This window comes from Centropristis striata, chromosome 17, assembly GCF_030273125.1.
Source record: "Centropristis striata isolate RG_2023a ecotype Rhode Island chromosome 17, C.striata_1.0, whole genome shotgun sequence".
NCBI lineage: Eukaryota > Metazoa > Chordata > Actinopteri > Perciformes > Serranidae > Centropristis > Centropristis striata.
This window is the reverse complement of record NC_081533.1, coordinates 8,497,626-8,773,081: the sequence shown is the minus strand read 5'-3', so window position 1 is coordinate 8,773,081 and position 275,456 is coordinate 8,497,626. Positions and strand designations below refer to the sequence as shown.

Below are 275,456 nucleotides of genomic sequence, written 5' to 3'. Positions count from 1 at the left end.
CAAGAGCTTTGTTTACAGTTCCTAAGACCATTATGCTTGTTTAGAATCTAAATGATTTATTTTTCCTTCATCTTCAGCCTCCTGATCTAAAAATGTGGGGGAGGGAGTTGTGCTTGGAGTTCCAAATCACTGTGGTTCCCGAGAATGCCATACTCACTAACTCAATGTGTGTAGGATTTGATCATTTCGCCCCCCATGATAGTATCATAAAAGACACTATGGCAAACAGCAGGGCACACTGCCTGGAGCTGTTACTGTGTAAGAAATAAAACAGAAGAAGAGCAATTGGTGTATCTGTTTAGAAAACAGCCAATCACATCATGGCTGAGAGGATTAATGTCACATCATATTGCTTAAATTAGGAAGACTAAAGGCCTCAATATGCTGTAAGTCAATTAGGGCTGTGGTCAAACCTTTGAAAATAAATTACTCCTTTGTCTTTTCCCAACCACTTTTCCTTGACCTCGATGGAAAACGTTGAGTGGTCAAGGAAAGATGTGAAGAAGGACTTATTTAAAAGACAACCAAGTTGCTCAGAAAATCCCACTGCACTTACAGTGTTCCCCTACCATTATATTGTTATTTATCCTATATAAAAAAGACAGCATGTCATTTCTGTCTCTACATGGTTGCACGTTTACAATTCTCGCCTGCTCTCTGTATTGCGCGCGGCAGAATTCTGCCCCGATGTGCGCACACAAACACACGTGCGCTAGGGTTTCCCATTAATGACCTAGACTGCGGCAGCCTCCTCCATGACATGTGCGCGCATTTACACACGCACTTAAGTTACCGAGCTGTCCACCCCACTTCTCCACTGCAATACAATTCCAGCATGAGAGACACCTGAATGCCTCCCTGTCTGTATCAGTCCCGCCCCCACATCATCCCTCTGTGGGCCTGTGTGCGCGCTGAACTAAATGCTGTCAACTTGTACGGGTTAGGGTTACAGATGGAGGGGGGGGGGGGGGGGGGGTCAGCCAGCTAACAGCAGCACCTTAATGTGAAAATGTAATGTGAGGTGTTTGCTGTCATTTAAGTGCACAAGATTGGTGCATTTTACTTAAAAATTTACACATTTTTCTCCCGCAGGGGCATGCGCATCGGAAAATATTTGTCGCCTCCCCCCAAAGCTGACGCTTTTGTCCAAAGTGACTTACAATAAGTGCATTTAACCTGAAGGTACTAGCCTCAGACCAGGTCTTCAGCCTGCGGAGGAAGATGTACAGGCTGTCTGACTTACACTAGGCTTGACATAATTGTGTGACGGTGGACAGTGACATCTACCATTGTTAAGTAGATGGACTGCACACGGACGTTGCACATTCTTACTGTGTTTTTTTATGCAGCTATATAACTAGCTCCTTCAGTGACAGCCTGCTTCACCCCCAGTGTGTGGAGGATAGATACCACAAGTCCTGACCAGACCAGACCAGTCTGCATGAAAACATCTTGATTTTTCCATATCGTCTCCACACCCGACTCCACATTGCATCCACTTGTGCCTCCTCTAAGCAGGGCTGTTACTCTCTGTGCCTCTACTGGGCGACTAATAAACTCAGAATATCAGTTTGGTACATTTTTGAGGACATTGCAGGTTTATTGTCTGTATAACTGAACGCAGTCTTGATGAATGTCATCGCTGCATTTAGTAAATCATGTATTATTTGTGCAAGGTGAAATTCTGCCCCCTGTATTTTGGAGCATGTGGCCAGTAATTACAAACTACACCTTCCCATATATAGCACAATAACATTGATATGTGCATCACATCCATCAAACAGTTCAAAGGTGCACTACAGAGCCTGACTTTTAATAAAAGGACAATATTTGTTCCATATATCAGTGTAAATGTACTCCTGATGGCTGGGGAAGTTATAAAAGCCTCAGCTGTGTGTGTCTGTGTGTGTCTGTGTGTGTGTTGAGGACAGGTTGCTGACGTTATCTCTCTGACTGCTGGCCTAGTTGTCGGGGGTCCTGATGAATCTTGCATGGGATGAAGTCATGCTGTCATGAGTAAGGGCTATTATTGGTTTGCATGGCTTTGTGCATCCACATGTCACGTTTCAGACCGCCCCACCCCAGCAGCTTCTGCAGAGGTTTGGAAGCTTTCACATGGTGAAATATACTAAACAACTATAGTCTAGTAGTCTATTAACTGAGGACAGTACAGGAGAGAATGACTGCTATCTGGTTATTTAACTCTATGGAGTCTTGGGCTATTTAGTCCATTTTTGAATCCTTTTCATCCTGCCTGTATACACCACTTAAAAGATGTTTAAATGCCATGTTGTAACAACTGATTTTTTTTATTCTGGCTTATGGATCAACATTTTGAACCAAAAAGAAACAAAGAAAAACCAACATAAATGTGATCTTGTGATTGTGTGTGATCCTGTCATTCAACTCTGGTTTTTATTCTAGTGGGACTCTATTTTATTTGTGTCTTGTGTGTTTAGCCTAATAATTTTGGTCATTTTGTGTCTTTTTTGGTTATTTTGTGTCTTTTTTTGGTCATTTTGTGTCTTTTTTTGGTCATTTTGTGTCTTTTTTTAGTAATTTTGTGACTTTTTGTGTTTTTTTTAGTCATTTTATGTTGTTTTTTGGTCATTTTGTGTCTTTTTTAGTCCTTTAGTCCAACATAATATGTGATTTTGAATCTTTTTTTACTTTCAAAACACTATAATGCTCAATAAAGAATTTTAAATGTTACAAATGTGAACAAAGGTGTCAAATCTAACATATAAGAGGGTTACATCCAGTTCTATCATTTTATACTAAATATATTTGAGCTTGTCTCCAGTTTTACTTGGTATATCATCATCAAAGTGAAACTGGCCTCATGGAGTTTACAGCCAGAACTTTAGAGGCAAATTTACAGTAGGGCTCCACGCTGCTTTGTTTTCTAGTCTGGATGGCATGAAGAAGTCATGATTTGGAGACTCCAGAGGGTTAAAAAAAAGATTTATGAAAAAAAAGAACATGTCGTCTCATTCAAAAATTCAAGTGGATTATTGTTGAGGTTACCTGCCATAATTAGCCTCTAGCTGTTAGTTAAACTGTACCAGGTCAGGCTCCAGACAGCTCTACTCACTGAGCTGGAGATACAGAGAGACAGAGCCCAGCAGAGGAGTGCTGAGTCGGCTTGATGGAGCATGACTGTGCTGCGTTACTGATGTAAGCAGTGCGCTCCTTTCTATATAAGGGTTTATTCCAGTCTGGGCCTTCTGATTGTAGTTCAGGCAGTCTTTCTACCAGTAATGATGACATTGTAATCACCATACTATTGTTTATTACAGATGCAGTTTTAATGTCTTCCTCCAGACCATTTTAAGTCTCCCACAGATGTATCTGTCTGCCAATTTTGTCAGCTAATATACATTTGTCACAGACATATTGGTGTCCATGGTTGTTTTCTGATATGAAAACCTTGTCTTACAGAACATTTAATGCAGAAAACTGCTTGGGTTTACATTATGACAATGTGAACAGAAGACGCAATAGTGGCGTCGCGTCTTCACTTTTTATTCCGCGTTTAGACGAGCGTTTTCGGGAGGAAATCTGCGTGCATACGGTGACGCAAAAGTGTGTGAATTGGATTGGGTATCATGCCAGAAGGCATCACTTAAAGCCATAAGAGCATCTTTGGGCATGCAGAAGTTTTCACGCCACGCATTTTCATCAGCTACTCCTTCCACAAAGTTCTCCTCCATCCACTAGATCTCCCAGGTCTCGTCCAATTGGTGCATCCAAAATATGATAGAGGTAATTCCAGCTCCTTCTCTGTTCACTAATACTATCTGTACATATCCTGTACATTTTGTGTTTTTAAGCCCCAAAAAATTCCATAAAATATTTTGTCGTTTTTACTAGGGCTGGGACTTTAACGCGTTAATTAAGATTAATTAATTACACAAAAATGAATGCGTTAAAAAAATTGACGCACTTATTTTTGCACCGCGGAACTTTCTCACTGGATGAGTTTCAGGCGGACCGATTATACTGGAGCACCAACTAGTGTTGATGAGTTGAGACAACAACAAACCACAGTGAACATGAAGGAAGAAGCTGATGAGACGCTTTGGTTGGCCCTGTGGATGATGGGACATTTTGTTACAAAAAACCAACGGATGGAAGCGTCGATAAGAGCATGGTTGTGTTGCTATGCAACAAGAAATTCACATATCATGGCAGCACATCCAGCCTCAAGTATCACCTCAATGCAAAACATATAGCAGCTAGCGGCTAGTGTGGTAGCTAGCATGGATTGTGTTTAACTTAAAAAAACCCAAAGTATTATAGTTTACAGAAGGTCTACCTACCTATAGGCTACCTGAATTTATGAAATGTACTATATTTCTAAATATGCTATTGCTACACTTCATGGCAAAAATTGCACTGGTCTGTTGGACTTGAACAAAAATAAATGATATTTTTGTTGCTTAAGCTTATGTATTCAGTCATTATTCAATGGTATACTAAAAATCCATGTGAAAAAAATTACTTCTCACTGTTCTCAGGTCAAATATTTATATGCGATTAAAATGCGATTAATTTCGATTAATTAATTACAAAGCCTCTAATTAATTAGATTAATTTTTTTAATTGAGTCCCGGCCCTAGTTGTTACCCGCAAGTGTCCTCCTGTAAACAGGACCCTTAGTGTTTGTGAGACTGTCTTTAGTACACTGCAGTTCCAAGGCAGAAAATGCCCAGCCATGGCATGAACTGCTTTCTCTCATGATATGTCTCACAGCATATAAAAAACACCATATGGACATTTCAACAAAGTTAAAAACATGACTTTAATTGGAGGGTCTTTAATTATGTAACTTTGACCACTTGTTATGATAATACTGTACTCTTCAAAGTAAGAGCTGAGATCTCAGAGCTCGTCTACATGACTAAAAATAGTTCCGACGGGGGAGAATCGAGCAAGCTGGTTGTAAACAAGCCGACAGCAAACCCCCAATTCCCACATCTCAATATCTATTTTGGTCCGTGAGATATTATCCTAACTGATAGAAATTATTATTATTATGAAAACACTAGGAAAGGGTCTCACATACAGTGTACTGTGTGTAGTCATTTACTGTGTGTTATTATATGTTGTGTGGTCACTGGCTGGTTATCTAATCAAACATATCTGTCCAATAGTAACACACAACTTGAAGCAGCACAGAGTACAGCCAAAGTACTTTCATAACGCACGCAAACATACACACACACTCATTCTTGTACTTCTATCTTTATGAGGCCCCTCATTGGAATAGTGAATTCCCTAGCAAAGTCATAATACTTTTGAATTTTTCATTAGTTTTAGATTTAATTTCATTGTGATTTTTTTGTTTTCAAATTCAGTTAGTTTGAAAGAGTTTTTAGAGTGAGTTTGCTAGTTTTAGTTTAGTATTTATTTTTTGAAATGCTTCAGTTTTAGCTGAGTTTTTATTAGTTTTAGTTTTTTGTAATGGGGTATTTGTTGGGTGGGAGATTAAAAGAGGTCACAGTAAATTTTGCCTTATTTCCTTTTTGTTTATCCATCTTCATTACATATGAAAAAAGTTGACAAACACGAAAACGAAAGACATTTTCAAAGTTTGTTTTGTAACCTCACAATACAGTTTCAGTTAGTTATCTTTTTTTTAAAACTCTCATTTTTATTTCAGTTAGCAAAAATGTTTTTTCAATTCTAGTTTTCATTATTTCGTTTCGTTTTCGTGAACTATAATAACCTTGTTCCCGAGCTTCTTACCCTAACCTTCACCATCACCACTAAATGCCCAACCCTAACCCTAACATAAACCTGATTTTAACATTAACCCTCAAACAAGATCTGAACTCTCAAATAAGCCTTTAAAAAAGTGAGGACCGACCTAAATGTCCTCACTTTGCAAAAATGTCCTCACTCTGTCGGTTAAAAACGTGTCCCGGTCCTCACTATGTAGGAAGCACAAGAATACACACACACACACACACACACACACACGCACATTCTTGTTCTTCTATCTTTGTGAGGGCCCTCTGTTTTTGTTTTCAAATTCAGTTAGTTTTATTTGCTTTTTAGAGTGTGTTTGCTAGTTTTAGTTTAGTATTTTTTTTTAAATGCTTTAGTTTTAGCTGAGTTTTTATTAGTTTTAGTTTTTTGTAATGGGGTAATGGGTGGGAGATTAAAAGAGGTCACAGTAAATTTTGCCTTTATTTCCTTTGTCTTATCCATCTTCATTATGTATGAAAAAAGTTGACAAAGACGAAAACGAAGGACATTTTCACTATAATTTTAGTTAGTTTTGTAACCACACAATACAGTTTCAGATAGTTAGCATTATCATGTAACCTTATACCCTTAAAAAAGCCTTTAAAGAAGTGAGGACTGGCCCAAATGTCCTCACTTTGCAAAAATGTCCTCACTCTGTTGGTTAAAAATGTGTCCCGGTCCTCACTATGAAGGAAGCACAAGAAGACACAGACACACACACACACACACACACACACACACACACAAACTACACGCTCCTCCTAATGCTTCCTCAAGCCAGGTCACATACACTGACACTCATCCTCACAGCTATGATGTCACCCGTGGGTGGCACAGCCATGTCCCTGATGTCGCTCTCACCATAGTCGCCATGGTTACCAGTCACCAGGAGAGGCCTGGCACCCACGAGGGAGAGCACTCACCCCCAGGAAGATGTTCTTGGAGGAGTCGAAGCCAGCGGCGTAGATGCGCGCCGTGTAGGGAGCGCTGCGTTCACACATGATGCGGCAGGCGTATCTGGAGATGGTGCTCTGGGCTGACTGGCCTCCACCGCCACCCTCCCCGGCCGCACCACCACCCTGACCGCTGCTGCTGCCCGCTGTGTCCGTCACCACAAAGTCGATCATGCTCTCTGTGGACCGGCCGATCTGAGAGAACCAAGAGCGAGAAATCAATATCATAAAACATTGATAAAAAGAAAAACACAACACAACTATGGTCTTGTTTGTCCTACAGGGTTAGTTCAAGAAATCATACTTTCTCACTTGTATGTAGTGGTATCTAGACATGCAGGCTTTGTGCCATGGTATTCAGATATCCACCTCTGAGATTTCCACCTTGAAATACTTCAATCTTAATTGGTACTTTCCATGGTGCACTGCAAAAAAGGGTTGTCAAAAACCAAGATAAAAACACTAAATCTGAGGGAAATGATCTTGCTGCATGGAGAGATAATTTCACTTGACAAGATTTCTTAAATTAAGATTTTTAAATCTAGAAATAAGCATGTCGAACACTTAAAATAAGATAAATTATCTAATAATTCTAATTCTTACGTTTTTTTTATTTTGGTAAGAACCAAATAATTGTCAGGTCACTCTGCTCGGGCCAGTTCATCACTGCTTGCAGCTTTAATTTATCTTGTTTTAAGAGTTAATTTCTTATTTTAAATGTTCAACATGCTTATTTCTAGATTTAACTTCTTAGTTTAAGAAATCTTGTCAAGAGAAATGATCTGTCCATGCAGCAAGATCATTTCCCTCAGATTAAGTGTTTTATCTTGTTTTAGACACACCTTTTTTGCAATGTAAAAACCTTGAACCAGCAACAGACCACTACTGAACTGAAGAAAGGAAGAAGCAGCACTGTTCTGAAGTGGAAAATTGTCATTTAAAAGAAAATCGCAATATGAATTCCTTTTGACTCGAGTGTATTGTGATGGAGGCAGAAATCCCAGAGTCAGTTCTGTAGTATGCATCTATAAATGTGGACAAAGAAAACCATGTGGGAGAAACGAGTGTTTAACCCAGCAGATGGATGGAGATAGACAGACGTGGATAGATTGGAGCGAAGCCTGTTGATTCTGTCTGCTGGAGTCACGGCTCTGTATGGATCTCCTTGATGATCAGAGAAGGTGGTTGGAAAACAACTGTGAGCTCCTGAGAGCAGACAGCTCTGACTCAGCTCCTCCTCTATATTTCATCTCCTCACTCTTTTGTCTTCCCTCCTTCTGCCTGATACTTTCCTCCTCGTGCTTCTTCTTCTGTGTTTGTTGGTTTGGTTTTATGGCACTTTTTAATGATGTTCAGGCCACACCCTCTCAAAAGTCTGCTCACTCTGTGTGTCTCCACTACAAGTTAGCCCCCAGTGGGATTTAGAGACTCTGGAGGTGACATATGGTTTTCGCCGTCGCTAACTCTGCACAACGTCAGCAGCTGCAGCATGGCTAATAAACATAAACATAAACATAGTGATTGTGAATTAACGACATCGCTAACTGTGCACAGAGTGTCCGGTGCTTGTTGTAAACAAACAGAGATCGCTAAGTGACCACCTCCTGCAGCAGCAGCACATACACACTGTACTGCTACAGAGCTAACTGTTAGCCTATTAGCAATTTGCAGAAACTGGATGCTAAGGGGTTAACATCCCCTCCGGCTCTGCAGCTGGGAGAGACTGCTGCAGGAGGACTGTGCCGATTCGACTCGTTCTTACTCTCAGTTGGTAAAGCGGGTTGCCCATCATTGCCAATCAACCGGAGGGTTGGTGGTTCGATCCCTGACCATGGCAGCCTACATGTTGAAGTATACTTGAGAAAGATACTAAAACCCGATCCCGATGCTGTGTTCATCGGTGTGTGAATTAATTCCCAATGGTGGCAGGTGGCACTGTTTAGGGTAGCCTCTGCTACCAGTATGAATGTGTGTGTGAATGAGCGCAGTCTGTAGTGTAAAGCACTTTGAGTGGTCGCAAAGAGACTAGAAAAGTGCTATATTAGTGTAGGTCCATTTACCATCTAATCACACCAGAGAAAGTTGCTGGATTTGTCTCCAGTCGCTTTCTTGAAAAATAGTCTCTAAGGGGGTCTGAAAAGTCGCTAAATTCAGCAACAAAGTCGCTAAGTTGGAAACACTGCTTCGCTGGCTTTTACAAATGGCATGCGTTGTTGTCGTGTGGAGTATTACGTCACATCCCGCTTAGTGTTCTGTCCAATCAGTAACCTGGCTGTTTTCAGGGGAGAAAAAAGACCCTGCTCTTTTACAGGGACTAAAAAAGCCAGCTCCTGACTGCTCGTATTCAAATTGGGGGCGTTTCGGTGAGTGAGACCTGCCTCATTCCGGGTATTGCCCGGTAGTGGAAACAGCCCTATAGTCAATATGCCTGTTTTTTGACTTTCAACGTCCTATTTCTACAGTAGGTCATGGAGCTAAAATGTTGAGTTGGCATGACACGTGCACATGCATGTTTGCACGTGCATTTTTGCGCACGCGTGTGTGTGTGTGTGTGTGTGTGTGTGCAGACACTGACCTGAAACATGTCTGTGTTGGTGTCATGGGTGTACTCCACAATGACAGAGTGGCTCCGTGACAGTGTGTAGGAGATGCTGTGCTGGCTTTTGTTGCTGAGTGCCTGCCAATGGAAAAGACATTATCCAGGTCACATGACAAGGAGAGCTCAAGGTCTGGCCTCCAGGAAAATCTACCCAGAGGACATTTCCTGTTCCAGAGGGACAGCCCTGGCTCTAATTCAAATGGCTGCCATCATTTTATTAGCTGAGTTGTTATGATGAAAAGAGATCATCTAATGTTAAGGTACTCGAATATTGTTTCACAGTGACAATTTGGAACATATATTACAACAATTCAATGAACTTCAAATATACACTGACATACAGTTAGGCACAAAATGCTAACATGCTGAGGCAATTTTCACTCACATAAGCTAAGCATTGTTAACTTAAAGGGACATCTCATCACAAAATAAAAAATATACATATCATTTTCGCTAACATGTGGTGCTTTTTATCAGTCTGGATTGTTTTGGTGTGAGTTGTTGAGTGTATGCGATATCAGCAGTGGAGCTGTCTGTCTTCTCTTCATTATAATTGAACTAGATGGCACTTTGCCTTTGGTGCTCAAAGCGTTAAAAATACATTTAAAAAAATTAAAACTCAAATCTCAAACTGCTTATGACAAGTTCAAATGTTTTGGGGGGCTTTGAGCAACACAAGCAGAGTGGCATATAGGAATATTGGAGAGAAGGCAGACATGACTATGGCTGATTTATCTGTCAGAGCCATTTCTACAGCAGAAATATAACATGTGTTCCTAGTTTGGAATATATATGTTTTATTTTTTCAGGAAGATCAGCATATCATCATTCTCAGGCAGAAGCTGAAATTTCTGCACATTCACAATGTCCCCTGTTGGCTGACAGCAAGCTAATGTTAGCTATGTTAGCAAGCTAATATTAGCAAGTAGAGTTGTTCCGATAGCATTTTTTCCCTTCCGATACCGATTCCGATACTTATGCTGTGGGTATCGGCCAATACCGAGTACTGATCCAATACCAGCAAATGTTAGTTCAAGGCTTATTTAATGATTTGATATTTTGGTATTCAAACTTTCAACAACTGGTATTTAGTGGCCAATTTAAATATATATTTTTTCCCATTTTCAAACCACATATACAAATGTTCATAATTCAGTGGAGAGCATTTTAGAACTTTCTTCCTTCTTGTGAATTAAACAGCTTGAAAGAAAATGTCAAATTGTAATCAATATCTAATTGTTCTTTTAACACTTGCTGACACCTGAAATGAAAACTCCAGAAGGAAGAAAATATCTGCAGCTACTGTTCTATAGCTAATGATTTGTTGTTCATACTGCAGAGATTTTAGATCAATGTGTTTGTGATATAGAGGAAATACACTTTGACTTCATATGTACTTTATAGTGAATTTGTCTTGTGTGCTGGGATATGAAATGTTGTTCCTTCAGTTTGAATGGCTGTAAACTGTTGTGATCGGTGCTGTGATCTGTGATCTCACCTTTGACACCAGAGGGGTTGACACATTGTGGATAACATCAGGTTTGACCCCATTGGCTTTAGGTCTCTTATAGAGGGCAAGGCGACTTCTTCTGCGACCCTTGTCCCCATTGGCCAGCGACCCATTGTGCCTGTGTAGCATAATACAAAAAATAAACTAATTGTAATAGTATGAATAACTGAGTTAAATTGATAATAATAATTAACTGTTTGTTTCCTCACAATATACTGGCTTCAGAATTCCAACCGGAAAACTAAAAATGTGGTATCACTTACTGTTTGCTAAACCCCCACAGTGTAGTGTTTCTCCTTTAAAAGATATGTTGAGTGCTGTTATTCAACACTACACCTGTCACTGATGGTGAAACAGTATGACTCACACCGATGATTCATAAGTGTCCAAAATCTCCATTTACTTGTCACACTTTGACATAAACTGCTAAGTATTTACTATTTCCCAATTATGAAGAGTGCCGATTAAGTAATAAAATAAAAAAAGAGTCAAATCATGTGATTTTTTGCATAAAATTGAGGCATGATACAGAATCAAAACGATTTACAATGACTTATTTCTATAGTTGTCTTGGTATGCAGCAAACCAAAACAACACAGACTGTTGTTGTTTTCCCATGAGTTAAAAACTATAAGGAACTGACATTATCTGGTAATCAGGTAATTATACAGGCATTTATACACACACAAGCCCAGCAAGATATGACATTTGCAGCTTAGAATGAGCCGGGAGCAGTTCCCCTTCCACACAGCCCACCATGTTGCTGCACCGCCACAAACAGACAAAACACTGGCTCTAGAGAGTCTTTCTTGCTTTTATGTTGCCTAAAGGCCACCATAGGTTCCCTACACATCTGAGGAGTAAGCAGAGGTATATTCAGTTGGTTGCAATCTGCAACCTCACTGGTAGATTCCATTAAATCCTGCACACTGCTCTTTTATAAAAAAAACATGGTAAAAAAAAATACACTCAATAGTCAGAGATTCAACACAGCCATTATTCTTTGGGACACATTTTAGATTGTCAGCATCCAAAAAAAAGATCAAAATCAACTGTGGATTTCATATCGTTAGTATAAACTAGTAAGGGGCTAATATTGATCCCTGTGGAACACCACACATGACCACTATTGGATCTGATGAGGTGCAATAAAGATCTACACACTGATTATGACTACTCAAGTAGTCATAATCAGTGTCAGTATAATATCCTTGGGATATATTTTATTATCAGTTATCCAGTACTTCCAGCCCTGATTATTCCATATTATACTGCATTTATAATGACCAACACTCTTCAGTCATGTTCTGCTGGCTGCAAAGAAGCCATGATTGGATGGATGCTGTAAAATGTCGGTGGCAGGTAATCCCCCTCTCTCTGTAATCACATTGACAGTGAACCGAGCCACTCTCATCATCCATCAAGTGTTCATCATCCGGAGCATGGATCAATAGATCGAGCAGTGGAAGCATATGTCTGCGCCTCCATGCCTAAAATAGCACCTGACCATGCTTATGGGAGAGATATCCTTCTCTCACACTCAAGCAATTTATAACATGTCTATCTGTTTGGTGTAAGGTTAAAATTTGCCACTGCAGTTCAGTGTGTGAATGGCACATTTGTGTGGAGTTAGATGAGCTCTTTTCCCTCTTATTAAGTGTCTTAGTTAACAGTCTGTTGTAAGGTATATCAAAGTAGATTGGGGAAATGGTTCCATTCACCTCACCAGTCCCAAGCCTGAGAAGTGATAATTGATGTTAAAACAGTCCTCTACTCGTACTAATCTTGGTTATAGACTTGACTGAAATCAGGTTCAACGTGTAAAAATTAACCTTTTAAAAGACATTTCATACAGTAAATAAATCAATATATAAGAGGCTATTAAGTGTGATAACCTAGCAGTTGGTTTAAATTTTACTTGAGTAATAATATTCAGTGTGTAGATCTTTATTGCACCTCATCCAATCAAATAGTGGTCATGTGTGGTGTTCCACAGGGATCAATATAAGGCCCTTACTAGTTTATACTAATGATATGAAATCTACAGTCTATTTTTATCTTTTTTTGAATGCTGACAATCTAAATGTTTTTTGTCAGGGCAACTAGGTCACAACATACTAATGTACAAGCCTACAGTGGTAAAAAAAAAAAAAAACCTTACTTTTCTAAATGTTCAAAATGGATAATTACTCATTGGGCTTGGTAACCCATTAAAGCCCATCTGACTTGTCTAGGCACTAGCATTTCTCAACTTTTTCTCGACTTTTGTTGGCAAATGAGTGGTGAGTTCCGGATGCTGGCAACATTGAGAGAAACCAGTCATTGTTCAGTAGAGTTGGGTAGATTTCCAGTTTTGCAGGTCCAGTCCAGGTCATCAGCATGAACTTGTTTGCATTTTATGCAAACCAGCTTCAGCAACCTGTGCCACCAGTGTCATGGTGCTAATTCCAACTAAATGTGGGCAAGCCAATAAAGGTATATTGGAATCCATTTCAGCATAATTAGTTTTTTTGTTTAATGTTTCCATGAGAGAATGCAATCTGTGAGTGGTTAGATCCCTTTGCTCTATCGCACATGGTCTGCAGTGAGCACAGAAAGAGAGATACATTCATTGGTAATAATGTATTGTTAGAAGACACAGGCATGGTGCATTATGAATATACAGGCAGGATGAAAAGGATTAAAAAATGGACAAAATAGCCCAAGACTCCATAGAGTTAACATCAAACTTGCTTGAAAATGTTTACACCAGCCCAATTCACCATTCACCTACAGATACTATCCACACTGGAATCACAAAAGCTTTGCAAAATTTCCCTTTAAAGAAATAGCTCAAAATAGGTAAAATTGAGGTATGGTTAGCTTAGCCTAGCACCTCCCAACACCCTTTAAACTCGCCACTTAACATGAATGCTGTCTGGTTAACATTCTCAGAAATATAGCATCAAGAGCGGAAACAGGGCTTTTTCCACAGATAACAACACCCACTAACCAGCACCTACTGATATCCAACCCTCTGCAAGAAAGCAATTGTGTATTTCCCAAAATGTTTAAGTATTCCAGCTGGGATGTGTTTATCCCTTCAGGTTTAGGATTTTCAGGCGTATGTTAATTATCGTTATTTACACCATGCAACATGACCCCTCTGACTCTATGGCCAATCTGTTTTCTGCCTACAGGTGGAATAAATTCTGCATATGCAAAACCAGACTACAGGTCTGCCTTGTTTACAGTAAATAGACATTTGCATGTAATAGGAGCGCATGGACAGATGCAAACCACACACTTTACACTATACCCTGTGGACATAAGTAGTCTATCCATGGATGATAGGCAAGTGGAACATATTGAAATGTCAGGTGACGTGTCAAGATGTCAATGGTCTGATCAAACCTTGACTGCTGATGCTTCACACTTATACTGTTTAAACTACTACTCAGAGTGGTTGGTTACTTTGATTTGCCTTAATAAGGATGTTATAAGCATCTCAATTCAAACACTGAGGTTAATTTTCAACAAAAGAGATAAGTCTGAGTAAGAGGCAGATTCTAATAAAGACCCAGGGACATGCATACACAAAACCTAGACCAATCAGAAAAAAAACACTGAATAGTTTCTTCAGAGATTCAACACAGCCATTATTCTTTGGGACACATTTTAGATTGTCAGCATCCAAAAAAAGATAAAAATCAACTATAGATTTCATATTGTTAGTATAAACTAGTAAGGGCATAATATTGACCCCTGTGGAACACCACAAATGACCACTATTGGATCTGAATCACATTTAGAGTCATCAGACCGATAGCACATGGTTTCAGAGATCGGATTGAATATAACTCTGACCCAATTGATGTAAACTTGGTTTACTCACATCTACTTAGTTCCTATTTGATCTTGCTTCCTTATGGTCAACGTAATCTTAGTTCCTAGAACCTGACCCAGTTTGGGTTATCTCAAGAACTCACTGACAGTGCAGCATTGAGACTGGAAGCTCTTATGCATCTGGTTCTTCACTGAATTTAGAGCTACACTCCCACTCGTCTTTGGATCTGATCTCAAATGGACCTATGGAAAACTTTTAAAAGAAAAGACTTGCTCCAAAAGAAACCAATGACACATGAACCGATGACTTTTGAATCCCAATAACACAAAAAGACCCTACTGTACCGCATCAGAATGAATATAATTTAGACCCAGGGTCCCAGTTCCATAACTCAGAAATGCATATCACAAGCTCATATTCAGTCACAGACAAACATAAAAAGACAATGCACATCAGCAGAGTTGGCCCTTCAGTATCTCACCCTAAGACGATGAGCTCGCCGTACTTGACGGGCTCCTTGTCCTCAGGGAAGACCCCGTCGTGGGGTTGTGAGCTTGAGCCCAGAGGAGGCGAGGGCTGGCTCTTGTTGCAGGATGGGCGCAGCTCCAGAGATGGGGGGGGACACAGCGCCTCTGAGCTACCCTCCAAAACCATGCCCACCGGCCACAACTGGGGCTCGCTGCTGGGGAGGGAAGGACAGGGGTTCAGGGAGAAAGAGAGCGAGAGACAGTCAGGAAATCTTGTGTTAATAATGAAGAAGTATAGTTCCTTGAGAGCTCTATCTATTTCAATATTATATTTTGAGTAAAAAATCATCAAAGAATACAGCCACAGACTGTGGAAAGATGAGGTCATAATGACATCACCCACATGTTTTCAAGCCTTGAGTTGTGTTTTACTGGCATCTTGAGAGAGAAACCTCAAGAGATCCAACAGTTAATTAGTGTGACTCACTGTGACTATTGTTTACTTTCTGCTAGCCTAAGCTGTGCTCCACTGCTATGTAGCATAAATGTACAGATAGAAAATGACGTTCACAGTCAGTTTCAGTGATACTATATATACTATATTATTTATGGCTGACAGAGTCCCCACTCTGGTCTTTCTGGATTCCAAATAAGACGCTATCCGCACACTGCCTTTTTAAAAATTGATCAAACTGCAGATGTAGGTTCCCTAGAAGGGGTCATCGCTATGTTCCCCCTGGTCCTATGTTCCCCGTTTTTCCCAAAAAGGGTTCTATGTTCCCCTGTAGCAATACATACCGGGGAGCATAAGACCCTTTTTCTGAAAAAGACTCAGCATGGCCAGCAGGCCTACCGTCGCATGGCCACCTTAGCTCAAGCAGCCCAAAACTTACGTTTGCACAGCAGCTACTTTCTGCTTACTTTGCAATTCATTTTTTGGCTTTTTAAATAGGGTTTGGGTTGAAAAAAAAGGGTTCTATGTTCCCCAGTCTCATACAAAGAGGGGAACATAGGACGCGGGGAACATAGACATGCTCCCCTATAGAACAGGCTTGCACAAATGGGACACGGAATGGGACATGGAAAAAGTCCATCCCCTGTTTTGAGCGAAAGGAAACATCAGATCCTATTGATGCCAATTCAGTTTGACACGTTTTCAAGACAAGTTTTTATGCTTTATCGGTTGTTGTTTAAAAGATGGTACATCGCCTTTCTCTGACAGTTATTTGTTATGTATATTGATACATATTTGATTGAATCATGTTAGCCTGAGTGTTGTCTGTAAATAACCAACTGTCTGATCTAAGCTAGGCTGAGACAACAGGCTACTGCAGCCCCCTTCTCAAACTAACATTAGCTAGCTATCCATCAGTGGTCACTGTTTGTCACCAACATTATTTAACATTTTCCTACTCTGACATAGGGCTGGGCGATATATTGATATATTTTTAAATGTGATATGGAATTAGACCATATCGCATATATCAATATAGTTAATTTTTTTCTTTATTTATATTACTTACCCTTATAGGGTTTGTCATATTTAGTTCTTTTGTAATGTTCATTTACACATTTCGTTTCTCATATAAATATATTTATTTCAGAAAAAGATTGGCCTATTTTATTTCATAGGCTATTTTTATTGAAGATATATTTTTTTATTTAAATGTGCACTTTATGGAGCTTTGATTTCTTTTTTTTTTTAAAGGTACTCTTGTTGTTATACAGTATTTATGTTCACTTAAAACATTTTTTAAATAAAACTACTTGTGACATGTCATATTTGGCTTTGACTTTGACTGAACACTTGTTCTCAATTTGCGATAAAAATAGCAGGATATATATTGTATATTGATATTCAGCCTAAAAATATCGGGATATAACTTTTGGTCCATATCGCCCAGCCCTACTCTGAAAGTGAGTATTCATGTATCTCATGTGCCTCAAATCTCAGTGGGACTCAGAAACCCTCTTTTAAACCACTACACAACCATTTTTGGGCATTTTCCTGTCTCTCGCCTAAGGTAACAGCAAACATTAGATTGAGTCATGCAGCTTCAGTGTTACACTGGAATGGCTGAAGGGGCATTATGGTGATTTTCCTTAATTTTGTAGGATTTTGTGAAAAATCAGGCTCAGTGAAGGTTCCAAAATAAATATTAAAACACCATATACAACAAACATTGGTTTAACAAGAGATAAATGCATACAAACTTAAAGTGAGCATTTCAGTCAGAGGATAAATACATGTACAGTAGATACAGTATGAGAAAAATAATGGATTTGTTAAAGTTAAAGCATGAACACCCATCAAAACAATACAGCAGAATGACACCGGCTTGCCATACACATTTACCTGATAGTAGCTAACATGCTAACAGCATTGATTCAGCAATTGATTTTACTTTCTAATTGGGCGCAATCAGTTGTTTACTGTCCCAGAAGAGTGCTCTGGATCAAATACTGATATTGGCCATGCTGATATATCAGTCCTTTATCTTTGTTTAAAACAAAAGCTAAAAATAGCAGACAAATGTAATTCAGGAATAATTGGCAGAATGTGTGTTATTACTGCAGCACAGGATGGGAGGCCAGCTTCAGTCTTTGTGATGTTGGCTCTTCTGGTAATTGTCATCCTCTTTATGCGACTGAAGTGCTTTCTATCTGCTGACCCAGGGCCTTAACAAAACAGCCGGCCCATCCTAAAATGATTGGATGGGCGCAAGCGATCCAGCTTTTCCCACAAAGGCAGATAAACTGATACCTGCATCTACGAACCCTGTTAATACTTTATGATGCATGTGTGGTGCCATTTTACCCGGGGTGATGATTTACACTTTGTGACTTCTGGCGAGTGCTGAAGACAAGAAAGCATGTCCCCTTCACAGACTCTTACAGTTAACAGCCAGATAACCATCAGCTGACAAACTGTCGCGTCCAAGATTCTTGAGGAGGCCAAGAACAGAAAGGTGGAGCAGCTTCACAATTTGCCTTTCATTTCTACATGGGGTTTATTACAATGGCTTTGATTGCACTGCTGTCAAATCAAGCTAAAGGCTTGGCATTAAAACACAGTGGTGTCAACATACAATATTCTGATAACACGAATCCATAGTACACCAACAAAATGTCAATGACAAGCATTTAATTAACTGGCGACAGAGTAGAGGAAATATGAATATGAATATTGTGCTAAAAAAGAGTGGGATCGTTTCGCGACCACATACAGTATGAGTCACTATGTGGATATTTTGACATTCGTTTTACACAAGTCAAACAAAGCTCAATCCCTGTCTCTGCACCCAGGTTCTAAGCCAGTTCTTAATGCTCAAGCCTATTATTAATCAAAAGTGGGCGAGACCACCTACACGGTGGAAAGCGAGCGGTGAAAAAGCATGACAAAGCCCTACAAGCTTTGTTCTCCCTTTGAGCAGATTAGATAATCATCCTGGGAATGTGAACGTAATAACACTGAAAATACTATCCCATGTTTGGATACTTCCTTTCCTGTTGGATTTTTTCTCTGTCAGCATTAAGGAATGGCCCTTTTAGATAATCTTCCACACAAAACTAACCCACAGCGACTACACTACCAGCAAGTGAACTGCACGTTGTTATTAGACATGATTGAATTTTGGCCGTTTGATGGGGCCCGATGAGGAGGATACCTCCTCATAATCAGATGACGGATGGCAGGAGGCAGATTCAGGCAGCCAGTGGCCATTTCATTAGCCAGGCTCTCTGTTGCCCTGGCTGGATATTGAGCGGTGGAAGTGATGCAGAGGTGGAGGGAGAGTGGACTCAGGGGAGGCTGGGTGGACAGAAGCAAATGAGGGGAGAGGGAGAGAATAAGAGCAAGAAATAGAGAAGGGTGGCAGAATGCTTTATTGATTGTGGGGAACTTCCAGGGCCCTCTAGATCCTGACAAAAGACATATATGTGTTTATAGTCTCAAACACTTCAACTTCCCAACACCGCTCCAATTTGGTCTGTATTGGGAAACTTAGAATGAGGGGGTAACCCTTCTAGCCTTTTCTCTACTAATTGACTTACGGCTAAGCCACGCCCCCAAACGTGATGAGCCAATCACAGTGTGCATAGCTAAGCCAATACACTCGGACATTCCTTGCTTCCATGTCCATTGAAATGCATTGGAGTAAGTCAGTTTTCATTCGTTTTTATATGTTTTTTCTTGTAATTTTACAAAACGGTGTACATGGGGTACATGCAACTCACACTGGATAAAGTTATGCGGTAGACGACAACACCAACTAAACGTGGATAAAATTAACAAGGATGTCTACATCTGTTCTGAGGGTAGTCAACAACGTATTTGAGGCAGTTTTTGTACTTTGGCAATCGTACATGATTGTTAGCTGTTGTCCAAAGGGCTCTAGTTACACTAACGTCAACCTTTGGAGCTTAGCTTCAGTAACTTATCTGTGAATAACTGAGATAACAAATGTTAGCAATGTTGTGCTGAATGATTCATGTCACCAAACTAACGGAGAGGTACTCTTGGTAAAGATGGTAAAAGACTTGTCCTCCAAAAATGATCAACTGCCTCCTGTGAAATGTCTCCTACTGTGACAGCTGCCGTAGCGCCTGTCCCTGAATATTGACTATTTGTCCAAGTGAGTGGAGGGGGCGGGGCTTAGCCATAGGTTAATTGATGATGTGGCTCGGTCATGGACGAGATCCACTTAACAAGATCAGGCCATAATTCCAACCAGGCGGATTGGACTGTAGCATCCCTAAGAAAAAAATCTATCCCTCAGGTCAGGGCCATGGTGAGCTCCATGTCAAGGGTCCTTCACACAATTGTTTCGATGTCCTTGCTAATTTAACTAAAAAATAAAGCTATATTTTAAAATGTATATTGTATATTAAATTGAACAATCATATCATTTGCATTAAAGATCATACTTGATAACAGCTTTTTAAACAAAATAATGTAAATTCAAGGTCCCCTTGGTTGCCTTTTCCAGAGCCTTTATTCGTATCTCTCTTCATCAGTGAATGGAGTGGTAGTGCTAGATTTGTTGTTACGAAACCAAAATTCCTTACATTGGTCATGACAACTGAACGGACATTTAAAGTTATTTTCTGGGGGCAGGTAAAAAAAGTTCTTTCCTTTGCACCACACAAAAACAACATCACTTAGCTATAATCTAATCACAAGAAATCACAGCTACCAGTTACCACGAAGACGGAGGCTTCCGTTATCAATCAAGGCTGATGATTTTTTGTTGTTGTTGCTGTCACTGTTTTCATTAATGAACCTAACTGATATATCTTAACTGATTAAGAGGGTGACCAACAGCAGCACTTGAATTGTCCATACAAAAGGTTTTAGAACATATTTGGTTCTTTGATTAAAGAAACTCAATGATTCAATCTGTTATACAGGAGTAAACTATGACTTCCAAGATAATTTTGATACATCCAATCACCTACACATGTTGCCATTTGGAAGTATTAGACTTTTTTTCTTTAAACGTTTTTGATTTGTAAAAACCCTATTCTACTTTGATTAACTCAAAATTGTTCTCCTTAAGATCCTTGGTCAATTTTAGATGATTTTGGTAGTTATGGTTTATTGTTTTGTTTATAATTTAACTAGCTACAGCACTTATTTGACTAGTCTCTTCTACAAAGCATTGCTGGCTGAGGCTTAATGGTGTCATTGTATTTAAAGCATAAACCATATTAAACTGAAAACATAATTCCTCTGAAGCAGTTTCGATAATTAATATTATTACCCACAACGTCAAGTTATGGAATTGCTAAATTTTCCAATACCGCCCAATACCAGGAAATAGGCAGGTCTCACTCGCTGAAACGTCCCTAATTTGAATATGAGCCGTCCGGAGGCGGCTTTTGTTGGGACTTTTTTTCGTCCCTGTAGAAGAGCAGGGCAGTTTTTCTCCCCTCAAAAAAGCCTGGTTACTGATTTATATAGATTGCTAAGCAGAATGTGACATAATACTTTACGCCACAACAACACACGCCATTTGTAAAAGCCAGCGAAGCAGTGTTGCCAACTTAGCAACTTTGTTGCTATATTTAGCGAATTTTCAGACCCCCTTAGTGACTATTTTTCAATAAAGCGACTGGAGACAAATCCAGCGACTTTTTCTGGTGTTATTGGAGACTTTTGGAGACTCGTTCTTACTCTCAAAACAAGCTGCGGGGGCGGGAGTAAGAACGAGTCGAAGCAGCATAGTCCTCCTGCAGCAGTCTTTTCCAGCTGCAAAGCCAGAGGGGATGTTAACCCCTTAGCGTTCAGTCTGCAAATTGCTAATAGGCTTAGCAAACAGTTAGCTCAGTAGCAGTACATTGTGTAGGTGCTGCTGCTGCAGGAGCAGTTCACTTAGCGATCTCTGTTTGTTTACAACAAGCACTGGACACTCTGTGCACAGTTAGCCATACCGGTTAATTCACGATCACTATGTTTATGATCAGCGGAGACGCTGTGCATAATTAGCCATGCTGCTTTGTTTATGATCAGCTGCTGACGTTGTGCACAGTTAGCGATGTCGGCCACAGTTGAGTCTCCCGTGTTTAATCCGTCGCGTATGTGACGTCACGGTCAAAACTGTTGCTAAGCAATTGCACAACGGTCGAAAACCATACGTCACCTACGGAGTCTCTAAATCCCTCTGGGGGCTAACTTGTAATGGAGACACACAGAGTGAGCGGGTTTTGAGAGGGTGTGGCCTGAGATTTTCCCGGTGGCCACTTTTCCCCGAAGTGGAACTGTGGAATATTAAACTGAAAACCTAAGCCAACTAAGTAGTTTTGTTTCAATTTACAATGTAAACTGTTTCGCAAAATGCGCCTGTTGCTGGTACTCTCCAACAAACTAACCCTGATTGGCAATCTAGCTGTTCTGCCATTGAGGTATGCCCTAACTCTACAGACAGATTTGAAACTGTGGTGTTTATATCTTGATTCAGGTGATTTTGTAGGGGTATTCAGGTACTTTGTAAGGCTGTAATCACGGTTCTCCGAAAATACACATATGAAACACCTCCGTAAGCATTGTGCAAACTTTCACATCGGCCACGGTCACTGGTGGATCCCACTCCTATGAAGACAGGGATTTCAAACGCAAAACAAACAAACATGTAACTGTCACATGGGAAAATTCATAAATGTATAAAACAAATAACCCTGCCAATGTCTCTGACCTACTTCACAGAAGATAGAAGGAGGATAAAAGGTCATAGTCCAGTGGTCAAAGTCAATCAATTGTTTTCAATTGAAGGAAAACAGCAAAATTGAAGAAATGATTAACATCCTGTCTGATTAATAAATATTTCACTGCAAACATGCCTCCCTCTCCTATTGTACGTTCTCAGTCTCTGCACTGTAAATGATCTAACTGAGCAGAATTACCATGAGGATAATCTATAAAAGCTAAAGACAAATGACTGCCATGGGTGGATGGGTGGATGTAGACGAGAAGAAGGAGGAGGAGGAGGATTGTGAGGTGGGAATCAGAGGAGGAAGAAGAGGAGGAGTGGGTTTGAAGGGCAAGGAGAGGTGAAGGAAAGAAATGAAAGGAGGGGCAGATGTGAGATGCTGCTGGTCCCCTGGAAATACACACACACACCAAAGCTTGAAGGATCTGTGTGGATGATGAAGAGAGGAGGGAAATGAGGAAGAGGAGAGCAAGGCAGCGGGTGTGTGTATGTGTGTTTGGGTGTATGTGTTAGCAAGCGCATGCGCGGAAGTGGCGGGGTTTGGCAGGGTGATGGATTGCCTGTTCTGTGCCACGCATTTTCTAATCAACCCACAGCCACATCCTGGGGGTGGAGAGAGAGAGAGAGAGAGAGAGAGAGAGAGAGAGAGAGAGAGAGAGAGAGAGAGGAGTGAAACAAAGAAAAGCTGTCTGACAAAGGAAGACAAAGGAAGGAGAGAATAATAGAGAGAAATAGATAAAGGGAATGCAGTCCATAGGAGCAGAGTGGAGTGGCTGGAGGGTCTGTGGTAGGAACGGCTGCTTCTCCTGCTGCTGATGGTGCTAAACACACTCACACACAGTATTACACAACACAACACACTGCAAATAACACCGCCCTATGAACCACGCAAAGCCTACCAACCAGAACCACGTAACATAACACACTGTATCACAGCACGACACCACATATCACAGTGTTTTGCATACAATTCAATACAGGGTAATGTAAGAAAACCCTGCAAAACACAATGTAACGATATACACAATACTCACAACTCTCCACATTACAGTCTATACAATATGTTTGAGGACAAAAGCAACATAGTTTTTTAAGATTTGAAAAAAAAAAATCAACATTGGCTGATGTTATTCTTTTCACATCAACAAATATGTTTAATGTTCCCTCAAATTGTACACTAATGAGCAGCATGGCTCTTCAGCTACACTGTAAAAAAAAAAAAACCTTGTTGTTTTTAGGGTAAAAAACGGCAGCTGTGGTTGCCAGAACTTTACCATAATAAACACGGTAGAACTTTTTTTAATATTACGGTAAAAAGATATTGGCACTGTTGATTTCACGTTTAACATTTTATTCCATTTTTTACTGTATAAATAAAAAGTTTTTCCATCAAAAGAAACGCACTTTTGTCATATAATTGACAAGAAAATACTTTATAAATGAAAACGCATATTACAGTATATTATTGTTAGAGATACAGTGTTTAGTACATTTAACAGTGAGAAAAAGTTTTTTTTTTTTTTACAAAAGATAAATGCAAAAATTACAGTAGTGGCTTGTACATTAAATACATATTTCAGTTTATTTTACAGTGGAGTAATGTATTTTAAAAAAAAAACTGTATAAGATACTGTTTTGTTTTACTGTTTTGATTTACAGTGTTTCATTGTTACTGAAACTGAATTAACTCATTTATCATTTTACGGTCTTTTACTGTCGTGGTTTAGCCGTTTTTCATTTTTTACAGTGTACAAGTCGTCCAACACATACATCCTCAATACCAAAGAGGATTCTCCAATATGTGTTGGACGACCAGGTAGGAATAAAGAATTATGAGAGGAGGACATTTTTTTTACATTACGCACTCCAAGAAAAGTCTAAATGTCGAGAATAAAGTCAACTTTTTGTGTTGGGTAAAGTTGTAAAGATCTTGTAAAGAGCAATGTCATAAAATGAGCAATAATCACAATATTTAAGTTTGTAGTAAAAAAAAACCTACACATAAATAAGCATTACTTGGACAACCAAGGTTACTTCAAGTCTGCTTTTATGTAATTAATGTGAATTTTCTAGACATATATTAGACATGTTGAGGAAAATCAGGTAGTAGTATACAGCCTTCTTTGCTGATCTCAAAAAGTTTACTTTTTCTTCTTATCGACTTTTGCCGCTATATTTAGCGACTTTTCATACCCCCTCAGCGGCTATTTTTCAAAAAAGCACCTGGCGACAAATCTAGCGACTTTGTCTGGTGTTATTGGAGACTTTTGGAGACTCGTTCTTACTCTTCTTAATGAGCTGCGGGCCCCCGCGGTGTGTACAGTGTGTATGTGTTGCTGCAGGAGGTGTTCACTTAGTGATCTCTGTTTGTTTCCAACAAGCACCGGACACTCTGAGATGCTGTTAACACTTTGCGATGCTGTTAATTCAAGATCACTATGTTTATGATCAGCAGAGACACTGTGCATAATTAGTCATGCTGCTTTGTTTACGATCAGCTGCTGACGTTGTGCACAGTTAGCGACAGCGGCCACAGTTGCGTCTCCCTATGTTTAATCTGTTGCGACGATCGAAAACCATACGCCGCCTCCGGAGTCACTAAATCCCTCTGTGGGCCTTTTTGTAATGAGTGAGTGAGCAGACATTTGAGAGGGCGTGGCCTGAGGCTGAGGAAACACGGCTATCTGAGTGCCTAATATAAATGTATCTATGGATTGGGATTTGTTGCTTGTAAAACTGCTTGTGGCGTTAATTTGTTGGTCTCTTGTCCCTTCTATGTATGTCTGTTTCAGTCCAGACTGAAATATTTAAACGATAATTAGATGGATTGCCATTACATTTACATAGTACTCATGGTCTAAATTGGTTCATGACCAAATATTTTCAAAAGTAATGACATTCCAATTAGCCTCAGCTGTACGTTGTGTTTATTTCTAATTAGCAAACATTAGCATCAGTTGAAGCGAAGGGGGCAACGGTGGTAAATATGCCTAAACACCTGCATGTTAACCTTGTCATTGTGAGCATGTTTGCATGCTGACATCAGCATTTATCTTCAAGCACCACTGTGTCTATGGACAGCCTCACTGAGCTAGCATGGCTGTATAACAATGAATTAAATGGCTATGTGTCATGTAAAAGTTGCTTATGTAATAAACCCATATAAAATAATCGACAACTCTGCAGATATACACAGCTCTACAGAGCTCTTGTCCTTCAGCATTTTGCTTTTTCTTGAACAGACTTAACTCTCATCAGTCTATTGTACAGCAGCAGCAGGCATTTGTTTTCAGTGCCATGGCTCTGATAAACCCACTGTGCACTAGCTACTCAGAACCAGACAGGCACAGTTAGAAACTAGCTGGTAAAATTTTGGAGCATTCAGCAGCCCAAGAGCCTCAGAGTTTGTGAAGACCAAAAGCAGAACTTAAAGGATTGTGAAAACTGGACTGAAATTCATCAAGTGGAAACAAACACAACTTCAAATGAATGCTCATGTCGCTGTAATTGCCTGTGTGTTTCCTAACACCTTCACCACACAGGCCATAGCATAAGGCCCTGTTCACAAAACAAAACCGAAAATTGATTAATGCAGCATTATTAACCCTTTGATGCACAACATATTGACCCCCCTTCTAATGCACAACATGGGTCAAAAATGACCCGCTTTCATTTCCCATGTTATTTAATGCTGATGTGTGTGTTTCTGTGCTCTATCTTTTCATATCAACTTATTGTATGCTTGACTATTCCAAGTATTCTTTAAATATCTTGTTTTTGATAACAACAGATCATTATTTCCATTTTGCTTCTCATAGTTTATGAAGAAAAAACGTTTTTGTATTTTTACATAGCTAACTACTTGGCTAAGTAGCTTGCTTAGCTAACTACTTAGCCAACAAGTTAGCTAAGTAGTTAGCTTAGCAAGTTACTTAGCTTAAAAAAATGGATATGGGTCATTTTTCTCCCATTAGAAGAGTAGTGACACAAAAAGGGATTTTGTTAAAAAATTAATACATTTTATTGCAAAGATATAGAACATAAAACTCATACATATCGGGTCACTTTAGACCCATGTTGTGCATCGAAGGGTTAAACAGTGACCAAATTAAGTAGCAAATAGGACATTTAACAGTGTAAAAATGTCAACTTTTTTAGTGGCAGGACCATTGTGGAAGGCACATTGTCTATAATGCAACATTTCTATAATATCATATCATCATTGGATTTAATATTGTGTGTCCCCCCCCCCCATCCTGTTTTTCTTGAACATTTGTTGTCTTCTTTTTCTGGATTCCCTCTCTTTCACTCCCAGCATTCACTCTCTCTAACCGCCCACTGCAGGGGAAGGGCAAGTGTGTGTGGAGTATGTGGGAGAGAAAGAAAGACCAAAGAGAGAAAGAAAGGAAGAGTCAAATTTGTCTCTTCCAGAAACAAATGAACAGAGAGCTAAATATACTCCGACTGACAAATGAACTCTGCAGTGAATTATGGCCTCATGACAAAACTCATCACACTATTTCTCCTCTTCAACCTGTTTAAATAAAGATTTTCCTCTTCGCATGTATTCTTAGTCACTGTGACTGAGACAGTAAGTCATAAAGAGAGCTTATTGTCTGATTAAATCTCAGTTAATGTAACAATTAGCTAGTAACATTAAACAGTGTGAAACAGAAAATTATACGCACATTGGTTGTGTATGTTTTCATATTTGAAAGCATGACAGAGCCAGAGAGCATGTCTGCTGCACATTATGTAACACTTTATACTGTACAAATCCTACAAGCCAGTGTTATGAACGGTTCTGTTACCCTCCCCCACTTCTAAATCCAGCCTCCACTCCTTCCAGTTCTTTCACTGTTCTCTGTCTGCTCACATTTGATTCCATTCAAGTTTTTGGTTGTTATTCTTTACTAAATTCCCCCTTTAAAGTCCCTGTTAAATTAAAAATATATATCCCCCATTTTAATCTTATGTTCCTGTATTTATATATGTCTTTATTTAAGTGTGGCAAAAATGATGATCATATCAGTATATATTAGTATTATGTAGGGGTGTGACGATACACTCAGCTCACGAGATGAGACACGATATTGGGTTCACGAGATCGAGTTGAGACGAGATTTTAAGAAAACTACAATGATACAATATATGACTGGACCAACAGACTTTTATTTAACCGGGTTGCACATTCATTTTGAAATGTTTTATTATAACTCTTTACATGCATGATGTAAACGAGATTTTTATAAACTTCTTTCATGAATCGAAACTAAATCTCAAAAAATTGATGAATATTATTAATAAATATTTCTTTCTTTTTTTCAAGTGCAAACAATATGAGCCATGTTTCCTTTAGGGGGAAGAGTGGCCACCGGGAAAGTCTCAGGCCACGCCCTCTCAAATATCCGCTCACTCTGCATGTCTTCACTACAAGTTAGCCCCCAGAGGGATTTAGAGACTCTGGAGGTGACGTAGGGTTTTCGATCGTCGTGTAATCGATTAGCGACAGTTTTGACCGTGACGTCACATAATCGATGGATTAAACACGGGAGAAGAAACTGTGGCCATCATCTCTAACTGTGCGCATTGCAGTAGCTGATCATAAACAAAGCAGCATGGCTAATTATGCACAGCGTCTCCACTGATCATAAACATAGTGATCGTGAATTAACCGGCATCGCTAGCTGTGCACAGAGTGTCCGGTGCTTGTTGTAAACAAACAGAGATCGCTAAATGAACACCTCCTGCAGCAGCAGCACATACACAGTGAACTGCTACAGAGCTAACTGTTAGCCTATTAGCAATTTGCAGACTGGCAGGAGGACTGTGCCGCTTCGATTCGTTCTTACTCTTCTTAATGAGCCGCCGTCATCCTGGCTGCTTGCTGCTTCCCCTCCTTCTCCTCCTTTCCTTCTTATTTTCCTTTTACTGTCCCCACAGGTCACAAATAGAAGTTTGGATAGCTCACAAATCTCGCGAGACAGATTTTTAACGCAACGAGAAATATTGTCACACCCCTAGTATTATGACATCTTAATCATGGGACATCAGTCATTATTGTAGTAGCTAACAGAGAGTAATTTTTCTATCTTTCTCATGAGATTGGATCCGGTACATAATGTAGCTAATGTGTTCCTTTTTGGCTCATGCCACACCCCTTTTTCCCATAATCCTGCTGACAGACAAACAAACAGACAGACAAACTGAACCAAAAATCATAACCTCCTTGTCAGGGGCAATAATCAATCTCGCAAACTCAAGATTAAGAGTCTTTGGCCATGCTAACAACTCTGCAAAGCTGACCTTAGGAACAGTGGTGCTTTGAGCTAAATGCTAATGTGACACTGTTAGTTTCGATACATTTGTTAATTAGCACTAAACACAAAGTAAAGCTGAAGTCATTCGCTTTGAGAGTATTTGGGAATAGACTTTAGACAAATTGGAAATACCATAAATCATATTGCTGTTCCATTCTGATCGAGTACATAGCATCTTAGTTAGCTACTTTTATGCACAAACTAGTCCCTTTTGCAGCCCTACTGTGATACCAATGTTTAAAGGCTGGATGGTCCAGACAGGTTGACAGTTTTTAGTTTGGCGCGTGCACGGAGACGCACATGGAGAGATGATGTGGGGACGGGACTGATACAGACAGGTAGGCACGGCAGCTTGGTATATTCAGCGCATGTATGTCAGTGTGTGAATGCGCGCGCATGTCTCGGAGGAGGACGGAGAGGTGGATCGGGGTTTTGACTGACTGACGGGTGACAGACACTATGCTGAGCAGAGACACAACGCAAAATAACTTTATATTAAGAATAGTGTGGATATATTTTCAGTAGCTTGAAATGTGACGTTAGCACAGCACATGAGACTCTGGAGCCACCACAGTCTAGGTCATTAATAGGAACCCTTACGCCACTACGTCAAGAAGTGGGAATGTTACCATTATCATGATATGCATTTTTTTACTCTTAAAAAAATATTCTGGTATAATCATATACAATATGATATGGCACACCCCTAGCAGCGATGTCATCATCAAAAAAACGTTGGAAAGGTGGCATTTCAACATTAAAACATAGTTGTATGTGTATGAACACTACTAGGCAGCTACAGAAGGATATAAAAACCTCAAAAAATAAACTGAATAAATAATGGACCGGCCCTTTAATAATGTATGTATGCTAAATGCACACTTACATAACCTAGAAGTTTTTGTCCATACTTTTAAACCCATTTAATATTATGCATCTCGCAACAAAGGTATATCCATGTATGTGTGTTTGTTTATTTGTGTGGCTGCTGCGATGCTGTGATGGAGTATGTGTCCTGCAGCCCTGTCTGCTCCTAAATGGCCCTGCTGTCTAGGATGCAGTAAGGCGATGGAAAATGAGAAAAAGAGCAAGAAAGCTGCAGAATGGGAAACACTGAGACGGACACAGAGAGGATGCACCTGTAGCACTCATCAGCTCGATTTGAATATCAAAGAAGGTGAGTTCACATGACCCTGTTTGCAGACAGGCCTAACCCTGGGAGCGGAGATGAAAGTGAAACGGGATGTTTGAGACTCTCACCTTTGTTCTCTCCTCTCATCATTAAGCACTGCAATTCAAAAAGCAGTCAACTACAGACAGCCGACAGAAAAGCCAACGTACACCCACATCTTGGCTCTCACAAGGTCACTATCAGGGTTTTGTGCTGATATATGGAGGGCACTTGTGGGGACAGGGACAAGATTCCTGAATGATACCAGTGATTCAACAATTATTCAGGTGCTGAGATTTCAAGTTATCTACAAGCTAAGTAGCGTGAGTTCTGTTACACCATATGGTTATATCATGCCTGTTGCTATGCAACATAACGTATGACAACAGCTTGTGAGCTGTCTCATAGAGCATTACAGTTTGTAATTCTGATAATGAGTCAGCATATTTCAACTGTCCAATTCAAGAACATAAGGCATGTGGGTAACGATTAACTGGCTGCTAGTGTTGTAGCAAGCAAGAGCATCTCCACCCTAAATCCCCAATCCTCAATTTACTGTCACATAGCGGTGTTGGGGGTACGTTAGAAGGGAGCGTGTATATGTTCCCCGGGTCCTATGTTCCCCTCTTTGTATGAGAGTGGGGAACATAGGACCCTTTTCCCCCCGCTTTTCCCAAAAAGGGTCCTATGTTCCCCGGGCTGTTACTTTTTCCACCATTGCTGCCAAATTCCATGGCAAATAGGCCTAACCCTAACCCTAACCCTATTTAAAAAGCCAAAAAAATGAACTGCAAAGCAACCAGAAAGTAGCTGCTGTGCAACATTTAAGTTTTGGGCTGCTTGAGCTAAGGTGGGCCATGCGACGGTAGGCCTGCTGGCCATGCTGAGAGTCTACCATAAAGATTGATAGATTGCTGGGAACATAGGTCCCTTTTTCTGGAAAAGGGTCCTATGTTCCCCGGTATGTATTGCTACAGGGGAACATAGGACCCTTTTTGGGAAAAACGGGGAACATAGGGCCTTTTTTCTAAAAGGCCTTTTTTGTAAAGGGTCCCATGTTTCCCGAGCAGGGAGCATAGGACCTGGGGAACATAGGGATGACCCCCGTTAGAATACTCCGATTAATTTTTTGTTTTAATGAGAAACAAAACGCGTTACTTTTTTTCATCAAGTAATATGTTACTTTGTCGTTATGTTAGGCCGTTTTCACTCTTTTTGTTCATTAACGCTAGGTTAGTCGTCACGCCCACATGCGCGGGGCTCGATGGAATGCTTCTCCTCACTGGCTGTTCTGTTGCACTACGCTACCTTCAGACAGCCACTCAGCCGCTGCACGAGTTCAGCCCACAACAGCTATGGGGAAAGCACTTCCAATTCAGTAAGCCTTGCCTCCAACACAACTAATACACTACACTTATTACATGTACCATTATCAGTAAAGGAGCCAAGGAGGAGCTTAACATTATACACACCGAATTAGAGTGAGAGAAGCTATCACTAGCTGCTAAGCTAAATAGCCAGCCGAGCTGAATAACCTATTAACAGATTAGATTAGCGACAAGGCGCTAAAGGAAGGAGGGAGATGCAAAAGATGCTACTTAAGTGCTTAAGCAAAACTAGCGTAGGTGTGAATGAAGTAGACATTCATCCGATATAATGTGTAACTTTACAACACTCTACAATACAACACAGTCTGATTTTTTTTTTTAAACTAAAATGCGGTCTGCAATTGGGTGTTAACATTGGACTTCTTAGTAGTGATGCCAATAGGCTAAAGTTTGGCTACATTCTAAAGAAAAGTCCATGTCCCAAATTTTCAAAGTTTTAAATCAGCCTCTTACTGCTGTCTCAAGCTGTCCATCAAAAAGGACAAAAAAAGTAGACCTGTAATGCAGCATCACTTTGGGAAACTGTTGAGGGACAAGGTGTGCAAGACAGGGATCACCTGACAGATTGGGGAACCAAGCTAGCACTAGTGCTAGTAACTTATTCTGGTGACTTCTTGACAGTATAAGCCAGCTTCATCGGCTACTACTGTAACATGTCATGTGAGGTTTTTTTTGTAATTTGTAATATGTAATATTTGTACTATCCATATGTATGCATAATTCTCAGGCAACAGGACAAGGTTTTACTATTTTAAGTGCATTGTTGTTAAGGTTGCATGGAAGTAAACGGTCCATGTGGAGAGCAAAATTGGTAAAAGCCATTTTCATATGCAGATATGTGTTTATTGAGATAGATAAAAATGTTGAATCTGAGTGTAACAAGCATGAATTTGTAATAGCTGTGAACACTGCATGTGTTCATGCATTCACACAAACACAACCTCACAAACACTACACCTCCATGCCAAATTTCAGCCTCCTACGGCGAAAATTGTGGCATCCAAAATTTGGGGACATTTTAGTGGACTGACTGATCAACATTGTGAGTTAAAGAGCTGCTTGTTGCAGCCTAAAACTACTCTCTACTGGGTCTAATGTCACTTTCTCTATGTCTGTCTGACAAATGGTTTAGTGAGTTATAAAAGGGGCATGGCAAAAGATTGGAGAGTGGAGTTGACTCACACCATTGAGCCACCAAGGGCAAAATTTGTTATAGCTAGAGGGTTTAGAAGGTTTTTTTTTTTTGGCCGAGCAACCAACCAACCGACAGAGCGACAGAAAATGACCGGCACATGCAAATGTAATTCTTGGCCTATACATCTGTTGTCCAGATATCCACTGGCTATACCTGAACCCAAGAAGTAATGGTCATTGCCCACAGAAACTAGATTGTCATCAGACAAACAGTGTTTGAGTTCTGGGATTGGGTCAGCAGCAGTGTTGTATATTCATTCACATCTAACTACTGGGTTGGCAATTTTAACACTTAGACAATCCTTAATGAATTACCTTCCAAAAACTCCTTTTTGCCTCAGCAATTCTTCACCACCTTTAAGAGAATTCGTCTCAGATTGAAATAGGTTTTAACTAAAGTCCAAAGAACCACTTCAGAACAGTTTACCAACAGCTCAAACTACTTTTGTGCTATTTTAAATCTCCCCTTGTTGTTATCACAGGCTCACCTCCTCTCAGTTTGACCCCTCGGGCTACATAAGAGCCTGACAGGTGGGCTGTACTGTGTTACCTCATCTCTCTGTCACAAAAACCACACGCACACACATACACACAAAATCTCTTGTTTGAAGCTGTGATTTTGGAGGCTGTGATTATCATGTACTTGTCGAACAAACGTTAATACATTTTGACATGATGTGTGAAGTGTTCTTATTGTAATTATGGAATCAAATTCCATACTGCTACTAGTTGTTTAACTACTAGGCAAATTGCTACTGCTATGCCATATTTATGCAAATACTGTTACTATTATTGATGCGATACTATCACTACTACTGCTGCCAAAATACTTTTACTACTGTTCATTTGATTAATTGCGGCTAATGCTACTAGTGTTGCTAGAAGTTCTATACGAGCCGTACTGAGCGGTCGTTTGACGGGACTTTTTTAGTCCCTGTAGAAGAGCGGGGACGTTTTTCTCCCCTGAAACAGCCTGGTTGCTGATTGGATAGATCAGTAAGCAGGATGTGTCGTAGTACTCAACGCCACAACAACACACGCCATTTGTAAAAGCCGGCGAAGCTGTGTTGCCAACTTAGCTACTTTGTTGCTATATTTAGTGACTTTTCAGACCCCCTTAGCGACTATTTTTTTAATAAGCGACTGGCGACAAATCCAGTGACTTTTTCTGATGTTATTGGAGACTTTTGGAGACTTGTTCTTACTCTTCTTAAGGAGCTGCGGGGGGCGGCGACTCGTTAAGAAGAGTAAGAACGAGCCGAAGTGTATACTTTATACACACTGTTTATCAGGGGATCTTGCGGGCTCCCGTACATTCAGGATTATTTACTGTTTACTACTTCCAGCGACAAGAAACATTCCCCAGAGACAGATAGATAACAGACAAAATCCTGGAATTTAATATCCTGGATGACCTGTCTGTTGTCAAAAAAGTGGGATTTCGCCACTTAATGACAACAATAACCACAATGATAATCATATCACAGTCCTGCAGGTGTAGTATGATATTTTTTTTATAACATACTGGTATCGGATCGGTACTCGGTATCGGCCAATACCCACACCACAAGTATCGGAATCGGTATCGGGAGGGAAAAAATGGTATGGGAACATCCCTACCCAAGACAGGGCTCTCCTCCTCCTCCTCCTCAATACAAAAGTGCAAGGTTTTGTACAGTTCAAAGAATTAAGAAGACACAAACAATAGTTAAGAGTTTTTCCTCCATTTTGCCTTTCGTGTCTGGCTGGCTGCCTTGTTTTTATTCACCACCAAGAGAAGCATGCTGCCCGACATAGCGACAAACTTTCGGGGCATGCCACAAGCATTTAGAAATAATACTCATGTTGTGTCTGAACAAGCCTTCAAACAGCAACACTGAGAGTTAACAGCTAACATTAGCTACTGGTAATACCACACTGGCAAGAAATCTCCCAAACAAAGGAGAGTTTATTGTAAATTAATACAACTTTTTATTTGTAGGAGGAATAATGTGATATATAGATTTTTTCACAAGTTACACATGCTGTTTAATCCAACATCTGCCTTAAACAAGGACTGTTATTTTAGGCTCATACATGTACATTAAAATGCAACAACTTAAATGTTACATTACTATGGAAGAGGATGAGGGCCAGATAGGAGAAAAATGTGTATATGTACTTCGAGAAAAAAGTCGAAATGTTGAGCATAAAATGAAATACAATGTTGAGAGAATAAAGTTGAAATGTCAAGAATAAAGTCAATTTTTTGAGCTTGGTAAAGTAGGCTGTAAGCTACAACCTGAATTTCCTCGATACATCTAATATATGTCTAAAAAATGTACATAAATTACATAAAAGCAGCTTTTCCCAAAACAATAGTTGTAGTAGCTACTACCAAGAACAGCTCATTCATGTGTATGGGGTTTTAGTACTACTACACCCTTAAATATTGTTCTTATTGCTCATTTAATGACATGTATGAAAATCAGGCTGTAGCTACAGTCTACCTAACTGTTCAGATAGAGAACAATGTTCCTCTGATGGCTTACTGATGCAGGAACAACCAATCTGTGAAGATCTTTTAACATTTTAAAGAACTCAAAAAGTTAACGTTATTCCTGCTATTTCAACTTTTCCCCCTTGAAATCGTATTTCAACTTTATTCTTGACATTTCGACTTTTTTCTCGAACTGCACAATGAAAACATTTTTTTCCTCCTCTCATTTTGTTTTTTCTTCCTTCCTGCCCCTAATGCTCTTCTGTACATTTCTGAGTAGGATTCTACAGTAATAATTGAAGTTTTATCCAAACTCAACAGAATAAATCACTTCAGGTTACCAGCTGTCTTATCGCCAGGCACCCACCATAGATCATCTTATTAAATATGAATTAATAACCTGCATCATATCCATTAATGCAGAGGTGGATGACACCATCTGGTTTTACATATTTTGGCCTTACATATCTGCAACCAGCATCAGCCTGACTCTAATAACAGCATCATCGCCAACAATCTATGTTTAGGCCCATACTGCACTAAATCTACTGTCACTTTATGCACTGTGCACCTGTACAACACTCCACTTTAATACTGGGACATATAATTCACATCATATGTGATATGTGTATTAATCATATTGATATAATATATCATATTTATACAATATTCTTATACTCTTAGTATATTATGTATTGTATGTATATCTTGTATAGCCAAGTATTTAAATGCATATATAATGCCAGTAAAATATATCATATTATATCATATTGCTGCTATTACTATTATTACTATATACTGTGATATACTACCATTATTATTATACTGGACTTATTAGTATATATTATATTATCATGTTATCATTATTATTAGTAATAGTATTATTATATACTGTTATATGCTGTAGCATTATTATATACTGTCTAGTCACTATAACAGTATTACCATAATATCATCAGTATAATTACCTTAATCTTGCCATTGTACCTTACCTACCAACTTAACTTCTTAAGTGTCCTTGTTCTATTCTGTGTTTTTTCTATTATTGTTTTTATTTATTATTATATTTTATTATATTGTATATTATTGTACCCAAATATCTGACTGCTGTGACAACCAAATTTCCCTTCGGGGATGAGTAAAGTAATCTATCTATATATCTATCTATCTATTTTTAGGTCCATATGCCTTAAACTGTCAGTTCCCAGCAAGCCACAAATATGACTCATTACTCAGCAAACTATAATATTGTTGGATCATGAATACCATCAAAGCACTGCTACTACTTTTTGTGTTGTGAGCCATTTTGAGCTCCTTCTCCCTGACCATCCCACCAAACCCTTTCCTCCTGAAAGCCTCCCAGAACCATCTAGAAGCAGGGAAATATTGCATGAAACTGTTAATGCGCCAGAAATGCTTCGTTTCTGGTCCAGATTATTCAAACATGGCCTCTATCTCCTCTTATTATTCCTGCTCTGTCTGTGCGGATTGCAGGGGATTGCGTTTTCCCAGGGCCACGCTGTGTGTGGATGGACGCCTAGACTTCTTCCACTCTCTCTTAACATATGATGATGTAGTAACCTGATCGGATTTGGCCATTAATGGAAAAATCACGACCAGGATCAACACAAAATGTAATATTTCACAGTTTTTGGCGACATAAACAGGACTTGGTGCCATTTTGCAGGCTGGGTTTGTACACAGGGGATTCCACCGCACAGACAACACACACTACATATAGGGAAGACATCACACACACCCTCTTTACGCACAAACACACATCTCCCTGCCACACACACACACACACGCAGCAGCAGCAGTGATGAGGTAAATAATAAAGAGCTTCTGATAACAACCCAATCTCCCATTAAAGCCTTATTTTACATACAGTTTGACATCACTTACCAACCAATTTACCTCATAAAGATTCACGTCAGCTTGAATAAAGGTGAGAAAGTCAACAATCCACAAATAAAAAGGTGACTTTAACCTCCATCATTTCAGTAGAGCAGACAAGAGGCCAGCTGGCGTCTCCAGCCATCTGGAGCTGTAGAATAAAGACAGGTGATGGAGAGGAATCAGATAAACAGGCCCGTACCCGCTGATGTTTGCCAATGGAGGTCCGGGACCGGCTCCGATCTGTGTGTAATTCCTCCTCTGGGTGGGTGTGTGTGAGTGTGTGAGAGTGTGTGTGTGTGTGGATGCGGGTTCTGTCAGTCCCCGTACGGCCTGGAAAGCGGAGAGACGGAGGATACGAGAGAAGAAAAACAAGGAGGAGGAGAAGAAGGAGCGCAGGGCATCAGGAGCGGGAGCATCGCCTCTCCTCCTTCACGTTACACCGGAGACTGAGACACGTTCATCCTGCCGGAGAGAACAGCAGACAGCCCCATGTCACGCCTACGTCTCTCTCTCTCTCTCTCTCTCTCTCTCTTTCTCTCTCTCTCTCTCTCTCTTTCTCTCTCTCCTTGCCACACGAATATTGTGTTGCCTTCAGGTGATCCTGGTAAATTCGGAGACCAAATCTGTTGCCTTCAGGGACTCCAAGGCGTATTATCATTAGTGGTCGGCCGATACGGGTTTTTTTTTTGGCCCGATGCCCATACGGTTTTTTTTAAATTCGATCCCCGACAGGGCCAGATTAACCCTTTGCTGTACCCTTGGCAACAATATTCAAGGACCCCATCACCACGACCCCAGAATCACCATAATCTGGCAAAATACAGAATAAATTACAGTAATATACAGTTAATATACTCAATACATCAATAACTAACTGTCATCAAGTGCATTTTCATGTACAGATGTGTAAACGCTCATAGAACTACAAATGCACCACAAGGCCACTCACTAACATATGATGTTATGAAAACAAAACACATCAGCATCAGTATAATCTGGCAAAATTGAACCGCTACATAGATAATAATAATAATAATAATAATAATAATAATAATAATAATAATAATAATAATAATAGTAATAATAATAATAATAATACATTTTATTTGGAAGGCGCCTTTCTTGGCACTCAAGGACACCTACAAAAAGATAGAAAAAGATAGGGAAGGAAGTGTCCTCAATTTTCACAAAAAAATAAGTAAGCAACCACTTTCAAACCATCCAATATTTATTTAACAACGCCTATTCCCAGCAGCACAAATGTATTGAATTGATAGAGCCATCACAGAGGAAGACAAGACACAAACAAAAATCAAGAATCAAGTAGCATTTTGGTCCTCAGCTCATTTTAAACAGAAATCATCCTGTCAGCTCAAAATTCATTTTTGAGCAACAGTTTAACATATAAGCGAGAGATAACCAGATATTTTGCTTGTGCCCACACTGCCCTGGGCCCTTTAGAGGTCGTGGGCCCCTCGGCAATTGCCCAGTTGCCCATATGGTGGGCCGGCTCTTGGCATAGGCAACATAGTCGGTCACCTAGAGCGCCATCTGCTGGAGGGGCACCACCAGTCACCCTCGAGGGAGAAAAAACAAAAAAACAATAATAATTTTCGATGCCCATTGTCGCCCTCCCTTCTTGTTCTGTCTTGATAATAATAAATATTAACAAAATAAAGAAACAGATAAACAATGACATTTTCTCACTTGTGGTGCTGAGTCACGTGATGTGTGGTCATTACCTTGCCCCCCCTTTAGACGGTCAGATCGGGGTCACAGAGGTCAGGTCATGTCAAGTGACAGACAGGTTATGTTTTGATATATCTTGCAAGATGAAACTGCCATCAAAGCTCTACGGTGCGCAGTATCGAAAGAGAAGAAAAGAGGAGGAGAAGAAGTCCCAATATAAAGGTAACGTTATGTCATCTTTTTTTAAAATGCCTTTTTGTAGAAGACGTTTCATTTGTATTAGCTTGCTAGCTAGGTTGAAATAAAGCAACACTAGCTTAACACAGATAAGCACATTTTTTCGCGGGGTTTGCACTTTCATTGTCTCTCTTGTCTCTAACTTTGTTAGCAGTCTCCAGCTGTGCTTCTTTGCGAATTTACTTCTAAGTTAATAATTATATAGACAGACAGTTGTATTATATAGCCTGGATGGCACCATCGGCAAACAAAAACTGAAGTTCCCCCCTTCGTGAAACAGCAAGCAGAGCTGATCAACATGAATGAATCTCGTCTAGGGCACCAAATGGGCTAGAGCCAGCCCTGATCCCCAATATGTGCTGCCGACTGTTTTGGGCCGATTCTTGAAGCCGCCTCAGATGATCCACATATTTGATGTGTTTTTCTTTTTTCTGGTATCAGCAGCAGCTCACCAGAGAATGGCAGATGTTGCACCAAGCCTCGCCGGTAAAAAGCCTAAATATCGGCCCAATATATCGGCCGGCCGATATACCAGTCTACCTCTAATTATCATTCACTGAAAGAGTACTAATGGGGCTACACGGTGGTCTAGTGGTTAGCACTCTTGTCTCACAGCAAGAGGGTCGCTGTTTCGACTTTGCATGTTCTCCCCGTGTCAGCGTGGGTTCTCTCCAGGTACTCCGGCTTCCTCCCACAGTCCAAAAACATGCACTCAATTGGTGACTCTAAATTGCCCGTAGGAGTAAATCAGAGCGTGATTGTCTGTCTCTATGTGTCAGCCCTGCATATGCCATATTTTTAACAACCTAAAACCTGGAAGACAATTTAGGAAAACAGTGTATGATTGCTAATACTGAATAATATATAAATAAAGAGTAGAATAAAATGTCCCCTGAGGTGCATGCTGTTGTTCTGCTGATAAACCGACAAACCCAGTCAAAACAATGACATGATTCTTGGCAGAGGAAATCATATCATTTATTGGCGTGTTCTAACACATAAACCCATCTAATATTAAACTATTTAACATGTCTTTCGTCAGGTCATCTCCATTGGTCCAATACTTTGGTTTTTGGTTTATCAAGTCCCTGCAAAACTAATGACATTCCCATCAGCCTCAGGTGTGCTTTGTTTTGATGCTAACGTGCCTCTGTTAGCATACAGAACATGCTAATCTAAGACAGTGAACATGATCAACATTAACCCTCTGGAGTCTCCAAAAGTCAGTTATAAGGTCATATAGGTGAGGTTGTGCTGAAAAAAATATAGCAACATGGTATTCAAACATGTTTTAAGTGGTGTATACAGGCAGGATGAAAAGGATTCAAACATGGACAAAATAGCCCAAAACTCCATAGAGTTAAGTCTATTCAGCATCAGCATGTTAGCATTGTAATTGTTAGCATTGTATGCATGCTAATGTTAGTATTTAAAACTGTGCTGAATCACCTTGAGGGCCAGAGGGGCTTTGACCCTCTGACAGCACAGGATAAAGTATAAAGGGACTGAAACGCATATTCACGTTTATTCTGTATTGTAGTATCTCTGAGACCTGAACATCATTATTTATGTACAGCAGTAGCTAGTTTTAAAATATTAGCTTGTTAGAAAAATTGCATGAGGAAACCTTGAAAATTGATAATCTGTCACCAACAGAAAAAACCTCACCATTTTTCTGCGCATTCGTTGATGGGAAATGAAGAGCTGGAGACGTCCAAGTTTCTCAGTTTAACAAAAGTTTTATTACAATACGTCAAAAAATGTGCACTTTACAGAGATCTCCGGGTTCAAAATGAACTCATGTCCCTGAATACAAACAGACGTGTTTCAGTTCGTGAAGTCTGAACCACGACTCTCTCCCTGGAACCCATTAAAATACTAACATTTGTTTACAAAACATGCTGGTCGATTTCTTCCAGGAAGTTCCGCCTTCTTGATCCGCTCATTCGCCAGTTTTAATGCATACAACGGCACGTCATGCCACCTGGTTGCTTGCTGCCGAAACCAGGCCTTGCCCTGACCTACTAACAAACTTGTTAGCACAAACATTTTTCCTTGTTATGACTTACAGACATTCTCTCACGGGATTTTCATTCGGCCTTCTGTGGTCTCCCCTCTCCAGACACACATACACACACACACACACACACATGCACATACACACACAGCAAAAACTGTGCATCAATATATCTGGATGTCATTCTTTGTGATTTATAGAATCTTAATCAGTTTAAGCAAATGGAATATATGTAATTAAAGTAATCATAGTTTTCTACATCAATATTAACACACAAACACAATCAATGTATCAAATCATATTGTCTGACTTAATATAAATGCATAGAGATATTTATTACAGTCAAGGTTTGACCTTTGATAGTGACCTGCGTCACTCACAGAGAACAGAGACAGAGAAGCAGAAATAAAGCATAAAATAATTTACTAATATAGAAAATAAGCAATTATTTTAACAAGCTTCTATTCAAAGTTATGATCAAAAACCTAAAAACCATGAGAACCAAAAATGTCCCAGGTATGTAATATCAGCCTCGGACTTCAACCCTTCGATGCACAACAATGGGTCTAAAGTGACCCGACTAAGTTTTTATATTCTATATCTTTGCAATAAATTTATTTCATCATTCAGTATTCCAGGTTTTCCTCAAATCACTTGTTTTGATCATTATACATCCTAATTTTTTGTTTTCATTCCTTACTTTTTGAATAAAAGCCCTTTTTGTATGACTACGCTTCTAATACACAAGGTCATTTTTGTGTGTAAACTTGATGTAATAATACAAAAACTATTTTCTTAAGGAAATGGAAATGGATAAAATTATCTGTTGTAATAAAAAAAACATATATATTCAAACACACAGCCAACATTAAATAACATGGGAAATGAATGCGGGTAATTTTTGGCCCATGTTGTGTATGAGATGGTGTTTATATGTTGTGCATCAAAGGGTTAATAAAGGGATGGATGAAAAAATCTCCTGATATGAAGTTAAGATATTACATTATTCAAGTTTATAGCTGTTTATAGCTGATATACTTTGCCTGTGAAAACTATTTTTCAGTGGCTTTGAAGGAGTCAGGCTGAGTAGTTCCCCTTATTTCTGTGTAAAATCAGAACTGTCTTTTCCATTTAGTACTAACAAAACATTCACACTAATCCCAGTTTTAGATTATCACATACAACCAAAGAAAGATCCAGATTTTCACCTTTTATTAAGCTACTCATAAACAATTTATACTTCAAGTCACTATATTCACTACTTTGGCGCCATCTAATGGCAATAATCTCCATTTTCTTCAAACAAAAATCCATCAGAATAATTCCACTGACACTAAAATCACATAACAATTCTGCACCAAGGTTATTGTAGTTAATGAAAATTAACGAAATAAAAAAATAGAATTGAAAAAACATTTTCGTTAACTGAAATAAAAACAAGAGTTTTTTTAAATAACGATAACTAACTGAAACTGTATTTTTGGTTACAAAACTAACTAAACTTAACAAAATTTACAGTGAAAATGTCCTTTGTTTTCATCTTTGTCAACTTTTTTCATATGTAAACCTTTTTGGTTGATATGAAATCTATTTCATCTATCTGGGTTTATGACTTAATAAACATATTGGGGCTGAGATGGATCAGACAAAGGAAATTAAGGAAAAACATTTATTGTGACTTTCTTGAATCTGGCACCCAACAAATAGCCCATTACAAAAAACTAAAACTAAGCCTAAAACTAAGCATTTTCCAAAAAAAAAAAAAAACAATTAAAACTAGCAAACTCACTATAAAACTCATTAAAACTATCTGAATTTGAAAAGAAAAATATGATACATAAAAGTGAGAAAATTGTAAGGCTGGGTGCACTGTTAGTTTTTTATTTATGAATATGACATTTCACTAACATACAAATACGTTTTAGGCAGTCTGGGTTAAATAAAGGCTGTTCCATATATTTACTTATTTAAATTATATTACTGAAGCAACTAAAAAGCAATAAGGTCACATTCATTAGAACTTTTTAGGAGCCGTTAAAGAGAAGTGAAATTGAGGTGGAAATTTGAATCTTTTTATAAAATTTTTGTTCTGTTTCTGAGGCAATATTGACAAAAAGTCCTTAAAGTGCTCTGAAACAAAGAGGAGATTATAGAAGCTCAGGTGTGAGTAGAAACATTAACCCTCTGGAGTCCACGAAAGCAGAAACGAAGCAGCATGGAGCCCTGCTGTCAGCTTTTCCACTAGTTTCCATGTCCAAAGGTAAAAAAAAAAACACCTCGACCAAGTGAAACATGATTTTACTTCTTTGCAGAGATTTTTCAGATTTTCCAGTTTGCATTCAGCATTTTTAATACATTTTGTGTGTTTTTATGTGTGTTTTTTGTGTGTTTTTATGTTTTTTGGTGTGTTTTTGTGTGTTTTTTATGTATGTTTTTTGTGTGTGTTTTTTTTCATTTTTTTGTGTGTTTATGTGTGTTTTTGTGTTTTTATATGTGTTTTTGTGTGTTTTGTCATTTTTGTGTGTTTTATATGTGTTTTTATGTGTTTTGTCATTTTTTGTGTGCTTTTTGTAAAAAAATAATAATAATAATGATAATAATAATCAGGTCATATAAGTAAAGTTGTGCTGAAAAGAATAATACCAACATGGCATGGTAAACTATTTTTAAGTGGTTTATACGCAGACAGATTGAAAAAAAGTATTTTTTGTGTGTTTTTATGTGTGCTTTTCGATTGTTTTTCTGTGGGTTTTTTGAGGGTTTTTCTGTGTGTTTAATGTGTTTTTCTGTGTGTATTTTGTCATTTTTGTGTTTTTGCGTGTTTTTATGTGTTTTTGTGTGTGTTTTGTCATTTTTTTGTTTTTATGTGTGTGTTTTGTCATTTTTTGTGCGTTTTATGTGTTTTTGTGTGTGTTTTGTCATTTTTTGTGTGTTTTTATGTGTCTTTGTGGGGTTTTGTGGGTTTTTGTAATTGTTTTTGAGTATTTTTGTGTTTTTGTGTGTTTCAAGTGTGTCTTTTGTGTTTTTGTAAAAAAAAAAAAAAAAAAAAAAAAGTTTCTTGAGTTCAAAATCTTGATCCAGTAAGTCAAAGTGAAAAAATAATAATCAGGTCATATAGGTAAAGTTGTATTGAAAAGAATAATACCAACATGGCATGGAAGACAATTTTAAAAAGCAAAAATCAAAAACCAGCCCAAAAAAAATGAAGGAGCTAAATTGAATTCAGGCTTGATTCATTTTATAATTTACACCTCTTCTTTTCTGTGTGTAACATGTCCAAATTCTATGAAAAAGCTTGTTCCATTAACTTGTGAGAATTTGAACTTTTTGCACAAAAGATATTCAAGAGATCTATAAAGTTCCTGCTGCTTTTCTCCAATAAATCAATCTTTTGTATCATTCATAGAAAATGTGAGAAATGTTCCAGATTCCAGGTTCTATTCATTCATCCATAAAAAAATATGGCAAAAGCTTGTTACCAAAACTCATGAAATAAATACCCATTACCCATAAAATCCAACCATTGAAAAACAAACAAACAAACAATAAAACCCAACATAAAACAATGTTTTACAATTAAAGACTTTGATGAAATAAGGAGAACTAAGAAAAAATACATTTTGTTTAGGATATTAATAAAAATCGTACTGAGAAATGACAAAATATGGAATAATTAACTAAAGTCCCATGAAATAAATATATATGGAATTATTAATTTAAGTCCCCTGGTATAATTAAACATGGAATTATTAATAAAAGTCCACTGAAATAAATAAATGTGGAATTAATATTTCAAGTCCACTGAAATAAATAAATATGGAATTATTAATTAAAGTCCTCTGAAATTAATAAATATGGAATTATTAATTTAAACCCCCTGAAATACATAAATATGGAAGTATTAATTCAAATCTCCTGGTATAAATAAATTTGGAATTATTAATTAGAATCCTCTGAAATAAATAAATGTGGAATAAATATTTATTTTCATTTATTTCCCCTGAAATAAATAAATAAATATGGAATTATTTATTAAAGTCCCCTGATATAAATAAATGTAGATTTAATAAAAACAATTACAAGTACATTTATGTATTTGTTGCCTAATTAAGTCTATTTATTTTAAATAGAAATGCATTTTATTATTTATTTATTTAGTGATTTGTTTGTTTGTTTATTTATAAAGGGAGGGTAGTAATGCAAAAATAAGAATGCCAGCTGCCGCAAAGCCTCAGAGAAGAAGAAGAAGATTAGGGAGAAGAGTCATATTTGGCTGTTTTGGTCACTAAAAGAAGGATGATGATGCATATTTTCTTATAAATTAAATTTTTCTTTTTTTTACCAAATAACACATACACAAATGTAAGTTTTCAAGTGAAAAAACAAATGTCTTTTTGTTGAAGTCAGAGTTTGAACAGTGTATCTCAAATCTCTCCTGTCTACAAAACAAAAAAGCTGTGAAGACTGCCAACATAATGTACTGCGTTTAATGTCTTTAACATGTGATCTTGCGTCTATTTATTTTATTATTTATTTGTTTGTTTTTGCTTCATTATTTTCCATTGAATTACTCCTCTTCTATTTAAAAAAATATAATTAACTTCTATTTAATTTTTCTCTAATTAATTTAGTAATTTCTCCTTCTTTGTAACGTGCATTGTGTTGCTGTTTGATATAAATAAAGGAAAGAAAAAAAAGGAAAAGTATGAAAGAAGTTCAGTCCAGCAGGTGGCGGTAAATGCAACGAAAAGGATGCCAACTGCCAATAAACACCAAAGAAGAAGAAGAAGATTAGGGAGAAGAAAAAAAAACAACATATGATGACGTCGTCATAGAGCGCCGCACAAGCTAGCACCCAACTAGCACCGTTAGCTGATGTTTGAAAGGAGCTTGTAGACAAGTTGACAGCTGATGTTAGTGGAGGTTTGACCCCGTTAGATGGTCCACCAGCTGCCCCGGTGCCCACCAGTTGTTAGCTTCAGTCTCTACCGGGGGTCGTCATGGCGGCGGAGGAGGATTTACCAGCACAGCTGCTGTCAGAGGAGGTGAAACACAGCCATGGCGCCCTGGTGCCTGCTGACGGGGTGTGCTGGGTGTCGGTGCTGTCCTGTCTGCTGCTGGCCTGCTCTTATGTCGGCAGTCTGTACGTGTGGAGGAGCGAGCTGCCCAGGTGGGACACACACACAGTCTCTATCTGTTTATTGACTGGTTTATTCATTCATAATCATTCACATGTGGTCCTCTCTGTATCACTGGTCATGTGATGAGATGGATCAGACAACCTGCTGAGCCGGATCCTCTTTAATCCAGATCCTCTTTAATCCAGATCCTCTTTAATCCAGATCCTCTTTAATATATGGTCTTTACTGTGTCTTCAAGACATGTCCACAATATTAGCTGTTATTATCACATGGTAGGCCCACTTTAATATTTAGATTAGGTCTAGCTTATTATTATATTAGTCTGCAGTTTCCTAATAAAACTTTCTGGCTCATGTTAAACTCAAAAATAGGGCTGGGCGATATATATCGATATAAAAGGTATATCAATTGATTTTGAGAATTTATTTGAACACAAAATATAAGATGAACAATTAAAAACAAACGAACAACAATAAATACAAGACAACAACACAAAATTAAACAACAAGACTCAACACTTATTTTTCAAAAGGAGTAGGAAAAAGCCAAAGCTTATTAAATCCCACCCCTTCTCCCTATGTTAATTTACTATATTCAGTTATATAACAACAGTAATATATATATATATATATATATATATGTGTATGTATATATAACACATAGTAATGGAGTATATCAACTCATCACCATTATTAACATACATAACTTGTTATTAACTTAACACACATAAGTACACATGTACCCATATAGTCACAATGAGACAACTTTTAACAAACAAACAAAACAACAACAACACACAAAAAAAGACCATATCGCATATATCTATATAGTTCAGATTTGCACTGTGATCCTTGCTCCAGACAAACTGCGGCTTTTATTAAAGATATTTTTTATTTAAATGTGCACTTTATGGAGCTTTGATTTGTTTTAAAAAGGTCCTCCTGTTGTTATACAGTATTTATAATCAGTTAAATAAACGGTTTCAATAAAACTACTTGTGACATGTCATATTTGACTTTGACTGAACATTTGCTCTCAATTTGTGATAAAAATATCAGGATATATATCGTTTATCGATATTCAGGCTAAATATATCGAAGTATGACTTTTGATCCATATCGCCCAGCCCTACTCAAAAATACAAATTTTCTACTGTATTGTTTGAAATTAAACAATAACAACAAAACCTGATATCTGGACTCTGGACTCAACTTTGACTCTTCCTAGTGAATCGGACTTGGACTCGAACGCTTGGGACGTGAAACTGACTCAGACTCGAGTAAAACAGTGCGACACACACACACACACACACACACACACACACACACACACACACACACACACTGGACCAAAAGTCATATCCCGATATATTTAGGCTGAATATCGACATTTAAATAAAAAAATAGCTTAAATAAAAATAGCTTATGAAATAAAATAGGCCAACTGTTTCCTGAAATAAATATATTTATATATCAAAAAGAACAACGAACATAACAAAATAACTAACCCTATGACAAAATGACAAACCCTAGTAAGGGCAGAATTTATATATAAAGAAATAAAAGTTGAACTATATCGATATATGCGATATGGACGAATTCCATATCACATTAAAAATATATCGAAAAATTGCCCAGCCCTATTAGGCATTACTTATTATTATATTAGTCTGTAGTTTCCTAATAAATCCTTCTGGCTCATGTTAAACTCAAAAATACTCATTTTCTACTGTATTGTTTGAAATTGAACAATATAGTTGAAGTGTTTTTCCACAGTAGACATTTTGAAATGTGACACATGTAAATAATAAAATATATGATATCTGCTGCTTGACTTTCACGCTCCTGGTACTGTTCATGTTGGCTTATTGGGACACTAGCGTGTTAATGTTTTTACAGTTTTTCTCAGTCATTTTGGTACATTTCTTGAATTGTCCTTGGCATTTGCAAACAGTTGGATTACCAGCAAATGCCTTTAACTTTCTCACAATTTAGTCTATCTCTCAGAAGTCACTGAACATGTAACAACATTATCAAAATGCTTTGCTACACTCTTAACGACAGATAAGGTTTTGATGACTTTTTCTGTATGATATAAATCAGTTTCAACAGTTAAACATTACTGATTTTTGGAGAAACAGGATAAGTCCTGGCCTCAGAGTCGAGTTGGACTAGAAGCATGATTTTTTTCGGACTTGTGACTCGTCTCCGACTCGCTCTCTGATGACTTAGACTCAAAACCTGATATCTGGGACTCTAGACTCTAACCCTAACCCTAACCCTAACCTTGACTCTTCCTAGTGACTCGGACTTGGACTCAAACACTTGGGACTTGAAACTGACTCAGACTCGAGTAAAACACTGCGACACACACACACACACACACACACACACACACACACACAGATACTTGTACTTCTATCTTTGTGGGGACCTTCATTGGAATAGTGAATTCCCAGCCCCTTACCCTTCACCATCACAACTAAATGCCCAACCCTAACCCTGACATAAACCTAATTGTAACCTTAACCATAAAAAAAGTCTGAGATCACAAAAAAGGCTTTAAAGAAGTGAGGACTGGCATAATGTCCTCACTTCTCAAAAATGTCCTCACTCTGTTGGTTAAAACTGTGATCTGGTCCTCACTATATAGGGAGTACAAGAAAACACACACTCACACACTCACTCACTCACTCACTCACTCACTCACTCACGCAGTCACTCAGAAGCCATATTACCTTATTTATGAGGGGGTTATCATCAGGACTAGCCCAAACTAGAACTGAATTATTGATTTAATGCTTCACATATTATCCATATGAGTGAATGTCAAGATTCACCTGAGAGTAATTCATCAATACAGAACCCATTTATAAAAAAGAAATCTAATAGAAATGCATATTAAATATGATTATTGATTATTTCTGATTAAGCCTTTTTCAAGCAATGGCTTATGCAATGAACTAGAACTCAAATTAAAAAACAAAAGTTGGGACACAGTGTCAAATAAAATAAAAACAGAATGCGTCAAATTCAGTATTATTTACAAAAAACATGAACAAAAGTGTCCCTGTTTAATCTTGCATGCACTAAGGTATAGCTGGCACAACAGGCTGCAGGGAGTGACTGGTCCTGGCCAAGAACTACTCTATTGCTAGTGTATGGCTGTGCCAAAGTGACTGAGAATGCTGTATAGGATTAGTGATAACTAATGCTCCCTATACATCAGAAGACTTTGAACAGATTTGGAAAAGACGATCCGCTCACACCTGCTCACATCTAAAGACAAGTGTTTAGAGTTTTTGGTCTCACACTGAAATTCTAGACAGACTGAATCTTGCAGGGTCACTATTTACAAGACTACAACTACATTCTTTTAGCATTTTTTTCCCATCATGCTCTTACTGTGTGCAGTGGTTTGTGTTGAAAAAAACGACAACAAAAAGAAGAGAAGATGCCAAAAAATGCCCCTCACAAAGCTGAAAAATGGTTTCTGTTTTTATCACATAAAAAGTTGACTATTTTACAGTAAAAATAGATCTAAGGAAGAATAAAGGAAAGGAACATTTAGAAATGAATTCATGATATACATTTATGCCCTATTTAATTGTAATTTATCTAATTGAATAATTATATCAGCTCTATCAACTTTCATTTAGTTAATCATACATTAATCATCCATTATTTATTTATACATTTATTTATACATTTTAACTGGGTCTCCTTACTGTTCTCTTTACTAAGAAACAGCACCCCAAAAATCTAAATATATGACATCACTATATTTTTATTGAGGACTGAGCTTACTATCATTATTGTGATGTTCCTTTTTCCTGTGGAAGTGGTTTTACTGGCCGGTCTGGAACCGGGGACCTTTCCCCCGCCCATCTATTGGTTGGTGATTGTGTTACGTCACTGAGACTTGAGATAATATCAAACATGTTTCATATTATCCAAACCCAAGACTAGGAAAAGACTGATATGAAACAGAGCAGATTACTACCTTAAACTTAACCATGGACGTTCAGTTTTTAGTCTGGGACTGTGGAAATATTTTGGTGTAAGCCCAGCATAAAGTGATAACTTTTTAAATGAAATGTGGTTGAACTAATGTGGCAGCTTGTCTTGTGTTTTGGTGCTCTGTGATGTGTGATCTTTGTCTCTGCTGGTCCTTTCTCAGGGATCACCCCGCCGTTATAAAGAGGCGCTTCACCAGTGTGCTCATCGTGTCGGGCCTGTCGCCTCTCTTCGTGTGGACATGGAGAGAATTCACAGGTGTCAGAGTGAGTCCAGTGACTGAAACACCTGAGGATGAAACGTCTTCACGTTACCATATTAGCTGTTATTTTATCTCACTGACTCTGGCTTTTGGTTTATTCGTGTGTGTTTGTGTGTCAGACTGGCCCTCCCTTACTGGCTCTGATGGGGATCCGGTTTGAAGGTCTCATTCCTGCCATCCTACTTCCTCTGATGCTCACCATGGTAGGAAACCAATCTTCTGTGATGATCAGTCACTATGTTTACATGACACTTGAAAAAAACAAATTATTGCCTTAATCTGACTATAACAGGACAACTGAGGTGCATGTAAACGTGTTAGTCCAACTAATGTCATCCAGATAATGTGATTGGAATAGGTTTTTCACCAGCATGTATGACAAGACAACACAGACAACACTGGTCAGTAGCGACCAGGTAGCGATGGCACAAAGTGTCCAACTGAGGTCAACCGGAAAGGGCGCCATATTAACCCACTGAAACGAAGCATATCGCCACCCAGTGTTGAGGAGGAGGAGGACACGTTCCGTCAGTTATTCGATTTTCTCAGTTGCATGTAAACTGGGACAAGGACAGAAGTCCTATTGGACGCCAATATCGATTTTTAAGCATAGCTCGACTAAACTGTGCATGTAAACGGACTGATTTTTTGGCTGGATAGGAATAAGCCTTTGCTGAAGTTATAGGCGCAATTGGGGGCTACAGTTCCCTCCAAATTCCGTTCTCAAATGTAACAATGTGTCAATTTTGAATATATGTTTGAAATTTTGAAATCCACTCAGAAATCACAGCACAATTATGCTTCAGAACTTGCCTTAGAGTCATCATGTTCATATTTTTTCAGTAAAAAAGTAACTAATTGATAATTGTCTTTAAAATCATGGCGATTTGCTAAAATGTATAAGGGTTAATGCCCGATGAGGTCTCTTAGGAATTAATGGAGCCAATTGCAGCCAGTCAGAATTGTGTATTAACCAGACCATGAATAAAGGCTAAATAATATGAATATATATGTTTTGAAGCTATCAAATCCGTAGCCTAATAAATATGTATATTTATATATTATATTTATGTAGAATTAATCTTAAGTAATCCTAAAAAGAGTTATCTTAGATTTTTTTCTAATTCTATATCAGCGTTTTTTTTTAAATATAGTATGAATACTCTTCATGGCATGGCAATGTAACGATAGTCGAATGGTTAAACGCATTGCTATTAAATGCATTTTTAAACATAGGAAGCTGGTTCGCATCCCGGCCGCTGCACTCTTGCTGCATGTCATATTATGAATTTTTAAAATTTATATTAATAAATTACTGTTATTTATAGAATCAGTGTGTCACTGAAAATGAATTAAATCATGCTCTCCAACTGAAAATCTACGCTCTTCAGAATCAGAATCACCTTTATTGTCATTGCACAGAGTAACAAGTACTAGGACAACGAAATTAGCCACAAACCCGTCCAACATGTATAAAACACACACAAACAATATGACAGAGGTGGACAGGACTGGGAGACCGAGATGAAAGAAAAGAAATACAGCACAACATGAGGAGAGGAAAGGAGGAAAAAACAATGAAACAAAACCTCAGCAACATAAGCACATACTCAATACACTTCACAACATGAACAGACTTATGACATGCCACAGGGGAGGCGGGAGCCAGCACAGTCAAGCAGCCATCCGGTCCTGCAGCTATCACATCGCTGGTCACACACCCACTTTTCTTACTGGGGGTACGGAGCGGCGAAAGAGTGGGAGGGGGGTGGGTGGGGGTCTTCAATAAAGATAGGATATTTCTTCCATAAATTAATTGTTTATTTACATACTTTACAATCTACAAGATTTTGCAAGGGCACTGAAACACACGACTAGAAGCTGTGAGGAGGTCTAGCGACAGAGTTCCTGTCCGGCATGATGTCGTTTAATGTCCCTATCAACCACTGTAGTCTCATTTAGCCACTTGTTAGCAATCGCTTTTTAAGGACACGGAAAAACTCGAAAATTCACGGGGCTATTTACTTACATATTTTATGTCGTACAACAAAACGTGAACATCTCTTCAGGTTGTTAACCACAGACCTTATTTCAGGCTTTTAACCAAAAACCCTTTCACAATCCTCATTGAGTTTGAGAGGACAGACCCCAGGGCGCTAAAATGCTAACTTACTTCCTGGTTTAAGAACTCATTCCTATAGCACAACATTAGGAGCAATTTAATTTTCAGTATCTTGCCTAAGGATGCTTCCACTTGTAGATTAAAAGTTCTTGTCGTTAAATGCATTGTCTTGTTAAATGCCAACAAAAATGTGTATTAAACTAAAGTAACTGAGGCTCCTCAGTTTTAATCTAAATTAATGTTGAATGTGGGAGTTATTGTTTTTACTATGAAACATGCAGATCTCAAAGCACAAAGAAGAGTTTTTACAGCAGTTTCAGGAACACTGTAGGCCCTAAATAGCTCACTAGGTGACCTGTCTTGATTTGGGGTGACAACTGAGTTTCTCTTAAATAAATGCCTCATACAATTCTTTCATTGCTTTTATGTGGAAAATGCTCAGATATAGTAATAGGTGTAAGTAGTGATAAAAGCCCTGTCAGTCATCTTCAACCTCCTGCTTATAGTTAAAACCTGTCTTGTGTGTGTTCTGCAGGTCCTGTTTCTGGGCCCTCTCATGCAGCTGGCTATGGACTGTCCCTGGAGCTTCATGGATGGGATCCGGGTGGCTTTGGGTGAGACAACCTACATGCTGCAATAGGCGTGTTTCCTTTAGGGGGAAGAGTGGCCACCGGGAAAGTCTCAGGCCACACCCACTCAAATGTCTGCTCTGCATGTCTCCATTACTAAAAGGCCCCCAGAGGGATTTACGAGACTCCGGAGGTGAATGTGCCACTTCAATTCATTCTTACGCTTCTCCGCTGGCCCCAGGCTCGTTAAGAAGAGTAAGAAGGAGTCTCCAAAACCACCAGAAAAAGTCGCTGGATTTATCGTCAGTCGCTTTTGAACTTCTTGAAAAATTGTCGCTAAGGGGGTCTGAAAAGTTGCTAAATATAGCAACAAAGTAGCTAAGTTGGTAACACTGCTTCGCTGGCTTTTACAAATGGCGCCTGTTGTCGTGTCGTCAAATACTACGTCACATCCTGCTTAGTGTTCTATCCAATCAGCAACCAGGCTTTTTTCAGGGGAAAAAAACGGCCCTGCACTTCTACAGGGACGAAAAAGTCCCTACAAAAGCCGGCTCCGGACGGCTCATATTCAAATTAGGGGCGTTTCGGGCGAGTGAGACCCGCCTCATTCCGGGTATTGGGCGGTACTGGAAACAGCCCTATTTTTTCTTCTTCTTATGGCATCACAGATTTTAAGGCCATTTCAAATTTGGATCAAGTTATTTTCAGGCCTTCTGGCCAATGCGGAACCGCCATAAACCTATATTCTTTTTAATCGCCATCAGGGGGCGACTCCACTGTTAAGGATCTCAGGAAATTGCCAAGCATAGAGAGCTGTGCAATGATGGAGACTTGGTGCAGGACTGTTTGGTATCTGACATCGTACATCCTGAACCTGTGAGGGCCTCAGTCATATGTTGGCTTCCTGGATTAGAAATCATCAAAAACTTTGAGCAGTCCAGCAGCGTCCAAAATGTTCAGTTAACTTGAACTGAAAACACCAATGTGTTTTCAGTTCAAGTTAACTGAACATTCAGTTAACTGAACAGTTAACTGAGCCCTCATTTATCAAACGAGCGTATGACAGAAAGTGAGCGTAAAGTGGGTGTACGATCATTTCTACGCAAGGCTCGGCATTTATCAATGTGGACGTGAGCGGAGGGTACGATCAGATCTCAGTCTGCTCTCAGCTCATGTACGCAGGTTTGATTCAGCATGAAGTCGACACGTCTGGGTCTGAGAATTGATCTTAGACTATTGTATCGATGCCTGGAGCTGATAAAACTCTGTGGTGTTTTGTTTTTTAATGGTGGCAAAGCAAAGCATGTTTAGGCTACATCATTTATCATTAAAACATAATTTAAAATAAATACACCCAGCGACCGTGAAATTATTTAAACTGACTACTAACCGAGGCTATTAAATGTTGTTGTCTTCTGTTATTTACCATTATTATTATTATTATTATTATTATTATTATTATTATTTTTATCATCCTGCTGGACACCGGAGCATCAGCGTCTCCTCCACCAGCGGTTCTGACCCAATAGAAACATTTCCAGTCAGCGCAGCCACACACTCCTCTGACTGGGACAGAATTATTACCTAATGTAAAGAAGTGAATAATGTCTCTCCATCATCATAATAATAATATTTGCATATTATAAAGACTTTATATATCACAACGTGTAAATTAAATATTCCAACCTCACCAGGAGTTGGATGGTCCACTGCTACTCTGCTGACAGCACACTTAAAATAAGAAATTAACTCTTAAAACAAAATAAATTATCTAACACTTCTAAATCTAAAGTTTTTTTTTATCTTGGTAAGAAACAAATAATCATCAGGTCACTCTGCTCGGGTCAGTTTGCTGCTTGCAGCTTTAATTTATCTTGTTTTAAGAGTTAATTTCTCATTTTAATCGTTCAACATGCTTATTTCTAGATTTAACAATCTTAACTTAAGAAATCTTGTCAAGTGAAATTATCTGTCCATGCAGCAAGATCATTTCCCTCAGATTTAGTGTTTTTATCTTGTTGTTAGACACCATTTTTTTGCAGTGTGGTCACTTCTGACTCCAAGTCCACTAACCATAGCAGAAGAAAGAGGAAATGAGCTCCTATGTCTATTGTTTTCCTGCAGACCCGTGGTTCTGGATGCTGTGCTTCAGCGACATGCGCTGGTTGAGGAATCAGGTGGTGGCACCGTTAACAGAGGAGCTGGTTTTCAGGGCCTGCATGCTGCCCATGTTGGTGCCCTGTGCTGGTCCTGTCACTGCCATCTTCACTTGTCCCCTCTTCTTTGGAGTGGGTGAGTTCTGCCTTAATAATCTGTGAGGAACTAGTATAGCAATATTAGATTATTATGAGTAGTTTATTTATAATGTTATTTTGTGTTTAAGTCAATAGTTAGTAGTATAATAAGCATGCATTTTATTTGATTAAAAAGCAAGAACCACAGTTGAACTGTAAGTTTTGTATTTTCTACACTCAACCATTTTCCAATCCTTGCTGTACAGTTTAGATCTTCTGGTTACTTTTTCCACGATTCTTCACCACTGTATGTTTTCATACAGTGTGAGAAAATGGGGAAAAAAAGCCCAATCGTGAGACGTTAATCCATCCATTATCCTTAACTGCTTATCCAAACTCGGGTCACGGGGGCTGGAGCTGATCCCAGCTGACGTTGGGTGAGAGGCGGGGTAAACCCTGGACAGGTCTCAGACTATCACAGGGCTGACACATAGAGACAGACAACCATTCACGCTCTCATTCGCATTTGAATGCAGAATCCGTAGCAACAGGACAAGATTTTTCTATCAGAAGCATTGGGGTTTCCATTTGTAATCAAGTTTGTGTGAGCTTTGGTTGTAGGGCTGGGCAATATGGACCAAAAGTCATATCCCAATATTTTGAGGCTGAATATCGATATACAATATATATCCCGATATTTTTTTTATCTCAAACTGAGAGCAAATGTTCAGTCAAAGTCAAATATGAAATGTCACAAGTAGTTTTATTTAAACTTTTTATTTTTTTATTTAACTGAACATAAATGCTGTATAACACAAGTAGCTTTTTAGAAAATCAAAGCTCCATAAAGTGCACATTTAAATAAAAAATATCTTAAATAAAAATAGCCTGTGAAATAGAATAGGCCATCTTATTCTGAAATAAATATATTCATATAGAATAACAATATCAAAAGAATAACAAACATTACAAAAGAACTAAATATGACAAACCCTAGTAAGGGCAGCATTTATATACAAAGAAATAAACAAAAATGTAACTTTATCGATAAATGCAATATGGTCTAATTCATATCACATTTAAAAATATATCGATATATCGTTTATATCAATATATCGTCCAGCTGTACTTGGTTGTATGCAAGTAAACGGACCGTGTGAAGAGCAAAAGAGGCAGAACACAATGGCCGAAATGCAAAGTCAGAAGCCATCTGCAATATTCAGATTTTTTAATTGATTTACCTGCATTCACTTGCAGAGAAAGAATCCGGTTGTCAACAACTTATAATTGTTATTTCATGTCAGAGTGGAAATGTCATGAGATAAATGTTTGCTACGTAGGAACATAGTCGCAAAAAGTGTTTATGTCTCTGGTTTAACACATTTACCATTTTTCGAAAAATACAAAAAACACCTCAAGCAAGCATAAATTGCACACATATGCGCATTTTCGAAATGTATACAGTATCTCACAAAAGTGAGTACACCCCTCTCATTTCTGCAATGTTTTAATTATATCTTGTCATGGGACAACACTGAAGAAATGACACTTTGATACAATGTTAAGTAGTCACTGTAGAGCTTGGATAGCAAAGTAAACTTATTGTTACTTCAAAGTAACTCAAAATACAACAATGAATGTGTAAAATGCTGGCAACAAAAGTGAGTACACCCCAAGTGAAAATCTCAAAATTAAGCCAAAATTGGGACCAATTAGGCATTTTCCTCCCTGTGTAATGCGACTAGTTAGTGTAACAAGGTGTCAGGTGTGATTGGGGAGCAGGTGTATTAAATTAGGTATTTTCACTCTCATACTGGTCACAGGAAGTTCAACATGGCACCTCATGGCAAAGAACTCTCTGAGGATCTAAAAAAAAGAATTATTGCTCTACATAAAGATGGCCTAGGCTATAAGAAGATTGCCAACATCCTAAAACTGAGCTGTAGCACGGTGGCTAAGACCATACAGCGGTTTAAGAGGACAAGTTCCATTCAAAACAGGCCTCGCCATGGTCGACCAAAGAAGTTGAGTGTGTGTGCTCATCGTCATATTCAGAGGTTGGCTTTGGAGAACAGGCGTATGAGTGCAGCCAGCATTGCTGTAGAGGTTGAAGGGGTGGGGGGTCAGTCTGTCAGTGCTCAGACCATACGCCGCACACTGCATTCAATTGGTCTGCATGGCTGTCGTCCCAGGAAAAAGCCTCTTCTAAAAAAGATGCACAAGGAAGCTCGCAAAAGGTTTGCTGACGACAAGCAGACTAAGGATATGGGTTACTGGAACCATGTCCTGTGGTCTGATGAAACCAAGATAAACATATTTGGTTCAGATGGTGTCCAGCGTGTGTGGCGGCAACCAGGTGAAGAGTACAAAGACAAGTGTGTCTTGCCTACAGTTAAGCATGGTGGTGGTAGCGTCATGGTCTGGGGCTGTATGAGTGCTGCTGGCACTGGGGAGCTACAGTTCATTGAGGGAACAATGAATGCCAACATGTACTGTGGAATACTGAAGCAGAGCATGATCCCCTCCCTCCGTAAACTGGGCCGCGGAGCAGTATTCCAACACGATAACGACCCCAAACACACCTCCAAGACGACCACTGCCTTCCTAAAGAAGCTGAGGGTGAAGGTGATGGACTGGCCAAGCATGTCCCCAGACCTAAACCCTATTGAACATCTGTGGGACATCCTCAAACGGCAGGTGGAGGAGCGCAAGGTCTCCAACATCCACCAGCTCTGTGATGTCATCATGGAAGAGTGGAAGAGGATTCCAGCGGCGACCTGTGAAGCTCTGGTGAACTCCATGCCTAAAAGGGTTACGGCGGTGCTGGAAAATAATGGTGACCACACAAAATATTGACATTTGGGTCCAATTTTGACATTTACAGTTGGGGTGTACTCACTTTTGTTGCCAGCATTTTACACATTCATTGTTGTATTTTGAGTTACTTTGAAGTAACAATAAATTTACTTTGCTATCCAAGCTCTACAGTGACTACTTAACATTGTATCAAAGTGTCATTTCTTCAGTGTTGTCCCATGACAAGATATAATTAAAACATTGCAGAAATGAGAGGGGTGTACTCACTTTTGTGAGATACTGTATATATTTTTTTTTTCAAATTTTCGTTTTTCGATCAAGTTTTTTCTCATGTGAATCTTCAAAATTCGCATCGGAATTCATTGATGGAAACACAACTTCTGTTGACATCGTATAACAGTTTGCTGGACATCGCCTAACCCACTGTGACGGATCCACTTAAATCCACGTAAAATCTGATTTATATCAATTCAAAATTACTTTATTTATCCCCGAGGGGAAATTCAGCTAGTCTGGTAGAATCTCTATTACAATGAGACAGCCTGATGGCTGTTGGAGGATCTTTTGTGTCTCTTTTTGGTCCACAAAGGTTTTGTGTAGCAGATGATCTGTGTATTTCAGGATGGCCTGGAACATGTTGACAGGTCATCTCTCCACCACCTCCTCCAGTGTGTCCAACCTGGCTCCAACCACAGAACCAGCTCTTTAGACCAGTCTGTCCAACCGCATTCATCTCTGTGTGTGATGCTGCCTCCCCAGCAGACTGCAGCATAAAACAACACACTACCACCACCACAGACTGATAAAACATCTGCAGCATCTTACTACAGATGTCCAGAGATCTGAGCTTCAAGAAGAAAAAGATGAAAGTGCCCCTTTTTGTAGAGAACGTCAGTGTTTAGGGACCAGTCCAACTTATTATCCAGGTATACACCTAGATACTTAGAACTTGGCACCACCTCCATGTCCACCCCACAGGTATTCACTGGCTGAAGGGGGGGCTTGAACCTGCAGAAATCTCTGATCATTTCCTTAGTCTTTGAGGTGTTCAGTAGGAGATAGTTCTTGTGACTCCAGTCACTGAAGGCTTTTATCAGATCCCTATATTCAGATTCCTGTCCATTCCTGATACACGCCACAATAGCAGTGTCGTCCGAGTACTTCTGGATGTGGCCGGACTCAGAGTTGTATTTGAAGTCTGCTGTGTACAGTGTGAACAGGAATGGAGCCAGAACAGTGCCTTGTGGAGCCCCTGTGCTGCTCATTAATGTCCCAGAAACACAGTTCCCCAACCTGATATACTGTGGTCTTCCTGTCAGATACTCTGTGATCCAGGGGATGAAGGAAAGATCCACTCCTATCTCTGTGAGCTTGTTTTTGAGTCTGTTGGGTTGGATGGTGTTGAATGCGCTTGAAAAATGCGATGTACTAAGCACCTATGTGTTAAGAGGATATAAGTGTTGTCAGTTGTACTGCATGTCCCTGAATGGATGTGGCAGGACTCTGAGTTGTATTTGAAGTTTATTTCTGTATTATCTGTAAATTAATGTAAACCAGCGGCTACTGTCAGGCTTTTGGGTTGGTTACTTTGATGGTAGAAATGCAATTAATGTTAGGGTAAATGACTAAATAACAACATGTACAGCTACAGGGTGAACAGATCTGTTGTCTCAGACATGACTAATATTCCTGTTCTGGTTCTCTCCTCCAGCTCACTTCCACCATGTGATTGAGCTGCTGAGGTTCAGACAGGGAACACTGTCAGGGATCTTCCTGTCTGCAGGTGAGAATGGATTCATGATGTCACTGTGATTTATCGCACTCTCAGTTCGAGATAGTCGTAGGAAGAAGCTGATGATGAACCATGTTTCTCTGGTCTGCAACAGTTTTCCAGTTCTCCTACACAGCAGTGTTTGGGGCCTACACAGCCTTCATCTTCATCAGAACAGGTGAGGAGCTTTCATCGTTCATCTTACACTTCACAGTCCTGACTTTTCTGTAAATTGTTTTGTTTATACCAGCTACCAGATCAGATCTTAAATTTGACAGATTTCACACCAAAATCTATAAATGACCGAAGACTTTGTTCTTATAGTAAATAAAATCTTCTGCAACACACCCAGCATCGTGTACCAAATGTTCAGGCGGATCATGTGCCCTTATGCTAAGTGTATATTTGCGCTAGGGCTGCACAATTAATCGAATTTTAATCGTGATCACGATTTTGGCCGCCACGATTAAATTAACCTGATTGTCGGCGATATTTCCATTTTAAAATGCAGCTCTCCTGCATATCTAATCAAGCACTTTCTAGCCCAGTAGTCCACCAACCACCAGGGGGCGGGGCCGTTTTTGTCCCCTGAAAAAAGCCTGGTTGCTGATTGGATAGAACGCTAAGCAGGATGTGACATAGTACTCAACGCCACAACAACACGCGCCATTTGTAAAAGCTGGCGAAGCAGTGTTACCAACTTAGCGACTTTGTTGGAGACTTTTGGAGACTCGTTCTTACTCTTAGAAGTAAGTAAGTAAGTAAGTAAGAACGAGTCTCCAATAACACCAGAAAAAATAGCTGGATTTGTCGCCAGTTGCTTTGTTGAGAAATAGTCGCTAAGGGGGTGTGAAAAGTAGGTAAATATAGCAACAAAGTAGCTAAGTTGGCAACACTGCTTCACCAGCTTTTACAAATGGCGTGTGTTTTTGTGGCGCCGAGTACTATGTCACATCCTGCTTAGCGTTCTGTCCAATCAGCAACCAGGCTTTTTTCTGGGGAGAAAAACGGCCCTGCTCTTCAACAGGGACAAAAAAAGTCCCGTCAAAAGACCGATCCGGAGGGCTCATATTCAATTTCGGGGCGTTTCGGTGAAGGAGACCCGCCTCATTCTGGGTATTGGACTGAAGTGGAAACAGCCCTATATATAGTATATACATAGATCGATCTCAAGATTCATGAATCAATATCGATTTTGAATCGAATAATGAATTTTTTAAAACCCAGCCCTAGTAACCATGTAACATTTCATGTTTTTTTTGTTTGTTTTATTGGTCATTTTTCTTTCCGAGAGTCTGTACATTTTCTGTGTGTAGGTTACTTGAAAGTGCTTGTATTTCCCTTGCCCCCCCTGTTGTATGTTGTCAATGTTAATGTTTGCTCTCCCTGTGTGCTGCAGGTCACCTGATAGGTCCAGTGCTCTGCCACTCCTTCTGTAACTACATGGGATTTCCTGCTATCAGTACAGCGATGGAGCACCCCCATCGCCTCACTGTCCTCTCCTCCTACCTGATGGGGGTCGTCCTCTTCCTCCTCTTCCTCTTCCCCTTCACTGACCCCTCATACTACGGCCTCCCCACACCAGTGTGCACCCTCACCTCCTCCCCTAGCTCCCTCTGCCTCTCCTGATCCCTGCCCCCCCACACACACACACTTCTCTGCTACAGTCATGTCACCTTCCACTGATGAAGCAGTTGAAGGTGTTTCGCCAAGTTAGAGTTCAGGTCAGGTCCAGGTTGGACCGACAGCGCCATGTGGACTAAGTTGCCATGGAGAGGTGAGGAAATCTGTAGCCATTGTCTGCGGTCTATTGTCCGCTGATATGTCCATGCATTTACATGACATATTTCAGTCAATAATCAGCTAATGCTCTCATACAGAGTGACTCAGCTGGAGTAGATCTGGGTTCATGTTGATGGGAATGGACCCAAGGCCGTCCGGTTCAGGGCAGGGCTTCCACCCTGATACTGGTCTTAATGTAGTTCTAACTAAGACGAACAGGTCCTGGTCAGACTGATAGGTCTCATCCATTTGTGATGAAGCATCATAATGTACCTTTTTGGTGTACTCGATTTCCACTCTGCGTGCTTCATCTTTTAAAAGGATAATTCTGATTTATTACAACTAAGGTCTACTTTTTGCAATTTTGGCATCCATTTCTATCAGTTATAGTAAAACTACTAAGTTATTGTAGAGATTTGGTAACAAAGTGGCATCGCAAACAATTCCATCTGACAGGATCCCAGGGCATGGGACATCAAACAACTTCCTTGTTTAACTTTGACACTAGTGATGTCTTCAAGAGTGTCCGCAAAGCTTGATGCCCTTTACAGTACACTGTGCTAATAATTTTTCCTGCAGGGACGCACATCAATGTGCTGAAAAGAAGCAATTTTATCTTACTGGCTCACAGCATCGACACTTTCCAGCTACTCAGTCAGGCGATGTATTTGATATGGTTTTCCAATTAGCCACGTCATCCCAGAAACCGTCAATTGCCAATTTATTTGTCCAGGTGTTCCACAAGCTCCCTTAGCTATATTTTTACCCGAAAAAAACGACAGTTGTTCAAACATTCACCGACTCTGGTTTGGTTAAAATAAATCCTTTATTCACTTGATGTGAAAACTGGCTCTCCTGCTGTCTCTCTGCCGATGCATCTTTGTGCTATTAGTATGTAGACAGAGAGTTTCACTGAGTACTCTCACGTGGCCAGGCATATCTCCACCACAAACTGTATACGAACAATTTATGATTTCTGCACCACATAGCTGCCCACCGAGCAGTAACTGACCCTGGTGTAACGAGCAGTAACTCAACCAGGTGTAACGAGCAGTAACTCAACCAGGTGTAACGAGCAGTAACTCAACCAGGTGTAACGAGCAGTAACTCAACCAGGTGTAAGGAGCAGTAACTGACCCTGGTGTAACGAGCAGTAACTCAACCAGGTGTAACGAGCAGTAACTCAACCAGGTGTAAGGAGCAGTAACTGACCCTGGTGTAACGAGCAGTAACTCAACCAGGTGTAACGAGCAGTAACTCAACCAGGTGTAACGAGCAGTAACTCAACCAGGTGTAACGAGCAGTAACTCAACCAGGTGTAAGGAGCAGTAAATTAACCAGGTGTAACGAGCAGTAACTGACCCTGGTTTCAACCTTACGTTGCATCCGAACCCTTCTTAAAAGACAGACCATTAATTTAGCAAAATAAACGGACAGAAATCCCCTACATAAAAACAGCGATGTAGTCAGCCAATCACCCAACCCTATTGGCTACCATACCTTGACTACCACAATATGGGGCTCTTTTTTTCATCCTAAGAAATGTCAAACATTGGCTAATAAAGTTATTTTTTTTCATAAGTTAAACATTGATTTTGCCATTTGCCAAATATATATTTAGTATTTGGTGGACTGTAGTTGTTATAGACATTTCAGGTGTTCTTGCTTTCGACCTTCGTCTCTCAACCAAAAGAAGTAATGGCCGAAACTGTGAAAATAAGACCAGAGTCATTGAGTTTTGCTGCCTGTTTGGTCTCGACAAAAAACCCATAAGGATTTGGAATTAAAATTGGGTGGTATTGGTAGATTCAGTTAAATCTAAAAGAAGCAGGTGTAGAAGTGGTTTGGGCCAAACAAACCTCTAAATCGTTCTAATGAAGCAGAATTATCCTTTAATGTGTATGAGCATCTCCTGAGTGAGACATGGAAATCCTTGACGTGCGTTGTTGGAAAACCTGTGTTTCCGGGGAAGACCATGAGTCACGACCCTGAAAGTTGTTGGCATGTTTGCCTTTCCTGGTTGGGATTTCGCTCTTTATGATTGTTCAATGACAAAAAGCCTCACACTGGAGTACAAGCACGTTGGTGTGACATGAAAAAGGAATTGTACACCAGGAATGCAGTTGTTTTTAATGTTCTGGGCTTGTTTTTAACATTGTCATTTCAGCAGGATTTCGTCTTTGTTTGAAATCAGACACCTGTTGTTGTAGAGAAACGATTTGTACGATATATTAATGGTTATTTATTTACCTTTGCATGTTTCAGTGCTGGTAGTTGTTGTTTTTTGGTGAAAGTGGGTGATGGGATAGCTTAGGGGGGGTTCTTTGTTCATAAGGACTGAGACATACTCTGTGAAACTGCTCAAACTCAAATAAGAAACCGGTTGTACATAATTGTAAGGATGAGGTGTACTCTTATATCCTTGGATAAAACCTCAACTGTGTGTTCCAGGCACTGTTCAGACTGGGCTACCATGACAGTTGTAAAAACTTGATCACTGCACATTTGGTTTGGTTAGTTTAACCCTTGTTAGTCCTCAAAATGCAAAAAGGACCCCATGACACATGACTGTTTTTAGGACATGTAGAAAAAATTATTTCCAACTTTTTTCACCTTTTAAGGCAACTCATGACCAAAAAATGTATATTTCATTTTCATATTTTTTTTCATTATTATTGGTCAATTTTAGACAAATTTTTGTCCTTGACGCATCAGGACACATCTGCGTTTACACTACAAAATCTATGTGGTCAAATGTGTTCTTGCCCACCTTGGCTAGTTGTTTGAGTGATCTGATCACAATGCATTTGGATCCTGTTTACACTTGTGATACGATTGGCCAAGACGCATTTTAAAACCAAGTGTAATCGGGGTCTCTGGAACTGGTTTCTGAATTTGAGTCTGTGCAACCCGAAACTTCCGAGTTTGTTTCCTTACATAGAGTATGTTCTGGTCTTTCAGCTCAAGATTATTAATCATCAAACTCCAGCTTTTACTTTGAGCTCCTAAAATGGCTTGTCAGCTCTTGTTTCCATGTGATGCTTACTAATGGTTTTTAACATTCTGAGCATCCTGCCTACAGGAGCTTACAATCTCCAAACCAGTGGCTATTAAAATGTGGTTCTATGATTTATTAGGCTGTCTCTTACAAACTAAATCTTTAGATGGAGAAGGTGTGGTCATGCCTGCTGCTCCTGTTCTCTGTTGTCAGTGCTATATTCCCTTTTAACTGAAGGAAGCCTAAGACTGACCCTCAGGTCCCCCAGAGCATGCTGCTGCTTTTACTTCCACAATACAGAGCCAGAAAAGGCTATTGTGGCAACACTTGTACACAAATTTACTACAATTAAATTAATGAATTAAGAAGATAAACACACCTGTTGAAATTGGCCACAGGCAAAGACCCCCTTAAAGGGAAACAAATGTCTTCATAACGCAGATTTAATAGTTTTAATCAGTTCTGATAAGTTAGAACTGAGTGCGATCACAAAGGTTCTAAGTCAATTCACAGTTTATTGTTTTCCCCCATTTGCCTTAAAGGTTCCCTGTGAAGTTTCTGAACACTAGTAGCACAATGCAGCCATGTCTTTGTGTGTCCCAGACACACACACACACACACACACACGCAGGCTGATTGATTCATATCGAATTAAATTTCATTGACAGTTGATGGCTGCAAAGCACCAACATGGGAAGAAAGGAAAAAATAGCTAGCTAGTAAATATGGATGCAAACAATCATTTCAAATCAATCATTTTCATCCATGTTTTCTTGCACATTTACATTTTGTGCATAAAAGACCTGAGTGGGGACGCCTGTTTTAACCCTTTGATGTACAACATATTGACACGCCTTCTAATGCAAAACATGGGTCAAAAAATTACCCGCTTTCATTCCCCATGTTATTTAATGCTGCTGTGTGTTTCTGTGCTCTATCTTTTGATTTCAACTTATTTAATGATTGAATATTCCAAGTATTTTTAAATATCTTGTTTTCTATAACAACAGATCATTATTTCCATTTTGCTTCTCATAGTTTATGAAGAAAAAAAGTTTTTGTATTATTACATAGCTAACTACTTGGCTAAGTAGCTCGTTAAACTAACTACTTAGCCAATAAGTTAGCTAAGTAGTTAGCTTAGCAAGCTACTTAGCTAAAAAAATGGATATGGGTCATTTCTCCCCCATGTTGTGCATTAGAAGGGAAGTGACACAAAAGGGATTTTATTCAAAAATTAATAAAGGAAAACAAAAATTATGATGTATGATGATCAAACACAAGCTAATTGAGGAAAACCTGGAATACTGCATGATGAAAATAATTTATTGCAAAGATGTAGAACATAAAAACTCTGTCAGATCACTTTAGACCCATGTTGTGCATCAATGGGTTAAAAAACATGCAAGAAAAGCTTTTATTCTTGGCTGCGATTTAATAGTTTGTAGGAAACAAGGAATGTAAATTTCACAGGGCACCTTCAACGCAGACAACAGCAATTCATGTTTTTTTGTGCAGCTCTGCTTCACCAGTCAGACCTCAGCAACAGCTTGTTTTTTACATGTCATTCAGCTGGAACTAATGGCCAAAACTAACAAAATGAGACTCGATACTTACTTTTATTTATGACCTACATTTATTTTCACTGTTATAGTTGTGTGCACAAAACTTCTGTGCAATCTTGTAATATTTTCGTTCTGTAGAGGATATTGAGGTGCATCACCTACTTTTTTTAAAATGTTGTGTTCATAGGGTGATTAGCACAACCAGCCAGTGTCCTCGCTATGAAACGACTGAACTGTAAAACTAGAAGCAGACTGATTAACTTCAACAAATGCAGTGAGGGGTTATTTGTAGCTCACATTGTTTGAGGTGTTGACAGAATGACAAAATGGCAGAAACAGTCTATTAGCTGTACTCATACTGTGAAGAAAAGTGGACTGCTTGGGTCTTCAGCAATAAATCCTACATGTTGGATCCACTTTATGTGACTAAGCAAGTATAGTGCACATTCTCTTTAGGAAACATGGCCGTATATGTATATTAATCGTTCTTGGCAGGTAATTCTATACGTTTACAAAGCATTGGCAGGTAGAGAAGTGTTGTGACGTAAAGTTGCCAGCAGAGGGCGTCAGAGCACTTTGTGAGAGGCAGAGCTGCTGCGGCTTCGCTGAGGGGACTCTCCATTCTGTTGATCAGCCTGTCTGACATTAGTCATCCATCACTGGAAAACCAATTCACTCTAACTCATTTTTACTTTAGCGTCTACACAATTATGCCCCGATTCAGGAGATTGATGCAGAGAGGAGGACCCCTGTGGTGAGACTCTCACTGATGCTGGATCCCTGCTCAAAAGTGTCTTCTGCCTCCCACATTGTGTTCCTTTGCTTTCCTGTAGATTTGTTTTCTTATCTCACAACCATGCTTTACAAATAAGCTAGACAACAGTAGTCCATGAATTGTATGCACATATTAATGGATGATCTCAAAGAGCTGGATATCCAGTCTGGGTTTTACTGGAGTTTTTTTTTGTGGTAAAAAATACATTTTTGTAGTGGGTTTTAATAAGTCAAATAAATCTGGGTTTAGTACAGTTTGTGAAGTTTTCAAAGTATTGGGTTTAATTAAATCTGACTTTACAGAAAGATGATATGATTAAAACCTATTTAGTTCAAACCTACCTAAAGCCACTATGTGTACATTTTAAAATGCATGTAAATATAGCCTCTGAAATTATTTTTATGCCACATGTGTTTGTAGAAATATGAGCCAATTTCAGTAAAAACTGCTTTCATACTTCAGCCTCTAGTTTCCTGGCGATAACCTAACAATGATGCTTTGGTAGTTTGTTTTTCAAAACTTGAACAAAGCCCTTTTGTTGCTTTTAGTCTTTCATTCAGGTTTTCTGTAGTTTCTGCTGACACTCGTTTGGGATGTTATCAGCCAATAAATCAGAGTCAGATTTTCCTTTATTGTCATTGCATTGCGTAACAAGTACTAGGACAATGAAATTGGCCATCAACCCGTCCAAACGTATACTTAAAACACACATACAATATGACAGAGATGAAAGAAAAGAAGTACAGCACAACGCCATTGTCAGTTTATATCAGGAGCATAAATCTGAGATGGTATGGCCCTACGCTACCCACTAATTGGCTCAGAAAGCTATTTATCTATTTGGAAGCTGGACCACTACAGGAAGGCTTAAAATTGTAAAGCCTCTAGTGGCTGAAGTCATGATGAAAGGAGCAAAATAGGAAGTCCTGTGTCGTAGCATAAAGAGTGATAAAGTCTGCATAAGGAGGAGGTCAGGGTTGGATGGATGGGTCAAACAAACACAGGACTTTATCACTGGAGACAGCTCTCTCTGTCCTGCATGGACCAAAAAGTCAACACGTTATTTTAACTGATGTGAGTAAGTTAACCTGTGTATTGTGCTACACATACTTGCATCTACGCACCTGTACCTACCTGTTACAACTTGTGTCCACAACTTAAGTTACGTAAAGAACAAACGTAATGTCAACTTACAATGTTTATTACATGTTTCAGTGGTTTCACAACATGAATATGTGGGTACGTACAGTTTGCCCTGTCTAGGTATAATAATGGTAATGACAACAACTGAAAAAGGCCATTTGTTGGGCTGATAACGTTCAAAACATGTGAATGCAGTTCTGTCTGCTTCTATAGCCGTATTTCCACTAAGAGGGAAGAGTGGCCACCGGGAAAGTCTCAGGCCACACCCTCTCAAATGTCCACTCACTCTGCGTGTCTCCATTACAAAAAGCCCGAGAGGGATTTAGAGACTCTGGAGGTGGCGTATGGTTTTCGATCATCGCAACGGATTAAACACGGGAGACTCAACTGTGGCCACCATCCCTAACTGTGCACAACGTCAGCAGCTGATCGTAAAGAAAGCAGCATGGCTAATTATGCAGTCATTAAGTCTTCGCTGATCATTAACACAGTGATCGTGAATTAACCGTCATCGATAACTGTGCACAGGTGCTTGTTGTAAACAAACAGAGATCGCTAAGTGAGATAACTGTTAGCCTATTCGCAATTTGCAGACTGGACGCTAAGGGGTTACTTTGGGACCTGCCTCATTCCGGGTATTGGGCTGTAGTGGAAACACCCTTATGTCTAATTTGATGCCGCCACTGGTGGGCGCCAAATTTTGACCTTTTTTAAATGCTATACATAGTGGCTTTATTTTTTTAAATAAAAAATTAAAGTAAAAATGACAATTATCAAATAAACTTCAAAGATCTTTTTAAATTTAGAAATCCCTTTTACTTTTATTATATTCTTTACACGCTTCTCCCAAATGAACTAATCCACATTTATTTATTTTTTCTGTTTAAGAGGTACAGCTCAAGGTTACCCCCTCTTGTTTAATTACTCCATGTGTTTTCATGCATTATCCCACCACACAGCCCAGAAACTTTTCAAAGATATGATTTCCTTTTGTCTGATCTCAATCTTTTCAGTTTCATGTCACTGGCTTAACCCCAGACACAATCAGGGCGAAACACTAGTTTTGCCTTTACTGCTGTAAAAAGAGACAAAGAGAAAGAAACATTTCCTATTTTTTCCAAACGGTGTCCTCAGCCAACAACATGTCAGTATCTGCTGTAGAAGATGGTGAAGCTGTATTAATATGCAGAGAACAACATCTACAGAGACTGCAGAGTCTATTTTTGCTAAGCTTTTAGCAGCTCCGTTATTTTAATACACAACACCCAGAGGAAGAATATTTCAAACGTGCATTTTCAGAACTTGTGAAAAATGAATAGTGATTCAGCTGGTGAACCCGAATTCCACAGATGTTTATATTGAGCACTATCTTTTGTAATCAAATCTATTTTGGTGACAGGAACAGAGTGTACAGATATACGTGCATGTATTTTATGCTCACTGTGTCACACTTGTTGTACAATTCAAGTTAGAGACGACAGAATTGTTTTAGTACGACAATCTTTTACAGAAACTTTCGAATGACTCTGCAAAATATCTATTTGTAAATAAATAATGTTCTTTTCTACATCGCTGAGTGTCTGTGCTGTTATTGATGCCTCATTAAATTCATTATCCGTCCAGATGTTGCAGAATACATTAACAGTTCATCTGTGATCTTTGTCTCTTCATTTGACAATGATCCTATTCTACTGTTTTATTAAGCTGTAGGGTGATGCATTAGCCAAACATCTCTTTGTTTCGGGCTATCCCACAATAAATGTGACAATCTATATTTGATACTGTGAAATCACTTTTGTTCAGCGGTGTAATGCTGATCCTGTGTTTTACCTCATGTGCAAAACTACTGCTAGTAATCCAAACAGTATGTGAAGGAGGCCAACTAATGTTGTTTAAGTAACAGCCCATGGTTGAGCTGCCACTCTGAAGGGGAAAAATATCTAAGGCCCTGTTTACACCAGGACGCTTGCAGGTACAAACAACAAAATATTTTATGGGAAGTGCCTTTCGTTTAGACGGTGACGGTGTTTTTGGGTCTTAAAAACACAAAAATCTGAAATCCGCTCCGCCGTAGCGTGTCCGTCTACACTGCCAAGACACAAAACTCTTCTCAGATCTGCTCACGTCATGTACGCGTTTATGTCACATACATGCTCCAGTACAGGGAAATAAACAAACGTGGGATTATTTCCATGCGTCGGACCTTCAAGCTGCTCTGGCAGCTCTAATAAACTTACAGGAGTCTTTCCACCAAATGTACAGGATATGTACAGATAGTATTAGTGAACAGAGGGCCAGACGGCTTTGGACGAGACCTGGGAGATCTTAGCCTGGCTAATGACAGACTAATCACAAATGAGATCTGGTCTGGAAACTAGCCATTCATTTCTCCGTAGAGGAGGCGTGGTTTACGATCCTCCAGAGCCGTTTATTGAGCGCTATGAATGTCTATCAAAAGCATCTGTACGTAGCTCTTAGCCAATCAGATCAGTTATACCAGATGACATATGTAGAGCGACAGAAATGAATGTTTAGATAGCCAGACTAGCCAATCTCTACTTTGAGACTAAAATGCTCAATTCTACTTCTGCAACGCAGTGTTGGTGTGTGTGTGTGTTTGTCTGTGAGAGTGTTGCTTGCTGCTTTGCTTCTCCAGTTCTCGCTTTCTGCTAGATTATTTATTTTTACGCCTTATTTCCCCCTCATGTCATTCAGCCACACACATCCACTGATTTTATGGTCAATAGACGAGCTGCTGGGTGTCTCTGGGCGGCTCCGCTGTCCACCGGCTCGTAGCGAGATCACCGGCGTTACAGCAGTGATCGGTAGCGGCTAGTTGGTAGATTAGACTTTGGCCAAATCCTGTCGGAAGCAAGGCTAAAACATCCTTTTTGGTGGTGAAACAGGAGTTTAAAGTCAAACGTTGTTCTTCTTTTAAAATCAACTTTCACTCAATCAACTTTCGCTTCCATCTGTCGAGTAGTACGCGTCACCGTCTTGCCGTCCCTCCCCGCTCTGTGATTGGATCAGGGCTAAGAAACAGCTTTAGTTTCCAGACTGTGTGGAGCTTCGAAATTAAATTTGAGCATGCAAGGCAGTATGGGTATACCCAGGCTAGGGAGATCTAGTGGATGGTGGATAAGTTTGTTGAAGGAGTAGCTGATGAAAATGCGTGGCGTGCACACAGATTTCCTCCCGAAAACTACATAAAATATAAACTATATATATTTTTTTTATTCTGAAATTGGACCATTCTTTTGCTACTTTAAGTTTATATGTTGTTTTATTTTTTACACTGTGTTATTGATGCTTTTATTCAAGTAAAATATCTAGATACTTCTTCCACCACCACCAAGTGTTTATTACATATTAATGGTGAATGGAATATTGCTGTCTATGACTAGATTTTTTAATTTTCTTTAGAGACATAGTCATTGGACAACCTGACAGAGAGTGAGTAAAATGGTACCAGTCTTGTTACTTCCTGTTATCTAAATATTAATCTGTGACAGTGTTTCAGCAGCAGCAGTAGTCAGTGAACTGACTGAATAATGTCAGTTACACAGCATCCAAAGTGTCTGGCTTTTTAACAACATTTTTTTGGGGTTTGGTCATGTGGTTTGAATTTCACAGCTCTTGTCATTGTCAGCTTCCAGATGTAGTTTATCTTCTCCAGTCCTGTTGGATTTCTAGCGGCTTACACATGAGAAAAGGAAACTTGTGATTGACAGCTGAGTGAGGAAACAGAGTAACAGAGCATCTTGTAGTGTTCATTTTCACTGCATTAAAATTCAGAGTGGTGTCCCAACGGCAGAGGAAATTAAAAGGAGTGAAATGTATTTGTTCTGTCAGTAAGACATGCCATTCTCTGCCTACAGAAAAACTAGAGGAATATCGCAGTATTTCAGTCTGGGTCTTATGCTCGTATTGTTGCCATTCTGACTAATGGGTCATACTGACACCAAGTGGCAATGCAGTCGTGCCTTAAACCTGAGTACTTTCAAATTACCAGCAGGGGGCGACTTCACTATGAAAATAAAAAATTCTCAATTTATTAGTTTAGTAAACATTTTCCTAATATGTTTCAGGTCTCAATCACTGCAGTTTTAAGTCTTTTTTAAAACAGCATGATGATGATAATTTTATAAACTATGGTCCCATTCATGTAAAATAGACGATAAAGCAGAGTATACTTTGGGACGGGGCTACCTGTTGATTGAGAAGTTGCTACCACAGTGCCCTGTGTGTTTTATTTTTTAATGTTCACTGAAACATTTTAGTATAAAGTGTTTTGTTCAGTCTTCAGTTGGACTAAAAGACACTAAGAAATCAGCTGTTCTCCCTGAATGGGGTCATCCCTATGTTCCCTGGGACCTATGGTCCCCAGATTTTTGGGAAAAACGGGGAACATAGGACCTTTTTTCTAAAAAAGGGTCCTATGATCCCTTGTAGCAATACATACCAGGGAGCATAGGACCCTTTTCCAGAAAAAGGGTCCTATGTTCCCCACTGTTGCGGGGTTAGGGTTAGGGTTAGCTCGAGACCTGCAGGTTTGGCACCCCTGACCTAATCTTTCCTCATCTAGGCCTATTTGCATATGCGCGTCAAACAGCCCGTAGGCATACATAGGCCTATTTGCCATGTAATTTGGCAGTAATGGTGGAAAAAGTAACAGACTGGGGAACATAGAACCTTTTTTGGGAAAAGCGGGGAAAAGGGTTCTATGTTCCCCAGTCTCATACAAAGAGGGGAACATAGGACCCGGGGAACATAGACACGCTCCCTTTTGAACAAGGCAAGCTAACTAGCTAGCATTAGGGTTAGCTACCTTCCAGCTGCCAATGTGTTCTGAAAACCACAATAATACAAACCAAAACTGTTCTGAAGGAAAGAAAACCTTTTTCTTTTTTTTTCTTTTGAAACTTGAAAAATGACTGGAACTATGCAGATGCTGTGACTTTATCTGTTTAGCAATCCTCTTTTGGTTTCAGGAAGAATGTGTCCGTAGACTGACATTTCTCTTTATGAGGCTGGCGTTTGTTGTGAGTCTCGCATGTAGTGTGTACCTTCAAGTCATATTCTCCTACATGCCTCCATGTTGAAAAAAAAAACATGGCAAATGTTAGATAAGTGTTTTTCGAGTCGCCCTCCATCACATTTGTTGTAGCTGCATCTCCTTTTCTTTGACATACTTTCCATTATACTCCGGCTAGTCCATCCCGCTAACTCGTGCCTTTGTTTTGAACCAGTGGGGCGTAGTGTGGGCAACGAGGATGATCAGGTGACTGCTTGGCGAGCCCTTGCCTCCACATATGTGCTGATTGATTGACATCCGGCACAGGACATGAGGATAGCCTTCTGTTGCTTTCTACATAGCCACTGGATAAAAGCCAGGTTTTAAAAAGGCGACTGTCCTGCACTTTGGCAAGCTAAAGCCAATCGATTTGTGGGACACGGAGACCAGTGATAAAGTGCTGTGCAGTCCCAAACATAGCGGGACACCATAGTCACCCTAGGCAGACTCTATACCACTGCCTGCCTTACACTATAGAAAGCCTATTGACAATTTGGGACTGTGTAACCCCTCTGCAGGCGAGCTGTTCCAACAAGTGGGCCTCTAAAACCAGGTCATTTTTTGCCCACATTTTTCCTCTACCCACACTCAGTGTTTCCAGATTGGGCGATTTCCCACATAATTGGGCTGGTCTAAGTTATATTGTGTGGACAAAAATGGGCTTTGTGCAGGTGGACAGAATTTGGGCTGGTTTTCAAGAGTTGGGCAGGTTATTAAAAAGTTGACTATATATAGTCGACAGTGTTTCCCTTTTGTTAAATCACTCATAACGGAAAGAGCTCACTAGACTTCATGATAAGAGGCTGTCCACTGTGCTGAAGGTGCCTTGCCCTTCCCCGTGTGTCATCTGTCTGATTGTCTCCCCTAATCACCGATTGTGTTCACCTGGTGGTCCCTTCCCTCCATGTGTTCCATTAGTCTGTGTTTTCCCTTGTCTCGGTCCAGTGTGTTTGACCCCGTCACCATACCAGCCCATATTCTTGTATTCACCGCAGCCACAGCTTGCCTTGTCTCGCCTTTTTGAGTTTTCCTCGCAAGAGTGATTTTTCTTTGTAACTTTATAGTGTAACGCTAGTATTTAGTTTCATAGTTTTTCTAGATAGCAGTTTTGTTTTCCTCTGGTTGGAGTGATTTTGTGTTCTATTTTTATCATTTTAGTCTCTTCTAGGTTTTACGGAGCGGTTTGCAGATTCTTTATCATTTACCATCAGGTTTGGTTCCTCCCTTTTGGAGCGCCTTTTGTTGGTTAGAAATTCCTTTTGTTAGTTTTTTCCCCGTGTCAAGTTAGGTAAAATTCATAGTTTAGGATTTGTTAGTTTTTCTGATTAGTGTAGTTAGGTTCCTGTGCTTTTCCTCCTTTTAGAGCAACTTTTATTTTATTAGAGTTCTCAGCTCGGCTTCAGGAGTTTTTGTAGCACTGTGTTTTTTCACTCTGTTGAAGATTTCTCTTGCTTCATAAATAAAGAGAACTTAAGTACACCTGCACTGCGTCTGAATACTGCCTTGAGCCCGGCCCGACAAAAATCACAGCGAAAATAAAAAAGTTAATCTTACGTGAAAACCCTGACTGTGTGTATGTTGACGACCTGCCTCAAATTTCTCTCTCTTTCTCTCTCTGTCTCTCTCTCTCTCTCTCTTTAAAATAATCTTGCTTCTTTCCCAATTATCTGTTTTTCTTGGTATGCATTTCCTAATCGCTAAGTCAGCATTTATCACAGTCAGAATGGACACAATTGAGAGGATAAGACCCAGGTTGAAGCATACTGTACTTTTATTCTGAAGAGCGAATGGCTGAATGAGCCTTTATCATCCCCTATAGTCTTAAATTCTCTGTCCTCTCTTGATCTCTCCATTCATTCCTTCTCCATTTCCTCTTCTCCGTCTGTTACTCCCTTTATCTTTTCTTCACTTGTCACAATAACTCAGCTTTAGTTGAAAACAATGAATTGTACATTTTAAAATGGAGGGGAATTAAAATGGCCTCAAGAGAGCCTCAACAATCAAAGAGCAAAGTTAACCTAGGAAAAGAGTGATTGCCAGTTTGATCTCATTACTGTGACTGGAAAGGGCAGATGTTCATCTTGTGCTACTTTGATACTCTCTCAAGGGATGTTGTTTTATTCAGACTGTAGAAGCAGGTCATGATCTGAAATAATTAACCTTTTGTTGAAAGTGCTCTCTTTTAGATATTTTGTGAATGCATTTGCAAGTAATTGTTATTTTTGTATACCAATGATGCTCTGTAGCAGTGATGTTCTGGGTGAATATAATTTGAATAAATATCACTCGATGAGGAGAACAAAGGCAGTTTTAGCCTTTAATTATTAGGCTTTTGACTCAGACCCCTAACAAATATGATATTTCTTCTTACAAACTCTGCCTTTCTGACAAGTTGTTTTTGAACGTCTGAACAGGATTTCACAGCACTGGCTGGCTCAGAACCATGGCTTAAGATATGAAGTTTTTTTATTTTCAGAAAAGAAAAATATATTAAACTGGAACTGTTCATTATGTTCCTACAGAACACATCATTATTCATTGACCAAGTTTATGATGAAAAATAAAAGAAAGCCACAATCAGATGGTTGGCAAAAATTAGCAAATTATGAAAGATTGGATTAAAGATCAATCATTTTTCTTTACTTTAATTTTAATGTTCTATAGATAAGATTCTATTGTTACCATATATTTTCCTGTTTTTCTGTTCTGGCTGTCATGGAGTTAATAGTTTAAATATGGAAATGGCTGATTTATACATTCAACATATGTATGCCTTTTTATGTTTGTCTTTTCTTTGTGGGGGGGTTTGGGGGTGCAGGTTACGGGCGTGATTTGTTGCAGGCCTGATTCCTCAACTTGCTCTTCCCACATCTTTTTTTCTGTTTTTCCTTAGGACCCTTGTTTACTTGTATGTCTTTTATGTAAATGTGTTTCAAATAAAAAAAAAAAAAAGAAAGATATGAAGTGGACAGATACAAGGGTATAAATTTGGTTTCCCAAGTGGGGACTGATAGGTCCTATATTAGGTTTCCTTTATAGATGTGGTACGTTCAGATAACACATTATGCTCTGAGTAATGTGTTCCTTTCAGTATACAGTCCCAACAATGAAAAAATTAATTTTAAAAAAAATTTACCGTGGCCCTGAAGTGCAAATCACAACGGCAAATCAAAAAACACAACAACAAAACAGAAAACACAACGGCAAAACAGAAAACACAACGACAAATCAAAAAACACAACGGCAAATCAAAAAAACACAACGGCAAATCAAAAAACACAACAACAAAACAGAAAACACAACCGCAAATCAAAAAACACAACAGCAATTCAAAAAACAACGGCAAATCACAAAACACAACAACAAAACAGAAAACACAACAACAAATCAAAAAACACAACAACAAATCAAAAAACACAACGGCAAATCAAAAAACACAACAACAAATCAAAAAACACAACAACAAATCAAAAAACACAACGGCAAATCAAAAAACACAACAACAAATCAAAAAACACAACAGCAAATCAAAAAACACAACGGCAAATCAAAAAACACAACAACAAATCAAAAAACACAACAGCAAATCAAAAAACACAACGGCAAATCAAAAAACACAACAACAAATCAAAAAACACAACAACAAATCAAAAAACACAACGGCAAATCAAAAAACACAACAACAAATCAAAAAACACAACAACAAATCAAAAAACACAACAACAAAGCAGAAAACACAACGGCACATCAAAAAACACAACAACAAAACAGAAAACACAACGGCAAAACAGAAAACACAACAACAAATCAAAAAACACAACAACAAATCAAAAAACACAACAACAAATCAAAAAACACAACGGCAAATCAAAAAACACAACAACAAAACAGAAAACACAACGGCAAATCAAAAAACACAACAACAAAACAGAAAACACAACGGCAAATCAAAAAACACAACAACAAATCAAAAAACACAACGGCAAATCAAAAAACACAACAACAAATCAAAAAACACAACAACAAATCAAAAAACACAACAACAAAGCAGAAAACACAATGGCAAATCAAAAAACACAACAACAAATCAAAAAACACAACAACAAAACAGAAACGACAATGACATTAACCAAACCGGGTACTTTCGGGTGACATGAATCGTCGCTGATTGGACGAAGTAAACCTGGCTGCAGCCTGCAGTTCGGGGCGGAGCTCAACGGACGTTGAGCTGGGTGGAGTCAAATGTAGAGCTGGAGGAGTATGTTAGATTTACTCAACGGCACCACTTATTGATGACAGCCGCGAAGCACTGTTCGGTTGTTATTATTGGCAGCATATAAACAAATAAGGAGCATATATATATTCAACCCATTCTCATTCCCAAAGCGTAATATACCGACGATTTGTCACTGCCCTAGACGTATCATACTGACGCAAAGGGTACCCTTCCACGTCTGTGTGAAACGCTCTGGGTTCTCAATTGACTCCAATATAAACCCGCTCGCGGCGCTGAGAAACGCTTAGAGCAGAGGCTACAGCCGTCTATTCACTCCAATAATATCCCGACCACGGCCCTCCATGACGCTGCCAGCGACAATCTGATTGGAGAACCGAGGACCCCGTGCACGGAAGTATTTTTCTCCCTATTTTAAGGATTTCTTTTAATGACATCGTCAACATTTCTCAACACAAACACATCAAAGTCTCACTGATAATTCAACAATAAAATAGCTTCATGTTGTGGCTCTCAGTATCAATTTTTTCTCCTTCGATTCTGAGAAATAAACTTTTATTTCGTTTGTTTTACGGCACTCCGCTGGCGGACATTTCTCTCATTTTTAGTGAAAAAAAAAAAATATTTTGACTTTGTTTCTGCATAAAAATGGATTTTGATTACATTTCTAGCGAGAAATATATGTTTTATTTTCTTAATATTCACTCAGTGAATGTACATAATCACTTTGTGGCGAAGATCTCACCAGAAAAAGACGATCCGCTGTGTTTTATTTTGAAATCTGTTTTATTTTGTAATCTACCGTATGTGCTGAGCAATCCTACCGGATGTGGTCCGATCCTACCGGATGGTACGATCTCATTGATCATCTTCACTGTAAATGGCCCGGACTCTGCTCTCCTGTTTTAGTTAAAATATCTTCATTAAACAAACATAACAAACATTGTTGTCTTTTTTTAGCATAGATAATATACATACAGTATAATTATTTATTAGACAGTGTGTGATATTCGATATATTGGGTAGAAATAGGTTTTCACAACCCTAATATGGAAGAACTACAAAATGTTTTTTCTAATGTCGACATAAGTACTGAAGAGAGGTCTAGGGAGTTGTAGTTTTTTTTAATAAAACAGGGTTTCTCCTAAAATTGGAAGTTGGAAATACTTAATTGGCTTTCCAGGGGTTTGAGGGGATGTCGATCACATTTTTGGCATCAGAATCTAAATATTGTCTTGTTCAATGGGGGATTTTTTATTTTTTCAGCATATCCTAAAGCCCCCCCACTCCCACTGTCTTGTGACTCTCCATTTAACCACGTTGTCATCACCCACCACGACATCAGACACTGAGTGCAGCACAGCAGACACTGAGATCCTGTCGACTAGAAGAGCATCACCATCGCTAAGACAACAGTGGCCAGAATTCTTTGATGTACTTAACTTTGCAAACTGTGAGCTGCTCGAATTTTGGATCTCTGAGTCCCACTATTTGTAAAACACCGATTTTCAGGTACCAGAAGCTGAACCGAAGAGCTGTGGGTTGGCTAAAGACACTGCTTGTCTGGGCTTATTTTAGCTTTGTAAAGTGTGAGCTGCTCAAATTTTGGATTTCTGAGTCCAACTATTTGTCAAACAGAGATTTTCAGGTCCCAGACCCAGAACAGAAGAGCAGAGTGGCGCAGCAGAAGCGTGCTGGGCCCATAACCCACAGGTCGATGGATCGAAACCATCCTCTGCTAGTTAGCAATGATTTGGGCTGGCTAATCTCAATGCTTGCCTGACTGTTGCCTTGTATGTTCACATTGACATGTTTTCACTTGGTTCCCAAGAAAAACCTGTTATTTTCCACAAAACTCACATCACATTTGTTTTATATGGACTTAACCGTCATTTGATGGATATCATTATTCACCCAGTGAAACATAAACCCAAGGTGCTGATTTACCCTCTCCACATGGTCCGTCTTTGAAGTCATGATATTTGTGCGTTTTCAGGTAGTGTGGCTGAGTAGTCTAAGGCGCTGGATTTAGGCTCCAGTCTCTCAGGAGGCGTGGGTTCAAATCCCACCACTGCCATTTGCTATAGTAAGCCCTTGGGTGAATGTCATATAAACCTCTTATTAGCATAGCTACGTGTAGCTTGGCCTTGATTATCCTGTGCAACTCAACTTGAACTGTGAAGCAACAGATATTACCAAACAGATAGGAGAAAACATGATTGGCTCTATGTCCACTGCTCTCTTTCCATTAATACTTACCTCGTCTTCTTTTCAGATGACTGAGCATCCAATGCGACAAGTGTGAAAAGTGACAGGCCTTCAGTGCTCAATTGGACACCATTGGTCCAGAGAAGCTAATGCTAATGGTGATGCTGTACCAATCTGTGACAACTCTTTGCCTTCAAATGAACTCTTTTGTGTATTTGGTCCCTTTTCTGGGCCTACCTTTGAGATTCCTGAAGGGAGTTTGGAAAATAAGTAAAAGGATGTTACTTAACTTTGCAAACTGTGAGCTGCTCAAATTTTGGATCTCTGAGTCCCACTATTTGTAAAACACAGGTTTTCAGGTACCAGAAGCTGAACCGAAGAGCTGTGGGTTGGCTAAAGACACTGCTTGTCTGGGCATATTTTAGCTGCTGTGTGTGTCTGGAGACTTTTCTTGACGTACCTTCAGGATTTGGAAGATAAGTACGAGGATGTTTACTTAACTTTGTAAAGTGTGAGCTGCTCAAATTTTGGATTTTGGAGTCCAACTATTTGTAAAACACAGATTTTCAGGTACCAGAAGCTGAACCGAAGAGCTGTGGGTTGGCTAAAGACACTGCTTGTCTGGGCTTATTTTAGCTTTGTAAAGTGTGAGCTGCTCAAATTTTGGATTTCTGAGTCCAACTATTTGTAAAACACAGGTTTTCAGGTACCAGAAGCTGAACCGAAGAGCTGTGGGTTGGCTAAAGACACTGCTTGTCTGGGCTTATTTTAGCTTTGTAAAGTGTGAGCTGCTCAAATTTTGGATTTTGGAGTCCAACTATTTGTAAAACACAGGTTTTCAGGTACCAGAAGCTGAACCGAAGAGCTGTGGGTTGGCTAAAGACACTGCTTGTCTGGGCATATTTTAGCTGCTGTGTGTGTCTGGAGACTTTTCTTGACGTACCTTCAGGATTTGCAAGATAAGTACGAGGATGTTTACTTAACTTTGTAAAGTGTGAGCTGCTCAAATTTTGGATTTTGGAGTCCAACTATTTGTAAAACACAGATTTTCAGGTACCAGAAGCTGAACCGAAGAGCTGTGGGTTGGCTAAAGACACTGCTTGTCTGGGCTTATTTTAGCTTTGTAAAGTGTGAGCTGCTCAAATTTTGGATTTCTGAGTCCAACTATTTGTAAAACAGAGATTTTCAGGTCCCAGACCCAGAACAGAAGAGCAGAGTGGCGCAGCGGAAGCGTGCTGGGCCCATAACCCAGAGGTCGATGGATCGAAACCATCCTCTGCTAGTTAGCAATGATTTGGGCTGGCTAATCTCCATGCTTGCCTGACTGTTACCTTGTATGTTCAAATTGACATGTTTTCACTTGGTTCCCAAGAAAAACCTGTTATTTTCCACAAAACTCACATCACATTTGTTTTATATGGACTTAACCTTCATTTGATGGATATCATTATTCGCCCAGTGAAACATAAACCCAAGGTGCTGATTTACCCTCTCCACATGGTCCGTCTTTGAAGTCATGATATTTGTGCATTTTCAGGTAGTGTGGCCGAGTGGTCTAAGGCGCTGGATTTAGGCTCCAGTCTCTCAGGAGGCATGGGTTCAAATCCCACCACTGCCATTTGCTATAGTAAGCCCTTGGGTGAATGTCATATAAACCTCTTATTAGCATAGCTACGTGTAGCTTGGCCTTGGTTATCCTGTGCAACTCAACTTGAACTGTGAAGCAACAGATATTACCAAACAGATAGGAGAAAACATGATTGGCTCTATGTCCACTGCTCTCTTTCCATTAATACTTACCTTGTCTTCTTTTCAGATGACTGAGCATCCAATGCGACAAGTGTGAAAAGTGACAGGCCTTCAGTGCTCAATTGGACACCATTGGTCCAGAGAAGCTAATGCTAATGGTGATGCTGTACCAATCTGTGACAACTCTTTGCCTTCAAATGAACTCTTTTGTGTATTTGGTCCCTTTTCTGGGCCTACCTTTGAGATTCCTGAAGAGAGTTTGGAAAATAAGTAAAAGAATGTTACTTAAATTTGCAAACTGTGAGCTGCTCAAATTTTGGATCTCTGAGTCCCACTATTTGTAAAACACAGGTTTTCAGGTACCAGAAGCTGAACCGAAGAGCTGTGGGTTGGCTAAAGACACTGCTTGTCTGGGCATATTTTAGCTGCTGTGTGTGTCTGGAGACTTTTCTTGACGTACCTTCAGGATTTGGAAGATAAGTACGAGGATGTTTACTTAACTTTGTAAAGTGTGAGCTGCTCAAATTTTGGATTTTGGAGTCCAACTATTTGTAAAACACAGATTTTCAGGTACCAGAAGCTGAACCGAAGAGCTGTGGGTTGGCTAAAGACACTGCTTGTCTGGGCTTATTTTAGCTTTGTAAAGTGTGAGCTGCTCAAATTTTGGATTTCTGAGTCCAACTATTTGTAAAACAGAGATTTTCAGGTCCCAGACCCAGAACAGAAGAGCAGAGTGGCGCAGCGGAAGCGTGCTGGGCCCATAACCCAGAGTTCCAACTATTTGTAAAACACAGATTTTCAGGTACCAGAAGCTGAACCGAAGAGCTGTGGGTTGGCTAAAGACACTGCTTGTCTGGGCTTATTTTAGCTTTGTAAAGTGTGAGCTGCTCAAATTTTGGATTTCTGAGTCCAACTATTTGTAAAACAGAGATTTTCAGGTCCCAGACCCAGAACAGAAGAGCAGAGTGGCGCAGCGGAAGCGTGCTGGGCCCATAAACCAGAGGTCGATGGATCGAAACCATCCTCTGCTAGTTAGCAATGATTTGGGCTGGCTAATCTCCATGCTTGCCTGACTGTTACCTTGTATGTTCAAATTGACATGTTTTCACTTGGTTCCCAAGAAAAACCTGTTATTTTCCACAAAACTCACATCACATTTGTTTTATATGGACTTTACCTTCATTTGATTGATATCATTATTCGCCCAGTGAAACATAAACCCAAGGTGCTGATTTACCCTCTCCACATGGTCCGTCTTTGAAGTCATGATATTTGTGCGTTTTCAGGTAGTGTGGCCGAGTGGTCTAAGGCGCTGGATTTAGGCTCCAGTCTCTCAGGAGGCGTGGGTTCAAATCCCACCACTGCCATTTGCTATAGTAAGCCCTTGGGTGAATGTCATATAAACCTCTTATTAGCATAGCTATGTGTAGCTTGGCCTTGGTTATCCTGTGCAACTCAACTTGAACTGTGAAGCAACAGATATTACCAAACAGATAGGAGAAAGCATGATTGGCACTATGTCCACTGCTCTCTTTCCATTAATACTTACCTTGTCTTCTTTTCAGATGACTGAGCATCCAATGCGACAAGTGTGAAAAGTGACAGGCCTTCAGTGCTCAATTGGACACCATTGGTCCAGAGAAGCTAATGCTAATGGTGATGCTGTACCAATCTGTGACAACTCTTTGCCTTCAAATGAACTCTTTTGTGTATTTGGTCCCTTTTCTGGGCCCACCTTTGAGATTCCTGAAGGGAGTTTGGAAAATAAGTAAAAGAATGTTACTTAACTTTGCAAACTGTGAGCTGCTCAAATTTTGGATCTCTGAGTCCCACTATTTGTAAAACACAGGTTTTCAGGTACCAGAAGCTGAACCGAAGAGCTGTGGGTTGGCTAAAGACACTGCTTGTCTGGGCATATTTTAGCTGCTGTGTGTATCTGGAGACTTTTCTTGACGTACCTTCAGGATTTGGAAGATAAGTACGAGGATGTTTACTTAACTTTGTAAAGTGTGAGCTGCTCAAATTTTGGATTTTGGAGTCCAACTATTTGTAAAACACAGATTTTCAGGTACCAGAAGCTGAACCGAAGAGCTGTGGGTTGGCTAAAGACACTGCTTGTCTGGGCTTATTTTAGCTTTGTAAAGTGTGAGCTGCTCAAATTTTGGATTTCTGAGTCCAACTATTTGTAAAACAGAGATTTTCAGGTCCCAGACCCAGAACAGAAGAGCAGAGTGGCGCAGCGGAAGCGTGCTGGGCCCATAACCCAGAGGTCGATGGATCGAAACCATCCTCTGCTAGTTAGCAATGATTTGGGCTGGCTAATCTCCATGCTTGCCTGACTGTTACCTTGTATGTTCAAATTGACGTGTTTTCACTTGGTTCCCAAGAAAAACCTGTTATTTTCCACAAAACTCACATCACATTTGTTTTATATGGACTTAACCTTCATTTGATGGATATCATTATTCGCCCAGTGAAACATAAACCCAAGGTGCTGATTTACCCTCTCCACATGGTCCGTCTTTGAAGTCATGATATTTGTGCATTTTCAGGTAGTGTGGCCGAGTGGTCTAAGGCGCTGGATTTAGGCTCCAGTCTCTCAGGAGGCATGGGTTCAAATCCCACCACTGCCATTTGCTATAGTAAGCCCTTGGGTGAATGTCATATAAACCTCTTATTAGCATAGCTACGTGTAGCTTGGCCTTGGTTATCCTGTGCAACTCAACTTGAACTGTGAAGCAACAGATATTACCAAACAGATAGGAGAAAACATGATTGGCTCTATGTCCACTGCTCTCTTTCCATTAATACTTACCTTGTCTTCTTTTCAGATGACTGAGCATCCAATGCGACAAGTGTGAAAAGTGACAGGCCTTCAGTGCTCAATTGGACACCATTGGTCCAGAGAAGCTAATGCTAATGGTGATGCTGTACCAATCTGTGACAACTCTTTGCCTTCAAATGAACTCTTTTGTGTATTTGGTCCCTTTTCTGGGCCTACCTTTGAGATTCCTGAAGAGAGTTTGGAAAATAAGTAAAAGAATGTTACTTAACTTTGCAAACTGTGAGCTGCTCAAATTTTGGATCTCTGAGTCCCACTATTTGTAAAACACAGGTTTTCAGGTACCAGAAGCTGAACCGAAGAGCTGTGGGTTGGCTAAAGACACTGCTTGTCTGGGCATATTTTAGCTGCTGTGTGTGTCTGGAGACTTTTCTTGACGTACCTTCAGGATTTGGAAGATAAGTACGAGGATGTTTACTTAACTTTGTAAAGTGTGAGCTGCTCAAATTTTGGATTTTGGAGTCCAACTATTTGTAAAACACAGATTTTCAGGTACCAGAAGCTGAACCGAAGAGCTGTGGGTTGGCTAAAGACACTGCTTGTCTGGGCTTATTTTAGCTTTGTAAAGTGTGAGCTGCTCAAATTTTGGATTTCTGAGTCCAACTATTTGTAAAACAGAGATTTTCAGGTCCCAGACCCAGAACAGAAGAGCAGAGTGGCGCAGCGGAAGCGTGCTGGGCCCATAACCCAGAGGTCGATGGATCGAAACCATCCTCTGCTAGTTAGCAATGATTTGGGCTGGCTAATCTCCATGCTTGCCTGACTGTTACCTTGTATGTTCAAATTGACATGTTTTCACTTGGTTCCCAAGAAAAACCTGTTATTTTCCACAAAACTCACATCACATTTGTTTTATATGGACTTAACCTTCATTTGATGGATATCATTATTCGCCCAGTGAAACATAAACCCAAGGTGCTGATTTACCCTCTCCACATGGTCCGTCTTTCAAGTCATGATATTTATGCATTTTCAGGTAGTGTGGCCGAGTGGTCTAAAGCGCTGGATTTAGGCTCCAGTCTCTCAGGAGGCATGGGTTCAAATCCCACCACTGCCATTTGCTATAGTAAGCCCTTGGGTGAATGTCATATAAACCTCTTATTAGCATAGCTACGTGTAGCTTGGCCTTGGTTATCCTGTGCAACTCAACTTGAACTGTGAAGCAACAGATATTACCAAACAGATAGGAGAAAACATGATTGGCTCTATGTCCACTGCTCTCTTTCCATTAATACTTACCTTGTCTTCTTTTCAGATGACTGAGCATCCAATGCGACAAGTGTGAAAAGTGACAGGCCTTCAGTGCTCAATTGGACACCATTGGTCCAGAGAAGCTAATGCTAATGGTGATGCTGTACCAATCTGTGACAACTCTTTGCCTTCAAATGAACTCTTTTGTGTATTTGGTCCCTTTTCTGGGCCTACCTTTGAGATTCCTGAAGGGAGTTTGGAAAATAAGTAAAAGAATGTTACTTAACTTTGCGAACTGTGAGCTGCTCAAATTTTGGATCTCTGAGTCCCACTATTTGTAAAACACAGGTTTTCAGGTACCAGAAGCTGAACCGAAGAGCTGTGGGTTGGCTAAAGACACTGCTTGTCTGGGCATATTTTAGCTGCTGTGTGTATCTGGAGACTTTTCTTGACGTACCTTCAGGATTTGGAAGATAAGTACGAGGATGTTTACTTAACTTTGTAAAGTGTGAGCTGCTCAAATTTTGGATTTTGGAGTCCAACTATTTGTAAAACACAGATTTTCAGGTACCAGAAGCTGAACCGAAGAGCTGTGGGTTGGCTAAAGACACTGCTTGTCTGGGCTTATTTTAGCTTTGTAAAGTGTGAGCTGCTCAAATTTTGGATTTCTGAGTCCAACTATTTGTAAAACACAGGTTTTCAGGTACCAGAAGCAGAACCGAAGAGCTGTGGGTTGGCTAAAGACACTGCTTGTCTGGGCTTATTTTAGCTTTGTAAAGTGTGAGCTGCTCAAATTTTGGATTTTGGAGTCCAACTATTTGTAAAACACAGGTTTTCAGGTACCAGAAGCTGAACCGAAGAGCTGTGGGTTGGCTAAAGACACTGCTTGTCTGGGCATATTTTAGCTGCTGTGTGTATCTGGAGACTTTTCTTGACGTACCTTCAGGATTTGGAAGATAAGTACGAGGATGTTTACTTAACTTTGTAAAGTGTGAGCTGCTCAAATTTTGGATTTTGGAGTCCAACTATTTGTAAAACACAGATTTTCAGGTACCAGAAGCTGAACCGAAGAGCTGTGGGTTGGCTAAAGACACTGCTTGTCTGGGCTTATTTTAGCTTTGTAAAGTGTGAGCTGCTCAAATTTTGGATTTCTGAGTCCAACTATTTGTAAAACAGAGATTTTCAGGTCCCAGACCCAGAACAGAAGAGCAGAGTGGCGCAGCGGAAGCGTGCTGGGCCCATAACCCAGAGGTCGATGGATCGAAACCATCCTCTGCTAGTTAGCAATGATTTGGGCTGGCTAATCTCCATGCTTGCCTGACTGTTACCTTGTATGTTCAAATTGACGTGTTTTCACTTGGTTCCCAAGAAAAACCTGTTATTTTCCACAAAACTCACATCACATTTGTTTTATATGGACTTAACCTTCATTTGATGGATATCATTATTCGCCCAGTGAAACATAAACCCAAGGTGCTGATTTACCCTCTCCACATGGTCCGTCTTTGAAGTCATGATATTTGTGCATTTTCAGGTAGTGTGGCCGAGTGGTCTAAGGCGCTGGATTTAGGCTCCAGTCTCTCAGGAGGCATGGGTTCAAATCCCACCACTGCCATTTGCTATAGTAAGCCCTTGGGTGAATGTCATATAAACCTCTTATTAGCATAGCTACGTGTAGCTTGGCCTTGGTTATCCTGTGCAACTCAACTTGAACTGTGAAGCAACAGATATTACCAAACAGATAGGAGAAAACATGATTGGCTCTATGTCCACTGCTCTCTTTCCATTAATACTTACCTTGTCTTCTTTTCAGATGACTGAGCATCCAATGCGACAAGTGTGAAAAGTGACAGGCCTTCAGTGCTCAATTGGACACCATTGGTCCAGAGAAGCTAATGCTAATGGTGATGCTGTACCAATCTGTGACAACTCTTTGCCTTCAAATGAACTCTTTTGTGTATTTGGTCCCTTTTCTGGGCCTACCTTTGAGATTCCTGAAGAGAGTTTGGAAAATAAGTAAAAGAATGTTACTTAACTTTGCAAACTGTGAGCTGCTCAAATTTTGGATCTCTGAGTCCCACTATTTGTAAAACACAGGTTTTCAGGTACCAGAAGCTGAACCGAAGAGCTGTGGGTTGGCTAAAGACACTGCTTGTCTGGGCATATTTTAGCTGCTGTGTGTGTCTGGAGACTTTTCTTGACGTACCTTCAGGATTTGGAAGATAAGTACGAGGATGTTTACTTAACTTTGTAAAGTGTGAGCTGCTCAAATTTTGGATTTTGGATTCCAACTATTTGTAAAACACAGATTTTCAGGTACCAGAAGCTGAACCGAAGAGCTGTGGGTTGGCTAAAGACACTGCTTGTCTGGGCTTATTTTAGCTTTGTAAAGTGTGAGCTGCTCAAATTTTGGATTTCTGAGTCCAACTATTTGTAAAACAGAGATTTTCAGGTCCCAGACCCAGAACAGAAGAGCAGAGTGGCGCAGCGGAAGCGTGCTGGGCCCATAACCCAGAGGTCGATGGATCGAAACCATCCTCTGCTAGTTAGCAATGATTTGGGCTGGCTAATCTCCATGCTTGCCTGACTGTTACCTTGTATGTTCAAATTGACATGTTTTCACTTGGTTCCCAAGAAAAACCTGTTATTTTCCACAAAACTCACATCACATTTGTTTTATATGGACTTAACCTTCATTTGATGGATATCATTATTCGCCCAGTGAAACATAAACCCAAGGTGCTGATTTACCCTCTCCACATGGTCCGTCTTTGAAGTCATGATATTTGTGCATTTTCAGGTAGTGTGGCCGAGTGGTCTAAGGCGCTGGATTTAGGCTCCAGTCTCTCAGGAGGCATGGGTTCAAATCCCACCACTGCCATTTGCTATAGTAAGCCCTTGGGTGAATGTCATATAAACGTCTTATTAGCATAGCTACGTGTAGCTTGGCCTTGGTTATCCTGTGCAACTCAACTTGAACTGTGAAGCAACAGATATTACCAAACAGATAGGAGAAAACATGATTGGCTCTATGTCCACTGCTCTCTTTCCATTAATACTTACCTTGTCTTCTTTTCAGATGACTGAGCATCCAATGCGACAAGTGTGAAAAGTGACAGGCCTTCAGTGCTCAATTGGACACCATTGGTCCAGAGAAGCTAATGCTAATGGTGATGCTGTACCAATCTGTGACAACTCTTTGCCTTCAAATGAACTCTTTTGTGTATTTGGTCCCTTTTCTGGGCCTACCTTTGAGATTCCTGAAGGGAGTTTGGAAAATAAGTAAAAGAATGTTACTTAACTTTGCAAACTGTGAGCTGCTCAAATTTTGGATCTCTGAGTCCCACTATTTGTAAAACACAGGTTTTCAGGTACCAGAAGCTGAACCGAAGAGCTGTGGGTTGGCTAAAGACACTGCTTGTCTGGGCATATTTTAGCTGCTGTGTGTATCTGGAGACTTTTCTTGACGTACCTTCAGGATTTGGAAGATAAGTACGAGGATGTTTACTTAACTTTGTAAAGTGTGAGCTGCTCAAATTTTGGATTTTGGAGTCCAACTATTTGTAAAACACAGATTTTCAGGTACCAGAAGCTGAACCGAAGAGCTGTGGGTTGGCTAAAGACACTGCTTGTCTGGGCTTATTTTAGCTTTGTAAAGTGTGAGCTGCTCAAGTTTTGGATTTCTGAGTCCAACTATTTGTAAAACAGAGATTTTCAGGTCCCAGACCCAGAACAGAAGAGCAGAGTGGCGCAGCGGAAGCGTGCTGGGCCCATAACCTAGAGGTCGATAGATCGAAACCATCCTCTGCTAGTTAGCAATGATTTGGGCTGGCTAATCTCCATGCTTGCCTGACTGTTGCCTTGTATGTTCACATTGACATGTTTTCACTTGGTTCCCAAGAAAAACCTGTTATTTTCCACAAAACTCACATCACATTTGTTTTATATGGACTTTACCTTCATTTGATGGATATCATTATTCGCCCAGTGAAACATAAACCCAAGGTGCTGATTTACCCTCTCCACATGGTCCGTCTTTGAAGTCATGATATTTGTGCATTTTCAGGTAGTGTGGCCGAGTGGTCTAAGGCGCTGGATTTAGGCTCCAGTCTCTCAGGAGGCATGGGTTCAAATCCCACCACTGCCATTTGCTATAGTAAGCCCTTGGGTGAATGTCATATAAACCTCTTATTAGCATAGCTACGTGTAGCTTGGCCTTGGTTATCCTGTGCAACTCAACTTGAACTGTGAAGCAACAGATATTACCAAACAGATAGGAGAAAACATGATTGGCTCTATGTCCACTGCTCTCTTTCCATTAATACTTACCTTGTCTTCTTTTCAGATGACTGAGCATCCAATGCGACAAGTGTGAAAAGTGACGGGCCTTCAGTGCTCAATTGGACACCATTGGTCCAGAGAAGCTAATGCTAATGGTGATGCTGTACCAATCTGTGACAACTCTTTGCCTTCAAATGAACTCTTTTGTGTATTTGGTCCCTTTTCTGGGCCTACCTTTGAGATTCCTGAAGGGAGTTTGGAAAATAAGTAAAAGAATGTTACTTAACTTTGCAAACTGTGAGCTGCTCAAATTTTGGATCTCTGAGTCCCACTATTTGTAAAACACAGGTTTTCAGGTACCAGAAGCTGAACCAAAGAGCTGCGAGTTGGCTAAAGACACTGCTTGTCTGGGCATATTTTAGCTGCTGTGTGTATCTGGAGATTTTTCTTGACGTACATTCAGGATTTGGAAGATAAGTACGAGGATGTTTACTTAACTTTGTAAAGTGTGAGCTGCTCAAATTTTGGATTTTGGAGTCCAACTATTTGTAAAACACAGGTTTTCAGGTACCAGAAGCTGAACCGAAGAGCTGTGGGTTGGCTAAAGACACTGCTTGTCTGGGCTTATTTTAGCTTTGTAAAGTGTGAGCTGCTCAAATTTTGGATTTTGGAGTCCAACTATTTGTAAAACACAGGTTTTCAGGTACAAGAAGCTGAACCGAAGAGCTGTGGGTTGGCTAAAGACACTGCTTGTCTGGGCATATTTTAGCTGCTGTGTGTATCTGGAGACTTTTCTTGACGTACCTTCAGGATTTGGAAGATAAGTACGAGGATGTTTACTTAACGTTGTAAAGTGTGAGCTGCTCAAATTTTGGATTTTGGAGTCCAACTATTTGTAAAACACAGATTTTCAGGTACCAGAAGCTGAACCGAAGAGCTGTGGGTTGGCTAAAGACACTGCTTGTCTGGGCTTATTTTAGCTTTGTAAAGTGTGAGCTGCTCAAATTTTGGATTTCTGAGTCCAACTATTTGTAAAACAGAGATTTTCAGGTCCCAGACCCAGAACAGAAGAGCAGAGTGGCGCAGCGGAAGCGTGCTGGGCCCATAACCCAGAGGTCGATGGATCGAAACCATCCTCTGCTAGTTAGCAATGATTTGGGCTGGCTAATCTCCATGCTTGCCTGACTGTTACCTTGTATGTTCAAATTGACATGTTTTCACTTGGTTCCCAAGAAAAACCTGTTATTTTCCACAAAACTCACATCACATTTGTTTTATATGGACTTAACCTTCATTTGATGGATATCATTATTCGCCCAGTGAAACATAAACCCAAGGTGCTGATTTACCCTCTCCACATGGTCCGTCTTTGAAGTCATGATATTTGTGCATTTTCAGGTAGTGTGGCCGAGTGGTCTAAGGCGCTGGATTTAGGCTCCAGTCTCTCAGGAGGCATGGGTTCAAATCCCACCACTGCCATTTGCTATAGTAAGCCCTTGGGTGAATGTCATATAAACCTCTTATTAGCATAGCTACGTGTAGCTTGGCCTTGGTTATCCTGTGCAACTCAACTTGAACTGTGAAGCAACAGATATTACCAAACAGATAGGAGAAAACATGATTGGCTCTATGTCCACTGCTCTCTTTCCATTAATACTTACCTTGTCTTCTTTTCAGATGACTGAGCATCCAATGCGACAAGTGTGAAAAGTGACAGGCCTTCAGTGCTCAATTGGACACCATTGGTCCAGAGAAGCTAATGCTAATGGTGATGCTGTACCAATCTGTGACAACTCTTTGCCTTCAAATGAACTCTTTTGTGTATTTGGTCCCTTTTCTGGGCCTACCTTTGAGATTCCTGAAGAGAGTTTGGAAAATAAGTAAAAGAATGTTACTTAACTTTGCAAACTGTGAGCTGCTCAAATTTTGGATCTCTGAGTCCCACTATTTGTAAAACACAGGTTTTCAGGTACCAGAAGCTGAACCGAAGAGCTGTGGGTTGGCTAAAGACACTGCTTGTCTGGGCATATTTTAGCTGCTGTGTGTGTCTGGAGACTTTTCTTGACGCACCTTCAGGATTTGGAAGATAAGTACGAGGATGTTTACTTAACTTTGTAAAGTGTGAGCTGCTCAAATTTTGGATTTTGGAGTCCAACTATTTGTAAAACACAGATTTTCAGGTACCAGAAGCTGAACCGAAGAGCTGTGGGTTGGCTAAAGACACTGCTTGTCTGGGCTTATTTTAGCTTTGTAAAGTGTGAGCTGCTCAAATTTTGGATTTCTGAGTCCAACTATTTGTAAAACAGAGATTTTCAGGTCCCAGACCCAGAACAGAAGAGCAGAGTGGCGCAGCGGAAGCGTGCTGGGCCCATAACCCAGAGGTCGATGGATCGAAACCATCCTCTGCTAGTTAGCAATGATTTGGGCTGGCTAATCTCCATGCTTGCCTGACTGTTACCTTGTATGTTCAAATTGACATGTTTTCACTTGGTTCCCAAGAAAAACCTGTTATTTTCCACAAAACTCACATCACATTTGTTTTATATGGACTTAACCTTCATTTGATGGATATCATTATTCGCCCAGTGAAACATAAACCCAAGGTGCTGATTTACCCTCTCCACATGGTCCGTCTTTGAAGTCATGATATTTGTGCATTTTCAGGTAGTGTGGCCGAGTGGTCTAAGGCGCTGGATTTAGGCTCCAGTCTCTCAGGAGGCATGGGTTCAAATCCCACCACTGCCATTTGCTATAGTAAGCCCTTGGGTGAATGTCATATAAACCTCTTATTAGCATAGCTACGTGTAGCTTGGCCTTGGTTATCCTGTGCAACTCAACTTGAACTGTGAAGCAACAGATATTACCAAACAGATAGGAGAAAACATGATTGGCTCTATGTCCACTGCTCTCTTTCCATTAATACTTACCTTGTCTTCTTTTCAGATGACTGAGCATCCAATGCGACAAGTGTGAAAAGTGACAGGCCTTCAGTGCTCAATTGGACACCATTGGTCCAGAGAAGCTAATGCTAATGGTGATGCTGTACCAATCTGTGACAACTCTTTGCCTTCAAATGAACTCTTTTGTGTATTTGGTCCCTTTTCTGGGCCTACCTTTGAGATTCCTGAAGGGAGTTTGGAAAATAAGTAAAAGAATGTTACTTAACTTTGCAAACTGTGAGCTGCTCAAATTTTGGATCTCTGAGTCCCACTATTTGTAAAACACAGGTTTTCAGGTACCAGAAGCTGAACCGAAGAGCTGTGGGTTGGCTAAAGACACTGCTTGTCTGGGCATATTTTAGCTGCTGTGTGTATCTGGAGACTTTTCTTGACGTACCTTCAGGATTTGGAAGATAAGTACGAGGATGTTTACTTAACTTTGTAAAGTGTGAGCTGCTCAAATTTTGGATTTTGGAGTCCAACTATTTGTAAAACACAGATTTTCAGGTACCAGAAACTGAACCGAAGAGCTGTGGGTTGGCTAAAGACACTGCTTGTCTGGGCTTATTTTAGCTTTGTAAAGTGTGAGCTGCTCAAATTTTGGATTTCTGAGTCCAACTATTTGTAAAACACAGGTTTTCAGGTACCAGAAGCTGAACCGAAGAGCTGTGGGTTGGCTAAAGACACTGCTTGTCTGGGCTTATTTTAGCTTTGTAAAGTGTGAGCTGCTCAAATTTTGGATTTTGGAGTCCAACTATTTGTAAAACACAGGTTTTCAGGTACCAGAAGCTGAACCGAAGAGCTGTGGGTTGGCTAAAGACACTGCTTGTCTGGGCATATTTTAGCTGCTGTGTGTATCTGGAGACTTTTCTTGACGTACCTTCAGGATTTGGAAGATAAGTACGAGGATGTTTACTTAACTTTGTAAAGTGTGAGCTGCTCAAATTTTGGATTTTGGAGTCCAACTATTTGTAAAACACAGATTTTCAGGTACCAGAAACTGAACCGAAGAGCTGTGGGTTGGCTAAAGACACTGCTTGTCTGGGCTTATTTTAGCTTTGTAAAGTGTGAGCTGCTCAAATTTTGGATTTCTGAGTCCAACTGTTTGTAAAACAGAGATTTTCAGGTCCCAGACCCAGAACAGAAGAGCAGAGTGGCGCAGCGGAAGCGTGCTGGGCCCATAACCCAGAGGTCGATGGATCAAAACCATCCTCTGCTAGTTAGCAATGATTTGGGCTGGCTAATCTCCATGCTTGCCTGACTGTTGCCTTGTATGTTCAAATTGACATGTTTTCACTTGGTTCCCAAGAAAAACCTGTTATTTTCCACAAAACTCACATCACATTTGTTTTATATGGACTTTACCTTCATTTGATGGATATCATTATTCGCCCAGTGAAACATAAACCCAAGGTGCTGATTTACCCTCTCCACATGGTCCGTCTTTGAAGTCATGATATTTATGCGTTTTCAGGTAGTGTGGCAGAGTGGTCTAAGGCGCTGGATTTAGGCTCCAGTCTCTCAGGAGGCATGGGTTCAAATCCCACCACTGCCATTTGCTATAGTAAGCCCTTGGGTGAATGTCATATAAACCTCTTATTAGCATAGCTACGTGTAGCTTGGCCTTGGTTATCCTGTGCAACTCAACTTGAACTGTGAAGCAACAGATATTACCAAACAGATAGGAGAAAACATGATTGGCTCTATGTCCACTGCTCTCTTTCCATTAATACTTACCTTGTCTTCTTTTCAGATGACTGAGCATCCAATGCGACAAGTGTGAAAAGTGACAGGCCTTCAGTGCTCAATTGGACACCATTGGTCCAGAGAAGCTAATGCTAATGGTGATGCTGTACCAATCTGTGACAACTCTTTGCCGTCAAATGAACTCTTTTGTGTATTTGGTCCCTTTTCTGGGCCTACCTTTGAGATTCCTGAAGGGAGTTTGGAAAATAAGTAAAAGAATGTTACTTAACTTTGCAAACTGTGAGCTGCTCAAATTTTGGATCTCTGAGTCCCACTATTTGTAAAACACAGGTTTTCAGGTACCAGAAGCTGAACCGAAGAGCTGTGGGTTGGCTAAAGACACTGCTTGTCTGGGCATATTTTAGCTGCTGTGTGTATCTGGAGACTTTTCTTGACGTACCTTCAGGATTTGGAAGATAAGTACGAGGATGTTTACTTAACTTTGTAAAGTGTGAGCTGCTCAAATTTTGGATTTCGGAGTCCAACTATTTGTAAAACACAGATTTTCAGGTACCAGAAGCTGAACCGAAGAGCTGTGGGTTGGCTAAAGACACTGCTTGTCTGGGCTTATTTTAGCTTTGTAAAGTGTGAGCTGCTCAAATTTTGGATTTCTGAGTCCAACTATTTGTAAAACACAGGTTTTCAGGTACCAGAAGCTGAACCGAAGAGCTGTGGGTTGGCTAAAGACACTGCTTGTCTGGGCTTATTTTAGCTTTGTAAAGTGTGAGCTGCTCAAATTTTGGATTTCTGAGTCCAACTATTTGTAAAACAGAGATTTTCAGGTCCCAGACCCAGAACAGAAGAGCAGAGTGGCGCAGCGGAAGCGTGCTGGGCCCATAACCCAGAGGTCGATGGATCGAAACCATCCTCTGCTAGTTAGCAATGATTTGGGCTGGCTAATCTCCATGCTTGCCTGACTGTTACCTTGTATGTTCAAATTGACATGTTTTCACTTGGTTCCCAAGAAAAACCTGTTATTTTCCACAAAACTCACATCACATTTGTTTTATATGGACTTAACCTTCATTTGATGGATATCATTATTCGCCCAGTGAAACATAAACCCAAGGTGCTGATTTACCCTCTCCACATGGTCCGTCTTTCAAGTCATGATATTTGTGCATTTTCAGGTAGTGTGGCCGAGTGGTCTAAGGCGCTGGATTTAGGCTCCAGTCTCTCAGGAGGCATGGGTTCAAATCCCACCACTGCCATTTGCTATAGTAAGCCCTTGGGTGAATGTCATATAAACCTCTTATTAGCATAGCTATGTGTAGCTTGGCCTTGGTTATCCTGTGCAACTCAACTTGAACTGTGAAGCAACAGATATTACCAAACAGATAGGAGAAAACATGATTGGCTCTATGTCCACTGCTCTCTTTCCATTAATACTTACCTTGTCTTCTTTTCAGATGACTGAGCATCCAATGCGACAAGTGTGAAAAGTGACAGGCCTTCAGTGCTCAATTGGACACCATTGGTCCAGAGAAGCTAATGCTAATGGTGATGCTGTACCAATCTGTGACAACTCTTTGCCTTCAAATGAACTCTTTTGTGTATTTGGTCCCTTTTCTGGGCCTACCTTTGAGATTCCTGAAGGGAGTTTGGAAAATAAGTAAAACAATGTTACTTAACTTTGCAAACTGTGAGCTGCTCAAATTTTGGATCTCTGAGTCCCACTATTTGTAAAACACAGGTTTTCAGGTACCAGAAGCTGAACCAAAGAGCTGTGGGTTGGCTAAAGACACTGCTTGTCTGGGCATATTTTAGCTGCTGTGTGTATCTGGAGATTTTTCTTGACGTACATTCAGGATTTGGAAGATAAGTACGAGGATGTTTACTTAACTTTGTAAAGTGTGAGCTGCTCAAATTTTGGATTTTGGAGTCCAACTATTTGTAAAACACAGGTTTTCAGGTACCAGAAGCTGAACCGAAGAGCTGTGGGTTGGCTAAAGACACTGCTTGTCTGGGCTTATTTTAGCTTTGTAAAGTGTGAGCTGCTCAAATTTTGGATTTTGGAGTCCAACTATTTGTAAAACACAGGTTTTCAGGTACAAGAAGCTGAACCGAAGAGCTGTGGGTTGGCTAAAGACACTGCTTGTCTGGGCATATTTTAGCTGCTGTGTGTATCTGGAGACTTTTCTTGACGTACCTTCAGGATTTGGAAGATAAGTACGAGGATGTTTACTTAACTTTGTAAAGTGTGAGCTGCTCAAATTTTGGATTTTGGAGTCCAACTATTTGTAAAACACAGATTTTCAGGTACCAGAAGCTGAACCGAAGAGCTGTGGGTTGGCTAAAGACACTGCTTGTCTGGGCTTATTTTAGCTTTGTAAAGTGTGAGCTGCTCAAATTTTGGATTTCTGAGTCCAACTATTTGTAAAACAGAGATTTTCAGGTCCCAGACCCAGAACAGAAGAGCAGAGTGGCGCAGCGGAAGCGTGCTGGGCCCATAACCCAGAGGTCGATGGATCAAAATCATCCTCTGCTAGTTAGCAATGATTTGGGCTGGCTAATCTCCATGCTTGCCTGACTGTTGCCTTGTATGTTCAAATTGACATGTTTTCACTTGGTTCCCAAGAAAAACCTGTTTTTTTCCACAAAACTCACATCACATTTGTTTTATATGGACTTTACCTTCATTTGATGGATATCATTATTCGCCCAGTGAAACATAAACCCAAGGTGCTGATTTACCCTCTCCACATGGTCCGTCTTTGAAGTCATGATATTTGTGCGTTTTCAGGTAGTGTGGCCGAGTAGTCTAAGGCGCTGGATTTAGGCTCCAGTCTCTCAGGAGGCGTGGGTTCAAATCCCACCACTGCCATTTGCTATAGTAAGCCCTTGGGTGAATGTCATATAAACCTCTTATTAGCATAGCTACGTGTAGCTTGGCCTTGGTTATCCTGTGCAACTCAACTTGAACTGTGAAGCAACAGATATTACCAAACAGATAGGAGAAAACATGATTGGCTCTATGTCCACTGCTCTCTTTCCATTAATACTTACCTTGTCTTCTTTTCAGATGACTGAGCATCCAATGCGACAAGTGTGAAAAGTGACAGGCCTTCAGTGCTCAATTGGACACCATTGGTCCAGAGAAGCTAATGCTAATGGTGATGCTGTACCAATCTGTGACAACTCTTTGCCTTCAAATGAACTCTTTTGTGTATTTGGTCCCTTTTCTGGGCCTCCCTTTGAGATTCCTGAAGGGAGTTTGGAAAATAAGTAAAAGAATGTTACTTAACTTTGCAAACTGTGAGCTGCTCAAATTTTGGATCTCTGAGTCCCACTATTTGTAAAACACAGGTTTTCAGGTACCAGAAGCTGAACCGAAGAGCTGTGGGTTGGCTAAAGACACTGCTTGTCTGGGCATATTTTAGCTGCTGTGTGTATCTGGAGACTTTTCTTGACGTACATTCAGGATTTGGAAGATAAGTACGAGGATGTTTACTTAACTTTGTAAAGTGTGAGCTGCTCAAATTTTGGATTTTGGAGTCCAACTATTTGTAAAACACAGGTTTTCAGGTACCAGAAGCTGAACCGAAGAGCTGTGGGTTGGCTAAAGACACTGCTTGTCTGGGCTTATTTTAGCTTTGTAAAGTGTGAGCTGCTCAAATTTTGGATTTTGGAGTCCAACTATTTGTAAAACACAGGTTTTCAGGTACAAGAAGCTGAACCGAAGAGCTGTGGGTTGGCTAAAGACACTGCTTGTCTGGGCATATTTTAGCTGCTGTGTGTATCTGGAGACTTTTCTTGACGTACCTTCAGGATTTGGAAGATAAGTACGAGGATGTTTACTTAACTTTGTAAAGTGTGAGCTGCTCAAATTTTGGATTTTGGAGTCCAACTATTTGTAAAACACAGATTTTCAGGTACCAGAAGCTGAACCGAAGAGCTGTGGGTTGGCTAAAGACACTGCTTGTCTGGGCTTATTTTAGCTTTGTAAAGTGTGAGCTGCTCAAATTTTGGATTTCTGAGTCCAACTATTTGTAAAACAGAGATTTTCAGGTCCCAGACCCAGAACAGAAGAGCAGAGTGGCGCAGCGGAAGCGTGCTGGGCCCATAACCCAGAGGTCGATGGATCGAAACCATCCTCTGCTAGTTAGCAATGATTTGGGCTGGCTAATCTCCATGCTTGCCTGACTGTTGCCTTGTATGTTCAAATTGACATGTTTTCACTTGGTTCCCAAGAAAAACCTGTTTTTTTCCACAAAACTCACATCACATTTGTTTTATATGGACTTTACCTTCATTTGATGGATATCATTATTCGCCCAGTGAAACATAAACCCAAGGTGCTGATTTACCCTCTCCACATGGTCCGTCTTTGAAGTCATGATATTTGTGCGTTTTCAGGTAGTGTGGCCGAGTAGTCTAAGGCGCTGGATTTAGGCTCCAGTCTCTCAGGAGGCGTGGGTTCAAATCCCACCACTGCCATTTGCTATAGTAAGCCCTTGGGTGAATGTCATATAAACCTCTTATTAGCATAGCTACGTGTAGCTTGGCCTTGGTTATCCTGTGCAACTCAACTTGAACTGTGAAGCAACAGATATTACCAAACAGATAGGAGAAAACATGATTGGCTCTATGTCCACTGCTCTCTTTCCATTAATACTTACCTTGTCTTCTTTTCAGATGACTGAGCATCCAATGCGACAAGTGTGAAAAGTGACAGGCCTTCAGTGCTCAATTGGACACCATTGGTCCAGAGAAGCTAATGCTAATGGTGATGCTGTACCAATCTGTGACAACTCTTTGCCTTCAAATGAACTCTTTTGTGTATTTGGTCCCTTTTCTGGGCCTCCCTTTGAGATTCCTGAAGGGAGTTTGGAAAATAAGTAAAAGAATGTTACTTAACTTTGCAAACTGTGAGCTGCTCAAATTTTGGATCTCTGAGTCCCACTATTTGTAAAACACAGGTTTTCAGGTACCAGAAGCTGAACCGAAGAGCTGTGGGTTGGCTAAAGACACTGCTTGTCTGGGCATATTTTAGCTGCTGTGTGTATCTGAAGACTTTTCTTGACGTACCTTCAGGATTTGGAAGATAAGTACGAGGATGTTTACTTAACTTTGTAAAGTGTGAGCTGCTCAAATTTTGGATTTCGGAGTCCAACTATTTGTAAAACACAGATTTTCAGGTACCAGAAGCTGAACCGAAGAGCTGTGGGTTGGCTAAAGACACTGCTTGTCTGGGCTTATTTTAGCTTTGTAAAGTGTGAGCTGCTCAAATTTTGGATTTCTGAGTCCAACTATTTGTAAAACACAGGTTTTCAGGTACCAGAAGCTGAACCGAAGAGCTGTGGGTTGGCTAAAGACACTGCTTGTCTGGGCTTATTTTAGCTTTGTAAAGTGTGAGCTGCTCAAATTTTGGATTTTGGAGTCCAACTATTTGTAAAACACAGGTTTTCAGGTACCAGAAGCTGAACCGAAGAGCTGTGGGTTGGCTAAAGACACTGCTTGTCTGGGCATATTTTAGCTGCTGTGTGTATCTGGAGACTTTTCTTGACGTACCTTCAGGATTTGGAAGATAAGTACGAGGATGTTTACTTAACTTTGTAAAGTGTGAGCTGCTCAAATTTTGGATTTTGGAGTCCAACTATTTGTAAAACACAGATTTTCAGGTACCAGAAGCTGAACCGAAGAGCTGTGGGTTGGCTAGAGACACTGCTTGTCTGGGCTTATTTTAGCTTTGTAAAGTGTGAGCTGCTCAAATTTTGGATTTCTGAGTCCAACTGTTTGTAAAACAGAGATTTTCAGGTCCCAGACCCAGAACAGAAGAGCAGAGTGGCGCAGCGGAAGCGTGCTGGGCCCATAACCCAGAGGTCGATGGATCAAAACCATCCTCTGCTAGTTAGCAATGATTTGGGCTGGCTAATCTCCATGCTTGCCTGACTGTTGCCTTGTATGTTCAAATTGACATGTTTTCACTTGGTTCCCAAGAAAAACCTGTTATTTTCCACAAAACTCACATCACATTTGTTTTATATGGACTTTACCTTCATTTGATGGATATCATTATTCGCCCAGTGAAACATAAACCCAAGGTGCTGATTTACCCTCTCCACATGGTCCGTCTTTGAAGTCATGATATTTATGCGTTTTCAGGTAGTGTGGCAGAGTGGTCTAAGGCGCTGGATTTAGGCTCCAGTCTCTCAGGAGGCATGGGTTCAAATCCCACCACTGCCATTTGCTATAGTAAGCCCTTGGGTGAATGTCATATAAACCTCTTATTAGCATAGCTACGTGTAGCTTGGCCTTGGTTATCCTGTGCAACTCAACTTGAACTGTGAAGCAACAGATATTACCAAACAGATAGGAGAAAACATGATTGGCTCTATGTCCACTGCTCTCTTTCCATTAATACTTACCTTGTCTTCTTTTCAGATGACTGAGCATCCAATGCGACAAGTGTGAAAAGTGACAGGCCTTCAGTGCTCAATTGGACACCATTGGTCCAGAGAAGCTAATGCTAATGGTGATGCTGTACCAATCTGTGACAACTCTTTGCCTTCAAATGAACTCTTTTGTGTATTTGGTCCCTTTTCTGGGCCTACCTTTGAGATTCCTGAAGGGAGTTTGGAAAATAAGTAAAAGAATGTTACTTAACTTTGCAAACTGTGAGCTGCTCAAATTTTGGATCTCTGAGTCCCACTATTTGTAAAACACAGGTTTTCAGGTACCAGAAGCTGAACCGAAGAGCTGTGGGTTGGCTAAAGACACTGCTTGTCTGGGCATATTTTAGCTGCTGTGTGTATCTGGAGACTTTTCTTGACGTACCTTCAGGATTTGGAAGATAAGTACGAGGATGTTTACTTAACTTTGTAAAGTGTGAGCTGCTCAAATTTTGGATTTCGGAGTCCAACTATTTGTAAAACACAGATTTTCAGGTACCAGAAGCTGAACCGAAGAGCTGTGGGTTGGCTAAAGACACTGCTTGTCTGGGCTTATTTTAGCTTTGTAAAGTGTGAGCTGCTCAGATTTTGGATTTCTGAGTCCAACTATTTGTAAAACACAGGTTTTCAGGTACCAGAAGCTGAACCGAAGAGCTGTGGGTTGGCTAAAGACACTGCTTGTCTGGGCTTATTTTAGCTTTGTAAAGTGTGAGCTGCTCAAATTTTGGATTTTGGAGTCCAACTATTTGTAAAACACAGGTTTTCAGGTACCAGAAGCTGAACCGAAGAGCTGTGGGTTGGCTAAAGACACTGCTTGTCTGGGCATATTTTAGCTGCTGTGTGTATCTGGAGACTTTTCTTGACGTACCTTCAGGATTTGGAAGATAAGTACGAGAATGTTTACTTAACTTTGTAAAGTGTGAGCTGCTCAAATTTTGGATTTTGGAGTCCAACTATTTGTAAAACACAGATTTTCAGGTACCAGAAGCTGAACCGAAGAGCTGTGGGTTGGCTAAAGACACTGCTTGTCTGTGCTTATTTTAGCTTTGTAAAGTGTGAGCTGCTCAAATTTTGGATTTCTGAGTCCAACTATTTGTAAAACACAGGTTTTCAGGTACCAGAAGCTGAACCAAAGGGCTGTGGGTTGGCTAAAGACACTGCTTGTCTGGGCATATTTTAGCTGCTGTGTGTATCTGGAGACTTTTCTTGACGTACCTTCAGGATTTGGAAGATAAGTACGAGGATGTTTACTTAACTTTGTAAAGTGTGAGCTGCTCAAATTTTGGATTTCTGAGTCCAACTATTTGTAAAACAGAGATTTTCAGGTCCCAGACCCAGAACAGAAGAGCAGAGTGGCGCAGCGGAAGCGTGCTGGGCCCATAACCCAGAGGTCGATGGATCAAAATCATCCTCTGCTAGTTAGCAATGATTTGGGCTGGCTAATCTCCATGCTTGCCTGACTGTTGCCTTGTATGTTCACATTGACATGTTTTCACTCGGTTCCCAAGAAAAACCTGTTATTTTCCACAAAACTCACATCACATTTGTTTTATATGGACTTTACCTTCATTTGATGGATATCATTATTCGCCCAGTGAAACATAAACCCAAGGTGCTGATTTACCCTCTCCACATGGTCCGTCTTTGAAGTCATGATATATGTGCGTTTTCAGGTAGTGTGGCCGAGTGGTCTAAGGCGCTGGATTTAGGCTCCAGTCTCTCAGGAGGCATGGGTTCAAATCCCACCACTGCCATTTGCTATAGTAAGCCCTTGGGTGAATGTCATATAAACCTCTTATTAGCATAGCTACGTGTAGCTTGGCCTTGGTTATCCTGTGCAACTCAACTTGAACTGTGAAGTAACAGATATTACCAAACAGATAGGAGAAAACATGATTGGCTCTATGTCCACTGCTCTCTTTCCATTAATACTTACCTTGTCTTCTTTTCAGATGACTGAGCATCCAATGCGACAAGTGTGAAAAGTGACAGGCCTTCAGTGCTCAATTGGACACCATTGGTCCAGAGAAGCTAATGCTAATGGTGATGCTGTACCAATCTGTGACAACTCTTTGCCTTCAAATGAACTCTTTTGTGTATTTGGTCCCTTTTCTGGGCCTACCTTTGAGATTCCTGAAGGGAGTTTGGAAAATAAGTAAAAGAATGTTACTTAACTTTGCAAACTGTGAGCTGCTCAAATTTTGGATCTCTGAGTCCCACTATTTGTAAAACACAGGTTTTCAGGTACCAGAAGCTGAACCGAAGAGCTGTGGGTTGGCTAAAGACACTGCTTGTCTGGGCATATTTTAGCTGCTGTGTGTATCTGGAGACTTTTCTTGACGTACCTTCAGGATTTGGAAGATAAGTACGAGGATGTTTACTTAACTTTGTAAAGTGTGAGCTGCTCAAATTTTGGATTTTGGAGTCCAACTATTTGTAAAACACAGGTTTTCAGGTACCAGAAGCTGAACCGAAGAGCTGTGGGTTGGCTAAAGACACTGCTTGTCTGGGCTTATTTTAGCTTTGTAAAGTGTGAGCTGCTCAAATTTTGGATTTTGGAGTCCAACTATTTGTAAAACACAGGTTTTCAGGTACCAGAAGCTGAACCGAAGAGCTGTGGGTTGGCTAAAGACACTGCTTGTCTGGGCATATTTTAGCTGCTGTGTGTATCTGGAGACTTTTCTTGACGTACCTTCAGGATTTGGAAGATAAGTACGAGGATGTTTACTTAACTTTGTAAAGTGTGAGCTGCTCAAATTTTGGATTTTGGAGTCCAACTATTTGTAAAACACAGGTTTTCAGGTACCAGAAGCTGAACCGAAGAGCTGTGGGTTGGCTAAAGACACTGCTTGTCTGGGCTTATTTTAGCTTTGTAAAGTGTGAGCTGCTCAAATTTTGGATTTCTGAGTCCAACTATTTGTAAAACACAGGTTTTCAGGTACCAGAAGCTGAACCAAAGAGCTGTGGGTTGGCTAAAGACACTGCTTGTCTGGGCATATTTTAGCTGCTGTGTGTATCTGGAGACTTTTCTTGACGTACCTTCAGGATTTGGAAGATAAGTACGAGGATGTTTACTTAACTTTGTAAAGTGTGAGCTGCTCAAATTTTGGATTTCTGAGTCCAACTATTTGTAAAACAGAGATTTTCAGGTCCCAGACCCAGAACAGAAGAGCAGAGTGGCGCAGCGGAAGCGTGCTGGGCCCATAACCCAGAGGTCGATGGATCAAAATCATCCTCTGCTAGTTAGCAATGATTTGGGCTGGCTAATCTCCATGCTTGCCTGACTGTTGCCTTGTATGTTCACATTGACATGTTTTCACTCGGTTACCAAGAAAAACCTGTTATTTCCACAAAACTCACATCACATTTGTTTTATATGGACTTTACCTTCATTTGATGGATATCATTATTCGCCCAGTGAAACATAAACCCAAGGTGCTGATTTACCCTCTCCACATGGTCCGTCTTTGAAGTCATGATATATGTGCGTTTTCAGGTAGTGTGGCCGAGTGGTCTAAGGCGCTGGATTTAGGCTCCAGTCTCTCAGGAGGCATGGGTTCAAATCCCACCACTGCCATTTGCTATAGTAAGCCCTTGGGTGAATGTCATATAAACCTCTTATTAGCATAGCTACGTGTAGCTTGGCCTTGGTTATCCTGTGCAACTCAACTTGAACTGTGAAGCAACAGATATTACCAAACAGATAGGAGAAAACATGATTGGCTCTATGTCCACTGCTCTCTTTCCATTAATACTTACCTTGTCTTCTTTTCAGATGACTGAGCATCCAATGCGACAAGTGTGAAAAGTGACAGGCCTTCAGTGCTCAATTGGACACCATTGGTCCAGAGAAGCTAATGCTAATGGTGATGCTGTACCAATCTGTGACAACTCTTTGCCTTCAAATGAACTCTTTTGTGTATTTGGTCCCTTTTCTGGGCCTACCTTTGAGATTCCTGAAGGGAGTTTGGAAAATAAGTAAAAGAATGTTACTTAACTTTGCAAACTGTGAGCTGCTCAAATTTTGGATCTCTGAGTCCCACTATTTGTAAAACACAGGTTTTCAGGTACCAGAAGCTGAACCGAAGAGCTGTGGGTTGGCTAAAGACACTGCTTGTCTGGGCATATTTTAGCTGCTGTGTGTATCTGGAGATTTTTCTTGACGTACATTCAGGATTTGGAAGATAAGTACGAGGATGTTTACTTAACTTTGTAAAGTGTGAGCTGCTCAAATTTTGGATTTTGGAGTCCAACTATTTGTAAAACACAGGTTTTCAGGTACCAGAAGCTGAACCGAAGAGCTGTGGGTTGGCTAAAGACACTGCTTGTCTGGGCTTATTTTAGCTTTGTAAAGTGTGAGCTGCTCAAATTTTGGATTTTGGAGTCCAACTATTTGTAAAACACAGGTTTTCAGGTACCAGAAGCTGAACCGAAGAGCTGTGGGTTGGCTAAAGACACTGCTTGTCTGGGCATATTTTAGCTGCTGTGTGTATCTGGAGACTTTTCTTGACGTACCTTCAGGATTTGGAAGATAAGTACGAGGATGTTTACTTAACTTTGTAAAGTGTGAGCTGCTCAAATTTTGGATTTTGGAGTCCAACTATTTGTAAAACACAGATTTTCAGGTACCAGAAGCTGAACCGAAGAGCTGTGGGTTGGCTAAAGACACTGCTTGTCTGGGCTTATTTTAGCTTTGTAAAGTGTGAGCTGCTCAAATTTTGGATTTCTGAGTCCAACTATTTGTAAAACAGAGATTTTCAGGTCCCAGACCCAGAACAGAAGAGCAGAGTGGCGCAGCGGAAGCGTGCTGGGCCCATAACCCAGAGGTCGATGGATCGAAACCATCCTCTGCTAGTTAGCAATGATTTGGGCTGGCTAATCTCCATGCTTGCCTGACTGTTGCCTTGTATGTTCACATTGACATGTTTTCACTTGGTTCCCAAGAAAAACCTGTTATTTTCCACAAAACTCACATCACATTTGTTTTATATGGACTTTACCTTCATTTGATGGATATCATTATTCGCCCAGTGAAACATAAACCCAAGGTGCTGATTTACCCTCTCCACATGGTCCGTCTTTGAAGTCATGATATTTGTGCGTTTTCAGGTAGTGTGGCCGAGTGGTCTAAGGCGCTGGATTTAGGCTCCAGTCTCTCAGGAGGCGTGGGTTCAAATCCCACCACTGCCATTTGCTATAGTAAGCCCTTGGGTGAATGTCATATAAACCTCTTATTAGCATAGCTACGTGTAGCTTGGCCTTGGTTATCCTGTGCAACTCAACTTGAACTGTGAAGCAACAGATATTACCAAACAGATAGGAGAAAACATGATTGGCTCTATGTCCACTGCTCTCTTTCCATTAATACTTACCTTGTCTTCTTTTCAGATGACTGAGCATCCAATGCGACAAGTGTGAAAAGTGACAGGCCTTCAGTGCTCAATTGGACACCATTGGTCCAGAGAAGCTAATGCTAATGGTGATGCTGTACCAATCTGTGACAACTCTTTGCCTTCAAATGAACTCTTTTGTGTATTTGGTCCCTTTTCTGGGCCTACCTTTGAGATTCCTGAAGGGAGTTTGGAAAATAAGTAAAAGAATGTTACTTAACTTTGCAAACTGTGAGCTGCTCAAATTTTGGATCTCTGAGTCCCACTATTTGTAAAACACAGGTTTTCAGGTACCAGAAGCTGAACCGAAGAGCCGTGGGTTGGCTAAAGACACTGCTTGTCTGGGCATATTTTAGCTGCTGTGTGTATCTGGAGACTTTTCTTGACGTACCTTCAGGATTTGGAAGATAAGTACGAGGATGTTTACTTAACTTTGTAAAGTGTGAGCTGCTCAAATTTTGGATTTTGGAGTCCAACTATTTGTAAAACACAGATTTTCAGGTACCAGAAGCTGAACCGAAGAGCTGTGGGTTGGCTAAAGACACTGCTTGTCTGGGCTTATTTTAGCTTTGTAAAGTGTGAGCTGCTCAAATTTTGGATTTCTGAGTCCAACTATTTGTAAAACAGAGATTTTCAGGTCCCAGACCCAGAACAGAAGAGCAGAGTGGCGCAGCGGAAGCGTGCTGGGCCCATAACCCAGAGGTCGATGGATCGAAACCATCCTCTGCTAGTTAGCAATGATTTGGGCTGGCTAATCTCCATGCTTGCCTGACTGTTGCCTTGTATGTTCACATTGACATGTTTTCACTTGGTTCCCAAGAAAAACCTGTTATTTTCCACAAAACTCACATCACATTTGTTTTATATGGACTTTACCTTCATTTGATGGTGTTAGAAAAATTGCATGAGGAAACCTTGAAAATTGATAATCTGTCACCGACAGAAAAAATCTGTCACCAACAGAAAAAACCTCACCATTTTTCTGCGCATTCTTTGATGGGGAAATGAAGAGCTGGAGACGTCCAAGTTTCTCAGTTTAACAAAAGTTTTATTACAATACGTCAAAAAATGTGCACTTTACAGAGATCTCCGGGTTCAAAATTAACTCATGTCCCTGAATACAAACAGACGTGTTTTCAGTTCGTGAAGTCTGAACCACGTCTCCCTCCCTGGAACCCATTAAAATAACCTTACAATTGTTTACAAAACATGCTGGTTGATTTCTTCCAGGAAGTCCCGCCTTCATGATCGCTGATTCGCCAGTCTTCTTTCATACCGTCACACATCAGGCCACCTGGGCAAAACAATCCCTGCTACCCAGGACAAGGCCTTTTGGCCTGCTAACAAACTTGTTAGCACAAACATTTTTCCTTGTTATGACTTACAGACATTTTCACACGGGACTTTCACTTGGCCTTCTGTGGCCCTCCTCTCCAGACACACATACACACACAGCAAAAACTCTGCATCAATATATCTGGATGTCATTCTTTGTGAGTTATAGAATCTTAATCAGTTTAAGCAAATGGAATATATGTAATTAAAGTAATCATAGTTTTCTACATCAATATTAACACACAAACACAATCAATGTATCAAATCATATTGTCTGACTTAATATAAATGCATAGAGATATTTATTACAGTCAAGGTTTGACCTTTGATAGTGACCTGCGTCAGAACAGAGAACAGAGACAGAGAACAGAGAAATAAAGCATAAAATCATTTACCAATATAGAAAATAATCAATTATTTTAACAATTCCCTCTTTTGGCCTAACATTCATTAGGCCAACTCAAACAAAATTATGAATAGTAGCAATATCAGTGAGCAGCAAAGCATTTCAGAGTGGATTAATGTCATTTGATATGGGGAAAGGGTTTTACCTTCGATAACCATGGAGATGCAAAACACAGACAGAACAGATATGAGAAATACACACAACACACAACACCACTATGCTTGTGTCATCAATATGTCAATTTCTGTACATAATATAGTAATATTACCACCGTCCACTCTCCCCCTCGGCTCCAGGTGACACAGAACAGGAAGCACTATAAACAGAGATAGCAGAGCCAAACAGAACAACACAGCCAAAACAATCTTTCTGTACCCATTTATCAAAAAAAATTTTGCAGTATATAATGTCAAAAACAATTGATTATATGAATATGATTTTTTCATGAATGTATGATTCTCACAGCTCTTTTTTAACCTGATATGGACTTGCCCAACGTGGTTCCGTCCACTTCCTGTTGATGACCTTCAGCCACACACACTCAGAGAGTCTTACACTCTTACCCGAGCTTTTCTCTGTCTGGAGCTGTCATGTCTCCTGGACCTGTGTGGACAGGAGGCTTCCAGTGCAGTTAATGTACAGCAAAAGGACACATGATCCAACTGTGGTAAATCCAGGGGCACCCCCCTTTCACCCACAGTGGCTGGTCCTTTAAAACATTTACTGTAGAATAGTGAAGCACACTCAGTGGAAATGAAACCAAAATGTAACAAAATATCTCAGTACACTGATAACTGAATCAGTATCGGAGAATAAATTGCATGAAATGTTGGGGCAAGAATATAAATTCAGGCAGATTGTGAGTTCAAACATCCAAAAAAAAAATACAGTTCGTAGCAAGCAAGTTGCCCAATCTTTTCTTCTCTTGTCAACACATACTAATACCTTCTTTTTTGTCTCTCTTCCCCTACGTACTCTTTTCCATCTATTTACACTCACTTGATTTCAACCACCTGTCATCTATCTTTTAGCAAGATATCACATCAACTTACACAGGAAGTTGAGCAACTTGCGTTAACAATCTATATCAGTTCCAAAACATAACTTTGACCAATGGGGTAAAAACAGACTGCATTAAAAACGGCTGCAATTTGCTATATAAATATATATTTGCAATATAATGAATGGACAAAATTTAAACATGCTGACGGGACTTCTGATAAATCCCCCTCTTTTATTTATTTTTTATTTTTTTAATTTTTTAACTGGCCTTCAAGACAAGTTTCACTCTATCTTTTATAATTTTGTCACCAACGTCAAGGCCAAAATGTTGTGCTATTTTAACAGCTGCTTTTTTGTGCAGAAAGCCAACAAGCTCCACTGAAAGGAGAAATAAAAAATAAAGAACAAAATAAAATAAAAAAAAAATAACTCATCAACACTTGTCATACTTGGGTGTGTGCAAAAAATCAATACACAACCAGCCAAACACTATGGCCTAGACAGTAAACAAGGCTCCCCTCTAGCTGACTACCTGACCATTACTATCTAGCTAATCTCAACCCTAGTCTTCATGTGGATGACCAGCGGTGGGTATTTAAACACTGAAACTCATGGTGAGGTGAAGCAACCAGAACTGGCCACTTCCCCTTGACCATGATGTGCTCCCGAGACAAATGCTCTAACCAGAGCCACCACAGCACTAGTAAAACAAAAAATATGACGAAACCCAAAGGGGTAACGCCACTTGGCCTCACAGGGGAACATTTGTTTACATTACAGTAACATTCTGCACACCAGTAAATTATAATTTTACTACGCTTCAACACAGAGCAGGAAAAAAAACAAAACAAAAACTCCTCCACCCAAAACACAACTCATAAAGGAAAACAAAAAAACATAAACCAAAGATAAAAGTCAGAATAGGTAAGTGAGTGTAACTGTTAATTTGAAAAGAAAAATGTTATGTCTCCATAAACAAAACAATCAGGCCTGAAGGAGAGAACACCAGGCAACCTTGGAGCCTCTGTCTCTCTGCCTGCTTCTCTCTTTTCTCTCTCCATACTGAAAATAACTCAAAAGATTTACTTAAAAAATTGCACACAAATGATTTCAGTAAAATGTAATGCTGCAATATCAAGTAAATTTTATATTCCATAAAACATAACAGTTCTGAAGATATTAAGTAACATTTACTTAATTCCATTCCACCCAAGTTTTAAATTATATTTATTTAACCAAATTAAGTAAAGTCTATTTGTTTTTTCATAAACAAGAACATCATTTTACTCAAAAATGTAAGAACACTTTATATATCTGTACATTGTAAAAACAAAAAACAATAGCTACTCAATAAAAAATGAGGCAACAGTTTGCACGCAAGGAACTGCCTGTCAATTAGAAACAGACAAAATTCTCTTGATTTAGAATTACATACACATAAAGATTATATTTAATATGATCAAAATAAGTAGAATACTTCTCAAACATTTTTATATTTAAAGTTACTTAAACAACTGCCTCAAAATCAAGGACACATTTATATTGAATACATTTTATCAATTATATTAAGTAAAACAAAGTGACTACAGAACAAGTCAATTAATCACCTTTGACTTTGTAAAAAATAAAATACAATAAAAACTGAGCAGGTAAAATTTTAACCAAAATAGAAACTGGCAAAGCTGTTTTACTGGACATGAATATTTCATTAGATTGTGCAGGTGTCCCAATTATTTTGTACTTATTACAGATCTGGAATAGTACTTTTAAGTATGTAGTGAAAACTTATCACCCTCTTTCAACATTCATTACAGAAATCACACACTCAGACACGCTCAAAAACGTTTCACTCACACAGACATGCTCAAAACAACTTCTGGGGGAAGGTCAAGACAGAAACAGTCTCTTAAACTTTGAGCAGTGGTGTAAGGATTATTCATACCCTTATTTAAATGGAAAAACAACCAAACAAACAAACAAAAACAAATTTTTTTACAAGTACTGCATTAAAATTTGTACTAACAGTAAATTAAAGATGTATCTCCAGCAAAAGGAATTTAAAGTAAGACTTAGTATATTTTTAAAAGAAAAATATCCAAATTTTGAGTACAAGCAGGGTAGTGACTGGCCTTGACCAGTGTGTGGATACTTCCACCTATATTTTTGTATGTATAACACATAGTAATGTAGTATTTAAACTTATTATCACCATTATTAACCTACACCACCTGATACCATCCCCCACACACACACCCACGCAGCACACACTTTTCATCTCACACACCTATTTTCATCCCTATATTGAGTGAAGACATGCTCTTTAAATTTGACTTTGAAGTGTTTAATTCTTCGCACATCCCAATCCAAATTTTTACTCCACTGAATGAAATGCAGAACCTTTTTTTCTATGATATATATGTTCAGATAAATTACTTTGCAACCCATGCTGAGTCAGAGATTGTATTGGACGCATTGCCCCGTGTTATGAACCAGACTGAGAAGCTTCTACAACATTTAAAAGAAATGTTGCGCTCAGACACTTGGAGTTAACTCAGTTCGCACACAGTTTTAAATACAATCTTGACAGAGTCATCAATTATTAAAACAAACCTCCCACAATACCCACAGACATTTCTCAGAGTAGACACACAAGACGTGTAATCTTTAAATTCACTCTATGAGAAAAGACCCAGCCCATACATTTCAATCCTTCATTAATCACTCTGATTGATTATTATATAAACACACATGTTAATAAAACTTCTTGATTAGAACAGTCTTAATTCAAACATTTTGATTGGAATATTGATTGGAGAAATACAGCGAGACACTTTGCCTCCTGATTTTTGGCCGGATTTTCTAAAAATAAAATCCCCCTTTAAAATCAACACAGAGAACCGTATTCTCTGTCTTCAGGCTGGAATAAAATCATGTAATCCACCTTTTCTGCAGTTTATACAGCGGACTCCAACCGCGGATCCCTGTTTTCGGCGAGACACCCCGGTCCCCCTTTACATCAAAAAGGCCTTACAGCGGGACCGTTATCCCCTGTCTTCGAGCTGGACAGTCGTATGCCCCCTCTTTCTTCTATTTTTATTTTATTCTATTTTAATTTTTAATTAAAATAAAATGTTTTATTTGTTTGTTTGTTTTTTCTATTATTTTTGTTATTTTTTATAAGTCAATAAATCTTCTTGACGTATTGTATTTCTAACTATGACATCTGTTTTCTATTGACAACAACTCAATTTTGCAATTAGGCCAATTTGCACAGATTTTTTTTAAAAAGGTTTGTGCTCACCTTCCTTTTTTAGGGTACCCTGCTGTTGTCAACAAAGTCTGGATGTCAGTGGTATCAGCAATAATTCAGGCTGTTATCTATTTCCAAAGAGAATTACAGGTTAAATTTCAGATCAAGCATATATAAAAAATTAATTTTAATACTCACGTCCTCCAGCTTCCATTCCCCATCACGTCAGGGTCACCATTTGTTAGAAAAATTGCATGAGGAAACCTTGAAAATTGATAATCTGTCACCGACAGAAAAAATCTGTCACCAACAGAAAAAACCTCACCATTTTTCTGCGCATTCTTTGATGGGGAAATGAAGAGCTGGAGACGTCCAAGTTTCTCAGTTTAACAAAAGTTTTATTACAATACGTCAAAAAATGTGCACTTTACAGAGATCTCCGGGTTCAAAATTAACTCATGTCCCTGAATACAAACAGACGTGTTTTCAGTTCGTGAAGTCTGAACCACGTCTCCCTCCCTGGAACCCATTAAAATAACCTTACAATTGTTTACAAAACATGCTGGTTGATTTCTTCCAGGAAGTCCCGCCTTCATGATCGCTGATTCGCCAGTCTTCTTTCATACCGTCACACATCAGGCCACCTGGGCAAAACAATCCCTGCTACCCAGGACAAGGCCTTTTGGCCTGCTAACAAACTTGTTAGCACAAACATTTTTCCTTGTTATGACTTACAGACATTTTCACACGGGACTTTCACTTGGGCTTCTGTGGCCCTCCTCTCCAGACACACATACACACACAGCAAAAACTCTGCATCAATATATCTGGATGTCATTCTTTGTGAGTTATAGAATCTTAATCAGTTTAAGCAAATGGAATATATGTAATTAAAGTAATCATAGTTTTCTACATCAATATTAACACACAAACACAATCAATGTATCAAATCATATTGTCTGACTTAATATAAATGCATAGAGATATTTATTACAGTCAAGGTTTGACCTTTGATAGTGACCTGCGTCAGAACAGAGAACAGAGACAGAGAACAGAGAAATAAAGCATTAAATCATTTACCAATATAGAAAATAATCAATTATTTTAACAATGGATATCATTATTCGCCCAGTGAAACATAAACCCAAGGTGCTGATTTACCCTCTCCACATGGTCCGTCTTTGAAGTCATGATATTTGTGCGTTTTCAGGTAGTGTGGCCGAGTGGTCTAAGGCGCTGGATTTAGGCTCCAGTCTCTCAGGAGGCGTGGGTTCAAATCCCACCACTGCCATTTGCTATAGTAAGCCCTTGGGTGAATGTCATATAAACCTCTTATTAGCATAGCTATGTGTAGCTTGGCCTTGGTTATCCTGTGCAACTCAACTTGAACTGTGAAGCAACAGATATTACCAAACAGATAGGAGAAAACATGATTGGCTCTATGTCCACTGCTCTCTTTCCATTAATACTTACCTTGTCTTCTTTTCAGATGACTGAGCATCCAATGCGACAAGTGTGAAAAGTGACAGGCCTTCAGTGCTCAATTGGACACCATTGGTCCAGAGAAGCTAATGCTAATGGTGATGCTGTACCAATCTGTGACAACTCTTTGCCTTCAAATGAACTCTTTTGTGTATTTGGTCCCTTTTCTGGGCCTACCTTTGAGATTCCTGAAGGGAGTTTGGAAAATAAGTAAAAGAATGTTACTTAACTTTGCAAACTGTGAGCTGCTCAAATTTTGGATCTCTGAGTCCCACTATTTGTAAAACACAGGTTTTCAGGTACCAGAAGCTGAACCGAAGAGCTGTGGGTTGGCTAAAGACACTGCTTGTCTGGGCATATTTTAGCTGCTGTGTGTATCTTGAGACTTTTCTTGACGTACCTTCAGGATTTGGAAGATAAGTACGAGGATGTTTACTTGACTTTGTAAAGTGTGAGCTAATCAAATTTTGGATTTTGGAGCCAACTATTTGTAAAACACAGGTTTTCAGGTACCAGAAGCTGAACCGAAGAGCTGTGGGTTGGCTAAAGACACTGCTTGTCTGGGCTTATTTTAGCTTTGTAAAGTGTGAGCTGCTCAAATTTTGGATTTCTGAGTCCAACTATTTGTAAAACACAGGTTTTCAGGTACCAGAAGCTGAACCGAAGAGCTGTGGGTTGGCTAAAGACACTGCTTGTCTGGGCTTATTTTAGCTTTGTAAAGTGTGAGCTGCTCAAATTTTGGATTTCTGAGTCCAACTATTTGTAAAACACAGGTTTTCAGGTACCAGAAGCTGAACCAAAGAGCTGTGGGTTGGCTAAAGACACTGCTTGTCTGGGCATATTTTAGCTGCTGTGTGTATCTGGAGACTTTTCTTGACGTACCTTCAGGATTTGGAAGATAAGTACGAGGATGTTTACTTAACTTTGTAAAGTGTGAGCTGCTCAAATTTTGGATTTCTGAGTCCAACTATTTGTAAAACAGAGATTTTCAGGTCCCAGACCCAGAACAGAAGAGCAGAGTGGCGCAGCGGAAGCGTGCTGGGCCCATAACCCAGAGGTCGATGGATCAAAATCATCCTCTGCTAGTTAGCAATGATTTGGGCTGGCTAATCTCCATGCTTGCCTGACTGTTGCCTTGTATGTTCACATTGACATGTTTTCACTCGGTTCCCAAGAAAAACCTGTTATTTTCCACAAAACTCACATCACATTTGTTTTATATGGACTTTACCTTCATTTGATGGATATCATTATTCGCCCAGTGAAACATAAACCCAAGGTGCTGATTTACCCTCTCCACATGGTCCGTCTTTGAAGTCATGATATTTGTGCGTTTTCAGGTAGTGTGGCCGAGTGGTCTAAGGTGCTGGATTTAGGCTCCAGTCTCTCAGGAGGCGTGGGTTCAAATCCCACCACTGCCCTTTGCTATAGTAAGCCCTTGGGTGAATGTCATATAAACCTCTTATTAGCATAGCTACGTGTAGCTTGGCCTTGGTTATCCTGTGCAACTCAACTTGAACTGTGAAGCAACAGATTTTACCAAACAGATAGGAGAAAACATGATTGGCTCTATGTCCACTGCTCTCTTTCCATTAATACTTACCTTGTCTTCTTTTCAGATGACTGAGCATCCAATGCGACAAGTGTGAAAAGTGACAGGCCTTCAGTGCTCAATTGGACACCATTGGTCCAGAGAAGCTAATGCTAATGGTGATGCTGTACCAATCTGTGACAACTCTTTGCCTTCAAATGAACTCTTTTGTGTATTTGGTCCCTTTTCTGGGCCTACCTTTGAGATTCCTGAAGGGAGTTTGGAAAATAAGTAAAAGAATGTTACTTAACTTTGCAAACTGTGAGCTGCTCAAATTTTGGATCTCTGAGTCCCACTATTTGTAAAACACAGGTTTTCAGGTACCAGAAGCTGAACCGAAGAGCTGTGGGTTGGCTAAAGACACTGCTTGTCTGGGCATATTTTAGCTGCTGTGTGTATCTGGAGACTTTTCTTGACGTACCTTCAGGATTTGGAAGATAAGTACGAGGATGTTTACTTAACTTTGTAAAGTGTGAACTGCTCAAATTTTGGATTTTGGAGTCCAACTATTTGTAAAACACAGATTTTCAGGTACCAGAAGCTGAACCGAAGAGCTGTGGGTTGGCTAAAGACACTGCTTGTCTGGGCTTATTTTAGCTTTGTAAAGTGTGAGCTGCTCAAATTTTGGATTTCTGAGTCCAACTATTTGTAAAACACAGGTTTTCAGGTACCAGAAGCTGAACCGAAGAGCTGTGGGTTGGCTAAAGACACTGCTTGTCTGGGCTTATTTTAGCTTTGTAAAGTGTGAGCTGCTCAAATTTTGGATTTTGGAGTCCAACTATTTGTAAAACACAGATTTTCAGGTACCAGAAGCTGAACCGAAGAGCTGTGGGTTGGCTAAAGACACTGCTTGTCTGGGCTTATTTTAGCTTTGTAAAGTGTGAGCTGCTCAAATTTTGGATTTCTGAGTCCAACTATTTGTAAAACACAGGTTTTCAGGTACCAGAAGCTGAACCGAAAAGCTGTGGGTTGGCTAAAGACACTGCTTGTCTGGGCTTATTTTAACTTTGTAAAGTGTGAGCTGCTCAAATTTTGGATTTTGGAGTCCAACTATTTGTAAAACACAGGTTTTCAGGTACCAGAAGCTGAACCAAAGAGCTGTGGGTTGGCTAAAGACACTGCTTGTCTGGGCATATTTTAGCTGCTGTGTGTATCTAGAAACTTTTCTTGATGTACCTTCAGGATTTGGAAGATAAGTACGAGGATGTTTACTTAACTTTGTAAAGTGTGAGCTGCTCAAATTTTGGATTTCTGAGTCCAACTATTTGTAAAACAGAGTTTTTTAGGTCCCAGACCCAGAACAGAAGAGCAGAGTGGCGCAGCGGAAGCGTGCTGGGCCCATAACCCAGAGGTCGATGGATGGAAACCATCCTCTGCTAGTTAGCAATGATTTGGGCTGGCTAATCTCCATGCTTGCCTGACTGTTACCTTGTATGTTCAAATTGACATGTTTTCACTTGGTTCCCAAGAAAAACCTGTTATTTTCCACAAAACTCACATCACATTTGTTTTATATGGACTTAACCTTCATTTGATGGATATCATTATTCGCCCAGTGAAACATAAACCCAAGGTGCTGATTTACCCTCTCCACATGGTCCGTCTTTGAAGTCATGATATTAGTGCATTTTCAGGTAGTGTGGCCGAGTGGTCTAAGGCGCTGGATTTAGGCTCCAGTCTCTCAGGAGGCATGGGTTCAAATCCCACCACTGCCATTTGCTATAGTAAGCCCTTGGGTGAATGTCATATAAACCTCTTATTAGCATAGCTACGTGTAGCTTGGCCTTGGTTATCCTGTGCAACTCAACTTGAACTGTGAAGCAACAGATAGGAGAAAACATGATTGGCTCTATGTCCACTGCTCTCTTTCCATTAATACTTACTATTAAAGAACTATAAGGAGAAAGTGTTGTGCTGGGACTCTTCACCCGTGAGCGTACTCCGGTCAGGGAATAAGGACACCGTTTTTACTTTAACCTCTTTATCTTAAACTTTTTCAGCAGCTTATCATTACACACACTTATTCAACACATGCTGATTCCAAGGACCCCGAACGTAAACCTAGCTGCCCTGTATCCTGCCCGACTCAAACAGACTGAACTAAAAAGTGCCTAAATATAATTATTAACCTGTATAAATCAACAATATCAATATAATCAAATTAACAGATTAATAGGGTGTATTTGCTGGTCACAAAGGGAATTTAGAACACTTACCTTGTCTTCTTTTCAGATGACTGAACATCCAATGCGACAAGTGTGAAAAGTGACAGGCCTTCAGTGCTCAATTGGACACCATTGGTCCAGAGAAGCTAATGCTAATGGTGATGCTGTACCAATCTGTGACAACTCTTTGCCTTCAAATGAACTCTTTTGTGTATTTGGTCCATTTTCTGGGCCTACCTTTGAGATTCCTGAAGAGAGTTTGGAAAATAAGTAAAAGAATGTTACTTAACTTTGCAAACTGTGAGCTGCTCAAATTTTGGATCTCTGAGTCCCACTATTTGTAAAACACAGGTTTTCAGGTACCAGAAGCTGAACCGAAGAGCTGTGGGTTGGCTAAAGACACTGCTTGTCTGGGCATATTTTAGCTGCTGTGTGTATCTGGAGACTTTTCTTGACGTACCTTCAGGATTTGGAAGATAAGTACGAGGATGTTTACTTAACTTTGTAAAGTGTGAGCTGCTCAAATTTTGGATTTTGGAGTCCAACTATTTGTAAAACACAGATTTTCAGGTACCAGAAGCTGAACCGAAGAGCTGTGGGTTGGCTAAAGACACTGCTTGTCTGGGCTTATTTTAGCTTTGTAAAGTGTGAGCTGCTCAAATTTTGGATTTCTGAGTCCAACTATTTGTAAAACACAGGTTTTCAGGTACCAGAAGCTGAACCGAAGAGCTGTGGGTTGGCTAAAGACACTGCTTGTCTGGGCTTATTTTAGCTTTGTAAAGTGTGAGCTGCTCAAATTTTGGATTTTGGAGTCCAACTATTTGTAAAACACAGGTTTTCAGGTACCAGAAGCTGAACCGAAGAGCTGTGGGTTGGCTAAAGACACTGCTTGTCTGGGCATATTTTAGCTGCTGTGTGTATCTGGAGACTTTTCTTGACGTACCTTCAGGATTTGGAAGATAAGTACGAGGATGTTTACTTAACTTTGTAAAGTGTGAGCTGCTCAAATTTTGGATTTTGGAGTCCAACTATTTGTAAAACACAGATTTTCAGGTACCAGAAGCTGAACCGAAGAGCTGTGGGTTGGCTAAAGACACTGCTTGTCTGGGCTTATTTTAGCTTTGTAAAGTGTGAGCTGCTCAAATTTTGGATTTCTGAGTCCAACTATTTGTAAAACACAGGTTTTCAGGTACCAGAAGCTGAACCGAAGAGCTGTGGGTTGGCTAAAGACACTGCTTGTCTGGGCTTATTTTAGCTTTGTAAAGTGTGAGCTGCTCAAATTTTGGATTTTGGAGTCCAACTATTTGTAAAACACAGGTTTTCAGGTACCAGAAGCTGAACCAAAGAGCTGTGGGTTGGCTAAAGACACTGCTTGTCTGGGCATATTTTAGCTGCTGTGTGTATCTGGAGACTTTTCTTGACGTACCTTCAGGATTTGGAAGATAAGTACGAGGATGTTTACTTAACTTTGTAAAGTGTGAGCTGCTCAAATTTTGGATTTCTGAGTCCAACTATTTGTAAAACAGAGATTTTCAGGTCCCAGACCCAGAACAGAAGAGCAGAGTGGCGCAGCGGAAGGGTGCTGGGCCCATAACCCAGAGGTCGATGGATCAAAATCATCCTCTGCTAGTTAGCAATGATTTGGGCTGGCTAATCTCCATGCTTGCCTGACTGTTGCCTTGTATGTTCACATTGACATGTTTTCACTCGGTTCCCAAGAAAAACCTGTTATTTTCCACAAAACTCACATCCCATTTGTTTTATATGGACTTTACCTTCATTTGATGGATATCATTATTCGCCCAGTGAAACATAAACCCAAGGTGCTGATTTACCCTCTCCACATGATCCGTCTTTTAAGTAATGATATTTGAGCATTTTCAGGTAGTGTGGCCGAGTGGTCTAAGGTGCTGGATTTAGGCTCCAGTCTCTCAGGAGGCGTGGGTTCAAATCCCACCACTGCCTTTTGCTATAGTAAGCCCTTGGGTGAATGTCATATAAACCTCTTATTAGCATAGCTACGTGTAGCTTGGCCTTGGTTATCCTGTGCAACTCAACTTGAACTGTGAAGCAACAGATATTACCAAACAGATAGGAGAAAACATGATTGGCTCTATGTCCACTGCTCTCTTTCCATTAATACTTACCTTGCCTTCTTTTCAGATGACTGAGAATCCAATGCGACAAGTGTGAAAAGTGACAGGCCTTCAGTGCTCAATTGGACACCATTGGTCCAGAGAAGCTAATGCTAATGGTGATGCTGTACCAATCTGTGACAACTCTTTGCCTTCAAATGAACTCTTTTGTGTATTTGGTCCCTTTTCTGGGCCTACCTTTGAGATTCCTGAAGGGAGTTTGGAAAATAAGTAAAAGAATGTTACTTAACTTTGCAAGCTGTGAGCTGCTCAAATTTTGGATCTCTGAGTCCCACTATTTGTAAAACACAGGTTTTCAGGTACCAGAAGCTGAACCGAAGAGCTGTGGGTTGGCTAAAGACACTGCTTGTCTGGGCATATTTTAGCTGCTGTGTGTATCTGGAGACTTTTCTTGACGTACCTTCAGGATTTGGAAGATAAGTACGAGGATGTTTACTTAACTTTGTAAAGTGTGAGCTGCTCAAATTTTGGATTTTGGAGTCCAACTATTTGTAAAACACAGATTTTCAGGTACCAGAAGCTGAACCGAAGAGCTGTGGGTTGGCTAAAGACACTGCTTGTCTGGGCTTATTTTAGCTTTGTAAAGTGTGAGCTGCTCAAATTTTGGATTTCTGAGTCCAACTATTTGTAAAACACAGGTTTTCAGGTACCAGAAGCTGAACCGAAGAGCTGTGGGTTGGCTAAAGACACTGATTGTCTGGGCTTATTTTAGCTTTGTAAAGTGTGAGCTGCTCAAATTTTGGATTTTGGAGTCCAACTATTTGTAAAACACAGGTTTTCAGGTATCAGAAGCTGAACCAAAGAGCTGTGGGTTGGCTAAAGACACTGCTTGTCTGGGCATATTTTAGCTGCTGTGTGTATCTGGAGACTTTTCTTGACGTACCTTCAGGATTTGGAAGATAAGTACGAGGATGTTTACTTAACTTTGTAAAGTGTGAGCTGCTCAAATTTTGGATTTCTGAGTCCAACTATTTGTAAAACAGAGATTTTCAGGTCCCAGACCCAGAACAGAAGAGCAGAGTGGCGCAGCGGAAGCTTGCTGGGCCCATAACCCAGAGGTCGATGGATCGAAACCATCCTCTGCTAGTTAGCAATGATTTGGGCTGGCTAATCTCCATGGTTGCCTTGTATGTTCAAATTGACATGTTTTCACTTGGTTCCCAAGAAAAACCTGTTATTTTCCACAAAACTCACATCACATTTGTTTTATATGGACTTTACCTTCATTTGATGGATATCATTATTCGCCCAGTGAAACATAAACCCAAGGTGCTGATTTACCCTCTCCACATGGTCCGTCTTTGAAGTCATGATATTTGTGCGTTTTCAGGTAGTGTGGCCGAGTGGTCTAAGGCGCTGGATTTAGGCTCCAGTCTCTCAGGAGGCGTGGGTTCAAATCCCACCACTGCCATTTGCTATAGTAAGCCCTTGGGTGAATGTCATATAAACCTCTTATTAGCATAGCTACGTGTAGCTTGGCCTTGGTTATCCTGTGCAACTCAACTTGAACTGTGAAGCAACAGATATTACCAAACAGATAGGAGAAAACATGATTGGCTCTATGTCCACTGCTCTCTTTCCATTAATACTTACCTTGTCTTCTTTTCAGATGACTGAGCATCCAATGCGACAAGTGTGAAAAGTGACAGGCCTTCAGTGCTCAATTGGACACCATTGGTCCAGAGAAGCTAATGCTAATGGTGATGCTGTACCAATCTGTGACAACTCTTTGCCTTCAAATGAACTCTTTTGTGTATTTGGTCCCTTTTCTGGGCCTACCTTTGAGATTCCTGAAGGGAGTTTGGAAAATAAGTAAAAGAATGTTACTTAACTTTGCAAACTGTGAGCTGCTCAAATTTTGGATCTCTGAGTCCCACTATTTGTAAAACACAGGTTTTCAGGTACCAGAAGCTGAACCGAAGAGCCGTGGGTTGGCTAAAGACACTGCTTGTCTGGGCATATTTTAGCTGCTGTGTGTATCTGGAGACTTTTCTTGACGTACCTTCAGGATTTGGAAGATAAGTACGAGGATGTTTACTTAACTTTGTAAAGTGTGAGCTGCTCAAATTTTGGATTTTGGAGTCCAACTATTTGTAAAACACAGATTTTCAGGTACCAGAAGCTGAACCGAAGAGCTGTGGGTTGGCTAAAGACACTGCTTGTCTGGGCTTATTTTAGCTTTGTAAAGTGTGAGCTGCTCAAATTTTGGATTTCTGAGTCCAACTATTTGTAAAACACAGGTTTTCAGGTCCCAGACCCAGAACAGAAGAGCAGAGTGGCGCAGCGGAAGCGTGCTGGGCCCATAACCCAGAGGTCGATGGATCGAAACCATCCTCTGCTAGTTAGCAATGATTTGGGCTGGCTAATCTCCATGCTTGCCTGACTGCTGCCTTGTATGTTCACATTGACATGTTTTCACTTGGTTCCCAAGAAAAACCTGTTATTTTCCACAAAACTCACATCACATTTGTTTTATATGGACTTTACCTTCATTTGATGGATATCATTATTCGCCCAGTGAAACATAAACCCAAGGTGCTGATTTACCCTCTCCACATGGTCCGTCTTTGAAGTCATGATATTTGTGCGTTTTCAGGTAGTGTGGCCGAGTGGTCTAAGGCGCTGGATTTAGGCTCCAGTCTCTCAGGAGGCGTGGGTTCAAATCCCACCACTGCCATTTGCTATAGTAAGCCCTTGGGTGAATGTCATATAAACCTCTTATTAGCATAGCTACGTGTAGCTTGGCCTTGGTTATCCTGTGCAACTCAACTTGAACTGTGAAGCAACAGATATTACCAAACAGATAGGAGAAAACATGATTGGCTCTATGTCCACTGCTCTCTTTCCATTAATACTTACCTTGTCTTCTTTTCAGATGACTGAGCATCCAATGCGACAAGTGTGAAAAGTGACAGGCCTTCAGTGCTCAATTGGACACCATTGGTCCAGAGAAGCTAATGCTAATGGTGATGCTGTACCAATCTTTGACAAATCTTTGCCTTCAAATGAACTCTTTTGTGTATTTGGTCCTTTTTCTGGGGCTACCTTTGAGATTCCTGAAGGGAGTTTGGAAAATAAGTAAAAGAATGTTACTTAACTTTGCAAACTGTGAGCTGCTCAAATTTTGGATCTCTGAGTCCCACTATTTGTAAAACACAGGTTTTCAGGTACCAGAAGCTGAACCGAAGAGCTGTGGGTTGGCTAAAGACACTGCTTGTCTGGGCATATTTTAGCTGCTGTGTGTATCTGGAGACTTTTCTTGACGTACCTTCAGGATTTGGAAGATAAGTACGAGGATGTTTACTTAACTTTGTAAAGTGTGAGCTGCTCAAATTTTGGATTTCTGAGTCCAACTATTTGTAAAACAGAGATTTTCAGGTCCCAGACCCAGAACAGAAGAGCAGAGTGGCGCAGCGGAAGCGTGCTGGGCCCATAACCCAGAGGTCGATGGATCGAAACCATCCTCTGCTAGTTAGCAATGATTTGGGCTGGCTAATCTCCATGCTTGCCTGACGGTTGCCTTGTATGTTCAAATTGACATGTTTTCACTTGGTTCCCAAGAAAAACCTGTTATTTTCCACAAAACTCACATCACATTTGTTTTATATGGACTTTACCTTCATTTGATGGATATCATTATTCGCCCAGTGAAACATAAACCCAAGGTGCTGATTTACCCTCTCCACATGGTCCGTCTTTGAAGTCATGATATTTGTGCGTTTTCAGGTAGTGTGGCCGAGTGGTCTAAGGTGCTGGATTTAGGCTCCAGTCTCTCAGGAGGCGTGGGTTCAAATCCCACCACTGCCATTTGCTATAGTAAGCCCTTGGGTGAATGTCATATAAACCTCTTATTAGCATAGCTACGTGTAGCTTGGCCTTGGTTATCCTGTGCAACTCAACTTGAACTGTGAAGCAACAGATATTACCAAACAGATAGGAGAAAACATGATTGGCTCTATGTCCACTGCTCTCTTTCCATTAATACTTACCTTGTCTTCTTTTCAGATGACTGAGCATCCAATGCGACAAGTGTGAAAAGTGACAGGCCTTCAGTGCTCAATTGGACACCATTGGTCCAGAGAAGCTAATGTTAATGGTGATGCTGTACCAATCTGTGACAACTCTTTGCCTTCAAATGAACTCTTTTGTGTATTTGGTCCCTTTTCTGGGCCTACCTTTGAGATTCCTGAGGGAGTTTGGAAAATAAGTAAAAGAATGTTACTTAACTTTGCAAACTGTGAGCTGCTCAAATTTTGGATCTCTGAGTCCCACTATTTGTAAAACACAGGTTTTCAGGTACCAGAAGCTGAACCGAAGAGCCGTGGGTTGGCAAAAGACACTGCTTGTCTGGGCATATTTTAGCTGCTGTGTGTATCTGGAGACTTTTCTTGACGTACCTTCAGGATTTGGAAGATAAGTACGAGGATGTTTACTTAACTTTGTAAAGTGTGAGCTGCTCAAATTTTGGATTTTGGAGTCCAACTATTTGTAAAACACAGATTTTCAGGTACCAGAAGCTGAACCGAAGAGCTGTGGGTTGGCTAAAGACACTGCTTGTCTGGGCTTATTTTAGCTTTGTAAAGTGTGAGCTGCTCAAATTTTGGATTTCTGAGTCCAACTATTTGTAAAACACAGGTTTTCAGGTCCCAGACCCAGAACAGAAGAGCAGAGTGGCGCAGCGGAAGCGTGCTGGGCCCATAACCCAGAGGTCGATGGATCGAAACCATCCTCTGCTAGTTAGCAATGATTTGGGCTGGCTAATCTCCATGCTTGCCTGACTGTTGCCTTGTATGTTCACATTGACATGTTTTCACTTGGTTCCCAAGAAAAACCTGTTATTTTCCACAAAACTCACATCACATTTGTTTTATATGGACTTTACCTTCATTTGATGGATATCATTATTCGCCCAGTGAAACATAAACCCAAGGTGCTGATTTACCCTCTCCACATGGTCCGTCTTTGAAGTCATGATATTTGTGCGTTTTCAGGTAGTGTGGCCGAGTGGTCTAAGGCGCTGGATTTAGGCTCCAGTCTCTCAGGAGGCGTGGGTTCAAATCCCACCACTGCCATTTGCTATAGTAAGCCCTTGGGTGAATGTCATATAAACCTCTTATTAGCATAGCTACGTGTAGCTTGGCCTTGGTTAACCTGTGCAACTCAACTTGAACTGTGAAGCAACAGATATTACCAAACAGATAGGAGAAAACATGATTGGCTCTATGTCCACTGCTCTCTTTCCATTAATACTTACCTTGTCTTCTTTTCAGATGACTGAGCATCCAATGCGACAAGTGTGAAAAGTGACAGGCCTTCAGTGCTCAATTGGACACCATTGGTCCAGAGAAGCTAATGCTAATGGTGATGCTGTACCAATCTGTGACAACTCTTTGCCTTCAAATGAACTCTTTTGTGTATTTGGTCCCTTTTCTGGGCCTACCTTTGAGATTCCTGAAGGGAGTTTGGAAAATAAGTAAAAGAATGTTACTTAACTTTGCAAACTGTGAGCTGCTCAAATTTTGGATCTCTGAGTCCCACTATTTGTAAAACACAGGTTTTCAGGTACCAGAAGCTGAACCGAAGAGCTGTGGGTTGGCTAAAGACACTGCTTGTCTGGGCATATTTTAGCTGCTGTGTGTATCTTGAGACTTTTCTTGACGTACCTTCAGGATTTGGAAGATAAGTACGAGGATGTTTACTTAACTTTGTAAAGTGTGAGCTGCTCAAATTTTGGATTTTGGAGTCCAACTATTTGTAAAACACAGGTTTTCAGGTACCAGAAGCTGAACCGAAGAGCTGTGGGTTGGCTAAAGACACTGCTTGTCTGGGCATATTTTAGCTGCTGTGTGTATCTGGAGACTTTTCTTGACGTACCTTCAGGATTTGGAAGATAAGTACGAGGATGTTTACTTAACTTTGTAAAGTGTGAGCTGCTCAAATTTTGGATTTTGGAGTCCAACTATTTGTAAAACACAGATTTTCAGGTACCAGAAGCTGAACCGAACAGCTGTGGGTTGGCTAAAGACACTGCTTGTCTGGGCTTATTTTAGCTTTGTAAAGTGTGAGCTGCTCAAATTTTGGATTTCTGAGTCCAACTATTTGTAAAACACAGGTTTTCAGGTACCAGAAGCTGAACCGAAGAGCTGTGGGTTGGCTAAAGACACTGCTTGTCTGGGCTTATTTCAGCTTTGTAAAGTGTGAGCTGCTCAAATTTTGGATTTCTGAGTCCAACTATTTGTAAAACACAGGTTTTCAGGTACCAGAAGCTGAACCAAAGAGCTGTGGGTTGGCTAAAGACACTGCTTGTCTGGGCATATTTTAGCTGCTGTGTGTATCTGGAGACTTTTCTTGACGTACCTTCAGGATTTGGAAGATAAGTACGAGGATGTTTACTTAACTTTGTAAAGTGTGAGCTGCTCAAATTTTGGATTTCTGAGTCCAACTATTTGTAAAACAGAGATTTTCAGGTCCCAGACCCAGAACAGAAGAGCAGAGTGGCGCAGCGGAAGCGTGCTGGGCCCATAACCCAGAGGTCGATGGATCAAAATCATCCTCTGCTAGTTAGCAATGATTTGGGCTGGCTAATCTCCATGCTTGCCTGACTGTTGCCTTGTATGTTCACATTGACATGTTTTCACTCGGTTCCCAAGAAAAACCTGTTATTTTCCACAAAACTCACATCACATTTGTTTTATATGGACTTTACCTTCATTTGATGGATATCATTATTCGCCCAGTGAAACATAAACCCAAGGTGCTGATTTACCCTCTCCACATGATCCGTCTTTGAAGTCATGATATTTGTGCGTTTTCAGGTAGTGTGGCCGAGTGGTCTAAGGCGCTGGATTTAGGCTCCAGTCTCTCAGGAGGCGTGGGTTCAAATCCCACCACTGCCATTTGCTATAGTAAGCCCTTGGGTGAATGTCATATAAACCTCTTATTAGCATAGCTACGTGTAGCTTGGCCTTGGTTATCCTGTGCAACTCAACTTGAACTGTGAAGCAACAGATATTACCAAACAGATAGGAGAAAACATGATTGGCTCTATGTCCACTGCTCTCTTTCCATTAATACTTACCTTGTCTTCTTTTCAGATGACTGAGCATCCAATGCGACAAGTGTGAAAAGTGACAGGCCTTCAGTGCTCAATTGGACACCATTGGTCCAGAGAAGCTAATGCTAATGGTGATGCTGTACCAATCTTTGACAACTCTTTGCCTTCAAATGAACTCTTTTGTGTATTTGGTCCTTTTTCTGGGCCTACCTTTGAGATTCCTGAAGGGAGTTTGGAAAATAAGTAAAAGAATGTTACTTAACTTTGCAAACTGTGAGCTGCTCAAATTTTGGATCTCTGAGTCCCACTATTTGTAAAACAGAGGTTTTCAGGTACCAGAAGCTGAACCGAAGAGCTGTGGGTTGGCTAAAGACACTGCTTGTCTGGGCATATTTTAGCTGCTGTGTGTATCTTGAGACTTTTCTTGACGTACCTTCAGGATTTGGAAGATAAGTACGAGGATGTTTACTTAACTTTGTAAAGTGTGAGCTAATCAAATTTTGGATTTTGGAGTCCAACTATTTGTAAAACACAGATTTTCAGGTACCAGAAGCTGAACCGAAGAGCTGTGGGTTGGCTAAAGACACTGCTTGTCTGGGCTTATTTTAGCTTTGTAAAGTGTGAGCTGCTCAAATTTTGGATTTCTGAGTCCAACTATTTGTAAAACACAGGTTTTCAGGTACCAGAAGCTGAACCGAAGAGCTGTGGGTTGGCTAAAGACACTGCTTGTCTGGGCTTATTTTAGCTTTGTAAAGTGTGAGCTGCTCAAATTTTGGATTTTGGAGTCCAACTATTTGTAAAACACAGGTTTTCAGGTACCAGAAGCTGAACCGAAGAGCTGTGGGTTGGCTAAAGACACTGCTTGTCTGGGCATATTTTAGCTGCTGTGTGTATCTGGAGACTTTTCTTGACGTACCTTCAGGATTTGGAAGATAAGTACGAGGATGTTTACTTAACTTTGTAAAGTGTGAGCTGCTCAAATTTTGGATTTTGGAGTCCAACTATTTGTAAAACACAGATTTTCAGGTACCAGAAGCTGAACCGAACAGCTGTGGGTTGGCTAAAGACACTGCTTGTCTGGGCTTATTTTAGCTTTGTAAAGTGTGAGCTGCTCAAATTTTGGATTTCTGAGTCCAACTATTTGTAAAACACAGGTTTTCAGGTACCAGAAGCTGAACCGAAGAGCTGTGGGTTGGCTAAAGACACTGCTTGTCTGGGCTTATTTTAGCTTTGTAAAGTGTGAGCTGCTCAAATTTTGGATTTCTGAGTCCAACTATTTGTAAAACACAGGTTTTCAGGTACCAGAAGCTGAACCAAAGAGCTGTGGGTTGGCTAAAGACACTGCTTGTCTGGGCATATTTTAGCTGCTGTGTGTATCTGGAGACTTTTCTTGACGTACCTTCAGGATTTGGAAGATAAGTACGAGGATGTTTACTTAACTTTGTAAAGTGTGAGCTGCTCAAATTTTGGATTTCTGAGTCCAACTATTTGTAAAACAGAGATTTTCAGGTCCCAGACCCAGAACAGAAGAGCAGAGTGGCGCAGCGGAAGCGTGCTGGGCCCATAACCCAGAGGTCGATGGATCAAAATCATCCTCTGCTAGTTAGCAATGATTTGGGCTGGCTAATCTCCATGCTTGCCTGACTGTTGCCTTGTATGTTCACATTGACATGTTTTCACTCGGTTCCCAAGAAAAACCTGTTATTTTTCACAAAACTCACATCACATTTGTTTTATATGGACTTTACCTTCATTTGATGGATATCATTATTTGCCCAGTGAAACATAAACCCAAGGTGCTGATTTACCCTCTCCACATGGTCCGTCTTTGAAGTCATGATATATGTGCATTTTCAGGTAGTGTGGCCGAGTGGTCTAAGGCGCTGGATTTAGGCTCCAGTCTCTCAGGAGGCGTGGGTTCAAATCCCACCACTGCCATTTGCTATAGTAAGCCCTTGGGTGAATGTCATATAAACCTCTTATTAGCATAGCTACGTGTAGCTTGGCCTTGGTTATCCTGTGCAACTCAACTTGAACTGTGAAGCAACAGATATTACCAAACAGATAGGAGAAAACATGATTGGCTCTATGTCCACTGCTCTCTTTCCATTAATACTTACCTTGTCTTCTTTTCAGATGACTGAGCATCCAATGCGACAAGTGTGAAAAGTGACAGGCCTTCAGTGCTCAATTGGACACCATTGGTCCAGAGAAGCTAATGCTAATGGTGATGCTGTACCAATCTGTGACAACTCTTTGCCTTCAAATGAACTCTTTTGTGTATTTGGTCCCTTTTCTGGGCCTACCTTTGAGATTCCTGAAGGGAGTTTGGAAAATAAGTAAAAGAATGTTACTTAACTTTGCAAACTGTGAGCTGCTCAAATTTTGGATCTCTGAGTCCCACTATTTGTAAAACACAGGTTTTCAGGTACCAGAAGCTGAACCGAAGAGCCGAGGGTTGGCTAAAGACACTGCTTGTCTGGGCATATTTTAGCTGCTGTGTGTATCTGGAGACTTTTCTTGACGTACCTTCAGGATTTGGAAGATAAGTACGAGGATGTTTACTTAACTTTGTAAAGTGTGAGCTGCTCAAATTTTGGATTTTGGAGTCCAACTATTTGTAAAACACAGATTTTCAGGTACCAGAAGCTGAACCGAAGAGCTGTGGGTTGGCTAAAGACACTGCTTGTCTGGGCTTATTTTAGCTTTGTAAAGTGTGAGCTGCTCAAATTTTGGATTTCTGAGTCCAACTATTTGTAAAACACAGGTTTTCAGGTCCCAGACCCAGAACAGAAGAGCAGAGTGGCGCAGCGGAAGCGTGCTGGGCCCATAACCCAGAGGTCGATGGATCGAAACCATCCTCTGCTAGTTAGCAATGATTTGGGCTGGCTAATCTCCATGCTTGCCTGACTGTTGCCTTGTATGTTCACATTGACATGTTTTCACTTGGTTCCCAAGAAAAACCTGTTATTTTCCACAAAACTCACATCACATTTGTTTTATATGGACTTTACCTTCATTTGATGGATATCATTATTCGCCCAGTGAAACATAAACCCAAGGTGCTGATTTACCCTCTCCACATGGTCCGTCTTTGAAGTCATGATATTTGTGCGTTTTCAGGTAGTGTGGCCGAGTGGTCTAAGGCGCTGGATTTAGGCTCCAGTCTCTCAGGAGGCGTGGGTTCAAATCCCACCACTGCCATTTGCTATAGTAAGCCCTTGGGTGAATGTCATATAAACCTCTTATTAGCATAGCTACGTGTAGCTTGGCCTTGGTTATCCTGTGCAACTCAACTTGAACTGTGAAGCAACAGATATTACCAAACAGATAGGAGAAAACATGATTGGCTCTATGTCCACTGCTCTCTTTCCATTAATACTTACCTTGTCTTCTTTTCAGATGACTGAGCATCCAATGCGACAAGTGTGAAAAGTGACAGGCCTTCAGTGCTCAATTGGACACCATTGGTCCAGAGAAGCTAATGCTAATGGTGATGCTGTACCAATCTTTGACAACTCTTTGCCTTCAAATGAACTCTTTTGTGTATTTGGTCCTTTTTCTGGGCCTACCTTTGAGATTCCTGAAGGGAGTTTGGAAAATAAGTAACACAGGTTTTCAGGTACCAGAAGCTGAACCGAAGAGCTGTGGGTTGGCTAAAGACACTGCTTGTCTGGGCATATTTTAGCTGCTGTGTGTATCTTGAGACTTTTCTTGACGTACCTTCAGGATTTGGAAGATAAGTACGAGGATGTTTACTTAACTTTGTAAAGTGTGAGCTAATCAAATTTTGGATTTTGGAGTCCAACTATTTGTAAAACACAGATTTTCAGGTACCAGAAGCTGAACCGAAGAGCTGTGGGTTGGCTAAAGACACTGCTTGTCTGGGCTTATTTTAGCTTTGTAAAGTGTGAGCTGCTCAAATTTTGGATTTCTGAGTCCAACTATTTGTAAAACACAGGTTTTCAGGTACCAGAAGCTGAACCGAAGAGCTGTGGGTTGGCTAAAGACACTGCTTGTCTGGGCTTATTTTAGCTTTGTAAAGTGTGAGCTGCTCAAATTTTGGATTTCTGAGTCCAACTATTTGTAAAACACAGGTTTTCAGGTACCAGAAGCTGAACCAAAGAGCTGTGGGTTGGCTAAAGACACTGCTTGTCTGGGCATATTTTAGCTGCTGTGTGTATCTGGAGACTTTTCTTGACGTACCTTCAGGATTTGGAAGATAAGTACGAGGATGTTTACTTAACTTTGTAAAGTGTGAGCTGCTCAAATTTTTGATTTCTGAGTCCAACTATTTGTAAAACAGAGATTTTCAGGTCCCAGACCCAGAACAGAAGAGCAGAGTGGCGCAGCGGAAGCGTGCTGGGCCCATAACCCAGAGGTCGATGGATCAAAATCATCCTCTGCTAGTTAGCAATGATTTGGGCTGGCTAATCTCCATGCTTGCCTGACTGTTACCTTGTATGTTCACATTGACATGTTTTCACTCGGTTCCCAAGAAAAACCTGTTATTTTCCACAAAACTCACATCACATTTGTTTTATATGGACTTTACCTTCATTTGATGGATATCATTATTCGCCCAGTGAAACATAAACCCAAGGTGCTGATTTACCCTCTCCACATGGTCCGTCTTTGAAGTCATGATATATGTGCGTTTTCAGGTAGTGTGGCCGAGTGGTCTAAGGCGCTGGATTTAGGCTCCAGTCTCTCAGGAGGCGTGGGTTCAAATCCCACCACTGCCATTTGCTATAGTAAGCCCTTGGGTGAATGTCATATAAACCTCTTATTAGCATAGCTACGTGTAGCTTGGCCTTGGTTATCCTGTGCAACTCAACTTGAACTGTGAAGCAACAGATATTACCAAACAGATAGGAGAAAACATGATTGGCTCTATGTCCACTGCTCTCTTTCCATTAATACTTACCTTGTCTTCTTTTCAGATGACTGAGCATCCAATGCGACAAGTGTGAAAAGTGACAGGCCTTCAGTGCTCAATTGGACACCATTGGTCCAGAGAAGCTAATGCTAATGGTGATGCTGTACCAATCTGTGACAACTCTTTGCCTTCAAATGAACTCTTTTGTGTATTTGGTCCCTTTTCTGGGCCTACCTTTGAGATTCCTGAAGGGAGTTTGGAAAATAAGTAAAAGAATGTTACTTAACTTTGCAAACTGTGAGCTGCTCAAATTTTGGATCTCTGAGTCCCACTATTTGTAAAACACAGGTTTTCAGGTACCAGAAGCTGAACCGAAGAGCCGTGGGTTGGCTAAAGACACTGCTTGTCTGGGCATATTTTAGCTGCTGTGTGTATCTGGAGACTTTTCTTGACGTACCTTCAGGATTTGGAAGATAAGTACGAGGATGTTTACTTAACTTTGTAAAGTGTGAGCTGCTCAAATTTTGGATTTTGGAGTCCAACTATTTGTAAAACACAGATTTTCAGGTACCAGAAGCTGAACCGAAGAGCTGTGGGTTGGCTAAAGACACTGCTTGTCTGGGCTTATTTTAGCTTTGTAAAGTGTGAGCTGCTCAAATTTTGGATTTCTGAGTCCAACTATTTGTAAAACAGAGATTTTCAGGTCCCAGACCCAGAACAGAAGAGCAGAGTGGCGCAGCGGAAGCGTGCTGGGCCCATAACCCAGAGGTCGATGGATCGAAACCATCCTCTGCTAGTTAGCAATGATTTGGGCTGGCTAATCTCCATGCTTGCCTGACTGTTGCCTTGTATGTTCACATTGACATGTTTTCACTTGGTTCCCAAGAAAAACCTGTTATTTTCCACAAAACTCACATCACATTTGTTTTATATGGACTTTACCTTCATTTGATGGATATCATTATTCGCCCAGTGAAACATAAACCCAAGGTGCTGATTTACCCTCTCCATATGGTCCGTCTTTGAAGTCATGATATTTGTGCGTTTTCAGGTAGTGTGGCCGAGTGGTCTAAGGCGCTGGAGTTAGGCTCCAGTCTCTCAGGAGGCGTGGGTTCAAATCCCACCACTGCCATTTGCTATAGTAAGCCCTTGGGTGAATGTCATATAAACCTCTTATTAGCATAGCTACGTGTAGCTTGGCCTTGGTTATCCTGTGCAACTCAACTTGAACTGTGAAGCAACAGATATTACCAAACAGATAGGAGAAAACATGATTGGCTCTATGTCCACTGCTCTCTTTCCATTAATACTTACCTTGTCTTCTTTTCAGATGACTGAGCATCCAATGCGACAAGTGTGAAAAGTGACAGGCCTTCAGTGCTCAATTGGACACCATTGGTCCAGAGAAGCTAATGCAAATGGTGATGCTGTACCAATCTTTGACAACTCTTTGCCTTCAAATGAACTCTTTTGTGTATTTGGTCCTTTTTCTGGGCCTACCTTTGAGATTCCTGAAGGGAGTTTGGAAAATAAGTAAAAGAATGTTACTTAACTTTGCAAACTGTGAGCTGCTCAAATTTTGGATCTCTGAATCCCACTATTTGTAAAACACAGGTTTTCAGGTACCAGAAGCTGAACCGAAGAGCTGTGGGTTGGCTAAAGACACTGCTTGTCTGGGCATATTTTAGCTGCTGTGTGTATCTTGAGACTTTTCTTGACGTACCTTCAGGATTTGGAAGATAAGTACGAGGATGTTTACTTAACTTTGTAAAGTGTGAGCTAATCAAATTTTGGATTTTGGAGTCCAACTATTTGTAAAACACAGATTTTCAGGTACCAGAAGCTGAACCGAAGAGCTGTGGGTTGGCTAAAGACACTGCTTGTCTGGGCTTATTTTAGCTTTGTAAAGTGTGAGCTGCTCAAATTTTGGATTTCTGAGTCCAACTATTTGTAAAACACAGGTTTTCAGGTACCAGAAGCTGAACCAAAGAGCTGTGGGTTGGCTAAAGACACTGCTTGTCTGGGCATATTTTAGCTGCTGTGTGTATCTGGAGACTTTTCTTGACGTACCTTCAGGATTTGGAAGATAAGTACGAGGATGTTTACTTAACTTTGTAAAGTGTGAGCTGCTCAAATTTTGGATTTTGGAGTCCAACTATTTGTAAAACACAGATTTTCAGGTACCAGAAGCTGAACCGAAGAGCTGTGGGTTGGCTAAAGACACTGCTTGTCTGGGCTTATTTTAGCTTTGTAAAGTGTGAGCTGCTCAAATTTTGGATTTCTGAGTCCAACTATTTGTAAAACACAGGTTTTCAGGTACCAGAAGCTGAACCGAAGAGCTGTGGGTTGGCTAAAGACACTGCTTGTCTGGGCTTATTTTAGCTTTGTAAAGTGTGAGCTGCTCAAATTTTGGATTTTGGAGTCCAACTATTTGTAAAACACAGGTTTTCAGGTACCAGAAGCTGAACCGAAGAGCTGTGGGTTGGCTAAAGACACTGCTTGTCTGGGCATATTTTAGCTGCTGTGTGTATCTGGAGACTTTTCTTGACGTACCTTCAGGATTTGGAAGATAAGTACGAGGATGTTTACTTAACTTTGTAAAGTGTGAGCTGCTCAAATTTTGGATTTTGGAGTCCAACTATTTGTAAAACACAGATTTTCAGGTACCAGAAGCTGAACCGAAGAGCTGTGGGTTGGCTAAAGACACTGCTTGTCTGGGCTTATTTTAGCTTTGTAAAGTGTGAGCTGCTCAAATTTTGGATTTCTGAGTCCAACTATTTGTAAAACACAGGTTTTCAGGTACCAGAAGCTGAACCGAAAAGCTGTGGGTTGGCTAAAGACACTGCTTGTCTGGGCTTATTTTAGCTTTGTAAAGTGTGAGCTGCTCAAATTTTGGATTTTGGAGTCCAACTATTTGTAAAACACAGGTTTTCAGGTACCAGAAGCTGAACCAAAGAGCTGTGGGTTGGCTAAAGACACTGCTTGTCTGGGCATATTTTAGCTGCTGTGTGTATCTGGAAACTTTTCTTGATGTACCTTCAGGATTTGGAAGATAAGTACGAGGATGTTTACTTGAATTTGTAAAGTGTGAGCTGCTCAAATTTTGGATTTCTGAGTCCAACTATTTGTAAAACAGAGTTTTTTAGGTCCCAGACCCAGAACAGAAGAGCAGAGTGGCGCAGCGGAAGCGTGCTGGGCCCATAACCCAGAGGTCGATGGATCGAAACCATCCTCTGCTAGTTAGCAATGATTTGGGCTGGCTAATCTCCATGCTTGCCTGACTGTTACCTTGTATGTTCAAATTGACATGTTTTCACTTGGTTCCCAAGAAAAACCTGTTATTTTCCACAAAACTCACATCACATTTGTTTTATATGGACTTAACCTTCATTTGATGGATATCATTATTCGCCCAGTGAAACATAAACCCAAGGTGCTGATTTACCCTCTCCACATGGTCCGTCTTTGAAGTCATGATATTTGTGCATTTTCAGGTAGTGTGGCCGAGTGGTCTAAGGCGCTGGATTTAGGCTCCAGTCTCTCAGGAGGCATGGGTTCAAATCCCACCACTGCCATTTGCTATAGTAAGCCCTTTGGTGAATGTCATATAAACCTCTTATTAGCATAGCTACGTGTAGCTTGGCCTTGGTTATCCTGTGCAACTCAACTTGAACTGTGAAGCAACAGATAGGAGAAAACATGATTGGCTCTATGTCCACTGCTCTCTTTCCATTAATACTTACCTTGTCTTCTTTTCAGATGACTGAGCATCCAATGCGACAAGTGTGAAAAGTGACAGGCCTTCAGTGCTCAATTGGACACCACTGGTCCAGAGAAGCTAATGCTAATGGTGATGCTGTACCAATCTGTGACAACTCTTTGCCTTCAAATGAACTCTTTTGTGTATTTGGTCCCTTTTCTGGGCCTACCTTTGAGATTCCTGAAGAGAGTTTGGAAAATAAGTAAAAGAATGTTACTTAACTTTGCAAACTGTGAGCTGCTCAAATTTTGGATCTCTGAGTCCCACTATTTGTAAAACACAGGTTTTCAGGTACCAGAAGCTGAACCGAAGAGCTGTGGGTTGGCTAAAGACACTGCTTGTCTGGGCATATTTTAGCTGCTGTGTGTATCTTGAGACTTTTCTTGACGTACCTTCAGGATTTGGAAGATAAGTACGAGGATGTTTACTTAACTTTGTAAAGTGTGAGCTAATCAAATTTTGGATTTTGGAGTCCAACTATTTGTAAAACACAGATTTTCAGGTACCAGAAGCTGAACCGAAGAGCTGTGGGTTGGCTAAAGACACTGCTTGTCTGGGCTTATTTTAGCTTTGTAAAGTGTGAGCTGCTCAAATTTTGGATTTCTGAGTCCAACTATTTGTAAAACACAGGTTTTCAGGTACCAGAAGCTGAACCGAAGAGCTGTGGGTTGGCTAAAGACACTGCTTGTCTGGGCTTATTTTAGCTTTGTAAAGTGTGAGCTGCTCAAATTTTGGATTTCTGAGTCCAACTATTTGTAAAACACAGGTTTTCAGGTACCAGAAGCTGAACCAAAGAGCTGTGGGTTGGCTAAAGACACTGCTTGTCTGGGCATATTTTAGCTGCTGTGTGTATCTGGAGACTTTTCTTGACGTACCTTCAGGATTTGGAAGATAAGTACGAGGATGTTTACTTAACTTTGTAAAGTGTGAGCTGCTCAAATTTTTGATTTCTGAGTCCAACTATTTGTAAAACAGAGATTTTCAGGTCCCAGACCCAGAACAGAAGAGCAGAGTGGCGCAGCGGAAGCGTGCTGGGCCCATAACCCAGAGGTCGATGGATCAAAATCATCCTCTGCTAGTTAGCAATGATTTGGGCTGGCTAATCTCCATGCTTGCCTGACTGTTACCTTGTATGTTCACATTGACATGTTTTCACTCGGTTCCCAAGAAAAACCTGTTATTTTCCACAAAACTCACATCACATTTGTTTTATATGGACTTTACCTTCATTTGATGGATATCATTATTCGCCCAGTGAAACATAAACCCAAGGTGCTGATTTACCCTCTCCACATGGTCCGTCTTTGAAGTCATGATATATGTGCGTTTTCAGGTAGTGTGGCCGAGTGGTCTAAGGCGCTGGATTTAGGCTCCAGTCTCTCAGGAGGCGTGGGTTCAAATCCCACCACTGCCATTTGCTATAGTAAGCCCTTGGGTGAATGTCATATAAACCTCTTATTAGCATAGCTACGTGTAGCTTGGCCTTGGTTATCCTGTGCAACTCAACTTGAACTGTGAAGCAACAGATATTACCAAACAGATAGGAGAAAACATGATTGGCTCTATGTCCACTGCTCTCTTTCCATTAATACTTACCTTGTCTTCTTTTCAGATGACTGAGCATCCAATGCGACAAGTGTGAAAAGTGACAGGCCTTCAGTGCTCAATTGGACACCATTGGTCCAGAGAAGCTAATGCTAATGGTGATGCTGTACCAATCTGTGACAACTCTTTGCCTTCAAATGAACTCTTTTGTGTATTTGGTCCCTTTTCTGGGCCTACCTTTGAGATTCCTGAAGGGAGTTTGGAAAATAAGTAAAAGAATGTTACTTAACTTTGCAAACTGTGAGCTGCTCAAATTTTGGATCTCTGAGTCCCACTATTTGTAAAACACAGGTTTTCAGGTACCAGAAGCTGAACCGAAGAGCCGTGGGTTGGCTAAAGACACTGCTTGTCTGGGCATATTTTAGCTGCTGTGTGTATCTGGAGACTTTTCTTGACGTACCTTCAGGATTTGGAAGATAAGTACGAGGATGTTTACTTAACTTTGTAAAGTGTGAGCTGCTCAAATTTTGGATTTTGGAGTCCAACTATTTGTAAAACACAGATTTTCAGGTACCAGAAGCTGAACCGAAGAGCTGTGGGTTGGCTAAAGACACTGCTTGTCTGGGCTTATTTTAGCTTTGTAAAGTGTGAGCTGCTCAAATTTTGGATTTCTGAGTCCAACTATTTGTAAAACAGAGATTTTCAGGTCCCAGACCCAGAACAGAAGAGCAGAGTGGCGCAGCGGAAGCGTGCTGGGCCCATAACCCAGAGGTCGATGGATCGAAACCATCCTCTGCTAGTTAGCAATGATTTGGGCTGGCTAATCTCCATGCTTGCCTGACTGTTGCCTTGTATGTTCACATTGACATGTTTTCACTTGGTTCCCAAGAAAAACCTGTTATTTTCCACAAAACTCACATCACATTTGTTTTATATGGACTTTACCTTCATTTGATGGATATCATTATTCGCCCAGTGAAACATAAACCCAAGGTGCTGATTTACCCTCTCCACATGGTCCGTCTTTGAAGTCATGATATTTGTGCGTTTTCAGGTAGTGTGGCCGAGTGGTCTAAGGCGCTGGAGTTAGGCTCCAGTCTCTCAGGAGGCGTGGGTTCAAATCCCACCACTGCCATTTGCTATAGTAAGCCCTTGGGTGAATGTCATATAAACCTCTTATTAGCATAGCTACGTGTAGCTTGGCCTTGGTTATCCTGTGCAACTCAACTTGAACTGTGAAGCAACAGATATTACCAAACAGATAGGAGAAAACATGATTGGCTCTATGTCCACTGCTCTCTTTCCATTAATACTTACCTTGTCTTCTTTTCAGATGACTGAGCATCCAATGCGACAAGTGTGAAAAGTGACAGGCCTTCAGTGCTCAATTGGACACCATTGGTCCAGAGAAGCTAATGCAAATGGTGATGCTGTACCAATCTTTGACAACTCTTTGCCTTCAAATGAACTCTTTTGTGTATTTGGTCCTTTTTCTGGGCCTACCTTTGAGATTCCTGAAGGGAGTTTGGAAAATAAGTAAAAGAATGTTACTTAACTTTGCAAACTGTGAGCTGCTCAAATTTTGGATCTCTGAATCCCACTATTTGTAAAACACAGGTTTTCAGGTACCAGAAGCTGAACCGAAGAGCTGTGGGTTGGCTAAAGACACTGCTTGTCTGGGCATATTTTAGCTGCTGTGTGTATCTGGAGACTTTTCTTGACGTACCTTCAGGATTTGGAAGATAAGTACGAGGATGTTTACTTAACTTTGTAAAGTGTGAGCTGCTCAAATTTTGGATTTTGGAGTCCAACTATTTGTAAAACACAGATTTTCAGGTACCAGAAGCTGAACCGAAGAGCTGTGGGTTGGCTAAAGACACTGCTTGTCTGGGCTTATTTTAGCTTTGTAAAGTGTGAGCTGCTCAAATTTTGGATTTCTGAGTCCAACTATTTGTAAAACACAGGTTTTCAGGTACCAGAAGCTGAACCGAAGAGCTGTGGGTTGGCTAAAGACACTGCTTGTCTGGGCTTATTTTAGCTTTGTAAAGTGTGAGCTGCTCAAATTTTGGATTTCTGAGTCCAACTATTTGTAAAACACAGGTTTTCAGGTACCAGAAGCTGAACCGAAGAGCTGTGGGTTGGCTAAAGACACTGCTTGTCTGGGCATATTTTAGCTGCTGTGTGTATCTGGAGACTTTTCTTGACGTACCTTCAGGATTTGGAAGATAAGTACGAGGATGTTTACTTAACTTTGTAAAGTGTGAGCTGCTCAAATTTTGGATTTTGGAGTCCAACTATTTGTAAAACACAGATTTTCAGGTACCAGAAGCTGAACCGAAGAGCTGTGGGTTGGCTAAAGACACTGCTTGTCTGGGCTTATTTTAGCTTTGTAAAGTGTGAGCTGCTCAAATTTTGGATTTCTGAGTCCAACTATTTGTAAAACACAGGTTTTCAGGTACCAGAAGCTGAACCGAAAAGCTGTGGGTTGGCTAAAGACACTGCTTGTCTGGGCTTATTTTAGCTTTGTAAAGTGTGAGCTGCTCAAATTTTGGATTTTGGAGTCCAACTATTTGTAAAACACAGGTTTTCAGGTACCAGAAGCTGAACCAAAGAGCTGTGGGTTGGCTAAAGACACTGCTTGTCTGGGCATATTTTAGCTGCTGTGTGTATCTGGAAACTTTTCTTGATGTACCTTCAGGATTTGGAAGATAAGTACGAGGATGTTTACTTGAATTTGTAAAGTGTGAGCTGCTCAAATTTTGGATTTCTGAGTCCAACTATTTGTAAAACAGAGTTTTTTAGGTCCCAGACCCAGAACAGAAGAGCAGAGTGGCGCAGCGGAAGCGTGCTGGGCCCATAACCCAGAGGTCGATGGATCGAAACCATCCTCTGCTAGTTAGCAATGATTTGGGCTGGCTAATCTCCATGCTTGCCTGACTGTTACCTTGTATGTTCAAATTGACATGTTTTCACTTGGTTCCCAAGAAAAACCTGTTATTTTCCACAAAACTCACATCACATTTGTTTTATATGGACTTAACCTTCATTTGATGGATATCATTATTCGCCCAGTGAAACATAAACCCAAGGTGCTGATTTACCCTCTCCACATGGTCCGTCTTTGAAGTCATGATATTTGTGCATTTTCAGGTAGTGTGGCCGAGTGGTCTAAGGCGCTGGATTTAGGCTCCAGTCTCTCAGGAGGCATGGGTTCAAATCCCACCACTGCCATTTGCTATAGTAAGCCCTTTGGTGAATGTCATATAAACCTCTTATTAGCATAGCTACGTGTAGCTTGGCCTTGGTTATCCTGTGCAACTCAACTTGAACTGTGAAGCAACAGATAGGAGAAAACATGATTGGCTCTATGTCCACTGCTCTCTTTCCATTAATACTTACCTTGTCTTCTTTTCAGATGACTGAGCATCCAATGCGACAAGTGTGAAAAGTGACAGGCCTTCAGTGCTCAATTGGACACCACTGGTCCAGAGAAGCTAATGCTAATGGTGATGCTGTACCAATCTGTGACAACTCTTTGCCTTCAAATGAACTCTTTTGTGTATTTGGTCCCTTTTCTGGGCCTACCTTTGAGATTCCTGAAGAGAGTTTGGAAAATAAGTAAAAGAATGTTACTTAACTTTGCAAACTGTGAGCTGCTCAAATTTTGGATCTCTGAGTCCTACTATTTGTAAAACACAGGTTTTCAGGTACCAGAAGCTGAACCGAAGAGCTGTGGGTTGGCTAAAGACACTGCTTGTCTGGGCATATTTTAGCTGCTGTGTGTATCTGGAGATTTTTCTTGACGTACATTCAGGATTTGGAAGATAAGTACGAGGATGTTTACTTAACTTTGTAAAGTGTGAGCTGCTCAAATTTTGGATTTTGGAGTCCAACTATTTGTAAAACACAGGTTTTCAGGTACCAGAAGCTGAACCGAAGAGCTGTGGGTTGGCTAAAGACACTGCTTGTCTGGGCTTATTTTAGCTTTGTAAAGTGTGAGCTGCTCAAATTTTGGATTTTGGAGTCCAACTATTTGTAAAACACAGGTTTTCAGGTACCAGAAGCTGAACCGAAGAGCTGTGGGTTGGCTAAAGACACTGCTTGTCTGGGCATATTTTAGCTGCTGTGTGTATCTTGAGACTTTTCTTGACGTACCTTCAGGATTTGGAAGATAAGTACGAGGATGTTTACTTAACTTTGTAAAGTGTGAGCTAATCAAATTTTGGATTTTGGAGTCCAACTATTTGTAAAACACAGATTTTCAGGTACCAGAAGCTGAACCGAAGAGCTGTGGGTTGGCTAAAGACACTGCTTGTCTGGGCTTATTTTAGCTTTGTAAAGTGTGAGCTGCTCAAATTTTGGATTTCTGAGTCCAACTATTTGTAAAACACAGGTTTTCAGGTACCAGAAGCTGAACCGAAGAGCTGTGGGTTGGCTAAAGACACTGCTTGTCTGGGCTTATTTTAGCTTTGTAAAGTGTGAGCTGCTCAAATTTTGGATTTCTGAGTCCAACTATTTGTAAAACACAGGTTTTCAGGTACCAGAAGCTGAACCAAAGAGCTGTGGGTTGGCTAAAGACACTGCTTGTCTGGGCATATTTTAGCTGCTGCGTGTATCTGGAGACTTTTCTTGACGTACCTTCAGGATTTGGAAGATAAGTACGAGGATGTTTACTTAACTTTGTAAAGTGTGAGCTGCTCAAATTTTTGATTTCTGAGTCCAACTATTTGTAAAACAGAGATTTTCAGGTTCCAGACCCAGAACAGAAGAGCAGAGTGGCGCAGCGGAAGCGTGCTGGGCCCATAACCCAGAGGTCGATGGATCAAAATCATCCTCTGCTAGTTAGCAATGATTTGGGCTGGCTAATCTCCATGCTTGCCTGACTGTTACCTTGTATGTTCACATTGACATGTTTTCACTCGGTTCCCAAGAAAAACCTGTTATTTTCCACAAAACTCACATCACATTTGTTTTATATGGACTTTACCTTCATTTGATGGATATCATTATTCGCCCAGTGAAACATAAACCCAAGGTGCTGATTTACCCTCTCCACATGGTCCGTCTTTGAAGTCATGATATATGTGCGTTTTCAGGTAGTGTGGCCGAGTGGTCTAAGGCGCTGGATTTAGGCTCCAGTCTCTCAGGAGGCGTGGGTTCAAATCCCACCACTGCCATTTGCTATAGTAAGCCCTTGGGTGAATGTCATATAAACCTCTTATTAGCATAGCTACGTGTAGCTTGGCCTTGGTTATCCTGTGCAACTCAACTTGAACTGTGAAGCAACAGATATTACCAAACAGATAGGAGAAAACATGATTGGCTCTATGTCCACTGCTCTCTTTCCATTAATACTTACCTTGTCTTCTTTTCAGATGACTGAGCATCCAATGCGACAAGTGTGAAAAGTGACAGGCCTTCAGTGCTCAATTGGACACCATTGGTCCAGAGAAGCTAATGCTAATGGTGATGCTGTACCAATCTGTGACAACTCTTTGCCTTCAAATGAACTCTTTTGTGTATTTGGTCCCTTTTCTGGGCCTACCTTTGAGATTCCTGAAGGGAGTTTGGAAAATAAGTAAAAGAATGTTACTTAACTTTGCAAACTGTGAGCTGCTCAAATTTTGGATCTCTGAGTCCCACTATTTGTAAAACACAGGTTTTCAGGTACCAGAAGCTGAACCGAAGAGCCGTGGGTTGGCTAAAGACACTGCTTGTCTGGGCATATTTTAGCTGCTGTGTGTATCTGGAGACTTTTCTTGACGTACCTTCAGGATTTGGAAGATAAGTACGAGGATGTTTACTTAACTTTGTAAAGTGTGAGCTGCTCAAATTTTGGATTTTGGAGTCCAACTATTTGTAAAACACAGATTTTCAGGTACCAGAAGCTGAACCGAAGAGCTGTGGGTTGGCTAAAGACACTGCTTGTCTGGGCTTATTTTAGCTTTGTAAAGTGTGAGCTGCTCAAATTTTGGATTTCTGAGTCCAACTATTTGTAAAACAGAGATTTTCAGGTCCCAGACCCAGAACAGAAGAGCAGAGTGGCGCAGCGGAAGCGTGCTGGGCCCATAACCCAGAGGTCGATGGATCGAAACCATCCTCTGCTAGTTAGCAATGATTTGGGCTGGCTAATCTCCATGCTTGCCTGACTGTTGCCTTGTATGTTCACATTGACATGTTTTCACTTGGTTCCCAAGAAAAACCTGTTATTTTCCACAAAACTCACATCACATTTGTTTTATATGGACTTTACCTTCATTTGATGGATATCATTATTCGCCCAGTGAAACATAAACCCAAGGTGCTGATTTACCCTCTCCACATGGTCCGTCTTTGAAGTCATGATATTTGTGCGTTTTCAGGTAGTGTGGCCGAGTGGTCTAAGGCGCTGGATTTAGGCTCCAGTCTCTCAGGAGGCGTGGGTTCAAATCCCACCACTGCCATTTGCTATAGTAAGCCCTTGGGTGAATGTCATATAAACCTCTTATTAGCATAGCTACGTGTAGCTTGGCCTTGGTTATCCTGTGCAACTCAACTTGAACTGTGAAGCAACAGATATTACCAAACAGATAGGAGAAAACATGATTGGCTCTATGTCCACTGCTCTCTTTCCATTAATACTTACCTTGTCTTCTTTTCAGATGACTGAGCATCCAATGCGACAAGTGTGAAAAGTGACAGGCCTTCAGTGCTCAATTGGACACCATTGGTCCAGAGAAGCTAATGCAAATGGTGATGCTGTACCAATCTTTGACAACTCTTTGCCTTCAAATGAACTCTTTTGTGTATTTGGTCCTTTTTCTGGGCCTACCTTTGAGATTCCTGAAGGGAGTTTGGAAAATAAGTAAAAGAATGTTACTTAACTTTGCAAACTGTGAGCTGCTCAAATTTTGGATCTCTGAATCCCACTATTTGTAAAACACAGGTTTTCAGGTACCAGAAGCTGAACCGAAGAGCTGTGGGTTGGCTAAAGACACTGCTTGTCTGGGCATATTTTAGCTGCTGTGTGTATCTTGAGACTTTTCTTGACGTACCTTCAAGATTTGGAAGATAAGTACGAGGATGTTTACTTAACTTTGTAAAGTGTGAGCTAATCAAATTTTGGATTTTGGAGTCCAACTATTTGTAAAACACAGATTTTCAGGTACCAGAAGCTGAACCGAAGAGCTGTGGGTTGGCTAAAGACACTGCTTGTCTGGGCTTATTTTAGCTTTGTAAAGTGTGAGCTGCTCAAATTTTGGATTTCTGAGTCCAACTATTTGTAAAACACAGGTTTTCAGGTACCAGAAGCTGAACCAAAGAGCTGTGGGTTGGCTAAAGACACTGCTTGTCTGGGCATATTTTAGCTGCTGTGTGTATCTGGAGACTTTTCTTGACGTACCTTCAGGATTTGGAAGATAAGTACGAGGATGTTTACTTAACTTTGTAAAGTGTGAGCTGCTCAAATTTTGGATTTTGGAGTCCAACTATTTGTAAAACACAGATTTTCAGGTACCAGAAGCTGAACCGAAGAGCTGTGGGTTGGCTAAAGACACTGCTTGTCTGGGCTTATTTTAGCTTTGTAAAGTGTGAGCTGCTCAAATTTTGGATTTCTGAGTCCAACTATTTGTAAAACACAGGTTTTCAGGTACCAGAAGCTGAACCGAAGAGCTGTGGGTTGGCTAAAGACACTGCTTGTCTGGGCTTATTTTAGCTTTGTAAAGTGTGAGCTGCTCAAATTTTGGATTTTGGAGTCCAACTATTTGTAAAACACAGGTTTTCAGGTACCAGAAGCTGAACCGAAGAGCTGTGGGTTGGCTAAAGACACTGCTTGTCTGGGCATATTTTAGCTGCTGTGTGTATCTGGAGACTTTTCTTGACGTACCTTCAGGATTTGGAAGATAAGTACGAGGATGTTTACTTAACTTTGTAAAGTGTGAGCTGCTCAAATTTTGGATTTTGGAGTCCAACTATTTGTAAAACACAGATTTTCAGGTACCAGAAGCTGAACCGAAGAGCTGTGGGTTGGCTAAAGACACTGCTTGTCTGGGCTTATTTTAGCTTTGTAAAGTGTGAGCTGCTCAAATTTTGGATTTCTGAGTCCAACTATTTGTAAAACACAGGTTTTCAGGTACCAGAAGCTGAACCGAAAAGCTGTGGGTTGGCTAAAGACACTGCTTGTCTGGGCTTATTTTAGCTTTGTAAAGTGTGAGCTGCTCAAATTTTGGATTTTGGAGTCCAACTATTTGTAAAACACAGGTTTTCAGGTACCAGAAGCTGAACCAAAGAGCTGTGGGTTGGCTAAAGACACTGCTTGTCTGGGCATATTTTAGCTGCTGTGTGTATCTGGAAACTTTTCTTGATGTACCTTCAGGATTTGGAAGATAAGTACGAGGATGTCTACTTGAATTTGTAAAGTGTGAGCTGCTCAAATTTTGGATTTCTGAGTCCAACTATTTGTAAAACAGAGTTTTTTATGTCCCAGACCCAGAACAGAAGAGCAGAGTGGCGCAGCGGAAGCGTGCTGGGCCCATAACCCAGAGGTCGATGGATTGAAACCATCCTCTGCTAGTTAGCAATGATTTGGGCTGGCTAATCTCCATGCTTGCCTGACTGTTACCTTGTATGTTCAAATTGACATGTTTTCACTTGGTTCCCAAGAAAAACCTGTTATTTTCCACAAAACTCACATCACATTTGTTTTATATGGACTTAACCTTCATTTGATGGATATCATTATTCGCCCAGTGAAACATAAACCCAAGGTGCTGATTTACTCTCTCCACATGGTCCGTCTTTGAAGTCATGATATTTGTGCATTTTCAGGTAGTGTGGCCGAGTGGTCTAAGGTGCTGGATTTAGGCTCCAGTCTCTCAGGAGGCATGGGTTCAAATCCCACCACTGCCATTTGCTATAGTAAGCCCTTTGGTGAATGTCATATAAACCTCTTATTAGCATAGCTACGTGTAGCTTGGCCTTGGTTATCCTGTGCAACTCAACTTGAACTGTGAAGCAACAGATAGGAGAAAACATGATTGGCTCTATGTCCACTGCTCTCTTTCCATTAATACTTACCTTGTCTTCTTTTCAGATGACTGAGCATCCAATGCGACAAGTGTGAAAAGTGACAGGCCTTCAGTGCTCAATTGGACACCACTGGTCCAGAGAAGCTAATGCTAATGGTGATGCTGTACCAATCTGTGACAACTCTTTGCCTTCAAATGAACTCTTTTGTGTATTTGGTCCCTTTTCTGGGCCTACCTTTGAGATTCCTGAAGAGAGTTTGGAAAATAAGTAAAAGAATGTTACTTAACTTTGCAAACTGTGAGCTGCTCAAATTTTGGATCTCTGAGTCCCACTATTTGTAAAACACAGGTTTTCAGGTACCAGAAGCTGAACCGAAGAGCTGTGGGTTGGCTAAAGACACTGCTTGTCTGGGCATATTTTAGCTGCTGTGTGTATCTTGAGACTTTTCTTGACGTACCTTCAGGATTTGGAAGATAAGTACGAGGATGTTTACTTAACTTTGTAAAGTGTGAGCTAATCAAATTTTGGATTTTGGAGTCCAACTATTTGTAAAACACAGATTTTCAGGTACCAGAAGCTGAACCGAAGAGCTGTGGGTTGGCTAAAGACACTGCTTGTCTGGGCTTATTTTAGCTTTGTAAAGTGTGAGCTGCTCAAATTTTGGATTTCTGAGTCCAACTATTTGTAAAACACAGGTTTTCAGGTACCAGAAGCTGAACCAAAGAGCTGTGGGTTGGCTAAAGACACTGCTTGTCTGGGCATATTTTAGCTGCTGTGTGTATCTGGAGACTTTTCTTGACGTACCTTCAGGATTTGGAAGATAAGTACGAGGATGTTTACTTAACTTTGTAAAGTGTGAGCTGCTCAAATTTTGGATTTCTGAGTCCAACTATTTGTAAAACAGAGATTTTCAGGTCCCAGACCCAGAACAGAAGAGCAGAGTGGCGCAGCGGAAGCGTGCTGGGCCCATAACCCAGAGGTCGATGGATCAAAATCATCCTCTGCTAGTTAGCAATGATTTGGGCTGGCTAATCTCCATGCTTGCCTGACTGTTGCCTTGTATGTTCACATTGACATGTTTTCACTCGGTTCCCAAGAAAAACCTGTTATTTTCCACAAAACTCACATCACATTTGTTTTATATGGACTTTACCTTCATTTGATGGATATCATTATTCGCCCAGTGAAACATAAACCCAAGGTGCTGATTTACCCTCTCCACATGGTCCGTCTTTGAAGTCATGATATTTGTGCGTTTTCAGGTAGTGTGGCCGAGTGGTCTAAGGTGCTGGATTTAGGCTCCAGTCTCTCAGGAGGCGTGGGTTCAAATCCCACCACTGCCTTTTGCTATAGTAAGCCCTTGGGTGAATGTCACATAAACCTCTTATTAGCATAGCTACGTGTAGCTTGGCCTTGGTTATCCTGTGCAACTCAACTTGAACTGTGAAGCAACAGATTTTACCAAACAGATAGGAGAAAACATGATTGGCTCTATGTCCACTGCTCTCTTTCCATTAATACTTACCTTGTCTTCTTTTCAGATGACTGAGCATCCAATGCGACAAGTGTGAAAAGTGACAGGCCTTCAGTGCTCAATTGGACACCATTGGTCCAGAGAAGCTAATGCTAATGGTGATGCTGTACCAATCTGTGACAACTCTTTGCCTTCAAATGAACTCTTTTGTGTATTTGGTCCCTTTTCTGGGCCTACCTTTGAGATTCCTGAAGGGAGTTTGGAAAATAAGTAAAAGAATGTTACTTAACTTTGCAAACTGTAAGCTGCTCAAATTTTGGATCTCTGAGTCCCACTATTTGTAAAACACAGGTTTTCAGGTACCAGAAGCTGAACCGAAGAGCTGTGGGTTGGCTAAAGACACTGCTTGTCTGGGCATATTTTAGCTGCTGTGTGTATCTGGAGACTTTTCTTGACGTACCTTCAGGATTTGGAAGATAAGTACGAGGATGTTTACTTAACTTTGTAAAGTGTGAGCTGCTCAAATTTTGGATTTTGGAGTCCAACTATTTGTAAAACACAGATTTTCAGGTACCAGAAGCTGAACCGAAGAGCTGTGGGTTGGCTAAAGACACTGCTTGTCTGGGCTTATTTTAGCTTTGTAAAGTGTGAGCTGCTCAAATTTTGGATTTCTGAGTCCAACTATTTGTAAAACACAGGTTTTCAGGTACCAGAAGCTGAACCGAAGAGCTGTGGGTTGGCTAAAGACACTGCTTGTCTGGGCTTATTTTAGCTTTGTAAAGTGTGAGCTGCTCAAATTTTGGATTTTGGAGTCCAACTATTTGTAAAACACAGGTTTTCAGGTACCAGAAGCTGAACCGAAGAGCTGTGGGTTGGCTAAAGACACTGCTTGTCTGGGCATATTTTAGCTGCTGTGTGTATCTGGAGACTTTTCTTGACGTACCTTCAGGATTTGGAAGATAAGTACGAGGATGTTTACTTAACTTTGTAAAGTGTGAGCTGCTCAAATTTTGGATTTTGGAGTCCAACTATTTGTAAAACACAGATTTTCAGGTACCAGAAGCTGAACCGAAGAGCTGTGGGTTGGCTAAAGACACTGCTTGTCTGGGCTTATTTTAGCTTTGTAAAGTGTGAGCTGCTCAAATTTTGGATTTCTGAGTCCAACTATTTGTAAAACACAGGTTTTCAGGTACCAGAAGCTGAACCGAAAAGCTGTGGGTTGGCTAAAGACACTGCTTGTCTGGGCTTATTTTAGCTTTGTAAAGTGTGAGCTGCTCAAATTTTGGATTTTGGAGTCCAACTATTTGTAAAACACAGGTTTTCAGGTACCAGAAGCTGAACCAAAGAGCTGTGGGTTGGCTAAAGACACTGCTTGTCTGGGCATATTTTAGCTGCTGTGTGTATCTGGAAACTTTTCTTGATGTACCTTCAGGATTTGGAAGATAAGTACGAGGATGTTTACTTGAATTTGTAAAGTGTGAGCTGCTCAAATTTTGGATTTCTGAGTCCAACTATTTGTAAAACAGAGTTTTTTAGGTCCCAGACCCAGAACAGAAGAGCAGAGTGGCGCAGCGGAAGCGTGCTGGGCCCATAACCCAGAGGTCGATGGATCGAAACCATCCTCTGCTAGTTAGCAATGATTTGGGCTGGCTAATCTCCATGCTTGCCTGACTGTTACCTTGTATGTTCAAATTGACATGTTTTCACTTGGTTCCCAAGAAAAACCTGTTATTTTCCACAAAACTCACATCACATTTGTTTTATATGGACTTAACCTTCATTTGATGGATATCATTATTCGCCCAGTGAAACATAAACCCAAGGTGCTGATTTACCCTCTCCACATGGTCCGTCTTTTAAGTCATGATATTTGTGCATTTTCAGGTAGTGTGGCCGAGTGGTCTAAGGCGCTGGATTTAGGCTCCAGTCTCTCAGGAGGCATGGGTTCAAATCCCACCACTGCCATTTGCTATAGTAAGCCCTTTGGTGAATGTCATATAAACCTCTTATTAGCATAGCTACGTGTAGCTTGGCCTTGGTTATCCTGTGCAACTCAACTTGAACTGTGAAGCAACAGATAGGAGAAAACATGATTGGCTCTATGTCCACTGCTCTCTTTCCATTAATACTTACCTTGTCTTCTTTTCAGATGACTGAGCATCCAATGCGACAAGTGTGAAAAGTGACAGGCCTTCAGTGCTCAATTGGACACCACTGGTCCAGAGAAGCTAATGCTAATGGTGATGCTGTACCAATCTGTGACAACTCTTTGCCTTCAAATGAACTCTTTTGTGTATTTGGTCCCTTTTCTGGGCCTACCTTTGAGATTCCTGAAGAGAGTTTGGAAAATAAGTAAAAGAATGTTACTTAACTTTGCAAACTGTGAGCTGCTCAAATTTTGGATCTCTGAGTCCCACTATTTGTAAAACACAGGTTTTCAGGTACCAGAAGCTGAACCGAAGAGCTGTGGGTTGGCTAAAGACACTGCTTGTCTGGGCATATTTTAGCTGCTGTGTGTATCTGGAGACTTTTCTTGATGTACCTTCAGGATTTGGAAGATAAGTACGAGGATGTTTACTTAACTTTGTAAAGTGTGAGCTGCTCAAATTTTGGATTTTGGAGTCCAACTATTTGTAAAACACAGATTTTCAGGTACCAGAAGCTGAACCGAAGAGCTGTGGGTTGGCTAAAGACACTGCTTGTCTGGGCTTATTTTAGCTTTGTAAAGTGTGAGCTGCTCAAATTTTGGATTTTGGAGTCCAACTATTTGTAAAACACAGGTTTTCAGGTACCAGAAGCTGAACCGAAGAGCTGTGGGTTGGCTAAAGACACTGCTTGTCTGGGCATATTTTAGCTGCTGTGTGTATCTGGAGACTTTTCTTGACGTACCTTCAGGATTTGGAAGATAAGTACGAGGATGTTTACTTAACTTTGTAAAGTGTGAGCTGCTCAAATTTTGGATTTTGGAGTCCAACTATTTGTAAAACACAGATTTTCAGGTACCAGAAGCTGAACCGAAGAGCTGTGGGTTGGCTAAAGACACTGCTTGTCTGGGCTTATTTTAGCTTTGTAAAGTGTGAGCTGCTCAAATTTTGGATTTCTGAGTCCAACTATTTGTAAAACACAGGTTTTCAGGTACCAGAAGCTGAACCGAAGAGCTGTGGGTTGGCTAAAGACACTGCTTGTCTGGGCTTATTTTAGCTTTGTAAAGTGTGAGCTGCTCAAATTTTGGATTTTGGAGTCCAACTATTTGTAAAACACAGGTTTTCAGGTACCAGAAGCTGAACCAAAGAGCTGTGGGTTGGCTAAAGACACTGCTTGTCTGGGCATATTTTAGCTGCTGTGTGTATCTGGAGACTTTTCTTGACGTACCTTCAGGATTTGGAAGATAAGTACGAGGATGTTTACTTAACTTTGTAAAGTGTGAGCTGCTCAAATTTTGGATTTCTGAGTCCAACTATTTGTAAAACAGAGATTTTCAGGTCCCAGACCCAGAACAGAAGAGCAGAGTGGCGCAGCGGAAGCGTGCTGGGCCCATAACCCAGAGGTCGATGGATCAAAATCATCCTCTGCTAGTTAGCAATGATTTGGGCTGGCTAATCTCCATGCTTGCCTGACTGTTGCCTTGTATGTTCACATTGACATGTTTTCACTCGGTTCCCAAGAAAAACCTGTTATTTTCCACAAAACTCACATCACATTTGTTTTATATGGACTTTACCTTCATTTGATGGATATCATTATTCGCCCAGTGAAACATAAACCCAAGGTGCTGATTTACCCTCTCCACATGGTCCGTCTTTGAAGTCATGATATTTGTGCGTTTTCAGGTAGTGTGGCCGAGTGGTCTAAGGTGCTGGATTTAGGCTCCAGTCTCTCAGGAGGCGTGGGTTCAAATCCCACCATTGCCTTTTGCTATAGTAAGCCCTTGGGTGAATGTCATATAAACCTCTTATTAGCATAGCTACGTGTAGCTTGGCCTTGGTTATCCTGTGCAACTCAACTTGAACTGTGAAGCAACAGATTTTACCAAACAGATAGGAGAAAACATGATTGGCTCTATGTCCACTGCTCTCTTTCCATTAATACTTACCTTGTCTTCTTTTCAGATGACTGAGCATCCAATGCGACAAGTGTGAAAAGTGACAGGCCTTCAGTGCTCAATTGGACACCATTGGTCCAGAGAAGCTAATGCTAATGGTGATGCTGTACCAATCTGTGACAACTCTTTGCCTTCAAATGAACTCTTTTGTGTATTTGGTCCCTTTTCTGGGCCTACCTTTGAGATTCCTGAAGGGAGTTTGGAAAATAAGTAAAAGAATGTTACTTAACTTTGCAAACTGTGAGCTGCTCAAATTTTGGATCTCTGAGTCCCACTATTTGTAAAACACAGGTTTTCAGGTACCAGAAGCTGAACCGAAGAGCTGTGGGTTGGCTAAAGACACTGCTTGTCTGGGCATATTTTAGCTGCTGTGTGTATCTGGAGACTTTTCTTGACGTACCTTCAGGATTTGGAAGATAAGTACGAGGATGTTTACTTAACTTTGTAAAGTGTGAGCTGCTCAAATTTTGGATTTTGGAGTCCAACTATTTGTAAAACACAGATTTTCAGGTACCAGAAGCTGAACCGAAGAGCTGTGGGTTGGCTAAAGACACTGCTTGTCTGGGCTTATTTTAGCTTTGTAAAGTGTGAGCTGCTCAAATTTTGGATTTCTGAGTCCAACTATTTGTAAAACACAGGTTTTCAGGTACCAGAAGCTGAACCGAAGAGCTGTGGGTTGGCTAAAGACACTGCTTGTCTGGGCTTATTTTAGCTTTGTAAAGTGTGAGCTGCTCAAATTTTGGATTTTGGAGTCCAACTATTTGTAAAACACAGGTTTTCAGGTACCAGAAGCTGAACCGAAGAGCTGTGGGTTGGCTAAAGACACTGCTTGTCTGGGCATATTTTAGCTGCTGTGTGTATCTGGAGACTTTTCTTGACGTACCTTCAGGATTTGGAAGATAAGTACGAGGATGTTTACTTAACTTTGTAAAGTGTGAGCTGCTCAAATTTTGGATTTTGGAGTCCAACTATTTGTAAAACACAGATTTTCAGGTACCAGAAGCTGAACCGAAGAGCTGTGGGTTGGCTAAAGACACTGCTTGTCTGGGCTTATTTTAGCTTTGTAAAGTGTGAGCTGCTCAAATTTTGGATTTCTGAGTCCAACTATTTGTAAAACACAGGTTTTCAGGTACCAGAAGCTGAACCGAAAAGCTGTGGGTTGGCTAAAGACACTGCTTGTCTGGGCTTATTTTAGCTTTGTAAAGTGTGAGCTGCTCAAATTTTGGATTTTGGAGTCCAACTATTTGTAAAACACAGGTTTTCAGGTACCAGAAGCTGAACCAAAGAGCTGTGGGTTGGCTAAAGACACTGCTTGTCTGGGCATATTTTAGCTGCTGTGTGTATCTGGAAACTTTTCTTGATGTACCTTCAGGATTTGGAAGATAAGTACGAGGATGTTTACTTGAATTTGTAAAGTGTGAGCTGCTCAAATTTTGGATTTCTGAGTCCAACTATTTGTAAAACAGAGTTTTTTAGGTCCCAGACCCAGAACAGAAGAGCAGAGTGGCGCAGCGGAAGCGTGCTGGGCCCATAACCCAGAGGTCGATGGATCGAAACCATCCTCTGCTAGTTAGCAATGATTTGGGCTGGCTAATCTCCATGCTTGCCTGACTGTTACCTTGTATGTTCAAATTGACATGTTTTCACTTGGTTCCCAAGAAAAACCTGTTATTTTCCACAAAACTCACATCACATTTGTTTTATATGGACTTAACCTTCATTTGATGGATATCATTATTCGCCCAGTGAAACATAAACCCAAGGTGCTGATTTACCCTCTCCACATGGTCCGTCTTTTAAGTCATGATATTTGTGCATTTTCAGGTAGTGTGGCCGAGTGGTCTAAGGCGCTGGATTTAGGCTCCAGTCTCTCAGGAGGCATGGGTTCAAATCCCACCACTGCCATTTGCTATAGTAAGCCCTTTGGTGAATGTCATATAAACCTCTTATTAGCATAGCTACGTGTAGCTTGGCCTTGGTTATCCTGTGCAACTCAACTTGAACTGTGAAGCAACAGATAGGAGAAAACATGATTGGCTCTATGTCCACTGCTCTCTTTCCATTAATACTTACCTTGTCTTCTTTTCAGATGACTGAGCATCCAATGCGACAAGTGTGAAAAGTGACAGGCCTTCAGTGCTCAATTGGACACCACTGGTCCAGAGAAGCTAATGCTAATGGTGATGCTGTACCAATCTGTGACAACTCTTTGCCTTCAAATGAACTCTTTTGTGTATTTGGTCCCTTTTCTGGGCCTACCTTTGAGATTCCTGAAGAGAGTTTGGAAAATAAGTAAAAGAATGTTACTTAACTTTGCAAACTGTGAGCTGCTCAAATTTTGGATCTCTGAGTCCCACTATTTGTAAAACACAGGTTTTCAGGTACCAGAAGCTGAACCGAAGAGCTGTGGGTTGGCTAAAGACACTGCTTGTCTGGGCATATTTTAGCTGCTGTGTGTATCTGGAGACTTTTCTTGATGTACCTTCAGGATTTGGAAGATAAGTACGAGGATGTTTACTTAACTTTGTAAAGTGTGAGCTGCTCAAATTTTGGATTTTGGAGTCCAACTATTTGTAAAACACAGATTTTCAGGTACCAGAAGCTGAACCGAAGAGCTGTGGGTTGGCTAAAGACACTGCTTGTCTGGGCTTATTTTAGCTTTGTAAAGTGTGAGCTGCTCAAATTTTGGATTTTGGAGTCCAACTATTTGTAAAACACAGGTTTTCAGGTACCAGAAGCTGAACCGAAGAGCTGTGGGTTGGCTAAAGACACTGCTTGTCTGGGCATATTTTAGCTGCTGTGTGTATCTGGAGACTTTTCTTGACGTACCTTCAGGATTTGGAAGATAAGTACGAGGATGTTTACTTAACTTTGTAAAGTGTGAGCTGCTCAAATTTTGGATTTTGGAGTCCAACTATTTGTAAAACACAGATTTTCAGGTACCAGAAGCTGAACCGAAGAGCTGTGGGTTGGCTAAAGACACTGCTTGTCTGGGCTTATTTTAGCTTTGTAAAGTGTGAGCTGCTCAAATTTTGGATTTCTGAGTCCAACTATTTGTAAAACACAGGTTTTCAGGTACCAGAAGCTGAACCGAAGAGCTGTGGGTTGGCTAAAGACACTGCTTGTCTGGGCTTATTTTAGCTTTGTAAAGTGTGAGCTGCTCAAATTTTGGATTTTGGAGTCCAACTATTTGTAAAACACAGGTTTTCAGGTACCAGAAGCTGAACCAAAGAGCTGTGGGTTGGCTAAAGACACTGCTTGTCTGGGCATATTTTAGCTGCTGTGTGTATCTGGAGACTTTTCTTGACGTACCTTCAGGATTTGGAAGATAAGTACGAGGATGTTTACTTAACTTTGTAAAGTGTGAGCTGCTCAAATTTTGGATTTCTGAGTCCAACTATTTGTAAAACAGAGATTTTCAGGTCCCAGACCCAGAACAGAAGAGCAGAGTGGCGCAGCGGAAGCGTGCTGGGCCCATAACCCAGAGGTCGATGGATCAAAATCATCCTCTGCTAGTTAGCAATGATTTGGGCTGGCTAATCTCCATGCTTGCCTGACTGTTGCCTTGTATGTTCACATTGACATGTTTTCACTCGGTTCCCAAGAAAAACCTGTTATTTTCCACAAAACTCACATCACATTTGTTTTATATGGACTTTACCTTCATTTGATGGATATCATTATTCGCCCAGTGAAACATAAACCCAAGGTGCTGATTTACCCTCTCCACATGGTCCGTCTTTGAAGTCATGATATTTGTGCGTTTTCAGGTAGTGTGGCCGAGTGGTCTAAGGTGCTGGATTTAGGCTCCAGTCTCTCAGGAGGCGTGGGTTCAAATCCCACCATTGCCTTTTGCTATAGTAAGCCCTTGGGTGAATGTCATATAAACCTCTTATTAGCATAGCTACGTGTAGCTTGGCCTTGGTTATCCTGTGCAACTCAACTTGAACTGTGAAGCAACAGATTTTACCAAACAGATAGGAGAAAACATGATTGGCTCTATGTCCACTGCTCTCTTTCCATTAATACTTACCTTGTCTTCTTTTCAGATGACTGAGCATCCAATGCGACAAGTGTGAAAAGTGACAGGCCTTCAGTGCTCAATTGGACACCATTGGTCCAGAGAAGCTAATGCTAATGGTGATGCTGTACCAATCTGTGACAACTCTTTGCCTTCAAATGAACTCTTTTGTGTATTTGGTCCCTTTTCTGGGCCTACCTTTGAGATTCCTGAAGGGAGTTTGGAAAATAAGTAAAAGAATGTTACTTAACTTTGCAAACTGTGAGCTGCTCAAATTTTGGATCTCTGAGTCCCACTATTTGTAAAACACAGGTTTTCAGGTACCAGAAGCTGAACCGAAGAGCTGTGGGTTGGCTAAAGACACTGCTTGTCTGGGCATATTTTAGCTGCTGTGTGTATCTGGAGACTTTTCTTGACGTACCTTCAGGATTTGGAAGATAAGTACGAGGATGTTTACTTAACTTTGTAAAGTGTGAGCTGCTCAAATTTTGGATTTTGGAGTCCAACTATTTGTAAAACACAGATTTTCAGGTACCAGAAGCTGAACCGAAGAGCTGTGGGTTGGCTAAAGACACTGCTTGTCTGGGCTTATTTTAGCTTTGTAAAGTGTGAGCTGCTCAAATTTTGGATTTCTGAGTCCAACTATTTGTAAAACACAGGTTTTCAGGTACCAGAAGCTGAACCGAAGAGCTGTGGGTTGGCTAAAGACACTGCTTGTCTGGGCTTATTTTAGCTTTGTAAAGTGTGAGCTGCTCAAATTTTGGATTTTGGAGTCCAACTATTTGTAAAACACAGGTTTTCAGGTACCAGAAGCTGAACCGAAGAGCTGTGGGTTGGCTAAAGACACTGCTTGTCTGGGCATATTTTAGCTGCTGTGTGTATCTGGAGACTTTTCTTGACGTACCTTCAGGATTTGGAAGATAAGTACGAGGATGTTTACTTAACTTTGTAAAGTGTGAGCTGCTCAAATTTTGGATTTTGGAGTCCAACTATTTGTAAAACACAGATTTTCAGGTACCAGAAGCTGAACCGAAGAGCTGTGGGTTGGCTAAAGACACTGCTTGTCTGGGCTTATTTTAGCTTTGTAAAGTGTGAGCTGCTCAAATTTTGGATTTCTGAGTCCAACTATTTGTAAAACACAGGTTTTCAGGTACCAGAAGCTGAACCGAAAAGCTGTGGGTTGGCTAAAGACACTGCTTGTCTGGGCTTATTTTAGCTTTGTAAAGTGTGAGCTGCTCAAATTTTGGATTTTGGAGTCCAACTATTTGTAAAACACAGGTTTTCAGGTACCAGAAGCTGAACCAAAGAGCTGTGGGTTGGCTAAAGACACTGCTTGTCTGGGCATATTTTAGCTGCTGTGTGTATCTGGAAACTTTTCTTGATGTACCTTCAGGATTTGGAAGATAAGTACGAGGATGTTTACTTGAATTTGTAAAGTGTGAGCTGCTCAAATTTTGGATTTCTGAGTCCAACTATTTGTAAAACAGAGTTTTTTATGTCCCAGACCCAGAACAGAAGAGCAGAGTGGCGCAGCGGAAGCGTGCTGGGCCCATAACCCAGAGGTCGATGGATCGAAACCATCCTCTGCTAGTTAGCAATGATTTGGGCTGGCTAATCTCCATGCTTGCCTGACTGTTGCCTTGTATGTTCACATTGACATGTTTTCACTCGGTTCCCAAGAAAAACCTGTTATTTTCCACAAAACTCACATCACATTTGTTTTATATGGACTTTACCTTCATTTGATGGATATCATTATTCGCCCAGTGAAACATAAACCCAAGGTGCTGATTTACCCTCTCCACATGATCCGTCTTTTAAGTCATGATATTTGAGCGTTTTCAGGTAGTGTGGCCGAGTGGTCTAAGGTGCTGGATTTAGGCTCCAGTCTCTCAGGAGGCGTGGGTTCAAATCCCACCACTGCCTTTTGCTATAGTAAGCCCTTGGGTGAATGTCATATAAACCTCTTATTAGCATAGCTACGTGTAGCTTGGCCTTGGTTATCCTGTGCAACTCAACTTGAACTGTGAAGCAACAGATATTACCAAACAGATAGGAGAAAACATGATTGGCTCTATGTCCACTGCTCTCTTTCCATTAATACTTACCTTGCCTTCTTTTCAGATGACTGAGAATCCAATGCGACAAGTGTGAAAAGTGACAGGCCTTCAGTGCTCAATTGGACACCATTGGTCCAGAGAAGCTAATGCTAATGGTGATGCTGTACCAATCTGTGACAACTCTTTGCCTTCAAATGAACTCTTTTGTGTATTTGGTCCCTTTTCTGGGCCTACCTTTGAGATTCCTGAAGGGAGTTTGGAAAATAAGTAAAAGAATGTTACTTAACTTTGCAAGCTGTGAGCTGCTCAAATTTTGGATCTCTGAGTCCCACTATTTGTAAAACACAGGTTTTCAGGTACCAGAAGCTGAACCGAAGAGCTGTGGGTTGGCTAAAGACACTGCTTGTCTGGGCATATTTTAGCTGCTGTGTGTATCTGGAGACTTTTCTTGACGTACCTTCAGGACTTGGAAGATAAGTACGAGGATGTTTACTTAACTTTGTAAAGTGTGAGCTGCTCAAATTTTGGATTTTGGAGTCCAACTATTTGTAAAACACAGATTTTCAGGTACCAGAAGCTGAACCGAAGAGCTGTGGGTTGGCTAAAGACACTGCTTGTCTGGGCTTATTTTAGCTTTGTAAAGTGTGAGCTGCTCAAACTTTGGATTTCTGAGTCCAACTATTTGTAAAACACAGGTTTTCAGGTACCAGAAGCTGAACCGAAGAGCTGTGGGTTGGCTAAAGACACTGCTTGTCTGGGCTTATTTTAGCTTTGTAAAGGGTGAGCTGCTCAAATTTTGGATTTTGGAGTCCAACTATTTGTAAAACACAGGTTTTCAGGTACCAGAAGCTGAACCGAAGAGCTGTGGGTTGGCTAAAGACACTGCTTGTCTGGGCATATTTTAGCTGCTGTGTGTATCTGGAGACTTTTCTTGACGTACCTTCAGGATTTGGAAGATAAGTACGAGGATGTTTACTTAACTTTGTAAAGTGTGAGCTGCTCAAATTTTGGATTTTGGAGTCCAACTATTTGTAAAACACAGATTTTCAGGTACCAGAAGCTGAACCGAAGAGCTGTGGGTTGGCTAAAGACACTGCTTGTCTGGGCTTATTTTAGCTTTGTAAAGTGTGAGCTGCTCAAATTTTGGATTTCTGAGTCCAACTATTTGTAAAACACAGGTTTTCAGGTACCAGAAGCTGAACCGAAGAGCTGTGGGTTGGCTAAAGACACTGATTGTCTGGGCTTATTTTAGCTTTGTAAAGTGTGAGCTGCTCAAATTTTGGATTTTGGAGTCCAACTATTTGTAAAACACAGGTTTTCAGGTATCAGAAGCTGAACCAAAGAGCTGTGGGTTGGCTAAAGACACTGCTTGTCTGGGCATATTTTAGCTGCTGTGTGTATCTGGAGACTTTTCTTGACGTACCTTCAGGATTTGGAAGATAAGTACGAGGATGTTTACTTAACTTTGTAAAGTGTGAGCTAATCAAATTTTGGATTTTGGAGTCCAACTATTTGTAAAACACAGATTTTCAGGTACCAGAAGCTGAACCGAAGAGCTGTGGGTTGGCTAAAGACACTGCTTGTCTGGGCTTATTTTAGCTTTGTAAAGTGTGAGCTGCTCAAATTTTGGATTTCTGAGTCCAACTATTTGTAAAACAGAGATTTTCAGGTCCCAGACCCAGAACAGAAGAGCAGAGTGGCGCAGCGGAAGCGTGCTGGGCCCATAACCCAGAGGTCGATGGATCGAAACCATCCTCTGCTAGTTAGCAATGATTTGGGCTGGCTAATCTCCATGCTTGCCTGACTGTTGCCTTGTATGTTCACATTGACATGTTTTCACTTGGTTCCCAAGAAAAACCTGTTATTTTCCACAAAACTCACATCACATTTGTTTTATATGGACTTTACCTTCATTTGATGGATATCATTATTCGCCCAGTGAAACATAAACCCAAGGTGCTGATTTACCCTCTCCACATGGTCCGTCTTTGAAGTCATGATATTTGTGCGTTTTCAGGTAGTGTGGCCGAGTGGTCTAAGGCGCTGGATTTAGGCTCCAGTCTCTCAGGAGGCGTGGGTTCAAATCCCACCACTGCCATTTGCTATAGTAAGCCCTTGGGTGAATGTCATATAAACCTCTTATTAGCATAGCTACGTGTAGCTTGGCCTTGGTTATCCTGTGCAACTCAACTTGAACTGTGAAGCAACAGATATTACCAAACAGATAGGAGAAAACATGATTGGCTCTATGTCCACTGCTCTCTTTCCATTAATACTTACCTTGTCTTCTTTTCAGATGACTGAGCATCCAATGCGACAAGTGTGAAAAGTGACAGGCCTTCAGTGCTCAATTGGACACCATTGGTCCAGAGAAGCTAATGCTAATGGTGATGCTGTACCAATCTTTGACAACTCTTTGCCTTCAAATGAACTCTTTTGTGTATTTGGTCCTTTTTCTGGGCCTACCTTTGAGATTCCTGAAGGGAGTTTGGAAAATAAGTAAAAGAATGTTACTTAACTTTGCAAACTGTGAGCTGCTCAAATTTTGGATCTCTGAGTCCCACTATTTGTAAAACACAGGTTTTCAGGTACCAGAAGCTGAACCGAAGAGCTGTGGGTTGGCTAAAGACACTGCTTGTCTGGGCATATTTTAGCTGCTGTGTGTATCTTGAGACTTTTCTTGACGTACCTTCAGGATTTGGAAGATAAGTACGAGGATGTTTACTTAACTTTGTAAAGTGTGAGCTAATCAAATTTTGGATTTTGGAGTCCAACTATTTGTAAAACACAGATTTTCAGGCACCAGAAGCTGAACCGAAGAGCTGTGGGTTGGCTAAAGACACTGCTTGTCTGGGCTTATTTTAGCTTTGTAAAGTGTGAGCTGCTCAAATTTTGGATTTCTGAGTCCAACTATTTGTAAAACACAGGTTTTCAGGTACCAGAAGCTGAACCGAAGAGCTGTGGGTTGGCTAAAGACACTGCTTGTCTGGGCTTATTTTAGCTTTGTAAAGTGTGAGCTGCTCAAATTTTGGATTTTGGAGTCCAACTATTTGTAAAACATAGGTTTTCAGGTACCAGAAGCTGAACCGAAGAGCTGTGGGTTGGCTAAAGACACTGCTTGTCTGGGCATATTTTAGCTGCTGTGTGTATCTGGAGACTTTTCTTGACGTACCTTCAGGATTTGGAAGATAAGTACGAGGATGTTTACTTAACTTTGTAAAGTGTGAGCTGCTCAAATTTTGGATTTTGGAGTCCAACTATTTGTAAAACACAGATTTTCAGGTACCAGAAGCTGAACCGAAGAGCTGTGGGTTGGCTAAAGACACTGCTTGTCTGGGCTTATTTTAGCTGCTGTGTGTATCTGGAGACTTTTCTTGACGTACCTTCAGGATTTGGAAGATAAGTACGAGGATGTTTACTTAACTTTGTAAAGTGTGAGCTGCTCAAATTTTGGATTTCTGAGTCCAACTATTTGTAAAACAGAGATTTTCAGGTCCCAGACCCAGAACAGAAGAGCAGAGTGGCGCAGCGGAAGCGTGCTGGGCCCATAACCCAGAGGTCGATGGATCAAAATCATCCTCTGCTAGTTAGCAATGATTTGGGCTGGCTAATCTCCATGCTTGCCTGACTGTTGCCTTGTATGTTCACATTGACATGTTTTCACTCGGTTCCCAAGAAAAACCTGTTATTTTCCACAAAACTCACATCACATTTGTTTTATATGGACTTTACCTTCATTTGATGGATATCATTATTCGCCCAGTGAAACATAAACCCAAGGTGCTGATTTACCCTCTCCACATGATCCGTCTTTTAAGTCATGATATTTGAGCGTTTTCAGGTAGTGTGGCCGAGTGGTCTAAGGTGCTGGATTTAGGCTCCAGTCTCTCAGGAGGCGTGGGTTCAAATCCCACCACTGCCTTTTGCTATAGTAAGCCCTTGGGTGAATGTCATATAAACCTCTTATTAGCATAGCTACGTGTAGCTTGGCCTTGGTTATCCTGTGCAACTCAACTTGAACTGTGAAGCAACAGATATTACCAAACAGATAGGAGAAAACATGATTGGCTCTATGTCCACTGCTCTCTTTCCATTAATACTTACCTTGCCTTCTTTTCAGATGACTGAGAATCCAATGCGACAAGTGTGAAAAGTGACAGGCCTTCAGTGCTCAATTGGACACCATTGGTCCAGAGAAGCTAATGCTAATGGTGATGCTGTACCAATCTGTGACAACTCTTTGCCTTCAAATGAACTCTTTTGTGTATTTGGTCCCTTTTCTGGGCCTACCTTTGAGATTCCTGAAGGGAGTTTGGAAAATAAGTAAAAGAATGTTACTTAACTTTGCAAGCTGTGAGCTGCTCAAATTTTGGATCTCTGAGTCCCACTATTTGTAAAACACAGGTTTTCAGGTACCAGAAGCTGAACCGAAGAGCTGTGGGTTGGCTAAAGACACTGCTTGTCTGGGCATATTTTAGCTGCTGTGTGTATCTGGAGACTTTTCTTGACGTACCTTCAGGACTTGGAAGATAAGTACGAGGATGTTTACTTAACTTTGTAAAGTGTGAGCTGCTCAAATTTTGGATTTTGGAGTCCAACTATTTGTAAAACACAGATTTTCAGGTACCAGAAGCTGAACCGAAGAGCTGTGGGTTGGCTAAAGACACTGCTTGTCTGGGCTTATTTTAGCTTTGTAAAGTGTGAGCTGCTCAAACTTTGGATTTCTGAGTCCAACTATTTGTAAAACACAGGTTTTCAGGTACCAGAAGCTGAACCGAAGAGCTGTGGGTTGGCTAAAGACACTGCTTGTCTGGGCTTATTTTAGCTTTGTAAAGGGTGAGCTGCTCAAATTTTGGATTTTGGAGTCCAACTATTTGTAAAACACAGGTTTTCAGGTACCAGAAGCTGAACCGAAGAGCTGTGGGTTGGCTAAAGACACTGCTTGTCTGGGCATATTTTAGCTGCTGTGTGTATCTGGAGACTTTTCTTGACGTACCTTCAGGATTTGGAAGATAAGTACGAGGATGTTTACTTAACTTTGTAAAGTGTGAGCTGCTCAAATTTTGGATTTTGGAGTCCAACTATTTGTAAAACACAGATTTTCAGGTACCAGAAGCTGAACCGAAGAGCTGTGGGTTGGCTAAAGACACTGCTTGTCTGGGCTTATTTTAGCTTTGTAAAGTGTGAGCTGCTCAAATTTTGGATTTCTGAGTCCAACTATTTGTAAAACACAGGTTTTCAGGTACCAGAAGCTGAACCGAAGAGCTGTGGGTTGGCTAAAGACACTGATTGTCTGGGCTTATTTTAGCTTTGTAAAGTGTGAGCTGCTCAAATTTTGGATTTTGGAGTCCAACTATTTGTAAAACACAGGTTTTCAGGTACCAGAAGCTGAACCGAAGTGCTGTGGGTTGGCTAAAGACACTGCTTGTCTGGGCATATTTTAGCTCCTGTGTGTATCTTGAGACTTTTCTTGACGTACCTTCAGGATTTGGAAGATAAGTACGAGGATGTTTACTCAACTTTGTAAAGTGTGAGCTGCTCAAATTTTGGATTTTGGAGTCCAACTATTTGTAAAACACAGATTTTCAGGTACCAGAAGCTGAACCGAAGAGCTGTGGGTTGGCTAAAGACACTGCTTGTCTGGGCTTATTTTAGCTTTGTAAAGTGTGAGCTGCTCAAATTTTGGATTTCTGAGTCCAACTATTTGTAAAACAGAGATTTTCAGGTCCCAGACCCAGAACAGAAGAGCAGAGTGGCGCAGCGGAAGCGTGCTGGGCCCATAACCCAGAGGTCGATGGATCGAAACCATCCTCTGCTAGTTAGCAATGATTTGGGCTGGCTAATCTCCATGCTTGCCTGACTGTTGCCTTGTATGTTCACATTGACATGTTTTCACTTGGTTCCCAAGAAAAACCTGTTATTTTCCACAAAACTCACATCACATTTGTTTTATATGGACTTTACCTTCATTTGATGGATATCATTATTCGCCCAGTGAAACATAAACCCAAGGTGCTGATTTACCCTCTCCACATGGTCCGTCTTTGAAGTCATGATATTTGTGCGTTTTCAGGTAGTGTGGCCGAGTGGTCTAAGGCGCTGGATTTAGGCTCCAGTCTCTCAGGAGGTGTGGGTTCAAATCCCACCACTGCCATTTGCTATAGTAAGCCCTTGGGTGAATGTCATATAAACCTCTTATTAGCATAGCTACGTGTAGCTTGGCCTTGGTTATCCTGTGCAACTCAACTTGAACTGTGAAGCAACAGATATTACCAAACAGATAGGAGAAAACATGATTGGCTCTATGTCCACTGCTCTCTTTCCATTAATACTTACCTTGTCTTCTTTTCAGATGACTGAGCATCCAATGCGACAAGTGTGAAAAGTGACAGGCCTTCAGTGCTCAATTGGACACCATTGGTCCAGAGAAGCTAATGCTAATGGTGATGCTGTACCAATCTGTGACAACTCTTTGCCTTCAAATGAACTCTTTTGTGTATTTGGTCCTTTTTCTGGGCCTACCTTTGAGATTCCTGAAGGGAGTTTGGAAAATAAGTAAAAGAATGTTACTTAACTTTGCAAACTGTGAGCTGCTCAAATTTTGGATTTTGGAGTCCAACTATTTGTAAAACACAGATTTTCAGGTACCAGAAGCTGAACCGAAGAGCTGTGGGTTGGCTAAAGACACTGCTTGTCTGGGCTTATTTTAGCTTTGTAAAGTGTGAGCTGCTCAAATTTTGGATTTTGGAGTCCAACTATTTGTAAAACATAGGTTTTCAGGTACCAGAAGCTGAACCGAAGAGCTGTGGGTTGGCTAAAGACACTGCTTGTCTGGGCATATTTTAGCTGCTGTGTGTATCTGGAGACTTTTCTTGACGTACCTTCAGGATTTGGAAGATAAGTACGAGGATGTTTACTTAACTTTGTAAAGTGTGAGCTGCTCAAATTTTGGATTTTGGAGTCCAACTATTTGTAAAACACAGATTTTCAGGTACCAGAAGCTGAACCGAAGAGCTGTGGGTTGGCTAAAGACACTGCTTGTCTGGGCTTATTTTAGCTGCTGTGTGTATCTGGAGACTTTTCTTGACGTACCTTCAGGATTTGGAAGATAAGTACGAGGATGTTTACTTAACTTTGTAAAGTGTGAGCTGCTCAAATTTTGGATTTCTGAGTCCAACTATTTGTAAAACAGAGATTTTCAGGTCCCAGACCCAGAACAGAAGAGCAGAGTGGCGCAGCGGAAGCGTGCTGGGCCCATAACCCAGAGGTCGATGGATCAAAATCATCCTCTGCTAGTTAGCAATGATTTGGGCTGGCTAATCTCCATGCTTGCCTGACTGTTGCCTTGTATGTTCACATTGACATGTTTTCACTCGGTTCCCAAGAAAAACCTGTTATTTTCCACAAAACTCACATCACATTTGTTTTATATGGACTTTACCTTCATTTGATGGATATCATTATTCGCCCAGTGAAACATAAACCCAAGGTGCTGATTTACCCTCTCCACATGATCCGTCTTTTAAGTCATGATATTTGAGCGTTTTCAGGTAGTGTGGCCGAGTGGTCTAAGGTGCTGGATTTAGGCTCCAGTCTCTCAGGAGGCGTGGGTTCAAATCCCACCACTGCCTTTTGCTATAGTAAGCCCTTGGGTGAATGTCATATAAACCTCTTATTAGCATAGCTACGTGTAGCTTGGCCTTGGTTATCCTGTGCAACTCAACTTGAACTGTGAAGCAACAGATATTACCAAACAGATAGGAGAAAACATGATTGGCTCTATGTCCACTGCTCTCTTTCCATTAATACTTACCTTGCCTTCTTTTCAGATGACTGAGAATCCAATGCGACAAGTGTGAAAAGTGACAGGCCTTCAGTGCTCAATTGGACACCATTGGTCCAGAGAAGCTAATGCTAATGGTGATGCTGTACCAATCTGTGACAACTCTTTGCCTTCAAATGAACTCTTTTGTGTATTTGGTCCCTTTTCTGGGCCTACCTTTGAGATTCCTGAAGGGAGTTTGGAAAATAAGTAAAAGAATGTTACTTAACTTTGCAAGCTGTGAGCTGCTCAAATTTTGGATCTCTGAGTCCCACTATTTGTAAAACACAGGTTTTCAGGTACCAGAAGCTGAACCGAAGAGCTGTGGGTTGGCTAAAGACACTGCTTGTCTGGGCATATTTTAGCTGCTGTGTGTATCTGGAGACTTTTCTTGACGTACCTTCAGGACTTGGAAGATAAGTACGAGGATGTTTACTTAACTTTGTAAAGTGTGAGCTGCTCAAATTTTGGATTTTGGAGTCCAACTATTTGTAAAACACAGATTTTCAGGTACCAGAAGCTGAACCGAAGAGCTGTGGGTTGGCTAAAGACACTGCTTGTCTGGGCTTATTTTAGCTTTGTAAAGTGTGAGCTGCTCAAACTTTGGATTTCTGAGTCCAACTATTTGTAAAACACAGGTTTTCAGGTACCAGAAGCTGAACCGAAGAGCTGTGGGTTGGCTAAAGACACTGCTTGTCTGGGCTTATTTTAGCTTTGTAAAGGGTGAGCTGCTCAAATTTTGGATTTTGGAGTCCAACTATTTGTAAAACACAGGTTTTCAGGTACCAGAAGCTGAACCGAAGAGCTGTGGGTTGGCTAAAGACACTGCTTGTCTGGGCATATTTTAGCTGCTGTGTGTATCTGGAGACTTTTCTTGACGTACCTTCAGGATTTGGAAGATAAGTACGAGGATGTTTACTTAACTTTGTAAAGTGTGAGCTGCTCAAATTTTGGATTTTGGAGTCCAACTATTTGTAAAACACAGATTTTCAGGTACCAGAAGCTGAACCGAAGAGCTGTGGGTTGGCTAAAGACACTGCTTGTCTGGGCTTATTTTAGCTTTGTAAAGTGTGAGCTGCTCAAATTTTGGATTTCTGAGTCCAACTATTTGTAAAACACAGGTTTTCAGGTACCAGAAGCTGAACCGAAGAGCTGTGGGTTGGCTAAAGACACTGATTGTCTGGGCTTATTTTAGCTTTGTAAAGTGTGAGCTCCTCAAATTTTGGATTTTGGAGTCCAACTATTTGTAAAACACAGGTTTTCAGGTATCAGAAGCTGAACCAAAGAGCTGTGGGTTGGCTAAAGACACTGCTTGTCTGGGCATATTTTAGCTGCTGTGTGTATCTGGAGACTTTTCTTGACGTACCTTCAGGATTTGGAAGATAAGTACGAGGATGTTTACTTAACTTTGTAAAGTGTGAGCTGCTCAAATTTTGGATTTTGGAGTCCAACTATTTGTAAAACACAGATTTTCAGGTACCAGAAGCTGAACCGAAGAGCTGTGGGTTGGCTAAAGACACTGCTTGTCTGGGCTTATTTTAGCTTTGTAAAGTGTGAGCTGCTCAAATTTTGGATTTCTGAGTCCAACTATTTGTAAAACAGAGATTTTCAGGTCCCAGACCCAGAACAGAAGAGCAGAGTGGCGCAGCGGAAGCGTGCTGGGCCCATAACCCAGAGGTCGATGGATCAAAATCATCCTCTGCTAGTTAGCAATGATTTGGGCTGGCTAATCTCCATGCTTGCCTGACTGTTGCCTTGTATGTTCACATTGACATGTTTTCACTCGGTTCCCAAGAAAAACCTGTTATTTTCCACAAAACTCACATCACATTTGTTTTATATGGACTTTACCTTCATTTGATGGATATCATTATTCGCCCAGTGAAACATAAACCCAAGGTGCTGATTTACCCTCTCCACATGATCCGTCTTTTAAGTAATGATATTTGAGCATTTTCAGGTAGTGTGGCCGAGTGGTCTAAGGTGCTGGATTTAGGCTCCAGTCTCTCAGGAGGCGTGGGTTCAAATCCCACCACTGCCTTTTGCTATAGTAAGCCCTTGGGTGAATGTCATATAAACCTCTTATTAGCATAGCTACGTGTAGCTTGGCCTTGGTTATCCTGTGCAACTCAACTTGAACTGTGAAGCAACAGATATTACCAAACAGATAGGAGAAAACATGATTGGCTCTATGTCCACTGCTCTCTTTCCATTAATACTTACCTTGCCTTCTTTTCAGATGACTGAGAATCCAATGCGACAAGTGTGAAAAGTGACAGGCCTTCAGTGCTCAATTGGACACCATTGGTCCAGAGAAGCTAATGCTAATGGTGATGCTGTACCAATCTGTGACAACTCTTTGCCTTCAAATGAACTCTTTTGTGTATTTGGTCCCTTTTCTGGGCCTACCTTTGAGATTCCTGAAGGGAGTTTGGAAAATAAGTAAAAGAATGTTACTTAACTTTGCAAGCTGTGAGCTGCTCAAATTTTGGATCTCTGAGTCCCACTATTTGTAAAACACAGGTTTTCAGGTACCAGAAGCTGAACCGAAGAGCTGTGGGTTGGCTAAAGACACTGCTTGTCTGGGCATATTTTAGCTGCTGTGTGTATCTGGAGACTTTTCTTGACGTACCTTCAGGACTTGGAAGATAAGTACGAGGATGTTTACTTAACTTTGTAAAGTGTGAGCTGCTCAAATTTTGGATTTTGGAGTCCAACTATTTGTAAAACACAGATTTTCAGGTACCAGAAGCTGAACCGAAGAGCTGTGGGTTGGCTAAAGACACTGCTTGTCTGGGCTTATTTTAGCTTTGTAAAGTGTGAGCTGCTCAAACTTTGGATTTCTGAGTCCAACTATTTGTAAAACACAGGTTTTCAGGTACCAGAAGCTTCCAAGACCCTTTTTTGAAGAGCAGAGTGGCGCAGCGGAAGCGTGCTGTGCCCATAACCCAGAGGTCGATGGATCGAAACCATCCTCTGGTAGTTAGCAAATTTGGTCTATATGTTCTGACTGTTGCCTTGTATGTTCACATTGACATGTTTTCATTTGGTTCCCAAGAAAAACCTGTTATTTTCCAAAAAACTCACATCACACTTGTTTTATACGGACTTTACCTTCAATTGATGGCTATCATTATTCGCCCAGTGAAACATAAACCGAAGGTGCTGATTTACCCTCTCCACATGGTCCGTGTTTGAAGTCATGATATTTGTGCGCCTTCAGGTAGTGTAGCCGAGTGGTCTAAGGCGCTGGATTAAGGCTCCAGATTTTCTAATGTAATAAGTTTGTTTTAATCATACCTGAGTAGAAGTTATTTATGGGCAAAAAATATATAATTATATGCCAGTATCAATCCAACTTCTACGGTAAGAATACCAATCTAATTACATATCACTCACCTCATAATAAAGTTTAATCAAGGGTCATCCAAAATAAACAACTTTTAGCTAAAGTAGAATTCAATTTCAATTCAGGTTAACATGTTTGCCTCCTGTTAGTATCCGTAAACGTTATGTTTATTCAAGGTAACACTGGCAACATTACTGCAAGTCTCGACAAAACCGGCATTTCAAATTGCCCTAATTATTCATCTAAAACAAGTTGAAGTTGCTGTGGTAATTTTTTAGAGTAATTTACCATGAGTTAAGCAGTGTAAGCTGTGACACTAACAGACAGGAACATCACGGCAGTGTTAGTCAGCGATCCGGCCAGCTGCTGTCCGTCCCGGTGTAGCATGTAGCCTAGCTTGTTAGCTCCGGTAGCCTCCGCTAGCTTGGTAGCTTCAAGCTAAGTGGGCATGTTTCGGCTGCCTCAGTTGCAGCTCTATGCCCATTTTTGGATTATCCGGGGAGTTGGGCGGAGTCAGCTTTGCCAAATTGGCGACTGTGGGAACGCCCACAAAGCTTCATTTGAGCTCTTCACCCTATGGGTGATGTCACGGAGACTACGTCCATATTTTATACAGTCTATGTCTAAGGCGCAGAATTAAGGCTCCAGGAGGCGTGGGTTCAAATCCCTCCATTTACCATAGTAAACCATTGGTTGAATGTTGCAAAAACTCTTCTTAGGTTGTAGTTTGCAATTTACTTTACCCAACTCAAAAAGTTGACTTTATTGTCAACATTTCAACTTTTTGTCTTTTATCTTTGTCAGGGCAAAATAATTTACAGAAACTTGGTCAATGGGATGACTGTTCACCTGCCTGGCACGGGCTGCCTGGGTCATTAATATAAAGTAGCAAATGTTACAATGCAAAGCTTTTAATTAACTGTAAACATGACTTTTATTTCCTGTAATGTTGGGTGAAAACACCAGGGCCCTCATTTATCAAGCAAGCGTAGAAACAAGCGCAGATCCGAATGTATATTTGGTCTTACGACAGGGTCCACGTGTGATTTATCAAACTGTCGTATCTCGCCAATCACAGCCTAAGAATGATCGGCTGTTGATAAATGTGGCAGCTCGAAACATGCGTAATTTAAATACCACGCCCTAATATATACCCGATTCAGAAGACTCGCCTTCAGAGTTTACGACACCGAAGGGCGCAATACGGCCAAAAAGAGGATTTTTTCACCCTCTAAAGTCAGCTTTATTAGCAAAGTGCACCGTTACAATTAACAATAGGGGCAATATAGACATATTAAAGAAATATGCCGCGACGGAGGTTTATGAAATAAAAGTACTTATAGTTATAAACTCAAACAAGTTAACTGAATATTTTACATTTGGAGCACGGACTTAGAAATTTTCAGCTTGTTGGTTGAAGGAGGTAAACAATGTTTTAAAGTAAGTTTTAATTAAAAAAGAAAAGGAATTTCTCAGAGTCAGAAAGTGAAACACTGACGTCCAACAGCAGCAACACAACAAACTAGTTTTGTTTGGCAGCATAAAAAGTGAAAAGGAAGGAAATCAGTGGTGCTGTCAGCAGAGTAGTAGCGGACTATTAAACTCCCGGCGAGGTTTGAGTAATTACATCGTAAAGTCTAATAATCTATATAATATCCGAATATTGCTATTATTATGATGGAGATATATTATTCACCTCTTTACATTTACTAATAATGATGTCCTAGTCAGAGGAGCGTGTGGCAGCGCTGATTGGAAATGTTTCTATTTGGGCACCACCGCTGGTGAAGGAGACGCTGACGCTCCGGTGTCGGAGCAGGATAACAGTAAACAGCAGAAGACAACAACATTTAATATCCTCTGCTGGTATTCTGTTAAAGAATTTCACGATCGCAGGGTGTATTTATTTTTGGATTATGTTTTAATGATAAATTATGTAGTCTAAACATGTTTTGCTTTGTCACTATTAAAAATCAAAACACCACAGAGTTTTATCAGCTCCAGGCATCGATACTATAGTCTAAGATCAATTCTCCGACTCAGACGTGTGACTTCACGCTGACTCAACTTTGCGTAAACGAGCTGAGAGCAGACGTGAGATCTGATCGTACCTTCCGCTCACGTCCAAATTGATAAATGCCGAGGCTTGCATAGAAATCATCTTACGCCCACTTTACGATCACTTTCTGACGTACACTCGTTTGATAAATGAGGGCCCAGATCTTTTCACTTGATGACTAGACTTCCCTTGAGGACATGTTATAATGTCAGCTGGCACATATAACAAGTTTAAGTTCAACCGTTTCAACTCTCCAACGAGAGCCAACAAAGACACAATCAATTTCTCCCTGACGACACCTTCGAACCAGGTGAAAGACCATATTAACGTATGACATTGTACATACAGTCATGGAAAAAATTATTAGACCAACCCTGTTTTCTTCCATTTCTTGTTCATTTTAATGCAACTAAAACAACTAAAGACGCATTTGTTTGGACAAATATAATGATAACAGCAAAAATAGCTCATAAGAGTTTAATTTAAGACCTGATATCTAGACATTTTCCATGGTTTTCTTGATAATGATTCTGGTTATTATCAAGAAAACCTTTCCTTATATTGCTAGACATATGCTTGACATTAAACTGGACATAGGTGGAACTTGAAAATATTTTTTTTAAAGATGAGGCCAGATGACCATATTCTTCTGTTAACAGTGATAGGTGTCATCGTGAACCTTGCATCATTTAAAGAAAAGGCGTAAAACTGCGATTAAATGTATCAATACTGGGTCCCCCAGTGAATGAATTCAACTGTGAGCAAATCCAAGTCCTTTATTGTCAAGAAAACTCCAGGAATATGTCCTGAAAAATGATTCCTTCAAAAAGCAAGAAATTGGAAAGTCGAGACTAAAAATGTACAGTCAAGTAATGTATGAGCATCTCAAACTGTATCTAAGTACAGTATTTTGTAGTATACAAAGACATTGTAAGTTTAATTGGACAATGCTTCCTTGTACCATGACAGTCTCATAGTTAAAATATCAGTGTCCTGATGAAGGTGTCCTACAGTATCTAGTGTCATTATTGGATTCTCTAGGTGGTGTAAATCTTCTAGAACACTCACAGAGGTGTTGTATCTGCATTGCATCTATGTCTCACTGGGTTTTTTCTCTCTAATGAAACACCCCAGCTGTCATCTCCTCATGTTATCTCTTCTCCCACCTCACGCAACATACGGCATGTGACTCTGTGGCATGGCGTCATTCTCCTCTCCAGGCTCAGTAAATAAACGGAGCCGAGCTGAGGCGATAGCAGCCACTTGCCTGCTTATGAACACTGTTTGGTTAACCCACTCCCTTATGCCCAGCTCTCTTTCACCGTCTCAGTATGTATAGACACAAATATACACACAGGCTCCATCTAACATGTGAGTATAGCCCTCTCTCTTTGTGATTACATACCAGTGTGAGCTCACGGCAAGCCAGGCTCAAGCTTGTTATTCTATCTGCTGTGAAGGCTGATAATTCCTGTGACCAGAACACACTCCACACTCTGAGGTGTAAAAGTGTGTGGAGAGTGGAAGGGACAGGAGGAATGTTCATGTGTGTGTCAAAGAGAAAAGTGAGAGCGCGTTCATCTCCCAGGTCACAGTTTCATTAGACGGGGCAGAATGCACAGAGCATTCACACGACCCCTGTTTGTGTGTGTATAGCCATGACTCCTCTCTGCAGGATGAAGAATATGCTGAAGGAATGCCTGCCTGCTTGGATTACGCTCCTTATTTCTCCTCTGTGTTCATGGTTAAGAGCTATGGGTGGGGAAAAGAAAGCAATAGGGCAGACACGGAATGTGGATCTCATTTATCTCTTATAGGAATTCTCCCATAGTTGGGGAACTCCGCGTTTGTTTACCCTCTGATGTCAGATGAGAGGACTCATGCAATTTGATTTTGATGTGCTGAGCACCAGAGTGGAAGCAGTAGGAAACTGCTAGTTCTTCTTCTTAATGCTCAATATTCACACTGTTTTGCATCGTTTGAACTAGCAGTACACCCAATGTCATCTGGGTCATGTTAGAATGACATGTTTGTGAAACTTTTTGCACTGGGTGGGGTCTAGTTACGCACAACGTGACAAATGAAATGCCAACATTTTCGCAACTATGTCTATTAACACCATCTGGGCACAGCAACTAAAATAAAATTTATTATGTAGAAAGTATTAGTTAGTGTAAACACACTGCATGAAAAGTCAGTCCCCCTCCCTGTTTCAAAGAACAAGAGCCAGAAACAGTGGTTGAGCAAGCTAGACAGTAAATGAAGAGAGAGAGCAGCCATAGGCCCCGTTTACACGAGGACGCTCGCGGGTAAAAACGACAAATTATTTTATGGGAAGTGCCTTTCGTTTAGACGGTGATGGCGTTTTTGGGGCTTAAAAACGCAAAAATCTGAAACCACCCTCCAGAGTGTAAAACTGTCATCCGCTCCGCCTTATCGTGTCCGTCTACACTGCCAAGACGCAAAACTCTGCTCAGATCTGCTCACATCACGTACGCGTTTACATCACATACATGCTCCAGTACAGGAAAATAAACAAACGTGGGATTATTTCCATGCGTCTGACCTTCAAGTTGCTCTGGCAGCTCTCATAAACTTACAGGAGTCTTTCCACCAAATGTACAGGATATGTACAGGTAGTATTAGTGAACAGAGAAGGATCTGGAATTGCCATTTTGGATGCACCAATTGGTCGGAGGTCAGCCAGACGGCTTTGGAAGAGACCTGGAAGATCTAGTGGATGGTGGAGAACTTTGTGGAAGGAGTAGCTGATGAAAATGCGTGGCGTGAAAACTTCCACATACCCAAAGATGCTCTTATTGCTTCAAATGATGCTGCCTGGCATGTCTAAATGCGGAATAAAAAGTGAAGACGCCACTTTTGCATCTTCTGTTCAGACCGTTATCAGGTGAATCACAGGAATTGAAACGTTATATTCTGATTGTTTTAGATTGGTTAAGTGATAAAAAATACACAGATGCACAAAGTGCCGCATTACTAGATTTAATGTGAATAAGAGCTTTGTGCTGTTGCCACGTGTGTGTGTGTGTGTGTGCCCGTGTGTGGGTGTGTCAAACAGACACCCTGACAGACACAGCAATACACTGCACTCAGTAGAGGAGAGGCACGAGGTGCAGGGGAAAAACAGAAGCACATAAAAACACAGCAATGTAACAACTCATTCATCGCTTTGTATCATATGCACTATAAACGGTTTCTCGAGTGAAGTGTGTGAGTATGAGACACTGAGGCCAAGACGAAGCACAGCTATTGTCTTCAACTGAGAGCGAGAGCAGGCTGAACGGACATTTAGCAGACAGTCCTAGCCCAAAATCCTGCTCCAGAGAATCCAGACGAAGGATTCCTGGCTCACTTACCTTTAAAAGTCTGCTGCCATTAAAGAAAATGCATATTAGGGACATTTCCACCAACTGGTTTATGTCGCATAAACGAAGCTGCACAAACATCACAGACGATGGCAGTGTAATGTATTGCTGTAGTCTTGACCTGCAGAGCGGAAACAGTTGATCAGTCCTGAGTTAAATGTTCGCTCAGTCAGAGCTCATTAGGAAAAAGCATATCCATCTCCCGTTTTGCACATTAACTATTTTTTGAAAAACACAAAAAACACCTCAATGTTGGGAATTAAGGTTGCCTCTTTTATGAATAAATGATGCCTTGCACAGGGCGTCAAATATGTTAATAAAAGGGTGTTGTCATAAATGCTATCCCTCCCATAAGGATATCAGATATGGCTGGAATCCAGAGCTCTGCCCCTCTGGCTAGTCGATGAAGAAAAGAGGCAGATCAGGGGTCTCTGATCTGTTTTATCAGGGGACCTCATGTGGAGTCACAGGTCCCTTGACCAATGAGGTTGGCTTGTAGGTGTCATAAATGCAAGCATTCTGGGAGAGATAGTTCCTTCAGGAGCTTAAAATGGCGGTGACTTGCCATTTTGTGAGTTGACTCAAAAAGCTGTTGCATTTTTTGTCCACAAATGTTAAAGTCCACAAATGAACCCAAGATTGACCTGTGGTGCGATCACAATATCATGCAAACATAAAAAAAAATGTTCATGAGCATTTCCGAAAGTTTATTGAACATTCGTGTTTCCATCCTTTTCTCATGCAACTCTTCAAAATGCGCATCGAAATTAGTGGATGGAAACGAAACAACTGTAGCCAAAATGAGAAGGATACTGATGTGGTGGTGTTATTGGTGGTGACAAGAAACTATTGTAGTCAGGAAGAATGTAATAGAGTTACATTTTATGCCCTTGGCCCAATTAGGCATAGTGGCTGGTGTGATCCCACATCTAGATGGTCTCTATTGTTGTGTGTGTACTGTGCACCATAGCTCCTGAATTCTATCTTTCAGCTCCACCTGCCTTGGATCACCTGTGGTGGCCACAGCACCATTTATGTTTGTGTCCGGAACATCAGTACCAATCAGCAACATACTGGATGGTTTGATGAAATGCACAGCCAATTAAATCTATCAGAGACACATTGGCCCACTCATTACAACATTACTTTGCATTTCTGGGTCCACTTTTGTGATCAGATCAATCTGGATGCATGTTGATGTCAGGTCTGAACAAGACCTTTATTGTCTTAGAGCTTGGTCACACCAGCATTCATCATTGCAACATTTTAAGCCCATAATATTTTCAATTGACTTGTCAAGATCAGTGAATTTACTCATGACGTCACAGTGCTGTCTACAGTTCAACTTTAGTAAACTTTGACACTCAAATTTGAATTGACTGGTAAAATGGCAATCTGGTAAATTGGCGAAATGTCTTGACAGTACTGACCTTTGAGGAAATGGAGAGAAACAACGGAGGAAGCATACAGTTACTTCTATGTGGAGGAATGGAGAAATCATAATGCAAAATGGCAAGCTTAAACTGGCAAAATGTCTCGACAGTGTTGACATTTGAGGAATAAAGTGAAACAATGGAGGAATCATGAATAAGCTGCATTGCATCATCAATTTTAATAACTCTGTTAAAAGGAGTAAAAGCCAGTAGATCTTTCCTCTTTCGTCCATTTAGCCTCAAACAAGACTAGGCAAAATAAGTTGCAGCACAATCTGCATGAAGTCACTAAATCACCAAGCCTCCAGCAGGCAACTATTTTGTTTAGCCTGCATGTTCCCCCAGATGATAGTTTCTATGTAGTGAACTTGAGGGGGGAAATGCAAGCAGGTGAGAAAGATCCAGGTTTAAAAATACCATCTGGCTTTAAATATGGGCTTGGTTCTTTAGCTGAATACCTGAAACTAGTAAATGAAAATAACTAGTTTGGGTGTGACTGTAAAGATCCCCAGTACTGGCAGAGTACAACCCAAAAGCATGACACAGAGACAGTAAATCAGCAGGAAACTCCATTTACTTAAAAGTTCAGGCAAAAGGTCAAAACCGGGAGATCAGTCCAAACAGGCAAACAAATCCAACAAGGGGCAGGCAGGTTCAGAACAGGTAGATCAGAGAAAAAACAAACTAGGCTAGGCCGGAAGTGGGCCAGTATAAATACAGGGCAACTAATGAGGGAATGGCCTGCAGGTGAGGAGATGAGCAGGGAAACCAGGTGAAGGGAATGAGTTGATTGCCTGGCAAGTGGGAGTGGCAGGGTCTGAAATTACAGGGGAGTTAATGATATGGCATGAAAACAACATCAACTGAATATAACTAAGGCAGCGTTCAGACTGCCAGCCAAAATCCGATTTTTAGCCCATCCAGATTGGAACTGGATGGCTCTTTTGAAGTCTGAACAGTCACAAATCACATGAAATCCGATTTTTACGAACCGGATCGAAACCACCTTCGGGAGGTAGTTTCAGATCGCATTTGGACAGTCTGAACCGCTCCAAACACTCAGATCGGTTTTGACTGTCCGTGACGTCACTCTACGCGGCACGCGCAGCGCAGAGACGAGGTGTCCACCGGCAGCCGTGCCCGACTCATGCGGGCCCAACGGGAGCGTCCATCCGCTCGGTTTCTCCCCTGGTGCGTTTGAGATGTTCTGCACCTCTACTGGACAGTGATAAGGCCAATATACTTGTAGGGGTATCTGGTTCAGATACACATTGCCTCCAGCAGGGGTACCAAAATATTTAGAGGTAAAGCTAATTTAGGTCAATTTTGCTATCGGAAATTGACTAAATTAATATTTAATACTTTAAATGAATTAAAGTTACTCAAGGGGCACCACCTATTCACTTAGGAATAGGAAAAGATAGCAAATCATCGTTAATCAGTCTCATAAAGTTAACAAATTATCAATTTGGAACATTGATTATTAATTATGAATATAATTATAATCGAATTACCTTATTAATATTTAGTAACGGTTGAAGGAATTTTGAGTTCTTTCCATAGCAGAGGTTAGCAAATCACTCATTCATGTGCAACATTAAAGGGAGAAGCATATTAATCCAAAAACATATTTATTCTAAATAAAGCAAAGCAAACAGAACACACAATAACTAATCTAAAAGTCTATTTACAGTGGAAATGTGAGTGAGAAAGAATGTGTAACAAAATGGCTGCCGAAAGGCGGTCATTTAAATAAATCAAAATGGCGGAAGCCCCTTTTGTTCTTGGAGAACAATAGACCATGCGGTCTTGAAGGTCTATGTGTTGTAGGAAGCCAGATTAAAAGTATATTTCATGTGGATTAGTGTGTGAGCAAATCAAAGGAGTTATAGTTAATTTACATGTACAACTTGAGATATGTAGAGCAACATTAATCATACAACTTCAAGTGATCTAGCTACACAAAATATCCCAACAAATATACTTAGACACACAACAGATCAACACCACTGATTAAAGCTTAACAAACTTGTTCTTGCTTACTAACTGCCCAGTACTATACCACAGAGTCCAGAGTTGAAAGGGAAAGCAGAAATCCTTTTGGAGAAGAATCTGGTTCCTGGTTGGGTTTTGGTGGTGGTAGCGTTGGTTGCTGTTGGCTCCAGAAGCTTGGTGAGGGTCTCTGTGATTATGTCCAGTAAAGATCACAGGCAGGAAACTTAGAAGCGTCGTGGTGGGCCCACTTGGTTTGGGCCTCACCGGCCTTCCCTTAGAGCTGGAGACAGAGGGAAGATGTCTGATCTTCCTCCTGGAAGATCAGACCAGGACAGCAGGCATGCTGTTCCTCAGGGAGTCGAGAAGAGAAGAGCGAGAAGGGGTGGCTGCAGGACACTTTTGTGTCTCAACCTGGAAGTTGTATTTCCTGTTGGTATCAGCCAATGAGACGCCTTTAGGTATCTCCAGATACCTGTGGGGGTGGGGGTCGTTTGTCTTTGTTTGGAGGGGGACAAAGAACGACCTCCATCTTGAAGCATGGAGAGAATTTGTTGACAATAATAATCACTGCATTCAGTCTTTAATCCAAATGAACCTTCTGGAGTAGCTGTGAGCCCTACACTGAGGTGACCTGCCTCCATCATGTTTGTTGTTGTTGTTCTTCTCGCTGTCGCAATTATATGACGTCAGACGCCGTGACGACGTCAGACGCTCTGATGCCGTTACTATGGCAACCTGTCAGATCAGTCAATAATATGGCCCAGTCTGAACAGAGCCATATCCAATTTGGACACTTGCTAAAAACAGTGTGGACAGTCAGCCCTAAAAATCGGATTTGAGTAGGAATCTGATTTGAATCAGATTCGCCTGCTGTCTGAACGCAGCCTTGAGAAGAAGTTGCTGGAAATCCTGTCACTGACTAAAGTTCAAATACATGCTACTTAAACCATCCAAAACTCACCAATGAACACACTGTATCACATTTAATTAGCCACGCATGAACACAAATGTAAAAATGACAATTCTTGGTTTTAGGGGGAGTTACTTGCCAAAACTTCGTTCAGAGACCAAACCTTCTCAATGACCGTATCTAGTAAACTTAGCTACACAGAAGTTCCGGACAAATGGACTGGCTAAACTGCACCTAAAACAACACATTTAAATGTTTCTGTCGGATGAGGTAAAGTCCAGTGAACAACAATTCATTGTTTTCAACATCTACATGCATTACAGTTACTTCTGTGCCTCATTCATCTATTCTGGTCCTGTAGAGTACAGTATCGATAGACCTGAAGGGCAAGAAACATAAACTTAATCCTGATTCCATAACTAAATGTGCTGAGTATCATGGTGTACTGATCAAGGTTATAATATTTTGGATTTTTCCTTAGTTTTAGTTTTAATTTTGTTGTGAGTTTTTATTTTCAAATTCAGTTAGTTTTAATTCGTTTTTAGAGTGTGTTTGCTAGTTTTAATTAATTTTAATTTTTTTGGAAAATGCTTTGTTTTAGTTTAGTTTTTTTTTAGTCTTAGTGTTAGTTTTAGTTTTCTTGTAATGGGGTATTTGTTGGGTGCCAGATTCCAAAGGTTTGTCTGATCCATCTCAGCCCCAATAAGTTTATTAACTCATAAAACCAGATAGATGAAATAGATTTTATATCAACCAAAAAGGTTTATGTATGAAAAAAGTTGACAAAGACGAAAACGAAGGACATTTTCACTATAATTTCAGTTAGTTATTATTTTTATTTCAGTTAACGAAAATGTTTTTTCAATTCTAGTTTTCGTTATTTCGTTAATTTTCATTAACTATAATAACCTTGCTACTGATAAGTGACACTTTCTTTACTTTAGCATGAACGCATATGTCATATTCGTAGACTGAGGTCTCAGGTTGCATCAGCTAAGCAAACAGGTCGGAGGGCACTCCTGAAATAACGCCGTCAAGTGGTTTGGAAAGTGTGATCTGACCTGTCATCCTTGTAACTGCAGCAGCCAGGCCTCCCTCTGAACTGGTGCTATATGGACTTCCATTCATGCTAATTGAATTTAGAAAGAATCCGTGCTCTGGTATGCAATAAAGACGACCTTGATCCCTTCGACTTCTTAACAGGAAGTGCCTGCTGGATTCCTGCTGCTCAGATTGTTGGGGCTGCTAACTTGATATTAGGTAGGCCAAACAGTTGGAGAACTATGCAAAATGTGTAATTCCAATGATCTCAGGAGGCACTGAGCACATAAATGCAGAGGACAAGGCTTTCCTCAACAACCTCACAGGGTGGAAACTTAATCCACCGGGCTAAAATCTACCAATCCACTGCGGAAGGACACTGGAAGCTTTAATAGAGATCCAACCAGCACTGCACTACTGTTGTAGCAGAAACACAATATCAGCCTTCTGCTCAGTGCTGGAGGTCCTCTGTAAGTACATACAGTATGTCCCAGTGGAACAGTAGTGGAAAGGGTCAAAGTCAAGGGGGTCCCTTTCTCCTGTTCTCCTGTCTCCATGCATGTGCAAATGACTGGATTAACAACCGGACACATATATGTGAAGTAATAATTTGGGTAAACAATTATTGACTGTTTATTATCCCATTTAAAAAAAATTCAGGACAACACTATGGTCTCAATCACTAGTAAAAAATCTTCAAGACAATATGATGTCAATAGTTCTAATAATGGCCCCATTTAGAAGAAAATAGAAGATAAAGAATCGTATGATTTGGGCGTGGCTACCTCTGATTGACAGGTCACTAACAAGGCGAGCTCTCATCAGGAGAGAAGCAGAACAATGTGTATCCACGGCAACGTGTCAATAAAGTTATGTATAACGTTATATAGATAGAAAAGAGGATGTTTACAGATTTGGTCTCATAACTTTGACCCTTTCACTGTATTTTCACTTGACAGTTTATTTGTACGTTTTGTTCAGTAAAAATGTCTTGTTCAGTGTTTGGTTGGACTAACAGACACTCCAAAGAGTCGCTGCTCAGTTTTCTGAGGTCAGTGACATACATTTTGTTTTTGTTTTTTGCTAGCCAAAACTAACGTCCCAGTTAATGCTAACATGAATTAGCAGTGACTTCTCTCAGTCAGGTTGAGGTGTAGAGAGGCTGTAGTCAGTGATCAGATCCCTCTCACTCCACCACAGTCCAAGTATGGTCTGCTCCCCGTATTGGAAACAAGATGGCGACACAAGATGGCGACACAAGATGGCGACGAGTGTAACGCTGAACTTGAGTCTTCCAACGGACCACAAACCAACGGGTGACGTAGCGGTGACTACGTCCATTATTTATGATATATTGTGTTTTTATTTGCACATTTGTTCTATTTTTATCGAAATTGTGATTGTAACTGTATGAAGTACATGACTAAGCCAGGTCAGTGCACGAGGAGCGTGCCCGTGGATGACTGGGTTTGTGCGCTGTGCAGTTTCTGTGGCTTACCAGGAATGTCCCCTGTGGATTCTTCTATATTCTTCAAACACAACGCAGAGTCTGCATAGGTTACACTCACAGCAAGCGAGTGGGCATGTTGATGACAATAAAATGACTGCCACAAATTCCACTGCCGCAAATTCACAAAAAAAATGGTTTTCAGATATCACATTCCTTTTTTTTTTGTTTTTACATGATGTGACATTAGACATTGTGGAGATGTTCTGTGATTCTTCCTGTGAGATAACAAGCCTCCCACCTCTGATATAATGAAGGACATCCACTTGTGGGTCACATCTTGAAATGAAATGATGTGTCCTTGGTGCAGATGGATAAGGAAATGACACATATATGTAGCGTTGCTCTGTACCGCTGAGTGTCCTACACAGACACTTGAATGTATTGCAGTGTTGAAGGAGAGGGATTCTATGAAATGGGATCTGTAGCATGCTCCAAGCCATGACGTCTGGGGCTTTGTGTTGTAGTGCTTTGTTATGTAGTTTTTCATTACTGTGTCATTGCAAATACAGGACCATGACATAACAACCAGTATATGACCTGGAACATCAATTTATTCAGCACTGCCTGTTTGTGAGAGCCTTTCCCATAATTGCTTGCTGTTTGTGCAGAACAATTAGGCCCTATTTTTTACTATAATTTTCAGTTGTCTCTTGTCCAGCAGAAGGTTCCATTATTATGGAGACAGTGCACTGTGGTGCCTGTGGCCAAAGGTCACTTGATTAACTAATTAGGACAGAGCATCTTTTAGATCCTCTACAGTTTGCCTATAGGGCCAAGAGGGGTGTTCAAGATGCTTCACTTACTTTATTGAATTATGTATTGAAACTTCTGGAAAACAATAAGACTCACGCTAGGCTGCTTTTTGTTGATTTCTTCTTGGCCTTCAATACCATCCAGCCACATATGTTGGTTGGGAAATGAATTGACAGCTTTAATTTAGATTTAGGCCTTGGAGGATGGGTGCTTGATTTTCTCACAAACAGAACTCAGAAAGTGAGGATAAACACAACTCTGTCAAAGAAGCTGACCACATCCAGCGGCTGGCCCCAGGGCTGCGTCCTCTCCCCTCTCTTGTACATCTTGTATACAGATGATTGTCGTAGCCACTATGTAAACAGACACATCATTACATTTGAGGATGATTCTGTAATTGTTAGCCTTCTCGAGGATAAAGAGGACAGCCATGGCCTATTGTAAATGATTTTATTTGTTGGTACAAAGATGCATTTCTCCAACCTAATGTTACCAAAACTAAAGATATGTCAGGCTTGGGCAAAAAGGAGGACTCAGATGCAGATAGGCAGCAGTAATGACAGGCTTTATTTATCTGAATAGATTTCTTTTAGACAGAAATTATAAATAAACAGGCTATGAACATCTAGAAGGTCCGAAGACACACCAAGAACACAAAACAAACACAGAACCAAAAGCGCTCCCGAAGGAGAAAAAACTACTCTGATCTTATAAGGAAATACTCTATGAAAATGAAAACAAAACAAAATCACTCCGAAGAGGAAAAGCACACAGGCTATGAAACTATCTATTCTTATCTATGTTACAAAATTTACAAACAGAAAACGCTCCAAAAGGAGGAAAACAACACTACAAAAATTACTCTGACTTAGAAAAATAAAGAAGCTAACCAGAAAACTATGAACAAAAAAATCAAAATTAAGAGTTAATTTCAGCAAGATCATTTCCCTCAGATTTACTGTTTTTATCTTGTTTTTAGACACAGCTTTTTTGCAGTGTGCATGGTGTTTAATCCAGCCCTGTTGATTTGTTGTAGACTTTCCGAGGTAAATGATAAATGACGCCAATAGAGGGAGATCTGTAGCCTCACTCCCATAGTTACTCTCTTCATTATTTCTTGTTAGACCAAAAAGCCAGTTGTAATCACCTGAAAAAATCTGAAACCAGCGCAGTGTTGGTTTTTGATGCCAGGCACGAGGAGGCCTAGCGCTGTAACTTCCGCAGACAGATGGAATCTCTTTCAGCATCAGTCTCATCTTTCATGGTTATCATTCATCAGCTCCACTCCTGGTCTGTTGCAGAGCATGACAGCTCGTGACAAGATTCATGGGAGCCCATCTTTATGAAACACAATGTTCTCCACCTGTCATCACTGATAACACAGCGTGGCAGCTTGTGCTTGTGTGTGTGTGTGTGTGTGTGATCTTTTGTCATTTTGCCTAGTCTTTGCAGATTTTTGTCTGCTGTTTACATAATGACAGTTTAGCAATTAAGGTTCTGAACAAAGTCTTGTTGGTCTCTTTGTCTTCATGAGTGTGTGAATAAAAACTCCACTCAACCAAGCTTATAATAGTTTTGGATTTTTCATTAGTTTTGGTTTTAATTTCGTTGTGAATTTTTGTTTTCAATTTCAGTTAGTTTTAATTTGTTTCTAGAGTGAGTTTGCTAGTTTTAGTTTATTTTCTATTTTTTGAAAATGCTGAGTTTTAGTTTAGTTTTTATTACTTTCAGTGTTAGTTTTAGTTTTTTGTAATGGGCTATGTGTTGGGTGCAAGATTCAAAGAGGTCATAATAAGTTTTTGCTTTATTTCCTCTGCTTTATCTGTTTGTGCAAGCACACTTCAAATTACCGTAATGACTAAACGGTTTACTAGTTGCTCTTTACAGCCAGTATGGTGTCATTACGGTAATTTCACTTGTGCTTCTCCTGGAAGCCCACAAAGCAAGAATACACTGACTCAGCAGTGGAGAAATAGAAACACTGGATTATGTATGAAAAAAGTTGACAAAGACGAAAACGAAGGACATTTCCAATTTAATTTTACTTCTTTTAAGTTAGTTTTGTAACCAAACAATACAGTTTCAGCTAGTTATAATTTTTTTTAAAACTCTCATTTTTATTTTTATTTCAGTTAACAAAAATGTTTTTTCAATTTTAGTTTTCATTATTTCGTTAGTTTTCGTTAACTATAATAACCTTGCACTCAACTTCAGATGGATTAAAACATTTTTCACCATCTTTCTGCCATGACAACAGGCTGGATGTGTTTTAGCGAGAGGTTCCCAGCCTGAGGTCTGAACACCCAAAGACTTCGCAAGATAAACATGCATGGTCATAAAAAGCTAGTGTACATGGGTATAATTTCCAAATGTGTTTCATTGGGATTTCTGCAATGGCCTCTAGCCTTCCTCCATCAACTTCAACTGGTCTAAATTACTTCTGCTATCACTAGTTCGAGAAAATAACATCATATAACTCCAACTCTGGGCTAAACTGTGATGTAGTAGTGAGCACTTTGGCCTCACAGCAAGAAGGTTGCGGGTTTGAATCCAGCTTGCAGCTCTTCTGTGTGGGGTTTGCATGTTCTCTATGCCCGCGTTCAGACTGCAGGCGAATCTGATTCAAATCAGATTCCTATTCAAATCCGATTTTTAGGGCTGACTGTCCACACTGTTTTTAGCAAGTGTCCAAATCAGATATGGCTCTGTTCAGACTGGGCCACATTATTGGCTGATCTGACAGGTTGCTGTAGTATCGGCGTCTGACGTCATATAATTGCGACAGCGACAAGAACAACAAACGTGATGGAGGCAGGTCACCTCAGTATATTGGCCTTATCACTGTCCAGCTCACTCTGTGTGTCTCCATTATAAAAAGGCCCCAAGAGGGATTTAGAGACTCTGGAAGTGACGTATGGTTCGCTAACTGTGCACAACATCAGCAGCTGAAAGCAGCATGGCTAATTATGCACACAGTCACAGTCTCCACTGATCATAAACATAGTGATTGTGAATTAACGGCATCACTAACTGTGCACAGAGTGTCCGGTGCTTGTTGTAAACAAACAGAGATCACTAAGTGAACACCTCCTGCAGCAGCAGCACATACACACTGTACTGCTCGTTAAAAAGAGTAAGAAGGAGTCACTGGATTAGCTGGCTCCGGACTGCTCATATTCAAATTAGGAGCATTTGGGGCGAAGTTCGTAACATGTATTAATGGGGGCATTCAAAGATGAAGAGGGAAATGTGGAAAAATGAGGAGCTTGGTGCATCATGAATAGTCTTGCCAGTAGTCTAAGCCTATAGCAGTGTAAGTAGGGGTCCCAGGCAAGCTGGAACCACCCCTAAGTATAAGCTTTATTAAAGAGGAACGTTTAAGCCTACTCTTGGTGAGTTAGTGTCTGCTTCAAATTCTGAAACTGGAAGATTGCTCTACAGGAGCTTGATATCTGAAAACCATTTCTTTGTGAATTTGCCCCTGAGTCTTTTGCTGTTCCTTCAATGTGTTTAGAGAATTTGAATGTCTGTATTTTGTATCCCACTTTGCGCCACTCATATTATTGTCATCATCATGCCCACTCGCTTGCTGTGAGTTCCCCAGATAATGACTACTCTTTCTACACAAAGTCACATTCTACTAAACAGTTGAATAGGGACAGAGTTCTATCACCAAGGAAGTTCAAGAAAATCTGACAAAGTTCCTTGCTTTGAACAAAGCTTTTATACAGTTCACTGAGTCAGTAGTCCGATGACCCTTATGGTTCGTTTTGTCAGTTGTGAACGAGAACCAAAACAACCGGTCCAAGACTTACGAGAGGGTTTCGCTTCGTTTCCAAACCAACCCTAATGCTTTTCGATTACACTGTGAACGTAATCCAACCCAAATTACAGGAAAGGAACCAAAACTCAGCAGATTGTGGGCTACCAGTGCAGGCATTTTGTGAGATGTACACAGAGCGACAGATGCAACATGACTGGCAGAGGACTGACTTGGACTTCTGCTCTAGTCTGATGGTTGATTGACATCTGGGCCGGAGAACACATAGAGGAGATGCTGAGGAACAATGATGTTTACAAAGTCATTTGGATTTGCTCATATGATAAATCAGTGCAGTGTCAAAGTAAAAAACTTTTATAGCAATATTAATGGTGCGTTCAGTTCAGGCGGCAACCTCCTGGTCTGAGCAGGGAGGCAAACCAGGAAGTGCCTTAAGCTGCATTCTACTGAAAATTCCAGCAGTAAGTTTGGCTGCAGAAAGATTTCTGTCCATTCATTTCAATGCAAAATGAGAAAACTTGTCCCTTGATTTATTAGCTCAGACATTTTTTTTAGGACAACACTATAGTCCCAATCGCTAGTAAAAAATCTTCTTCAAGACAATTTGATGTTAATAGTTCTAATAACGACCCCATTTAGAATAAAAAAAAGATAAAGAATCGTATGATTTGGGGGCGGGGCTACCTTTGATTGACAGGTCACTAACAAGGCGAGCCGTCATCAGGAGAGAAGCAGAACAATGTGTATCCATGGCAACGTGTCAATAAAGTTATATATAACGTTATATATAAAAAAGGACGTTTAGTGGTTTGGTCTCATAACTTTGACCCTTTCACTGTATTTTCACTTAATGACAGTTTATTTGAATGTTTTGTTCAGTAAAAATGTCTTGTTCAGTGTTTGGTTGGACTAACAGACACTCCAAGGAGTCGCTGCTCAGTTTTCTGAGGTCAGTAACATACATTTTGTTTTTTGCTAGCCAAAACTAACATCCCAGTTAATGCTCCAATTAATGCTAACATGAGTCAGTCAGGTTGAGGTGTAAAGAGGCTGTAGTCAGTGATCAGATCCCTCTCACTCGTCCACAGTCAACATATGGTCTGCTCCCCGTATCGGAAAACAAGATGGCGACGCAAGATGGAGACGAGTGTAACGCTGAACTCGATGCTTCCAACGCGCCACAAACCAATGGGTGATGTCACGGTGACTACGTCCATTATTTATATACAGTCTATGGTTCAGATCCATGTTGCTTTGTTCATTTGTGTGTTTACATTTTCATCACCAACTTTCCAACCAATAACAAATAATACAGCTAGTATATTTCCAGCCCTCCACCTTCATACACGCCCCTCTGCATATCTTTTTTTCTTTATTTGGTGCATTTACATTTATGCACTGTGAAAGCAAACCAGACTCAATACGAATCGAAATGTATCAATTTCACTCTGATTCAGACTAACCAAACATCCTCAGGTTGTGAAAGCGCCTTAAGAACTTTTTTTTAAAAATCCCACTCGTAGCTAGGCACTGACAGAAAGGCAGTGCGGAACTCAAAGCATCACTTTTCACATGAAATGATGAAAGCAGTGTTTTTAGTTGTATCTTGTGGACACAGGCACTAACAGTGTGTACATGGCCTTTATTTGCCTCTCTTTCAACTGTATCTGTGTGTTTCATCATGACTCTTCTTTAGCTTTCATCTCTTTATCTCTCCCCAACGGTCTCTTATCGTCCCTCTCCTCCCTCCCAGCAGCAGGCTTCCCCGGCCCAAGGGATGTTGAATCCATATTGAATCCAGGAAAGAAGCTGTATAAATTCACATAATAACTGAAAATACATGAAACCTCATATATGCAGCACATTATGAATAAGGTGTAATCCAAACAGCATTTGCATCTGGTCTTTAAGAACCCCTTTATACCTACAGCTGTACAGCTGATGTGTGATTGGGAAATGGCAGGGGTCAAAATCTCCTCTGTATTATGTTGTAGATAAAGACTCACATTGTGAGTCTCCACCACTTTCAATTCTTCATGGCTTTTCAAACAACACAGCATAACACCTAGGCCACACACACCGCATGAGCACGGAACCTCTCACTTTTTATTCAGGCTCCCATGACTTGTGTGGTTCTCAGCAAATAGTGAAAATGATGTTTTAACAGTCTCATTAACACATTTAGGCCTAAAACACCTGGAAAAAATGCTTGTAAAACCTCTGGCCGATTTTAAAATCATCCCCTAACACCTGAAGTTTTTCTGGAAATTCAACAGAAGTGTCAACGCTTCTACTAAATTATAGATTTTTCAGCCTCTGTAGCAGATATAAATGTAATTCAAAAAGTATTTGAGAGCTTATACCTGTGGCTTTATTCGTCCAAAGTGTCAATAAAGTTTTTTTTAAATCAACAGACTCAGCAAATAGAGGAAAAAAAGGCCTTTTTGCCTTTTATTGAAGAGGAGAGTTCAAAAAGACAGGAAATGGCAGTGAGAACTATAGTCTCAACACATGGGGCAGGTGCTCTGCCAACTGAGCAGCACTGTTTTCAATCAAAATGTAAAAATAAAGTGTCAGTGCAGCATTATTTTCAATAAAAATGTAAAACATAAAGTGCACAAGTATGACTGTATATGGACTGTAAGCTACTGTTTACAGTTGTATGTGATGATGCCTGAATAAAAATAGTATGCATAATATAATATCTATATTGAAATTACATTGGACTGTAAACTACTGTTTATACCTGTATGTGATGATGACTGAATAAAAATCCTATGCATAATACTTATACATGCCCATTAGCAAGATGCAAACATGACCATTGGAAGAAATAGACATAGTTCTCATTAGCCTACTGTAATAATAATAATAATAATAATAAAAATAATAATAATAAATAAATGAAAAAATAAAAACATATATAAAAAATAATACTACATTTTATCTACATTGCACTTTGCAGGGTACTCAACGACGTATAAAGTAATATAAGACATAAACAGTCATGATTTCTTATATCATCATCACAATCAATTAGTGTTATTAAATATATATTTATATTTTAATAATTATTTACCTTATATAAAAAAAAACCCTTCCTGAGTTGTTTAATCATCCCTCAAAAGATGGATCAAACTGTGTTCGCATCTGATGAAGAGAGTCAAACTGGTCACCAACACAAACAATCATTTCCCCTCAAGGACCATTTGGTAGCTGTTGGAGCTTTCACTCATTTTACAGTATTGCAGCATCAGTGTCATGGAATTGTAGCTTTTCAAATTTGAATTTCTTTCCAAGCACTTAAAAGTCATCTCATCAGTGCTTGGAGCTTAGTCATCCATAACCATAAAGACAGCAGTTTTAAAAAAATCCATCCTCCATCTGCCGATTAAGATCCTGGACATGACTGAAAGCTTAAGAACAGCTAATAAATTCATCTCAAGGTGAGATTGTTTTGTCAACCGAATTAACTTTGAACATGAGACACTGCTGCTCATGGCTTCACACATCTTACACCCAGTTGGTTTACCTGATTTCTCTTGGTTTTCTGTTGAGAAATGCATTGAGAAAACCTTTAAAATTAAATTATCTGACTCCAACACAAATCCTCACCTATTTCTCTGCTCCGATCGTTTGATGGGGAATGGTGAGCAGGAGACGTCCGAGTTCTCAGTTTAACTTCATTTTATTACAATACATCAAGAAATGTGCAGTTTACAGAGTCTCTGGGTTCAATCTACACGTCCCTGACATGACAGGCTGGTCAGTTCATGAAGTCTGGACCAGTCTACTTTCCCTTGAACCCTTTTTTATATCCTAAGTTTTACTAAGAATATAGGTTGATCTCCTTCAGAAGTCGCCTCCTTTCGATTCGCTGATTTTTTCAGTTTTAATCAGTACGTGGACACATCATGTCACCAAGCAGAGAAGACAGTTATCTTTCTGCTCAGCACATCATGTCCGTAACCTGACCTGTAACAACTTTCAAATCACAAACTCCTGCCTTGGTAAGATGTGCAGAGATATAATTGGAGACACAGATTTTGCAATGTCTATATAAAGTATAAAACATTTTTGTCATTATAGAATCTTACTCTAAGTAGGACAGAGAAAATTTAAGTAGATGGAATAAATGTATTAAGTGTAATCATAGTTTAAAAACAATATTAGCACATGAGCATTGTATCAAAGCATCTTGCATGATTAATCTATAAATGCACAGAGATAGGTTACATACACAGTTAGTGGATTACGCATGCATAGACAGTGACCTAGTTAATCAGATAGTGACCCCCATCCACAGAGACAGAAAACAGAGACAGAATCACAGATTATTCTAACACATATCTAAACTGATATGGAACTATGGATGGCAGATAAGCAGACTTTAATGTATATATTGTTGAAATCAATTTCTGCTGTGTACTGTTGTAAATAAAGTCTCTCTTTAGAAACCCAGTCTACAGCTGTGCTAGTTTTTCTGTGAGGCTCTAATGCTAATATCAGCAAGATAACATACACACAATGACAATGCTAACACGCAAAGACAATATAAAGTAAGTGGGTATAGCGTCTGGGTTTAAAAAAATATACCAATGCAATGCAATGCCAATGCCTTAAATCAGTTTTCTTTTAGTGCCCAGCCTGGGGCATCTGAACTGGCTGCAAAAAGATTGTATAGAAACCTATGAAAAAAAGAAGTCAGATAGAGGCGTAGCCACCGCGGGGGAAATTGTAGATTATTTCAAATGGTCCAACTACCATCATTAGTTTGTGGTTGTAAAGCTTCATGAGGCTGTGATTATCCTAGTGGTCACAACAGGACATTTTATACAGTGAGGTTAAGTTTAAAACAATGGTCTCACTACAGTGAACAGATGGCTTCTATGAGGACAATCATTCAATCTGTTCAGGGACCCCAGTTTGCAGAAATATAACATGGCTGGTACCAATTAATTGGTACCATCGGTACATGCGTAGGGTTAGGATTGAGCCATGATAATCTCTAAAAGAAAGTCTGGTGTGGGGGGCTTGGCACAGGCTTAATATTGCACCACATTAGAAGCACCATTGATGCACTTCAGTCTGTGCATTTAAATAACCTTGAATAATGAACTACCTCCAGGCTTTGAGAAGCCAAAGTGGTGGCAAAAAGAAGTCAAATTGTCTAATAGTCAATATGAAAATGGCCCCACTTCTCACTTGATTTACTATCTCAGCAAACATTTTCCTAATGAGTTTATGGTCTCAATGTTAATGTCAATACTTCTTCAGTATGGAATGAAGTTCATTTTGTAAGTTATGGTTCTATTTAGGATGAAATAGAGTTAGAGTTTAGAGTAATAAAGCAGGGAATGTGTTGTTATCTTTGCCTTTCACAGGGTGATTTCACTTCATCAGAGTTAATTCACTCGAAGAAATTTGTTAATGAGTAAATCTGACATTTTGGTTGCTTAGAAATGTCTTGTTCAGCATTCTGTTGGACGATGCCCCTTGCTCATCAAGCTAGCTTCTTAGCATTAACATTAATGAATTAATTAGGGCCTCGGGGCAATCGCACCGATCCACAGTATAACAGTATAACACAGGATAACAGTATAACAGTATAACAGTAACAGTATAACACAGTATAACACAGTATAACAGTATAACAGTATAACAGTTATACTATGCGACATAAGTCGCGGAAAACTGCCCAAAATTTTGCATTGAAATGAATGGGACGGCCAACAAAAAATGAGCGAAAAAGAACAATAATTGGAGATTTTTAAACGTCTACTTCTCCGGCATAATTTCACCTAGAGACTCCATTTAAACTTTAAACAGTAGACACAAGTCTTGTGTATTGGTGTATTACTTCGCGTTTCGATAGGTCATATTGTTTTTTTATCAATCCCTGTTCAATGACCATGATCATTTTCGGAGAAATTCTGAGATTATAATGGGTGTGTATTGCACGGAATGTTCGTGTCACAGTGTGTGACATCATCGCCAGAGTGTAGAGGGAGAGAAAGAATTGTCAGAAAATAAATTTGAAAACTGCGCTCCAGGCCGTAGATTCCACTCTACAAAAATAATTTATACATAGAAATGTAGGAGTTATAGTTTGGGCGTACGACGCACAGATGCGCCACCAACACCACCAACAGCCTCATTGGCTCCCATATTAAAAACGCAGGAAGATTTCGGAAAAAAGGAAGATGGAACAGTTTTTTTAGATCGCTCTAACAAAGCTATTTTTTAATTTCTCTTAAAACAGGACGCTCAAAGTGAAGTCGGATCAATGATAGGTATGATGGTTTTGCCAAAAATGCTGTCTGTTCGAGGCAAGAAATTCCAGTCCACCTCTGGCTGCTGTCACTCTTTCATTAACAGGTGTCAGTTAATTCTGTTGATTGCTTTGATCTGATTGCCTTTGATCTTTGATGTGATTACAGTAACAGATACACACACACACACGCGCATAAGCACGCACACTCCTCACACATGCATACACATGCTTCAAACACACACACACACACACACACACAGGTAACTTTATGTGATTTTAATTACACACACACACACACACACACACACACACACACACACACACACACACACACACACATATTTTGAGGTTAAAGGGCATAGTTTGAAATCTCTGAAGAATCTCATCATAGTGTACACACACCGGCAGTAGCCCCCGTGCCCCTTTCAGAATTTCCCCAGAGGAAATTTTCTAGTTAAACATAGTGTCCTTCCGGCTCCCAATCCATTCTGTGCGGGTGCTGGTTGCAAAAAACAATATGGGGACAGCCAAAATCCAAGAGCAACAAACCAATGGGTGATGTTACTGTGACGACTTTTTAAATCCATTTTGCCAACTTCCTCATTTGTCACCTGAGAAGATAGAGTTAAAAAAAAAAGCAGTATGAACTGTATTTTTTTCTGAAATCGAAAACTCGACATTATTCTGTTTCATCAATTTATTCTACAATTCCACACTTTTTCAGAGATTGTGGCATGTGACTGCATATTTTAAACAACATATAATATAGTTTTATCTATAGATTGTGTGTGACCAAGACTAGTTTCTACAGTCTGTGCAAAACATAGGAAAAATCTATTATTTATTCCTTTGGGGATTAGAATGTATGAAAGTGTAATATGCATTTCCATATAAAACAGAATCCTAAGCATGGTCAGTAAACACAGTAAAGCAACCAGCATACACACAATACAATCCTGAATAAGTTATCCTACTCAAAAACACATCAGTGGATGGATATGTTTTTAATGGTCGTACTGGTTATAAACAGCTGGGACCTGAGCCCCGCTGAGGGAACAGCTGGCTATGGCTCCTCACTTCATTGAGGAAGAGGCAACAAGACACATCTGCATTCATTAGCTGCTCTGTGTTTCTGTGAGATCTATCAGTGCCCGGATCCTGCTGTGGTTCAGTCTCTGTGTTCAAAAGGCCTCCTCTCTGTCATCCATCACTGCTGCGATTATGCAAGCTGAGGCATTTAAGGCTTAATGAGTCTCACTAATGAAAGTAGATTAACCATTATGGTGAACAAAAAGGCAATAATGGCTCCTGGGCCTATTTCAAGTCTCTTGTAGGTAGAAACCTACAGATGTTGCCTTGGTTATTCTGTTTTGTTGTGGAGCAGACCTTAGAGAAAACATGTCATCTCCTCTTCCATTTAGGCACCAGGTGAGTGGTTTGACAATTCAAGAGGCTGCTTTGAGTGATTGCAAATATTTCCATGTGCACAGTTATGTCACTGCAACAAATATCCTTGGACATTTAAGTAGTAAAACTAAAAACTGAACAACTTTGTACAATAAGTTGTTCAGTTTTTAGTGTAATGTATGATTTCACCCACCCATAACTGATCCGCCATTGATCATGATGTATTTTTTATGACCCAACCTTCGGTGCCCACAGATATAACCACAATCCCTGTTATGCCAGTCTCTAACAAGCAGTGTGTATGCAAGTTGTGAACCCTGTGTGCCTTTAAATAGCAGTAAAGTACTGCACCATTGACCTTAGACCAGATTGTTGTTGGTGAATGTCATTTTCTGCACCAATGATGCACCTGACCACACCTTAATGCACACTCATTGGCATACAGAAGGGCTCAAGAACACATGGGCATTTGGTGTGAAAATAACAACCACATATTTCTGAAAATAGCAATGACAGTTGCAGTTGTCCGAGTGGTGTTGCTATGTCCCAGCAGAAGTGCTGCTCAACTGCTGTGGGAAGATGTGATATATGTCAATCACCGTACTGTCTCTGTTGAGCTTGTGGTTAACATTTGTGTGGCCCATCAGTGGTCACACAGTGGTTAAATTTGCATATGTGTTAAGAGTTCATTTCAGTTCCAGCCGCATACAGCTGTTTGTCTAAACTTTATGGAACACTAGGCCAGGTAGATTTTTTTACTTTAAATATTCTTGACGATTTTTTCTCACATCAAAAGAAAAAAGGAGGAAAGAGTAAATCATGCATACACCTGATGACTCAGCAGATATAATATGAGATGAGGAATATGAATCGAAAGGTGATCCTGCAAGCCTTACTGACTTATATTCTAGCATATGTTGATATATTGAATTGCCTGCATTGTTCCTCAAATAAGACATTGTGAAGACATTTCTGTCATAAATGCTGTGGTGGATTAAGTATTGAGAGGTTTTACTTGTGTAAAAGTACCAACAATGTGAAGATACTTGATTATATTTAATAGTAGACCCCCTCAATAAACTATAGTATGTCTATTTTTGTAAAAAAAAAAAAAAAAGTACAATTTAAAAATGCCAGAGAGTGGGCATAGAGCCAATCATGTTTTCACCTATCTGTTTGGTAATATCAATTGCTTCACAGTTCAAGTTGAGTTGCACAAGGCCAAGCTACAGGTAGCTATTCTTATAAGAGCTTGTCTGAGAGTCACACAATGGATTTCTATTGCAAATGGCAGTGGTGGGATTTGAACCCACGCCTCCTGAGAGACTGGAGCCTTAATCCAGCGCCTTAGACCACTCGGCCACACTACCTGAAAGCGCGCAAATATCATGACTGCAATCACCGACCATGTGGAGAAGGTAAATCAGTGCCTTGGGTTCATGTTTCGCTTAGGAAAAAAACGGCCATCAATTGAAGAAAAAGTTAGTATAAAACAAAGTGATGTGAGTTTTGTGGAAAATAACAGGTTTTTATTGGGACCAAGTGAATACATGTTAATGTGAACATACAAGGCAATGTTCAGGCAAACTTGGAGGTAAACTAGCCCAAATTATTGCTAATTAGCAGAGGATGGTTTCGATCCATCGACCTCTGGGTTATGGGCCCAGCACGCTTCCGCTGCGCCACTCTGCTCTTCGATGAAGATTCTGGGTCCTGAAAATTCCTCTTCTACAAAGAGTGAGAGTGTGAAATCAAGATTTGAGCAGCTCACATTTTGCAAAGTTAAGTAAGCATCCTCCTACTTATTTTCCAAATCCTTAAGGTACGTCAAGAGAAGGTTCCAGATACACACAATAATAAAATAAACAGACTGGGATGTGAATGTTATCAAAATAGCAATGTCTTGGTTTGCACTAGAGAACAAGTGACTACATGGTAATGTGATCATAACAGGCAAGCCCTGACTAACCCACAGTTATGGAAATTAACAGAGGAAGGTTTTAATCCATCGACCTCTGGGTTATTGGCCCAGCAAGCTTCCGCTGCACCACTCTGCTCTTCCATTCAGGTTGTGGGACCTGAAAATCTGTGTTTTACAAACAGCGGGACTCTGCGATCCAAAATTTGAGCAACTCACAGTTTGCAAAGTTAGGTAACAATCTTTTACTTATTTTCTAAACTCCCTTCAGGAATCGCAAAGGTAGGCCCAGAAAAGTGCTCAAATACACAAAAGAGTTCCATTGGAGGCAAAGAGTTGTCACCGATTGGTACAGCATCACCATTTGCATCAGCTTCTTTCGACCAATGTTGTCCAAATGCGCACTGAAGGCCAGTCACTTTTGACACTTGTCGCACACTCATCTGAAAAGAAGACAATGTCAGTATTGATGGAGAGTGGGCATAGAGCCAATCATGTTTTCACCTATCTGTTTGGTAATACCAGCTGCTTCACAGTTCAAGTTGAGTTGCACAAGGCCAAGCTACAGATAGTTATTCTTATAAGAGCTTTGTCTGAGATTCACACAATGGATTTCTATTGCAAATGGCAGTGGTGGGATTTGAACCCACGCCTCCTGAGAGACTGGAGCCTTAATCCAGCGACTTAGACCACTCGGCCACACTACCTGAAAGCGCGCAAATATCATGACTGCAATCAGCGACCATGTGGAGAGGGTAAATCAGTGCCTTGGGTTCATGTTTCGCTTAGGAAAAAAGCGGCCATCAATTGAAGAAAAAGTAAGTATAAAACAAAGTGATGTGAGTTTTGTGGAAAATAAGAGGTTTTTATTGGGAACCAAGTGAATACATGTTAATGTGAGCATACAAGGCAATGTTCAGGCAAGCTTGGAGGTAAACTAGCCCAAATTATTGCTAATTAGCAGAGGATGGTTTCGATCCATCGACCTCTGGGTTATGGGCCCAGCACGCTTCCGCTGCGCCACTCTGCTCTTCGGTTCGGACTCTGGGACCTAAAAATTTGCGTTTTACAAATAGTAACACTCTGAAATCCAAAATTTGAGCAGCTCACAGTTTGCAAATTTAAGTAAGCATCCTCGTACTTATCTTCCAAATCCTTTAGGTACGTCAACAGAAGGTTCCAGATACACACAATAATAAAATAAACAGACTGGGATGTGAATGTTATCAAAATAGCAATGTCTTGGTTTGCACTCGAGAACAAGTGACTACATGGTAATGTGAGCACACAAGGTAAGGGTCAGGCAAGCATGGATCTAGGTTGCCCAAATTTTTGCTAATTAGCAGAGGATGGTTTCGATCCATCGACCTCTGGGTTATGGGCCCAGCACGCTTCCGCTGCGCCACTCTGCTCTTCGATGAGGATTCTGGGTCCTAAAAATTCATCTTTTACAAATAGTGAGAGTGTGAAATCAAGATTTGAGCAGCTCACATTTTGCAAAGTTAAGTAATCATCCTCGTACTTATCTTCCAAATCCTTATGGTACGTCAAGAGAGGGTTCCAGATACACACAATAATAAAATAAACAGACTGGGATGTGAATGTTATCAAAATAGCAATGTCTTGGTTTGCACTAGAGAACAAGTGACTACATGGTAATGTGATCATAACAGGCAAGCCCTGACTAACCCACAGTTATGGAAATTAACAGAGGAAGGTTTTAATCCATCGACCTCTGGGTTATTGGCCCAGCAAGCTTCCGCTGCACCACTCTGCTCTTCCATTCAGGTTGTGGGACCTGAAAATCTGTGTTTTACAAACAGCGGGACTCTGCGATCCAAAATTTGAGCAACTCACAGTTTGCAAAGTTAGGTAACAATCTTTTACTTATTTTCTAAACTCCCTTCAGGAATCGCAAAGGTAGGCCCAGAAAAGTGCTCAAATACACAAAAGAGTTCCATTGGAGGCAAAGAGTTGTCACCGATTGGTACAGCATCACCATTTGCATCAGCTTTTTTCGACCAATGTTGTCCAAATGCGCACTGAAGGCCAGTCACTTTTGACACTTGTCGCACACTCATCTGAAAAGAAGACAATGTCAGTATTGATGGAGAGTGGGCATAGAGCCAATCATGTTTTCACCTATCTGTTTGGTAATACCGGTTGCTTCACAGTTCAAGTTGAGTTGCACAAGGCCAAGCTACAGATAGTTATTCTTATAAGAGCTTTGTCTGAGATTCACACAATGGATTTCTATTGCAAATGGCAGTGGTGGGATTTGAACCCACGCCTCCTGAGAGACTGGAGCCTTAATCCAGCGCCTTAGACCACTCGGCCACACTACATGAAAGCGCACAAATATCATGACTGCAATCAGCGAACATGTGGAGAGGGTAAATCAGTGCCTTGGGTTCATGTTTCGCTTAGGAAAAAAGCGGCCATCAATTGAAGAAAAAGTAAGTATAAAACAAAGTGATGTGAGTTTTGTGGAAAGTAAGAGGTTTTTATTGGGAACCAAGTGAATACATGTTAATGCGAGCATACAAGGCAATGTTCAGGCAAGCTTGGAGGTAAACTAGCCCAAATTATTGCTAATTAGCAGAGGATGGTTTCGATCCATCGACCTCTGGGTTATGGGCCCAGCACGCTTCCGCTGCGCCACTCTGCTCTTCGGTTCAGACGCTGGGACCTGAAAATTTGCATTTTACAAATAGTAACACTCTGAAATCCAAAATTTGAGCAGCTCACAGTTTGCAAATTTAAGTAAGCATCCTCGTACTTATCTTCCAAATCCTTTAGGTACGTCAACAGAAGGTTCCAGATACACACAATAATAAAATAAACAGACTGGGATGTGAATGTTATCAAAATAGCAATGTCTTGGTTTGCACTCGAGAACAAGTGACTACATGGTAATGTGAGCACACAAGGTAAGGGTCAGGCAAGCATGGATCTAGGTTGCCCAAATTTTTGCTAATTAGCAGAGGATGGTTTCGATCCATCGACCTCTGGGTTATGGGCCCAGCACGCTTCCGCTGCGCCACTCTGCTCTTCGATGAGGATTCTGGGTCCTGAAAATTCCTCTTTTACAAATAGTGAGAGTGTGAAATCAAGATTTGAGCAGCTCACATTTTGCAAAGTTAAGTAAGCATCCTCGTACTTATCTTCCAAATCCTTAAGGTACGTCAAGAGAGGGTTCCAGATACACACAATAATAAAATAAACAGACTGGGATGTGAATGTTATCAAAATAACAATGTCTTGGTTTGCACTAGATAACAAGTGACTACACGGTAATGTGATCATAACAGGCAAGCCCTGACTAACCCACAGTTATGGAAATTAACAGAGGAAGGTTTTAATCCATCGACCTCTGGGTTATTGGCCCAGCAAGCTTCCGCTGCACCACTCTGCTCTTCCATTCAGGTTGTGGGACCTGAAAATCTGTGTTTTACAAACAGCGGGACTCTGCGATCCAAAATTTGAGCAACTCACAGTTTGCAAAGTTAGGTAACAATCTTTTACTTATTTTCTAAACTCCCTTCAGGAATCGCAAAGGTAGGCCCAGAAAAGTGCTCAAATACACAAAAGAGTTCCATTGGAGGCAAAGAGTTGTCACCGATTGGTACAGCATCACCATTTGCATCAGCTTCTTTCGACCAATGTTGTCCAAATGCGCACTGAAGGCCAGTCACTTTTGACACTTGTCGCACACTCATCTGAAAAGAAGACAATGTCAGTATTGATGGAGAGTGGGCATAGAGCCAATCATGTTTTCACCTATCTGTTTGGTAATACCGGTTGCTTCACAGTTCAAGTTGAGTTGCACAAGGCCAAGCTACAGATAGTTATTCTTATAAGAGCTTTGTCTGAGATTCACACAATGGATTTCTATTGCAAATGGCAGTGGTGGGATTTGAACCCACGCCTCCTGAGAGACTGGAGCCTTAATCCAGCGCCTTAGACCACTCGGCCACGCTACCTGAAAGCGCGCAAATATCATGACTGCAATCAGCGACCATGTGGAGAGGGTAAACCAGTGCCTTGGGTTCATGTTTCGCTTAGGAAAAAAGCGGCCATCAATTGAAGAAAAAGTAAGTATAAAACAAAGTGATGTGAGTTTTGTGGAAAGTAAGAGGTTTTTATTGGGAACCAAGTGAATACATGTTAATGCGAGCATACAAGGCAATGTTCAGGCAAGCTTGGAGGTAAACTAGCCCAAATTATTGCTAATTAGCAGAGGATGGTTTCGATCCATCGACCTCTGGGTTATGGGCCCAGCACGCTTCCGCTGCGCCACTCTGCTCTTCGGTTCAGACGCTGGGACCTGAAAATTTGCATTTTACAAATAGTAACACTCTGAAATCCAAAATTTGAGCAGCTCACAGTTTGCAAATTTAAGTAAGCATCCTCGTACTTATCTTCCAAATCCTTTAGGTACGTCAACAGAAGGTTCCAGATACACACAATAATAAAATAAACAGACTGGGATGTGAATGTTATCAAAATAGCAATGTCTTGGTTTGCACTCGAGAACAAGTGACTACATGGTAATGTGAGCACACAAGGTAAGGGTCAGGCAAGCATGGATCTAGGTTGCCCAAATTTTTGCTAATTAGCAGAGGATGGTTTCGATCCATCGACCTCTGGGTTATGGGCCCAGCACGCTTCCGCTGCGCCACTCTGCTCTTCGATGAGGATTCTGGGTCCTGAAAATTCCTCTTTTACAAATAGTGAGAGTGTGAAATCAAGATTTGAGCAGCTCACATTTTGCAAAGTTAAGTAAGCATCCTCGTACTTATCTTCCAAATCCTTAAGGTACGTCAAGAGAGGGTTCCAGATACACACAATAATAAAATAAACAGACTGGGATGTGAATGTTATCAAAATAACAATGTCTTGGTTTGCACTAGATAACAAGTGACTACACGGTAATGTGATCATAACAGGCAAGCCCTGACTAACCCACAGTTATGGAAATTAACAGAGGAAGGTTTTAATCCATCGACCTCTGGGTTATTGGCCCAGCAAGCTTCCGCTGCACCACTCTGCTCTTCCATTCAGGTTGTGGGACCTGAAAATCTGTGTTTTACAAACAGCGGGACTCTGCGATCCAAAATTTGAGCAACTCACAGTTTGCAAAGTTAGGTAACAATCTTTTACTTATTTTCCAAACTCCCTTCAGGAATCGCAAAGGTAGGCCCAGAAAAGTGCTCAAATACACAAAAGAGTTCCATTGGAGGTAAAGAGTTGTCACCGATTGGTACAGCATCACCATTTGCATCAGCTTCTTTCGACCAATGTTGTCCAAATGCGCACTGAAGGCCAGTCACTTTTGACACTTGTCGCACACTCATCTGAAAAGAAGACAATGTCAGTATTGATGGAGAGTGGGCATAGAGCCAATCATGTTTTCACCTATCTGTTTGGTAATACCGGTTGCTTCACAGTTCAAGTTGAGTTGCACAAGGCCAAGCTACAGATAGTTATTCTTATAAGAGCTTTGTCTGAGATTCACACAATGGATTTCTATTGCAAATGGCAGTGGTGGGATTTGAACCCACGCCTCCTGAGAGACTGGAGCCTTAATCCAGCGCCTTAGACCACTCGGCCACACTACCTGAAAGCGCACAAATATCATGACTGCAATCAGCGACCATGTGGAGAGGGTAAACCAGTGCCTTGGGTTCATGTTTCGCTTAGGAAAAAAGCGGCCATCAATTGAAGAAAAAGTAAGTATAAAACAAAGTGATGTGAGTTTTGTGGAAAGTAAGAGGTTTTTATTGGGAACCAAGTGAATACATGTTAATGCGAGCATACAAGGCAATGTTCAGGCAAGCTTGGAGGTAAACTAGCCCAAATTATTGCTAATTAGCAGAGGATGGTTTCGATCCATCGACCTCTGGGTTATGGGCCCAGCACGCTTCCGCTGCGCCACTCTGCTCTTCGGTTCAGACGCTGGGACCTGAAAATTTGCATTTTACAAATAGTAACACTCTGAAATCCAAAATTTGAGCAGCTCACAGTTTGCAAATTTAAGTAAGCATCCTTGTACTTATCTTCCAAATCCTTTAGGTACGTCAACAGAAGGTTCCAGATACACACAATAATAAAATAAACAGACTGGGATGTGAATGTTATCAAAATAGCAATGTCTTGGTTTGCACTCGAGAACAAGTGACTACATGGTAATGTGAGCACACAAGGTAAGGGTCAGGCAAGCATGGATCTAGGTTGCCCAAATTTTTGCTAATTAGCAGAGGATGGTTTCGATCCATCGACCTCTGGGTTATGGGCCCAGCACGCTTCCGCTGCGCCACTCTGCTCTTCGATGAGGATTCTGGGTCCTGAAAATTCCTCTTTTACAAATAGTGAGAGTGTGAAATCAAGATTTGAGCAGCTCACATTTTGCAAAGTTAAGGAGGCATCCTCGTACTTATCTTCCAAATCCTTAAGGTACGTCAAGAGAGGGTTCCAGATACACACAATAATAAAATAAACAGACTGGGATGTGAATGTTATCAAAATAACAATGTCTTGGTTTGCACTAGATAACAAGTGACTACACGGTAATGTGATCATAACAGGCAAGCCCTGACTAACCCACAGTTATGGAAATTAACAGAGGAAGGTTTTAATCCATCGACCTCTGGGTTATTGGCCCAGCAAGCTTCCGCTGCACCACTCTGCTCTTCCATTCAGGTTGTGGGACCTGAAAATCTGTGTTTTACAAACAGCGGGACTCTGCGATCCAAAATTTGAGCAACTCACAGTTTGCAAAGTTAGGTAACAATCTTTTACTTATTTTCTAAACTCCCTTCAGGAATCGCAAAGGTAGGCCCAGAAAAGTGCTCAAATACACAAAAGAGTTCCATTGGAGGCAAAGAGTTGTCACCGATTGGTACAGCATCACCATTTGCATCAGCTTCTTTCGACCAATGTTGTCCAAATGCGCACTGAAGGCCAGTCACTTTTGACACTTGTCGCACACTCATCTGAAAAGAAGACAATGTCAGTATTGATGGAGAGTGGGCATAGAGCCAATCATGTTTTCACCTATCTGTTTGGTAATACCGGTTACTTCACAGTTCAAGTTGAGTTGCACAAGGCCAAGCTACAGATAGTTATTCTTATAAGAGCTTTGTCTGAGATTCACACAATGGATTTCTATTGCAAATGGCAGTGGTGGGATTTGAACCCACGCCTCCTGAGAGACTGGAGCCTTAATCCAGCGCCTTAGACCACTCGGCCACACTACCTGAAAGCGCACAAATATCATGACTGCAATCAGCGACCATGTGGAGAGGGTAAACCAGTGCCTTGGGTTCATGTTTCGCTTAGGAAAAAAGCGGCCATCAATTGAAGAAAAAGTAAGTATAAAACAAAGTGATGTGAGTTTTGTGGAAAGTAAGAGGTTTTTATTGGGAACCAAGTGAATACATGTTAATGCGAGCATACAAGGCAATGTTCAGGCAAGCTTGGAGGTAAACTAGCCCAAATTATTGCTAATTAGCAGAGGATGGTTTCGATCCATCGACCTCTGGGTTATGGGCCCAGCACGCTTCCGCTGCGCCACTCTGCTCTTCGGTTCAGACGCTGGGACCTGAAAATTTGCATTTTACAAATAGTAACACTCTGAAATCCAAAATTTGAGCAGCTCACAGTTTGCAAATTTAAGTAAGCATCCTCGTACTTATCTTCCAAATCCTTTAGGTACGTCAACAGAAGGTTCCAGATACACACAATAATAAAATAAACAGAGTGGGATGTGAATGTTATCAAAATAGCAATGTCTTGGTATGCACTCGAGAACAAGTGACTACATGGTAATGTGAGCACACAAGGTAAGGGTCAGGCAAGCATGGATCTAGGTTGCCCAAATTTTTGCTAATTAGCAGAGGATGGTTTCGATCCATCGACCTCTGGGTTATGGGCCCAGCACGCTTCCGCTGCGCCACTCTGCTCTTCGATGAGGATTCTGGGTCCTGAAAATTCCTCTTTTACAAATAGTGAGAGTGTGAAATCAAGATTTGAGCAGCTCACATTTTGCAAAGTTAAGTAAGCATCCTCGTACTTATCTTCCAAATCCTTAAGGTACGTCAAGAGAGGGTTCCAGATACACACAATAATAAAATAAACAGACTGGGATGTGAATGTTATCAAAATAACAATGTCTTGGTTTGCACTAGATAACAAGTGACTACACGGTAATGTGATCATAACAGGCAAGCCCTGACTAACCCACAGTTATGGAAATTAACAGAGGAAGGTTTTAATCCATCGACCTCTGGGTTATTGGCCCAGCAAGCTTCCGCTGCACCACTCTGCTCTTCCATTCAGGTTGTGGGACCTGAAAATCTGTGTTTTACAAACAGCGGGACTCTGCGATCCAAAATTTGAGCAACTCACAGTTTGCAAAGTTAGGTAACAATCTTTTACTTATTTTCTAAACTCCCTTCAGGAATCGCAAAGGTAGGCCCAGAAAAGTGCTCAAATACACAAAAGAGTTCCATTGGAGGCAAAGAGTTGTCACCGATTGGTACAGCATCACCATTTGCATCAGCTTCTTTCGACCAATGTTGTCCAAATGCGCACTGAAGGCCAGTCACTTTTGACACTTGTCGCACACTCATCTGAAAAGAAGACAATGTCAGTATTGATGGAGAGTGGGCATAGAGCCAATCATGTTTTCACCTATCTGTTTGGTAATACCGGTTGCTTCACAGTTCAAGTTGAGTTGCACAAGGCCAAGCTACAGATAGTTATTCTTATAAGAGCTTTGTCTGAGATTCACACAATGGATTTCTATTGCAAATGGCAGTGGTGGGATTTGAACCCACGCCTCCTGAGAGACTGGAGCCTTAATCCAGCGCCTTAGACCACTCGGCCACACTACCTGAAAACGCGCAAATATCATGACTGCAATCAGCGACCATGTGGAGAGGGTAAATCAGTGCCTTGGGTTCATGTTTCGCTTAGGAAAAAAGCGGCCATCAATTGAAGAAAAAGTAAGTATAAAACAAAGTGATGTGAGTTTTGTGGAAAGTAAGAGGTTTTTATTGGGAACCAAGTGAATACATGTTAATGCGAGCATACAAGGCAATGTTCAGGCAAGCTTGGAGGTAAACTAGCCCAAATTATTGCTAATTAGCAGAGGATGGTTTCGATCCATCGACCTCTGGGTTATGGGCCCAGCACGCTTCCGCTGCGCCACTCTGCTCTTCGGTTCAGACTCTGGGACCTAAAAATTTGCGTTTTACAAATAGTAACACTCTGAAATCCAAAATTTGAGCAGCTCACAGTTTGCAAATTTAAGTAAGCATCCTCGTACTTATCTTCCAAATCCTTTAGGTACGTCAACAGAAGGTTCCAGATACACACAATAATAAAATAAACAGACTGGGATGTGAATGTTATCAAAATAGCAATGTCTTGGTTTGCACTCGAGAACAAGTGACTACATGGTAATGTGAGCACACAAGGTAAGGGTCAGGCAAGCATGGATCTAGGTTGCCCAAATTTTTGCTAATTAGCAGAGGATGGTTTCGATCCATCGACCTCTGGGTTATGGGCCCAGCACGCTTCCGCTGCGCCACTCTGCTCTTCGATGAGGATTCTGGGTCCTGAAAATTCCTCTTTTACAAATAGTGAGAGTGTGAAATCAAGATTTGAGCAGCTCACATTTTGCAAAGTTAAGTAAGCATCCTCGTACTTATCTTCCAAATCCTTAAGGTACGTCAAGAGAGGGTTCCAGATACACACAATAATAAAATAAACAGACTGGGATGTGAATGTTATCAAAATAACAATGTCTTGGTTTGCACTAGATAACAAGTGACTACACGGTAATGTGATCATAACAGGCAAGCCCTGACTAACCCACAGTTATGGAAATTAACAGAGGAAGGTTTTAATCCATCGACCTCTGGGTTATTGGCCCAGCAAGCTTCCGCTGCACCACTCTGCTCTTCCATTCAGGTTGTGGGACCTGAAAATCTGTGTTTTACAAACAGCGGGACTCTGCGATCCAAAATTTGAGCAACTCACAGTTTGCAAAGTTAGGTAACAATCTTTTACTTATTTTCTAAACTCCCTTCAGGAATCGCAAAGGTAGGCCCAGAAAAGTGCTCAAATACACAAAAGAGTTCCATTGGAGGCAAAGAGTTGTCACCGATTGGTACAGCATCACCATTTGCATCAGCTTCTTTCGACCAATGTTGTCCAAATGCGCACTGAAGGCCAGTCACTTTTGACACTTGTCGCACACTCATCTGAAAAGAAGACAATGTCAGTATTGATGGAGAGTGGGCATAGAGCCAATCATGTTTTCACCTATCTGTTTGGTAATACCGGTTGCTTCACAGTTCAAGTTGAGTTGCACAAGGCCAAGCTACAGATAGTTATTCTTATAAGAGCTTTGTCTGAGATTCACACAATGGATTTCTATTGCAAATGGCAGTGGTGGGATTTGAACCCACGCCTCCTGAGAGACTGGAGCCTTAATCCAGCGCCTTAGACCACTCGGCCACACTACCTGAAAACGCGCAAATATCATGACTGCAATCAGCGACCATGTGGAGAGGGTAAATCAGTGCCTTGGGTTCATGTTTCGCTTAGGAAAAAAGCGGCCATCAATTGAAGAAAAAGTAAGTATAAAACAAAGTGATGTGAGTTTTGTGGAAAGTAAGAGGTTTTTATTGGGAACCAAGTGAATACATGTTAATGCGAGCATACAAGGCAATGTTCAGGCAAGCTTGGAGGTAAACTAGCCCAAATTATTGCTAATTAGCAGAGGATGGTTTCGATCCATCGACCTCTGGGTTATGGGCCCAGCACGCTTCCGCTGCGCCACTCTGCTCTTCGGTTCAGACTCTGGGACCTAAAAATTTGCGTTTTACAAATAGTAACACTCTGAAATCCAAAATTTGAGCAGCTCACAGTTTGCAAATTTAAGTAAGCATCCTCGTACTTATCTTCCAAATCCTTTAGGTACGTCAACAGAAGGTTCCAGATACACACAATAATAAAATAAACAGACTGGGATGTGAATGTTATCAAAATAGCAATGTCTTGGTATGCACTCGAGAACAAGTGACTACATGGTAATGTGAGCACACAAGGTAAGGGTCAGGCAAGCATGGATCTAGGTTGCCCAAATTTTTGCTAATTAGCAGAGGATGGTTTCGATCCATCGACCTCTGGGTTATGGGCCCAGCACGCTTCCGCTGCGCCACTCTGCTCTTCGATGAGGATTCTGGGTCCTGAAAATTCCTCTTTTACAAATAGTGAGAGTGTGAAATCAAGATTTGAGCAGCTCACATTTTGCAAAGTTAAGTAAGCATCCTCGTACTTATCTTCCAAATCCTTAAGGTACGTCAAGAGAGGGTTCCAGATACACACAATAATAAAATAAACAGACTGGGATGTGAATGTTATCAAAATAACAATGTCTTGGTTTGCACTAGATAACAAGTGACTACACGGTAATGTGATCATAACAGGCAAGCCCTGACTAACCCACAGTTATGGAAATTAACAGAGGAAGGTTTTAATCCATCGACCTCTGGGTTATTGGCCCAGCAAGCTTCCGCTGCACCACTCTGCTCTTCCATTCAGGTTGTGGGACCTGAAAATCTGTGTTTTACAAACAGCGGGACTCTGCGATCCAAAATTTGAGCAACTCACAGTTTGCAAAGTTAGGTAACAATCTTTTACTTATTTTCTAAACTCCCTTCAGGAATCGCAAAGGTAGGCCCAGAAAAGTGCTCAAATACACAAAAGAGTTCCATTGGAGGCAAAGAGTTGTCACCGATTGGTACAGCATCACCATTTGCATCAGCTTCTTTCGACCAATGTTGTCCAAATGCGCACTGAAGGCCAGTCACTTTTGACACTTGTCGCACACTCATCTGAAAAGAAGACAATGTCAGTATTGATGGAGAGTGGGCATAGAGCCAATCATGTTTTCACCTATCTGTTTGGTAATACAGGTTGCTTCACAGTTCAAGTTGAGTTGCACAAGGCCAAGCTACAGATAGTTATTCTTATAAGAGCTTTGTCTGAGATTCACACAATGGATTTCTATTGCAAATGGCAGTGGTGGGATTTGAACCCACGCCTCCTGAGAGACTGGAGCCTTAATCCAGCGCCTTAGACCACTCGGCCACACTACCTGAAAGCGCACAAATATCATGACTGCAATCAGCGACCATGTGGAGAGGGTAAACCAGTGCCTTGGGTTCATGTTTCGCTTAGGAAAAAAGCGGCCATCAATTGAAGAAAAAGTAAGTATAAAACAAAGTGATGTGAGTTTTGTGGAAAGTAAGAGGTTTTTATTGGGAACCAAGTGAATACATGTTAATGCGAGCATACAAGGCAATGTTCAGGCAAGCTTGGAGGTAAACTAGCCCAAATTATTGCTAATTAGCAGAGGATGGTTTCGATCCATCGACCTCTGGGTTATGGGCCCAGCACGCTTCCGCTGCGCCACTCTGCTCTTCGGTTCAGACGCTGGGACCTGAAAATTTGCATTTTACAAATAGTAACACTCTGAAATCCAAAATTTGAGCAGCTCACAGTTTGCAAATTTAAGTAAGCATCCTCGTACTTATCTTCCAAATCCTTTAGGTACGTCAACAGAAGGTTCCAGATACACACAATAATAAAATAAACAGAGTGGGATGTGAATGTTATCAAAATAGCAATGTCTTGGTATGCACTCGAGAACAAGTGACTACATGGTAATGTGAGCACACAAGGTAAGGGTCAGGCAAGCATGGATCTAGGTTGCCCAAATTTTTGCTAATTAGCAGAGGATGGTTTCGATCCATCGACCTCTGGGTTATGGGCCCAGCACGCTTCCGCTGCGCCACTCTGCTCTTCGATGAAGATTCTGGGTCCTGAAAATTCCTCTTTTACAAATAGTGAGAGTGTGAAATCAAGATTTGAGCAGCTCACATTTTGCAAAGTTAAGTAAGCATCCTCGTACTTATCTTCCAAATCCTTAAGGTACGTCAAGAGAGGGTTCCAGATACACACAATAATAAAATAAACAGACTGGGATGTGAATGTTATCAAAATAACAATGTCTTGGTTTGCACTAGATAACAAGTGACTACACGGTAATGTGATCATAACAGGCAAGCCCTGACTAACCCACAGTTATGGAAATTAACAGAGGAAGGTTTTAATCCATCGACCTCTGGGTTATTGGCCCAGCAAGCTTCCGCTGCACCACTCTGCTCTTCCATTCAGGTTGTGGGACCTGAAAATCTGTGTTTTACAAACAGCGGGACTCTGCGATCCAAAATTTGAGCAACTCACAGTTTGCAAAGTTAGGTAACAATCTTTTACTTATTTTCTAAACTCCCTTCAGGAATCGCAAAGGTAGGCCCAGAAAAGTGCTCAAATACACAAAAGAGTTCCATTGGAGGCAAAGAGTTGTCACCGATTGGTACAGCATCACCATTTGCATCAGCTTCTTTCGACCAATGTTGTCCAAATGCGCACTGAAGGCCAGTCACTTTTGACACTTGTCGCACACTCATCTGAAAAGAAGACAATGTCAGTATTGATGGAGAGTGGGCATAGAGCCAATCATGTTTTCACCTATCTGTTTGGTAATACCGGTTGCTTCACAGTTCAAGTTGAGTTGCACAAGGCCAAGCTACAGATAGTTATTCTTATAAGAGCTTTGTCTGAGATTCACACAATGGATTTCTATTGCAAATGGCAGTGGTGGGATTTGAACCCACGCCTCCTGAGAGACTGGAGCCTTAATCCAGCGCCTTAGACCACTCGGCCACGCTACCTGAAAGCGCGCAAATATCATGACTGCAATCAGCGACCATGTGGAGAGGGTAAACCAGTGCCTTGGGTTCATGTTTCGCTTAGGAAAAAAGCGGCCATCAATTGAAGAAAAAGTAAGTATAAAACAAAGTGATGTGAGTTTTGTGGAAAGTAAGAGGTTTTTATTGGGAACCAAGTGAATACATGTTAATGCGAGCATACAAGGCAATGTTCAGGCAAGCTTGGAGGTAAACTAGCCCAAATTATTGCTAATTAGCAGAGGATGGTTTCGATCCATCGACCTCTGGGTTATGGGCCCAGCACGCTTCCGCTGCGCCACTCTGCTCTTCGGTTCAGACGCTGGGACCTGAAAATTTGCATTTTACAAATAGTAACACTCTGAAATCCAAAATTTGAGCAGCTCACAGTTTGCAAATTTAAGTAAGCATCCTCGTACTTATCTTCCAAATCCTTTAGGTACGTCAACAGAAGGTTCCAGATACACACAATAATAAAATAAACAGAGTGGGATGTGAATGTTATCAAAATAGCAATGTCTTGGTTTGCACTCGAGAACAAGTGACTACATGGTAATGTGAGCACACAAGGTAAGGGTCAGGCAAGCATGGATCTAGGTTGCCCAAATTTTTGCTAATTAGCAGAGGATGGTTTCGATCCATCGACCTCTGGGTTATGGGCCCAGCACGCTTCCGCTGCGCCACTCTGCTCTTCGATGAGGATTCTGGGTCCTGAAAATTCCTCTTTTACAAATAGTGAGAGTGTGAAATCAAGATTTGAGCAGCTCACATTTTGCAAAGTTAAGTAAGCATCCTCGTACTTATCTTCCAAATCCTTAAGGTACGTCAAGAGAGGGTTCCAGATACACACAATAATAAAATAAACAGACTGGGATGTGAATGTTATCAAAATAACAATGTCTTGGTTTGCACTAGATAACAAGTGACTACACGGTAATGTGATCATAACAGGCAAGCCCTGACTAACCCACAGTTATGGAAATTAACAGAGGAAGGTTTTAATCCATCGACCTCTGGGTTATTGGCCCAGCAAGCTTCCGCTGCACCACTCTGCTCTTCCATTCAGGTTGTGGGACCTGAAAATCTGTGTTTTACAAACAGCGGGACTCTGCGATCCAAAATTTGAGCAACTCACAGTTTGCAAAGTTAGGTAACAATCTTTTACTTATTTTCTAAACTCCCTTCAGGAATCGCAAAGGTAGGCCCAGAAAAGTGCTCAAATACACAAAAGAGTTCCATTGGAGGCAAAGAGTTGTCACCGATTGGTACAGCATCACCATTTGCATCAGCTTCTTTCGACCAATGTTGTCCAAATGCGCACTGAAGGCCAGTCACTTTTGACACTTGTCGCACACTCATCTGAAAAGAAGACAATGTCAGTATTGATGGAGAGTGGGCATAGAGCCAATCATGTTTTCACCTATCTGTTTGGTAATACCGGTTGCTTCACAGTTCAAGTTGAGTTGCACAAGGCCAAGCTACAGATAGTTATTCTTATAAGAGCTTTGTCTGAGATTCACACAATGGATTTCTATTGCAAATGGCAGTGGTGGGATTTGAACCCACGCCTCCTGAGAGACTGGAGCCTTAATCCAGCGCCTTAGACCACTCGGCCACACTACCTGAAAGCGCACAAATATCATGACTGCAATCAGCGACCATGTGGAGAGGGTAAACCAGTGCCTTGGGTTCATGTTTCGCTTAGGAAAAAAGCGGCCATCAATTGAAGAAAAAGTAAGTATAAAACAAAGTGATGTGAGTTTTGTGGAAAGTAAGAGGTTTTTATTGGGAACCAAGTGAATACATGTTAATGCGAGCATACAAGGCAATGTTCAGGCAAGCTTGGAGGTAAACTAGCCCAAATTATTGCTAATTAGCAGAGGATGGTTTCGATCCATCGACCTCTGGGTTATGGGCCCAGCACGCTTCCGCTGCGCCACTCTGCTCTTCGGTTCAGACGCTGGGACCTGAAAATTTGCATTTTACAAATAGTAACACTCTGAAATCCAAAATTTGAGCAGCTCACAGTTTGCAAATTTAAGTAAGCATCCTTGTACTTATCTTCCAAATCCTTTAGGTACGTCAACAGAAGGTTCCAGATACACACAATAATAAAATAAACAGACTGGGATGTGAATGTTATCAAAATAGCAATGTCTTGGTTTGCACTCGAGAACAAGTGACTACATGGTAATGTGAGCACACAAGGTAAGGGTCAGGCAAGCATGGATCTAGGTTGCCCAAATTTTTGCTAATTAGCAGAGGATGGTTTCGATCCATCGACCTCTGGGTTATGGGCCCAGCACGCTTCCGCTGCGCCACTCTGCTCTTCGATGAGGATTCTGGGTCCTGAAAATTCCTCTTTTACAAATAGTGAGAGTGTGAAATCAAGATTTGAGCAGCTCACATTTTGCAAAGTTAAGTAAGCATCCTCGTACTTATCTTCCAAATCCTTAAGGTACGTCAAGAGAGGGTTCCAGATACACACAATAATAAAATAAACAGACTGGGATGTGAATGTTATCAAAATAACAATGTCTTGGTTTGCACTAGATAACAAGTGACTACACGGTAATGTGATCATAACAGGCAAGCCCTGACTAACCCACAGTTATGGAAATTAACAGAGGAAGGTTTTAATCCATCGACCTCTGGGTTATTGGCCCAGCAAGCTTCCGCTGCACCACTCTGCTCTTCCATTCAGGTTGTGGGACCTGAAAATCTGTGTTTTACAAACAGCGGGACTCTGCGATCCAAAATTTGAGCAACTCACAGTTTGCAAAGTTAGGTAACAATCTTTTACTTATTTTCTAAACTCCCTTCAGGAATCGCAAAGGTAGGCCCAGAAAAGTGCTCAAATACACAAAAGAGTTCCATTGGAGGCAAAGAGTTGTCACCGATTGGTACAGCATCACCATTTGCATCAGCTTCTTTCGACCAATGTTGTCCAAATGCGCACTGAAGGCCAGTCACTTTTGACACTTGTCGCACACTCATCTGAAAAGAAGACAATGTCAGTATTGATGGAGAGTGGGCATAGAGCCAATCATGTTTTCACCTATCTGTTTGGTAATACCGGTTGCTTCACAGTTCAAGTTGAGTTGCACAAGGCCAAGCTACAGATAGTTATTCTTATAAGAGCTTTGTCTGAGATTCACACAATGGATTTCTATTGCAAATGGCAGTGGTGGGATTTGAACCCACGCCTCCTGAGAGACTGGAGCCTTAATCCAGCGCCTTAGACCACTCGGCCACGCTACCTGAAAGCGCGCAAATATCATGACTGCAATCAGCGACCATGTGGAGAGGGTAAATCAGTGCCTTGGGTTCATGTTTCGCTTAGGAAAAAAGCGGCCATCAATTGAAGAAAAAGTAAGTATAAAACAAAGTGATGTGAGTTTTGTGGAAAATAAGAGGTTTTTATTGGGAACCAAGTGAATACATGTTAATGTGAGCATACAAGGCAATGTTCAGGCAAGCTTGGAGGTAAACTAGCCCAAATTATTGCTAATTAGCAGAGGATGGTTTCGATCCATCGACCTCTGGGTTATGGGCCCAGCACGCTTCCGCTGCGCCACTCTGCTCTTCGATGAGGATTCTGGGTCCTGAAAATTCCTCTTTTACAAATAGTGAGAGTGTGAAATCAAGATTTGAGCAGCTCACATTTTGCAAAGTTAAGTAAGCATCCTCGTACTTATCTTCCAAATCCTTAAGGTACGTCAAGAGAGGGTTCCAGATACACACAATAATAAAATAAACAGACTGGGATGTGAATGTTATCAAAATAACAATGTCTTGGTTTGCACTAGATAACAAGTGACTACACGGTAATGTGATCATAACAGGCAAGCCCTGACTAACCCACAGTTATGGAAATTAACAGAGGAAGGTTTTAATCCATCGACCTCTGGGTTATTGGCCCAGCAAGCTTCCGCTGCACCACTCTGCTCTTCCATTCAGGTTGTGGGACCTGAAAATCTGTGTTTTACAAACAGCGGGACTCTGCGATCCAAAATTTGAGCAACTCACAGTTTGCAAAGTTAGGTAACAATCTTTTACTTATTTTCTAAACTCCCTTCAGGAATCGCAAAGGTAGGCCCAGAAAAGTGCTCAAATACACAAAAGAGTTCCATTGGAGGCAAAGAGTTGTCACCGATTGGTACAGCATCACCATTTGCATCAGCTTCTTTCGACCAATGTTGTCCAAATGCGCACTGAAGGCCAGTCACTTTTGACACTTGTCGCACACTCATCTGAAAAGAAGACAATGTCAGTATTGATGGAGAGTGGGCATAGAGCCAATCATGTTTTCACCTATCTGTTTGGTAATACCGGTTGCTTCACAGTTCAAGTTGAGTTGCACAAGGCCAAGCTACAGATAGTTATTCTTATAAGAGCTTTGTCTGAGATTCACACAATGGATTTCTATTGCAAATGGCAGTGGTGGGATTTGAACCCACGCCTCCTGAGAGACTGGAGCCTTAATCCAGCGCCTTAGACCACTCGGCCACACTACCTGAAAGCGCACAAATATCATGACTGCAATCAGCGACCATGTGGAGAGGGTAAACCAGTGCCTTGGGTTCATGTTTCGCTTAGGAAAAAAGCGGCCATCAATTGAAGAAAAAGTAAGTATAAAACAAAGTGATGTGAGTTTTGTGGAAAGTAAGAGGTTTTTATTGGGAACCAAGTGAATACATGTTAATGCGAGCATACAAGGCAATGTTCAGGCAAGCTTGGAGGTAAACTAGCCCAAATTATTGCTAATTAGCAGAGGATGGTTTCGATCCATCGACCTCTGGGTTATGGGCCCAGCACGCTTCCGCTGCGCCACTCTGCTCTTCGGTTCAGACGCTGGGACCTGAAAATTTGCATTTTACAAATAGTAACACTCTGAAATCCAAAATTTGAGCAGCTCACAGTTTGCAAATTTAAGTAAGCATCCTTGTACTTATCTTCCAAATCCTTTAGGTACGTCAACAGAAGGTTCCAGATACACACAATAATAAAATAAACAGACTGGGATGTGAATGTTATCAAAATAGCAATGTCTTGGTTTGCACTCGAGAACAAGTGACTACATGGTAATGTGAGCACACAAGGTAAGGGTCAGGCAAGCATGGATCTAGGTTGCCCAAATTTTTGCTAATTAGCAGAGGATGGTTTCGATCCATCGACCTCTGGGTTATGGGCCCAGCACGCTTCCGCTGCGCCACTCTGCTCTTCGATGAGGATTCTGGGTCCTGAAAATTCCTCTTTTACAAATAGTGAGAGTGTGAAATCAAGATTTGAGCAGCTCACATTTTGCAAAGTTAAGTAAGCATCCTCGTACTTATCTTCCAAATCCTTAAGGTACGTCAAGAGAGGGTTCCAGATACACACAATAATAAAATAAACAGACTGGGATGTGAATGTTATCAAAATAACAATGTCTTGGTTTGCACTAGATAACAAGTGACTACACGGTAATGTGATCATAACAGGCAAGCCCTGACTAACCCACAGTTATGGAAATTAACAGAGGAAGGTTTTAATCCATCGACCTCTGGGTTATTGGCCCAGCAAGCTTCCGCTGCACCACTCTGCTCTTCCATTCAGGTTGTGGGACCTGAAAATCTGTGTTTTACAAACAGCGGGACTCTGCGATCCAAAATTTGAGCAACTCACAGTTTGCAAAGTTAGGTAACAATCTTTTACTTATTTTCTAAACTCCCTTCAGGAATCGCAAAGGTAGGCCCAGAAAAGTGCTCAAATACACAAAAGAGTTCCATTGGAGGCAAAGAGTTGTCACCGATTGGTACAGCATCACCATTTGCATCAGCTTCTTTCGACCAATGTTGTCCAAATGCGCACTGAAGGCCAGTCACTTTTGACACTTGTCGCACACTCATCTGAAAAGAAGACAATGTCAGTATTGATGGAGAGTGGGCATAGAGCCAATCATGTTTTCACCTATCTGTTTGGTAATACCGGTTGCTTCACAGTTCAAGTTGAGTTGCACAAGGCCAAGCTACAGATAGTTATTCTTATAAGAGCTTTGTCTGAAATTCACACAATGGATTTCTATTGCAAATGGCAGTGGTGGGATTTGAACCCACGCCTCCTGAGAGACTGGAGCCTTAATCCAGCGCCTTAGACCACTCGGCCACACTACCTGAAAGCGCACAAATATCATGACTGCAATCAGCGACCATGTGGAGAGGGTAAACCAGTGCCTTGGGTTCATGTTTCGCTTAGGAAAAAAGCGGCCATCAATTGAAGAAAAAGTAAGTATAAAACAAAGTGATGTGAGTTTTGTGGAAAGTAAGAGGTTTTTATTGGGAACCAAGTGAATACATGTTAATGCGAGCATACAAGGCAATGTTCAGGCAAGCTTGGAGGTAAACTAGCCCAAATTATTGCTAATTAGCAGAGGATGGTTTCGATCCATCGACCTCTGGGTTATGGGCCCAGCACGCTTCCGCTGCGCCACTCTGCTCTTCGGTTCAGACGCTGGGACCTGAAAATTTGCATTTTACAAATAGTAACACTCTGAAATCCAAAATTTGAGCAGCTCACAGTTTGCAAATTTAAGTAAGCATCCTCGTACTTATCTTCCAAATCCTTTAGGTACGTCAACAGAAGGTTCCAGATACACACAATAATAAAATAAACAGAGTGGGATGTGAATGTTATCAAAATAGCAATGTCTTGGTATGCACTCGAGAACAAGTGACTACATGGTAATGTGAGCACACAAGGTAAGGGTCAGGCAAGCATGGATCTAGGTTGCCCAAATTTTTGCTAATTAGCAGAGGATGGTTTCGATCCATCGACCTCTGGGTTATGGGCCCAGCACGCTTCCGCTGCGCCACTCTGCTCTTCGATGAGGATTCTGGGTCCTGAAAATTCCTCTTTTACAAATAGTGAGAGTGTGAAATCAAGATTTGAGCAGCTCACATTTTGCAAAGTTAAGTAAGCATCCTCGTACTTATCTTCCAAATCCTTAAGGTACGTCAAGAGAGGGTTCCAGATACACACAATAATAAAATAAACAGACTGGGATGTGAATGTTATCAAAATAACAATGTCTTGGTTTGCACTAGATAACAAGTGACTACACGGTAATGTGATCATAACAGGCAAGCCCTGACTAACCCACAGTTATGGAAATTAACAGAGGAAGGTTTTAATCCATCGACCTCTGGGTTATTGGCCCAGCAAGCTTCCGCTGCACCACTCTGCTCTTCCATTCAGGTTGTGGGACCTGAAAATCTGTGTTTTACAAACAGCGGGACTCTGCGATCCAAAATTTGAGCAACTCACAGTTTGCAAAGTTAGGTAACAATCTTTTACTTATTTTCTAAACTCCCTTCAGGAATCGCAAAGGTAGGCCCAGAAAAGTGCTCAAATACACAAAAGAGTTCCATTGGAGGCAAAGAGTTGTCACCGATTGGTACAGCATCACCATTTGCATCAGCTTCTTTCGACCAATGTTGTCCAAATGCGCACTGAAGGCCAGTCACTTTTGACACTTGTCGCACACTCATCTGAAAAGAAGACAATGTCAGTATTGATGGAGAGTGGGCATAGAGCCAATCATGTTTTCACCTATCTGTTTGGTAATACCGGTTGCTTCACAGTTCAAGTTGAGTTGCACAAGGCCAAGCTACAGATAGTTATTCTTATAAGAGCTTTGTCTGAGATTCACACAATGGATTTCTATTGCAAATGGCAGTGGTGGGATTTGAACCCACGCCTCCTGAGAGACTGGAGCCTTAATCCAGCGCCTTAGACCACTCGGCCACGCTACCTGAAAGCGCGCAAATATCATGACTGCAATCAGCGACCATGTGGAGAGGGTAAATCAGTGCCTTGGGTTCATGTTTCGCTTAGGAAAAAAGCGGCCATCAATTGAAGAAAAAGTAAGTATAAAACAAAGTGATGTGAGTTTTGTGGAAAATAAGAGGTTTTTATTGGGAACCAAGTGAATACATGTTAATGTGAGCATACAAGGCAATGTTCAGGCAAGCTTGGAGGTAAACTAGCCCAAATTATTGCTAATTAGCAGAGGATGGTTTCGATCCATCGACCTCTGGGTTATGGGCCCAGCACGCTTCCGCTGCGCCACTCTGCTCTTCGATGAGGATTCTGGGTCCTGAAAATTCCTCTTTTACAAATAGTGAGAGTGTGAAATCAAGATTTGAGCAGCTCACATTTTGCAAAGTTAAGTAAGCATCCTCGTACTTATCTTCCAAATCCTTAAGGTACGTCAAGAGAGGGTTCCAGATACACACAATAATAAAATAAACAGACTGGGATGTGAATGTTATCAAAATAACAATGTCTTGGTTTGCACTAGATAACAAGTGACTACACGGTAATGTGATCATAACAGGCAAGCCCTGACTAACCCACAGTTATGGAAATTAACAGAGGAAGGTTTTAATCCATCGACCTCTGGGTTATTGGCCCAGCAAGCTTCCGCTGCACCACTCTGCTCTTCCATTCAGGTTGTGGGACCTGAAAATCTGTGTTTTACAAACAGCGGGACTCTGCGATCCAAAATTTGAGCAACTCACAGTTTGCAAAGTTAGGTAACAATCTTTTACTTATTTTCTAAACTCCCTTCAGGAATCGCAAAGGTAGGCCCAGAAAAGTGCTCAAATACACAAAAGAGTTCCATTGGAGGCAAAGAGTTGTCACCGATTGGTACAGCATCACCATTTGCATCAGCTTCTTTCGACCAATGTTGTCCAAATGCGCACTGAAGGCCAGTCACTTTTGACACTTGTCGCACACTCATCTGAAAAGAAGACAATGTCAGTATTGATGGAGAGTGGGCATAGAGCCAATCATGTTTTCACCTATCTGTTTGGTAATACCGGTTGCTTCACAGTTCAAGTTGAGTTGCACAAGGCCAAGCTACAGATAGTTATTCTTATAAGAGCTTTGTCTGAGATTCACACAATGGATTTCTATTGCAAATGGCAGTGGTGGGATTTGAACCCACGCCTCCTGAGAGACTGGAGCCTTAATCCAGCGCCTTAGACCACTCGGCCACACTACTTGAAAACGCGCAAATATCATGACTGCAATCAGCGACCATGTGGAGAGGGTAAATCAGTGCCTTGGGTTCATGTTTCGCTTAGGAAAAAAGCGGCCATCAATTGAAGAAAAAGTAAGTATAAAACAAAGTGATGTGAGTTTTGTGGAAAGTAAGAGGTTTTTATTGGGAACCAAGTGAATACATGTTAATGCGAGCATACAAGGCAATGTTCAGGCAAGCTTGGAGGTAAACTAGCCCAAATTATTGCTAATTAGCAGAGGATGGTTTCGATCCATCGACCTCTGGGTTATGGGCTCAGCACGCTTCCGCTGCGCCACTCTGCTCTTCGGTTCAGACTCTGGGACCTAAAAATTTGCGTTTTACAAATAGTAACACTCTGAAATCCAAAATTTGAGCAGCTCACAGTTTGCAAATTTAAGTAAGCATCCTCGTACTTATCTTCCAAATCCTTTAGGTACGTCAACAGAAGGTTCCAGATACACACAATAATAAAATAAACAGACTGGGATGTGAATGTTATCAAAATAGCAATGTCTTGGTATGCACTCGAGAACAAGTGACTACATGGTAATGTGAGCACACAAGGTAAGGGTCAGGCAAGCATGGATCTAGGTTGCCCAAATTTTTGCTAATTAGCAGAGGATGGTTTCGATCCATCGACCTCTGGGTTATGGGCCCAGCACGCTTCCGCTGCGCCACTCTGCTCTTCGATGAGGATTCTGGGTCCTGAAAATTCCTCTTTTACAAATAGTGAGAGTGTGAAATCAAGATTTGAGCAGCTCACATTTTGCAAAGTTAAGTAAGCATCCTCGTACTTATCTTCCAAATCCTTAAGGTACGTCAAGAGAGGGTTCCAGATACACACAATAATAAAATAAACAGACTGGGATGTGAATGTTATCAAAATAACAATGTCTTGGTTTGCACTAGATAACAAGTGACTACACGGTAATGTGATCATAACAGGCAAGCCCTGACTAACCCACAGTTATGGAAATTAACAGAGGAAGGTTTTAATCCATCGACCTCTGGGTTATTGGCCCAGCAAGCTTCCGCTGCACCACTCTGCTCTTTCATTCAGGTTGTGGGACCTGAAAATCTGTGTTTTACAAACAGCGGGACTCTGCGATCCAAAATTTGAGCAACTCACAGTTTGCAAAGTTAGGTAACAATCTTTTACTTATTTTCTAAACTCCCTTCAGGAATCGCAAAGGTAGGCCCAGAAAAGTGCTCAAATACACAAAAGAGTTCCATTGGAGGCAAAGAGTTGTCACCGATTGGTACAGCATCACCATTTGCATCAGCTTCTTTCGACCAATGTTGTCCAAATGCGCACTGAAGGCCAGTCACTTTTGACACTTGTCGCACACTCATCTGAAAAGAAGACAATGTCAGTATTGATGGAGAGTGGGCATAGAGCCAATCATGTTTTCACCTATCTGTTTGGTAATACCGGTTGCTTCACAGTTCAAGTTGAGTTGCACAAGGCCAAGCTACAGATAGTTATTCTTATAAGAGCTTTGTCTGAGATTCACACAATGGATTTCTATTGCAAATGGCAGTGGTGGGATTTGAACCCACGCCTCCTGAGAGACTGGAGCCTTAATCCAGCGCCTTAGACCACTCGGCCACACTACCTGAAAGCGCACAAATATCATGACTGCAATCAGCGACCATGTGGAGAGGGTAAACCAGTGCCTTGGGTTCATGTTTCGCTTAGGAAAAAAGCGGCCATCAATTGAAGAAAAAGTAAGTATAAAACAAAGTGATGTGAGTTTTGTGGAAAGTAAGAGGTTTTTATTGGGAACCAAGTGAATACATGTTAATGCGAGCATACAAGGCAATGTTCAGGCAAGCTTGGAGGTAAACTAGCCCAAATTATTGCTAATTAGCAGAGGATGGTTTCGATCCATCGACCTCTGGGTTATGGGCCCAGCACGCTTCCGCTGCGCCACTCTGCTCTTCGGTTCAGACGCTGGGACCTGAAAATTTGCATTTTACAAATAGTAACACTCTGAAATCCAAAATTTGAGCAGCTCACAGTTTGCAAATTTAAGTAAGCATCCTCGTACTTATCTTCCAAATCCTTTAGGTACGTCAACAGAAGGTTCCAGATACACACAATAATAAAATAAACAGAGTGGGATGTGAATGTTATCAAAATAGCAATGTCTTGGTATGCACTCGAGAACAAGTGACTACATGGTAATGTGAGCACACAAGGTAAGGGTCAGGCAAGCATGGATCTAGGTTGCCCAAATTTTTGCTAATTAGCAGAGGATGGTTTCGATCCATCGACCTCTGGGTTATGGGCCCAGCACGCTTCCGCTGCGCCACTCTGCTCTTCGATGAGGATTCTGGGTCCTGAAAATTCCTCTTTTACAAATAGTGAGAGTGTGAAATCAAGATTTGAGCAGCTCACATTTTGCAAAGTTAAGTAAGCATCCTCGTACTTATCTTCCAAATCCTTAAGGTACGTCAAGAGAGGGTTCCAGATACACACAATAATAAAATAAACAGACTGGGATGTGAATGTTATCAAAATAACAATGTCTTGGTTTGCACTAGATAACAAGTGACTACACGGTAATGTGATCATAACAGGCAAGCCCTGACTAACCCACAGTTATGGAAATTAACAGAGGAAGGTTTTAATCCATCGACCTCTGGGTTATTGGCCCAGCAAGCTTCCGCTGCACCACTCTGCTCTTCCATTCAGGTTGTGGGACCTGAAAATCTGTGTTTTACAAACAGCGGGACTCTGCGATCCAAAATTTGAGCAACTCACAGTTTGCAAAGTTAGGTAACAATCTTTTACTTATTTTCTAAACTCCCTTCAGGAATCGCAAAGGTAGGCCCAGAAAAGTGCTCAAATACACAAAAGAGTTCCATTGGAGGCAAAGAGTTGTCACCGATTGGTACAGCATCACCATTTGCATCAGCTTCTTTCGACCAATGTTGTCCAAATGCGCACTGAAGGCCAGTCACTTTTGACACTTGTCGCACACTCATCTGAAAAGAAGACAATGTCAGTATTGATGGAGAGTGGGCATAGAGCCAATCATGTTTTCACCTATCTGTTTGGTAATACCGGTTGCTTCACAGTTCAAGTTGAGTTGCACAAGGCCAAGCTACAGATAGTTATTCTTATAAGAGCTTTGTCTGAGATTCACACAATGGATTTCTATTGCAAATGGCAGTGGTGGGATTTGAACCCACGCCTCCTGAGAGACTGGAGCCTTAATCCAGCGCCTTAGACCACTCGGCCACGCTACCTGAAAGCGCGCAAATATCATGACTGCAATCAGCGACCATGTGGAGAGGGTAAATCAGTGCCTTGGGTTCATGTTTCGCTTAGGAAAAAAGCGGCCATCAATTGAAGAAAAAGTAAGTATAAAACAAAGTGATGTGAGTTTTGTGGAAAATAAGAGGTTTTTATTGGGAACCAAGTGAATACATGTTAATGTGAGCATACAAGGCAATGTTCAGGCAAGCTTGGAGGTAAACTAGCCCAAATTATTGCTAATTAGCAGAGGATGGTTTCGATCCATCGACCTCTGGGTTATGGGCCCAGCACGCTTCCGCTGCGCCACTCTGCTCTTCGATGAGGATTCTGGGTCCTGAAAATTCCTCTTTTACAAATAGTGAGAGTGTGAAATCAAGATTTGAGCAGCTCACATTTTGCAAAGTTAAGTAAGCATCCTCGTACTTATCTTCCAAATCCTTAAGGTACGTCAAGAGAGGGTTCCAGATACACACAATAATAAAATAAACAGACTGGGATGTGAATGTTATCAAAATAACAATGTCTTGGTTTGCACTAGATAACAAGTGACTACACGGTAATGTGATCATAACAGGCAAGCCCTGACTAACCCACAGTTATGGAAATTAACAGAGGAAGGTTTTAATCCATCGACCTCTGGGTTATTGGCCCAGCAAGCTTCCGCTGCACCACTCTGCTCTTCCATTCAGGTTGTGGGACCTGAAAATCTGTGTTTTACAAACAGCGGGACTCTGCGATCCAAAATTTGAGCAACTCACAGTTTGCAAAGTTAGGTAACAATCTTTTACTTATTTTCTAAACTCCCTTCAGGAATCGCAAAGGTAGGCCCAGAAAAGTGCTCAAATACACAAAAGAGTTCCATTGGAGGCAAAGAGTTGTCACCGATTGGTACAGCATGACCATTTGCATCAGCTTCTTTCGACCAATGTTGTCCAAATGCGCACTGAAGGCCAGTCACTTTTGACACTTGTCGCACACTCATCTGAAAAGAAGACAATGTCAGTATTGATGGAGAGTGGGCATAGAGCCAATCATGTTTTCACCTATCTGTTTGGTAATACCGGTTGCTTCACAGTTCAAGTTGAGTTGCACAAGGCCAAGCTACAGATAGTTATTCTTATAAGAGCTTTGTCTGAGATTCACACAATGGATTTCTATTGCAAATGGCAGTGGTGGGATTTGAACCCACGCCTCCTGAGAGACTGGAGCCTTAATCCAGCGCCTTAGACCACTCGGCCACGCTACCTGAAAGCGCGCAAATATCATGACTGCAATCAGCGACCATGTGGAGAGGGTAAATCAGTGCCTTGGGTTCATGTTTCGCTTAGGAAAAAAGCGGCCATCAATTGAAGAAAAAGTAAGTATAAAACAAAGTGATGTGAGTTTTGTGGAAAATAAGAGGTTTTTATTGGGAACCAAGTGAATACATGTTAATGTGAGCATACAAGGCAATGTTCAGGCAAGCTTGGAGGTAAACTAGCCCAAATTATTGCTAATTAGCAGAGGATGGTTTCGATCCATCGACCTCTGGGTTATGGGCCCAGCACGCTTCCGCTGCGCCACTCTGCTCTTCGATGAGGATTCTGGGTCCTGAAAATTCCTCTTTTACAAATAGTGAGAGTGTGAAATCAAGATTTGAGCAGCTCACATTTTGCAAAGTTAAGTAAGCATCCTCGTACTTATCTTCCAAATCCTTAAGGTACGTCAAGAGAGGGTTCCAGATACACACAATAATAAAATAAACAGACTGGGATGTGAATGTTATCAAAATAACAATGTCTTGGTTTGCACTAGATAACAAGTGACTACACGGTAATGTGATCATAACAGGCAAGCCCTGACTAACCCACAGTTATGGAAATTAACAGAGGAAGGTTTTAATCCATCGACCTCTGGGTTATTGGCCCAGCAAGCTTCCGCTGCACCACTCTGCTCTTCCATTCAGGTTGTGGGACCTGAAAATCTGTGTTTTACAAACAGCGGGACTCTGCGATCCAAAATTTGAGCAACTCACAGTTTGCAAAGTTAGGTAACAATCTTTTACTTATTTTCTAAACTCCCTTCAGGAATCGCAAAGGTAGGCCCAGAAAAGTGCTCAAATACACAAAAGAGTTCCATTGGAGGCAAAGAGTTGTCACCGATTGGTACAGCATGACCATTTGCATCAGCTTCTTTCGACCAATGTTGTCCAAATGCGCACTGAAGGCCAGTCACTTTTGACACTTGTCGCACACTCATCTGAAAAGAAGACAATGTCAGTATTGATGGAGAGTGGGCATAGAGCCAATCATGTTTTCACCTATCTGTTTGGTAATACCGGTTGCTTCACAGTTCAAGTTGAGTTGCACAAGGCCAAGCTACAGATAGTTATTCTTATAAGAGCTTTGTCTGAGATTCACACAATGGATTTCTATTGCAAATGGCAGTGGTGGGATTTGAACCCACGCCTCCTGAGAGACTGGAGCCTTAATCCAGCGCCTTAGACCACTCGGCCACACTACCTGAAAGCGCGCAAATATCATGACTGCAATCAGCGACCATGTGGAGAGGGTAAATCAGTGCCTTGGGTTCATGTTTCGCTTAGGAAAAAAGCGGCCATCAATTGAAGAAAAAGTAAGTATAAAACAAAGTGATGTGAGTTTTGTGGAAAGTAAGAGGTTTTTATTGGGAACCAAGTGAATACATGTTAATGCGAGCATACAAGGCAATGTTCAGGCAAGCTTGGAGGTAAACTAGCCCAAATTATTGCTAATTAGCAGAGGATGGTTTCGATCCATCGACCTCTGGGTTATGGGCCCAGCACGCTTCCGCTGCGCCACTCTGCTCTTCGGTTCAGACTCTGGGACCTAAAAATTTGCGTTTTACAAATAGTAACACTCTGAAATCCAAAATTTGAGCAGCTCACAGTTTGCAAATTTAAGTAAGCATCCTCGTACTTATCTTCCAAATCCTTTAGGTACGTCAACAGAAGGTTCCAGATACACACAATAATAAAATAAACAGACTGGGATGTGAATGTTATCAAAATAGCAATGTCTTGGTTTGCACTCGAGAACAAGTGACTACATGGTAATGTGAGCACACAAGGTAAGGGTCAGGCAAGCATGGATCTAGGTTGCCCAAATTTTTGCTAATTAGCAGAGGATGGTTTCGATCCATCGACCTCTGGGTTATGGGCCCAGCACGCTTCCGCTGCGCCACTCTGCTCTTCGATGAGGATTCTGGGTCCTGAAAATTCCTCTTTTACAAATAGTGAGAGTGTGAAATCAAGATTTGAGCAGCTCACATTTTGCAAAGTTAAGTAAGCATCCTCGTACTTATCTTCCAAATCCTTAAGGTACGTCAAGAGAGGGTTCCAGATACACACAATAATAAAATAAACAGACTGGGATGTGAATGTTATCAAAATAACAATGTCTTGGTTTGCACTAGATAACAAGTGACTACACGGTAATGTGATCATAACAGGCAAGCCCTGACTAACCCACAGTTATGGAAATTAACAGAGGAAGGTTTTAATCCATCGACCTCTGGGTTATTGGCCCAGCAAGCTTCCGCTGCACCACTCTGCTCTTCCATTCAGGTTGTGGGACCTGAAAATCTGTGTTTTACAAACAGCGGGACTCTGCGATCCAAAATTTGAGCAACTCACAGTTTGCAAAGTTAGGTAACAATCTTTTACTTATTTTCTAAACTCCCTTCAGGAATCGCAAAGGTAGGCCCAGAAAAGTGCTCAAATACACAAAAGAGTTCCATTGGAGGCAAAGAGTTGTCACCGATTGGTACAGCATGACCATTTGCATCAGCTTCTTTCGACCAATGTTGTCCAAATGCGCACTGAAGGCCAGTCACTTTTGACACTTGTCGCACACTCATCTGAAAAGAAGACAATGTCAGTATTGATGGAGAGTGGGCATAGAGCCAATCATGTTTTCACCTATCTGTTTGGTAATACCGGTTGCTTCACAGTTCAAGTTGAGTTGCACAAGGCCAAGCTACAGATAGTTATTCTTATAAGAGCTTTGTCTGAGATTCACACAATGGATTTCTATTGCAAATGGCAGTGGTGGGATTTGAACCCACGCCTCCTGAGAGACTGGAGCCTTAATCCAGCGCCTTAGACCACTCGGCCACACTACCTGAAAGCGCGCAAATATCATGACTGCAATCACCGACCATGTGGAGAGGGTAAATCAGTGCCTTGGGTTCATGTTTCGCTTAGGAAAAAAGCGGCCATCAATTGAAGAAAAAGTAAGTATAAAACAAAGTGATGTGAGTTTTGTGGAAAATAAGAGGTTTTTATTGGGAACCAAGTGAATACATGTTAATGTGAGCATACAAGGCAATGTTCAGGCAAGCTTGGAGGTAAACTAGCCCAAATTATTGCTAATTAGCAGAGGATGGTTTCGATCCATCGACCTCTGGGTTATGGGCCCAGCACGCTTCCGCTGCGCCACTCTGCTCTTCGGTTCAGACTCTGGGACCTGAAAATTTGCGTTTTACAAATAGTAACACTCTGAAATCCAAAATTTGAGCAGCTCACAGTTTGCAAATTTAAGTAAGCATCCTCGTACTTATCTTCCAAATCCTTTAGGTACGTCAACAGAAGGTTCCAGATACACACAATAATAAAATAAACAGACTGGGATGTGAATGTTATCAAAATAGCAATGTCTTGGTTTGCACTCGAGAACAAGTGACTACATGGTAATGTGAGCACACAAGGTAAGGGTCAGGCAAGCATGGATCTAGGTTGCCCAAATTTTTGCTAATTAGCAGAGGATGGTTTCGATCCATCGACCTCTGGGTTATGGGCCCAGCACGCTTCCGCTGCGCCACTCTGCTCTTCGATGAGGATTCTGGGTCCTGAAAATTCCTCTTTTACAAATAGTGAGAGTGTGAAATCAAGATTTGAGCAGCTCACATTTTGCAAAGTTAAGTAAGCATCCTCGTACTTATCTTCCAAATCCTTAAGGTACGTCAAGAGAGGGTTCCAGATACACACAATAATAAAATAAACAGACTGGGATGTGAATGTTATCAAAATAGCAATGTCTTGGTTTGCACTAGAGAACAAGTGACTACATGGTAATGTGATCATAACAGGCAAGCCCTGACTAACCCACAGTTATGGAAATTAACAGAGGAAGGTTTTAATCCATCGACCTCTGGGTTATTGGCCCTGCAAGCTTCCGCTGCACCACTCTGCTCTTCCATTCAGGTTGTGGGACCTGAAAATCTGTGTTTTACAAACAGCGGGACTCTGCGATCCAAAATTTGAGCAACTCACAGTTTGCAAAGTTAGGTAACAATCTTTTACTTATTTTCTAAACTCCCTTCAGGAATCGCAAAGGTAGGCCCAGAAAAGTGCTCAAATACACAAAAGAGTTCCATTGGAGGCAAAGAGTTGTCACCGATTGGTACAGCATCACCATTTGCATCAGCTTCTTTCGACCAATGTTGTCCAAATGCGCACTGAAGGCCAGTCACTTTTGACACTTGTCGCACACTCATCTGACAAGAAGACAATGTCAGTATTGATGGAGAGTGGGCATAGAGCCAATCATGTTTTCACCTATCTGTTTGGTAATACCGGTTGCTTCACAGTTCAAGTTGAGTTGCACAAGGCCAAGCTACAGATAGTTATTCTTATAAGAGCTTTGTCTGAGATTCACACAATGGATTTCTATTGCAAATGGCAGTGGTGGGATTTGAACCCACGCCTCCTGAGAGACTGGAGCCTTAATCCAGCGCCTTAGACCACTCGGCCACGCTACCTGAAAGCGCGCAAATATCATGACTGCAATCAGCGACCATGTGGAGAGGGTAAATCAGTGCCTTGGGTTCATGTTTCGCTTAGGAAAAAAGCGGCCATCAATTGAAGAAAAAGTAAGTATAAAACAAAGTGATGTGAGTTTTGTGGAAAATAAGAGGTTTTTATTGGGAACCAAGTGAATACATGTTAATGTGAGCATACAAGGCAATGTTCAGGCAAGCTTGGAGGTAAACTAGCCCAAATTATTGCTAATTAGCAGAGGATGGTTTCGATCCATCGACCTCTGGGTTATGGGCCCAGCACGCTTCCGCTGCGCCACTCTGCTCTTCGGTTCAGACTCTGGGACCTGAAAATTTGCGTTTTACAAATAGTAACACTCTGAAATCCAAAATTTGAGCAGCTCACAGTTTGCAAATTTAAGTAAGCATCCTCGTACTTATCTTCCAAATCCTTTAGGTACGTCAACAGAAGGTTCCAGATACACACAATAATAAAATAAACAGACTGGGATGTGAATGTTATCAAAATAGCAATGTCTTGGTTTGCACTCGAGAACAAGTGACTACATGGTAATGTGAGCACACAAGGTAAGGGTCAGGCAAGCATGGATCTAGGTTGCCCAAATTTTTGCTAATTAGCAGAGGATGGTTTCGATCCATCGACCTCTGGGTTATGGGCCCAGCACGCTTCCGCTGCGCCACTCTGCTCTTCGATGAGGATTCTGGGTCCTGAAAATTCCTCTTTTACAAATAGTGAGAGTGTGAAATCAAGATTTGAGCAGCTCACATTTTGCAAAGTTAAGTAAGCATCCTCGTACTTATCTTCCAAATCCTTAAGGTACGTCAAGAGAGGGTTCCAGATACACACAATAATAAAATAAACAGACTGGGATGTGAATGTTATCAAAATAACAATGTCTTGGTTTGCACTAGATAACAAGTGACTACACGGTAATGTGATCATAACAGGCAAGCCCTGACTAACCCACAGTTATGGAAATTAACAGAGGAAGGTTTTAATCCATCGACCTCTGGGTTATTGGCCCAGCAAGCTTCCGCTGCACCACTCTGCTCTTCCATTCAGGTTGTGGGACCTGAAAATCTGTGTTTTACAAACAGCGGGACTCTGCGATCCAAAATTTGAGCAACTCACAGTTTGCAAAGTTAGGTAACAATCTTTTACTTATTTTCTAAACTCCCTTCAGGAATCGCAAAGGTAGGCCCAGAAAAGTGCTCAAATACACAAAAGAGTTCCATTGGAGGCAAAGAGTTGTCACCGATTGGTACAGCATGACCATTTGCATCAGCTTCTTTCGACCAATGTTGTCCAAATGCGCACTGAAGGCCAGTCACTTTTGACACTTGTCGCACACTCATCTGAAAAGAAGACAATGTCAGTATTGATGGAGAGTGGGCATAGAGCCAATCATGTTTTCACCTATCTGTTTGGTAATACCGGTTGCTTCACAGTTCAAGTTGAGTTGCACAAGGCCAAGCTACAGATAGTTATTCTTATAAGAGCTTTGTCTGAGATTCACACAATGGATTTCTATTGCAAATGGCAGTGGTGGGATTTGAACCCACGCCTCCTGAGAGACTGGAGCCTTAATCCAGCGCCTTAGACCACTCGGCCACACTACCTGAAAGCGCGCAAATATCATGACTGCAATCAGCGACCATGTGGAGAGGGTAAATCAGTGCCTTGGGTTCATGTTTCGCTTAGGAAAAAAGCGGCCATCAATTGAAGAAAAAGTAAGTATAAAACAAAGTGATGTGAGTTTTGTGGAAAGTAAGAGGTTTTTATTGGGAACCAAGTGAATACATGTTAATGCGAGCATACAAGGCAATGTTCAGGCAAGCTTGGAGGTAAACTAGCCCAAATTATTGCTAATTAGCAGAGGATGGTTTCGATCCATCGACCTCTGGGTTATGGGCCCAGCACGCTTCCGCTGCGCCACTCTGCTCTTCGGTTCAGACTCTGGGACCTAAAAATTTGCGTTTTACAAATAGTAACACTCTGAAATCCAAAATTTGAGCAGCTCACAGTTTGCAAATTTAAGTAAGCATCCTCGTACTTATCTTCCAAATCCTTTAGGTACGTCAACAGAAGGTTCCAGATACACACAATAATAAAATAAACAGACTGGGATGTGAATGTTATCAAAATAGCAATGTCTTGGTTTGCACTCGAGAACAAGTGACTACATGGTAATGTGAGCACACAAGGTAAGGGTCAGGCAAGCATGGATCTAGGTTGCCCAAATTTTTGCTAATTAGCAGAGGATGGTTTCGATCCATCGACCTCTGGGTTATGGGCCCAGCACGCTTCCGCTGCGCCACTCTGCTCTTCGATGAGGATTCTGGGTCCTGAAAATTCCTCTTTTACAAATAGTGAGAGTGTGAAATCAAGATTTGAGCAGCTCACATTTTGCAAAGTTAAGTAAGCATCCTCGTACTTATCTTCCAAATCCTTAAGGTACGTCAAGAGAGGGTTCCAGATACACACAATAATAAAATAAACAGACTGGGATGTGAATGTTATCAAAATAACAATGTCTTGGTTTGCACTAGATAACAAGTGACTACACGGTAATGTGATCATAACAGGCAAGCCCTGACTAACCCACAGTTATGGAAATTAACAGAGGAAGGTTTTAATCCATCGACCTCTGGGTTATTGGCCCAGCAAGCTTCCGCTGCACCACTCTGCTCTTCCATTCAGGTTGTGGGACCTGAAAATCTGTGTTTTACAAACAGCGGGACTCTGCGATCCAAAATTTGAGCAACTCACAGTTTGCAAAGTTAGGTAACAATCTTTTACTTATTTTCTAAACTCCCTTCAGGAATCGCAAAGGTAGGCCCAGAAAAGTGCTCAAATACACAAAAGAGTTCCATTGGAGGCAAAGAGTTGTCACCGATTGGTACAGCATCACCATTTGCATCAGCTTCTTTCGACCAATGTTGTCCAAATGCGCACTGAAGGCCAGTCACTTTTGACACTTGTCGCACACTCATCTGAAAAGAAGACAATGTCAGTATTGATGGAGAGTGGGCATAGAGCCAATCATGTTTTCACCTATCTGTTTGGTAATACCGGTTGCTTCACAGTTCAAGTTGAGTTGCACAAGGCCAAGCTACAGATAGTTATTCTTATAAGAGCTTTGTCTGAGATTCACACAATGGATTTCTATTGCAAATGGCAGTGGTGGGATTTGAACCCACGCCTCCTGAGAGACTGGAGCCTTAATCCAGCGCCTTAGACCACTCGGCCACACTACCTGAAAGCGCGCAAATATCATCACTGCAATCAGCGACCATGTGGAGAGGGTAAATCAGTGCCTTGGGTTCATGTTTCGCTTAGGAAAAAAGCGGCCATCAATTGAAGAAAAAGTAAGTATAAAACAAAGTGATGTGAGTTTTGTGGAAAGTAAGAGGTTTTTATTGGGAACCAAGTGAATACATGTTAATGCGAGCATACAAGGCAATGTTCAGGCAAGCTTGGAGGTAAACTAGCCCAAATTATTGCTAATTAGCAGAGGATGGTTTCGATCCATCGACCTCTGGGTTATGGGCCCAGCACGCTTCCGCTGCGCCACTCTGCTCTTCGGTTCAGACTCTGGGACCTAAAAATTTGCGTTTTACAAATAGTAACACTCTGAAATCCAAAATTTGAGCAGCTCACAGTTTGCAAATTTAAGTAAGCATCCTCGTACTTATCTTCCAAATCCTTTAGGTACGTCAACAGAAGGTTCCAGATACACACAATAATAAAATAAACAGACTGGGATGTGAATGTTATCAAAATAGCAATGTCTTGGTTTGCACTCGAGAACAAGTGACTACATGGTAATGTGAGCACACAAGGTAAGGGTCAGGCAAGCATGGATCTAGGTTGCCCAAATTTTTGCTAATTAGCAGAGGATGGTTTCGATCCATCGACCTCTGGGTTATGGGCCCAGCACGCTTCCGCTGCGCCACTCTGCTCTTCGATGAGGATTCTGGGTCCTGAAAATTCCTCTTTTACAAATAGTGAGAGTGTGAAATCAAGATTTGAGCAGCTCACATTTTGCAAAGTTAAGTAAGCATCCTCGTACTTATCTTCCAAATCCTTAAGGTACGTCAAGAGAGGGTTCCAGATACACACAATAATAAAATAAACAGACTGGGATGTGAATGTTATCAAAATAACAATGTCTTGGTTTGCACTAGATAACAAGTGACTACACGGTAATGTGATCATAACAGGCAAGCCCTGACTAACCCACAGTTATGGAAATTAACAGAGGAAGGTTTTAATCCATCGACCTCTGGGTTATTGGCCCAGCAAGCTTCCGCTGCACCACTCTGCTCTTCCATTCAGGTTGTGGGACCTGAAAATCTGTGTTTTACAAACAGCGGGACTCTGCGATCCAAAATTTGAGCAACTCACAGTTTGCAAAGTTAGGTAACAATCTTTTACTTATTTTCTAAACTCCCTTCAGGAATCGCAAAGGTAGGCCCAGAAAAGTGCTCAAATACACAAAAGAGTTCCATTGGAGGCAAAGAGTTGTCACCGATTGGTACAGCATGACCATTTGCATCAGCTTCTTTCGACCAATGTTGTCCAAATGCGCACTGAAGGCCAGTCACTTTTGACACTTGTCGCACACTCATCTGAAAAGAAGACAATGTCAGTATTGATGGAGAGTGGGCATAGAGCCAATCATGTTTTCACCTATCTGTTTGGTAATACCGGTTGCTTCACAGTTCAAGTTGAGTTGCACAAGGCCAAGCTACAGATAGTTATTCTTATAAGAGCTTTGTCTGAGATTCACACAATGGATTTCTATTGCAAATGGCAGTGGTGGGATTTGAACCCACGCCTCCTGAGAGACTGGAGCCTTAATCCAGCGCCTTAGACCACTCGGCCACACTACCTGAAAGCGCGCAAATATCATGACTGCAATCAGCGACCATGTGGAGAGGGTAAATCAGTGCCTTGGGTTCATGTTTCGCTTAGGAAAAAAGCGGCCATCAATTGAAGAAAAAGTAAGTATAAAACAAAGTGATGTGAGTTTTGTGGAAAGTAAGAGGTTTTTATTGGGAACCAAGTGAATACATGTTAATGCGAGCATACAAGGCAATGTTCAGGCAAGCTTGGAGGTAAACTAGCCCAAATTATTGCTAATTAGCAGAGGATGGTTTCGATCCATCGACCTCTGGGTTATGGGCCCAGCACGCTTCCGCTGCGCCACTCTGCTCTTCGGTTCAGACTCTGGGACCTAAAAATTTGCGTTTTACAAATAGTAACACTCTGAAATCCAAAATTTGAGCAGCTCACAGTTTGCAAATTTAAGTAAGCATCCTCGTACTTATCTTCCAAATCCTTTAGGTACGTCAACAGAAGGTTCCAGATACACACAATAATAAAATAAACAGACTGGGATGTGAATGTTATCAAAATAGCAATGTCTTGGTTTGCACTCGAGAACAAGTGACTACATGGTAATGTGAGCACACAAGGTAAGGGTCAGGCAAGCATGGATCTAGGTTGCCCAAATTTTTGCTAATTAGCAGAGGATGGTTTCGATCCATCGACCTCTGGGTTATGGGCCCAGCACGCTTCCGCTGCGCCACTCTGCTCTTCGATGAGGATTCTGGGTCCTGAAAATTCCTCTTTTACAAATAGTGAGAGTGTGAAATCAAGATTTGAGCAGCTCACATTTTGCAAAGTTAAGTAAGCATCCTCGTACTTATCTTCCAAATCCTTAAGGTACGTCAAGAGAGGGTTCCAGATACACACAATAATAAAATAAACAGACTGGGATGTGAATGTTATCAAAATAACAATGTCTTGGTTTGCACTAGATAACAAGTGACTACACGGTAATGTGATCATAACAGGCAAGCCCTGACTAACCCACAGTTATGGAAATTAACAGAGGAAGGTTTTAATCCATCGACCTCTGGGTTATTGGCCCAGCAAGCTTCCGCTGCACCACTCTGCTCTTCCATTCAGGTTGTGGGACCTGAAAATCTGTGTTTTACAAACAGCGGGACTCTGCGATCCAAAATTTGAGCAACTCACAGTTTGCAAAGCTAGGTAACAATCTTTTACTTATTTTCTAAACTCCCTTCAGGAATCGCAAAGGTAGGCCCAGAAAAGTGCTCAAATACACAAAAGAGTTCCATTGGAGGCAAAGAGTTGTCACCGATTGGTACAGCATGACCATTTGCATCAGCTTCTTTCGACCAATGTTGTCCAAATGCGCACTGAAGGCCAGTCACTTTTGACACTTGTCGCACACTCATCTGAAAAGAAGACAATGTCAGTATTGATGGAGAGTGGGCATAGAGCCAATCATGTTTTCACCTATCTGTTTGGTAATACCGGTTGCTTCACAGTTCAAGTTGAGTTGCACAAGGCCAAGCTACAGATAGTTATTCTTATGAGAGCTTTGTCTGAGATTCACACAATGGATTTCTATTGCAAATGGCAGTGGTGGGATTTGAACCCACGCCTCCTGAGAGACTGGAGCCTTAATCCAGCGCCTTAGACCACTCGGCCACACTACCTGAAAGCGCGCAAATATCATGACTGCAATCACCGACCATGTGGAGAGGGTAAATCAGTGCCTTGGGTTCATGTTTCGCTTAGGAAAAAAGCGGCCATCAATTGAAGAAAAAGTAAGTATAAAACAAAGTGATGTGAGTTTTGTGGAAAATAAGAGGTTTTTATTGGGAACCAAGTGAATACATGTTAATGTGAGCATACAAGGCAATGTTCAGGCAAGCTTGGAGGTAAACTAGCCCAAATTATTGCTAATTAGCAGAGGATGGTTTCGATCCATCGACCTCTGGGTTATGGGCCCAGCACGCTTCCGCTGCGCCACTCTGCTCTTCGGTTCAGACTCTGGGACCTGAAAATTTGCGTTTTACAAATAGTAACACTCTGAAATCCAAAATTTGAGCAGCTCACAGTTTGCAAATTTAAGTAAGCATCCTCGTACTTATCTTCCAAATCCTTTAGGTACGTCAACAGAAGGTTCCAGATACACACAATAATAAAATAAACAGACTGGGATGTGAATGTTATCAAAATAGCAATGTCTTGGTTTGCACTCGAGAACAAGTGACTACATGGTAATGTGAGCACACAAGGTAAGGGTCAGGCAAGCATGGATCTAGGTTGCCCAAATTTTTGCTAATTAGCAGAGGATGGTTTCGATCCATCGACCTCTGGGTTATGGGCCCAGCACGCTTCCGCTGCGCCACTCTGCTCTTCGATGAGGATTCTGGGTCCTGAAAATTCCTCTTTTACAAATAGTGAGAGTGTGAAATCAAGATTTGAGCAGCTCACATTTTGCAAAGTTAAGTAAGCATCCTCGTACTTATCTTCCAAATCCTTAAGGTACGTCAAGAGAGGGTTCCAGATACACACAATAATAAAATAAACAGACTGGGATGTGAATGTTATCAAAATAGCAATGTCTTGGTTTGCACTAGAGAACAAGTGACTACATGGTAATGTGATCATAACAGGCAAGCCCTGACTAACCCACAGTTATGGAAATTAACAGAGGAAGGTTTTAATCCATCGACCTCTGGGTTATTGGCCCTGCAAGCTTCCGCTGCACCACTCTGCTCTTCCATTCAGGTTGTGGGACCTGAAAATCTGTGTTTTACAAACAGCGGGACTCTGCGATCCAAAATTTGAGCAACTCACAGTTTGCAAAGTTAGGTAACAATCTTTTACTTATTTTCTAAACTCCCTTCAGGAATCGCAAAGGTAGGCCCAGAAAAGTGCTCAAATACACAAAAGAGTTCCATTGGAGGCAAAGAGTTTTCACCGATTGGTACAGCATCACCATTTGCATCAGCTTCTTTCGACCAATGTTGTCCAAATGCGCACTGAAGGCCAGTCACTTTTGACACTTGTCGCACACTCATCTGACAAGAAGACAATGTCAGTATTGATGGAGAGTGGGCATAGAGCCAATCATGTTTTCACCTATCTGTTTGGTAATACCGGTTGCTTCACAGTTCAAGTTGAGTTGCACAAGGCCAAGCTACAGATAGTTATTCTTATAAGAGCTTTGTCTGAGATTCACACAATGGATTTCTATTGCAAATGGCAGTGGTGGGATTTGAACCCACGCCTCCTGAGAGACTGGAGCCTTAATCCAGCGCCTTAGACCACTCGGCCACACTACCTGAAAGCGCGCAAATATCATGACTGCAATCAGCGACCATGTGGAGAGGGTAAATCAGTGCCTTGGGTTCATGTTTCGCTTAGGAAAAAAGCGGCCATCAATTGAAGAAAAAGTAAGTATAAAACAAAGTGATGTGAGTTTTGTGGAAAATAAGAGGTTTTTATTGGGAACCAAGTGAATACATGTTAATGTGAGCATACAAGGCAATGTTCAGGCAAGCTTGGAGGTAAACTAGCCCAAATTATTGCTAATTAGCAGAGGATGGTTTCGATCCATCGACCTCTGGGTTATGGGCCCAGCACGCTTCCGCTGCGCCACTCTGCTCTTCGGTTCAGACTCTGGGACCTGAAAATTTGCGTTTTACAAATAGTAACACTCTGAAATCCAAAATTTGAGCAGCTCACAGTTTGCAAATTTAAGTAAGCATCCTCGTACTTATCTTCCAAATCCTTTAGGTACGTCAACAGAAGGTTCCAGATACACACAATAATAAAATAAACAGAGTGGGATGTGAATGTTATCAAAATAGCAATGTCTTGGTTTGCACTCGAGAACAAGTGACTACATGGTAATGTGAGCACACAAGGTAAGGGTCAGGCAAGCATGGATCTAGGTTGCCCAAATTTTTGCTAATTAGCAGAGGATGGTTTCGATCCATCGACCTCTGGGTTATGGGCCCAGCACGCTTCCGCTGCGCCACTCTGCTCTTCGATGAGGATTCTGGGTCCTGAAAATTCCTCTTTTACAAATAGTGAGAGTGTGAAATCAAGATTTGAGCAGCTCACATTTTGCAAAGTTAAGTAAGCATCCTCGTACTTATCTTCCAAATCCTTAAGGTACGTCAAGAGAGGGTTCCAGATACACACAATAATAAAATAAACAGACTGGGATGTGAATGTTATCAAAATAGCAATGTCTTGGTTTGCACTAGAGAACAAGTGACTACATGGTAATGTGATCATAACAGGCAAGCCCTGACTAACCCACAGTTATGGAAATTAACAGAGGAAGGTTTTAATCCATCGACCTCTGGGTTATTGGCCCTGCAAGCTTCCGCTGCACCACTCTGCTCTTCCATTCAGGTTGTGGGACCTGAAAATCTGTGTTTTACAAACAGCGGGACTCTGCGATCCAAAATTTGAGCAACTCACAGTTTGCAAAGTTAGGTAACAATCTTTTACTTATTTTCTAAACTCCCTTCAGGAATCGCAAAGGTAGGCCCAGAAAAGTGCTCAAATACACAAAAGAGTTCCATTGGAGGCAAAGAGTTGTCACCGATTGGTACAGCATCACCATTTGCATCAGCTTCTTTCGACCAATGTTGTCCAAATGCGCACTGAAGGCCAGTCACTTTTGACACTTGTCGCACACTCATCTGAAAAGAAGACAATGTCAGTATTGATGGAGAGTGGGCATAGAGCCAATCATGTTTTCACCTATCTGTTTGGTAATACCGGTTGCTTCACAGTTCAAGTTGAGTTGCACAAGGCCAAGCTACAGATAGTTATTCTTATAAGAGCTTTGTCTGAGATTCACACAATGGATTTCTATTGCAAATGGCAGTGGTGGGATTTGAACCCACGCCTCCTGAGAGACTGGAGCCTTAATCCAGCGCCTTAGACCACTCGGCCACACTACCTGAAAGCGCGCAAATATCATGACTGCAATCAGCGACCATGTGGAGAGGGTAAATCAGTGCCTTGGGTTCATGTTTCGCTTAGGAAAAAAGCGGCCATCAATTGAAGAAAAAGTAAGTATAAAACAAAGTGATGTGAGTTTTGTGGAAAATAAGAGGTTTTTATTGGGAACCAAGTGAATACATGTTAATGTGAGCATACAAGGCAATGTTCAGGCAAGCTTGGAGGTAAACTAGCCCAAATTATTGCTAATTAGCAGAGGATGGTTTCGATCCATCGACCTCTGGGTTATGGGCCCAGCACGCTTCCGCTGCGCCACTCTGCTCTTCGGTTCAGACTCTGGGACCTGAAAATTTGCGTTTTACAAATAGTAACACTCTGAAATCCAAAATTTGAGCAGCTCACAGTTTGCAAATTTAAATAAGCATCCTCGTACTTATCTTCCAAATCCTTTAGGTACGTCAACAGAAGGTTCCAGATACACACAATAATAAAATAAACAGACTGGGATGTGAATGTTATCAAAATAGCAATGTCTTGGTTTGCACTCGAGAACAAGTGACTACATGGTAATGTGAGCACACAAGGTAAGGGTCAGGCAAGCATGGATCTAGGTTGCCCAAATTTTTGCTAATTAGCAGAGGATGGTTTCGATCCATCGACCTCTGGGTTATGGGCCCAGCACGCTTCCGCTGCGCCACTCTGCTCTTCGATGAGGATTCTGGGTCCTGAAAATTCCTCTTTTACAAATAGTGAGAGTGTGAAATCAAGATTTGAGCAGCTCACATTTTGCAAAGTTAAGTAAGCATCCTCGTACTTATCTTCCAAATCCTTAAGGTACGTCAAGAGAGGGTTCCAGATACACACAATAATAAAATAAACAGACTGGGATGTGAATGTTATCAAAATAGCAATGTCTTGGTTTGCACTAGAGAACAAGTGACTACATGGTAATGTGATCATAACAGGCAAGCCCTGACTAACCCACAGTTATGGAAATTAACAGAGGAAGGTTTTAATCCATCGACCTCTGGGTTATTGGCCCTGCAAGCTTCCGCTGCACCACTCTGCTCTTCCATTCAGGTTGTGGGACCTGAAAATCTGTGTTTTACAAACAGCGGGACTCTGCGATCCAAAATTTGAGCAACTCACAGTTTGCAAAGTTAGGTAACAATCTTTTACTTATTTTCTAAACTCCCTTCAGGAATCGCAAAGGTAGGCCCAGAAAAGTGCTCAAATACACAAAAGAGTTCCATTGGAGGCAAAGAGTTGTCACCGATTGGTACAGCATCACCATTTGCATCAGCTTCTTTCGACCAATGTTGTCCAAATGCGCACTGAAGGCCAGTCACTTTTGACACTTGTCGCACACTCATCTGACAAGAAGACAATGTCAGTATTGATGGAGAGTGGGCATAGAGCCAATCATGTTTTCACCTATCTGTTTGGTAATACCGGTTGCTTCACAGTTCAAGTTGAGTTGCACAAGGCCAAGCTACAGATAGTTATTCTTATAAGAGCTTTGTCTGAGATTCACACAATGGATTTCTATTGCAAATGGCAGTGGTGGGATTTGAACCCACGCCTCCTGAGAGACTGGAGCCTTAATCCAGCGCCTTAGACCACTCGGCCACACTACCTGAAAGCGCGCAAATATCATGACTGCAATCAGCGACCATGTGGAGAGGGTAAATCAGTGCCTTGGGTTCATGTTTCGCTTAGGAAAAAAGCGGCCATCAATTGAAGAAAAAGTAAGTATAAAACAAAGTGATGTGAGTTTTGTGGAAAATAAGAGGTTTTTATTGGGAACCAAGTGAATACATGTTAATGTGAGCATACAAGGCAATGTTCAGGCAAGCTTGGAGGTAAACTAGCCCAAATTATTGCTAATTAGCAGAGGATGGTTTCGATCCATCGACCTCTGGGTTATGGGCCCAGCACGCTTCCGCTGCGCCACTCTGCTCTTCGGTTCAGACTCTGGGACCTGAAAATTTGCGTTTTACAAATAGTAACACTCTGAAATCCAAAATTTGAGCAGCTCACAGTTTGCAAATTTAAGTAAGCATCCTCGTACTTATCTTCCAAATCCTTTAGGTACGTCAACAGAAGGTTCCAGATACACACAATAATAAAATAAACAGAGTGGGATGTGAATGTTATCAAAATAGCAATGTCTTGGTTTGCACTCGAGAACAAGTGACTACATGGTAATGTGAGCACACAAGGTAAGGGTCAGGCAAGCATGGATCTAGGTTGCCCAAATTTTTGCTAATTAGCAGAGGATGGTTTCGATCCATCGACCTCTGGGTTATGGGCCCAGCACGCTTCCGCTGCGCCACTCTGCTCTTCGATGAGGATTCTGGGTCCTGAAAATTCCTCTTTTACAAATAGTGAGAGTGTGAAATCAAGATTTGAGCAGCTCACATTTTGCAAAGTTAAGTAAGCATCCTCGTACTTATCTTCCAAATCCTTAAGGTACGTCAAGAGAGGGTTCCAGATACACACAATAATAAAATAAACAGACTGGGATGTGAATGTTATCAAAATAGCAATGTCTTGGTTTGCACTAGAGAACAAGTGACTACATGGTAATGTGATCATAACAGGCAAGCCCTGACTAACCCACAGTTATGGAAATTAACAGAGAAAGGTTTTAATCCATCGACCTCTGGGTTATTGGCCCTGCAAGCTTCCGCTGCACCACTCTGCTCTTCCATTCAGGTTGTGGGACCTGAAAATCTGTGTTTTACAAACAGCGGGACTCTGCGATCCAAAATTTGAGCAACTCACAGTTTGCAAAGTTAGGTAACAATCTTTTACTTATTTTCTAAACTCCCTTCAGGAATCGCAAAGGTAGGCCCAGAAAAGTGCTCAAATACACAAAAGAGTTCCATTGGAGGCAAAGAGTTGTCACCGATTGGTACAGCATCACCTTCTTTCGACCAATGTTGTCCAAATGCGCACTGAAGGCCAGTCACTTTTGACACTTGTCGCACACTCATCTGAAAAGAAGACAATGTCAGTATTGATGGAGAGTGGGCATAGAGCCAATCATGTTTTCACCTATCTGTTTGGTAATACCGGTTGCTTCACAGTTCAAGTTGAGTTGCACAAGGCCAAGCTACAGATAGTTATTCTTATAAGAGCTTTGTCTGAGATTCACACAATGGATTTCTATTGCAAATGGCAGTGGTGGGATTTGAACCCACGCCTCCTGAGAGACTGGAGCCTTAATCCAGCGCCTTAGACCACTCGGCCACACTACCTGAAAGCGCACAAATATCATGACTGCAATCAGCGACCATGTGGAGAGGGTAAATCAGTGCCTTGGGTTCATGTTTCGCTTAGGAAAAAAGCGGCCATCAATTGAAGAAAAAGTAAGTATAAAACAAAGTGATGTGAGTTTTGTGGAAAGTAAGAGGTTTTTATTGGGAACCAAGTGAATACATGTTAATGCGAGCATACAAGGCAATGTTCAGGCAAGCTTGGAGGTAAACTAGCCCAAATTATTGCTAATTAGCAGAGGATGGTTTCGATCCATCGACCTCTGGGTTATGGGCCCAGCACGCTTCCGCTGCGCCACTCTGCTCTTCGGTTCAGACGCTGGGACCTGAAAATTTGCATTTTACAAATAGTAACACTCTGAAATCCAAAATTTGAGCAGCTCACAGTTTGCAAATTTAAGTAAGCATCCTCGTACTTATCTTCCAAATCCTTTAGGTACGTCAACAGAAGGTTCCAGATACACACAATAATAAAATAAACAGACTGGGATGTGAATGTTATCAAAATAGCAATGTCTTGGTTTGCACTCGAGAACAAGTGACTACATGGTAATGTGAGCACACAAGGTAAGGGTCAGGCAAGCATGGATCTAGGTTGCCCAAATTTTTGCTAATTAGCAGAGGATGGTTTCGATCCATCGACCTCTGGGTTATGGGCCCAGCACGCTTCCGCTGCGCCACTCTGCTCTTCGATGAGGATTCTGGGTCCTGAAAATTCCTCTTTTACAAATAGTGAGAGTGTGAAATCAAGATTTGAGCAGCTCACATTTTGCAAAGTTAAGTAAGCATCCTCGTACTTATCTTCCAAATCCTTAAGGTACGTCAAGAGAGGGTTCCAGATACACACAATAATAAAATAAACAGACTGGGATGTGAATGTTATCAAAATAACAATGTCTTGGTTTGCACTAGATAACAAGTGACTACACGGTAATGTGATCATAACAGGCAAGCCCTGACTAACCCACAGTTATGGAAATTAACAGAGGAAGGTTTTAATCCATCGACCTCTGGGTTATTGGCCCAGCAAGCTTCCGCTGCACCACTCTGCTCTTCCATTCAGGTTGTGGGACCTGAAAATCTGTGTTTTACAAACAGCGGGACTCTGCGATCCAAAATTTGAGCAACTCACAGTTTGCAAAGTTAGGTAACAATCTTTTACTTATTTTCTAAACTCCCTTCAGGAATCGCAAAGGTAGGCCCAGAAAAGTGCTCAAATACACAAAAGAGTTCCATTGGAGGCAAAGAGTTGTCACCGATTGGTACAGCATCACCATTTGCATCAGCTTCTTTCGACCAATGTTGTCCAAATGCGCACTGAAGGCCAGTCACTTTTGACACTTGTCGCACACTCATCTGAAAAGAAGACAATGTCAGTATTGATGGAGAGTGGGCATAGAGCCAATCATGTTTTCACCTATCTGTTTGGTAAAACCGGTTGCTTCACAGTTCAAGTTGAGTTGCACAAGGCCAAGCTACAGATAGTTATTCTTATAAGAGCTTTGTCTGAGATTCACACAATGGATTTCTATTGTAAATGGCAGTGGTGGGATTTGAACCCACGCCTCCTGAGAGACTGGAGCCTTAATCCAGCGCCTTAGACCACTCGGCCACACTACCTGAAAGCGCGCAAATATCATGACTGCAATCAGCGACCATGTGGAGAGGGTAAATCAGTGCCTTGGGTTCATGTTTCGCTTAGGAAAAAAGCGGCCATCAATTGAAGAAAAAGTAAGTATAAAACAAAGTGATGTGAGTTTTGTGGAAAATAAGAGGTTTTTATTGGGAACCAAGTGAATACATGTTAATGTGAGCATACAAGGCAATGTTCAGGCAAGCTTGGAGGTAAACTAGCCCAAATTATTGCTAATTAGCAGAGGATGGTTTCGATCCATCGACCTCTGGGTTATGGGCCCAGCACGCTTCCGCTGCGCCACTCTGCTCTTCGGTTCAGACTCTGGGACCTGAAAATTTGCGTTTTACAAATAGTAACACTCTGAAATCCAAAATTTGAGCAGCTCACAGTTTGCAAATTTAAGTAAGCATCCTCGTACTTATCTTCCAAATCCTTTAGGTACGTCAACAGAAGGTTCCAGATACACACAATAATAAAATAAACAGACTGGGATGTGAATGTTATCAAAATAGCAATGTCTTGGTTTGCACTCGAGAACAAGTGACTACATGGTAATGTGAGCACACAAGGTAAGGGTCAGGCAAGCATGGATCTAGGTTGCCCAAATTTTTGCTAATTAGCAGAGGATGGTTTCGATCCATCGACCTCTGGGTTATGGGCCCAGCACGCTTCCGCTGCGCCACTCTGCTCTTCGATGAGGATTCTGGGTCCTGAAAATTCCTCTTTTACAAATAGTGAGAGTGTGAAATCAAGATTTGAGCAGCTCACATTTTGCAAAGTTAAGTAAGCATCCTCGTACTTATCTTCCAAATCCTTAAGGTACGTCAAGAGAGGGTTCCAGATACACACAATAATAAAATAAACAGACTGGGATGTGAATGTTATCAAAATAGCAATGTCTTGGTTTGCACTAGAGAACAAGTGACTACATGGTAATGTGATCATAACAGGCAAGCCCTGACTAACCCACAGTTATGGAAATTAACAGAGGAAGGTTTTAATCCATCGACCTCTGGGTTATTGGCCCTGCAAGCTTCCGCTGCACCACTCTGCTCTTCCATTCAGGTTGTGGGACCTGAAAATCTGTGTTTTACAAACAGCGGGACTCTGCGATCCAAAATTTGAGCAACTCACAGTTTGCAAAGTTAGGTAACAATCTTTTACTTATTTTCTAAACTCCCTTCAGGAATCGCAAAGGTAGGCCCAGAAAAGTGCTCAAATACACAAAAGAGTTCCATTGGAGGCAAAGAGTTGTCACCGATTGGTACAGCATCACCATTTGCATCAGCTTCTTTCGACCAATGTTGTCCAAATGCGCACTGAAGGCCAGTCACTTTTGACACTTGTCGCACACTCATCTGAAAAGAAGACAATGTCAGTATTGATGGAGAGTGGGTATAGAGCCAATCATGTTTTCACCTATCTGTTTGGTAATACCGGTTGCTTCACAGTTCAAGTTGAGTTGCACAAGGCCAAGCTACAGATAGTTATTCTTATAAGAGCTTTGTCTGAGATTCACACAATGGATTTCTATTGCAAATGGCAGTGGTGGGATTTGAACCCACACCTCCTGAGAGACTGGAGCCTTAATCCAGCGCCTTAGACCACTCGGCCACACTACCTGAAAGCGCGCAAATATCATGACTGCAATCAGCGACCATGTGGAGAGGGTAAATCAGTGCCTTGGGTTCATGTTTCGCTTAGGAAAAAAGCGGCCATCAATTGAAGAAAAAGTAAGTATAAAACAAAGTGATGTGAGTTTTGTGGAAAATAAGAGGTTTTTATTGGGAACCAAGTGAATACATGTTAATGTGAGCATACAAGGCAATGTTCAGGCAAGCTTGGAGGTAAACTAGCCCAAATTATTGCTAATTAGCAGAGGATGGTTTCGATCCATCGACCTCTGGGTTATGGGCCCAGCACGCTTCCGCTGCGCCACTCTGCTCTTTGGTTCAGACTCTGGGACCTGAAAATTTGCGTTTTACAAATAGTAACACTCTGAAATCCAAAATTTGAGCAGCTCACAGTTTGCAAATTTAAGTAAGCATCCTCGTACTTATCTTCCAAATCCTTTAGGTACGTCAACAGAAGGTTCCAGATACACACAATAATAAAATAAACAGACTGGGATGTGAATGTTATCAAAATAGCAATGTCTTGGTTTGCACTCGAGAACAAGTGACTACATGGTAATGTGAGCACACAAGGTAAGGGTCAGGCAAGCATGGATCTAGGTTGCCCAAATTTTTGCTAATTAGCAGAGGATGGTTTCGATCCATCGACCTCTGGGTTATGGGCCCAGCACGCTTCTGCTGCGCCACTCTGCTCTTCGATGAGGATTCTGGGTCCTGAAAATTCCTCTTTTACAAATAGTGAGAGTGTGAAATCAAGATTTGAGCAGCTCACATTTTGCAAAGTTAAGTAAGCATCCTCGTACTTATCTTCCAAATCCTTAAGGTACGTCAAGAGAGGGTTCCAGATACACACAATAATAAAATAAACAGACTGGGATGTGAATGTTATCAAAATAGCAATGTCTTGGTTTGCACTAGAGAACAAGTGACTACATGGTAATGTGATCATAACAGGCAAGCCCTGACTAACCCACAGTTATGGAAATTAACAGAGGAAGGTTTTAATCCATCGACCTCTGGGTTATTGGCCCAGCAAGCTTCCGCTGCACCACTCTGCTCTTCCATTCAGGTTGTGGGACCTGAAAATCTGTGTTTTACAAACAGCGGGACTCTGCGATCCAAAATTTGAGCAACTCACAGTTTGCAATGTTAGGTAACAATCTTTTACTTATTTTCTAAACTCCCTTCAGGAATCGCAAAGGTAGGCCCAGAAAAGTGCTCAAATACACAAAAGAGTTCCATTGGAGGCAAAGAGTTGTCACCGATTGGTACAGCATCACCATTTGCATCAGCTTCTTTCGACCAATGTTGTCCAAATGCGTACTGAAGGCCAGTCACTTTTGACACTTGTCGCACACTCATCTGAAAAGAAGACAATGTCAGTATTGATGGAGAGTGGGCATAGAGCCAATCATGTTTTCACCTATCTGTTTGGTAATACCGGTTGCTTCACAGTTCAAGTTGAGTTGCACAAGGCCAAGCTACAGATAGTTATTCTTATGAGAGCTTTGTCTGAGATTCACACAATGGATTTCTATTGCAAATGGCAGTGGTGGGATTTGAACCCACGCCTCCTGAGAGACTGGAGCCTTAATCCAGCGCCTTAGACCACTCGGCCACACTACCTGAAAGCGCGCAAATATCATGACTGCAATCACCGACCATGTGGAGAGGGTAAATCAGTGCCTTGGGTTCATGTTTCGCTTAGGAAAAAAACGGCCATCAATTGAAGAAAAAGTAAGTATAAAACAAAGTGATGTGAGTTTTGTGGAAAATAAGAGGTTTTTATTGGGAACCAAGTGAATACATGTTAATGTGAGCATACAAGGCAATGTTCAGGCAAGCTTGGAGGTAAACTAGCCCAAATTATTGCTAATTAGCAGAGGATGGTTTCGATCCATCGACCTCTGGGTTATGGGCCCAGCACGCTTCCGCTGCGCCACTCTGCTCTTCGGTTCAGACTCTGGGACCTGAAAATTTGCGTTTTACAAATAGTAACACTCTGAAATCCAAAATTTGAGCAGCTCACGGTTTGCAAATTTAAGTAAGCATCCTCGTACTTATCTTCCAAATCCTTTAGGTACGTCAACAGAAGGTTCCAGATACACACAATAATAAAATAAACAGAATGGGATGTGAATGTTATCAAAATAGCAATGTCTTGGTTTGCACACGAGAACAAGTGACTACATGGTAATGTGAGCACACAAGGTAAGGGTCAGGCAAGCATGGATCTAGGTTGCCCAAATTTTTGCTAATTAGCAGAGGATGGTTTGGATCCATCGACCTCTGGGTTATGGGCCCGGCACGCTTCCGGTGCGCCACTCTGCTCTTCGATGAGGATTCTGGGTCCTGAAAATTCCTCTTTTACAAATAGTGAGAGTGTGAAATCAAGATTTGAGCAGCTCACATTTTGCAAAGTTAAGTAAGCATCCTCGTAATTATCTTCAAAATCCTTAAGGTACGTCAAGAGAGGGTTCCAGATACACACAATAATAAAATAAACAGACTAGGATGTGAATGTTATCAAAATAGCAATGTCTTGGTTTGCACTAGAGAATAAGTGACTACATGGTAATGTGATCATAACAGGCAAGCCCTGACTAACCCACAGCTATGGAAATTAACAGAGGAAGGTTTTAATCCATCGACCTCTGGGTTATTGGCCCAGCAAACTTCCGCTGCACCACTCTGCTCTTCCATTCAGGTTGTGGGACCTGAAAATCTGTGTTTTACAAACAGCGGGACTCTGCGATCCAAAATTTGAGCAACTCACAGTTTGCAAAGTTAGGTAACAATCTTTTACTTATTTTCTAAACTCCCTTCAGGAATCTCAAAGGTAGGCCCAGAAAAGTGCTCAAATACACAAAAGAGTTCCATTGAAGGCAAAGAGTTGTCACCGATTGGTACAGCATCACCATTTGCATGAGCTTCTTTCGACCAATGTTGTCCAAATGCGTACTGAAGGCCAGTCACTTTTGACACTTGTCGCACACTCATCTGAAAAGAAGACAATGTCAGTATTGATGGAGAGTGGGCATAGAGCCAATCATGTTTTCACCTATCTGTTTGGTAATACCGGTTGCTTCACAGTTCAAGTTGAGTTGCACAAGGCCAAGCTACAGATAGTTATTCTTATGAGAGCTTTGTCTGAGATTCACACAATGGATTTCTATTGCAAATGGCAGTGGTGGGATTTGAACCCACGCCTCCTGAGAGACTGGAGCCTTAATCCAGCGCCTTAGACCACTCGGCCACACTACCTGAAAGCGCGCAAATATCATGACTGCAATCACCGACCATGTGGAGAGGGTAAATCAGTGCCTTGGGTTCATGTTTCGCTTAGGAAAAAAACGGCCATCAATTGAAGAAAAAGTAAGTATAAAACAAAGTGATGTGAGTTTTGTGGAAAATAAGAGGTTTTTATTGGGAACCAAGTGAATACATGTTAATGTGAGCATACAAGGCAATGTTCAGGCAAGCTTGGAGGTAAACTAGCCCAAATTATTGCTAATTAGCAGAGGATGGTTTCGATCCATCGACCTCTGGGTTATGGGCCCAGCACGCTTCCGCTGCGCCACTCTGCTCTTCGGTTCAGACTCTGGGACCTGAAAATTTGCGTTTTACAAATAGTAACACTCTGAAATCCAAAATTTGAGCAGCTCACGGTTTGCAAATTTAAGTAAGCATCCTCGTACTTATCTTCCAAATCCTTTAGGTACGTCAACAGAAGGTTCCAGATACACACAATAATAAAATAAACAGAATGGGATGTGAATGTTATCAAAATAGCAATGTCTTGGTTTGCACACGAGAACAAGTGACTACATGGTAATGTGAGCACACAAGGTAAGGGTCAGGCAAGCATGGATCTAGGTTGCCCAAATTTTTGCTAATTAGCAGAGGATGGTTTGGATCCATCGACCTCTGGGTTATGGGCCCGGCACGCTTCCGGTGCGCCACTCTGCTCTTCGATGAGGATTCTGGGTCCTGAAAATTCCTCTTTTACAAATAGTGAGAGTGTGAAATCAAGATTTGAGCAGCTCACATTTTGCAAAGTTAAGTAAGCATCCTCGTAATTATCTTCAAAATCCTTAAGGTACGTCAAGAGAGGGTTCCAGATACACACAATAATAAAATAAACAGACTAGGATGTGAATGTTATCAAAATAGCAATGTCTTGGTTTGCACTAGAGAACAAGTGACTACATGGTAATGTGATCATAACAGGCAAGCCCTGACTAACCCACAGCTATGGAAATTAACAGAGGAAGGTTTTAATCCATCGACCTCTGGGTTATTGGCCCAGCAAACTTCCGCTGCACCACTCTGCTCTTCCATTCAGGTTGTGGGACCTGAAAATCTGTGTTTTACAAACAGCGGGACTCTGCGATCCAAAATTTGAGCAACTCACAGTTTGCAAAGTTAGGTAACAATCTTTTACTTATTTTCTAAACTCCCTTCAGGAATCTCAAAGGTAGGCCCAGAAAAGTGCTCAAATACACAAAAGAGTTCCATTGAAGGCAAAGAGTTGTCACCGATTGGTACAGCATCACCATTTGCATCAGCTTCTTTCGACCAATGTTGTCCAAATGAGCACTGAAGGCCCGTCACTTTTGACACTTGTTGCACACTCATCTGAAAAGAAGACAATTGCTGCATCCCAAAGCCCTTAAGTTTCGCCTCCTCTATCCTCTATCCTCGCTTAAACCGGAAGTTCTTTCGCGGGCGCCATCTTTAAGACCGTCCCAAAGCCCTTATTTGTGATCGGAGGATAGAGGATAGAGGATAGAGGAGGCATATCGGAGGAGGCACAAGCGAGGATACACGAGAGAATCCTATGCGGAAGTCTTTTAGCGGTGGCCCCGCCCCCTGACTCGTTGAATAGACGCAGCAGCTGATCGGACTGATGTTATACATCGCAACATCGCTGTAGTTTGATACCGGAGTGAAGACAGATCACAGATTAAACTAAAGTGTGTCACCACAAGTTTTATATTTTATTTATATGATTCACCATGTAATTAAAATCTGTTTTATTGTGACTCTGAACAACAAAAACACCACAAACATATTTCTAAATTTATAATAAATTAAGAGAAACATCGCTCTAGAAGTTATTTTCCTTTTTCCTTTTTTTCCTTTTCGTGATCTGTTTTTTCCACCATACAGATTTATTATGGATATTATTAAAGTAAAAAAAAAACAAAAACAGTAGAGAGTCTGAGAGTCTGTCTGTCAGCAAGAAACACTTTTACATTGTTTGTCATTTTCATCAGTACCACGCGAGGCTGATCATTACTGAGTGACATAATTTACATTTTACCTTCATCATCTAACCTAATAAAATATTGTCCGGTGTTCAGCGGACACAATCATGTTCTGGTATATTAAATAATTAATTTACCACCAGGATCGTCTACTACGACGGCGTATTAGGGCAATATACGAAATAAATAAATAAATAAATAGGAACCCAGGGGAGAGGGACCCAGCCACCATGGCATGATTAAAAACAGATAACATGAGGTGATGTTACGACATCACCACATTTCATTCCTTTCTACCTGCGGGATGTCTCTTCTTCTCCATCACTCGCTCTGTTTAAGGTGTTTTATCAGAGTGATCCGACTGACGCTCCTCCTCCTCGCGTTCACACGGAGCGCTGTCTCTCTTTCAGACCTCCTCTGCTTCTTGTTGACAGTTACAGTGTAACGTTCGTCTAAACTTTTTTTAATTTTTTTTATTGTTCCCAGCCTTCATTCCTCACGGTCATCCTCATGTGATGCGTCTTTACGCTGCCATGGAGCCGGGTTTATGGAATCTTTATTCATCTTTTTGAAGTGTGTGTGTGTGTGTGTGTGTGTGTCTGTGTGTCTGTGTGTGTATGTGTGTGGCACCGGACGGACCCAGTGAGGCATGGACCAGTATTACCCCCCTCCCCCGGGTCCGTATTTTTTTTTCATACTTGGCCCTAATAGTTGTCCTAATACAGCAGCAAATAATAATTAATAAATTATATAAAGACATTCCCGTGCCCCTGAGCTGGACACAGTTCACAGTATAAATACACAATGGAGGTTGTTATTCATGTGCAGGTGTTTGTTAAACAGAGAAAACACTTATTATTATTATTATTATTATTATTATTATTATTATTATCATCAGTGCATGTCTCCAGCTGTTAAAGCGACTGACAGCTGATCCAGCTGTGATCCGCTGCCGCCGTCATTAGAAACGGACGTCGCTTCACGTGACGCTCCGGAGGGAAGGACGTCCCATTTGTCTTAAATCGTTTCTCCTCTCCTCGCTTCCCTCACTTGCGTCTCTCCATGCATCCCCGGTGGGCGGGACTAAGACGCAAGTGAACGGCGCAAGTGAGGGACGCATAGATGCGAAAAAATGGCTTTGGCACGCAGCCCATGTCAGTATTGATGGAGAGTGGGCATAGAGCCAATCATGTTTTCACCTATCTGTTTGGTAATACCGGTTGCTTCACAGTTCAAGTTGAGTTGCACAAGGCCAAGCTACAGGTTGTTATTCTTATAAGAGCTTTGTCTGAGATTCACACAATGGATTTCTATTGCAAATGGCAGTGGTGGGATTTGAACCCACACCTCCTGAGAGACTGGAGCCTTAATCCAGCGCTTTAGACCACTCGGCCACACTACCTGAAAGCGTGCAAATATCATGACTGCAATCAGCGACCATGTGGAGAGGATAAATCAGTGCCTTGGGTTCATGTTTCGCTTAGGAAAAAAACGGCCATCAATTGAAGAAAAAGTAAGTATAAAACAAAGTGATGTGAGTTTTGTGGAAAATAAGAGGTTTTTATTGGGAACCAAGTGACATGTTAATGTGAGCATACAAGGCAAGCTTGGAGGTAAACTAGCCCAAATTATTGCTAATTAGCAGAGGATGGTTTCGATCCATCGACCTCTGGGTTATGGGCCCAGCACGCTTCCGCTGCGCCACTCTGCTCTTCGGTTGAGACTCTGGGACCTGAAAATTTGCGTTTTACAAATAGTAACACTCTGAAATCCAAAATTTGAGCAGCTCACAGTTTGCAAATTTAAGTAAGCATCCTCGTACTTATGTTCCAAATCCTTTAGGTACGTCAACAGAAGGTTCCAGATACACACAATAATAAAATAAACAGACTGGGATGTGAATGTTATCAAAATAGCAATGTCTTGGTTTGCACTCGAGAACAAGTGACTACATGGTAATGTGAGCACACAAGGTAAGGGTCAGGCAAGTATGGATCTAGGTTGCCCAAATTTTTGCTAATTAGCAGAGGATGGTTTCGATTCATCGACCTCTGGGTTATGGGCCCAGCACACTTCCGCTGCGCCACTCTGCTCTTGGATGAAGATTCTGGGTCCTGAAAATTCCTCTTTTACAAATAGTGAGAGTGTGAAATCCAAGATTTGAGCAGCTCACATTTTGCAAAGTTAAGTAAGCATCCTCGTACTTATCTTCCAAATCCTTAAGGTACGTCAAGAGAGGGTTCCAGATACACACAATAATCAAATAAACAGACTGGGATGTGAATGTTATCAAAATAGCAATGTCTTGGTTTGCACAAGAGAACAAGTGACTACATGGTAATGTGATCATAACAGGCAAGCCCTGACTAACCCACAGCTATGGAAATTAACAGAGGAAAGTTTTAATCCATCGACCTCTGGGTTATTGGCCCAGCAAGCTTCCGCTGCGCCACTCTGCTCTTCCATTCAGGTTGTGGGATCTGAAAATCTGTGTTTTACAAACAGCGGGACTCTGCAATCCAAAATTTGAGCAAGTCACAGTTTGCAAAGTTAGGTAACAATCTTTTACTTATTTTCTAAACTCCCTTCAGAAATCTCGAAGGTAGGCCCAGAAAAGTGCTCAAATACACAAAAGAGTTCCATTGAAGGCAAAGAGTTGTCACCGATTGGTACAGCATCACCATTTGCATCAGCTTCTTTCGACCAATGTTGTCCAAATGAGCACTGAAGGCCTGTCACTTTTAACACTTGTCGCACAATTATCTGAAAAGAAGACAATGTCAGTATTGATGGAGAGTGGGCATAGAGCCAATCATGTTTTTCACCTATCTGTTTGGTAATATCGGTTGCTTCACAGTTCAAGTTGAGTTGCACAAGGCCCAGCTACAGGTAGCTATTCTTATAAGAGCTTTGTCTGAGATTCACACAATGGATTTCTATTGCAAATGGCAGTGGTGGGATTTGAACCCACGCCTCCTGAGAGACTGGAGCCTTTATCCAGCACCTTAGACCACTCGGCCACACTACCTGAAAGCTAGCTCCAGCAGCTTAGTTGTGCTAACCTGCTGGAGGAGCTGCTGCAGGGGCTGATGGGTAGCAGTGGGAACGACTCCCTTGGAGTTCCCCTGTTTGACAGGGAGAGAATGCAGCACATCTGGCATGTCCAGAAAAAGCACATCAAGTGCATCCAGGACCTGCCAGGTATTGCTATGTACACCAAAACAGGGGAGCTCACAAAGGGAGGTTTGTGGCTACCAACTTTCAGATGTGCTAGAGGCTCAACATCTTTGGAGTCCTTTCATCTCCACCTGAACCGCTTCATACCAGGTTTGTGTCTTTCAGACATGTTGGTTCATGTGCTGTATAATCCAAGAATATTTCATAATTTAATATTTTATAATGTCCTTCTAGGGACCAGTGCCAACAGCCTGAATTTTCAGGCATACCTGCTGGAGGGACTCCATAGGTGGAACCAGGACCGTGGTAGTGCTGCTCTGTCTACCGCACCGTCACCTTTACGCAGCTACTCGGGTGACCTGCTTCACTGCGTGAACAAGCACTATGAGAAGCTGTTTGGCAAGAAGGTGGCACCAGAGTTCTGTCCACCCTCACGTTACACTGGTAAGCATTTGTGAACACAGTGGTATTCAACACAGTTATAAAATCCTTTATTAACACTGTAAATTATCCACTTTACTTCAATTACTTTAGGAGAGCTCATAGGGCTACAGTATCTGTTCCGGCAGACTGGTCAGGCACTGCAGGATATGCACCCTGAACAGATGAGGGCTTCGCTGACATCCCAGACGACCCCACAGTGGCTGACCTGGAGGTCCCTCAGGTTGCAGCATCACTCACTCTGGGTCCCTCATCCAGTCTGGTGTCCACCGTCTCCACCCTGGCAATCACCACATCTGGCATGGCGTCTGGCACATCCACCCTGAGTGCGGGCACATCCCCAGCGGTTTTCGGCACATCCGCCATAGCTACTGGTATGGTTGACTTATTCAAAATACTCGTGAAATTGCAATATGACCAAGTGCAATGACAAAACAGCATTAAAATGATGTAGCTCAGTGCTGCAGAGATGCCTGGCCTACAAATTTTGTTCCCCAGATGTAAGAAAGCATGTTCATTTGGTACAGACCACAACAATTGATTATAATATTTTTTTGCAGTGAAAATTAAAACTGTTATGCTGTAATATCTATACAAAATAATCTTATTGTGATTTTTCTTACCATTTCCTGCAGTCCTACCTCCTGGAACATCAGCCCTACCTCCTGGCACGTCTTCCATGGCCTCTGGTGCATCAATCATGCCCTCTACTTCGTCCGCTGAGGCTGGAGTGGATGTGCAGGCTGAAGATGAGGATATGGTAAGTGTGCATGTGTTCAATTTCAAATGTGTAGGTGTATATGTATGAGTCCAACTCTTACATATACACACTTAGACACAGTACATCTGCACACACTCTGAACAATGTGTACTTTAAATAAACTGTGAAGGTTGTAAGGTTTGCTATTTCCTTATTTGCACAGGCTGTTGATGACCAAAATGTTGCTGGATACCAGCATGTAGACAGACTGGCTGAGTATCTGGAGAAGCTTCGGGAGCAGACCTCTCTCTGTCTCACCAACCAGCAGAGCAGTGCAATCATCGCACTGTGGGAGAAGCTCGACGAAGGTGACAAGCAGCGGGTGATTTATGCCGCACGACACCAGGGGACACTTTTGAGTGGACGGTTTAGGACACCGAAGAAGCCCTCACAAACTCCTGGTGTGCAGAGCACCATCCGGTGCATGTTGGGTGCAAGTAGTGCACCTGCTCAGTGGCCCGACTGCTGTCGGTTGGTGGAGAACATTTTTATTAGACTCTGCAATCTGCACCAATGCCCAGTGAAGAAAGGCAAGGGGTCCACCTCAAGGTGGTCCTTAATTCTGAGGGACTACCGCAAAATAAGGCAGCTTGTTGTTGGCAACTCCCTGGTGATGCAGGGATCAGCGATTCAGCTGGTAGAGGTCGACCAGAACACCATGATCCAGTGGCACAGCAGGCAGAAGAAGCAGGAGCTCTCTGTGCTGCTTCAGGGTATTGCGTTGCCTTCAGCCCTCCCTGAGTCTGAGGAGCCTCTTCAGGATGCAAGAGCACTCCCTGCTGAGCCCAGGTCAGCTCAACCGGAGTACCAGTACCAGCTGCCGGAGAGCACAGCAGGTCAGGCCCAACAGAGGCAGACAGCCTCTAGTCGCCCCATCTTGCCAGAGGCACCAGTGAGGCTTGTGCTTGTCACGCCCCCAGCACCTCAGATTGCCACAGCAACAGGACAAACTCCTCCACATTTTCGCCCAGTGGTCTTTCCTGCGCCAGTCCAGGGCACCAACCCACCAATATCACAGCCCAACACAACAGCAGAGTCTGGACCTCCACCAAAGAGGCCCTACAGGAGAACAGTGGAGGCCAACACATGCAAAAGGTGTGGCCAGTTCCGCACTGCTGACACTGGACACAGCCAGTACCGTGGCAGATTGTATTGTCCTGCATTCAATACACTCACCAAACAGCAGTGGTTGGAGGAAATGAGGAAGACACATCCTAAATAGCGTGTAATATATTGTAAATAAATAATCCTTGTTAATAATCTATTTTTCTATATTTTGATCATTTATTGTATTTGTTTCACTTTTCATAGTCTGTTGTAATTAAACCTTTCCAAAGTTACTGTTTCTTTTCTCCTTGAACAAACACAGCTGAACACCAAATGTACAAGTGGATGTTTTAAATGATGATAATGACAACATTCAACAATAGTAACAGTTTACAATTTAATTAACTTGACAACTGTTGAAAAAACACAGTGCTATTTAATTTAATTTATTATTATACAAGAAAAGATGAAAAGTTACAGGCAACAGTTAAGTTGTTACAGTTTTGTTACATTGTTGTACAGCACATCAACAGCACATTCCTTTGTCTCTATGGAAACAGAGAAAGAAATATGCTCAGAGGAGGTATTTTTTATCACTGATAAATGATGGAGTTGGTCTCCGGTAAACATGAGGAATTTCAGAATGACAGTCAGCATGGAAAGATCTGCCACCCAAGTGATGAGCCTTTGTCAGTGGGCATTGTTGTCCTTCAGGATGGTGGGAGAAGAGGAAAAAGAGTAAGGAAGGAAAAAGAATAATTACAAATACAGAAATTATGCTGAAATTATGTTTTCACAAGAAAACAATCAGCATTTATAAAAAGACGCTAAATGATCTTCACATAAGGAAACATTTATTATTTATTGCGTAATTATATACAACCTCAGGAAGGAAGTGGAGGCCCTGTCAGCGCCCAAACTGGGGAATACCCCCATCTCCAGCGGTAATGTCCTACTGAGGTAATGTGCGTCACAGAGCGACTCAACTCCACAGTTCGTGGTTTCGAATCCAGGTCGCGGTGTATCAAAAATACTGAATGCATCAAAAGTTTCCAACTTGCGTTCAGGCAGCTAGAAAAGCCTTATAAATGTGAAAGATGGCATTTTTTCCCCTTTCTTTCCTCTTTATCTCTCTTTTTTTCTTCCCCCTTCTTCCCCCTCTCAGACGGACGAGTGTTCCCCAGCTTGAAAGGGAGAGCACGCAGGAAGAACCAGGTGAGAAAACAACAATAAATTGATATATAGTGAATAGTGGCGAGCAAAACAGTAACAACTCATACTCCTATACTAATTTATTGGCATTACTGTAGGTGGCCTATATTTAGCATTTTGTTGTCCAAGTAGCTGTTACTTTGTTCAGTGACAATAAAGTTCAATCTAATCAATTCTAATGACTGTTGATTGAGGGTGGGTGGTGGCAGCGGGGCTCAATGGGTGCTCAGCACCCCTAAAGCTCTGACCCTAGACTCGCCCCTGCTTCAGAGGTCAATTTGAGTATATAATACACACAAGAGTTCAAGTAAACTGATAGGGACATGACTGTTATCACAATAGCGATGTCTTGGTGCGTTTTGAAAGCTCTGAATAATACCCGCCACACGGCAACTGTGCTTCGGTGAAACTACTGGGGTTCCCTGTGAGGAAAAGTTGAAAAATAGTTATTTTGAGGCTCATATAGAATTTGACTCTGTATTGGGAAATGAGTGCACACAAAGTATTAATATAGGAAAAAATTTATCAATAATAATTCATAATTGATTAATTAATTTGTATTGCTGTTCAATCCTTTAATACTGTGTGGTTTTCACAAATCCCATGACACACCTGGACTTGCCACACCGGTGGGAAACACTGCTATAGATCATCATATACAGGATTCAGTTTTAAATTCTCCCTCTTACGTACACTGTAATAAATTATTCTGTAGTCATTTCATTTTACAAAATATATTTGATAAAATTTATTAAAGATAAAGGCATCCTTGATTTTGAGGCAGTTGTTTAAGTAACTTTAATATAAAAATGTTTGAGATAGAATCTACTTATTTTGATCACATTAAATATAATCTTTATGTGTATTTAATTCTAAATCAAGAGAATTTTGAATGAATCCAACACAATAGAATGAATCCGTTTTTAATTGACAGGCACTTCCTGTTAAGTTGTTATTAACTCAACTTGTAACGTAGTTAGATTTAATTAATAATATTGCGTGCAATCTGTTGCCTCAATTTTATTGAGTAGCTATTGTTTATCTTTTTTTTTGCTGTTTCTGTGTACTCTCACAAAAATCAGATAAAGACATATCCTTTTAGACAGGGGTTTGGATGACCCGCCTGCACTGTACATATTATTTTGTAGTTTTAGTTGTGTATTGTGTTTTAATTATTGTGTTTTTAAGTACAGCACATGAGTAAATGTACTTGGTTCATTCTCCACTCCTGTATGAATTGAGTTCCATATCTCACAGCGAGGGACACTGACCATGTACGTCATAATCGGAGATGGGAGTTAGAATGTGTTTGATTAAAATAGGAATGTTATTTCTTCTCTCGTTCTCTTTCCATGGATACATTATTACTGCTGACTTGTCACTGTTCAATCCAACCTGTCAGTAGGTGTTAGTGGCAACAACATACACATTTCCCCACACTCAAAACATGGAGGTGTTGAAGAAGAGTAATCAGACTTAACGGAGGCTGACAGAAACCAGCTTGGGTTGATCCTCAGAGAGAGGCTGAGAGTTCTGTTGATGGGATCTCCGTGAGGATTTCGTGCTTCCCATTCTCCTCTCTGCCCCTTGGGTGATGGGTACAGCTTGTTCCCACTCAGCCGGAGCATAAGCAGCTATTTATAGGCCCAGACATGACTACTGGTGCTGCTGAGCGGAGGAGTTTTACCCTAAAGTGGCTTCGGGAGCAAGTGAGGTCAGCTCCTCATGGGATGAGGAGGACACCCTTTTGCTCCTTCACTTTGTCATCCTCTCCCATAAACAGATCCTGTCATGCTCTCAGCCTTCCTCTTCTCCCTCCATCCGGATGAAAAATACAGCTGAGAACGAGTGAAACCGCAGCCTAGCTTCCTCTCCAGAGCTTTAGTTTGTTCTTGTTCTTGTTTGTACTCCCTCCCTCCACTTCAGGCATTTTACGAACATGAAATATCCAGCATATTTTCTCGATGTGACTTTGACTCACAGAGTCCCCTGTGCCCTGCTGTGCATCAGAGGCTCAGGGACTTAATCTTTAATCAAATTATCTTTTTTTTTTCCATTTAAGGCTGAGGCACAGTGACTGCGAGGAGTGAAATGAGTAGCTCCACAGCTCTGTCGCTTATTCTGGGTCCCTTCCGCTGCCAATGTTGACGGGGCAATAAATCGTTTGATTTAGCCTTGAAACTATGTTTAGAAAGGCAAATATAGCTGAGCTGATATCTTTGCGTCAAGGGATGAAAATGTATTTCAGCATTATCGCACACGAAATGGGTGCAGGCCTGAGTAAGCATGATCGAGATAGGGATTTGGCCATCTTCAACTCCTAGAGGACACCTCTCCATCTTTCTTTTTTTTTTTACATTTTTTATTTTGTGAGAGCATTATCATACAGTGCTTACTTTCAGACAATATACAATAGTATTTCTGCCACTCACAATCAAGGTTTTTTGTTTACAAAACAAGAAGATACAGAAAGTTAAGCGTATTACATTTGAGAATTTTGAACAAACTGGGAAAGGTAGACATATGTAAAAGAAAAAAAAGAAAAAGAAATTATCCACCATGGAGTTTCGAAATGAAATATAAGTAATACAAACTAATCATTAGACCCAATAAAACATAGTACAATGTTACAGTACACCTCTCCATCTTTAGAAGGCTGTATTCGGCTCAGTTTTGCCAGAGAAAATATATTGATATCGTATGAAACTAGAGGAAAGGGAATCAATTCGTACCAACCATTCGAGCAAGTAGTACTTGTGGGTACCGACAAGTGTCAGTAACCATGCAGTTTTCTCAGAGAGTAGATATGTGACATTTTTGCCTGTCGTTTTTCAATATTTCTGCATATTGGAGGGCCTAAATAGACTTGGAATTGCAAAAACTGGATATGACTGGAAAGCTGAGACTCTTGTGGATTAATTTAGCTCAATCTTATTTGTGATTATGTTAGTCCTAGACTGGTCTTGATGCGGCGATGCAGAGTTTAAACGGAGGATATCACACTCAGGGCGGGAGAAAGGGAAAGTGGATGGGTCGAACAAACAGGCTTCATGTCCCGTGTGAAAACGAAAGTAAATTACTTTTTAAGTTTTTTAATTATTTTAACGTAACTTACTGTCAGGTTTGGGCAAAAAGTAGGACTCAGATGCAGATAGGCAGTAGTAATGACAGGCTTTATTTTACTGAATAGATTTCTCATAGACAGAAATGATATAACAACAAGCTATGAAATTCTAGAGGGTCCGAAGACATACCAAGAACAAAAACAGAACCAAAAACGCTCCCGAAGGAGGAAAATAACCGACTCTGATCTTATCAGGAGAAACTCTATGAAAATTAAGAAACAAAAAATCACTCCGAAGAGGAAAAGCACACAGGCTATGAAATTATCTTCTCTATCTATGTTACAAAATTACTCTGACTTAGAAAAGAAAAGAAAACTAACCAGAAAACTATGAACAAAAAAATCACTCTGTTTCAGAGGAAAGACAATTCAGAAAATAAAACTTGACACTTAACTTGACTCAATACAGGACTGTGAACAGGGCTAGAAGCAAACGATAGGACGACAAAATACTCTGGCAACATGGACAGGGGAAGACAAAGACTATATACACACGGGGGAGGGGAACACAGGTGGAAACAATCAGGAATCAGGGAAGACACCAGACTATGACACAGGAGGAAGGGCAAGTGACCTGAAACGAGAGGGAAGTTACTTTTCAAAATAAAACCAGAAGTTACTTTTCAAAATAAAACCGTAAATTCACAAGACAAAAAACCCAAGACAGGACATCCCTCACCGCGGTGTGACACTTACATTTTTTATGTAACTTCTGCGGCTCATGGTTTGTGAGTCACTTACATTTTTTAGGTAACTTAATTTTATACATAAACTTCACTTTACATAAGTTACATAAAAAAACGTGTCTCTGAAAAAACGTTTTTTACAAGATACAAGATATGTTTTCAATCCTATTCTGAGCAGCATCTTGTCAGTACCGAGCAAGCGGCTCACACAGTGCAGCACCCCCCGCATATCTCTAACAATTCCTGACCAATTAATGTATTTTTACTGTATCATGTGTTGCTGTTTTCTACTAAATACTGAATTTCCTTTCATCAAAATGCCAGAACTCATGGAATTTATTGATTAAAGTACAGACTAGTGCTTAAAGACTGAATAAATTCCACTTTAACCATTTTAAAAGAGCAGGAATTTTCCCCCAGGGACAAGGAACTTTCCAAGGAAGTCATTGCATTTCGACTGCAAAGCCCAGGGTCTAAAATAACATACAGTACAACGGAGCGTTCTAAATATAGCACACACGTCAATATACATACAAGTTGGATGTCATATATAGAGTAAGAGGCCTATAGCTTCAGCATCCAGGTAACATTTTGTTTTGGACCAATCTAAAACAACTGGTTAACTCGAGCTGAACATCGAAAATTCCCAAACATGTTTATCAAGTTTCTCCCTCTCCCTCTCTCTTTCACCGGTGGTCCAATGTGAAACACATTGGGACAAATAAATACTTACAATGACGATCTTACTCAGACTATATATTAATCTTATATTATCTATATATTATCTATATATTAAAGTGGAATTGAAACGTGCAATAATTGGCACTTGTATCGCTCAAATATACACGAAAAAACATCCTGCTAATAAAAAAAATAAATAAAAGTAGATAAAACCACAGAAATGGCCAATTTAATATCGCAATTTAACCTAGCTAGCACGACAGCGGGCCGGCATTTTGGAGTGACGTCAATGCCTACGTCACAGGGTTGGTTGGTTCTCTCGGCGCGGTTCAATCCATAGGTATTACCAGCTACACTACACTACACCTACGTCCGTAATTCATTTAAGAAGAGAACCACAATGGATGAAGATGAAGTAAAAAGGCTGAGTGAACGAGCGGAGAGCGGAGCGGAGGAGCGTCCTGTCAACAGCAGGTAACTAGGTCAAGCTATCTAACGTCAGTAATCGCCGGTGGTTTAACGTAAAATATAATAAATAAACGCTATAGTGAGACAGGAATATGATGGAGAAGATGCGAACAATGTTTCCATGTGCCCGTGCCACGAAATATAAAACGGCACTCCGTTTTTCCTTTATATGTTTATATTTTTCACGTTTGTTGTATAACTATTGATAAGAATAGGTCTCAAACTAGTAAATAAGGGTAACTTGGTTGACTGCTTCATTTCCACTTTAATGTTAGCGATCCAGCAGATCAAACACTTGTACAAAGTAGGAATAAAGCCGTGATGGACCCTAAGCAAGTTGAGGAAATTTTGGACAACATCTACCGTCCAAACATAAAATTGCTGGAGATAATAAGGACTTAGCAGTGCTAGTCGCGCCCGGTTTATACGCTTTTTACTTTTGCTGTATAGCTTTTATACTCGCTCCCCTGTGTTAAATGTTGATGATTTGCTACTGATTTGCACACAGGACACGAACCCCGTTCTCCTGTCTAAAGTCCGCAGTTTGTTCGACCCATCCTGCCACGAGTGTGATATCCACCACTTAAACTCCACATCGCAATGATCATTACTAACTTGTCCTCAACGTGGCGCCAGAGGACAGGCTAAAACGTAAATGTGAGTCACATTTTGCTGCATGTTCAAAAGCCTTATATTGACGTTTCTGAGGGGAGACCAGTCTCGAACTTTCAGGGTGGGGTTTGCATAGATGACTGTCATTGATTGGTCAAACACAAACAGTGTAACTTTTTCAACTCGTTTATCAATTTTAGACCATTTTAGGGTGATGTTTGATACCATGAAAAGTAGTAAAAAAAAGTATTTAAAAAGTGGAGCTTTGCTATCAGCTTCCAGACTGATATTGAAGAAATTAGGGAAAAAAAGAGGGATATTTTGCAAGTAAACTGAGAGGGGGAGCAGTAGAAAAGAGACAGACTGAATGGCAGCCCTGCGATGACAAAGCTAGTAAATGAGGTAAATAAAGCATTATTTTTGTACTGTTTCATTGTGGTTATGTTCTAAAACACAAAGAAATAACCATCAAACCCACAGCACATGAGTGGAGACAGATGCTCTTAGTTTCATTTCGCTGCTATGACAGTGAGACAAAATAGAATCATTTTTTTAACATGAACACCCACTAACATCTGGCTTTTGTCTTTATTGGGAAACAAGTATTAGACGTCTCTACAGTAATCACAGGTATTTTTCACATCCATCTCTGATTAGCAGTGACACTTCATGACTTTTCTATGTAACTGAGTTCTTGTGTTTAATCCATCATGTTTTACTTGTTGTAGAATTCAAATTTCATAAGTCACACACTGTCCCTGACACATCTAAACAAACACAAAGGGCTGCCTTGTGCATCACTATCACACACCGAGGGCTGGGACAAAGCATTGGGATGAGAATGCATTGCTTTGTGGTGTTGCCCGTGACCAGTGTTAGGGGTAACGCATAGCAAAGTAACAAGTAAAAGAACTTAGATGACTTGTTTTAACGAGAATTACCCAATTCCGAAATGCTTCTCCTCGCTCTTCTCCTACGATTATGCTCCTTCAGACAGCCACCCAGCACTTCCAATTCAGTAAGCCTTGCCTCCAACACAACTAATACACTACACTTTAACACTACAACACTACATTACATGTACCGTTATCGGTAAAGGAGCCGAGGACGAGCTAAACATTAAACACACTGAATCAACAACTGAGCGACGTATAAACAGATGAGATTAGCGATAATAATAATAATAATTCATTTTATTTAATAGGGCGCCTTTCAAGGCACTCAAGGTGCCTTACAACATGGAAAAAACAAAAAACAATGCAGAACATCATACACATCATACAATCTAAACAAATCAGAACATTTACAAATACATTACAATAAAGGAGGGGAGTTTGTGCGGAGGATCAGATGGAGTGAGCGAGTCTGAACAGGTAAGTCTTGAGTTGTGATTTGAATTGATTGAGAGATGTGATGTTGCGAAGGGAAGGGGGAAGGGAATTCAAGAGCAAGGGAGCAGAGCGACTGAAAGCCCTGCTCCCCATGGTAACCAGACGGGCAGGGGGGACGGAGAGGTGGGTGGAGGAAGAAGATCTGAGTGGGCGGGCGGGTATGGCAATGTGGAGGAGGTCAGAGAGGTATGGAGGGGCGAGGTTGTGAATGGCCTTGAAGGTGAGCAGTAGAGTTTTGTACTGGATGCAGTGTGTGATTGTGAGCCAGTGGAGCTGCTGGAGGATTGGTGTGATGTGGTGACTGGATGGGGTCCTTGTGATGATGCGGGCTGCTGAGTTCTGTACCAGTTGTAGTTTGTGAAGAGTTTTTTGCGGAAGTCCAAACAGGAGAGAGTTGCGGTAGTCAAGACGGGAGGTGACGAGACTGTGGACCAGGATGGCAGCTGTGTGGGGTGTAAGAGAGGGGCGGAGGCGGTTGATGTTACGGAGATGGAGGTAGGCTGAGCGGGTTATGTGACTGATGTGTGAGGTGTATGAGAGTGTGCTGTCAAGGATGACACCCAGACTCTTTACCTTGGGGGATGGAGAGATGTTGGAATTGTCTATGGATATTGTGAAACTGGGAGATTTGGATAGGGTGGTTTTTGTGCCAATGAGTAGAATTTCTGTTTTGTTACTATTCAGTTTCAGGAAATTGGATGAAAACCAGGACTGTATTTCGAGGAGGCAGTCAGTGAGGAGGGAGGGAGGGAAGGTGGACTCAGGTTCAGTGGAAATGTGTAGCTGGGTGTCATCCGCATAGCAGTGGAAGTTGATGTGATGTTTCCGGAAAATGTAACCAAGGGGGAGTAGGTAGATGATGAATAAGAGGGGTAAAGTCGCTACAAGAGGGAAAGAGTTATAAGTGCTGAAGCAAAGCTAGCATAGTTGTAAATAATATAATGTGTAACTTTAACAGAGTTAACTTTATGTAGCGAGAGCAGCAAGTAAAAACTACGAGTGCACAGAAACACAGGAAGTGACACAATACGCTAGCCGTTAGCACCAAACATGCTCAGCCATATACTGTCTATGGTTTTGACCTTGTCTTGTTCTGAATCACATGTGCACTTTACACTGTGGCAGATGAGAAACATGTTATGTATGTTGTGTTCATGGTTTGTATGATAATCGATAAATAAATACATTTAAATGAAGATGTTATACTTTTCTTTTGATAACAGCTGTAGTGTGGGTATTTCTTTGCAATACAAGTGACAACACACCAAACGGCATATTGAAAAAGCATTTCAAATGTTAACTTTGAAAGTACTTAGTAACTTAGTAAAGTAACTAGTGAGTTTTAAAGTAATTTCCCCCAACACTTCATGTGACACACCTGAAAAAACTTCAGGATGGTAAAGTTGCACTGCAAATTATTTGTTTCTTACCAAGATAAAAAGAACTTAGATTTAGAAGTGTTAGAAAATGTATCTTGTTTTAAGAGTTAATTTCTGATTTGAAGTGTTCAACATGCTTATTTCTAGATTTAACTATCTTAATTTAAGAAATCTTGTAAAGTGAAATGATCTGTCCATGCAGCAAGATCATTTCCCTCAGATTTATTTATCTTGTTTTTAGACACAACTTTTTTGTACTGTGTCTGCTGGTAGAAGGAAAGTAAGTAAGTCTGTCACCTACTTTCTGTGTGTTATCACACATTTGAAATATACATATGTTCCCTAATTTAGGTGGGAAAGGGGTATCTGACTCTGAAAGTCTTTACAATCACTTTCTGAAAGAGGAAACTATGTGCAGAAAGGTTGGAGCTTTTTCCAGTGTGTGTGTGTGTGTGTGTGTGTGTGTTTTCTTGTACTTCCTACATAGTGAGGACCAGAACACGTCCTCACTTCTTTAAAGGCTTTTTTGAGATTTCAGACTTTGTTTTAAGGGTTAAAGGTTACATGGTAATGATAATTAACTGAAACTGTCAAAATTAACTAAAATTATAGTGAAAATGTCCTTTATTTTCGTCTTTGTCAACTTTTTTCATACGTAATGAAGATGGATAAGGCAAAGGAAATAAAGGCAAAATTTACTGTGACCTCTTTTAATCTCCCACCCAACAAATACCCCATTACAAAAAACTAAAACTAATAAAAACTCAGCTAAAACTAAAGCATTTCAAAAAAATAAATACTAAATTAAAACTAGCAAGCACACTCTAAAAACTCATGAAAACTAACTGAATTTGAAAACAAAAATTCACAACAAAATTAAAACTAAAACTGATGAAAAATCCAAAACTATTATAACCTTGCAAAGGAATTCACTATTACAATGAGGGCCCTCACAAAGATAGAAGTACAAGAATGTGTGTGTGTGTGTGTGTGTATGTCTTTGTGGCAACCCCGAAAATGACAGAACGGAGAGCAGCCATTTCCAGCCACCCACAGAACACAACCACCACTACATTTAGCCGTCAGTCTGACAACCACTAATCTAACCATAGTGTGGCGTAATAAACACTGTGTGAGCCATTCGGAGTTAACGCTCAGCCCAGAGACGGCAGAGGACGCTCAGTCCCCCCTCTGCAGGGGGTTCTGTTGTGGGAGTCCTGGAGGCGAGCCAGCTCGACTGTGGGAGAACTCTGGGAGATGTTTACCATGAGAAAACCCCAGGGAGGTCCAGTCATTAAATCCCACTTTAAATTGGCCAATCTGAGGTTTTCTTTGCCGCCCAACCTCCAACCCCCACAACAACTTCCTCTCAGATTGTTTCTGGGACACATTATTTGACTTAAGGCATGATGACTGACAGCTGTGGAGCTGTAGAAGGACAATATGACTCACAGTGACCCTCTGAGCAGGCTGGTCAATGTGCCACCACACCACACTCTGCTACATACACAAGGAAACCATTAGCCAAACGCATGTGGTTAAGTAATTGGTGAAAACAAGTATTTTTTTTTTTCTCTCTTTTCCGCTTTTAATTGAACCTGTTTTAAAGCACCACCATGTTCACTTTGGTCTGAACAGAATCAATCAGATATCAAACGGTAGAAAATCCTGAATGGACCCTCATGTCCCAAGCCCTGTGTCCTCACATGAGGTTTGAGACTGAAACTTTTGAAGTTATGTGTGTATGTTGCTTCAAATACCACTAGGTCAACACAGCCTGCCCCGAAAGCATTCTCACGCTCCAACTGAGCCTTCCCCAAAATACAACAGGAAGTAGGGGGTTAGACCATGAGGAGAGGGGTCAGGCAGAGGGGGGTTGGCTAAATGAGTGAGTCACAAAAAGTATTATTTGAAAAGACATAGTATTCTAATGCCATATATGTCTGTGTTTGTCCCTCGTCCATGTTGGAGCTGCCTTTTCTCACCACTAGTGTATTTTTAGCCTTCCTCTGGCTCCAGCTGAGTCCTATCCAGAGTTCCATAAATACCAACAACAAAAACAGCTAAATGAAACTTTAGCCTTGGACCTCCAGGGCATTTTCTATCTTCCCCAGTACAAACTGGCCAATGACAACAACAACAATCTGTTCTTGTAAAAGACAAAACTCAGGGCAGAGAATCATACCTGGCAGCTGGCAGGCCTCAGGACACCCCACTGTGCCCATGAAACAGCTGTTAATAAAGCCACTAATAAACAAACACGATGTGATGTATCAAATTAGTTTGAACCAGTTTAAAGGAACAGTCCAGTTCTGGGGAAAGCTTCTTGTATGCTGTCTTACAGAATCTTGTCTCAGTTTCATCCTGTGTGCCAGTTTTGCAATTTGTGTTGCATGGATGCACAGGAGGTTTTTCCGTTCAACACTTCGAAAGTAAGTAATACGTTTAGGAAATGCACTTAGTTGCTTACTTTCAAAAAATAATATATGAGAAGAGTCACATTGTGTTAAGTAGAGAGCTGGAGTTAGCAAGGGTTAGCCTAGGACCTTGATAACGGTTGACTACATTTTCAAATACTTTTTAAAAAGATAGATGACATTGTATCAAGTGATGTCTTGTTTTTTTGTAACGCACTACACTAAGGTCATATGGTCAAATATATTTAACCCATAAGAACCAGCTTTATGCTTCACCATAACTCATTAAATCCCTAAGGGACGTATACTCAACACCCTGGTGTGGTGGTCATGTGACTGTGACAGGAAGTGACTTCTCCAAAATATGGCTGTGACTGGAAACAGAAATGTGGAAAAAGTAGCTAACTTCATAAAGCTTATTTTTTGTTACTAGGCTAAATTAAAACCCATTTAGCAATTCTAATCCATTGATAGGGTGTCCTGTATTACATTGAACTTGTTTTGACCATATTTCCTGAACAAATTAAAGTCACAATTCTGATATATATTATGGAAATGCAAACAAAAAGGCAAATTGTTATTTGTTATTATTTAATATTGATTTATTATTATTATGCTACTTAAAAACAAATCTGAAAAATTATTTGTTGTTAAACAGCACTATTAATGTCACGATTTTGATAAATGTTGTGAAGATGCAAAGAAAAAGGCAAATTTGTGTCTCTGTAAGCAGAAAATTTGCCTAGTTTTTAAAAAAATAAGAAATATCATAAACATAATTACCATAAACGCCAAATGTAACGTTTATGTCACATCATAGATCTTTGACATTTCAGGGTAGTATTTTTTTTAAAACATCACGAATGTGTTCTTTGTGGTCCACTTGTTCTGTTTTATATCCCCCATAACTTTCCTTTAAGGATAAATAGGTCTGGGTTCTTATGGGTTAATTAATTCAGTAATAATGATATAATATTACATTCAGTTGATTGGGAAGAAACAGTTAATGAACACAAAAAAGGGCCACAACAGCAGGAGGATATTTTGCAGCCCAGTGTTTTCAGAGTTTACAAAGAGGAACTGAATGCATTATGAAGAACCTGTCGGCACTCACATGCTTTGCTTTTGTAGTTTACGTAAGGTAACTCCCAGGGAAGGAAAAAATGTTCCACACTTGTGTCTTTCGTGTGCCAGGTTTTGAAGTGTTAAAAAATCTGTGACAATTTGCTGGTTAATGTTTAAAACAAAACATTTAGTGTTTTAGATATGTGTTGGGAAATAGGATAGTCAGCTTGAAACAATCCTGGACACAAAGTATAGCCTAAGCTGATGGTACTGTCATTAGTTTTGCAGGTATTTGGTCATAAGCCAAATTATTAGACACATTCAAAATGTTAACCTGATGATTGTACTTAATGAAAAGTCAGAGCATCACCAAAGGTATTTCCAGTCATTTTAGGGAGAACATGAATGTCTGCACCAAATGTAATGACAAACGTCATATGTCTTCACCATTTGGTTTTTAAAAAATGGCATTACCATCCTGCCCCCTAAATTCCACTGCATGCGTAACGGCTACGCACTCATTATAATCAATGTGTGAGATTCCACCGACTCCAGATCCGCTGCGTAATGAGTCCGTCGTCGCACGGCCATCCGACAGCCCTCGCAACACTTGCGCAGAGCTTCTATTTTTGACGGACGACGGAGCAGGGCGCATCAATTCAGCACAGAGCAGATCGTTCGGGACAGGAAGTCGTGCACAGACACAAAATAAAACATCCAGTATATTTTCAAAATAAAATACCTCAGGTTCACGGTGCTATCCGGTGCTTGTGGTAAACAAACAGAGATCGCTAAGTGAACACTTCCTGCAGCAGCAGCACATACACACTGTACTGCTACAGAGCTAACTGTAGCTAACTGCCGCTAACGAGGTCGCCCTCGTTAGCGCTCATTAAGCCAGAGACGCTGGATTTGTCTCCAGTCATTGATGAGGAGATATTGATTCTCTTCCAGTTATATCACTTGATTACGCGTGAATTCGCGAGATCTCGTGCGTCCTCGGGACTCACACCGTCAACACACACCGGATCCGTCTGTGTCCAGCTGTTCCAGACTTCGGAGATATGCAGCCGTTGCGGTTGGACCCGTTTCGGAATCATAACGCATTCAGTGGAATTCCGGTGTTAGAGTAATGTCACTTGTAAGACTGAAAATACACTTACTAATGCCTCTAAAGCTGTTTTTTAATGTGTACATAAACATGTGGCACTATTTCTTGTTGAACAAAAGTATATCGATCTGCCCAGTTCTGTGCACTCTCAGACCACTTTGTTGTTAAGAATCTAAGGATTTTGTCTCTGTAGGGCCATGATGGTACCAAACCTGGCAACTTCACTGTGACAAGTTGCACACCTGCATTGCCCCTTGCTGATGTTTGCCATATAATAGTCTGAAGATGAAGATAAGTTATCCTTAACATAGACATAAAATTGATTGCCATCTTTTTATGTTGCTGTTGGGGGGAAAAAGCAAATATTGTGTATTTCCTGCAATGTTGGACATTCATTTTAACGTGTGGTCAGTGGTTTAGATAGTTAAACTGTAAAAATTGTGAGACATTTACAAAAACAATTACTCTGCATCTCCAGATCTCAACTAAAATGATGACAAATTCTACAAAATAACCACCAAGCTGTAAAAACACTTCCTTTAAGAAAAAATATAACCACAATGTGTTGCTGTTACATTTCTATTATACTATGTTGGTAAACAAGATGCAACACATGACCAGCACAGCTTTTAAAGCATGTTTTTACCACATCTGTAGAACATATTACACTAGAATTGTCCCTCTTCTATCTGGAAACCACAATAAAGGATCTACAGTCTTTCTGTTCTGGACACACGGAGATGAAACTAATCCGGCTGTGTGAAAGAAGACAAACATGTTTTCAAATATGTCTGTGTTTTTCAAAAAGCTTCCATTTCAAGCTGCAGCCACCCACAGGCAGGATATGACCTCTAAACTGTGGACAGACACTTCTGAGGACTCAGAGAATGAAGAGCACATGAAGACAGCTTCCTAAAGTGAGTCAGTGCTCGGGTGTTAATAACAACACCCCAAGGTATATTGTGTGCGCTTTCATTAGATTAAAGGGTAGAGGAAGACCTGCTTCTGACAGAGCCCACACAACAACCGTCTGCATTTAAATGGACAACCTATAAAACTGAACCCAGAGTGATGCAGATTCATCAGAGATACACTGTCCTTGGTGAGAAAAAACACCTCTACTCATGTTAAAATGCACAAATCTCAAACAAACAAATAAGTCATTTTGGTCTTAATATTAAGTGAGAAAAGTTTTCCTGAATGAAAATAACGAAAATCGGGAGTGTTAATTCAACTCACAGAGTGCTAAATTTAACACTTTTTCTGAGTTTATATAGTTCTCATGGATTCTGAGTTAAAATTACACTTTGAAAAGTGTTAATATTAGGGCCGGGACTCGATTAAAAAAATAATCTAATTAATTAGAGGCTTTGTAATTAATTAATCGAAATTAATCGCATTTTAATCGCATATAAATATTTGACCTGAGAACAGTGAGAAGTAATTTTTTTCACATGGATTTTTAGTATACCATTGAATAATGACTGAATACATAAGCTTAAGCAACAAAAATATTGTTTATTTTTGTTCAAGTCCAACAGAACAGTGCAATTTTTGCCATTAAGTGTAGCAATAGCATATTAAGAAATATCGTACATTTCAGAAATTTAGGTAGCCTATAGGTAGGTAAACCTTCTGTAAACTAGAATACTTTGTTTTTTAAGTAAAACACAATACTTTCAAGTACATTCAGAACATTGGAAACCCTGACTATTAGAAAACATCTCTTTTGCTTCAGAGGCCATAACCCCTAGCTACCACACTAGCATCCACGCTAGCTGCTATATGTTTTGCATTGAGGTGATACTTGAGGCTGGATGTGCTGCGGTGATATGTGAATTCCTTGTTGCATAGCAACACAACCATGCTCTTATCGACGCTTCCATCCATTGTTTTTTTGTAACAAAATGTCCCATCATCCACGGGGCCAACCAAAGCGTCTCATCAGCTTCTTCCTTCATGTTCACTGTGGTTTGTTGTTGTCTCAACTCATCAACGCTGGTTGGTGCTCCAGTATAATCGGTCCGCCTGAAAGTCATCCAGTGAGAAACGCTCCGCGGTGCAAAAATAAGTGCGTCAATTTTTTTAACGCGTTAATTTCTGTGTAATTAATTCATCTTAATTAACGCGTTAATGTCCCGGCCCTAATTCTAAGATTTCAAAATTGTTACCGGCATCATCTTTACCACTTTTGGAACACATCTTTGACTCATATAGTCAATGTCTGTGATGAAAAATATTGCTATGTTGAGTCTGGCTCATTTGTCTCCATTTGTTTTCTGTCACCACAATTTTGCAAAAGCAATTAAATCAACATTTAGGAGGCAGCATCATTCATCTTCCCATGATCAACTCAGTACAAACAACCAGCCTGCTTCTTAACCATTCAGTCCTTTCTCTAATTATTCAGGCCTCCAATGTCCTGCAGTGGGACAAGTCATGGATTAGACACTGTGTACTGCACATGGCGGTTGTACAAGCTGTCTCTGGCCCAGTTTCTGTTCCCCCGACCCTGCGCCATCAGTCGGGGAGCTCCGAGCTGCCTGACTGACAATCTGCTGTTTTTCTGCACATCTTTTGTCTGTGTATTAATTTTAGCTGCTCTCTGTCATATTTTAATGCAGACATGATTTCCTTAAAGACACTGTTTCGTGCCCATCAGGACTTGTTTGGATCAGCTTCGTACTTAGCGGCCTGCTGTCATGGTGACGATGGCTACAGACCATCTGTCCTTACATAAGTTGTTGCATATGATATTCTGACATTAGATGTGTGCTTTTGTTAAAGCAGAGCTGGGAAGATTTTGAAGTATTACAAGGCTTTCATACCAGCATAAATTTCAAAGTAAAAGCTTTCACACTGACACGTTGCATACTGAGTGTTACCTGAAATACCAACAGCAGGGAGAGAGAGCTCTATAAAACTAAAGTTGGACTCAAGGACTACGTTACTGTAATAAAAGTATTTTCTGTTTGAGAATATGGCCTAATTATGTTATATTCAATGGGGCATTTTGCTATTAACTCTATGGAGTTTTGGGCTATTTTGTCCATTTCTGAATCCTTTTCATCCTGCCTGTATACACCACTTAAAAAATGTTTAAATGCCATGTTGTTGTTGTTTTTTTCAGCACAACCTCACCTATATGACCTAATCATAATTTATTTTTTATTCTGACTTACTGGATCAACATTTTGAACCAAAAAGAAACAAAGAAAAACCAACATAAATGTGATCTTGTGATTGTGTGTGATCCTGTCATCAACTCTGGTTTTTATTCTTGTGGGACTCCATTTTATGTGTTTAGTGTAAGACTTTTGGTCATTTTGTGTATTTTTTTGTAATTTTGTGTATTTTTGTGTTTGTTTTTTTAGTCATTTTGTGTCTTTTTTGTCATTTTGTTTCAGTTTTTAGTCAATCTGTGTCTTTTTTTAGTCCTTTAGTCCAACATAAAATGTCATTTTTTTAAATCTTTTTTTTACTTTCAAAACACTATCATGCTCAATAAAGAATTTTATAAGAGGGTTACATCCAGTTCTATCATTTTATACTAAATATATTTGAGCTTGTCTCCAGTTTTATATATCATCATCAAACTGAAACTGGCCTCATGGAGTTTACAACCAGTAAACTTACAGTTGGGCTCCACGCTGCTTTGTTTTTACATTTTAATCATGCTTTGGAGCTTTTGGTGACTCCAGAGAGTTAAGACTTGGAATATTTCAATATTATTCCGGTATGAGCGGCATTCTTTGCACATTTGTAAAATGTGTCTCAGTTGGGGTTTTCAATTTGTGACAGACGGCCTCCTGCCTGATTACAGTCAGCTCTTTGAACCAACCTAACCAGCCAACAGTGTGAAAGGCTTGGATCAACATGCATGCCCAAAAGCCAAAAGCCCAAGAAACACATCAACAGTTTTTTTAATGTGCAAATATTGTATTGTGCTACAGTTGAACAAGGACGCCACCATTGGAAAACTTATTTTGACACAAAAAGCTAAATTGCACAAGCAGCTCCAGAAATCCCACCTGTTCACATTTAATGTGATTTAAAAAAAGCATGTGGCATGAATGCAAAGAAGTGGGATATTTATTTTTATTAGCCATGTTAACATCTTAATTGGAATAGTGTCTTCTCTCAGAATAAAACCAGAATGTTTTTTGCATGTAAATGCATGCCATAAAAGGGTCTCTTGCCATTGATAGGGCCTCTTTTAGAACAGAGTTGTCTCTGTTTCCATTTGTTCTCCAGTTCTGTGCTCAGTTAGACAGCTCCGTATTGACTTTCTGTTTGATTCTGGAGACTAGTTGAGTTTTTATTCCCATGAAGGTCTGGGCTTACAGTTGACTATTTTGGCCTCTAACATTCTCTGTTCATATGTTTTTTTCTGTAAATGTCATTCAAGTGTCTTGTTTGTTTTTGTCCCATTTAATGTTCCTCCCTGTGTGCCCACAGACACATATACATTAAATAAAGGTTATAACAGCACTGATGAAATATATGTATGTAAAGCCTGTTCAGTAAATACCATGAATGTTTTTGTTGTTGAGGAATTTATTTCCAGCTTTAAGTTATGTAGATGTTTGTTCTTTTAGTGAAGCCCTATTGACTGTATTGTGTTGTTGTGTAAGACACTCTGGGGTGGCAGTATGCTCTTTATCATGAGATCCAATACTTTCCTCTGCTTCTTATCTTCCAGCATGTCCTCCTGATTCAGGTTCAGTGAGTGTCCTCTGGTTGTGATTATCCGTTAGTGGACAGCCTGCTTTGATCACTCCTTTCTTTCATTATAGATTTCCTGTGATAGAAGGGACATACTATCATTTTATGTGCTCTGTAATTGCTTCTGGACATGTTTAGATGGGATCTTGGGATGGGTTTTATGCACTTCATGAACCTTCATGAACACATTATTTAAGAGCACAACTAAGTTAATGATTCAGGTGTTCAATATGTGCAGGACATGGCTACAATGATGTGTTGATTGTGCCAAATGAATATATTGTATTGATGGGGAATCTATATAGTCTCCTGCATTAAGTATTCCTAACCAACACACAACAGCAAACTGCAGACAGAGGGAAACAAGTCTTTGATGTTTCCTTGTTTGTAAGAGCCTGTTTGATGTTGCAGGGCATTTGTCGTGACAGCGAGCAGGAAGATGAGCTTTTAGAGGAGCATGCTACTACCGCTGTTGCTGCTGCCACTGCTACTGCTGCTGCTGAGGCTGCTCCTAAGGCCGCGTTCAGACTGCCAGCCAAAATCCGGATCGAAACCACCTCGAAACCATCCGGCGCTCCGGATCGAAACCACCACGGGAGGTAGTTTCAGATCGCATTTGGACAGATGCATCTCAGTCTGAACCGCTCCAAACACTCAGATTGGTTTTGACTGTCTGTGACGTCACTCTACGCGTAGCGCCAGCAGCGCGGAGACGAGGTTTCCACCGGCAGCCGCGCCCGACTCATACGGGCCCGACGGGGGCGTCCATCCGCATCCTCCCCTGGTGCGTCTGAGTTGTTCTGCACCTCTACTGGACAGTGATAAGGCCAATATACTGAGGTGACCTGCCTCCATCATGTTTGTTGTTGTTGTTGATGTCGCTGTCGCAATTATATGACGTCTGACGTCTCTGACGCCGTTACTATGGCAACCTGTCAGATCAGTCAATAATGTGGCCCAGTCTGAACAGAGCCATATCACACTTGCTAAAAACAGTGTGGACAGTCAGCCCTAAAAATCGGATTTGAGTAGGAATCTGATTTGAATCAGGTTCGCCTGCTGTCTGAACGCATCCTAAGGCTGCTAGAGCTGCTGCTGCTGCTGCTAGTGCTGCTGCTGCTAAGCTGCTGCTAAGGCTGCTCGTGCTGCTACTGCTGCTAAGGCTGCTAGTGCTGCTAAGGCTGCTAGTTCTGCTACTGCTGCTAAGGCTGCTGCTAAGGCCGCTAGTGCTGCTGCTGCTAAGGCTGCTAGTGCTGCTACTGCTGCTTCTGCTGCTAAGGCCGCTAGTGCTGCTGCTGCTGTGGCTGCTGCTAAGGCTACTAGTGCTGCTTCTGCTGCTAAGGCTACTAGTGCTGCTGCTGCTGCTAAAGCTGCTGCTAAGGCTGCTAGTGCTGCTACTGCTGCTAAGGCTGCTGCTTAGGCTGCTGCTGCTGAAGCTGCTCAAAGACTGCTAGTGCTGCTAGTGCTGCTACTGCTGCTAAGGCTACTAGTACTGCTTCTGCTGCTAAGGCTGCTGCTGCTACTGCTGCTGCTGCTGCTGCTAAAGCTGCAAGTGCTGCTCCTAAGGCCTGCTAGTGCTGCTCCAAAGGCTGTTGCTAAGGCAGCTAGTGCTGCTCCAACTGAGGCTGCTCCTAAGGCCGCTAGTGCTGCTGCTAAGTCTGCGAGTGCTGCTGCTGAGGCTGCTCCTAAGGCTGCTAAGGCTGCTGCTGCTAAGGTTGCTGCTAAGGCCGCTAGTGCTGCTGATGCTAAGGCTGCTCCTAAGGCTGCTAGTGCTAAGGTGGCTGCTAAGGCTGCTTGTGCTGCTGCTGCTGAAGCCGCGAGTGATGTTGCTGCTAAGACTGCTTGTATAGCAGAGAGATGGTGTTACACTAGATTATGAACTTTTATTTTGATGTTAATAAGGAAAATGCGAGGAACTTTTAATTTGAAGTAGAAAACTGAGAATGTTAGATTTTGCATTTGTACATTTTATATTTCATTTTTACAAAAGACTGTGGATGTTAATTTGTTGTTAATGATTTTCTATTTAATTTTGATGTAAGCAGAGGTAATTACATACAACTTTTAGTAAGTATTTTGCCCTTGTAAAAAGTTAAAGAAATGGATTCTCCCTGTATGCACTCTCTTTGTTTTGGACCTTGAGAGCGAATCTTACATACTTTAATATTTTGTATTTAGTGTTTGTTCCTTACCATGTTTGGTATTGAAAGAAGTGATGATGTCTTGTGTTGCAATTTTCATATATTCTGTAATGTATTTTAATGCAAATAACCATCAGTCAGACACAATGAAGTAAAGTGAAGGTGCATTATTAAAAAACACAATGCACCTTCACTCTACTTCGCCGTTCCTTGTGTCGTGAAAGCGTGTTGTTGGCAGGTGGTGGAAAAAGGAGGTCATCTGTATTGTTCACTACTGTACTGTATTAATGGTATGTGCATTTGCATTATATTTATTTCATTTTGGTATGAAAATTGCACATATTATAAGGATGTAAAGACTGTTCTCAATGGAAATGATTGCTGTTTATTGGAAATATATATTTTAACTCTCTTTGTTTTGGACCTTGAGAGCGAAAGTGGTGACAATAGGAATTGATCTGTATTGTTCACTACTGTACTGTTATTAAACAGCAAAGAGAAGAAGTTGGCAATAAATAAGCTTCAATTATCCTGTCGTTGTGCTGTCCTCAA

At 41.0% G+C, this 275,456-nt stretch overlaps 2 protein-coding genes and 148 non-coding genes across 155 annotated transcripts in view; 75 read left to right on the top strand and 75 right to left on the bottom strand.

Moving 5' to 3' along the window:
* peli3 (pellino E3 ubiquitin protein ligase family member 3) overlaps nt 1–37,146 on the bottom strand; it is a 42,448-nt gene extending 5,302 nt beyond the window's left edge. The window contains exons 1-5 of one of the 6 annotated variants that reach the window (XM_059354928.1): nt 36,968–37,146; nt 15,124–15,324; nt 10,805–10,934; nt 9,283–9,384; nt 6,678–6,902 (exon numbers count right to left, since the gene is read on the bottom strand). In XM_059354928.1, the coding sequence (XP_059210911.1) occupies nt 6,678–6,902; nt 9,283–9,384; nt 10,805–10,934; nt 15,124–15,296 (630 nt within the window). In that variant the 5' untranslated portion in view covers nt 15,297–15,324; nt 36,968–37,146. Of the gene's footprint in view, nt 1–6,677; nt 6,903–9,282; nt 9,385–10,804; nt 10,935–15,123; nt 15,325–36,774 lie in introns of all 6 variants that reach the window. The other 5 variants (XM_059354927.1, XM_059354925.1, XM_059354926.1 and 2 more) reach the window with 5 other exon arrangements.
* A 7,975-nt stretch (nt 37,147–45,121) lies between these two features.
* Nucleotides 45,122–69,473, top strand: rce1a (Ras converting CAAX endopeptidase 1a). The gene is made up of 9 exons (XM_059354797.1): nt 45,122–45,881; nt 50,032–50,134; nt 50,250–50,333; nt 52,788–52,866; nt 54,946–55,113; nt 59,584–59,655; nt 59,759–59,821; nt 61,043–62,466; nt 62,767–69,473. The coding sequence occupies exons 1-8, from the start codon at nt 45,712–45,714 to the stop codon at nt 61,270–61,272; spliced, it is 969 nt and encodes a 322-aa protein (XP_059210780.1). The 5' UTR covers nt 45,122–45,711; the 3' UTR covers nt 61,273–62,466; nt 62,767–69,473.
* Nucleotides 69,474–79,209: 9,736 nt separating this feature from the next.
* Nucleotides 79,210–79,291, top strand: trnal-uag (transfer RNA leucine (anticodon UAG)). The gene has a single exon. It is a non-coding gene; the product is annotated as a tRNA-Leu (tRNA).
* A 1,341-nt stretch (nt 79,292–80,632) lies between these two features.
* Nucleotides 80,633–80,704, top strand: trnam-cau (transfer RNA methionine (anticodon CAU)). The gene has a single exon. It is a non-coding gene; the product is annotated as a tRNA-Met (tRNA).
* Nucleotides 80,705–80,958: 254 nt separating this feature from the next.
* Nucleotides 80,959–81,040, top strand: trnal-uag (transfer RNA leucine (anticodon UAG)). Its single transcript has one exon. It is a non-coding gene; the product is annotated as a tRNA-Leu (tRNA).
* Nucleotides 81,041–82,456: 1,416 nt separating this feature from the next.
* On the top strand, nt 82,457–82,538 carry trnal-uag (transfer RNA leucine (anticodon UAG)). Its single transcript has one exon. It is a non-coding gene; the product is annotated as a tRNA-Leu (tRNA).
* An 858-nt stretch (nt 82,539–83,396) lies between these two features.
* Nucleotides 83,397–83,468, top strand: trnam-cau (transfer RNA methionine (anticodon CAU)). Its single transcript has one exon. It is a non-coding gene; the product is annotated as a tRNA-Met (tRNA).
* A 254-nt stretch (nt 83,469–83,722) lies between these two features.
* On the top strand, nt 83,723–83,804 carry trnal-uag (transfer RNA leucine (anticodon UAG)). Its single transcript has one exon. It is a non-coding gene; the product is annotated as a tRNA-Leu (tRNA).
* An 858-nt stretch (nt 83,805–84,662) lies between these two features.
* On the top strand, nt 84,663–84,734 carry trnam-cau (transfer RNA methionine (anticodon CAU)). The gene has a single exon. It is a non-coding gene; the product is annotated as a tRNA-Met (tRNA).
* Nucleotides 84,735–84,988: 254 nt separating this feature from the next.
* On the top strand, nt 84,989–85,070 carry trnal-uag (transfer RNA leucine (anticodon UAG)). The gene has a single exon. It is a non-coding gene; the product is annotated as a tRNA-Leu (tRNA).
* Nucleotides 85,071–86,411: 1,341 nt separating this feature from the next.
* trnam-cau (transfer RNA methionine (anticodon CAU)) lies at nt 86,412–86,483 on the top strand. The gene has a single exon. It is a non-coding gene; the product is annotated as a tRNA-Met (tRNA).
* Nucleotides 86,484–86,737: 254 nt separating this feature from the next.
* Nucleotides 86,738–86,819, top strand: trnal-uag (transfer RNA leucine (anticodon UAG)). Its single transcript has one exon. It is a non-coding gene; the product is annotated as a tRNA-Leu (tRNA).
* An 858-nt stretch (nt 86,820–87,677) lies between these two features.
* On the top strand, nt 87,678–87,749 carry trnam-cau (transfer RNA methionine (anticodon CAU)). The gene has a single exon. It is a non-coding gene; the product is annotated as a tRNA-Met (tRNA).
* A 254-nt stretch (nt 87,750–88,003) lies between these two features.
* Nucleotides 88,004–88,085, top strand: trnal-uag (transfer RNA leucine (anticodon UAG)). The gene has a single exon. It is a non-coding gene; the product is annotated as a tRNA-Leu (tRNA).
* Nucleotides 88,086–89,269: 1,184 nt separating this feature from the next.
* trnal-uag (transfer RNA leucine (anticodon UAG)) lies at nt 89,270–89,351 on the top strand. The gene has a single exon. It is a non-coding gene; the product is annotated as a tRNA-Leu (tRNA).
* Nucleotides 89,352–90,556: 1,205 nt separating this feature from the next.
* On the top strand, nt 90,557–90,628 carry trnam-cau (transfer RNA methionine (anticodon CAU)). Its single transcript has one exon. It is a non-coding gene; the product is annotated as a tRNA-Met (tRNA).
* A 254-nt stretch (nt 90,629–90,882) lies between these two features.
* On the top strand, nt 90,883–90,964 carry trnal-uag (transfer RNA leucine (anticodon UAG)). The gene has a single exon. It is a non-coding gene; the product is annotated as a tRNA-Leu (tRNA).
* Nucleotides 90,965–91,822: 858 nt separating this feature from the next.
* Nucleotides 91,823–91,894, top strand: trnam-cau (transfer RNA methionine (anticodon CAU)). The gene has a single exon. It is a non-coding gene; the product is annotated as a tRNA-Met (tRNA).
* Nucleotides 91,895–92,148: 254 nt separating this feature from the next.
* Nucleotides 92,149–92,230, top strand: trnal-uag (transfer RNA leucine (anticodon UAG)). The gene has a single exon. It is a non-coding gene; the product is annotated as a tRNA-Leu (tRNA).
* Nucleotides 92,231–93,897: 1,667 nt separating this feature from the next.
* trnal-uag (transfer RNA leucine (anticodon UAG)) lies at nt 93,898–93,979 on the top strand. Its single transcript has one exon. It is a non-coding gene; the product is annotated as a tRNA-Leu (tRNA).
* Nucleotides 93,980–94,973: 994 nt separating this feature from the next.
* Nucleotides 94,974–95,045, top strand: trnam-cau (transfer RNA methionine (anticodon CAU)). Its single transcript has one exon. It is a non-coding gene; the product is annotated as a tRNA-Met (tRNA).
* Nucleotides 95,046–95,299: 254 nt separating this feature from the next.
* Nucleotides 95,300–95,381, top strand: trnal-uag (transfer RNA leucine (anticodon UAG)). The gene has a single exon. It is a non-coding gene; the product is annotated as a tRNA-Leu (tRNA).
* A 1,531-nt stretch (nt 95,382–96,912) lies between these two features.
* Nucleotides 96,913–96,994, top strand: trnal-uag (transfer RNA leucine (anticodon UAG)). Its single transcript has one exon. It is a non-coding gene; the product is annotated as a tRNA-Leu (tRNA).
* A 1,205-nt stretch (nt 96,995–98,199) lies between these two features.
* On the top strand, nt 98,200–98,271 carry trnam-cau (transfer RNA methionine (anticodon CAU)). Its single transcript has one exon. It is a non-coding gene; the product is annotated as a tRNA-Met (tRNA).
* A 254-nt stretch (nt 98,272–98,525) lies between these two features.
* trnal-uag (transfer RNA leucine (anticodon UAG)) lies at nt 98,526–98,607 on the top strand. The gene has a single exon. It is a non-coding gene; the product is annotated as a tRNA-Leu (tRNA).
* A 1,667-nt stretch (nt 98,608–100,274) lies between these two features.
* trnal-uag (transfer RNA leucine (anticodon UAG)) lies at nt 100,275–100,356 on the top strand. The gene has a single exon. It is a non-coding gene; the product is annotated as a tRNA-Leu (tRNA).
* Nucleotides 100,357–102,234: 1,878 nt separating this feature from the next.
* On the top strand, nt 102,235–102,316 carry trnal-uag (transfer RNA leucine (anticodon UAG)). The gene has a single exon. It is a non-coding gene; the product is annotated as a tRNA-Leu (tRNA).
* A 1,741-nt stretch (nt 102,317–104,057) lies between these two features.
* Nucleotides 104,058–104,139, top strand: trnal-uag (transfer RNA leucine (anticodon UAG)). Its single transcript has one exon. It is a non-coding gene; the product is annotated as a tRNA-Leu (tRNA).
* Nucleotides 104,140–105,344: 1,205 nt separating this feature from the next.
* Nucleotides 105,345–105,416, top strand: trnam-cau (transfer RNA methionine (anticodon CAU)). Its single transcript has one exon. It is a non-coding gene; the product is annotated as a tRNA-Met (tRNA).
* A 254-nt stretch (nt 105,417–105,670) lies between these two features.
* trnal-uag (transfer RNA leucine (anticodon UAG)) lies at nt 105,671–105,752 on the top strand. Its single transcript has one exon. It is a non-coding gene; the product is annotated as a tRNA-Leu (tRNA).
* Nucleotides 105,753–106,610: 858 nt separating this feature from the next.
* trnam-cau (transfer RNA methionine (anticodon CAU)) lies at nt 106,611–106,682 on the top strand. The gene has a single exon. It is a non-coding gene; the product is annotated as a tRNA-Met (tRNA).
* A 6,472-nt stretch (nt 106,683–113,154) lies between these two features.
* trnal-uag (transfer RNA leucine (anticodon UAG)) lies at nt 113,155–113,236 on the top strand. The gene has a single exon. It is a non-coding gene; the product is annotated as a tRNA-Leu (tRNA).
* Nucleotides 113,237–114,766: 1,530 nt separating this feature from the next.
* Nucleotides 114,767–114,848, top strand: trnal-uag (transfer RNA leucine (anticodon UAG)). Its single transcript has one exon. It is a non-coding gene; the product is annotated as a tRNA-Leu (tRNA).
* A 1,803-nt stretch (nt 114,849–116,651) lies between these two features.
* On the top strand, nt 116,652–116,733 carry trnal-uag (transfer RNA leucine (anticodon UAG)). Its single transcript has one exon. It is a non-coding gene; the product is annotated as a tRNA-Leu (tRNA).
* Nucleotides 116,734–119,066: 2,333 nt separating this feature from the next.
* Nucleotides 119,067–119,148, top strand: trnal-uag (transfer RNA leucine (anticodon UAG)). The gene has a single exon. It is a non-coding gene; the product is annotated as a tRNA-Leu (tRNA).
* Nucleotides 119,149–120,668: 1,520 nt separating this feature from the next.
* Nucleotides 120,669–120,750, top strand: trnal-uag (transfer RNA leucine (anticodon UAG)). The gene has a single exon. It is a non-coding gene; the product is annotated as a tRNA-Leu (tRNA).
* Nucleotides 120,751–121,608: 858 nt separating this feature from the next.
* Nucleotides 121,609–121,680, top strand: trnam-cau (transfer RNA methionine (anticodon CAU)). Its single transcript has one exon. It is a non-coding gene; the product is annotated as a tRNA-Met (tRNA).
* Nucleotides 121,681–121,934: 254 nt separating this feature from the next.
* On the top strand, nt 121,935–122,016 carry trnal-uag (transfer RNA leucine (anticodon UAG)). The gene has a single exon. It is a non-coding gene; the product is annotated as a tRNA-Leu (tRNA).
* Nucleotides 122,017–122,738: 722 nt separating this feature from the next.
* On the top strand, nt 122,739–122,810 carry trnam-cau (transfer RNA methionine (anticodon CAU)). Its single transcript has one exon. It is a non-coding gene; the product is annotated as a tRNA-Met (tRNA).
* Nucleotides 122,811–123,064: 254 nt separating this feature from the next.
* Nucleotides 123,065–123,146, top strand: trnal-uag (transfer RNA leucine (anticodon UAG)). The gene has a single exon. It is a non-coding gene; the product is annotated as a tRNA-Leu (tRNA).
* Nucleotides 123,147–124,003: 857 nt separating this feature from the next.
* Nucleotides 124,004–124,075, top strand: trnam-cau (transfer RNA methionine (anticodon CAU)). Its single transcript has one exon. It is a non-coding gene; the product is annotated as a tRNA-Met (tRNA).
* A 254-nt stretch (nt 124,076–124,329) lies between these two features.
* On the top strand, nt 124,330–124,411 carry trnal-uag (transfer RNA leucine (anticodon UAG)). Its single transcript has one exon. It is a non-coding gene; the product is annotated as a tRNA-Leu (tRNA).
* Nucleotides 124,412–126,153: 1,742 nt separating this feature from the next.
* On the top strand, nt 126,154–126,235 carry trnal-uag (transfer RNA leucine (anticodon UAG)). Its single transcript has one exon. It is a non-coding gene; the product is annotated as a tRNA-Leu (tRNA).
* A 2,014-nt stretch (nt 126,236–128,249) lies between these two features.
* Nucleotides 128,250–128,331, top strand: trnal-uag (transfer RNA leucine (anticodon UAG)). Its single transcript has one exon. It is a non-coding gene; the product is annotated as a tRNA-Leu (tRNA).
* An 858-nt stretch (nt 128,332–129,189) lies between these two features.
* Nucleotides 129,190–129,261, top strand: trnam-cau (transfer RNA methionine (anticodon CAU)). The gene has a single exon. It is a non-coding gene; the product is annotated as a tRNA-Met (tRNA).
* Nucleotides 129,262–129,515: 254 nt separating this feature from the next.
* trnal-uag (transfer RNA leucine (anticodon UAG)) lies at nt 129,516–129,597 on the top strand. The gene has a single exon. It is a non-coding gene; the product is annotated as a tRNA-Leu (tRNA).
* Nucleotides 129,598–131,056: 1,459 nt separating this feature from the next.
* Nucleotides 131,057–131,138, top strand: trnal-uag (transfer RNA leucine (anticodon UAG)). Its single transcript has one exon. It is a non-coding gene; the product is annotated as a tRNA-Leu (tRNA).
* Nucleotides 131,139–131,996: 858 nt separating this feature from the next.
* trnam-cau (transfer RNA methionine (anticodon CAU)) lies at nt 131,997–132,068 on the top strand. Its single transcript has one exon. It is a non-coding gene; the product is annotated as a tRNA-Met (tRNA).
* Nucleotides 132,069–132,322: 254 nt separating this feature from the next.
* trnal-uag (transfer RNA leucine (anticodon UAG)) lies at nt 132,323–132,404 on the top strand. The gene has a single exon. It is a non-coding gene; the product is annotated as a tRNA-Leu (tRNA).
* Nucleotides 132,405–134,439: 2,035 nt separating this feature from the next.
* On the top strand, nt 134,440–134,511 carry trnam-cau (transfer RNA methionine (anticodon CAU)). The gene has a single exon. It is a non-coding gene; the product is annotated as a tRNA-Met (tRNA).
* Nucleotides 134,512–134,765: 254 nt separating this feature from the next.
* trnal-uag (transfer RNA leucine (anticodon UAG)) lies at nt 134,766–134,847 on the top strand. Its single transcript has one exon. It is a non-coding gene; the product is annotated as a tRNA-Leu (tRNA).
* Nucleotides 134,848–136,364: 1,517 nt separating this feature from the next.
* On the top strand, nt 136,365–136,446 carry trnal-uag (transfer RNA leucine (anticodon UAG)). Its single transcript has one exon. It is a non-coding gene; the product is annotated as a tRNA-Leu (tRNA).
* An 858-nt stretch (nt 136,447–137,304) lies between these two features.
* On the top strand, nt 137,305–137,376 carry trnam-cau (transfer RNA methionine (anticodon CAU)). The gene has a single exon. It is a non-coding gene; the product is annotated as a tRNA-Met (tRNA).
* Nucleotides 137,377–137,630: 254 nt separating this feature from the next.
* On the top strand, nt 137,631–137,712 carry trnal-uag (transfer RNA leucine (anticodon UAG)). The gene has a single exon. It is a non-coding gene; the product is annotated as a tRNA-Leu (tRNA).
* A 1,688-nt stretch (nt 137,713–139,400) lies between these two features.
* trnam-cau (transfer RNA methionine (anticodon CAU)) lies at nt 139,401–139,472 on the top strand. Its single transcript has one exon. It is a non-coding gene; the product is annotated as a tRNA-Met (tRNA).
* Nucleotides 139,473–139,726: 254 nt separating this feature from the next.
* On the top strand, nt 139,727–139,808 carry trnal-uag (transfer RNA leucine (anticodon UAG)). Its single transcript has one exon. It is a non-coding gene; the product is annotated as a tRNA-Leu (tRNA).
* A 1,864-nt stretch (nt 139,809–141,672) lies between these two features.
* trnal-uag (transfer RNA leucine (anticodon UAG)) lies at nt 141,673–141,754 on the top strand. The gene has a single exon. It is a non-coding gene; the product is annotated as a tRNA-Leu (tRNA).
* An 858-nt stretch (nt 141,755–142,612) lies between these two features.
* Nucleotides 142,613–142,684, top strand: trnam-cau (transfer RNA methionine (anticodon CAU)). The gene has a single exon. It is a non-coding gene; the product is annotated as a tRNA-Met (tRNA).
* A 254-nt stretch (nt 142,685–142,938) lies between these two features.
* Nucleotides 142,939–143,020, top strand: trnal-uag (transfer RNA leucine (anticodon UAG)). The gene has a single exon. It is a non-coding gene; the product is annotated as a tRNA-Leu (tRNA).
* A 2,361-nt stretch (nt 143,021–145,381) lies between these two features.
* Nucleotides 145,382–145,463, top strand: trnal-uag (transfer RNA leucine (anticodon UAG)). Its single transcript has one exon. It is a non-coding gene; the product is annotated as a tRNA-Leu (tRNA).
* Nucleotides 145,464–146,844: 1,381 nt separating this feature from the next.
* Nucleotides 146,845–146,926, top strand: trnal-uag (transfer RNA leucine (anticodon UAG)). The gene has a single exon. It is a non-coding gene; the product is annotated as a tRNA-Leu (tRNA).
* A 1,688-nt stretch (nt 146,927–148,614) lies between these two features.
* On the top strand, nt 148,615–148,686 carry trnam-cau (transfer RNA methionine (anticodon CAU)). Its single transcript has one exon. It is a non-coding gene; the product is annotated as a tRNA-Met (tRNA).
* Nucleotides 148,687–148,940: 254 nt separating this feature from the next.
* On the top strand, nt 148,941–149,022 carry trnal-uag (transfer RNA leucine (anticodon UAG)). Its single transcript has one exon. It is a non-coding gene; the product is annotated as a tRNA-Leu (tRNA).
* A 1,864-nt stretch (nt 149,023–150,886) lies between these two features.
* On the top strand, nt 150,887–150,968 carry trnal-uag (transfer RNA leucine (anticodon UAG)). The gene has a single exon. It is a non-coding gene; the product is annotated as a tRNA-Leu (tRNA).
* Nucleotides 150,969–152,656: 1,688 nt separating this feature from the next.
* trnam-cau (transfer RNA methionine (anticodon CAU)) lies at nt 152,657–152,728 on the top strand. Its single transcript has one exon. It is a non-coding gene; the product is annotated as a tRNA-Met (tRNA).
* Nucleotides 152,729–152,982: 254 nt separating this feature from the next.
* trnal-uag (transfer RNA leucine (anticodon UAG)) lies at nt 152,983–153,064 on the top strand. Its single transcript has one exon. It is a non-coding gene; the product is annotated as a tRNA-Leu (tRNA).
* A 1,864-nt stretch (nt 153,065–154,928) lies between these two features.
* On the top strand, nt 154,929–155,010 carry trnal-uag (transfer RNA leucine (anticodon UAG)). The gene has a single exon. It is a non-coding gene; the product is annotated as a tRNA-Leu (tRNA).
* Nucleotides 155,011–156,698: 1,688 nt separating this feature from the next.
* Nucleotides 156,699–156,770, top strand: trnam-cau (transfer RNA methionine (anticodon CAU)). Its single transcript has one exon. It is a non-coding gene; the product is annotated as a tRNA-Met (tRNA).
* Nucleotides 156,771–157,024: 254 nt separating this feature from the next.
* trnal-uag (transfer RNA leucine (anticodon UAG)) lies at nt 157,025–157,106 on the top strand. The gene has a single exon. It is a non-coding gene; the product is annotated as a tRNA-Leu (tRNA).
* Nucleotides 157,107–158,930: 1,824 nt separating this feature from the next.
* trnam-cau (transfer RNA methionine (anticodon CAU)) lies at nt 158,931–159,002 on the top strand. Its single transcript has one exon. It is a non-coding gene; the product is annotated as a tRNA-Met (tRNA).
* Nucleotides 159,003–159,256: 254 nt separating this feature from the next.
* On the top strand, nt 159,257–159,338 carry trnal-uag (transfer RNA leucine (anticodon UAG)). Its single transcript has one exon. It is a non-coding gene; the product is annotated as a tRNA-Leu (tRNA).
* Nucleotides 159,339–161,080: 1,742 nt separating this feature from the next.
* Nucleotides 161,081–161,162, top strand: trnal-uag (transfer RNA leucine (anticodon UAG)). Its single transcript has one exon. It is a non-coding gene; the product is annotated as a tRNA-Leu (tRNA).
* A 1,824-nt stretch (nt 161,163–162,986) lies between these two features.
* Nucleotides 162,987–163,058, top strand: trnam-cau (transfer RNA methionine (anticodon CAU)). The gene has a single exon. It is a non-coding gene; the product is annotated as a tRNA-Met (tRNA).
* A 254-nt stretch (nt 163,059–163,312) lies between these two features.
* On the top strand, nt 163,313–163,394 carry trnal-uag (transfer RNA leucine (anticodon UAG)). The gene has a single exon. It is a non-coding gene; the product is annotated as a tRNA-Leu (tRNA).
* A 1,395-nt stretch (nt 163,395–164,789) lies between these two features.
* trnal-uag (transfer RNA leucine (anticodon UAG)) lies at nt 164,790–164,871 on the top strand. The gene has a single exon. It is a non-coding gene; the product is annotated as a tRNA-Leu (tRNA).
* Nucleotides 164,872–167,021: 2,150 nt separating this feature from the next.
* Nucleotides 167,022–167,103, top strand: trnal-uag (transfer RNA leucine (anticodon UAG)). Its single transcript has one exon. It is a non-coding gene; the product is annotated as a tRNA-Leu (tRNA).
* Nucleotides 167,104–194,248: 27,145 nt separating this feature from the next.
* trnal-aag (transfer RNA leucine (anticodon AAG)) lies at nt 194,249–194,330 on the bottom strand. Its single transcript has one exon. It is a non-coding gene; the product is annotated as a tRNA-Leu (tRNA).
* A 250-nt stretch (nt 194,331–194,580) lies between these two features.
* trnam-cau (transfer RNA methionine (anticodon CAU)) lies at nt 194,581–194,652 on the bottom strand. Its single transcript has one exon. It is a non-coding gene; the product is annotated as a tRNA-Met (tRNA).
* Nucleotides 194,653–195,503: 851 nt separating this feature from the next.
* trnal-aag (transfer RNA leucine (anticodon AAG)) lies at nt 195,504–195,585 on the bottom strand. The gene has a single exon. It is a non-coding gene; the product is annotated as a tRNA-Leu (tRNA).
* A 251-nt stretch (nt 195,586–195,836) lies between these two features.
* trnam-cau (transfer RNA methionine (anticodon CAU)) lies at nt 195,837–195,908 on the bottom strand. The gene has a single exon. It is a non-coding gene; the product is annotated as a tRNA-Met (tRNA).
* A 310-nt stretch (nt 195,909–196,218) lies between these two features.
* trnam-cau (transfer RNA methionine (anticodon CAU)) lies at nt 196,219–196,290 on the bottom strand. Its single transcript has one exon. It is a non-coding gene; the product is annotated as a tRNA-Met (tRNA).
* Nucleotides 196,291–197,141: 851 nt separating this feature from the next.
* On the bottom strand, nt 197,142–197,223 carry trnal-aag (transfer RNA leucine (anticodon AAG)). The gene has a single exon. It is a non-coding gene; the product is annotated as a tRNA-Leu (tRNA).
* A 251-nt stretch (nt 197,224–197,474) lies between these two features.
* trnam-cau (transfer RNA methionine (anticodon CAU)) lies at nt 197,475–197,546 on the bottom strand. The gene has a single exon. It is a non-coding gene; the product is annotated as a tRNA-Met (tRNA).
* A 310-nt stretch (nt 197,547–197,856) lies between these two features.
* Nucleotides 197,857–197,928, bottom strand: trnam-cau (transfer RNA methionine (anticodon CAU)). The gene has a single exon. It is a non-coding gene; the product is annotated as a tRNA-Met (tRNA).
* Nucleotides 197,929–198,779: 851 nt separating this feature from the next.
* Nucleotides 198,780–198,861, bottom strand: trnal-aag (transfer RNA leucine (anticodon AAG)). Its single transcript has one exon. It is a non-coding gene; the product is annotated as a tRNA-Leu (tRNA).
* A 251-nt stretch (nt 198,862–199,112) lies between these two features.
* Nucleotides 199,113–199,184, bottom strand: trnam-cau (transfer RNA methionine (anticodon CAU)). The gene has a single exon. It is a non-coding gene; the product is annotated as a tRNA-Met (tRNA).
* Nucleotides 199,185–199,494: 310 nt separating this feature from the next.
* On the bottom strand, nt 199,495–199,566 carry trnam-cau (transfer RNA methionine (anticodon CAU)). The gene has a single exon. It is a non-coding gene; the product is annotated as a tRNA-Met (tRNA).
* Nucleotides 199,567–200,417: 851 nt separating this feature from the next.
* On the bottom strand, nt 200,418–200,499 carry trnal-aag (transfer RNA leucine (anticodon AAG)). Its single transcript has one exon. It is a non-coding gene; the product is annotated as a tRNA-Leu (tRNA).
* A 251-nt stretch (nt 200,500–200,750) lies between these two features.
* Nucleotides 200,751–200,822, bottom strand: trnam-cau (transfer RNA methionine (anticodon CAU)). Its single transcript has one exon. It is a non-coding gene; the product is annotated as a tRNA-Met (tRNA).
* A 310-nt stretch (nt 200,823–201,132) lies between these two features.
* Nucleotides 201,133–201,204, bottom strand: trnam-cau (transfer RNA methionine (anticodon CAU)). Its single transcript has one exon. It is a non-coding gene; the product is annotated as a tRNA-Met (tRNA).
* Nucleotides 201,205–202,055: 851 nt separating this feature from the next.
* Nucleotides 202,056–202,137, bottom strand: trnal-aag (transfer RNA leucine (anticodon AAG)). The gene has a single exon. It is a non-coding gene; the product is annotated as a tRNA-Leu (tRNA).
* Nucleotides 202,138–202,388: 251 nt separating this feature from the next.
* Nucleotides 202,389–202,460, bottom strand: trnam-cau (transfer RNA methionine (anticodon CAU)). Its single transcript has one exon. It is a non-coding gene; the product is annotated as a tRNA-Met (tRNA).
* A 310-nt stretch (nt 202,461–202,770) lies between these two features.
* trnam-cau (transfer RNA methionine (anticodon CAU)) lies at nt 202,771–202,842 on the bottom strand. The gene has a single exon. It is a non-coding gene; the product is annotated as a tRNA-Met (tRNA).
* An 851-nt stretch (nt 202,843–203,693) lies between these two features.
* trnal-aag (transfer RNA leucine (anticodon AAG)) lies at nt 203,694–203,775 on the bottom strand. The gene has a single exon. It is a non-coding gene; the product is annotated as a tRNA-Leu (tRNA).
* Nucleotides 203,776–204,026: 251 nt separating this feature from the next.
* trnam-cau (transfer RNA methionine (anticodon CAU)) lies at nt 204,027–204,098 on the bottom strand. The gene has a single exon. It is a non-coding gene; the product is annotated as a tRNA-Met (tRNA).
* Nucleotides 204,099–204,408: 310 nt separating this feature from the next.
* On the bottom strand, nt 204,409–204,480 carry trnam-cau (transfer RNA methionine (anticodon CAU)). Its single transcript has one exon. It is a non-coding gene; the product is annotated as a tRNA-Met (tRNA).
* An 851-nt stretch (nt 204,481–205,331) lies between these two features.
* trnal-aag (transfer RNA leucine (anticodon AAG)) lies at nt 205,332–205,413 on the bottom strand. Its single transcript has one exon. It is a non-coding gene; the product is annotated as a tRNA-Leu (tRNA).
* A 251-nt stretch (nt 205,414–205,664) lies between these two features.
* On the bottom strand, nt 205,665–205,736 carry trnam-cau (transfer RNA methionine (anticodon CAU)). The gene has a single exon. It is a non-coding gene; the product is annotated as a tRNA-Met (tRNA).
* Nucleotides 205,737–206,046: 310 nt separating this feature from the next.
* On the bottom strand, nt 206,047–206,118 carry trnam-cau (transfer RNA methionine (anticodon CAU)). The gene has a single exon. It is a non-coding gene; the product is annotated as a tRNA-Met (tRNA).
* An 851-nt stretch (nt 206,119–206,969) lies between these two features.
* trnal-aag (transfer RNA leucine (anticodon AAG)) lies at nt 206,970–207,051 on the bottom strand. The gene has a single exon. It is a non-coding gene; the product is annotated as a tRNA-Leu (tRNA).
* Nucleotides 207,052–207,302: 251 nt separating this feature from the next.
* On the bottom strand, nt 207,303–207,374 carry trnam-cau (transfer RNA methionine (anticodon CAU)). The gene has a single exon. It is a non-coding gene; the product is annotated as a tRNA-Met (tRNA).
* A 310-nt stretch (nt 207,375–207,684) lies between these two features.
* trnam-cau (transfer RNA methionine (anticodon CAU)) lies at nt 207,685–207,756 on the bottom strand. Its single transcript has one exon. It is a non-coding gene; the product is annotated as a tRNA-Met (tRNA).
* An 851-nt stretch (nt 207,757–208,607) lies between these two features.
* On the bottom strand, nt 208,608–208,689 carry trnal-aag (transfer RNA leucine (anticodon AAG)). The gene has a single exon. It is a non-coding gene; the product is annotated as a tRNA-Leu (tRNA).
* Nucleotides 208,690–208,940: 251 nt separating this feature from the next.
* Nucleotides 208,941–209,012, bottom strand: trnam-cau (transfer RNA methionine (anticodon CAU)). Its single transcript has one exon. It is a non-coding gene; the product is annotated as a tRNA-Met (tRNA).
* Nucleotides 209,013–209,322: 310 nt separating this feature from the next.
* On the bottom strand, nt 209,323–209,394 carry trnam-cau (transfer RNA methionine (anticodon CAU)). The gene has a single exon. It is a non-coding gene; the product is annotated as a tRNA-Met (tRNA).
* An 851-nt stretch (nt 209,395–210,245) lies between these two features.
* On the bottom strand, nt 210,246–210,327 carry trnal-aag (transfer RNA leucine (anticodon AAG)). Its single transcript has one exon. It is a non-coding gene; the product is annotated as a tRNA-Leu (tRNA).
* A 251-nt stretch (nt 210,328–210,578) lies between these two features.
* On the bottom strand, nt 210,579–210,650 carry trnam-cau (transfer RNA methionine (anticodon CAU)). The gene has a single exon. It is a non-coding gene; the product is annotated as a tRNA-Met (tRNA).
* Nucleotides 210,651–210,960: 310 nt separating this feature from the next.
* Nucleotides 210,961–211,032, bottom strand: trnam-cau (transfer RNA methionine (anticodon CAU)). The gene has a single exon. It is a non-coding gene; the product is annotated as a tRNA-Met (tRNA).
* Nucleotides 211,033–211,883: 851 nt separating this feature from the next.
* trnal-aag (transfer RNA leucine (anticodon AAG)) lies at nt 211,884–211,965 on the bottom strand. Its single transcript has one exon. It is a non-coding gene; the product is annotated as a tRNA-Leu (tRNA).
* Nucleotides 211,966–212,216: 251 nt separating this feature from the next.
* trnam-cau (transfer RNA methionine (anticodon CAU)) lies at nt 212,217–212,288 on the bottom strand. The gene has a single exon. It is a non-coding gene; the product is annotated as a tRNA-Met (tRNA).
* An 851-nt stretch (nt 212,289–213,139) lies between these two features.
* On the bottom strand, nt 213,140–213,221 carry trnal-aag (transfer RNA leucine (anticodon AAG)). The gene has a single exon. It is a non-coding gene; the product is annotated as a tRNA-Leu (tRNA).
* Nucleotides 213,222–213,472: 251 nt separating this feature from the next.
* trnam-cau (transfer RNA methionine (anticodon CAU)) lies at nt 213,473–213,544 on the bottom strand. Its single transcript has one exon. It is a non-coding gene; the product is annotated as a tRNA-Met (tRNA).
* A 310-nt stretch (nt 213,545–213,854) lies between these two features.
* trnam-cau (transfer RNA methionine (anticodon CAU)) lies at nt 213,855–213,926 on the bottom strand. The gene has a single exon. It is a non-coding gene; the product is annotated as a tRNA-Met (tRNA).
* Nucleotides 213,927–214,777: 851 nt separating this feature from the next.
* On the bottom strand, nt 214,778–214,859 carry trnal-aag (transfer RNA leucine (anticodon AAG)). The gene has a single exon. It is a non-coding gene; the product is annotated as a tRNA-Leu (tRNA).
* Nucleotides 214,860–215,110: 251 nt separating this feature from the next.
* Nucleotides 215,111–215,182, bottom strand: trnam-cau (transfer RNA methionine (anticodon CAU)). The gene has a single exon. It is a non-coding gene; the product is annotated as a tRNA-Met (tRNA).
* Nucleotides 215,183–215,492: 310 nt separating this feature from the next.
* Nucleotides 215,493–215,564, bottom strand: trnam-cau (transfer RNA methionine (anticodon CAU)). The gene has a single exon. It is a non-coding gene; the product is annotated as a tRNA-Met (tRNA).
* An 851-nt stretch (nt 215,565–216,415) lies between these two features.
* trnal-aag (transfer RNA leucine (anticodon AAG)) lies at nt 216,416–216,497 on the bottom strand. The gene has a single exon. It is a non-coding gene; the product is annotated as a tRNA-Leu (tRNA).
* Nucleotides 216,498–216,748: 251 nt separating this feature from the next.
* trnam-cau (transfer RNA methionine (anticodon CAU)) lies at nt 216,749–216,820 on the bottom strand. Its single transcript has one exon. It is a non-coding gene; the product is annotated as a tRNA-Met (tRNA).
* Nucleotides 216,821–217,671: 851 nt separating this feature from the next.
* On the bottom strand, nt 217,672–217,753 carry trnal-aag (transfer RNA leucine (anticodon AAG)). Its single transcript has one exon. It is a non-coding gene; the product is annotated as a tRNA-Leu (tRNA).
* Nucleotides 217,754–218,386: 633 nt separating this feature from the next.
* Nucleotides 218,387–218,458, bottom strand: trnam-cau (transfer RNA methionine (anticodon CAU)). The gene has a single exon. It is a non-coding gene; the product is annotated as a tRNA-Met (tRNA).
* An 851-nt stretch (nt 218,459–219,309) lies between these two features.
* Nucleotides 219,310–219,391, bottom strand: trnal-aag (transfer RNA leucine (anticodon AAG)). Its single transcript has one exon. It is a non-coding gene; the product is annotated as a tRNA-Leu (tRNA).
* Nucleotides 219,392–219,642: 251 nt separating this feature from the next.
* On the bottom strand, nt 219,643–219,714 carry trnam-cau (transfer RNA methionine (anticodon CAU)). The gene has a single exon. It is a non-coding gene; the product is annotated as a tRNA-Met (tRNA).
* A 310-nt stretch (nt 219,715–220,024) lies between these two features.
* Nucleotides 220,025–220,096, bottom strand: trnam-cau (transfer RNA methionine (anticodon CAU)). Its single transcript has one exon. It is a non-coding gene; the product is annotated as a tRNA-Met (tRNA).
* An 851-nt stretch (nt 220,097–220,947) lies between these two features.
* trnal-aag (transfer RNA leucine (anticodon AAG)) lies at nt 220,948–221,029 on the bottom strand. Its single transcript has one exon. It is a non-coding gene; the product is annotated as a tRNA-Leu (tRNA).
* Nucleotides 221,030–221,280: 251 nt separating this feature from the next.
* trnam-cau (transfer RNA methionine (anticodon CAU)) lies at nt 221,281–221,352 on the bottom strand. The gene has a single exon. It is a non-coding gene; the product is annotated as a tRNA-Met (tRNA).
* Nucleotides 221,353–222,203: 851 nt separating this feature from the next.
* Nucleotides 222,204–222,285, bottom strand: trnal-aag (transfer RNA leucine (anticodon AAG)). Its single transcript has one exon. It is a non-coding gene; the product is annotated as a tRNA-Leu (tRNA).
* Nucleotides 222,286–222,536: 251 nt separating this feature from the next.
* trnam-cau (transfer RNA methionine (anticodon CAU)) lies at nt 222,537–222,608 on the bottom strand. The gene has a single exon. It is a non-coding gene; the product is annotated as a tRNA-Met (tRNA).
* An 851-nt stretch (nt 222,609–223,459) lies between these two features.
* trnal-aag (transfer RNA leucine (anticodon AAG)) lies at nt 223,460–223,541 on the bottom strand. The gene has a single exon. It is a non-coding gene; the product is annotated as a tRNA-Leu (tRNA).
* Nucleotides 223,542–223,792: 251 nt separating this feature from the next.
* trnam-cau (transfer RNA methionine (anticodon CAU)) lies at nt 223,793–223,864 on the bottom strand. The gene has a single exon. It is a non-coding gene; the product is annotated as a tRNA-Met (tRNA).
* Nucleotides 223,865–224,174: 310 nt separating this feature from the next.
* Nucleotides 224,175–224,246, bottom strand: trnam-cau (transfer RNA methionine (anticodon CAU)). The gene has a single exon. It is a non-coding gene; the product is annotated as a tRNA-Met (tRNA).
* An 851-nt stretch (nt 224,247–225,097) lies between these two features.
* On the bottom strand, nt 225,098–225,179 carry trnal-aag (transfer RNA leucine (anticodon AAG)). The gene has a single exon. It is a non-coding gene; the product is annotated as a tRNA-Leu (tRNA).
* A 251-nt stretch (nt 225,180–225,430) lies between these two features.
* Nucleotides 225,431–225,502, bottom strand: trnam-cau (transfer RNA methionine (anticodon CAU)). Its single transcript has one exon. It is a non-coding gene; the product is annotated as a tRNA-Met (tRNA).
* A 310-nt stretch (nt 225,503–225,812) lies between these two features.
* Nucleotides 225,813–225,884, bottom strand: trnam-cau (transfer RNA methionine (anticodon CAU)). Its single transcript has one exon. It is a non-coding gene; the product is annotated as a tRNA-Met (tRNA).
* An 851-nt stretch (nt 225,885–226,735) lies between these two features.
* Nucleotides 226,736–226,817, bottom strand: trnal-aag (transfer RNA leucine (anticodon AAG)). Its single transcript has one exon. It is a non-coding gene; the product is annotated as a tRNA-Leu (tRNA).
* A 251-nt stretch (nt 226,818–227,068) lies between these two features.
* trnam-cau (transfer RNA methionine (anticodon CAU)) lies at nt 227,069–227,140 on the bottom strand. The gene has a single exon. It is a non-coding gene; the product is annotated as a tRNA-Met (tRNA).
* A 310-nt stretch (nt 227,141–227,450) lies between these two features.
* On the bottom strand, nt 227,451–227,522 carry trnam-cau (transfer RNA methionine (anticodon CAU)). The gene has a single exon. It is a non-coding gene; the product is annotated as a tRNA-Met (tRNA).
* An 851-nt stretch (nt 227,523–228,373) lies between these two features.
* trnal-aag (transfer RNA leucine (anticodon AAG)) lies at nt 228,374–228,455 on the bottom strand. The gene has a single exon. It is a non-coding gene; the product is annotated as a tRNA-Leu (tRNA).
* Nucleotides 228,456–230,011: 1,556 nt separating this feature from the next.
* trnal-aag (transfer RNA leucine (anticodon AAG)) lies at nt 230,012–230,093 on the bottom strand. The gene has a single exon. It is a non-coding gene; the product is annotated as a tRNA-Leu (tRNA).
* Nucleotides 230,094–231,649: 1,556 nt separating this feature from the next.
* trnal-aag (transfer RNA leucine (anticodon AAG)) lies at nt 231,650–231,731 on the bottom strand. The gene has a single exon. It is a non-coding gene; the product is annotated as a tRNA-Leu (tRNA).
* Nucleotides 231,732–233,287: 1,556 nt separating this feature from the next.
* Nucleotides 233,288–233,369, bottom strand: trnal-aag (transfer RNA leucine (anticodon AAG)). The gene has a single exon. It is a non-coding gene; the product is annotated as a tRNA-Leu (tRNA).
* Nucleotides 233,370–234,925: 1,556 nt separating this feature from the next.
* trnal-aag (transfer RNA leucine (anticodon AAG)) lies at nt 234,926–235,007 on the bottom strand. Its single transcript has one exon. It is a non-coding gene; the product is annotated as a tRNA-Leu (tRNA).
* Nucleotides 235,008–236,563: 1,556 nt separating this feature from the next.
* Nucleotides 236,564–236,645, bottom strand: trnal-aag (transfer RNA leucine (anticodon AAG)). Its single transcript has one exon. It is a non-coding gene; the product is annotated as a tRNA-Leu (tRNA).
* Nucleotides 236,646–238,201: 1,556 nt separating this feature from the next.
* Nucleotides 238,202–238,283, bottom strand: trnal-aag (transfer RNA leucine (anticodon AAG)). Its single transcript has one exon. It is a non-coding gene; the product is annotated as a tRNA-Leu (tRNA).
* Nucleotides 238,284–239,827: 1,544 nt separating this feature from the next.
* Nucleotides 239,828–239,909, bottom strand: trnal-aag (transfer RNA leucine (anticodon AAG)). Its single transcript has one exon. It is a non-coding gene; the product is annotated as a tRNA-Leu (tRNA).
* A 1,556-nt stretch (nt 239,910–241,465) lies between these two features.
* trnal-aag (transfer RNA leucine (anticodon AAG)) lies at nt 241,466–241,547 on the bottom strand. The gene has a single exon. It is a non-coding gene; the product is annotated as a tRNA-Leu (tRNA).
* Nucleotides 241,548–243,103: 1,556 nt separating this feature from the next.
* Nucleotides 243,104–243,185, bottom strand: trnal-aag (transfer RNA leucine (anticodon AAG)). Its single transcript has one exon. It is a non-coding gene; the product is annotated as a tRNA-Leu (tRNA).
* A 1,556-nt stretch (nt 243,186–244,741) lies between these two features.
* Nucleotides 244,742–244,823, bottom strand: trnal-aag (transfer RNA leucine (anticodon AAG)). Its single transcript has one exon. It is a non-coding gene; the product is annotated as a tRNA-Leu (tRNA).
* A 1,556-nt stretch (nt 244,824–246,379) lies between these two features.
* On the bottom strand, nt 246,380–246,461 carry trnal-aag (transfer RNA leucine (anticodon AAG)). The gene has a single exon. It is a non-coding gene; the product is annotated as a tRNA-Leu (tRNA).
* Nucleotides 246,462–249,787: 3,326 nt separating this feature from the next.
* trnal-aag (transfer RNA leucine (anticodon AAG)) lies at nt 249,788–249,869 on the bottom strand. Its single transcript has one exon. It is a non-coding gene; the product is annotated as a tRNA-Leu (tRNA).
* A 1,544-nt stretch (nt 249,870–251,413) lies between these two features.
* On the bottom strand, nt 251,414–251,495 carry trnal-aag (transfer RNA leucine (anticodon AAG)). Its single transcript has one exon. It is a non-coding gene; the product is annotated as a tRNA-Leu (tRNA).
* Between the last annotated feature and the right edge of the window lie 23,961 nt (nt 251,496–275,456).

Coding starts and splice junctions, on each gene's coding strand:
- rce1a (XM_059354797.1), top strand. CDS start 45,712: ATGGCGGCGGAGGAGGATTTACCAGCACAGCTGCTGTCAGAGGAGGTG. Junction 45,882..50,031: donor TGGAGGAGCGAGCTGCCCAG/GTGGGACACACA, acceptor GTCCTTTCTCAG/GGATCACCCCGCCGTTATAA. Junction 50,135..50,249: donor GAGAATTCACAGGTGTCAGA/GTGAGTCCAGTG, acceptor TTTGTGTGTCAG/ACTGGCCCTCCCTTACTGGC.